This window comes from Acipenser ruthenus, chromosome 30 (assembly GCF_902713425.1).
Source record: "Acipenser ruthenus chromosome 30, fAciRut3.2 maternal haplotype, whole genome shotgun sequence".
NCBI lineage: Eukaryota > Metazoa > Chordata > Actinopteri > Acipenseriformes > Acipenseridae > Acipenser > Acipenser ruthenus.
This window is the reverse complement of record NC_081218.1, coordinates 12,938,165-13,142,591: the sequence shown is the minus strand read 5'-3', so window position 1 is coordinate 13,142,591 and position 204,427 is coordinate 12,938,165. Positions and strand designations below refer to the sequence as shown.

At 39.6% G+C, this 204,427-nt stretch overlaps 2 protein-coding genes across 9 annotated transcripts; one reads left to right on the top strand and one right to left on the bottom strand.

The window, feature by feature from the left end:
- Positions 1 to 825: 825 nt before the first annotated feature.
- LOC117396888 (high mobility group protein HMG-I/HMG-Y-like) lies at positions 826 to 11,669 on the bottom strand. 8 transcript variants are annotated; one of them, XM_059005156.1, is made up of 5 exons: positions 11,550 to 11,669; positions 9,056 to 9,181; positions 5,479 to 5,559; positions 3,926 to 3,976; positions 826 to 1,704 (listed from the first exon to the last, which is right to left on the bottom strand). In XM_059005156.1, the coding sequence occupies exons 2-5, from the start codon at positions 9,167 to 9,169 to the stop codon at positions 1,639 to 1,641; spliced, it is 312 nt and encodes a 103-aa protein (XP_058861139.1). In that variant the 5' UTR covers positions 9,170 to 9,181; positions 11,550 to 11,669; the 3' UTR covers positions 826 to 1,638. The 8 variants fall into 8 exon arrangements, with proteins under 8 accessions (XP_058861139.1, XP_058861138.1, XP_034767174.1 ...); XM_059005155.1 differs by lacking the exon at positions 11,550 to 11,669 and adding an exon at positions 11,235 to 11,485; XM_034911283.2 differs by lacking the exon at positions 11,550 to 11,669 and adding an exon at positions 11,265 to 11,484.
- Positions 11,670 to 36,418: 24,749 nt separating this feature from the next.
- LOC117435454 (metabotropic glutamate receptor 4-like) lies at positions 36,419 to 172,139 on the top strand. Its single transcript, XM_059004965.1, has 11 exons — positions 36,419 to 37,434; positions 59,197 to 60,174; positions 102,858 to 103,074; positions 132,874 to 133,009; positions 135,079 to 135,233; positions 135,799 to 135,939; positions 146,547 to 146,747; positions 156,126 to 156,262; positions 158,342 to 159,277; positions 169,216 to 169,462; positions 171,752 to 172,139. Exons 2-11 carry the CDS (start codon positions 59,608 to 59,610, stop codon positions 171,799 to 171,801), a joined length of 2,787 nt encoding a protein of 928 aa, XP_058860948.1. The 5' UTR covers positions 36,419 to 37,434; positions 59,197 to 59,607; the 3' UTR covers positions 171,802 to 172,139.
- The last annotated feature ends 32,288 nt before the right edge of the window (positions 172,140 to 204,427 follow it).

Sequence of the window (204,427 nt, the reverse complement as noted above, 5' to 3'; positions counted from 1 at the left end):
ACACAATATATAAAAAAGCTGAAATGTCATTGTTTTTAATGCGGCGCTCTCTCTATGGGTTCGGGTCATCTTATTTGTAAGAATACAGATGTCATGGAATGAGGGATGGTGAGTGAGGGGTGGCAGCCAGTCCCAGTCAGGACAGATCTGTCTGCAGTATCAACAGCTTGTATTGATATACATCTCAAAAAGAAGTAGCAGCATTGAGTTGAGTAGAGACCCAGATTTGGACTGTGATCAGCCAAGTTCCCTGACTTAAGAAATTAAAAAAGCAGCAAGTTTGATCTGACTTAACCCCTTAACATCCAACCATTATCCTGACATAACAGTACTCTAGTGGTCTGCCTAAAACCAAGCCTCCTGCCTCTACAGCAAGTGTGGTCAGATTAATGAGGGTTTGTATTGGGAACAGTGGTTTTATAAAAAGATACTGAAGAGACACAGGGCTGGGGTACAAGAGGTGTGTGTGTGGGGGGGGGGGGTAATCATAATCCATTGCAACACCCCTACCTTCCATTTTTTTTTCTTTTCAAATCAGGATCTCAACATTTGTCTTTACATCTGCATTACTTTCACATCTGCATTGTTTTCCAATGCACTTCTGACTTAAAATAAATGTAGAACAGAAACTGCTCTGTGTGCATCAGAACTGAAAAACAAAGCCTGTGATCTTATTGTACATTTTTGGGGAACCAGGAGGGGGGTGGGGGAGGCTGCGTCAGGTCTTAATACCCCAAGCCCAGCTGTTTTGAGTGTAGGGCTGTGAGCAGTGGCCCACTGAAACACAGAGAGAGAACGCAGAAAAGCAGGATCCCGGCACATACCTTTTTAGTTTCCAAACAATCACACATCAATTTAATTACTTTTTAAAAAAAGGCTTGTTATAAAAAAATAACACCTTCCAAAAAAACACACATGTGCAGCACAGATTTACACTCCCCCTGCTCTCCCGATATTAAACACAGTTGACAGCGTTTAGAATTTGTGAGGCCTCCATACTTCTTTACAGACCAGCCTTTAAAATAGTAAGGGGGGGGGGGGGAACTGAAAATATCAATGAAGCTACACAAGTCAGGAAGGGATCCTAAAACAGACTACCAGAGTTTACTAAAGAACACAAAACAAGGACCTAGCTTTAGATGCTCCCTTTATGATCACAATTGGCAGATTAGGGCACTAAATTACACCCATCCTGCCGCCAGCTTTAAAAGATGAACCCCAGCCTTCAACTGGCACGTGGGGGACTGGATTTTGTTTTTGCATCAGAGACACAGCCCTATAACAAATCGATAGGATTAAAAAATAAAGCCTAATTTCTATACTACAAAGAAAAAAACATTTTGTAGGTTATGTAAATTCACCTTTGTCCAGTATAAAATACCACTGTTAGCAATACCTAAAACCCTTATGAAAACAAGAGATATCCCAGTTTGTAGTGTATATAATATATAAATGTCTTTTTCCAGTGCTGCAGCAGGTAGCGAGCGGGTGGGTGAAATGCGTCTGGCTCCCGTGCCAACAGGAGCGCTCCGACAGAGGGAGGGCGGGGAGGCACAACGTTTGGATTTCGAGTTTCAGTCCAGCTCTCAGACAGGAAGTCAGTACGTTGAGTAATGAGGTAGTGTGGTTGAGACGGCCTTACTGCTCCTCTTCATCCTCCTCTGAAGATTCGTGGGATCCCTGTTCCTCCTCTTCCTCTTTCTCCTGGAGCGAAGGAAAAAATCAAAATCAGAACCAGTAGTGATCGGATCACCTTTTCACAACTGCAGTACATTCCTAAAAGTCAGATTAACAGTGGCCATTCAAGCTCCTTGATATTCAACAGGCTGGTGCATGACCCTCCCCCCTCACTTGGAACTGCAGCCTTGGCTCACAGCCAGCTCAAGTTTGGCTGAAGTTGCTCCAAAACCGCTGTGACTCACATATTTCTACTCTTTGGCATAACCTGAAAGGGACTTTTCACAGCATCGTCAGCGCAGAGGAATGACCGGAGTTTATAGTAAACAGCGCAACGAAGAAAGAGGAGGGGGAGGGGGAGGATTACACCAGGAGAACATGTTCATATTTATTTTGATTGTGCCGTTGTGCATTTTATACTCTCGGCGACAAAATTCAAGGGTGGGCTTCTAGTCGTTAATAAAAGAAATGAAACTTGTATGCAATACATTTACACAAACTGCAGTTCACAATGGGATGTAGATATTAAAAAGGGACAGAGGCAGGCCTGAATGGAGAGATTATAGTTATGAGGAGGAGCTGGGCAGAGTGTACTAAACGTGCTGAAATCATGTCTGTGGTTACTCCTGCTGCCCAGGGCCACTTAGTTAGCAGTATGAGTCAGCCAGTAGCAGGATGCTGGTGATGACTCAACATCCACCAACACCACCCCTCTTCTCCTCCTACTCCTCCTCCTTCATTCTCTGGATTTTCATTCATAAAAATATGAGCTGCAGGGAAGGGGGAACTCAGGGTTATTCCTCTATCGCAGCGGAGCAGGAAGCAGAGGACACAGCGTGCTCTGGATCCGAGGAGTGGCACACGTGAGTCAGACAGAGGAAAAGGACCCATGTGAATAAAATGCAATGAATGTGCCAAAAAAATTAAAAATCCCACACAACTTCCTAAAAGGGCCCAACAGCACTGCAGCGCGGACTGTTCCATAGGGGAGCTTTCACTTTCTCTTATTGCGCATGCCAGGGCCCCAGCGATCCGCGAGAAGGCATACTTTCCCCAGTGCTGGCACGCACGCCCAACCAAACAGAAGCAACAGCAGTGTAACGGCATACCAGATTCCTGTTCAGAACACCCTGCGTAGTTCAGTAAAACTCAACATGTTCTTTGACAGTTGCTTCCCCGTTGTCTTCAGCACTCTAGGACCTACCTAGTTTAGTTAACGCGGCGTGGGGAGACAAGTAATCCTCCCTCCGCTAGGCTGCTACTACTGAACTTGCAGCAGTATGAGAGAATATACAATCAGGATTGGTTTTTAAATCAAAGCGAAGCTCAACAGGACACATCTATGAAGCTGATATTTTCAGCATGGGCTCACAAGGCAGACTACACCTTTAAAAAGCAGAAGGCTAAAGTCTGGCGCTCTCGCCCAGATTGTGGGTGGAAAGCTGCCAGTGAGGAGCCTGGCACTGCAACTGCAGCTGCAGCGTGGAGAGCAGACACACACAGCACATGGACGTGTCTGCAGCGGAAGGAGTCGCTTCTGCTTCTCTCCCCGGCCAGACGTTTCCGCAGGAAGGTCTGTGTGCCTCGTTCTGCTTTCCACTTCACTGTTCCCCTCTCTGCAGGTTCATCTCAGCCCTGGTCTCTGCACAGCAGTTGCAGTTTTTCTGCTGAAGGCACAGAGATAGGCAGGAGGGTGGGAGGCGAGGGAGTCAGCCTCCCTGTTCATGGCAAAGGAATTCAGAAGTGAAAACAGACCGGCGATGAGTAAAGACTGAGTGGATGTGAGTGGAGTGGAAATCACACTAATTCAGATCAGGCCTGTGGTCTTCCACACATTCTCAGCAAACCATAAAAAGGAGGGGGTAAAACACAAGACCAGATACACCACAGTAACACTGAGCCACCCTGGAGACACCCTGCACACCAAACTGGCTGTATTCAGGCTTTAAAACACAAACCTGCAACCAAGTCGGAAAGCAAAAATCTAATGAAATGGTGTCATTACATCCCCCCTCCCCATGCATGTCCTGTAATACCCATCAACACTACACCGCTTTGATGTTGCTGGTATTCTGCAGGTTTGAAGTTGCTATAGCAACAGAAGGCCTCCTTTTTGTGTTTATTTCCTGTAGAGCAGGGAAGAGGGCTTCAACAAACCTGGTTTCCGACGAGCAACGGAATGATGGCAACAGGTGGCACTGAAGCTTCAAGAACAGCGAGGACTATATGGACAGGAAATTTTACTTACCGCCTTTTTAGGTCTTCCTCTGGGCTTTCCCCGTGCAGCAGCTGCCATTTTCTACAATTGGGGGGGGGTAACAAAAAATAAATCAAATGTAAAATGTTGCCTATTGCACTCGAGCTCCGACCACACAGCTTCCCTTCCCTATACCTCGTTTAAACCCTACCCATACCCTCAGCTCCAACCACCAGCCAACCCCTCCCTCAACTAGCCCACAGGCCATGCTGCTTCTCTCCCAGTCCCCCCCCCCCCCCCTCCTGCATGCTGTTCCATTACAGCTGGAGCCATCGGCTGTTAAAAAAATAGAGAGACCTGCTGTGTTTAATAGATGTCACCACTAGATGGAGCCAGACTGGAAAGCAGTAGACACTAGGCAGACAGATGGTCTGTAGGCATTAAGTTCAATGTCCATTATCACCGAGGCAGACAGCAGATGTGGGGAGGGGGGTTTGCAGGCACCACCTGGACCAGAGCAGCCAATCAGACTGCACTGTGCACCGGGGCCACACTGGACACAGAGCTCAGAGAGGTCTGAACATGCTACTATGGTGACCACAGCTGCAGGTGGAGGGAGACTGCAGAGTATGTGTGCTTAATCTTTGTAAACCTCAAAAACGAGCCTGTATAGCAAAGCCCTACAAGAGGACATGCCAAAACGGGGCAGATAGGAAGACATTAACTGAACAAAGCAGCAAGTCATAAGCAGGAAAAAGAGAACACAACATTAAAAACAGGAAATTAGACGAGGAGAAAAATAGATTATATATAAAAACCCAGATAAAAATGCGAAACGGAAGAGATAGGAGACTACAAAATAAAAGCTTGGAGCCACTTCGCATGTCAGATAAACCTTTAAAAATATCGAAACTTTGACCCATTTTGAATGAGGTAACAAACAATTAGAAACCATTTCACATATGGAACCGTGCCAAATAAATACATGGTTTCTATAGCAACCTTGTCTGGAGACAACATACAAACAGAACTTCTCTGGATGTATTGTGTGGGTTGAGCAAGGCTCAGACTTGCTTACTGAATTATTTAAAAACGCTGGTCGTGGAGACACACTAATGAGGCTGCGGTGACTGGGCAAGATGTGAAGCAGCTGCTAGCCAGTGCTCAGAAGGGCTTCTTTGGGACTCCCAATGGCTACCCCAGACTTACCAGCCAGCCAGCCCTCCCCAGCAGCAAGAGACCACAGCGGGCTAGCAAACACCACTATCCGAGTCACCCCTCCACCCCCTGCGTGGCCATGCTGCAGAAACCAGGACTTCTGCTCAGTCTCATCATTACAGAGCAATCCAGTAAGGTTTAAACCAAGCTGGAGCAGCGTAGCTAGCAGTGCACTTGAAAGTCCTTACTGTTTAAAGCATTGATCACTTTAAAAAGATGCTTGCAGAAATAGGACAGATGAACCCGTCAATAGGAGGTGTGTGCAGTCTCCTAAAGCCACTGCTGTATAGCATTAGGAGATGGGGTGATATGAAGAGACTATATTGTAATAGACCCTTGCCCTTCCAGTCCACACTGCATTGAGGTGCCTGTAGGGGGCGACTCACTCTGCTCTTGGAGGTGCTCTTGTTTTTGCTGCCCTTCGGCCGGCCGCGGGGTCGCTTGGGTGTCGGCGCTCCACTGGGTTCCTACAAATCAACAGAAAAAGGACGATGAGTTTCAAATACGACACTCTTACAGCAAAATCTGCACAACAGGGCTGATTTCTTTGTGTAGCTGTTACTACTGAAAAAAAAAAAAAAAGGAAGCAGGTCATGCCAAATTAGAATCAAGAATATACCCACAATTCCAGAACAGCCTTTCTTGTAAAAAAAATTATGCAAAACCACCACCAAGAGAGAGTCTACAATTTGTATCCAACGTGAGCCGTATGTTTGACAATTTAACAATACTACAGCCTCCTACTAATATTTACCAGCATACCAGCAGATACCAGGGAGAGGGATGGGACAGGAGGTTAAAGGGAGGGACAACCATCGCCTCTCGCCTCAGTCAGCCTCCCACCCGTTTTGATGCACTTTGCAGGTTTGTTTTCTTAGCCCTGCTAAAGGACACCATTAATCATACGAGCATCCCGACAGCTCTGTTGCTTCCACTGCAGTCAAACCAATTAGCAGCTCTGCAAACTCAGACAGGAGCTTCACGGGGCAACGACTGGATTCCAAACCTCTGGAATATTTAAGAGGCATCTTCAAACTGGAGTGGAATTCAGTGGACCTGCAAGAGACTGGACTGCGGGACAGAGGAGACTATTCGAACCAAAGCAAGTACTGGTCTGCTGAAGGAGAGTCATGCAAGGCTGTAGTGCAAATTTCATTTCTAAAGAGTTGGACTTCACTGTCTATAAAAAGGTGCGACAAACATAAAATAAAAACTAAAATTTGCAGAAGTCCATTTTAGGATTCCTGAGCTGGAGTACAAGTCGTTTATAACCGCCTCCCGTTGCAAGTATAACACACGCAAGCCCATTGGGCTCACAGAACTATGTAACAGCAAGCAGATTCAGAGAAGGCAGGGTAAAGCAATACTGGGGAATGAACAAAGGGACCATCAACAGGGGCCACTAATGTAGAGGGCACAAGGAATGATAATGTGAAACACTATAGCTTTAAATACTAATAAATCACAATAATAAAAAAACAACCACACAGGTGACTGGTTGCTGCCAAACTACCGTTTTGCTGTAGGGAAAAAGTTCAAAGTACGCATTATGACAAATGAAATCTGAGGCCACTGGAAGTGGATGAAAAACAACAAGTCTGTAAACCAAACAGTGCTGAGCAATCCGGTCCCTGCACCCTACTCCGAGCGACACGGATCGAGGCATTTCAATCCCCCTCGGTCACCACAGATGTGAAACAGACACAGGAGCCAAAGCCACCCTACTTTAACCAGATCACCCCTTTCCTTAATAAAAACCCATTTCTCAGGGTTTATCTTGTACATCAAGTGATTCACCGGTCAAGTTAAACACTACATAAATTAGTCACAGCTGCTTTCTACCCAAAATCCCCCATAAAAAACCTCAAATATGTTAATGACTTCCTGAAAATGGAAGTTTCATCAACAAAGACATAGCAAATCACTGAGGGGAAAAAAAAATCTTTACAACAATGTCTTTGCATTCTGACTATATCAATTTCCAATATGTAAATATCCACAAATGAAGCACCATTTTTCCTAAAGGAGAAAAAAAAAAAGTAGCGAGTACTAGACAATAAACTCAACTCTCAATCACCACTCTATGTAACTGAGCAGAAAAAGGACTTCTGTCAACCTGCAGGTGTAACTGGGGGTGCTGTTACTTTGTCTAAAGCGAAAAGGACCAATTCCACTCGAGTAAAAAGATAATCAACGACTACCTCTGGAGCCAGCCTCATCTTGAAAAGAGCACCTGCTGTGCACATGCTGTGCAAAAAGGGTTAAAAACAAAGAAATGAATTCATCTGAACACACGTGGCGTGACGTTCAAGTAGGAGCTTCTGTAGATTTCAATGCTGGTGACTGAAGCAGTGCACACTACAATAGATGAGGTCAGTAGTGGCAGGGCTAGGGTTAAAACAAAAGAGGGAGGCGGGCCATGCTGTCTAATGCAGGCTCGCTAATAAACACATGAATAATGCATCCGGCAGGAGATTACAGCGCAACAGCTTACCTCCTCCCTCCTCTGTTTACAGCCGCAGCCATTAGCAACCCTGTAACCAGACACCACCAGCACCCACGCTGCCGTCAGCCCCCGCCAGCCAATGACAGGCCACGCTCCCCTCACCCTGCACCAATCAGAGGGGAGGGGAGGAGGGAGCTGCAGGTTACTGCAGGTTTAAAGGGCTCAGTTTACACAAGGCTGACAATCTGCTGGGCCCCGAGATACCAACAGCAAGATAACGAGAATGCTAAGGGGGAGGGGGTGCAGATCCCCCACAGCAGGCCCTTCTCAGATTATATATATATATATAGTATCTGTTATTTGACCGGATTAAGTTACACCACACCATTATAGAAAATATTTACAGATCCTTAATTGCATAGCAGAATAATTTAACTGCATTACGTCCCTGAAAAATTTAAACAGCTGTAATATAGTTCAGTCCATTAGCATTGCTAGCAACACTGGATGCTTTGAAGTACCTATCATTATGATATGCAATGCTGGTTCACACTTTAGCTTAGTGAACACTAATGAAATGTCACCATATGGCATCACAAGGATTATAAAGAAAGAAAATAACTTAAAGAAATAGAAGACTAGAAATGCTGTTTTAACCAACTGCCCATAGAAGAACGAAATGCTTTAGTACAGCGTCTTGAGGCACTATTGATTTGAGATTCAATGACACAAGAAAACTGAGCTGTCCAACACACCCCATCATGGGCGCCCTTTGCCCCCACTAAAATGGCCACCAGGAATTCTCCAGCACGCCTCTGGCAGCCATTTTAGACAGCCTCTAAACAAGCAGATGCATAGTACCATTTGCTGATACACATGCCATAGGTCTGGAGGATAGACAGCTCGCCAGGGCATAAAGAAATGTGGGGAAAGGATTTACTGGTCCCACCCCACAGTATGACAGGACTATAAAAAGAGTTCAGTTTACTGCTTTGCAAAGCTCCAGTCCCAATCACACTCAAACAGCCATAGGAATGAAGCACAACACACCCCAAAAAGAGAGTCCACTAAGTGGGAGGGACCTCAAATTAATTAAACCCATAATAATGAGAACCATCTCCACAGTGCTCAGGGAAGGGGTGAAGCCTAGACCCAGGAAAGCAGTCTCTACAATCAGCTTTCTCTATATCGCTGACTGCAAGGCAAGATTAGAAATATATTATCTTGAATAAAATGGCTTCAGCAACATATACACGCCATGGGTAGAATTCTGCTTTTCACTACTGTCATTCTGATCGCATTGTGACCGCAAATTGATACTGAACTGATAACTCTTCAATATCCAAGTGTGCACAAATAGAAAAATTAAGTGCTTAGGTTTACTAAGCCTTCCAAATCCCAAACCACAGCGCTGCTCTGGTGCACCCTATCTATCCCCTAGTATGGCTGTGTTCATTTTTGTGCACACCCTCTGCAGCATGCGTGCCCTGTCGGGTAGATTTTAAACTAGTACTTACTTCAACAGTTTTTACTTCAGGCTGTTTTCTCGGTCTCCCTCTCCCCCGTTTCTCTGCCCCGTCTTTCTCTTTTGAAGACAGAGCTTGGTTGCCTTTTGCGCCGGAATCGCTCATTTTCCTGTCCGTCTGTACCAAGAAGAGAAAATAAGACTGGTAAATAAAACACAAGGATATTGATACAAGAGTAGCATGCCTACACCACCTGTATTACCATGCACTTTTTAAACTGTTTCGACTTCGCTCGAAATTAAACTATTGCGTTGGAAGCATGCATTTTCTAAATCAAGGGTTAGAAAATGCATGCTTCCAGGAAATAAGTAGTCTACACTTTCAAAAGTATCATTAATTCAACGGTTTAATTCAGTTGTATTCTGCATGGAAAACATTACGGATTTCAAAATTCACCTTTAAAAGATAAATGTCCAAACTAACAGAAGTGCGTTCACTTTTACGTGTAAATAGTCAATAAACTTGGATGCCTAACTAAAATTATTTGTATATTAACTGTCTGACGGATGCTGCATACAATGCAAGCCACACACACACACACCACGTGGCTGCCAACTAAAACAACGACTTAACACGTTATCAGTATCAAATAACCAGCCACACCTATTTTTTTCTTTAAGTTTTGCACCTTTGAATAGATTGCAGAGCTAAATTTTGTTTAAAAGGGCTCAAATGCAATTCGTGAGAATACAAAACCCCACTACGTATATAAAAACTGACGGTCTATTAATTACTAAACGCACCCACCAAAGCAACCGTTTGCAAGGCCAGACAGCCAATCGACCAGACGCTAATTGGAAGGGTAAGCAATTAGGACAAACTACAAAGAGCGCGGTTAAAAAAAAAACAAAAAAAAACACATGAAATCAAATGATTAATAAAAATGAAACCAAGCAACATTCAGATTTAAAAAAAAAAAAACTGAGTTGGCTTTGCAGGTCCCAAAAATATATAGTTAGTTGATACACGTACTTGCTATACAAGCAAGAATCAACCTGCGTCCATTGTTCAAGGAATCAGAAACAGGCGCCATATGTAATGTATGTAATGTTAAACGTGCCATTTAACTTAAAGCGACACAGAAGGAAGCATGTTCAATACAGAATCGGTGCAAAAAAAATTGGATTAAAAAAACAAAACCAGCGACTACAAAACCAAATACACATTACATACATACAACATTAAAAAAGACAATGCAGTCTTAGAAAACGACAATAATAAAACGCGACTGCGTTAAGCGCCTGCACAAGCGAATGCACCAATGGAAAAAAGTACAATGGTTTTGCAAAACATATTAACGTGAATTAGTTCCATTTAAATTAATTATAAAAGTTTAAAACCTCGAGGTTAAACATGCGGTTAACTGAAGTTCCAATTGAAAATACACGACCCCCCTCCTCATCATCTTTCCCTCGTATTTTCAGTACAGTATAGGGAGACAGACGTGCATATTTAAATCCTTGTTATTTCTACACCGGAAAATAAAATTCATCAAACTGCAGCGCTAAAATCACCTACATGCAACCGATTTTAAAAGTTGAGTAATTAAAAGGCTCACTGGTTCAAAGCCGGTGCAAGAAATCGATATGCCGGCGAACTGAAATTTAAATACCGCATCTGAAACAATAATTCCAAGAACGTAGTTATGATGCCACGATCTTGAAACAACGATTCCGTTAATTCTGAAACCGAGATACACCACAACAGGTACACATGCAAGGCTGAAAGAGAGAACACACAATTAAAAACGAAAGCAATTTAACTAAGGACCGCCATGATCACGCCTGGAAGCCATAAATAAAACAGAAATACATTCTCAAACCTGCTGCTTCGCAAACCACCCCATACACTTCCAAATCCTGTCAGCAACACGCGATTAAACACGAATACAACATGCACCCCAAATATACGCAAACGTGATTTAAAAAAAAAAGACCTCAGTTCTTGTTTTCTGCAAACAGCAAGCAAGGTCAATGCAAACGCAATCAAAATAAACCCGTGTTGTACCACAAGTCCCCAGGAAGGTAGATCGCAGAAACAACATGTGCATTTTTTTTAAGCGACCAAGATCAGGGATTTTTATAAAACAAATAAAAATGTGCATTACCATCGCTGCATTAATTGTATATAAATGGTTGCAAATTTTAAAAAGGTGCCGCGAGTCACACACCATCAAGGCCGGTTTAGCGCGCACACATACATACACACTGAGCTCTGTAGAATCCGGCTTCCTTCACTGTCTTCTGATCAAATTAAAACACAAAACGCTCTCCAACAGCCTGCCTCTGTCTGCCCGCTAGCTAGCTTCCCTCCCGACCAGTTTTTAAACCTTTAAATCGGAAGCTGATGCAGATATAAGGCAAAGGAAACGGGCAACACAAACCCAGCCCTCAAAAAAAAAAAAAAACACACATTTTTTTTTAAAACCAACCCTACAAGTATGAGACACACACTAGAGGAAGTAAGAATTTTTTTTTTTTTTTACCAAATTTAAAAAAAAAAAAGCCCGTGCGTGCTGGACCCGGTCCAATATGTGCTAAAAATAGACCTTAGCCCTCCGAATGAAATAAAAGCAACGAGCAACAGGAGGTTTAAAGCAATTGAAGGAGGTTCCCGGGTGAGGGATATAATCGGAAAGGGGCGGGGATTGAAACCGCGCTTGAAAAGATTTATTACAAGAGAGAAAAAAAGATTTAAAACAACGTGTGTGGCTTTTAACATGCAATATGTACAGGTGGACGCAAGTGCGCTTTTTATTTTCAATATTCTCTTATTTTTGCGTTTTATTTGAAGACCCCTTTAGTTGATTTAAGTCGACACACAGTTACTGTTGCGTTAATCATGTATAGTGAATATTCGAAAAACACATGTCTTAAATACATTGCGATCTATTTAAAATGTAGCTTTTTTTGTATTCCTACATTTAGAAAAATACCCTCTGAAAACAGGTACAGCAACTTGGTACAAATGGCTTTTTTTAGTTTTACTTAGTAGCTCATAAACGTTTACTGCTGTAAAAAAACAAACAAACATAGCAAACAATGGTACTGCCAGTGAGAGGCGTAATAAAAGATTATCTCAACGGATAAAAGGTTTGCTATGCCAAAATATATTTCTTTATATATTGTTTTTAACCCCTTATGGTACACAAGAAAATGAGCGGTCGTTCAAACGGGTTTCTTAAAATACATTTGAAGGAGACATTTAAAAGGAGCACGAGGAAACTGACAACTTTGGATGACCAGAAAAGTTAAACCTGTTTCGTGAACTTCATTGCAAAAAATAAGAAAGTCAGCAGTCATTTTTATTGTCATTTTTTATCACGTGTATCTTAAATGGCTAACTCGTATGTCAATGTAGTATATTAAACGTGTTATACAATTTTTAAAATTATTACATAATGAACTAAAAACAACTATAAAATATGTATTTCCAAAGAAAAACAAAACAAAGTCCCTTATAAAAAAAAGTCCCTTATATTTTAGCACAGCATTTTTGTAGTTTCCCCATTCTTTCCCCATGGTTATACTATGAATGTAAGTTGACCCTCGTTTAACATGTTTAGTAATATGCTTTACCATAAATATTATTGTTTTAGAATGCTTACTCATGCTTCACCATGCTTTTACTGCACTTTGCTGTACTTTTACTAGGGGCAACTTTTCAAAAGGGTTAACCATTAGATTTACTACAAATAATACACCTTTAAAACATAATACTTGCAACAGAGCACGTTCTTTGATGGCAAACCTTCCTCCCGTGGCCTGATATATGATTTTTATTTACAGAACCTAACTGTGTGTGGAGTTTCCTGGTTTGATCAATGAAACCTGCATTCTTGGTGTGATCAGGCCCCATGCGGAGAGATGAAGCTGATAGCTCTGTGCGACCTCTCCCCTGTTAAATGCAAACGAAACTCCCCAGAGGAATGTCACACCTTCACAGCAAAGGAAAACACTCAATGGGCTAAACGGCTTCCCTGGGTGGGGCCATCCGCCAGGGACAATGGGACAACATGGGGTAGTCTCCCACCTGTACAGGAGAGGAGCTCAAACCACAGCACTAGAGGATACAGTGGCATGAGATTACAATGCACCCTAACTGACTTGTCTGATAAATACTGATGAGCCCCATTCACAGAACAATTACCAGAGTGCCTGCTTGCATTTTCTGAAGAACCGAAAACAAACCGCTAACGTAACTGAGCTACCAAGAAACATCAGAAATGCAGGCTGGAAACCAGCACAAGGCTTTGCATGCATTTATTAATTTTTTTCCTAAGAACGTGGCTTGCTTATCAATCGTGACTATACACTGTCTATAACCTGGCTATGGGAGGGTCTTACACTGATGTCCATGAATAGTGCAACACCTTACATTTATCACAGCGTTTTACTATGTTTAATTTATCAATGAACTACTTGGCACAATCAGAGGTAGAAACCCTTCCTAGTTACTGTGGAGAGGGGTAATGCTATACCTCTGGAGCTGTATGAGCACAGCATGTTAGCAATGTTACACTTTTCAGCTGTCTCTCTGGACAAAGGGGCTGTCTTACTTTTTCACACTAAATTATTGCCCCCCCCTCTCCTCTCCCCCTCCCCCTCCCCCTGACACACACCTGCTGCTCCTTCACGTTCTGTTACTCCCTTCTCAAAGTTTACACACAGCAGTTTGCAGTTTACTGCTCTTTTCAGCTGCTCATACGACACACTGTGCTTTACCATTTTAACAGCACTCTGTCATTTACCAAGCTTGCTTGTGCGATACCAAGCTTTCACTATGCTTTAAGACACTTTTACATGCTTTTGCCATCGTTTACCACAGTCCACTCTTACAAGGGTTCGGTTCCAATCTAGTACTGCTCCCCATTGCTTTCATTGCTGTACAAAAAGTCCTTTTCCACGGTTTGTCATGCTTTTTTTTATTAAGATTTATCAAACCTCTCTGGGCTTTACCATGCTTAACGATGCTGTACCATGCTTTCACTGTGCTTTATTACACTTTGCCATGATGCTATTACTAAACCTTTATAAGGGACTTACAGGACAGGACTATAGTTGACCAGGAAGTGTCATTTTGAGCTTTAAATGATAAAATCTGCATATCCTGAATAAAAAAAACAAAACAAAAACGTCAGCACTGGTAAAGGAACCAGCGATAATGTTGACAATGCTAATGCAAGGTTTGAAGGGAATTGGTTAGCACTGTATAGATAATGAGAACTCGCCTCCTTCTCCGCTCCACTACACTGTCAAAACAAAGCACCCACAACTATTAGACACAATTCATTCAAAAATACTAAAAGAAGCACTTAAAGACATTGAAAAAGACTTCCTTTAAAAAAAAGCCTATTTAAGAGCATTTTCTTCATTTTATTTTCCCCAAGGTGCTAGTCAGCGCACCAGATCCATCTGTCTTGTTTGAGCAAAAGGAATAGTGGTTAAGCCACTGAGTCACTTGTGCTCAGTGTGGTTTGGGGCTGCTCAGATCAGAAACATAACATATATCAATTCCAAACTAAAACACACACACACACACACACACAAACACACACACTGAGACACACACACGCACACACACACACACATGCACACACACACAAACACACACACTGAGACACACATATGCACGCACACACACACGCACACACACACACACAAACACACACACTGAGACACACATACGCACGCACACACACACGCACACACACACACACAAACACACACACACACACACACAAACACACTGAGACACACACACATATATATGGGACAGAAACAGAGTGAGAGCCTGGGTATACCACACTCCCTGCCGACTCATTACAGTTTCTATTTATTGATTTGGAGAATATTTTCACAGCCCCCCCCCCCCGACCCCCTTTGAGCTAGCATGCATGTTTCTGTGACGCTGTGCTGGTTGAGGGGAGTCAGTTTAAATTCATGCAATCTGATTGGAGCCAAGGAGTTTAAACCCATGTTTATGAACCTCTTCTTCATAGCATTATTATTTCAAAATGCTTATGGATCAGTTGGCTGCATTTTCTTTTTTTTTTCCCCAAATAGAATTGCAAACCGCATATGATTCTGAACGAGGTAAAAACAACAGCAATTTGTGTAAGAGGCCCTAATGAACAGTCTCAGGTAGAATATTAAAAGGAATAAAAGTGACGCCAACGTTCCATCAGGTGCAAAAGCTGCATTATTTTTTAAATGGATTTTTCAGAGAAGGAATTGCTATTATTATTGCATTGGATTTTATCTCTTGCTAGATATTTTTATTTTTTCCGTACTGCTTGAAGGAGAATTTGACCTAAACAATAACACATAATGTAAAACCTTCATAAAAAAAAAAAAAAAAAACGCTCATTGAAATTGCCTTAATGATTAAAAATGCAATTCAATCTGTATCAAAAAAAAATCCCCTTAATGAACGCTTTTAGCAAAATAATTAATTTTGTTCTGAAATTAAATGGCTCACTAAGACTGTCAGCAGAATGCATTATGAATACAAAGCCAGTATAATACCTGTACATATTCGGTGTGTCTCACAGTGCTAACTCTGGATGAGAATTTGGAAGGAATGACCCAATACTCACTTTTCACAGCGTGTGGCAAATGTCCTCTCCCATCTCCTCTCCTCAGCACTAATTACTGGCTTATGGAAGTAGCGGGCTGTAGCAGAAACAAGAAAGCCATTTTCAATTAAACCATCAAATCCTTTACGATAAGAAGCACAGGTGTGACCTAGGGAAGAAACAGAGAACCGGTAACTAGAGACTTATATACATGTGGAAGGTGGTCATATATGGGTGTAGGGTTCATATAAGGTTAGGGCAAGGGTTAAGGATAGGGGTAAGTCATAATGTATATACCAGTATATTAAATCTTAGATTGATAAAATCAATCCCTTATCATCTGAGATCTGTGTATGTGTGTGCGTGTGGAATCATGGTGTGTTCCCAGTCTCACTGCCCTGGCCAAGAGAGGAGTTGGACTGCGATGAATGAAGCAGGATACACTTTTCTCAATGAATCCCATGTTATGCTCAGCACCACCTACCTCTACCTCTCTCTCTCTCTCTCTCTCTCTCTCTCTCTCTCTCTCTCTCTCTCTCTCTCTCTCTCTCTCTCTCTCTCTCTCTCTCTCTCTCTCTCTCTCTCTCTCTCTCTCTCTCTCTCTCTCTCTCTCTCTCTCTCTCTCTCTCTCTCTCTCTGTAAGAGAGCCAAGTGTGGTTCTCTCTGAGAATCTGATGCAGGAATGTGCTGGCCATCTGGGGCTGAGGACAGAAGTTTTAGGTTTATTTTATTTTTTTAAATAGACATTTCAGTGACCCAATTAAAAAAAAGGTAGCAACACACAAACAATCCTTTTATCTACATTTCTATGACAATATGTCCCTCGCTCAGCATCACTGTAAACAGGCTGCAAATTAGAGTTGATAGCCATTTGGGTCGGACAATAATAAGGCACTTGTTATTTGACTATATAGATGGACTTAAACCAGCTTTAGTCTTTTTTTTCACTGTAATTGTATATAAACCAGCATCCCAGTTCCCTGCCTAACCATGTATTATGCTTGCCCGTTTGTTATCGGCGCTAATGCCTTTAACCTTAAGGTACAAGGGACATAATATGCCCCACACATACAAATGATTCTAACTCTCTTTGCAATGAGGTGCACGAAACAGGGTTTATAATTTAGTGACAGGCTGGATCTGGTCATGCAAATTGTCAGTTTCCTCCTCGTGATACCTGAGTCACTCTTAAATGTGTTTTTAAGATGAAACCGTTTGAACAATTCCATGTGTACCGTAAGGGGTTAAGATCGACACATACCGCAATGTGTGCTGTCTCTTTAAGGAACAGAGACTGCCCCATGACTTTATTATTCTTAGACTTTGGAAACCACAAATGTTTCTGTGCCAAACCAAAACAAAATAAGTAGTGACAAATAGTTCGAAAACATCCTATTCCGGAATAAATATGGGCTCCCCCTTCTTTGCGCCCGTAGCTGCCGCTGCTGTCCGTGTGAATGAGTCAGAAGTTTAGCGTGCCAGAAGCAGACAACAAGCGAGCAGGCGAGCATGCGAGAGAGAGAGAGAGAGAGAGGGGGAGTGAGAGCGGGGCCGCCCAAGACGGGAGATCACAGGAAGGGGAGAGGTGTAGAGGTGGAGGGGGTGGGATTGGAGCTGCAATTTTTTACAAATGATTCACCAATCACGATGAGCACTGCCTGACTCACAAGAACACATAGGAAGTGCTTTTTATCGTCATGTACTAGTGGATGTTTATGTATTTGTTTTTTTTTAAAGAAAAGAAACGTGCTACTTGAGTTGAGTGATACATAACTAAATAATGTCCTGTTTTCTGTGTGCTTTTTTTTTTTTTTTAAATGGGTTCTAGGTCAAGGTTTGTTTCATTGATAAATATTATGTTATTTTTGTGTTGGTTTTGTTTTTCAATTGCCCTACATAATAATTGTGTGAAAGGTAGGGGTTTGAATTGAGTGAGGAAAACATTTTATAAAATAGATTGAAGCAGATTTAATCCTATGATTCTCATCCTATGACTCTCAGGTACAGTACCGGCTGTCCTACAGCGTTGATCCTCACAGCGTGATAGTGTAAACCGAATTTTAAAATCCACTCTGTCCCGAGTAGGCTGACTTTGTTGTGATATAAACATACTTATTTTAAAACAAACTTCATGCTCTTCTAAATCACAGTCAAGGTAAATAAAGCCATTTCCTGGATAAACTAAACTCCCTAAATAAAATAAACACTGATCAATTCTGAAAATATAATACTGCATTTCTGCCTGTAGCTGTATTGAAGTTTTTTTTTTATAAATAGCTTTTTTAGTTTTAAAGTCAAAACAACTACCTTAAATTTGCTCTAACCTAATAACATAGTGTACTTGTTTTCATCTGTCAAATGCTGGAGGGTATGGATTCCTCTCACATAAACAACTACAGCTATTTCCCCATGGTATAATATATTCACAGCCCTCATGTTCATCCTATATATCTATCTTTATATAGCAACTTTCATAGTGGACCACCGTCACCATCATGTTGGTTTGAACTGTACATTATATGCAGAGTCACATACAATAGGACATTGATTTAACATCTCATCTGCAGGATGGAGCACAAGGAGGTTCTTGCTCAGAGTCACACAGTGGCAGGGGCAGGATTTGAACGGGTGACCTCCTGGTTATAAGCCCTGGACTTTAATGACTGGACCACACAGCCTCCTTCATATCCTTCATAGTCATTTATTCATCAGGCACGCACTTTGTTAATTTCTCCATGGTAAACACAGAGCCTCAGTTTGTAATGAGGTGCCTTTGGTTGCGAATCTACATATAACCTTTTCAGATGGCTGCTCCGTCATGTGATCTGAGCTCCCTGCTGCTTGCGACGACACACCTGTGGTGCCTTAGGCAGGGACTGAAACCAGAGAACGCAGTTCAGTTCATCAGGAACACTTGAATTGTGTGTAAAATAAGGAAGAAACCCCTAAACAACTTCTTCCATCTTGATGTCATAATTCTACCCTTTATAAAGTATAACACAGTGAAAACACAGTAAAGTGTAATAGAGCTTAGTGAAAGCATGGTAAAGCCTAGGTAAGCATTGTAAAGAATAGCGAGGTATGGTAGAGCATATTAATAAGCATGCCAAACCAGGGTAAATTATGGGAAATGCATAGCGGGAAAAGCATTTTGTAGAAAACTTTTTATAAGGGTAACCCTCAATTTAGACGAGTTCCAGTGAATTAAAGACGCAGGCACAGTTATGTATAGAGGGACCTATTGGTAACATTTTAATGAATGGTTTTAAGATCGTTTTGATTAATTAAATCAAGTTTGCAGTTCATGAAACCTTTTCTGTAACTGTTTGAGAGGAGGATTAGAAGTGTTCACTCAAACCAATGTTTAATCTCTTTAGAAATGCAGTCTTTGAAAGTCTTCACATTTTACCCGGACATAACGCCCACCACACTACCACTGGGAATACAGGAGATTAAGGGTTCCAAGCCCTTCTCCTTGAATTTGGAAGTAAACACATTTAACACTCCAGATGAAGGAGGGACAACAGAGTTCACAAAGGAATGGCTGTTGTGACTCACTCTGCACAGAGCATCACAGGAAAGTCCCTGAGTTTTTCAGCAGGGGAAAGGTGAACGGCTGGTTATCACTTCCCAGGCTGCCTGGCAGGAGATTGTTCGAATCACTCGGTGCTGTACTGTAGTGCCTCTGCCTGCCGGCTCCCGTGTGCTGCACCAGAGTGGGGAGGGAACAGGAGATGAGGGGGTGCCTCAGCTAATGAGTGGAGGGATGAGTCATATCGTAGTTATTGCAGTTCATCTTTCTTTCTCTCATCTCCGTCTTGTTTTTCTTTCTACTTCTAAAAGTTGACTGTAGGTCAAGTAGCTTCGATGACATTTTTTTACCTTTGTGCTCCATTTGTGACAATGTTTGCAGTCATTCAAAGCGGTTCTGATCACGATGTGTTTATTTTCTGATTACTCTGTGTTACGGTCAGTAACTGCACTTGTTATTGCATCAGAGATATGTAACACAGGGTAGCCTAAACGTCTTCCCTGAAGTAGGAGCCACCCATTCTCTGTGGATCAAGCTTCCCATTGTATTGCTGGCAGCCCTCAGCTGAACACTAGGCGACTGGCATTTACTAATGCAAAGACACTGTGCCTGATCTAGTCCACATTGAATTGGTCTGGTGCAGCCAGGTCGAACTGAACACCAGCTCCTGGACTGGGTGGCGACCTCATTTTGGAAATGCAAATATTTTTTTGCAAATTATTTTTAATACCGGGACTAGTATACGAGTTGAACGTGAACTATTTCAGATCCAGCGCTTGCTTGTTTTTCATCTTACTGTGGATTACAGTTTGAAATGGAACTGAGAAAAAAAAAAAAAAAAAAACACTCCAGTCTACCCGCAACGTGAACTGTCTTCAGAACCAGGCAGAGTAACCGTCCAGTCATTTAAATAAAGCTAGGTGGCTGTTCACGCTTAATGATGGAGTGCCACCTTGTGGTGAATCTTGATAGTGCGCTGCACAGAACTGACTGCTGCGATGCTTGTGAAAGGAAAAGAGGGAACTCTTTATAAACACTTCACCTGGCTGGTCAGCCGATTTTAAACTCAATTATACATATATAATAGAAACTGAAAGGCATTATACTAATATAATACAGCATATCTGTTCTTTGCCCGTAGTCTGTAGCGTACCAAGAAGAGACAGCTTTGCACCTGCTATGCTCAAAACTGACCTCTAGTGGAAATTTCTGCAATTACACAGAGGCTGTTGAAGCATATCACACAGAGGCATAACTGTCATTAAAACCCATTTTAGAGCAATGTAGAGCGTCAGTTAATAATCAAATCCCCAGTTTTGAAGGAAGGCGTTTTATTGTAAATAGAGTTAACTTAATAACCCCATTGCTCATACTCCAACCCGCACAGTCTTCTTACAGAGACACGATACAGGTAGAAACATTTATGGAATTCTACTGGTAAAGTAGTTGAGGGAGGCTCAGCACAGGCTGACCATGCAAACCACAATACCATAGCAAATGCATAGCAGACTGCACGTTAACTATGGGAAGCTTTTCACAGAGAACTACATGGCAAAGCTAAAATGCATCCAAGCCAGTGTCAAAATGAATATGAGGTTTGTGAAAAGCATACCTACGGTGGAAAAGCTACTTGACTTCTCATTGCCCTAGAAAGCTCCCTGCACCGCAGAGAGGGGTTCATTCTAGTGACACATTAGATAGAGTAGAGGCTTATATTTAAATGATTGAAATGCGCTTAATATTAATGAACATAATGGCATTGTAGCCTTGGGCCGTTTCATCTCGGGTGCGATTTTATGTGCATAATCAACACCTTTAAGTTATTTAATGTGATTACAAAACGTTCCATGTACCATCGTTTTTAAATGTAAAGTCAAATTAAAACATTGAAACAGCTGTCCCTTACTGTTGCCGCTGCTATGAATTTTAATGAGAACAGAACCGAATAATAAATTAGCTGTTATGACACAGGACTCATACATACTGATATGGTGTGTTAGTGTTTTTGAGAACCCCTGATTTACAGAATTCAAAATCTCTGGAGCAGTTACATTATTCAGCCACTTGGTGGCACTGTGTGCTATGCACAAATCCCATCAGGAATAAAGGTAAATGATGTTAAGATCACAGACTGCCTTTAGTGGTTACTGTCCTCTATGTTTGCTTGTTGTGGTCTGTTGCTGTAACATATTTCTAAGCTTGTGAAGTAATCTAAGTGAGCTTATCTATTTAGTTTACTCAGGTAGACCATGGTAAAAGAGTAGTGAAAGTATGGTAAGTGATCAGTTGTGGCCCGATACTGTATCATTTGAAGGAGCTCTAAGGCTCAAGAACTGTATTTTGTTTTTCAAAGAAAGAATGGAAAAGTTTTCAAAATCTCTTGAAAGCATGAATTAATTACAGCATTGCCTTTCAGCGAAGAGTAATGAAAACGTCTCGTGATGATAAAGTGAGGTTGGTGAGGGCACTGATTTCACGCTTTCATACATCCAGCTCTGCTCTGACAGCCGGTAGTATTGTTTTCACTGGAAAGTGTTTCTGACAGGTTATAATTTGTTTCTGCCTTGGATGGAGGGAATAACCAGCGACTCATCAATTTGCACGCCACTCTGGCAGATCTGGAAACAATGCGGTGCTGTAGTTACAGATTTGTTCCTTGAAAAAAAAAACAGACAAAAATGAACCCCTTCATCACCAGCAAAGATTTTCAAGGCTGTATAATCTATCCGCTTCTTTTGCACTGGAGTAAGGGACTGTGGTTTGTGATACACTGGATTCTGACCCCTGTCTGTGAGATGAAATTAAACGCTCTATAACCACAAATGCTCACTCTATTGCATAGATGTTAAGCTGTCTTGTGCTGCCCCTGTTACATTAGCAACATTACCTCAGTCCCTATCTTTATGGTGCAGGAGATTGTTTTTCTCCCAGGTACCCAGTCTTAATTGTATAGCACTGGTATCCTACCTTGCTTTATAAATGCAACAATCTGAGCTGGCGACCTGCTTGAACAGCCCACGTTGTCAAGGAAACCAGACCCCACGGTGGCTGTATGGAGAGAAGGTGTTCCACTGACCTCCAGCAGAGGTCACAAAAGAGTCATTTATATACTGGAATATATCTGAGTTTATTATCATTGGTTAGTCAGGGAATACAGTAATCTGCCAGAGGTAGTGTTTGAATACTGCCTCCCACTCACTGTCTGATCTGAGCTACACCGTTTGAGTGAGTTTCACCTACAGCACATGAAGCATTTTGAAAGGGCAACTAGAAATGGGGCATGTGAATGTTACAATCCTGTCCAGCTCATACAGATTTGCCTGGGAGAGGGCTGCTCTGTAGTTGTGCACCTTCAGTTCCAGTGTTACTTATCAGAAATCAAATGTGGAACTAAGATATAGGTTGTATTGGAGACTGAGGCGTAGGTGAACAGGTGTTCAGATCTTAGTTGCTACACCTTTAAGTGGAGCAGCCTGTAATAATATCAGTGGCTGGCAGGGGGCAGTCTGTCTGGTTTCCTTAGTGAAGGACTCCCACTCCCTGCTTGCCTGCCTCCTGCTTGATTTATGAAGCTGAGCAGCTCAGAGCTCCACGTCTTAAAAGAGAGTTTAGGAGCTTTCCTCTGCTCAGAGACCAGGCCTCTCTCACATTTACATTATTTAATGTCTTTAGTAGCGTGATTAATGACTGCCTCAGAAAATTAGCAATTCAATTAGTACATGTAATTCCTGAAAGGGCTTCTTTGTAAGAAAACTGTCCAGCGGATCCATACAACAGTGGTTACGAGGCCTGTGTCTGGTGTGAGCATAAGTAGTTTTGTAAGAGTTTGGAAATGTCTTTGCTTGTAACTGAAGTACTGCGTGCTTTAACATCTGATCCGGCAGTACAGCTAATCACCAGGGTGTGGAGCTGGTATCTATTGCAAAAACGTTTAGAATGGCTAATCAGGGGGAGGTAACCTGTGGCTGCAGGGCGAGGCTAATTGATGTGCCAGTAACTGAGACACTGCCAGTGCTATTAACTGAGATTTAAAAATGATTCTCTCATCGCCTGCATCAAGTGTCTTTGTGCTTGATTGAGAGTTTCCTGATCCCTGATTCCAGAAAAATCATATGAGGGAAAAAAATGATAAAACTCATGTTTGGGAATCAGGAAAGCATTTGAATTCCGATCCCTTTTTTAAAATCAATTCCCAATTCCAGGGAAGTTGGTTGGAAATCAGTTTTAAGAATGGAGTCTCAGCCTTCATTATGCCGGTGAGCTCTTGTCAAGCATATGCTGTTTGAATCAGTCTGTTTGCTTCTCTCAAGGCTTGATTGGACAGATCTACGAGCAGAATATTCTGTGGGATTGTTTGGTATGTATTTACATGTAAACTTAACAGCTGTAAAAATATTCATCAGAAAAAAAACAACTTTTGTTCCATCAGCGTTACATGTAACTTCCAGTTCTCTGCATAGGTTTATAACCAATTAACATGTTTTAATTAATCAGTTAATTGGCAGGCTTCCCGTTTACATTGCAGTGTGTGCTATAGCGGGTGGAGCAGTGCAATTAAAACAAAGTTCAGTATTCGCCCTTATCTACACATGTTTAACTGGATCAAAATGAAGGGTTAATGAGGGCATCTCAGGGGTCATTCTTCTTAAATTAATTTCTATTAGCCCCTAATTGATTAGGGCACCTCCTAATCATCAGAGAAAGCAGAGATCGAATGACAGAAATGAATTCATTATGATGATCAAACTCATGGCATTAGGAGATCGAGACAGGGTTATCTGTGCTTGCTATTGAGATGAAAGTAAAGTTTGAAGCCATCATTAAGTGTGCTTAAGCTACGTTAAAGGTTATTTGTATTTAATTCAATTTACAGAGGAGGAACGCTGAGTAATGAGTGAGTTAGATTAAAAGCACATTTTTAAAGAGGGAGGAAATTGAAGCTAGGAATTATTTTGTCTTATTAGCGGCTTTAAATAATAATAATAATAATAATAATAATAATAATAATAATAATAATAATAATAATAATAATAATAATAATACTACATTACCCCTATTGACTGACATGCTTTCAGCCAGTAACATGCTTTGACCCAGAAGACACTGCTGGAGTTAAATGACCAAGGAAGTAAAACAGTAACAGAGTTCCTGGAAGACAAGGCATACAAACTGAGACCTTTCTTTAACCAAGTGCATGTACCAGATGTCTTTATAAAACCAAAATACAAGTTTGCTATAACCCGTGTTTCGTTCAGAAATGCACACTTCAGACCTGCATAAGGTACGGAAGTGCAGATTCATGGAATCATTTTGTTAGCTGCTATTACTTTAAGGAAAAGGCTAATTGTCTCCATTCCCCATATATGAACATTTTCCCCTGTGTTTCACACACTCCCTATATAAACAGGGTACCACATTCTGAAAAGGGAGCGGACTGGTTGCCTGATGCTACAACTGAGAGGTCAGGGGACTGGATTCAAAAGCTAGGCATTCAAAACAGATTTATTCTAGCCGGAGGTTTTCATACGTGAACCTCTGCAATCTCTCCAAAGCCCCTCTAAAGCTAGGACTGGTGTGATTGCTCTGGGAACGTATCTCAACAGCCAAAGCAATCTCACTAAAACTTTACAAGAAGGGAGCAATCTTCCCTCTATCTTTCACCCATGTCCTGTAAACAGCTTATCAGAGGCTCCTTCACAGCACTAATAAATATCATTGCCCCTGATCAATAGGCAAGCACGGGAAAGCCCTCTTTTTGCAGTGACAGCTGGTGCATATTGTCTAAGAGGACAAAAGCTTTCAGTAAATCTCTCCTGTGATGCAGAAAGACTGCAGCTTTACCTGATTTCCTCCGAAGGTCAGGCTGGAGCATTCTGTGTTGTTGCCTGCTATAGCCAGTGGGGGCAAAGAAGATTTAAACACACATATCCTGACGCAAGATAAAAACAGAGAACATAAAACATAAAGCACGGCTGGGGTTTAGACGCAGGGCAGTCAATCAGTGCTGTGGGGGCCGCAGTGCATGATGTGCACATGCTGCAAAACTAAAAGGTTGAGATCTGCATCCAGACTGCCTTTTTGTTTATCCCTCTGTTGTGGCTTGCACTGTGATTGAGTAGAGTACTGGACAGTTTCTTCCTATGCTATGCGCCTCTGCTTACACAGCTTTGTGTGAATCAGGCTTGTCATATAAAATTCATAACGTCACACTAAACAATAAGCGACATAAATATAGTAAGAAATGACATGCCCTCCGTGGGATGTTAGGCGGTGTAGACTGATGGCCCAAGCCTCTTGTGATTTATACGTCTCCAGAAACCCTGGATAGAATTACATCCTTATTATGCACAGTTGGGTGTACGCTATTCCTGAAATTATTATTATTTTAATAATACTGTTACATTATCTTCTGACAGTTTTTCAACCCTAGTGAGAAATGGAAGATGAATCAACAGACTCTGAAATTCACCTTAGCCTTTTCTGACTTGTTAATGTGACTTTACTGCTCTTTATGTCTGTCAAAAAAAAATTAGCAATTTGCACCCTGGGGTATGCAGCTCTGGTAACTAGAGCCCATTGTGTCTCTCTGTAACAAACTCATTACTTACCGTCACTTCCTCTGGGTCATTTGAAAATCAAAGTTTTTTCTATTTAAGTCCTGGGCAGACGAGGAGGATTTCTCATTGGGTTGTCGATACTGAATCATTGGGATCCTTATAGACAAGACTTGATAAAGTTTTGAAATGAACCAGCTGCTAGGAACGAGATGAGCACTGATGGGCCGAATGGCCTCTCCTCATTCATACATGTTCTTATGTTCTAGGTCAGGGGTCCCCAACCTTTTTCTGATGAGGAGCTACCTAAGATTTACCCCAAGTCTTGCGATGTATCTGTAGGCTAATCGAAAAAATAATTAATGTAACTGCAGGAGAGAAACATCCCATTAGTGAGAGGGCTGACACTGCATGTCTCAGACAGTTTGTTGAAGTTTGAGGTGTATTTGGTGAAAGCAAGTCACGTGCAGTAATTTTTTTCAACACAGTTTTGCAATTTGCTATTCTTTTTAACTTGACAAAGTAAACGGTAACATTTTAAAATACGGAAATGTTTCGCAATCTACTCAGTAAGGCTTTGAGATGGACCAGTAGCTCGCGATCGACAGGTTGGGGGCCCCTGTTCTAGGTAGAGCGCAGTCATGCGCAGTGTTCTTCATGTCCTGCATGAGCACCCACTCCACACTGGCTGCTCTGAACCGTGGCTGAAGTCAGGACACGATTGCATTAAGAGTTATTCAGAGGGTTTTAATGTGATGGTAAATACTGCCCAATAAAGATGAAATCATTGAAATGCTCAAAGCACTGCAGTATTTTGATGGTTACCTGTGTCTATATACAGTACCAGCAGACCGCAGAGATGACAGGAACTAGCAAACTTCATGTAGTGGCTACTTCCTCTATAGTCCGGTTTGTGTTGCTTGTTTTTCTGGTATTTGTACTCATGGGCAGATCATGTCTGAATCCATGTGATCAGTGTGTAAGCAAGTGTTTTTTTTTTACTGCTTGTAGAGTAACTCCCTATTGTAAAGGCAGCACAAGGCATGATTGAGCAGGAGTGTGTTAGGGTGACAAGCATGGACAGTTTTATTGGTGGTGTGGAACTCCATGATTTCATGGATTGGCAGTTTCTCATCTAGCTGGGGACTCGGTGTGGACCTGATCAATAACAATAGAATATATTTATAAATATGATCTGACTTGTGTGTCATGGGATCAGGGAAGTCAGAATGTGTAACGCGCTTCTATTTTCAAATGCCATTTTTTTCGTGCCATAACATTTCCTCATAAGGAATCAGACAGCTACTGTGTAACGAACAGTGATTCCGTCTCTATGTCAATCTAAAAATAATACGCCATCAAAATTGCGTGTTAATGTACGCGGTTCCATCGCCCTTTGAGACTCCCCGGACTCCCTTGTAAATGTGACGCTGTCTCTCAGGGCGTTTCCTCCCGCTGAACTACATTTTAAACTAATTGCAATACAGTCGATACAGTGTAAAGCACTCATTTCTGCGTGGGATCCGAAAGCCAAAAAGTAATAAAGAACTCTGTATTAAGAGCTTAAAGTCAACTGATTCAATGTAGTGATAGTCAGTATTGAGATTGTAATGCTAATAGAGGCTTCTATAGTAGTGGCTTAGAGGCGACCTATCGAACACAAGGAGCTTAGTTGTCATGGAGTCTTGGAGACAATACGTTTAACTAATCAATGGCTACAGTGACACTAGAAGCTCTTCATTTAGATTGACTTGTTAAGACAGATATATTTCAGACAGCCCAACCCCAAACCAATGTTGCCTATGTGGACAATGTAATGCGCCTTATCCTTCCTCTATCCCTGAAATAATTTCAAAGGATGTTGTGATTTTTCTGTATAAATCATGCACTGTAGTTTTTATGGCGCTGGTCTAGAATGCATGGTGAGTTTGATTTGAAATGAAAAATACCAACCTCCATTTAAAATAGATACCTCTGTTTTACTGCCCATTTAAATGGATGCAAACAGGGGCAGAGGTCAGTACACTATACCATAAATTACATTTGGAATTCTAGAAGTTGAACTGCCATTGAAAAAACATATATGCATTGTAAAATAGATACATAGCTAGGAAACTTAACAAGGTACAATTGTGCACACAGTGACTGAAGGGGATATATAGTGACCTATTTATTCATTAATTAAAAGGGCTAGCCAAAAATATTCAGACCCTTACTCTAGGATTGTTTAAAGCTGAAAGGCACATTGCAAAGGGTTTGTTACTGTTTCGCAAAACTGTTTTGTATTAACACAAAACTAGCAACATTTTAGAACTAGTGGTTTATGATTTATAAACTCAAAAAGTACCCCAGTAAAAGTACTGTTGTGCAGTGCAGCTTACATGACCAGCAGAGGGCGCTGCTGCAGCAGAAACCAAATCACAAAGCATGCGCTGAGCTATGCACAGGAGCTCATGTATTGATTATGCATACAGTTCTGTTTCATAATTTTTAGATCTATCTATCTATCTATCTTGCCCTTCGCAGAGACTGCGCTCTCTGTCAAGCTGTTAATATGCAGAATAATCATCTTCCTTGTATTTAAAAGTGCAGCTGCTAAACTTCTTAAGCAAAGTCATGCCCTTGAGAAACAGGGAGCGTCCAAGCTGAGCCTTGTAGGCACTGTGCCACCTCCAGCACTGCTGTCTCTCCAATAGACTCCAACAGAACTAGCTTTGGCACCACTGACCTCTGCCAGAAGTTGCCCGGCATCGAAATATTGGTTCTGGGCTTCTTTTTGCCTACATAAAACCGACATGTATTAATTATAGGTTGCTGAAGCCAGTAATATTGTTATACTAACTGAATAGCTGAGACCTAACAAGTTCAATGCAAAGAACTTTGTACTCGTAAACAGTACTTAGCAGATAATCTCAGACCCAGTAACGTCAGCTCTGCTATGCAGTAGGAGTCTTGTTTCCATCCTAGGAACGGCACTTTAATTGACATTTACACAGAAACATTATTTCACAGAGAAAGTTTAATACAGCTAGGAATGGGTGTATGAAACCCAGCGCTGAGGAATCGGAAAGCCTTCAGCTCTGTACAGGAGCTATTAGAGACAGCAACATTAATAAAGAGAACTCAGTACTTGGATCTTAGTGCCAGTAAATCAAATACACCTAACTCATAAAGAGTTCCCAACACCAAGACATTCAGTACAGATCCTGCTTCTTAAACACCAGGGAGTTAGAAAATCAGGGGTTTCCTTCACTACGGTCCTGCTTAAACTGGTGTTGAGCTGGGGAACCAGTAAGAGCGGTTCATTGATGCATATAATGAACTGGTTTCTTACTGGACACTCGACTTATACTGTATATAAATCCCAATCAGATTCATTTAAGCAATCAAATCATTTTGAATTTTACAGTAAAGCTACTTTAAATTGACTGTAAAACAGTGTGCTGGAAGTGGTTAGGTACAGTCTATAAACATGTTCTGAATGGTGCTATTAACAGTTATAGTATTACTACACATAACAACATTGAATTACATATACAGAATGCTTTCCCTGTAACATGTAAGAATCATATATTATTACATGATGGGTCTTTTACACAGGAATGGATTTAGAGAATTCTGTTGCGTGGTTCAGAGAGCCAATGGGGTGTGGCCACCCAATATTTTTAGATTCTTCCAGATTTGGGTTTAAAACACTAAATATTCTCAATATTAAAACATGATCTGCAATTGCAGAAAATGTCCATGGTTTGGAGCTCCCTGTATGAAAGGGTGTTGCCTGATACTGTGGTTAAAAACAATTGCAGCTTTGTGAAAGTCTAAGACTTTGAGCTCAGGCAAGAAAGGGAAATATATACTATAAGTATTGCATGGAAATTGAAATTCTAGGATGGACTGGCTAAGCTATTGGAGAATTATTTTTTTAAAAAAGCATCAAGCTTTATATTTCTGCTATTGCATTATTATACATTTATATGTTCAGTTGGTTTTATAGGGTTGTCATACGAGCATCGCCAGTAACCCACACACACATTACTGTTGTTGAGAACTGAACTGCGTACTGAACACTCTGTTGAACTCAGTGTGTAAGAAAATACAAATTCCCTATTTGGAGGTGCGCGATCCCCCAACACTAAAGAATGTTTAGATGAAAGAGCCTGTGCAGAAAAGGCAGCAGCATTTCTGGAGTTAATAGCAGACATCCCTGCAGACTCAAATATGCAGTACAGCCTTCTGAATAAAGGATCTGCTTAGCAACCAGTTTGGATAATGCCTCCCTCTGCAGCAGTGCATCTCATAAAAGACGAACAGTGATTTTTCTTTGACTAGACAGACTGAGAGAGAAGCCGAGAGGAGGGGGGTGTCTCTGTCGTACAAAGTGAGATGGCTTGGTCTTGGGGCAGCCTGGAGACTGACTTCCTCCACTGCCGAGCTGGGGATAAGTGGCCAACCGGGAGGGAGACTGGATCTATGCCCCTGACTCTCTGTGACTTCTAAATGTCTTTGGCACGGACTGAAATGCCACCTACACGCTGTGCTATGAAGAATACAATGGCTCTGCCAAAGATCCACATTCCCCTGTGCAGTATAGGACCGGTGACGCTCTAGTTGAAAGATCTGTTATAAACATACAATATGTAATCTATTGAGGTGTTTTCAGATGCAGGCAGTGATCAAATCAGAGGGGAGATCCACCAAGACTCACACTGGCACTGATATGATACCGCGATGGTGCTGCAAACAGTCCATTGAGTTTGTTAATGGTGCCTTGAGTTGGATCGAGCTTGGCTTGCATGTTTGTGTGTGTGTATAGAAGTTGTGGTACCTTCCTGAAATAGGAAATGCATTTTGCCACAACTAGCATGGTATCAATAATTGATGGCTGTACTTTGAGCATGAATTCTTAAAGGGATTCTTATGAGTTGGGTATCCTGAGACAGAGTTAGGGTTCGATGGGAACTTTATTAGTGTGCACACACACACAAGCTATGGGCCCCTGCTACTATAGAGAGCAGGAAATCCATTGAAGTCCATTAAAAGATGAAAATCTATTTATTGAGAAATGCACCCAAAGTAGATAAAAAGTCATTGATAAACAGAAAATCAATTATATCAATTTGCTTTGACATTGCTGGTTCTGCTGCATTGGAAGTAAATGAGAAGCCAAAATCGAGTTGACCAAACTTACTGTGTTAAGAGCCTTTTAAAAAGCCCAAACTTTTGTCAACTTCACTTAGTTTCTTACATTTTTTTTTTACCATAGCTAATGCCATTGCAGATTCTCTTTTACTTCCATTGGAGAACACGTTTGAAACTTTGTGTGTATCCTTTCTATACAAGACATGTTAGAAAACGTTGCCTGTAATCGTGAAGGATAGAATAAAGATCTGAGCCTATTCTGTCAACCCCAGTGTAGTTCTCACTGGGGATTCATATATTACAGGGTTTTGTGTTTCTTTGGTCGTGCAGTTAATTGAAACACAAGCAATCTCCTGGGTCTGTGCAGCACAAATGAACTGCAAGAGAGCATTCCCAGGAGCCAGCTCACACCACCCCAGCATTAATTTGAGAATGAATCCAGTGCGGTGTGTGCGTGTGTGTCCGTGTGTGTGTACGTGTGTGTGTGTGTGTGTGTGTGTAGGGGTGTGAGCACAATTACTGTCACTAAGGACCTAAACCATGTCCTCAAAACCACTGCGTTCCATGTTCCGGTAAGATCGGTCACATGTTGCTGGATGCTGTTTCAACTCTCCTTGCCCTCCCCTGCCTGTATGGCTCACCTTGCACCTCACGCTGCACCAGATGAGCCACTCCGGGACCCCCACGCTGTGGATTTCAAATCTTTGCTTTGAATCAATTTCTCAATGATGACCCACAACTGAAGCATTCTATAAAGCCCTGTAGTTTGCTGTCAACTTATGCGGTAAATGAGTTAATAAACACCATGAATATGAAATGTTCATCGTAACTTGCCAGGGCTGTAGTCTTTCTCCTCCCTTTTGTGGTGTAAATGTGGTATCCCACAGAAAGACATTAAAACAAACAGTTTCACCGCAGTGCCACGTAATGGAGAGATGTCAGACTGCTGTAATTATTCTTTGCACATCAAGAGTGTACAGTTTGCATGCCGCAAAACCCAAATGACAAAAAACAATTACTTTTTCAGTGCTACTGGACGAATTGAGGGTTTATGGATCCAAACTCGGCCGCAAGGATCTGACCAAGGAGAATTAAAGTGCTTCAGTTCGACTGCCTGAGCAATTCTTTGTGTTTCTCATCCATTCCATTTTTTTCAATGGTATTTTTCATTGGAGGATTCCCTCAGCCAGAGCTTGAATAATGTAAGGATGTTAAACAATGACAAGAGTAAAATCCATTTGCAAACCATTCTAAGAATGCCCTTAGAGACAGCACATGTTACATAAGAGAGGGACTCCTGGAATAGGGCAATGCTTTTAGTAGGCTTTGGAGATTGGAGCAGACCTTGGGAGAGCCAGGTCAGGATTATGAGTCTATCTCCAGTCAGCAGAGCTGTCCCCCTTGCTCAGGTGGTAAGGATGTTATTTTCAATGCAGAAGGTGCCGGGTTCAGTCCCTGCTGTCTGTGTTTGTCCTCCTCCCAGGTAAGTATTATGTACAGCAATTGAATGAATCCATAACACAGGGGCGTATTTATTGAAATACTGAAACTGCAAACTCAAAGACAAAGACTACAGTCCTGGTGAGTGACGATGACTCTCGTAATGGTCCCATGAAGAGGAAGGTGTGTGTGTTTTGTTTGATGTATTGGACATTACCCTAATGGCAGGTGTGAAACTCTCGCTCGATACAGTGGGTCACACAGGCAAGGGAGGGAAAGAAATCAAATGAAACGTGGAAATTGTATAGGAAAGAGACTTTAAGTGAAGTGAAAAAATAAACACAAAGTTTTTGGTAATTCTATAAGTGGGAGATGTTTTCTGGTTCAGCAGTTTTATTTTGTTTGATCCAAATGGGAGTAATTAGGAATGGTTTGGCGGTAGCCAGGCAAGATTATCTGGGAGTCTGGCCAGTAACTATGAACAGGCATAGGGTATGGGACTGAGTCTGACTTCAGTGCTGTCAGATGGTTATGACAGTTAAATAGACTGCCAACAGCCATTGCCGAATGACATCTTTGGGATCGGTTGTGTGCTGAGGGGCAATGGTAGCACAAGGGCAGCTACAATGGAACAAGCCAATGATAGAATGGTACTGCAGTGGATCTTATATTTATGCAATAGCAGTCAAAACCCAACGATGATTCATTGCAGTACCACACTAGGACCAGTGTGCTTTGTGTAGTGACCACTGTGTAGCATTAGCCTTTTATGGACAGTGCCATGTTGTGATGTGCCGATGTGTATAATTTGAGACCTGAGCCAAACCCATAGTTTAGTGTATTCCCACTGTTTGGATTTTGTACTTTATTATTAAATGTTAAAATAGCACATTCATTCCCCTGGCTGTTTGTGTGACTCAAGCCCCAACTAACTTTATTCATTACTTTATTTTGTCAGCAAAATTTGAATGAAAAAGAAACCCTCCAAGGGATGTATACACAGTAGCCTACATAGAGCGGTACAAAGACAGCAGTAATATAGTAATACATCTTTTTAATATTTATTTCATGACGTTGGCAGACGATTTTCATAACACCAGACCCTTAGGATCGATACAGTATGTTCAGAGTTGACTTTGGTAAATTAGTGCATGGGCCAGTAGACCGTGGTTTGTTTGCTTCTTAAAAAATAATCATCCGATCTGTATAAACTGTATGAATTCGTGGGATATATTTCTCTCGCAATTCTCTATATTTTGCGCAAGAATGAAGAGACCAAATATATTTAATAAGAGTTAATGTTCTCTGATTACCTCAAAGCACGTAGAAAATAGGACTGTAAAAAATTCGGTTTGACACCATTGATCAATTCCAAGTGGATGCATATCCAAGCACTAGACGGCGCCTGAAACCTTAAAAAAAAGAAAAAAACAACATTTTATTAAGCAGGAAAAGAGTCTGTACACACCAAGAACTCAATACTTTCCATCCACTTCCTCCCCTCCTTCTCTCTCCTCACAACACTAATACGAAAGATATGTGATGCCAGAGACGAGCTCATCAAGACAGGGAGATGGCGATAGCGTGTCTCAATCTGTCACTACACGTAACTGGGATTTTGATTAGTCAGAGTCGTGTTTTTTTAAGGATTAGGCCAATATTAAATTACTTTGAAAAGGATTAGATGTATTTTCTGTCGCTGAACTACTACAAGGGAGCTAAGACTTTAACAAGTGTGCTTTTCTTAACGACTGTAGGCTACTGACATATGCGTTTTAACTTATGACTATGCAGAGAAAACTAATGGCTGTTACCGTATTTTGGACGCAGGAACTTTGCAGTGTGACAGCCTGCATAATATGTCCAAAATACTGCATTATAATACCGATTACTGCAGGGATATTGCAGACATCCTGGTGGGGGCAAGTGGTAATAATCAATGTGGTGCATGGAGATTTGCATGAACGTGTTTTAGTTGCTGTTCAATAATTACTTGAACTTCAAATCAGCCACGAAATGGTTTATGATTGGGAAGGTTTTCAAAGTCAAGCCGACAACTTCACCCACTAGCCTACTTGTTTTATTTATCAACTTCCATTTACCAACAGTGGAGTGAAATTGATGGGCGGCTCCCCACAGGAGATCTCTATAAACCGAAGTGCTGCCCCTTGTTGCTACATATGGCTAGCATTAGCGTGGATATTGATCTTCTGATAATGTATAACGTGCCCTCATTTTTAATGCATGTGAAGAGGAGAACAAGTGCAGTAGATATCATTTTAGAGGTTGAAAGGGAAAGTGCATGATACGCATATTTTGACGAAATTACATGTAATATAATCCTGATCCTATTGAAGAAAGAAAAGAAATGTCGTTCCGTTCTTAGAGAATTTTTGTAGGAACTTAAATAGATGATATTTTACCATAAGTACTGAAAACAGTGATCTTGGGCGTTCAATATAAAATGCATACGTCACTGAAGACTTGAAGCCTGGATTGTGTTTAGGTTAAACCAAAGTGTTCCAAATTCAAATGATGGAATCCCAAACAGATATATTTCTGACGGTTTAATTCCACTTTGGACCCCCGTTTATAAACTACAGGTATGTGTTATTTAGAATGTAAGCATGAAGGGTTCTATAAAGCTAGAAGAAACCATACGGATCTATTATAAGCGCGCAGGAAACCACTTGTTTTATTAAATCGTCCAAAGGGGAACAGAGGGCTGCCTGCTAGGCTGATTGTGATAGAATCATATTGATTCGCGCGGATGATAAATATTGCATCGCATGTAGTACACAGCCGACTATCCTTTTGCAAGATTTGTGTGCAGTACGTTAGCCGCTTCCACTGCTATCACCAGAGCTTCATCCACAGCATGCATTCTGCTTAAAGTACTGTACAGTATGTGTCTAATGTATTTGATTTGGCATTCACAAAATCTGGTCCCCCCATCTCATCCCCAAGTATTTAAGCAGCCGGCCCACCCGACCGCTTTATAAATGCAAACATCTTGAAAAGCAAATGATAAGTAAATATAGTATAGTATAGTATAGTATAGTATAGTATAGTATAGTATAGTATAGTATAGTATAGTATAGTATAGTGTGTGTGTGTGTGTGTGTGTGTGTGTGTGTGTGTGTGTGTGTGTGTATATATATATATATATATATATATATATATATATATATATATATATATATATATATATATATATATAATCTGGAACGTGGCTGATACTGCGGTAGTAGAAGAAAAAAAAACTATTTTAATACAAGCACCAGCGCCGCAAGAAAGAAAAACTATTACTAGCCTGTGTTATACAATTCCCAGGTGTATTCTACATAATGGAGAACAGAAACACGGTTTTGAGCTCCTTCAGCGATTCAGCAGGTCATAATTCCCATGGTTGCGTTGGACAGCCTAATGCATTCACGATTACTATGCGGGTGGTTGCCGCGTGCGTGTTGCTGCGCGAGTACAGGTGCAGACTGCAGGGCGACCCCCCCCCCCCCCCCCGACCCAATTCATAAATCAAGCACCCCTCATTCCCCCGGCCGTTACAATGCACAAGAGTGTTTCACCGGCTGATGAAGATAGAACTAGCTCTCGGAGACGCCCCGAGTAGAATACTACTGTGCCCACTGGCTTCCATCAATGCATACTCTCCAGATTACCTAGGGCTTGGTTTCCCCACCAGCCAGCAGTATTTCACAGCCGACACGGCAGCTGCATTATATCAGCGCTGTAACATCGTGAGCAGCAACAGCAGCAGCAGCTGCTTAGACACAGCGGTGACTCCAATACTGCGAGTCTGCAGCTGCAAGAGAGACTTCATAATCAGTGCGGTGGAAGCCGAAGCTTATAAAAAAAGGTTTTTTATCTTTTTCTAAAGCATTCGGAGTGTAGTTTTTTTCCACACACGGGACCTCGTTCATCAAGCTTTGTGTCGCTCGATTTCAAGTGCACAAAATCTTCTGCAGAATTAGTGACAGTGCCATAGTGTGTATGTGTTTTTTTTCTTCAATTTAATCTCTGCTGTTTCAAAGCAGCGACCCCCCCCCCCCCCCCCCCCCCATATTCCAAAACAGACGGAAGGATACTCCGAATGCGCTTTGTAGCACATACCGGATCTGGATACACACTTGTGGAAGCACCACTGTGTTTATATATAAAGACACGAAGCTTGGAATTCCGATTTCTCCTTCTGATTTCTCCACAGTGGATTCATTTCTGGGGAACTGTCTTCGGTGAAATGTCCATAAACTTTGATTTAAAAACAAACAAACAAACAAAAAACAACCCGGAATGTTAAAGTCTCAGGAAGAATCTTAAGCATCGTTTTTCCGGTGTTTGCAGAGGGGTTCACTAGACCATTATACACTCTGGAATAACAGCAGTGGCAATAGTGCTTAAAGTACTGTATAACAGTATTATATGTGTCTAATGCATCTGATTTGACATCGACTTCTGCAGAGCAATGTCTTATATGTCTAGTTCAGCTCTGCTTCAGCGGGGGAGTGTGCTATACTAATATCAGTCATTTCTCATTGCCACTAAATCTCAGCATTACAAGATTAAGTACAGCAGCTTCATAGAGGATTTCATCTAGTAAACCGTAAAGGGCTAATTTTCAGCATCGCACGCCAGGAGCTCTGAAGAAACGCTGCGCTTAAAAAAACAAAACAACAGAACACGCTCGTTTTTGTCCAGTTTCAGCACCACTGCGCGGTGGACAGCGTACCTCATTTTTTTGTTGTTTTTCTTTTTTTATTATAAGAATCTCTGGCCCATTTTATAGTGGGCTGTTCGTTTGGACAACTGGGTGATGCATCCAATTGGCTGACATAGAAGAGGGCAGAGTGTATGTCTGAAACAAATTCATATACATTCAAGCAATGCCATAAGTGTTTCGGTTAAGCATCACTCCGCATTGAGAAGGCAGAGGAGCGCTACAAACGGCTTGAGCAAGGCGGGCTTCTGCTGAGTGAAACACTGATGAATTGTAAGACAGGAGAGGGACCGTGTTGTCCAAGCATTCGCCACAGTGCTACTAATTCACGAATGTAGCACCATCCCTGGAATTTTGGATTGCTAACGTGAACCCCCACCGGGATTTGTATCAGAGGTATGATATCATTCTCTTATTATATGCACTGCTTTATCAGAATGCATGACAAACTAATACGTGGCATATGTTTAAAATATTGCAGATCATCCCAATTAAATACATCATTGCATTGCACATTTTGAAAAAGCAGTATGAGGCGTATATTCTATATCAATATGGAATTAGTATTTAAAAAAATAGTAAGAACAGGTATACAGCAGGATAGGAAATCCGCACCTGGGCTTTTCTGATGCACTGGTAAAGAGTGCTAATTTACTTCGCTTCTGCTTCTCGAAAACGCTGCATCATTTACATGCAGAGGTCTGCGAGTCCCCTGATACGAAGCATCGTCTTTTAATTTGTGAATGCTCATAGTTTAAGTAGGCTATCGTATACTGCTGTTCAAGGATGTGATCCTGCAAAGGCGCTACTACAGCAGCGTTACATCATGTGAAACAACGTCTACATTGCATGGGATTAGTTGTGGATTAAGCAGCCTACAGATCCAGTTTTTTTTGCCAGTCATTTATTTTTTTCCTTAGTCGAAACTTTTTTTTTTTTCCACTGGGCCAATTCACAATGCTTTGAATGTTTGCTCGCCAGTTTGCGTATCCAAACCTGTTGTTCCTGTTTAGCCTTTATAGATCAGCAACAAAATTGATTCATTTGTAATTGTTTTGAAATCAAATTGCACACTGAACAGTTCTGCAAGTGTATGTAACAGTTCGCGCTGTTGGATACATTCCAGCTATTTTTGATAAAGCAATTTAAAATTTTCATTTAGATGAGCTATTCCCGGGAACCAAATAGATTATCCTCCTCTCTCTCTCATCCTCTCACTGCTTTTCAATTCCAGCTATTCCGCTACTCCTATCGCCACAATTAATCCGTGCACACACCAGCAAACCATGCGAAGGAAGAGAAGGGGATCTTTTCATTTTAAACATGGTTTTTTTTTTTTATCTCTGCCAGAGTAGCGGTATTCGCAGACTCGTTTAACCGGGTGTATTCGTATGCAGCAGGCTTGCCTTGCCTAGCAAAGCAACCGTGAGAGCAGCAATGAACATAGCAATCAACTGGAGCCAGTGGAGCACCGCTCGCTTTCTCGCTCTCTGGAGTCCTGCATTGACTCAACACGTTATTAGTGTATTTTAAACGTCTTGTTTAAAAAGTTGTTATTGTATTGCATTTAAATATCTTCAGTCATGCTTCATCGAGAAAGGCACTTCAGTTAGGAAGCTGTTTAGGTAATACTACTACTACTACTACTACTACTACTACTACTACTACTACTGCTACTACTACTACTACTACTACTACTACTACTACTACTAATAATAATAATGACATCTTCATCAATCTTACTATTGCAAAATCGATGCAAGGATTCAGGCTTAATATTTGTACTTTGGATTGATATAATTTTTTTCTCTGGAAGCTGCAATGCCACTATGGACTGGAGTTTCAACAGGTGGCACTTTTGTGACTAGGTCCAACGCTTATTCATTTGCTGGAGGTGTGTGTGTGTATGTGTGTGTGTGTGTGTGTGTGTGTGTGTGTGTGTGTGTGTGTGTGTGTGTGTCAGTGTGTATGTGCGTGTGTGTGTGTGTGTTTGTGTGTGTGTGTGTGAGAGAGAGAGAGTGTGTGTGTGTGTGTGCCTGCGTGCGTACGTGCGTGCGTGTGTGTGTGCCTGCGTGCGTGTGTGTGTGTGTGTGTGTGTGTGAGAGAGAGTGTTAATATTCTTTTGTTGTGCATTGGGGAGATACTGTGGTTTATAGAGGTTGTGAGGAAAGGGCTAGATAACACGCATTTCATTTTTTTAATGACCATTACACCTAAGTTGCCAGCATCAGTGTAGACAGACAGATACAATAGCAGCGTGGGTAGTACTCAAGCTTGGCTACAAAACCACAGACATTCATCTCAATAAGACTGTCAACCGCAACAAATTAGATATCTGAGCCGGGCAGGTGCGTTTCTCTAATGCCAGTTCACTGGACCCGAAACATTCCTAATAGGTGCTTCCATGCGCTATTGCATCATCACACGCGAGTTCCAGGTCAGAATCAGATTTGCATCCCAGAGCTAAAAGGCGAGCGCTATAATCACTGGGCTTCCACATTTCCACGATCTCCAGTCCAAGTGCTTCTCAGTTGTCCTTCTACGGACCGCCCACGTTTCTCCTGTGTGACTAGGAGGCTGGCTCCTGGTTATCAAGGCTTTTACGCCAGGGCGCAATGTTATAAGATTAGTGTGAAACAACGTGTCAGGGTTCAGCCTATTTCAATTAAACTTAGTTTTGCATAATAACTGTGCCAGTTCAATACCAGTATTCCAAATTTGTATATCGGTGTAAAATCCTGTGAGAGAAAGGCTGGTGTCGTACTCAGTGGTGTCACATTGAGACACCTCTCGGTTTGATCTGTTTTATGGTAATGTCATGGCACAGCTGTGGGGCTGATAATAGTAAACGTGAGTGTGCATGTGTTATAGGCAGTGAGCTGGTAAACGTGCCAGTTCCCACCCAGCATTTTGGTAATCAAGTGTAACACATGTATATGTTTAATTTGCATTACCCCTGTTAAAAAAGTAAATAAATAAAAAAGTCAAATCACTATCGCTGTATAGCAAACCTGGGGTCATATATATTTATATTGCTACTGCAATTACAATGGCATTGTGTTCAATTACAAGCAATAATCACAGGTACAGGTACAAATACAGAAACATACCATCTATCTATCTATCTATCTATCTATCTATCTATCTATCTATCTATCTATCTCTCTCTCTCTCTCTCTCTCTATATATATATAGTTATTTTTACAAACAAGAGCTTCCTTCTCAATCTCTCTCTCAAATTCAAATTCAATTCAAATTCAAATTGGCTTTATTGGTATTTGCCATCGCTGTTGAGTGGACTCTAGTCACTTGGAGAGCTTCCTTCTCTCTCTCTCTCTCTCTCTCTCTCTCTCTCTCTCTCTCTCTCTCTCTCTCTCTCTGTTTCTCTCTGTGTCATTCTGTCTCTCGCTTTGTGTTTCTCTTTGAAGAGAGCTGATTCTTCACTAGCGAGTGGGAGGGAGAGAGCTGTCAGCCTCTGTGTCGGCAACCTGGATTGAAATGCAGATTAGTTTTCATAATTAAATAAACAAGAAAAAAAAAAAAAAAAAAAAAAAAAAAATATATATATATATATATATATATATATATATATATATATATATATATATATATATATATATGGGCATCCACGCCATCTACTGGTATTACAGTGTTTCTGGCCAATGCAGACAGTTGCCAGAATTTACTGTCGGAATGCAAAGCCCTTCATCTCTGTATTGGAACAGCTGTAGTCAGGGCAGTGCAGTCACTTCCAGGGCAGGCAGCACGCTTGCTATGTGCATAGCTGATCAATGCAACACAGCACAGTGATCTCTGCCAATCATAGCTCGGTCATTCCAAATAGAGGTTTACCATCCAAATATGGGTACATTGTTACAATAATCAGTTCCAAAGAGGAGCAGTGAATATTTATTGAACTACAATGCAGTGCATTTGCCTTATCATACACTCTTGGAAAAGATGGTTCCTTATGTGTAATATGTATGTGACTGGAGTAAACCACTCCTTTAGTTATGTGGTATGATTTCAAATATGGTGTGGTGTGAACGTGTGTGTGTAAGCAGCAGGGGAAACTCAGAGACACATCATGTCTCATTTTATAAATGTGCTCCTTGGGGACTGCAGGAATCCAGACTCCACTGCATCAATCATCCTAACACCAATTATTACCTGCGATATAGCAGTTAACACTCAGTCATTTACAATAGAGAAACACATTACTGAAAAAATCAGCACATAATGCGATGGGCCATTGAGAACATTATCATGAAGGGAAAAGGGTTTATATGTAAATCATTTCGAAAACCACAAAAATGAACAGGCATATACAGCACATACAGGGCTGGACAAAAAAATAGAACCCCCCCCCCCCCCCATGGTCTGCAGCATGCACTTCAGTTTAAACACTCTGTGCTTCACAAGTTCATTCTGCTATGCAAATAGCATCTGACATCTGGGGGGGCGGGGGACGGGGGGCAGGGGACGGGGGACGGACATGGTCTCCTGGTTGCATGCTAGTTTCAGTCATCATGAATAACAGACACTTTTTGATAGAGGGCCAGTAGTGGCTTTTCAGTTGGCATATGCTTACGTATCAGAAAATGCACAACATTTAGTTGTTCCAAAAACTCTTTGTAAATCAGCTGGAGACACATGAGACACATTGTACACATGAGCTCTCTTGTTTTGTTTTTAATTTTGTACAGCGCTCTGGGATGCCATGGCGTGAAGGGTGCTATATAAAAATACATTTGTATTGGATTGTATTGAATCCATAACTAAACTAATTACAGAGAAGAGGTCCATTAAGGCTTGTCCCTCCTCAGCAGACAAATTGTCACGACTAAAAGGTATCTAATGTAATAGGAAAGGATCATCTTGAAGGTTGCTTGTGTTTTAGATGCTCCTTCTTCACATCCAAAACCCTCCAGGTGACGATTGGTGGTTCTACTCCCCAGTGACAGCATTATGTCAGGGGTGTCTAGTATAGTGGACCAACTGCATCGTTCGTTGCTACACAGAAACAACCACTTCATTAAGTAAAATACTGTATTGCACATTGCATTTCAAAGAAGCCTCATTTCACACTTCATTATCTACATTCTGTTTAGCAAATCTACAAGAAACAATGTGCTATAAATACACGTAGCATCAAAATATATATATATATATATATATATATAAATGTTAATTTAGTCAGAGTGAAATTATTTACAACTGTGTGCAAATTGTTTTTTTTTAATTTTTTTTTTGTTTTTAGCTCAGGCTGAGGATTGTTTTTAGGCCGATTTCAGAAGTTGACTAATTTGTTTTCCATGCTAGGGATTCATATCTGATTGGCTGTTTTCCTGTTTTCTGATCTTACTTTGCTATGATTTGTAGTTTATTGGGGAATAGCTGCAGGGTTTGTTATAAGGGCAATAACACCAGACACAGAGGGAATGGGCATTAGACCTGGAATGAGCTCACCAGTCCATTATTCTGTCAATTCCACAGGTGCAGTGTCTTATATTGGGATTTGATGTCAATTGCTGCTTTATTTTCAAATGGAATCCTTGTTAATTGTACATGATCTTAGCTAACGGTAAACTCAGACAGGAAGCAGCTCCTCTCCACCTGGAAATGCAGCATATAACAGCCTCTTGTAAATCTATTAAGAGCGTTAATCAATCTCCCGGGCCCAGCCAGCCAAACCTTATTAGCAGGCCATACGGTAGGAAAATGTATCTTAAAAACGAATGGAGCCACATAGGATTCGATATACTACATGGAAGGTATTCCCTTGCACCATGGCTCTAATGGACCTGGCAAAGCTGCCACCCTTTCCTTGCACATCACTGTGCAGCAGGACCCTGCAAGGAGCTGCTGCTGCTCTGGCTGCTGAGCAGCAACCAGGCAGAAAATCTGGGGAAGGAAAAAAGGGTTTGAGCTTATGCTCTCCGGCTCTGCAAGAGCTGATTTCCATTAATATTTCACAGTAGCACTGCACTGATTTTTATGCAAACATATTCTCCACTAACACAAATGCATACAATATGCTGTGCTAGTATTTTGCAAGTAACACAAAAGCTGTGGGGTGGGGTGGGGTGGTGAGGTTCAGTACAAGTCAGATAAATACAGCATTGCTATTTTATGACTGCATTGAGCATTTATTGGTCTTTAAGTTTCAAATTAATCACACACTCACTTGCCACAGTGAGCAAGTCAACTAACAACTTTTATTTTGAAATGTTATCGTAATAATTGTGACAGGACCCATGATAATTACCATTGGAATAATATTTTAATACCAGTATGTGGCCTTGAAGTATCCCAAGCGGAGTCATAAGCTACCGCTGTGTTACCATTCTACCAAAGTACCCATGTGATACTCTTGCTCTTTAGCACAGAATGTATGCCATGGCACTTTCATTGAAGATCATTTCTTAAACATCATGTGGGGGTTATATTTGATTCCTGTTTAAGTTTTGAAGCTTATACAGTACCTGTATTTTGAAAAATTATAAAAATGTCTTTTTATCATCTATTAAAACTTTGATAAACTTAGGTCTTTTCTTTTTCTGTCAGATGCTGAGAAGTTACGTCATGTATTTGTTTAGTTTAGACTTGACTATTGCAATGTTTGCTGGACTTCTTGGTCCTTCCTTGTCACATATGCATCTTGTTCAGAATGCAGCTGCTAGGGGTCTCACTAGAACAAAAAAACGGGCTCATATACTCCTGTGCTGGCCTCCCTGCACTGGCTTCCAGTGCGTTTTAGAATTGATTTTAAAATCTTACATATAAAGCACCAAATGGCTTGTCACCGATTACCTAAGAGATATTCTGTCCCCATATAAACCTCTGGGCACTTTAAGGTCAGCTAACTCCGGCCTTTTGTGCCTCCGAAAGTTAAAATTGAGAAGTAGAGCAGAAAGCATGTTTAGTTACACTGCCCCCGGATAGTGGAACTCCCTGCCGTTTTCTATTAGAGATGCTACGTCAGTCAATAACCTGACGAAACGAATATTATTGTTTCTATCTATTTTATTTGCTGATTTCTGTGTTTTTAGTCATTGTGTTTTATCTATTGTTCTTGTTCATTTCTTGTTTAATTTTTTTTTTATTATTGATATCCTTATTATAATAATTATCTACTTTTCGATACTGCTTCTTGATATTGCATACTTTTGTTCTGTTTCACCGACATGTAAAGCGCTTTGAGATACTAGGGTATAAAATGTGCTGTATAAATAAAACACACTGAAATTAAATTGAAAAATCCGACTACCTCTCTCTCTCTGAATTGTCCCTGCAATGCTCTTAATGTAATCCAGATTGGCAATAGGCAAATTAGGTTCCAGTTTTCCATGTAAGGAGAAACAGAGAGTTCAGGGTAATGTTTTTTATTTCCTGTTTTAATTTTGTTTTCTGTTTCTCTTTTTCTGTAAGAGCATCATTTATTGCCATTACAGCCGCTTCACAAAGACCTGCAAGAAGATCTATAGCAGCTCATTACATTTAAAAGTATGCATGTCCTGCCTCTGCTCCTTGTGACTTACAGATAATTAGATTTCATTATTTACTTATTAATCATGATTAATAATGGATGGTGGCGAGTTCTTTGCTAACATCTGCCTGCAAGCAGGGGAATGGTAATTTTTATAGCCCACCACTACAAATAAATAAGTGCCAGTTTTTAATCACAGCACACACCCGCGTCCTTCGAGGGTTCGTTTAGGCAGTGATGCACATCTAAACCATTGTCTCAGCTGAGAAGAAAAGGATGCTAAACGAGGACAAGCTTTTGTTTTAGGCAAAATTTTAAAAAGTTTGTACTGGAATTCCACAGCACAGTCTCATCACAGGCAGATCCTTAATACAATAAGGATAAGATTTCATTGGTAGCATTTCCTGTTAAGTATTCAAACCTCTGGAAATGAACGCACCCCTGTGTGGCCTCATTAGAGCTCTCAGAATCAGTAATCTTGCAATTGTGCTCGTGGCGTTCCCAACTTATCCTGTGAGATTTTAGAAGCTAAGCAAGGTTGGACTAAATTGCACCGCTTCCAATTTCCCAAAAATCGACATTATAGTCTGGGACGAAAAAATAATGAGCTGAGCTGTGATGTTTGCTGGTGCAAACTACGCTGCCGCCTTTCCATCTCCAGGGGGCGCCGTCTGCCAATGACTGTAAAGCGCATTGAGACCGCTTATGTCATAAACATTCAAGTTTTTCTTTACTTCTGCAGTGAAATATGAAGCAATAATGGTAATGAAAAAGTGAAAGTCTCTTTTTTCCTTTCCCCTACCGCTGTCAGGCTGTACGTCACGTCTCTCACTCAGTGTTACGTCATGCTGCACGTCCATTTGGACTGTAAAGTGTAAAAGCTGTGTGCATTGTCCAATTAGAAGAGTTCAAGGTTGAACCTCTCACGAATGACAGTAAACATCCCAATCACAAACAGAAATTTGAAACACGTGTTTTGGCAGACAGCAAGCATGTCATTGGTCAATTGTGAGTGGTGGTTCATGTGTATACTAATTGAAAGTGGTACTGATGGAAGCGTATTGAGACCACGAAAAAAAAAAATTTCTGTAACGCAGTGGCTAAGCCACTGCCTGGCAGAAATCAGGGGGGGCATGTGACCAGGCGTGTCCCCCCCCAACACGTTGCCACTGAGTGGGATCATTTGAATTGAGATTGAACTAGGACATCTGAAGTGATTAGACAGCAGGAAACAGATGCAACTTCTCTTTGATAGTATTGCCTTTGAAATATCTGCAAATTCCAAGCATCAAATACAAGTGAAGAATCGAAATATCTTCAGAAGAAGAAAAGGAGGAACAGTAATGATATTACTGCTACTGAGAACCTTGATGAGCACTCCTTAAGAAAACGATCCATTCTGTAGGTTGCTTTATATTATAAGTCTTTCCTTTCACAAAGCAATTCATTGTAAAACATTGTTAATATGTAATCTAAATTATATTAGCATGTGAATAAGACTTGCTAATTTATTAATCATGCTGCGCGCCTGAAAATAAATAAGTCTTGTTTGCAGATACACATTTACAATGCAAATGGCACGGACTGTGAATTATTTATTTAATAATTGCTGGTAAATCATCTGGAAATGACACCTCACCATAATATCGTCCAGTGGAGATATGTCGGAAGAGTAATTGTTCTGTCTATTTACAAACTAAGATGCCCAGTCCTCAAGTTAGGATGAGTGGAGGGTGAAACTCAATCAGTCAGTGCCTCTGCTATTACACAGCTTATTATCACATTATTGTAGTAATGTTGTAATCATGCTGGGTGATTCTTATTGCAATTACCCAAATATTGTACATCTGTATTTTTCATTTTGAATAAGTCAGTATTATTGAGTTCAGGAGCTCTTTGGTTCTAGCTGCATGCTATAAACATATGTAATATAGGTCAGCCAAAGCATCTTTGCTGTGTGTTGTCAGAAAAGCAAAAGCAAACTTGATTCAAAGCAGCAGATGCCATCTAGTCAGTAGTACAGCCGTCGTTGCAGTGCTATTTCTATAGGCACCAGTGGTGCAGTCAAGGCGGCATCATAGGCAAGCTAAGTCACTCACTCCTTCCGCACAACTGTCTGATTCTTCTTCATGGAATGAAAGGAGCATTTGGAGCTTCTTGTATTGCAAACTACTGACAAGATGGAGAAAGACACTTTGTGGAAATACTTGTAGAAAGCATGCATTACCTATTAGATGTGTTACTAGACGTTCAATGGAATATACAAATAAAATGGGAATTTGTATAATAGTTCTTGCTTAAGAAAATCTATATTTTAGTTTCTGGCACCTTCAGATTTAGGATTACACCACTGTATGTAGTTAACTACTGCTTTTAATCTCTACTGCCAGGAAAACATAAACCAACTGCATGGTCAACAAAGTCTGGTTTCTGAAGGGATAGCATTCACAGGAGGGTGGCAAATTACGAGCGGCTCCTTGGGGACTGCCCAGCGTAAGCTTGCTGGACGTCAGAAGGCTGGGTGTTGAATTCGGTGTGGCAGGAGCAATGAAATATGTCCCCGGGGGTATACAGGCAGGTAATGATATACAGGCCAGTCACGGCTGGAACAGCTGTTGGTATTTCCTTGCGGCCGACGCACACACAGTGCCAGGAATCACACTTCAATCCTCACTGCCCCCTCGGTTGCACCTTGCTGCTTGGGGGGCAGAGCGCAGTTAACATGATTAATAACCAGGCGCTACATCTCACTGAAGTAATTAATGAATTGTTGGCCAAATATTTCCTTCCTATTTCTAAAAGACTTGGATGCTAAGTGTTCAGTAAACAGCTTGTGCTTCGCAGAGGTTCACAGATATACTCGCACGTCCTCTTCTGCTTCCAGCTTTCTCCTTTTTATATAGCCAAGGACTTCTCCCTTTTCATTTTCAATACACCCTGTTGTTTACCAAGGTCACTGCAAAATGTCACAAGGAGTAAGTGGGAGGAGTGCGGTTAAGCAATGTAAATGCATAGGAAAAGCTGGGTAGCCTGCAAACACACAGTGCAAAGGGGACTGTGGTTGACTTTACACTAGGGAAGGGTAAATTGTCTACTTTTCCCACCCAGGAGAACAAAATCAATTCCTAATCTATCCGTATAGGAAATACAAATAAGGGACCTTTTTTAAAATGGAAATAAGGCCAGTGTTGGAACCCTTCTGAATAGAAAGAGCGACCGCTCAGACATTTCCTCAGTTCATTCATGTTCTGATCAATGGTCACACCAAAACTACTAACCGCTTGAGTGCTGTGTGGGGCAGAGGCACTTCGCTCTGTCCCGGTTTCTTCCGGTCTCTGCCAATATACATCAAACACCAGATTAGAGCGGTGCGAGAGAGTAGGTTACATTGCGCCTTTGAAGCTGACATGGGCTCAAAGATTTCTCTCCCTCCCATCTCCTTTTCCATCTTCCTCCAAACCCCCCAATGTACATTTAGCTTTTTCTCCCCCATAAAGATTTCCATGGTTTACCATACCTTCACTATTAGATACTGTGTAATTTCAATGTAGCAAGATACGATTAATGTAAAGTCTTAGACAACTTTCTTAAACAACAACATACCATGTGCTTGCAATGAAAGCTTTAATTATCAACACAAAATAAGAAACTAACCACCCCCACCCCAAAAAAACAAACAAAAATATAAAGGCATATTGAATAAGAGAGAAATTAGACTTATTTCCATGGGTAACACCACACCATGACCTCTATGACACCAGTGTGAAACAGCTTTAAACACGACTGTGAACTTACTTAAAGGTTAGCTATGATAATGAGCACTGACACACCATACAGGACTCCAATAGCCTACAGATGCCTTGACCAGTCTGCACCCAGCTACCTCCAGACCCTCATCTCTCCCTACACCCCCACTCGACCTCTCCGCTCCGCCTGCACTAGAAGACTAGCTCTACCACCGCTACGCTCCCCTGCCTCCAAAGCCCGCTCCTTCTCCACCCTTGCTCCGCAGTGGTGGAATGACCTTCCTACAGATGTCAGGACTGCCCAGTCCCTGACCACATTCCGGCGCCTCCTTAAGACCCACCTCTTCAAAGAGCACCTGTAGAACTCCTCTGTTTGTATCCTGGGACACTATCACCCTTCATGTAAATGTGCTTTATTTTGCTCTTATCAGCCCCCTATTTTACTGCATTTAATCCTGTACTTCAGAATACTGTAATCTGCCAAGTTTTTAACCTGTAGTACTTTGTATTTAATCACATCCTGATGTAACTATCACTATTTAATCATATCCTGATGTAACTATCACTATTACCTGCTGTATTATTGAATTGTGGTTTGTCACACTTGTACTTTGCTTGAACAAAAGTTATTGTATTTCTTGCTCTTATTGTATTACTTGTATTGTAACGCTTGAAATGTTTTTGCTTACGATTGTAAGTCGCCCTGGATAAGGGCGTCTGCTAAGAAATAAATAATAATAATAATAATAATAATGCAATCTCTACTATTATTTAAACCACATGCCTCTCTGTTCTCCTAAACCACAGGTCATCATGTCAGACTTGATGAAGCTGCAGGACGTGCACACGATTGCATCAGCATGTATGAGCTTGCATACAGATTTCATGAATAATTCATTCCTGCTACAGTACCAGTATGCATGGTTTGTTTATCCAAAACAGTATGTAGGCCTATAATGAACTGTGCTGAATATATTGGCTGTAATAGACTACTCTTGGAAAAATGCAACATGCTGTAAGTTCCATGATGACAGCATGACCCTGGTGGCATTCATTAAGTGTGCAATAGAAACCTATGCGTTGGTTCATTTGCTAGCCAGTCTGCACCCTAGTCAACAGTACTCTACCCCTAGAAGCTATAATAACAATATACTAATGGTTTGCAGGGTGCCAAACATTTATTAGCCATAGCTGATGATCCATGAAACAACTTTGATAGCTTTATATTATGGTGCAGACATGATCATGCAATAACATTGGTTTTTAATAATGTCTCATGTTTCCTGCTCTGACATGGTAGCTAGTGGTGGAATAAGTTTGTTATTACATGGAACTAGTCTGTAATTACATCTGGTAACAAGATTATTGCATTGGTAATTACCCAGTTATTGTAATGTAATTACATGACTATTCCGTGCCCTTTTTGCATGCAACTTGCTAAATAGAAACACACTGCAGAAATTGAAGATTTGGTGAAGGAAAAACATCAAGAAGTGGATATGCTGTGTTGATGACAAAAGAATAATTCCACTGCAAATGAGCCTTTGTGTTATATTTATATGTTAATGACCCTCATTAGTTGTGGACACTCTAATGTGTTAAACACTTGGCAGAATATTGTAATCTGCCAAGTGTTTAACCTGTAGTATTTTGTACTTAATCATATCCTGATGTAACTATCACTATTTAATCATATCCTGATGTAACTATCACTATTATCTGCTGTATTATTGAATTGTGGTTTGTCACACTTGAACAAAAATTATTGTATTTCTTGCTCTTATTGTATTACTTGTATTGTAACACTTGAATGTATTTGTATTTGCTTGCGATTGTAAGTCGCCCTGGATAAGGGCATCTGCTAAGAAATAAATAATAATAATAATAATAATGTTAGCTTAGGTCAGGTAGTTTAAGATTAGTCATAACTGAGTTACTGATTAGAGTTAATAATCAATTTGCATGACAAATGTGCTCAAACGGTGGTAAACTGCTTGCTAAATCTTTGCAATCTATCAGATGAAAAAACATCACTTGCTCAAACAAAGAAAAAGACTTGCCTTTTGTTTTATTCGGTTAAATTGCCCTGTGCATATCACTTCAGCTACAGACTATTTCAAGTGTTGGAGCAGTGTGTGGAGAGTGCTGATTGGAAATGGATGCTGATTTAAAAGAAACATTTTAAATATGTATTTGGGGTACTTGCAGACTGAACTTTCTAGACCTGAGGTCAGTTACGCTTGTAATTGTGCAATTCGTAATTCATTGCAATTACAGTGTAATTGTAATTCTGATTGTAATTGTACCATATCAATCGATCGGTTACAGTTCAGTTATGCATTTGTTTGTCATTCGATCATTATTCTTGTATTTTCAACCACTTTTGGTGACCCCATTTGTTTGATAAAAGTTATATGTTATGTTTCTATATTTGTATCTGTGATTATTGCTTGGCTATTTAGAATAAATAGAGTAAACATGTTGATGGAGCTGTTTGTGTAACTTTTTCATTATAATTATAACTTTTTAAGTAATTATAATTGCCCCCTCCCCTCTCCAGGTCTGAATCTATCCAATCAAGCCTGGTTTCTAGGCAGGTTAGGACACAAGAGACAAGAGTAACAGGTTCTATGGGCTGGTGTATACTAGGTGTATACTGTGTAACAGGACCCCTCGCCCCCTTCTCTCATAATAAAACACCATTTTCCAGTCTCTGCGTAGCAAAGCAGATGATTTGTGATGTGCGCTAAACTTTTCAAGTTGAAAGAGCAAGACTATGGGGAAGAAAAAGCTGCCGTGACCCACTTTTATTCAATATGCCCTGCCTCATTAACTGAGCTCTTTATATAGGCATCAATAACGTACAGGGAAATGTCGATGTGCTGCTCGACCCAGCATCTCTTTAAAGCACCATTAATCAAACAGGTTAGGAAAACAAGTCAGGGGCAGTGAAGTGGCCTCTGCAGAAGGCAACAGCGATGGGGATTGGGGCCCTGAATCCAGCTGTGCTGGGACTGGAAGGCTGAGTGAATGTCTTTGGAGCTGCAGAACAGCAGCAGGCACTGTCTGTGTGAAACTGGGTTACAAGGCAAATTAATATTGCACTGTGCTGCACCATACCACAGGTAGTGCAGTTACTGCAGGGGGCAAATGATAACACTTTACATCAAGTGTCTCTAATTACTGTGTATTTGCATTGTAGTTATTTAGTAAATACATGTGTGCTTAAACATAATTGCAATGTTATTATGCATAGTTACATTGTACTTAATGTGTACATATTTTTGCACGATATAACCCTAATCCTAACCCTATCCCTAATCCCCCTAACCTTAACCCGTATCCTAAAACTTTTTTGACATAATTATGCACTTACATATATCATGCAGGCTGTAGCATTCCCTGGGTCTGTGCTGTGACGCAGTGGGGGTGAGTGGTCGTGCTGTGAGAGGATGATGTCTCTCTCCTCAGTACACGATTACTTGATCCTGTTGGCAATCTAGGTCAACAATACCCCCTGCGTTGACACAACAAGATCAATGGCAATCTCTGAAGGAGGTCTTGTAGTTTGGGCATGTTTGTAGTGACCCTTCTTTCCTTTATTGATGATGACGCCAGATGTTGCTTGTTACCCTCCAGCAATGTCAACTTTGACAAACTACGCAAAGGGAATCCATTTTTTTTTCTTGGCGTTAGCACCACTGAGCTGAATCTGTTTTTCTCGTTTGCTTGTCATATTCAGATTGTTCTAAGCTCCTGCAAGATTGGTATCACGTTGAATGTTGTGAGAAACGTCTTGTACTATGCCGTACCATAGCGATTCCATTTATATAGCATCCTTCACGCACAAGCAAAAAAGAAGCTCTATACTGCAAAATAGAACGAAATGTTTTTAGCTTTTTAATTGAGTTCATCAAATTACCAAAAGACTGTTACTGGCAGATTTTAGAGCTGGTTTATAAGTAAGAAGTAACTCGTGCAAACAGGCAGGACCAAAACCAGCGACAGCCTTATAAACAAGGAGCAATGTTAAAAATCAATGCAATAATTCACTGGAAGAATATTGATCTTAAAGGTGGTGACACATTGACTTGGTACGTGTAAGCATTCTGGCTGCAGCATTTTGAGCCAACTGCAGGTGTGAAAAGTAATGAGCGCCATAGGAAACAAACCTTTTATGTCCTTTTGTTATTTACAGAAACTCAAACCTATTCTATATCTGCTCTGGTACTGTACTGTACTGTACTTTACTATTATCTGAAGCCTGCAAGGATTCTGGGTGGTTCTGGGATCTGTTGCTCCTGTATTGTGTTACTGGAACCTTTTTACAATCCCATTTGAATGTTATACACTATCGAATCCAATGCACTCTGGTAGCAAGCTGTATTTTACAACACATGACTACACCAGTTCAGTAGGTTCTGGGAATGTGTGCATAGCAATACGTTTATATTATTTCAATGTATTATTATTTTTTCATATGCTTAGATTCAGCTCTAAAGCAAGCAGATACAGCATAAACTGTGAAGAGAGAGAAACTAAATCATGAATAGGTTTATTGTACTTTGTTGTCAAAATTTGTACTGAAGATAACAAGCCATTATAAAAACACAGGGAGATAATGTTTCTGAAAGTGAGGGAAGAGGATAATCTTAGGATTGTTTCAGGGACGTTATTGAATTATACAAAATTCAAAACTGCCTTGATACTGTTGCGAAGGCTGTGAGGGAAATAAGAAAAGAGCGTTTGAAATCAGAAACACAGAATCCTGTTCCTGCTGGTAATGATCTGCTGTCAGAAACAGGCTGCCGTGAAACAAGCTCAGGGATGGGCTGGGAATACAGAGAACTTTCTGACAGAATAAAGAAAGCCTCTGATTGAGGCTAAATTGCACAAGCCATAGTTGTTGGTTTGCATTGACAATTTCACACACTAAACATAAGGGTTGAGCCATTTGAAACAATAAGGGGCAAAATGTGGAATACAATTCCATCAGTAAAGAAAAATGCAATTCCAAAAAGAGTAACACCCTGAAGAAACCGTAACCAGGCCACTGCAACAAAAAAGAAGCGACATTTTACAACACAGCCGCTTGCTTGTCATAACATTGTGTTCACGGAAATATCAGACAGTTACCACGGTGATACACTTTTACCAACGGCTTAAAGCATTGTACTTGAGCGCCTTCGTAATACCACAGTCACTACACACAAAAGAGAAAACGAGGACTGGAAATGATTCAGTGCTGATTTGAAGGGCTTTTTGATTGCATAGAAACGATGCAACTTTTGAGCGATTAAAAACCTAAAAAAAATGCGATATGGTTGTACAACCCCCAAAGCCATGAAGTACAAGCCACCCCGTCTCCCGTTCCTCTGCCTGTGAACATTTTTCACTTGTACGGTTTAATAATTCTCGATATATAAATCAAATAAATGATTAAAGCTTCCAGCTCTCGCTGGTTTGAATTATTTATTGTAACTATTTGTAATTATAGCAGTGGTAGGGCAGAACATGTTGATGGCTTACACCCTAGCCAAGCCATGCAGGAGTCTCTAGCACACGCTCTTGTATAAGTGGCTGCAATAAACAGCTGGCTTCATAGGTTGGGTAACATTATTAAACTGTATTACCCAGAAAAAACTCCTATGCAGAATCATTGGCAGACCACAGCATTACCATCAACGCAATATTGTATAGTAGCCCTGACACGCTGGCTGGTTCTGATATGGTACCACAATAGACTACCAGTGTCAAAATATCACTAAATCACGTCCTTGTTAAGCTGCACAGCACAAATCGGTGGATACTTGGCTGCAGTGTAGAAAAAACACGAGTAACGTTAACTATGAACGTTGCATGAACTAAAAGGGTTGGGAACTTGCTTCCACGCTCGTTAACGTTTGGTTTAAATCCTTAAATGCAAAAACCTCTTTTAGGCATATATGATGTTGTTGACACTGCTGTTTGATCACTCTGCAGATCCCTGAGCTGATCGTTTGGCTCTGTGTGTAATTTAACACACAGGATGCTTTTGTAATGATGGAACAAGGTAAAGAACTGGAAGCCCATTCTGAGTGTGCTATTCTGAGGTCTGTTCTCTTCAGCCCCTTATTAGAGGAGACAAGGGGAAGGAAACCTCAGGGGAGAAACTACATTTATATTCATATGCTGGGTACATTATCCTTCTGCAAGGAATAAGAGGCTGGTTATCATCTTGTGTTTGAGTGCTCATTAGGAGCAGTGTGACAGCGCTGGAGAGCTGAGAAGGGAGTGTTTAGATGAGCAGCTTGACTGTTTAAGGTTTTAGCGCTCATTAAGGAACTATTGGAGCTTGACGGAACAGGACCACACTTCTCTGGTAGATTCAGAGGATTTGAATTATTCCTAAACGCCAGCAGTACACACAACCACATCCATGTAAATGTGTTTTTTTTTTTTTGGTGAAGTGGATTTCTACCTGCCCCTGGGCTCACCCCTGACTCCAAATTTGTTATTTTATTGCAGGGTGAATCAATTCCATTTCCATAATTATCATTCCCTTAGGGTTCTGAGTGTATTAAAAAAAGATGATCCATTGAAAAATCATTATTCAAAGACAAAATAGGAATTCTCTAGGCTAATAAGTGCCTATAAAATGGAAAAATAATTGCAGCAGCTGCTACATTATTAACCTAATAATTAATTGGTGAAACCGATTTTTATTCCTAATTTTAGTGCACTGCAGATTCAGCAAAACTTTTAAAATATTTTATAAAGATGAATACATTTGTGGATTTTACATTTCCTTTATGATAATAATTTTTTTTATGAGTTTGAGACTTGATTAATATGAATTTAAATCACACATTAAGAAGAATTCCATCACCATACTATTTTCCCCCCCTACATAATTAGAGAATGTTGCAACTGCTGCAATCTGGAGAAAAAGTTTGTATTTTTCTACAGTTCTGTATCCTGAGATTCCTTAAAGAAGCTGGCATTCTAAAAGAACAGAACTACACCTGGTTTAGTGTTCCGGAATGTGTGCCAGTGCCTTCCACTCTTCCATCTGGATAATGATTATTTATATAGAGCTGGTGTCTGTGACAATGTGCTGCACCTGCTTTCAACTATATAGTAACACACTTAACACATCAAAGGAGTGAATTTGACATTCATTGCTACCTTTATTAGCATAAAGTAAAATACAAATAATAGAAAGTGTGATTATAGCATTTTATTTTACATAAATTAACATTATTCTTCCACATACTGTATCTCACACCCATCTTATCATATAATCTAACTTTTTTTAAATACAAAGCATGCAATTGATCATCATCAGTCTAAACTCTCAGAATAAAAGCCCCAGTTTCACACTTTTGACTCCACAACCCTGAAACTGAACTCCTGCATGCAGGATAAGATTGAAACCAACACCTGGGTTGTTAGTGGTCCCCAAAGACCTAGATTGGGAAACAATGGTCTGAACTGTGATTGACATACAACCCAGTCAACCCAGGGGAGCTCACAGGTCACAGTCATTGTGCCTTTCATTATTGTAGATCTCTCTCTTGTGAGTTTGATTCATTTTTTGTTGATAAGAAACCAGCCCAGCCAGCAATCGCCCGGAGCTGGTGGGGGTGGGGTGGGGTCTGTGAGTGAGTGACGGAGGAGTGGCAGCTGCAGTGATTTATTGGCTGTTTGTTCCTGAACATCAGCACCCAGCAGAAATCTCCCCGCATGGGCCACGGAGAGGGATTAGGCAGTCGCTTGACAAGCTAAACCGCAGTGCTTACTGTATTGTCACTTGAATCGATTATAGATATACAGTACAGTGCTGGCCGTGTATTGTACAGAGGGTCTATAAAGTCTGTTGACCTCTTTTAATGCTGCTAAATGGAAGAGCTGTGAAACTTGGCCCCAAACGACGGAGAAAACGTTTCTTGGATATAAGTGCCTCTAATTACTGTGTATTTACATTGTAGTTACTTAGTAAATACATGTGTACTTACACATACTTACTATGTTATTATGCATAGTTACAATCTACTTAATGTGTACTTTATTTTACATGATATAATCCTAATCCTATCCCTAGCCCTAACCCTTACTAAACCTAACCTTAACCCCTTTTCTGATACTATTTTGTACATATATCGTACAAAACTATTTACATGTTAAGTACATTGTAACTATGCATAATAACATTGTAATTATGTGCCACCGAGTTTTGGGCAATATTGGAAATCAGCCAGGGTTTATCTCAAAATATTCTGATGAGGATGGATGTTGTATTAATGAAAATACGACGGAAAAGTAGCTTTAATATTACTTTCATTGATACCCCATGTCAATGAAAATTACTTCTAGGAATTATAATTTATTGAGGCATTGTATAGATTTTTCCTTTTTATATAATAAAATCTAATAGCAAAGATGCCAGCACTATGCTATAAATACCTTATATATATATTATCAGTGGAGACAGTATACTGTTACTTTAATGACTTTAATTTTACCAGAGTTTTGCTGAGGGAGGAACATTTTCAATAGACTTTGTGTAGAGTCAGTATCCCATTCTCGTTATTACTGTTGTGTTTCCACAAACTTTTTGCACAATATATGTAAATACACAATTTTATCAGAAAAAGGGTCAGGGTTAGGATTAGGGTTATATCATGCAAACAGATTTACACATTAAGTACATTGTAACTATGCATAATAACATTGTAATTATGTTCAAGTACACACGTATTTACTATGTAACTACTACGCATATACACAGAAATTAGAGATACTTAATGCAAAGTGTTACCATTCATTTATTTCTTATAACAAACTACCACTGGAAAACTCAATGTGATAAATATACACATCTTGTTGCATCCTGTGGTCGTTTACAGTACAATACAGTGCCGTAGTATGCAGTTACAGTACACTTCTAAGCAGCCGTCCAGATAAGCTGCGTACCTGCCAATCTTGCTGCACCGCTTGTCTGCATCCTCTCCCGCCTCCCCTAAAACTTCTACTAACAACTACATCTCCCAGAATACAATGTCTTCAGTTACTAGGAAACTGTATGGAAACATCCCAGTCCAGCTACAAATCCAACTGGAACCACCATCAGAGGCAACTGCTAAAAAAAGATGCCTATGATATTAAACTAACTGTTTCATAACTTGTTAATGCATTTCCTTATTTAGTTTATCTGTATGGCTTTATATTGAAGTTTTAACATGTTCACTGAGTTTAAAAATATAATGTTACAATGCAATTAATTTGCAGAGTCAGTGTGGTACCTCGAAGAAAATGTGCTGAGCCGATAAGAACACACGCGTGGTTGTGCCGTAGTTCAAAGTATCATTGCAGTGAAAATGGAAGGCTCTTTTTTAATGCCTACCCCATTACCATTAAAGATTGTACAGCATTTATCGAGATTACTCATGACTTCAAGGTAATGTTGCATTTTACTCTCTCAGCGTTAAAATTACAGGGTCAGTTACTCCCACACTCAAAACCTTATCTGGAGCACTGCTTCTAACTAAAGATTTCTTGGGTCCTGAACTTATCAGGTCCCTGAACTAAGGCAAGGTCAAGCTTGGTCAGAACTTGGAGATCTCCAAGGAACTCCTCTGACCTGAGAATCCGAAGGCCAGGCCTAATGAATCATTTCTAACATGGTAACGTTGGTACTGAGAAAACTCTAACACTGCAATGAATTGCCATATGGTAAGGAATGGCCCACTGCTGGAACAAACAGTGCAATAGTAGGGAAAAAAATGACATTTGTGTTTGTATTAAATGTAATTTACACTGTACTACACAACTTTCGTCTGTATAGACAAAAGATTTGCTGCTCAGAATACAAATATCTTTCTCTATTAAACTATTAACTGATGTACAGATAAATGAAACCCTATTTTACTGTTTCTCTGAGGGTACAAGGTTTCTTTTACCCAAGTTCTCTACTGCAGTACAGTGCTATATTATAAATATGGCAGCTCATACAAGGAATGCTTGAAAAAAAAAGTATTTGCCAAGGTGAATTTTAATTACCTGAACAACAGTAATGATCAATAGAATACACCCCTAGCGATCCCTAATCCGGACTCCCGGCTGAGTTTAAGGAGGAGTTCCGCTTGGCTGCCGGAGGGCAGGACTTCTCCTGCTGTATCCTGTTGCGGAGGCAGGTAGGCAGAGGAGCAGGAGAAGGAAACGCGCGAGCGAGTGTAGAGAGATGCTGCTTCTTGGAGGTATAACTGCTTCTCCCCACTCTCGCGTTTGATCAGCAGCATCAAAGACAGACAAACGGGCCCTGCCCCATAAAGAACACACAGCTTCACTTTGATGTTGCCCTGCTTATGCAAATTACAATCATTGCTGCCTTGATATGCAAGGTTTCAAGAGGAAAGGGGTCAGGGAGGGCTGTCTTTTGAGCACTACCCAGCCCAATACAAGTGCTCTTGGCATCTCAGTGGGGGAAGGTTGTTTCGCCCTCCCTGTTGCACCCAGATACTACATCTAGTGGGCTGAGATCAGCTTAACGTTGTCCAACACATTTGTGATGGGGGTGGACATAAGGAAGCAGTGGCTCTATTGGGTAGAGCGCTGTATATAAAAAGGAGTTTGTCACCTAGCTTTGGCTCTATAGGCCAGTGCTGAGAACACAGCTAATACCAGCAGAAAAAAAAATTCATGCCTCTTCACATGCATAGAACTGAGATTTCATATTGCCACCCAGTTTTACTGACCTTGGGAGTCCTTAGCAACCCTCAATAAAAAGAAGAAAGAAATGAGAACGAAAAAAAACAAGTCGCCTCCTCACCATCCCCATAGGAACGATGAAACCTGATCAGTCAAAACCAATCCCATCATGTCATCTTGAGTTCTTTTTTTGTTAACCTCTCTGTCACTTTCTCTCCCTGTTTTTTCTTTCAGGAATTCTATCACAACGAAGAATGACACCTGCTTTCTAAAGAAGCTATATATTTTTTTTTTTACAATAAAAACACAATAAAAAAAGAAATTAAAATATTCCTGACACTAAAATTTGGATAAAAAACAAGGATCTTATAAACACCTTTGTTCTTCCTAACACCTCCACCAAGAGGTCTTCATGGATTGGCATGCGTTGTGCGTCAGACTGTTCTTTAATTGCCTTCATTTCCTTGTCACTGAGGGGAGAGAGAGAACAAACGTCTAAAAAAGGAATTAAACAAACCTTAAAAAAAGGTGTGATATGAAAGTCGGCCGTCAGAGAAAGGGGTTGTTTTAGTGCCACTTTTTATCTGAAGGAAGGAAGGTTGCTGGAGCTTTGAGAGGACTAGAAAGGGCTAGTTATTGGAGTAGATGAAGAATCCAACCCTTTTACCGGCAGTCACCATGACGTTTCTTCTGGGCTGGTCGCAGGACTGGCCCTGCTACAGGAAGCGGTCTCTGGTCTTTGCATTTTTCCTGGTTTGCTGTCTTGTCCCATTGGTGACCCCCAAGCCCAGATCTCCGGGGCACATTCACTTGAATTCAATCCGGATAGACGGAGATATCGCTCTGGGCGGGCTCTTCCCGGTCCACTCACGGGGCAGTGACGGGAAAGCCTGCGGAGAACTCAAAAAGGAGAAAGGGATCCACCGATTGGAAGCCATGCTGTACGCTGTGGATCGTATCAATAATGACCCAGAGCTGCTGCCCAACATCACTCTGGGAGCCCGGATCCTGGATACCTGCTCGCGGGACACGCACGCGCTGGAGCAGTCGCTCACCTTCGTGCAGGCACTCATCGAGAAGGATGGCACTGATGTCAAGTGCCTGAGCGGAGGACCGCCCATCATCACCAAGCCTGAGAGAGTGGTGGGTGTCATTGGGGCGTCTGCGAGCTCCGTCTCCATCATGGTGGCCAACATACTGCGTCTCTTTAAGGTAGTCTTCCCACTTCCATTCACTTTTACAGATTGGTTGCATACAGCATGCCTGGTAGATACACTACAAGGTTAAATCATTGGTCTAATGGGGCAGGTGTAAGCAGTCTGGTTAACTAATTTTCTGGATAATTGACCCACACCGGAAAAGTAACAAAGGCACATTGCAACAGCTTCAGCCATAGCAAGCACCTAGTTCTGCGTGCCTTAAAAGCACAACGCTGACGGATAAAGATGGCCATTGCACAGCGCAGATTGTTTGAGTCTCTGCAGGTTTTTTATGCAGATATTGTTTATATATTGCAATCCTACTGTAGGGTTAGATGTTAAAATCCTCAGTATAGTGCAGTAGTGAGGTGAGGCATGGTGGTTTACTTTTACTTCTGCATAAACTGTGTGTATCCTCATTCAGATTTTTAATCATGAAGCAGTGCAATCGCTCACATACTTTTATATCTGATTACATTTGTCATGAAAGCAGCTTCGATGACCATTAATTGCATGGTATGTGACGGCTTTACAACAGATGCAAAGGGCAGCAAATAAAACCTGGTGTTTTGTGTTTAGTTTTCTGATCGATTTTGTCAGATTGCATTGGTGCGGAACGCTATCTAAATATCCCATCTTGTTTTGCTCTTTTTGTGAATGTAATTGGTGATCTGGAATTCCAACTACTTTGCAGGGAACTTCTGGTATCGGGGAAACTCCGGGGAAATCATACCTAAACATATATCATATAGTAATCTTAATTGGTAATAAATTATTTATGAATCTTAATGGATATCCGACAGTTTTTGTCCCACGCTTATTCCCTATGGCTTTTCTTGGCTGGGGTTCCCCAGTTCATTCATAACATGTTGGTGTGTGTTTTACTAATGAGGATCACAGGAATTTTTTTAACAACTTTTTTTAATAAGCCTTTTTCTGTTATTTTTGTGTTTTTGTGGGTGTCTGGCTCTGTAAATGATAAAAACCAAACATATACATACTTACATTAGGTGACATACCAGAGGGAGCAAACTGCCTCTTTAATTTGAGATAGAAATCAGTGCAACAGAAACCTGATTAGCAAATTTACCATCTTCGAACAGCGTAGTCAGCAGGTAGGTTTTAATGTACTCCACTGATAGAGAAGTGTTTGGCGACGCCAAGGGAAGTAGCAAGACCCAGGTTTATATTTAATGCTGCGTCGTCACAAGGCCAAGCAGCACCCCTTTGGGGTTTGAATGAATGGGGTTGAACTAATGAGCAATTCAGAAAAGATGCATCTAAAGTAGCAGACAGAATGCATAGGAAATGAGCCATTGAATTTTAATGTGATATACTTGTCATTGAAAACACTAATGTTGTTGAAACGTCTGCCCAGGCTGAGTGCTTTCTATAGTTTTACACTAGTTTTAATTCATCACAACTTCAGTTCAAGATGACAATGAAACATAGCAGAGGAAACTCAATGTATGGGGTCCCTGTTTTCTTTTTTATAACTACAGTAATACTGTACTGCACATAAATGAATTGCAATGCCTAAATCATCAGGTAGCAGCAATAGAAGACCCAATGCTTTAAATGGATTCAGCGAAACGGTTTTCCCTTTAGCAAGTGAGAACTGAAATCAATTCAGAGCATATTTGGTAGGATCCTGATTGCTCAGAAAATGCCTCCACCTTATAATTTTAGTAACATCTCAACAAGGTAGTCATAAACAAATAGGCCTGGGTGCAGAATTGAGAAGCATAGCTGCCACAAATGAGCACCACAGCTACAAAATTAGGAGATAATCAGAGATTAATTAAAGACATTTGAATCTACTTACTCAATAAGCATATGTATTCAGGCACTCATCAACACACTAATTTGCTGTATGCATAATCAATGCCTTGCCTGTAGTAGTGTCTGTGGAGATCCCACCCCATTTACTGTGACAGTTGTATCTGCAGCATAGACTGTGGTTTACATATTACCAGCACCCAAAACGCTACCTGATTTTTGTTTTGCATTAAAAAAAAATACTAACGATTTCTATACAGGATTTGGGGGTTTGTTTAAAATATAATGCATTATAAGCACATCTTAATTATTTGAATCAGTGTAGTTACATATGGGATGAAGGTAGATAATCCTCCTCACTTCACCGCTATACTTCACATAATGTCTTTTGACAATCTAAGGGTAAACTTGCCGTTCATCATGCTTTAACAACCCACACACAAACGCAAAGTACACTACAGAAAATACTGGGGCTACATCAATCCTAGCCATTGGTAGACATGACTGCTCTCATTTTGACATCCCGTCCTCTGTTTTGTTTGGTACTATAATAGAATAAATACTCCAACATCTCCTTCCCTCCTTTTGCAATAAAAAATGCAAGGCGTTTAATAAGGTAAATAAGGATGCCACATTAGTTTTAGCACAGTTCATTATGTTAGGCTCCCCAGATGTGCCTCACCATTTTAGCATGTTTCAAATATTTTTGAGTGATGGTTTTACATTTCCACAACAGGAAATGGCCTAAATATCTTTATATATTTTTGTTGGTTCTGGGCAATCAATCAACGTCTCTGTTTCAACAGCTCACAGTTAGTTCTTTTGTTTTTTCGAGTTGCTCCCTCTTAATTTCACGAATCAAGGATTTGGTTACATTTACATTTAGTGTATAAGGACCCTTCACAAATTCACTGTCATCAATATTTCACATGTTTTCTCAACTGGCAAACACTGTATGTCTTCATTTAAGTTAAAGCATTGCGCTGACTGTGTTTTCAGTGAATGATGCTCCAGTGAGAGGGGAATCTACTGCGTTTGATCTTGAGGTGTGTCCAGTTTGCTGGTGCAATGGGAGGGACAAGGTTAACAGTAACACTTTACATTATCTAATCACTGTGTATTTACATAGTACTTACTGAGTAAATACATGTGCATTTCCACATCATTGCAATGTTATCATGCATAGTTACAATGCACTTAAGTGTACATCTGTTTGCACGATATATGTAAGTACACAGTTGTATCAGAAAAGGGTCAGGGTTAGGTTTAAAGTTAGGATTAAGGATAGGGTTAAGGTTATATTGTGCAAAAAGATTTATGCATTAAGTACACTGTATCTATGCATAATGACTTTGTAATTGTGTGTAAGTACACATGTATTTACTAAGTAACTTCTATGTAAATACACAGCCATTAGAGACACTTCGCGTAAAGTGCTACCGGGTTAACAAGTCTGTTTTTTTCTGACACACTCTGCTCATCAACCCCAGGGTCCCCTCTACTCGCTCATTACCTGGAGGGATGCTTCAGAATACCACAGTAATTTCTCCCTCTTGGCATCTGAAGATCCATAAAAAGCACATTTCTTTGTATTAAGCAGGGCATGATTATTTCAGCAGCAGCTATTCAGTGACAAAACTGATTGTGACTCTGACACTGCAGTCCTCTCTCTCTCTCAGAACATTTAAAGATTTTGTTTGCTGTAAGGGGTGATTTCGTTGGATTCTAGGCAGGCTTTGCAATCTATCAATTTGATACCATAATGTTTTAAGAGGCAACACTTTACATTAAGTGTCTTGAACTACACTGTAATAACACTGTAATAACTCACTGTGGTGTCGTCATTACAATGCAACAAATGCTTAATTACAAAATGAAAAAGGCTGCCGGTTGCTAGCTTCTTCTCTGATAACACTATATTTATGCATGTTGTATATTCACAATGTACTTACTATGTAAGCACACATGCAATTACAATGTAATGACATGAGTCAGATACACTGTACGTAAAGTGGTAATATTCTAAGAACTTGGCAGTTATGTACTGTGGGGTTGACCAGGCACACAGACCATTCATTTTCCATAGGCAGGATACAGCTGATTTATAGCATTTGTACAGTTTTATGGCATCATTCAATCCATCTTCCACACACAAAAGGACCACATTGATCAGCGCTGTGTTTTTTTTTCATTTAACCCACCCTTGAATTCATATTCCTACCCGAGCCTCTCTTTTAGAGATTCATCATTGTGTGATTCACCATTGTGCCAATATAACTGCCCACGCTTTACCCTTTGGTGGATAGAGTCTCTCTTTACAGCTCCTTACACAGTGGAAAAGCACCATTAGGCTGGGATTAGTTTAACAGCACACAGAGCTGGTCATGTGACTCCCCTCAATAACTCCTGTCAGGGCTGTAGAGGTGGTTTATAAAAAAGGAATAATACATTGCTCCTGTGCCCTTATTTTCTTTACAGAGGTTTGCTGCCGAAGCAGAGCATGGTAAAGGCACGCATGGGGATCGCTGCCAAGTATAGTAAAGTATGGTAAAAACAAAACATGGTATTTTGCAAGCACAGTAAAAGCAACGTAAACTGCAAAATTACTGCAAACATTTACCATGGTTTATTTTTTTAAGACGTGCTCAAATTTGTTGGTACCCCTCCACAAAAAACGAAGAATGCACAATTTTCTCTGAAATAACTTGAAACTGACAAAAGTAATTGGCATCCACCATTGTTTATTCCATATTTAATAGAAATCAGACTTTGCTTTTGATTTTTTATTCAACATAATATTGTAAATAAGAAAACAAATGAAAATGGCATGGACAAAAATGATGGGACCGCTAACCTAATATTTTGTTGCACAACCTTTAGAGGCAATCACTGCAATCAAACGTTTTCTGTAGCTCTCAATGAGACTTCTGCACCTGTTAACAGGTAGTTTGGCCCACTCTTCCTGAGCAAACTGCTCCAGCTGTCCCAGGTTTGATGGGTGCCTTCTCCAGACTGCAAGTTTCAGCTCTTTCCATAGATGTTTGATAGGATTCAGATCAGGACTCATAGAAGGCCACTTCAGAATAGTCCAATTTTTTGTTCTAATCCATTCTTGGGTGCTTTTAGCTGTGAGTTTTGGGTCATTATCCTGTTGGAGGACCCATGACCTACGACTGAGACAGAGCTTTCTGACACTGGGCAGTACGTTTCGCTCCAGAATGCCTTGATAGTCTTGAGATTTCATTGTGCCCTGCACAGATTAAAGGCACCCTGTGCCAGGCGCAGCAAAGCAGCCCCAAAACATAACCGAGCCTCCTCCATGTTTCACTGTAGGCATGGTGTTCTTTTCTTTGAAAGCTTCATTTTGTCGTCCAGTCATTCCAGTCTAGCTTTTTTATGTTTTTCTTTCAAAAGTGGAGTCCTCCTGGGTCTTCTTCCATGGAGCCCACTTTCGCTCAAAAAGCGACGGGTGGTGCGATCAGAAACTGACGTACCTTCACCTTGGAGTTCAGCTTGTATCTCTTTGGCAGTTATCCTTGGTTCTTTTTCTGCCATTCGCACTATCCTTCTGTTCAATCTGGGGTCGATTTTCCTCTTGCGGCCGCGCCCAGGGAGGTTGGCTACAGTTCCATGGACCTTAAACTTCTTAATAATATTTGCAACTGTGGTCACAGGAACATCAAGCTGCTTGGAGATGGTCTTGTAGCCTTTATCTTTACCATGCTTGTCTATTATTTTCTTTCTGATCTCTTCAGACAACTCTCTCCTTTGCTTTCTCTGGTCCATGTTCAGTGTGGTGCACACAATGATACCAAACAGCACAGTGACTAGTTTTCTCCATTTAAATAGGCTGAATTACTGATTACAAGATTGGAGACATGTGTGATACTAATTAATTTCATCACTTTTCAGGAGGAATGAAGCATTATTTCAATGAGCTGTAAGGGTACCAACAAATTTGAGCACGTCTGTATTAGGTTGAATTTGATTGATATGTTGAATTTGATTGAGTTAATAAACCCATCAGTGTTGTTTTATTCAAATCACATTAAAACATTACCCCTTATTCTGTCTGTTCATTCCATTAAATGAATGCATTCTTAAAATGATTTCCCCCAGTTACAAAGTAAAGTGACTTGGCAATTAAATCTTTTGACATTTCATTACATTTTTCATTTGGTTCTTCTTGAAGTCGCCAAAAAGGATGGCAGCGGCATGATTTCAATTTAATCCTGGGGTTGTTTTTTAAATGCATTTTGTGACACCTCAGTTTGATCAATAAAAAGGTATTGAAAATGAAACACTACGAAAACAAAACAAACAAGCAAGCCAAAACCTCACTTGCCACAACAGTTTTATACCAATTTTTTTTTTTATGTTAGTTCACAAAAAATGACACATTTGCACACAAATTCCCCTTGGGCCCCTTTGATTGATTTATTCTCCAGGGGGCAAACACTTTTCTAGCACATTATCGACATGAACAAGACTTGCCCCGCACTGCCATAGATGGAGAAAAATATCCCTCTGGTTCTCCTTTGGCATCCATACAGTATAGACAAATTGCATTTTGAGTTTCTGAAAACAAACAACATTTCAGTCACGTATAAGCCCAATGCCAAGACTCAAACTTGCAGCACTGAAGTGCTTTTAGTGCACTGAGCCATTGTGTAGGCTCAAGTGCCTCGTTGAATGTAAAGCCCACTGTTTCACATACAGAGGGAGTCACGAGTACCCGCTTTAATGCAAATAGTCCTATTTTTGGCGTCTGATTTCTCTCAATAACACGCGGACATCGTTATTATTTAAATTGAAGTGTAGGGATTAATTAAGCCACCTGTACTCGAGAGACAATGTCCTTTTTATCACATGAGCATCGATAACGGGGAGAAAGTTTAAGATTTGGAGTTCCAGCTGTCAGATTGCTTAGCAACTCTTCGTCAGCCTTTCAGTGCTTACAGAACACTGCCGTTGAAAAGCCTTTTTTTTCAATTTTGATCTTTTGTGACAGACGCCTTTCATTGTTCGCAATGCTTGTGGGTTTTTTTTTTACCTCGTAGTGCAACAGCCCACATGTGAAAGTGAAGGGTAACTGTCCTGTAGGTGTCATTTAATCGATTGCAGTTGGTCTATCACGGTTAGAAAAAGATCTGTTGAGATCTATCGATTTAAAGATTCACTAGGACTATCCAAGTGATCTAAACAGTGGTGCCAAGGGTATGAAACACAAACATCTAAGAACAACAGGAGGCCATTCGGTCCAGCAATTCTCATCTGGTTCCAAGTAGCTGTTTGCTCTAAAAACGTTGCCAAGTCTGGTCTTAAAGGATCCCAATGATTCTGCGTCAGCAACAAGGCGAGGTAACCCATTACATACCCTCTGTGTAAAGAAGTGTCTCCTACCTGTCCTACATCTGTCTCCACTTCATTGCCAGCGGTGTCCTCTGCTCCTGGTTTCAGTGCTGCTTTAAAGACCCTGCCATGCTTTTACTTGTTTGGTTTATTTCATGGCCGGCTAAAGAAACAGGCAGGTAGCAACCCTACCCGGTGGCTGTGTGAGCCAGGTTCTTCAAAGCTGGCTCATAATTGGGTGTAATCAAGATTCTGATCACAGGACTTTATTACCTTTCTCTGAGGAACTCAATAATAATCTTATCATCCTCGTTTAAATCCTCCATCAATTTGTATGCAAATGAATGAGAAATCTACCCATCTGTTGAAGATGCTCTCTAAGGAATAGTGTTATGTTCTTGGAAGATTTGCCAGTGTCTTATTAACAATAAAGTTGTAAATTGTAAGTAGCTTGGACTTGTTGTATAGCACACATTATTTTCTTGTGTATGGTGTTAAAACTTCCATAACACACGTTGATAAAATAGTTAATAAGTCAGCATTATCAAAAACATAGACAGGGGAAATACAAGTGAAAACACTTCATTTATTGTCTCAAACAGTAACTAGACTGTAATAACACAGTAATTGCACATACGGTTGTGCGGTTCAAATGCAACAACGGGTTTAATTACAAAACAGAAACCGCTGGCACGTTACAGCATTATTTGTCATCCCACTGCGTTTTTGTTTGCAGTGCAATTAGTGTTGAATGTATTAGTCATTTAATTCATATGGACATCGATCCAATGTGAATAAAAGAATATCATAGAAGACCAGGTGTATTTCAGTTCAGTAGGAAGTTAACAGGAACAATAAGGGAGATTATCTACATCAATGCAAGGAAGATCTAATTATGGGTCTGCATATGCACAAGCTCTTATGTTTAATAACGATATATTGTATTTGTTCAGTATAGCTTTTGCATTAGAGGGATCCAGAGTAAATGAACAGTTTATTACAATGCAGTCATAAATTATAGAGCACACTGCTGTTCTATTAAAAACAAACTACAAACGCGCTGTTTCTACACCACAAATATATTCATGGAATACATGTTTCATTTTCTATTTTAAATGTAATGCCAGACCCTTTTTTTTTTAATTTAACAATTTTCCTTCCAGGTATTTCATCGGGGTCCCTATGGCTGTAAGCAGCGCTGTTGTGACAATACTTTTAAAACAGTGCAGTTTTCATGGGAATTGGAAAGTGGGCCACTGGCAGTGATGTGGTAATAATGGTTTTCCAAAATTCTTCTGCACAGCATGCATCTAAAGCACAGCGCGCATGCTAAGACATTGTTTTTCGATTCATGTCTTATGAGGCAAATCTGATTGTGTGTTTTCTGAAGATGTAATGGCCAGTGAAAAAGTTTTTGAAATCTGGAATTAATGGGGCAGTGTTTCTGTAAGATCCCTCATGAGACTTCAAGTTATTTAGCCAATCAGCATTGAAGCTATGAAATGAAACCACAGTCGCAAAACGAATAGGGTCTTATCTCATGAGATTATCCTATCACATCAACCTTTTCTTTTTCACAAGACACATTTTACAATCTATTTCCTGCGAGAAAACATCCTGCGTACTTGTGCATCCGTTTCAGTCCTATTGTCTGTGGAATACATTCCTCAGATCTGTGTGTGTTTTATTCGATGCAAGTGTTGATCAATTGCTGTGTTTACAGGTTGGCGTCTGATCTTGACATCGATGCTTTCAACAGGGTTCTAGTCATTTTAACAACAGCTGTTGACATTTTTATAAATGTGCTGAAGCAGAGTCATTGCTTTCAATTTCAGTCTCCCTTAGCAAATGAATATCAATTCCCATTATCAATTCAGTGGAGGTGAATAAGTCAGAAATGATGTTTGATGAATTTCTATTTAACGAATTGGTATATTCTTAGCAATAATTGAATATGCAGGCACATTAGAGCTGATGCAGAATTGCATTTTGAGATAAACAATTAATAAGCCTAATACGTTTTATATTAAAATGTGATTCCTGCATGACGTTTTATAACAATCTTTCATAATTGATCCACCCCTGTTGGCTGTCCAGTTTGTTTACATTCCCCTAAAGGTAGTTTCAGCTGCAGGCACCCTTTGAACTAAAAAACAATGATCCGACTACAACCTTCAGCAGCAGGAGGTTATGATCTGCAAACTTCACTTTAGCTGATGTGGAAGCAAAACAAAACTGTAAACAAGGCAAACAAAACATTATTGGATAACACTTTACATGAAGTGTCTAATTACTGTGTATTTACATAGGAATTACATAACAAATACATGTGCACTTACGCATAATTACAATGTTATTATGCATAGTTACAATGTACTTAACGTGTAGATAGTGCATAATATATATGTAAGTACACAGTTGTAGCAGAAAAGAGTTAGGGTTAGGGTTAGGTTAAAGTTAGGGTTAGAGGGGTTGGGTTAGGTTTAGAGTTATGGTTTGGGAGGTTATGGTTAGATTTAAAGTTAGGATTAGGATTAGGGTTATATCATGCAAAAGAAATTACACATTAATTACATTCTAACTATGCATAGTAACATGCATTTACTAAGTAATTACTATATAAATACACAGCAAATAGAGAGACTTATACAAATATTGTCTACCTCCCATTCAGCTAAGCTTCCTGTATTCACACAACTGACTATACCCTCATAGTCACAGCAGCAGAAACCAGTCTCAGTCCTGTGTGTGCAGTGGCACCTGTTCAAGTTATCATGTGCCAAAAAGATGAAGACGAAGGAAGCAGATAAAAATGATAATGCACAAGCCTGAGAGAACTGGCCCTGAGAGAACATTCCTCACTTGGGGTCCAGAGCTGGTCACCTTTACTATTCAAATGATCCCCAGCAGCAGGACTGCATTGCACTGACGGCTTGCATTGCAGCATTAAAAAGTGATGACCTCAGCTAGAGGTGGCGTAGAAAAATACACTTTCTATGCCCGAATGCGTGTTGACAGCTACTTTCACAAATGAGATGAAATTCATACACTAATCTAGGAATGCACTGTTTTAAAAGGGGGGTAAACGAGGATTTTAAATCCATTTTCTTAACTCGCATGCAATGGCGTCCTGGTTATTTGCTTGCTTTTGAAACTTTTAATCTGGGGGATGCTGATATTTCAACTATAGCGCTGCAGCTGAAAAGTCCGTCTTGTGCTTTAGTTTAAACACAGTCCAATTGGGCACTGGAAATAAGCCCTTAATTGGTCCAGTAATTTAGGGTACAGTTGGAACAAAAACCAGATTGCCCACCCCTGATATAGATAGATAGATAGATAGATAGACAGATAGATAGATAGCCACATGAGATACAGGAGATATACAGCACATGGCAATCCTTTACACCACACAAGCAAAGCCAGAGTTTTCATGCTGGATAGACCTTGTTTTTTTAAGTCCTACAGTGCTCCCTTGTTATTTCACGGTTTGATAATTCACTGTCAGACCAGAACTAACTTACTAGCATATCATGTTTGCGTGTTTAAAGTTATATACAATGTTTTCAGAAGAAACAGCTGGTTTGCCAGCCCCAGTTTAGCACTAATCTTGGACCACCTGCTGTCACTTTAGGCATGACAGTCTTTCTATTGCCTCTTTTTTAGGCTTTGTCTGATATATTTAGGTCTGTCTGTCTCTTGTAATCCCATCTATTTTTTTGTACCCAGGAAAAAAAAAACATCTAATTGCATTTTAATAAAAAATTAAATGATGGTAATACATCAACATGAAGCACTTTTAATGGGTATCTGAAAAATAACCGATACTCCTAATTCTTTGGCAGCCAACATTTTAATGAGCATTATTAAAACATTAAAGAACTGTGGATGATTCATAACTCAGGGCATTAAAAGGTGTAGTTGCATAGTATGATCTCTGCATCCCTCGCGATTTCAGAGGACAAAACAGAAAGCAAAAATACAAACAACCCCAACAGGAGAGTCCTAATCCAAGGTGGGTTGAACCAGAGGCAAAAGAGTATTACAGCTCTTCAATAAAATAAGAATTAATAAAATAAATCCGACACCAAACAATAATAGCTGGCCTGCCTTCCTTATCTTCAAATTCAATAAGATGTTCAGTTGAATTTTAAACAAATCTCATCCTGTGAAGCCAAGGTACACCGATCAATAGCACAGTCGAAAGCTTTTGAAGCACTACGGCTGAATGGTCTGAATAACATTGAGCATGTTCTACTATTGCTGTTCATTCAGCAAGCTATTTAACATTGGCCCAAACTAGCGGCGACTTATCAACAAATACATGTTCTGATTTGACTTCAAACTCCATACTGTAGCCAACCATATCACTTAATAGCCGTGCCTAGCCTACTGCAGCTGTAACATGAGGACTCAAATCGCCTGCTGACTCCAATTCCTACATCACTCATAAACCCAGAATATATTTTTTTCTGTAAATAAACCTAGTCAGACCGTTCAAGAACATTTTTTTTACCAAATTCATGGGTCACTATATATAAATGACTTATGAACATGCTGTAAAACTCTTGAAAAGGCAATTTGACCCACGGAGACTCATTGCTACAGTGGGGTCCCTTCAAGGAGGTGTGTAATTGCTTCTCGGATGATCCCAGTTCTTGAGCCTCTATAATTCCACTTGGTAGATTATTCCCACACGTATTTATTATTCTGCCAGTGAGAAAGTACTTCCTAATTTCTGTTCTTGTCCTTCTAAAATCCCAGCTCCCCCTTACAACTCTCTTCCCAAAATGATCTCAACAGTGTTTTAATTAATGGTAAGGCTCGCTTTGCACAGCATTAAAGCATGTCTTAAAAGTTGCAAAGGTGAATAGCAGACGATTTATATCTTTAATATTCTGTTCTGAGTGAAAAACTGCTTTCATTTGTACTTTTTAATAGATAAATTGATGCCCAGGTTCCGTGGCTGTTTTGGTATTTGTAGCTCTACCATGTTAACTTCTGGAATGGTTTATGACTCACTAGCAGATTACAGCAATAATGAACACCACATCGCCATTAATGTGGTATTTGAAAAACAAAATCCCTAAAATCTGATGCCGCATTATGAGCAGCGTGCAAAAAGACATTGTTAATTAAAATGTAATCCTAGGGTATGTTTGCAACAGATTAGCAAAATTTGCATCAGTATTTAATCACCTTCAATTTTCCATCTGCACATCTTAACATATTTACATTATAACACAATATCAGCATACTGTGTAACATTGGAAACGCAACTGTACTGCAAGAAATCCTAAGACTCTGATCTACGTATGGCATCATGAACTGGGCATAGAGAATATCTAAGCCCATGACAAATCAGACAGACAGAGCCATCCAATCATTAAAGGACCCGCCAAGACTATAGTAAGTAACATTTTGGCTTGAGCCTACATTAGTGCACTAAAGGCATTAGCTAAAAAGTTGTATCATGTCATTTTGGATTGAGTGTTCTGGAAGTTATGGATGACATACTGTCTGTTGAAAAACGAATCCGTTTGTGGGAAAAAAGTGCACATTGTTTAATGCCTTAGATTGTATTCAAATAAATGGTTCTCACTACTGATTATTCAATATTTTATATGGTAATATCTTGGCGCATGATATGATCCACCAATGAGCTAGCTGAGGCTAAATTCACATACAGTTTCATGTATGGGCAGCAGTGTGGAGTAGTGGTTAGGATTCTGGACTCTTGACCGGAGGGTTGTGGGTTCAATCCCCAGTGGGGGACACTGCTGTTGTACCCTTGAGCAAGGTACTTTACCTAGATTGCTCCAGTAAAAACCCAACTGTATAAATGGGTAATTGTATGTAAAAATAATGTGATATCTGTATAATGTGATATCTTGTAACAATTGTAAGTCGCCCTGAATAAGGGCATCTGCTAAGAAAGAAATAAATAAAACATTACTTGATCCATCAAAACAGACCAACATAATGACAGCTTTGTGAATAGGACCCACAGAACAGCATTTAGCTGCCTGGAAAGTGTATCAAACCCTTGGTTGGAACACAACAGCTCCAGCACCTGCACACCTCCCAGCTGCCCTCCCCCCAAGTTTCTAATTGCAATATAATTAGAAGTTTCAAAGTGTAGCATCTTCATTCAGGTTATTGACGCCATTTCAATGAATGTGATTCCAAAGCTAGAGAAAGATTAACGGCTCCAGCTCCATCAATAACCTCTGCTTAAAAAGCCAGGAAACAAACCAGCACTGGGGGACAATGGCACACCTTGGAAAACAAGTACATTCAGCAACTAATGAGCAACTTGATGAACAATTACAGCTGGAATTAGACCCAATTTATAATCACTTTACATGGCGTTGAGAGGGAACGCTGGTAATTGGAAATAGGAATTGTTTTTCTCTGGTGTCTGTCTTTGGCTCCACAGTTTGAGTTGCGATAAGATGAGATTAGATCAACAAAAATGACCATGAATAGCTAAAGTTTTAATATCCCAACATATTAAACTTGAATACTGTATCTGCTACACAATCAGAATAGTAATGTAACTTAGGATATGAGTTTTTATCACTTCTCACATGAAGAAGTGGTCTCAAAAGCTCATCTGCTTTATAGTGCATATTCAGCGGACCCCTTTGAAAGGTATGTATAAAATATATACAACACCCATCAAGTGCTTCATCAGTTTTGGGTAATTCTGCAGCTATGATGTGCTTTCCTTTATAGCCAGCAATTTTAGCCAGGAGATTCCAAAAAAGAGAAAAGAGGGTAACACTTTACATTGTCTCTCTAATTACTGTGCATTTATTAGGCATCATTACAATGCACTTAACGTGCAAATCTTTTTTGCACGCTATATGTAAGTACACAGTTGTATTAGAAAAGGGTTAGGGTTATATCGTGCAAAAAAAGATTTACACATGAAGTACAGTGTATCTATGCATAATAACATTGTAATTATATGTAAGTACACATGCATTTACTAAGTAACTACAAAGTAAATACATAGTGATTAGAGACAAAATACAACGTGTTACCGAAAAGACAATATGGTGAATCTATACAGCATGTTAAGTGTTTTAATGAGCCTACAACAGTACTTCAGAGAGGCGATTTGCCATTTACTCCTCATTAATATTGATTTCTTTTGGCGGTTGTGAGTGTTTCAGAATGGGAGCGAGAGTTTCTCACGCCTAGTGATGGCTTGGGCGAGCCGTTTCAGTGCGTCTGGGCTGAGGGATGTGCAGAGTTCATTTTAAAGTGTGTTGGAGTGTTTGTCGTATCATATATCAGTTCAGTTTTATATTTGTCAGGGCTACAAGGCATCAATCTAACACTTGCAATTGCTTTTAACGTGCCTGCTAATCTCGTACGCTTATTGGATAATTGGATATTCCATGGGTAAAAGTTCCAATCCAATTATTTCCGATTACTTCCACAGCCTCCACTGATCTGTGATCTGTCTGCGTTAACATCCCATAATAGAATGTACATTCTTTATAACGATTTCATCCATGCTGTGGTTAATCAAAAAAGGATAATGGAATGTTTTTTTTTCTCTCCAGTAAATGTCATTAAACATTAATTTCTGCTTTTCATTTATTTATGGTTGGGATATGAAATAATGCGAAATTACATTTTTTTAAATGTTCTTTTTAGTAGTTTGGTTTCCAAACTGTGTTTAATAGAAATGCACTTGTCTTCAATGCATGTTGCTTACACTACTGTAAACACATTTAATGCGCTTAATATATATGGCTGGAAAGGCAGAATTTTAAAGTTTCCATCCCTAGCACAATAAGTGGCTTATCCAATGTGAAAATTGGTGTGAAAGATAAGAGGTTTTAGTTAAAATTATAGCATCAAGGGTGGCAATGTAGGAGGCAGAGGTTATAATACAATGTGCTGGTAATTGGCAGAGTGGCATGTTGTGTATTGGGGAGTGGTGGTTTTTCCAAACAGCCACTGCTTGTTTCAATAGTAAAGTGTCATGGCTATATTAAACTCCTCATTGCCTGCAGTTGGTAACGGCAGTGCAGTACAGTAGTCATATTTGCACAGAGATGTTGTTTTTTTGACGTTGGGGTAAATCAAACTAATAGCACTATCTCCTGAACCACAGACTGTCACCTTTTCCATTTAACAGCAGACGCTTCTCGGATAATGGAATTTGAGCAGCCCTGTCTGTGAATCATCAGTTCTCTGTGATAGCATTAGAGGCACATTAAATAGGGATTTCCATGAGGCGGCCATCCCCGCTTTCACCGACTTCTTTATGGAGAGCTTTGAAGCCGCAGTGTGCCTGCAGAAATTCAATGGCCCTTAAAAAATAATATGGGCCTATAGTGGCAGCACAATTCAGTTCTGTTAAAGCAATTGAAACAATCCTGAGAGGGTACATACTGATGCCAACGTGGTACCATCACTGACGTGATCACAGCTGTAGTGGTGATAAAGAAGGATAAACATTCCGAAACAGAGCATGCTGGGACGGCCTTGTGGTCTGGCTGGGTGTATATGATCTCTGGTTCTAAGGGAAGCATGTGACACTCTGTAGGAACTTATGTAGAGCAGGTGGGGTCAACTGAGCTGAAAATGATCTAGTACCAGATTCAAACCATTATAGGACGTTCTATCCAAGTAGCTTTTACACCAAATCCCAGACACACAGTCATCTGACAAAATCAGAGCTCTCTTGTAAATGCTATAGAAATACTGGTCCATTGCGTCGTATTATCATGATTAAAATAGTTAATTTATGTTGCATATCTGATACTGTATAAGTGTCTGCATTTGAACAAATTTTTATGCACACAAGGTTGCAACCCAAAGTTGTATCCAGTTTTATACAGATACTTGTTTGTTTCCATTAAAAAGGTGACTAGCATTTCCCAAAACACAGAGAAAAACCCACCCACTGGCAAATAATAGGTCTTACAGTATGAGCATAACCAATTGCAAGGGCACATTGTCATAGTCTACTGTGTAAGGCAAAAAACCTCCCTGTTTACTGTAACACTTAAGTTGTGTTCATTAATATGTAATTCTGTATTAAATCAGCGTTGAGCACAAACTAGATTATAATAAGTCATTCAGCAAAGAGACAGAACTACCAGCTTGTTTTTTTGTACATCATCATTAGTTCAAGAATCAGTTGCTGCTATGAGATTTAAATTTCTTACATGTATCAATGATCACTTGTGCATTTTTATTAGCTTTCTGGTGCTAATCTAACACAGATAAAGTTAGATGTTACAAGTTAGTCTACAAGCTGTTCTGTACAGATTGGATTATGAAAATAAGGTTCACGCACTTTGCAACTAATTCATGCACATGTGCTCATTAGCAGATATTAGGTGTTTTTTTCTTCAATAGAAAAACATACACTTTAGCAACACATTGTCTTTTTATAAAAAATATCTGGCTTTAAGTATCTCTAACTGGAACTTTTTTCATTTTTTCATTTTGTAATGAATCGTGTTGTTGCAATGTAACTACACAGTCATGTATGTTATTACTATGTTATTACAATGAAATTACAGCGGGCAGGGGGTAGTGCTTATTTCATTCTTCTTATTTTATTAGCTTATTTAAGTGTATCCTGGGCAAGACGGGATTCCAAGAGAAATCCATAGCACACATGGTCAAACAGACCAAACCATTCACAAATCAACACTCCAGTTAACAGTTCACATCATGTTGGGAAAGATAGCAGTAAGCAAAGCATGTTACAGTTGGACTGTCATCAATATGATACTGAGAAGAACAATGTTCTTTTTTTTAACCTATTTTAGTGAGAACATTAAATTCTGTAAGATTCAAAACCACCTGAAACGTAAGCTGAAGACTGCTGGAAAACATCCAATAATGTGGTAATATACCCAAGATAACTCATAAACAAATACATGACAAATATATTGAATGTTGACCCTAGTAAAATATATATATATATATATACAGTGCTACACACACAAAGCTTAAGTTAAAGACCCAGGACCTTAATACTAGACAAGTATTTAAGCAGTTGAATGACGCCCAGTTGATCACTTTATAGGTCAACTCCCGAGCCACTGTAGATGTCATCTTTAGGTCACCTATATTATCAGTGGTTAATTTGTGATGGATCACACCAGCATCCCAGATCAGGTACCTTTCTGTCTGACAGGTGAGAATTAAACAGTTTGCAAATAAAAAAACAACCCTCTATGTACATAAAAGAACTCCATGTATCTAATATGTCCAATAAAAAAAAAAAAATGATGTTCTGTAATGATATATTGTAGACTATTTTTTTCACAACGTTTTTCACTCCTGTTGATCAGATCAGTCGGCCTGCCGCTGGCGAATCATATATGAAAGCTACTGTAAATCAAGACCAGTAAATTGATCTAGAAACAAAAATACTAACCCTCTGCCTTAATTATAAGATCTGGTACCTTTTTGTTTACATATTAACCCCTGTGTAGTGTTATTTAGGGTCAGTGGCTTATGGGCTCCCAAGGCTCCCTCCACAAAGGGAAAACCATTCACACACATCCAGGTCTTGAAAGGAAAGGTTGCTCTTAATCTCTAGTGGTATAGTCACAGAATATCTACCCAGCATTGGGAGGATCACATTCCATATTCCAGGCAGATCCCTTAAAATGCAATTAATGATCCTGCATTAGAAATTCAGCCTAGGCCATTTAAAATATCAGATTCTTATTTTTTTTTTTACCTGAAGATCAGGAAACTATTTCTACTTTTCATTCCCTTGGAAAGGAATGCAGTCAAACCCTATGACTCTGCCAGAAGTTGTGTTTAGTGGTTGATGTGTCTGGAAATATATGTGGCTATTGTATATACATTATACTGCGCAAACCTCTGATTGGCTGAATTCGCGAACAACATAAATGTCTGGTTTCACAGACACTGATCAGCACTAATCTTGACTACCTTACCTACATTAACATATGGTTGTCCAAAATGTGTGCTAAGAACTTAATGTAATTTAAGAACTGATTAAATTACATTAAGAAAGAAATCAATTGCATACATTTTTTTAAACAACAAAACTCCTATTTTGTACCAGTAGGAAAATCAAACCTCTATGTAAGACCACACATTTCCCATGTGGAAGCACTGATGCAATGGTCCCCTTATGGACATTTGTTCCTGTGCATTGCTTCGTGGTCTCACAACCTTTCAGGACACATTTACAGATCGTATTAACTGACCTTGACTGTGATCTTGGGTTCTTAACATGAAAGGCTGGATTGCTGCCAAGCAGCATTTTAAGATTGTTAAAGCAATTCGATGTCATACAGACAGCCCAACTCTCTGTGTACAGTATCAAATTGTTCACATGCTTTCTTCTGTGTTGAGAGTGCTTTTTGTACAGCGGCCAGCTCGTGGAAATGTTTTTCACAGGCCTGGTAAGTACTGTACGTTCCAGCTCTAAATGTAGTTTTAAGCTTCAGTAACTCAGTAGAGGTATTGTAAAACATATAACAAATAAAACCATGTCAAATTATGGTAAACTGTGTTAAATACATAGTACTGAATAACCATGGGAAAGCATAGGAAAACTGCAAAATGACTGTGGTAAACTTTTAGACAACTACATTTTCAGAACGCATCTGTATGTATGTATGTATGTATGTATGTATGTATGTATGTATGTATGTATGTATGTATGTATGTATGTATGTATGTATGCATGCATGCATGTATTTATGTATGTATGTTTACATATATTTAAAGAACTGCTTATCTTTTTGTGGCAAAACTGTATTAGGAGTTTTTAAACAACTGTGTAAATAAGAATGTAAACCATTATGAGATGTCTCTGTTTCTTTAAAGGACAACTAATTCCACTCTATTTATGTAGTCATTTATTTACATTTAATAATACAAGGCTGTATTTTTAATAATACAATTGAAGCCTGTGGGAACACATGATTACTGCAAACCTGTAAATGGAAGCTATTTGAATTGGGCTCAAGATAATATACAGCCAGCCTTGGCATCCATAGTGTTAGCAATAACCAGCCAGTGGTATGACGTACCAAATGCTCTCAGCTGTCATCGTAAGAGAGGGATGGGGAGGATTACATAGACACAACCTCTTTTAGCCTCAATAATACAACCTTCCATTTAATGTATTCTTTAATTAGTATCTTGATTAATGACCCTCATTTGGACAGCTCAGGAATTTGGAAGAGCCCGTTTCTCATTAATTTGTTTCATTTCACTCATTTGTTTATCTGGGCACGTCGCGCCGTGTTGGAGCAAATTGCCTTCCAGGATTTCATTACAGTTTCATTAAAAGTGCTACAGTTTCAGGGGTGCTGGAACTAGGGGTGCTGGGGGTGCGGCAGCGAGGGCTTTGCATCATATACAGGGGTTAAGGTTTGTTCAATGACTTTCAGCACCCCCACTTTAAAAATGGTGCCAGTGCCACTGTACAGTTTTTTAAGTTGACTAAATCATTCCATGTCGCTGACTGAACTTTAACACTTGCTGACCCCAGCAGAGCCTGGAGAGGACAGAGATGAGAACCACCGGGGAAACTGGCATTCTGACACCGGCACTGCCAGCCCTCGTCTCTCTCTTTCTCTCTCTCAGCTCAGTGCCAGCTCCTCTAGAAACAGCTCTGTGCTTTTTGCCTCTCCTGCACCCATCCTGAACCATCTGGACTGCTGCTCCCATTAGCTCTCCAAAGCACTTTGATGAGAGGCAACAAACAAACTCCTTCTGACCTTGGTTACCAATGGGTTTTTCTCAGGGGTTGGGGCAAAGACAGGCACAGTAGAATCTCTGCACATTCAAAAATGAAGCGACTGGCAGCCTATATGTTAAGGGTAGCATCATGCAAATGTAACAGGGTGGAGGCTGGGCACGAACCAGCAACCTTGCACACCACAAGTGGTCATCTCATCCACTATCTGACAGACCTGGGCTCAGCTGCCACCCTGGTTATGGAGCTTTTAACCTCAGAATCCGTAACAGTAATGCTCCCTACAAGTCTGCAGCATAATCAGTATTATTATTTAGCGCTGCTGCAAACGCTTAGTAAATGTGTCTGTATAAAATGGTATGAGTGGCTGTGTTGGGAGTTAGGATCTCTCTCCTCTCTAGATTTATGGCGTTTCCCTGCTCAGTGGGACGGGGTAATAGAAGCTTAATTACCTTACATAATGGCAATTCAAGAAATCTTTATTATGCATTCATATATTATATGAACAGAGGTCAATTGCTAAATATATCGTAAATTACAGACAATTATTACTTAGGATACCATGAAAGGAGGTAGAAGACAGACAGACGGAGGCATAACTTCAGGCAAATAGAAAATTATTGTACAGTAAAACACATTTTAAGCCTGGGAAAAAAAAGTTGTATAGATACTGTGAAGTTCACTGTTGAATCTAATGTATAAAACAGTATGCTGCATTTTGAATGCAGGACTTCAAACACTTAATCAGAAGTTATTTAGTAATAGCAAGAAACAACTTATTTGAAGAAGGAGCACTTTAGCTTCTAGCATGCTCTGAACTGTTAAAATGAATGCATGCCCCTATGAAAATGCATATTTGCCTTCCCACTTGATTCATAAAACAGCCCCTGTTGGAGTACTGTAAGGTTAACAGCTCTGCTCTCAGCATTACAACAGTAAAACAATCTCTGCGCTGCCTTTGTGAGAGTGAAGAAGTTTTAGGATTGGATTATCCATGCACTCTGTCATCTTTCAGAAGAACACTTGCTTACTTGTGTGTAGCCTCATGATCTCCACCCATGTGGCATTTCCCTACACTATCTGTGTTTCAACAAAAGGGTTTGCTACTGTTTTTAAAACATGATTGGTTGAAAGTGTTTGTAGCTGATGAAATAATCATACATCATACCTGTTGTGCACCTCTGTTCACTATACAGGTCTCCATAGTGATATTTGGAAAGAAACCAATGTTATAGTAACTATGTATGTTTATATAATACCTATGCCTGCCATGCTTTTAGATAATGTTGCACTTCCTTGGTTATTTCACTGGAGAGTAAATAGTTCCCTCCCCTTCAATGGTTTCTTTCCTGTCATTTACCAACCAGCTGCTCCCCCTATTGACTGACATGCTTTCAGCCAGTAACATGCTTTGACCCAGAACGTGCACCTGAGGTGAAATGATAAAGGAAATACAAGTGTAACTGATTTCTTTAACCCAATGCAATACCAGTTCTCTTACTTGCAATACCATGTGTTTCTTTCAAAACTGCACATTTTAAACCTATTTAGATGAAGTACAAAAAGCAGGTAAGGGTTATGGAATTACTTTGTTTGCTACAGCAGGGACTCCTATTGCATAGCAGTTTCACCCATTCCAGGTTTTACAACAAGTTTGATTAGCCCCAGTGTACAGACGTATCTTATTAAACTCATAGTAAAACCAGGAATCAGACTGCTGTGCAATGGGAGTCTTATATCCATCCCTGTACAATCACTAAGGAAGTCCATTATAAGTGCTAATCAGGGTCTCTGAATCCAGCTGTAAAAGCTTGACTAAAGTGGAACTTTTTATCTCTGGCTGCATTCGTCCCATGTCCCCCCCCCCCCCCCCCCCCCCCCACCAGTCTCTCCATGCGTTTAATCAGAGTCTGTGTAATCCAGAAAAGAGCTTGAAGTGCTGTGGAGGAGGGAGACGAAGGACGAATCCTGATACTTATCTCCCTAATTAATAATCCTGTTTGTTTGACCAATGTGCTGTGAAAGTGTCAGTCGCTAGATAAGAGAGAACCTGGAACCCCAGGGTTAGCAAAACATGTAAGGATGATGGGAAATTGACTTGTCGGGCAGCCCGTGTCAAGCCCCTTTCAAACTGTGCTCCTTTTCCTAATAGCAGCTAACTGCTCCAGGCCAAATATGCTGCACACGGCTGTCTGATGATATGCCTGCATAACTGTCTATTAAAAGGCTATTCGCTGTATAAGGAACACGCTGTCCTCTATTGCAAAATGAATGTTTCATATGCCCTGCAGAATACTAACACACCACATTTTATTTAACTCCAGTTGATTAACAAGTAATATTTTCACCCCTTGTTTTTTTTATAAGTTATAAACAGCTATAGGGAAAAAATAAATAAATAAGCAGCAGAAGGCATAGAAAACGTCTTAAAAGGGAAGAGAAAGTGTGTGCTTTCTGGTAAAGAGGCTTGGTTAATACTATATTATTCAGCGATACAAAGTGTTTCATTAGAAATGCCATTCGTATCAATTCTAATAAAGGACACTTCCCTCTCAGCACACCCCTCTTTCCTGTAACTGAGTAGCTTGTCAACATTTTTTTCAGTAGTTTCATTCCATGTTAAAACTCGATCATTGTCAGCCATTGGTAACCAGCCCGGTGTGCTGTGGTTCGGTGGTAGTAAGCTGTAAGTGTTACACAGTGATACAGCACACGTCCGTGGAGACCATTTTTTGTTTTTCCATCTCTTGTCCTAAATGAGTATAGATGTGAAGGATGGATTTTTTTTTTTTTTTTTTTTACTTAAGGAATCCAGGCGCTTTGTGGTTTATCTCCAGCTGACCATTGTTTAGCGGCTTGCTTTGTTTCATAACAGCAGGGGGGTCGGTATGCCAAGAGGTGTTGGTGAGAAATTAATTTAAATCGAATGAAATCTCGATGATCTCAGTGAAGGTGGTGGTGGTGGTGGGGGATGTTGGTGGGCCTTGACAATGGTGTCAGTCAGGGCCCTAACACTTCAGAGCTGAACAGAATATCAACTAAGAGTTTGAGTTGGCTAACCAGCTGATTCATTACATTGCTTCTGTTATTGGCGTGAGGGATGAGGGCTGGGGAGGAGGTGGCTTGCACAGATGAGAATCGATTGCCTTCTGGCTCCTTAAACAACTTCCCATGAGTTTAATTCAACACTGATACAATGGGAAATTTTATGAAAAAAAAACAAGATCAAATTAATAGACAGAGGGTCAGGGGGATAAGTGTCTCAATGGAAGCACGGGGATGGATATAAGACCCCCATTGAGTAGCAGTTTGATCCAGTTCTGGTTTTAGTTTAATAGGACACTCCTGAGCTTATTACTGTACCTATGCACTGTGGCGAACCGTATAGTAATACCTGGAATTTGGTGAAACTGCTGTGCAATTTCCATCCTTGAAGTATAAAGTATATTTATTATAAGACCCCAGTGGCTGACAGCTGTATGGGCTCTACTGTGGGATCTCAACAGTGGCAGATCTATATATGCCACTATTTAAATGTATCATTTGCTGCCTGGTTATGCATAGGTTTATAGGCAAGGCTGTTGATCTGCCTTGATAGGGGGCTGATAGCAAGCACAGATTGTGACAGACATTTTTTCTGGACATCGGATTAGACTGTCACAGTATTGCACTTTATTTGGTTGCTAACAGTGGTTGGCGTGAAAGTGGATTTGATGTCCAGTGAAAATGTCTCCTGCAATCTGTTTTAGCCCAGAGTAATAAGATGCGTTTAGTCTTGGCTAAAGGTGTACTTATAAAAGCTGCTGAGTTAGTGCTGTGTTTTTCTACTCTTGTGATTGATTAACCCAGATTGGTGTGCTTTTTTCCTTCCCTTTATGTAGGAGAGCATCCTGAGCTTTCTTTGATTCATTTGTACTTTCCAGATTGACTGATCTTGACAGCTGTTCTTTGTATGAGAGGGATTATACAGAGCTACTGTGTATTGCCAAGGAATTGATCATTTTTAGTAATATCACACTTCAAGTCATTGAAGAGATTTAAAAATCCAATCATGGATATCATTTGATCAGTGTCTCATCTGATTGATCTCAGGGATGGGAATAAGACTGCCATTTGTTCCATTACTGGTTTCACTATGAGTTAAATAAGACACACTTGAACTTGTTACCTAGACACTAGGGCTAATCTGGAATGGGGGAAACTGCCATGCAATAAGAGTATTATTCCCATCCCTGGATCTGACAAAATGTAAAGTGACAATTCATCCTTCATTTCACGCTGTTCCTTAGTTTATTCAAGCCCTTTACCTGTGCACAGGCCCATCCTCTCAAGTAGCTTCGGCATCAGGCAGTGCCATGTTAATCTGCCTGTGACTGATCCACTTCCTAATGTCTGATATCCACACACCAGATGAGCCCAGACTTTCACAGCTGGCATTGCCAGTGCCCTGGCTGCTCTTTCAGAGAAACAGCTGGTCAATTTCAGCAGTGGGGGCTGTTGATTGGCTCTGACTAATGCCCACATCCCTTCCTCCCACTGACTCCTCCCACCCCATTCACATTCCATGCAAGTCCCTGGGCAGAGAGAGCGAGGGAGTGGGGCCATTCTGTACCCAGCAGGCAAGAAGGGCAGATGGACTTCAGTCCTGTGCTTGATTTTAGGAAAACAAGCAGAGCAGTTCCAGAGGATTTTGCTTACTTTTAAATAGACATTTGAAATAAAGGAAAGCAATTAACTCCAAGTTCATTGCTGTAAGGGATTTAGCTCTTCAATGTTTCATTTGGAGAGCTAAACAAAACAAAAAAAGACTGTGAGCCATAATGAATTTCTTTTCTTTCTTTCTGCATAAAAAAGATAGCTCTTAATCAATGTAATGACATTGATTGGTCTCCCACATTTTACCACCTGTTCCATGCTGTCTGTCTGCATTCTACACTTCACACATGCCCAGGAAATCTGCAAGGATGTCCAACAGTGAACCTATGGGCCTCTAAAGAGTTAACTTGGAGTTGAAAAAACACAAGTACAGCAAATGAAAAAAGCCCCCTTGGATTGTGAAAAAGCATTGCAATTCCTCCCCATGTCTGGCTGTGTGCCTGCACCCTGAGGAAACAGAGAGCCTCTTTCTCTTCGAGGGTCCCTAAATACTCCAGGAAATTAAACAGAGAGACGTGAACCAGTGAGAGCCTGCCCTGTCCTGCTCAAACCAGGGGCTCCATTATCAGCCGGGTGAGAGAGAGAGATGGACAGAGGTGGCTACTGGAATGAGCAAAGGGGATATTTAATGTGCATGTCCCCCAGCCGTCATACATTAATTAAAGAGGCGGTATTTTTACTAGTCGACAAATTATGCATATCAGCAGAGTTCTCGTAGTCAGGGAAAACATACCTGAATAATTGATAGGAGTTGATATCAATTATTAAATCATTTAATTAATTAAATAAGAAAAACCTAGTAAGAGTCTGTGTTGCTCTATTTGAAAAAAAAATGATCAAGACTGAGGATATATCAATGACACTGCTGGATTCACAAATCTTTTTATCTCAACCAGTAAGTTACCAAACTACTCAGAAATTGAATGTAGGAAGCTATAATGGTTTCCTTTTAGTTTTAGATTTGTATCAGAAAATGGTTAAGGAGGTTACGGTTAGGGTTAGGGATAGGGCTATATTGTGCAAAAAAGATTTACACATTAAGTACATTGTAACTATGCATAAATAGATTGTAATTATGTGTAAGTACACATGGATTTACCAAGTAACTACTATGTAAATACACAGTTATTACAGACACAATGTAACGTGTTACCCATATTACCACTGTGAAAATTAAGAGACTCCCAAGGTGTAGCTGTGTACAGTTCCCTAGTTGTATTTTTGTTTTTTATATATACATAACACCTCAGGGAGGCAATTACTTTACGTTTCAGTCAGCAATCTGTGCTATACAATTTTCAAAAAGATCAGCAATTTGCTATCTTTGGGGTAGTGCTTTCAGCTATCAGCGTGATGGGTTCAGCAGCTCATAGACCTGGTGTAAGCAAACCCTCAGGTACTGTATATTCAGATTCTGTCATATATACTGTGGGTTTCCAATGAATATTCATCAAATATGGATGAACGTTGCATTTTTTATTACTTTCTAAGATATATTGTATTACATCGACACTCTCTAGAAATGTTCCAAATGGGTGACAGCACTGTTTTAAATATGCCACTGATTGCTAGCTCCTTGGTTTCTCCAATGACTTAGGCTTATGTAGTTTGGACAGTATGTCCAGTTCATGATTCCAAGTCTATCAAGCAATATGGGGGTGAATGGGGGTAAAGACTCACTTGCCCAGCTCGCTGAAATAACAGTTGCAGGTTGTCATTTAAACCAAAGAGTGCGTTTTTTTTTTTTTTTTCCCCAAAGGCATATGTGCAAACATGTTAACTGCATCAGTCAAGTCAGTTAATATAGACAAGTATATTGATCTCCCTAAAACATTTTGGGTGCCAGATTACTTAAAATGGTAATATACCCTAGGCATAGAGTACAGTTACTTTACATACCTGTTACAAGTGGATTCGGCAAAATATAATGAGGTTCACTACAACTTCAATTGGCTCACATTTCAGAGTACATTATTTCTGAAGCAGGTTAGCACTTTCTGTCCCCCCCCCCCCCCATCATTTATTCAGTAATTTCAAAGATTCTCCTGTGGTCGTATCTCCATATTGACCTTATCGACTGCCATATTCAGATGATAAAACAGGTGGCTCTTTTAACCCAGTTACTATAAACGGGGCAATAAAACAACAAAAGCCAGCAAGCTTTCAGTAAAACACCTAACCTGTCACTGGGGTGTCAAATCCAAACAGCTGTTGCTCTTAACCTAGCACTTTTGGTAAAATAAGATGGGCACATTGAAGTTTAATTTAGAATAAAAGCAGCTATCACAAACCAACAGATCCTGTTGGGCTATCTCCTTGGGAGAGCTGGTAAAAGGCTTCATTTGTACATAGCTTTTCACAAACCCACAGGTGAGATTGCCTTTTGCAATAAACCACTGAAAAATCCTGTTTCGTGTTTTTTTTCCACCCGTTTGGGTGTGCGTCTGGCTATGGGTTTCGTGAAATAAGGAGAACTACTTTCTTCCTTTTCAGAGAGAAATGTCTCAAATATTTATTACCTCTGTCTCAAACTGATTCAATCTCTCGTATAAGATTCATGATTTAAAAAATAAAATAAAATAAAATGATTCAAAGTCTGTGTTCAGCATTTATTAATTCCAAACCATGTTTCATAAATGTGCACCAGATTTATTAATAATAATAATAATAATAATAATAATAATAATAATAATAATAATAATAATAATAATAATAATATACACAGAAAATAAAGTGCAATGCATTTTTTTCAGTATTGTGTAGTTAATCTTTGTTTTATGTATATATGTGTCAGGGTACAGGCTTGGTCTATTTCAAATTCAACTTGCAAAACCTTACTTTATTAATTACATCAGGCATTTGCTGGAATTCGTTTTTGTGAATAGTACACAGTTTCTAGCTCTGTGTGGAGATGAAGTTGTTACAAACCTTAAACAATATGTAAGGTTAAGCTCCTGTAAAGTAGTCATTGGACTGAAACTTGGATTTAAATTTACACACACACGCACACACAAACACACACACACACACACACACATATATATATGTATATATATATATATATATATGTATATATATATAAGCCATATATATATACATATATATGTATATATATAAGCCATCTTCCCAACATTTCTGTATGATTAACATGCCTTTGCCAAGGGAAAGTGTGTTTGAAAACAAACAGTGGAGGTACTTCTAGGCTGTGGATGCCACGGTAACTTCACTCACTTATTTCTGTTTAAATCTGTTTGTGTTTGTGATGTCATTTACTACATAATCAATGATGTAACGATCTACAATTCCTTTCTGTTTGTATTCTCCGTATTCAATGCTCTCTGCTTCCCTTAACACGCCCAGCTCTATTGATCTATCAGGGAACAGCGCAAGAGCTGTCACCGTGGCAACGCAGCAGGATTTCATCCCTCTTTGACAGGGGTTTAAAAACGCCCTTTAAACCATGGTTATGTTACAGAAGAAGGGATTCTCTCTCTCTCTCTGTCTCTCTCTGTCTTTCTCTCTCTCTCTCTCTCTCTCTCTCTGTCTCTCTCTGTCTTTCTCTCTCTCTCTCTCCCTGTCTCTCTCTCTCTCTCTCTCTCTCTCTCTCTCTCTCTCTCTCTCTCTCTCTCTCTCTCTCCATTTGTCACTGATGAAGAGACCATGAGAGATGGTCATGTTATTCAGATAGTGATTAGGCTCCATGTTGCTGTTTTTCCATAAGAAGTTATTCATGTGACAAACTTTGAACAAATCCTGTTTAAAATTCTGGTCCTACAGTATTTGCATTTTAATAAGAGGTAATGTAAGACATTAGGGGGGAGCGCGTATTTATTTTAAATCAGATGTTCTCCTCAGTTTGCATTTTGATATGCTATTATTCTAAATGACAGTCAAAGTGATGTTCAAGCGCAAATGGGTGGTAATACTGTACCAAATGTTACTGTCTTTTAACACCGCATCAGCTAGAAACTGAACTGAGCCTAAGGAAATACAAGAGGCTTCTGAAGATATAATACTGTAAAGGCAGAGATACTTTTCAGGGAAGCTGTCCCTCTCGAGATGCAGAGGAGCAGCACTTGTCATATTGCAAAAGAAATGTCTTGAGGGAAAGTCGGAAATGCAAGTCAGTCGCACTGTTTGGAAAGCAAAGTGGTTGAAAATGTCTTTCCATTGTCACTGGCAATAATGTCACAGTGCTAGCCTAGAGTTGTGTATATACAACACCGAGATTTATTTCTCTGACAGACTGTGACACAGTGGTGATACAATACTGGAAATATTGGAAAGCAAATAAAAGTCACCTAGTTGTCTTAAATGTGTCATCTGGTCTTCTGATTCTACTGTGCTTCTGAAATGGCGTACTGCTTAAATGCGTGATGCGTTAAAACTGTCAGAATTCCACTTCTAGAATGTTGGGATTATTCCAAATCTGGAACACACCACCTCATCATATAATATCATAGCTTTAAGACCAAAAGGTTTCCATGAATCATAAGCTGGAAATAATGTTATTGTTACATAGATGTTGGATGCCATTCCAGGTTATACTTCAAGCCTAATAAACACTACATTTTATAATTAAAACAAAATAATTAGTAAGTCAATCTTGTCAAACACCTAGTGATATAATTGTATTGATATCAGAGTTTCCCATGTGAATTATGCACATGTCCCGGTAAAAGGTGCTTTCGATTTTTTAATGGTCATTTATTTTTAAGGCATTGGAGAAGAATATTTACCGAACCCACATTGTAGATATTTCAGTGCTGTACTTCAGGGAAACTTCTTGAAATCGCATACAGGAATGAAGTCGCCATTGAAAGCACATCAGTCAGAGGAAAAGCAGTGATTGGTACTGAGATGTGAGCCAATGTGTCTAACTTCTGGGAGTTTAAAAGAGTGCAAGATATATTTGCCAATTTAATTGTTTATAAATGCAATGAAAAAAATACCATTACAAATCTAAATACACGTTTAACATTGCATGTGCCTCTTTCATATAGGAAAACATGAGATATGAGAGTTGTTTTGTTTGCTATATGCACTTTAACCTCTTGTAAGGCTGCAGACCATGATGCAATGGCAGCCTTATGCCATGTGAATGCTGCCAAGGATGTAACTGCATAATGTAAGCATTTTTAAATAGTACATACCATTTTGAGTTGCAACTGCCTTTCTCTTTCGTGTCCTTGTTTCTAATGGAAACATCATAGAAATACAAAAACACTTGAATATTCTTTAATGTGTCCTGCAGCTTCTGTCTATACAGCATCAAATTAAGGAAGGTAATCTGTTTTCTGTAAAAGAAGCATTTTGCAACATAGAGCATGTTTTTTCCTTTCTGATTTACTATATGAAAAAAAAAAAACACTAAAATGGGTTAAACTAAGACTACTACCCTACCCAGGAATGGAAACAAGACTTCCAGGTTTTACTGTGAGTTTAATAAGACACATCTGAGCTTGTTACCTATACACTGGGGCTAATCAAGCACATATTAAAACCTGGAATGGGTGAAACTGCTATGCAATAGGAGTCTTATTTCCATTCCTGAACCTACCTATATAGAAAATCAACCTACTACAGTACCATGAACGTACTGTGCTTGGATTTGCCATCATATAATATTTTACAGAATAAAGACCTTATGAAAGGTGATAGATTGAGATCGCTGTTAGTTGCTGTGCTCTATTTTAGCCATAGATCAGACAACTTGTTTGCAGCATATAATGCAGTGCTGAGCCTAATTGAACTCCCTCAGTGTCTGGATACTGCATCAAACCACCTCATGCTTGAAATATGCGTCTCAGTGCATGTGCGATGAATTACAAAAGCATATTTTGGAATAAATCATTTTCATTGCTATTAAGATGGATGTCTGTGGTCTGCCATTGCAGCAGACCCAATACAAAAATACTGCTAAGGTTTTATAAAAAGGCAGGAAAAAGTAGGCCTTGAATCCTGGTCATTTCCTGAGACCTCAACCCTGTTTTTAGTGTTGCTGACCAGAACACAAACACAAGCTCCCACCTATCTCTCTGTATTTCTGTTTCCTTGCAATTTACTGTATTTTATAACACTGGTAACTCATTTTGAAACCACTGGAAACTAATATTGTTAAAATGTAATAAAAAAGACTCACTCAGGGGAAAAAAAACCCAGCAGATTTCCACTGAGTTATTTCATGGGGACAAAATTCCTGAGCTTGCAGTGTTTCCGATTGACATAAAATTAGTCTCCCAAACATTTTTATTGAGTTCCACTAGTTTACTTTTAATGACAGCCATGTAGACCTTGACATACTTTCATTCCAATTTAATTTGCTTCATGGAAAAAGAAAAAATGAAAAAGAAAAAAGGGCATTCATTTGTATTTCATTAGCATTTTTTAAAATGTATTTTCAAATGTATCTTGAAATAAGACATTAGCATCAGCACTACATTTCAAAACTTTAGCAGCTTTGCAGCTGGAAATAAAAACGTGGTCTTTGCAATCCTATACTTATGGTTACCATTAAGAACAACACTTTCTGTTCTCTATATAGTTCATCTTTAATTGGCACCCCCCTTAATAATGCAGAGGTTTTGACCCCTTTAAAGTGACTCAGGTCTGTCGTGATACAGTACATTATTTAAATATACATGTTTTAGAGTTTAATAAACAGAATATTTTACAATAAAACAACAACCCAATAACATAATGATTGGTATTAAATATGTGTAAATATGAAATATGCGTAACACTTTACATGAAGTGTCTGTAATTACTGTAGATTGACATTTTTATAGCCATTCCTATTAAGCATTTTCTTTCATACGTCAAAATCATTTCAAATCTAATTCAACCCTAATGGGAAACCCGTGCTGTATTTGTTTATTGCTCTAACTGCTAATGCAGAGTTCATGTTTTGTAAAAAAGAGGAGCCACATGATTGATAGGGGTATGAGTTTTAAGCAATGCTCACTTGTTCTGGAATGAACAAGAAAAGAAAACCTTGCATGGAAGCCTAAGGCATTCCTGGCCACACCATGTAAATACAGTTGGGTCTTACTTTTACATGGTATCTAACATTTGGTAACCTGATGTGATCACATAGTGAAACCATTACACATACCATTTCTATGTAATTGTACACATAGTTTCCATATGAGAGTAAGAAATGTTGGTGGTTATCCAGTTGTTACATAGTTATGTCTCTAAAGACATAACTATGTTGACACTCATGAAGATTTGGGTACAAAGGCACTGTCAAGCATGGTATTGGCACTCCAGACACATTGAATGCTCCCCCCCCCACTCCGGTCATTTGGTCTAGGCCCTCCCCCAAGAAGAGATTGCCAAGTGGTGATTTGTCAGCTGGTTTTGTGGTGTGGACCAAGCTGATACTGATGTCACCTGAGCTGGATTTTAACAAAGGCTTACAAAAGGAGGAAACCAGAAAAGCTTGCAATTAAACTTGCTGTGCCACCCAGCCCCTGGAAAAAGATGTCAAAATGTTCACCTTAAAAAGTAGTGCAGTTTCACAATTACTGTATTGTCTTTCACATATCAACTAGTTTTGTTCAGTTGATAAGCAATTGAACCAATGCTTTAGAAATAAAACTGTATTGCCTTGAGAATTAGTCATGACTGCAGAATACAAAAACACTTAAGAATACAAAGTGGGTCCGACTCCAATCCTAAAACCTGTGACTCTTTGTAGACACTTTTGTGTTGAATCATTTTACTCGAGATTCCTCTTGTAATGTTTAAACTTAAAAATTCCTGGTAGATTTTGAGAAGATTTGACTCCCATATTAGGCATTGTAGCCATGCATGGAAACTTATGTGTTAAACCCCATTGAAACTTTCCCAGCAACAATATTAAATTATGACAATCGTCTATTTAATTGGAGTCTGAGACTAATCTAGATAATAGCTCTGGTACTGTGTATTAAACAGCTTTACTGTTAATTGTTCTGATCAGAACCTAAAATAAATGTATTGTCAGGGGTAATAGATGGAGTGATTCTTCATCAACACCAATTATCATTTCATAAATATGTGAAAGTATCTTAAAGTAAATAAATAGCATTATCATAACTGAGTGCAAATCATTTATCTATGAAAATATGAAGATCTTTGATTTACATTCAATATTTCCCACATGCAACTTGAGGAACCATTGGACCTCTAAACGATAATTAATCAAACTTGATGAAAGCTCAGTTAATTAGTACACTGCCCCAGGAATCATGACATTAGCATGCAGCAGGAAAGGTTCGGTGGCTAGCTGCCTATGGCTAGGGGATTGGGGAATTTTTCAAGAAAAGTGGATGATAATTCTTGCATCTGGTATACAATGTGGTCGTCTCCACATCTCCACATTTACAATTTTGCAGCATAATTCATGCTTTGGGAAGCTTTGGGAAGATGCTCTTTGAGATGCTGCTTCTACAAAATAACCAATACCAAATAGCAACACATTTCTTCTTTGGGTCTGCATTACAAAAAACTGAAGTGCATTTGTATCTTAGGGCATTGAAATTGAAATTGGGATACCATGGATCTCTCTTTACTGTTACTTTAAACCATGCTGACATAGCATCAAATGTGGGTTCATGCAATATTCAGGGCCACCGCTGCACTGTGTGTGGCTTCTGGTGTTGAGCAATACTAATTCCTTCTCTCTTTTGTTGTTTACCGTTCAGTTTTCACACTAGTGATTAATTGGTATGGTTCCCCTTTTTGCTGTTCTTTTCTACAATGGCATGGTAAGGGACACAAGAGCAACAGCAATATTATAATAAGCCAATGCTAGAATTGTACACATTTTTAAATTCGACACACTGACGGTATCACACATGCTGGGGTTTGCTAAAGATTATTCTTTGGTATTTCAATGCTAACCCACTGGTATTTTCCAATTCTTTTTTTATAAGGGTCATTTCAGCCGCATAATACTGGGATGCACCATCGCTCATCCACCAGTAGCCTTTTCATATTCCCATTAGATGCCCCCATCCCTGCTCAACGTGGGCCAACGACTGAAGACATTTGCATTCATGATCAAAAGGGAACCCTTTTAAACAAAGAAAGTAGAACGGTGTTGTATAATGGAGCTGCAGAGATTATTCACTGTACAGAAACATCTTCTGAAACATTTTAGAGCTTCGCAGCAGTTGATTATTGTGCACGAGGAACCCTTGCTTCCTATTGTTTCCATTTACAATATATCAAACCTATGAAATAATTCTCTAAAAGCCTCCATTGACAACTTTATACCTATTATATCTTCTGTATGGTTGTTCTGTCAAGCCAGGCATTTACCCAAATGACTAGAAAATGTAAGGATTTTGGCCAAATCACTATGAATTGCATATAGTAATTTGCCTAGTTTTGTAGCATCAAGGGGAAGATGGATGTAATTAATGGTCTAAGGTGGAAGTGTGGTTAAAAACCTTGGTTCGAGTGGTAGCAAATAATCAAGGGATGCATTTTGATAGAAGGTTTGTTTTCTGTCCCGACAGACAGTTGAAGTAGTTGTTTTTTCTATCGATCAGAGTACAGGAGCAACACATACAGCATTCTTATTAAGCTAAAGTCTGTGCAGCGTTTGGGGGCAGAGATGCATAGTCTCCCATGTCTGTTTTGGCAGCTTCTCTGTTTCTCCTGAATTCACGACCAGCATGGAGTGAAACGGAGTGACAGCAGCAGAGAGGAAGCTTTGTTTTACCGTCAACTGAGTTCTTTTCTTTTTAATTTTCTGAACCACTGGGTCTCATCAGCAAGCCCTGGCTGATCTCTCAGTGGAACCCCAGGTATCTCTCTCTCTCTCTCTCTCTCTCTCTCTCTCTCTCTCTCTCTCTCTCTCTCTCTCTCTCTCTCTCTCTCTCTCTCTCTCTTTCTCTTCCATCAGCCTGATTAGACAGCACTGGTCTGCCACAGCACTGGGGACCTGGTTATTTCACAGACTGTATATTAGTAAATATCATTATTAAAGGTGTTCAAGATTATTACCAGGGAGTAACAGTTTTATGGTATTTTCAAGCTAACCTCAGTTATTTTTGTAATTACATCTTGCCATGGAACACTTTTACCTTTTGACAAATTCACAATTCACTTCTCTCTAATAGTTATGCTGTAACATGGACAATTCCTATGAAAGTTTAATGCTAGTTCTGAATTGACCACACTTTTTAACATGGTTTCATAATTACCATGCTTCATAACGCTTCCCCAAGCCTCTGGTGCTTTATGATGCTGGTCTGTGCTTAATTCCACTACACTTCACTGCACTTTTACTGTTGCGTACTGCACAAATCTTCTGTTTGGTCCATGGAAGACATCTGGAAGTCACATTCATTATTTCTACCTGTAGGAATTATTTGCAAGATCGTCTTCAGTTGCATTATGCAGTACATCTGATGCATTTATTTCTGGATGAGAAGTACACATTCTCTTAAATTTAAGAGTCATGTTCAGCATGCATCTGGGAAGCATGTGCTTCGGGGATCTTAGATTGGCATTACCAGAGCTGGATTGGATTGATTTGCCAAGTCTTCCTAGTAGTAGATTGAACTTAAAACATGATCAATTCAGGTCTTAAAGAATTCCCAATGATTCAGCATCAACAGCATGACTAGATAACACATCCCATACCTTCACTACTCTCAAAATCAGTGTGGTCTTGGATATTTAATGATTTCATACCCAAATCAGATCTTCTTCTGGAGATTTCTTTACTAGGTATATTTGCAATTCTTCAATCATCTAAACTGAACGGGACAAAGTGTTTACTCCAGTCCTTATTTGAAAGATGAAAGTTCTACAGTGATGCGCATACTCTACGAGACAGTCAATCACATGTTTGATACCAGTATTGTAAAGTAGGTGTATTTCTCCTTTCACAAAATGAGCAGTTAAAAGGCAACAGTAAACTCTTTAAAAACATAGCCCAACGTGTTTTACTATCTGTAACTGCTGTAAAAAAAATACAGTTTTGCCATTCTGTAATTATAGCGCAATTACCAGCTTTGGACCATGTGTAGGAGCTTTTTGTATGCAATTGGGACGAAATACAGAGGAGAGAATTACTGAGGTTAATTATAAACTGCAAAACTGTGTTAACTCCCGCTTGTTTTTTATAACTCTGGAATGCGGTATTCACAATGGTATCTGCAGCCACATTAGACTTGCCAGACATCGGAGAGGAATTCTGGGTTATGTTTTGTTTGTTTCCATTGCTGGTAATTAAGGCACAAGCTTCCATTTAACTCAGGGTGGAAGGAGGACATATTGTGGAAAGTGGGTTTATGTGAACAGAGTCTGATTGGAACTGGAAATCGGAGTTTCTGAAAGTGAAGAAGTCTCCCATGTTATTTGCTTCTGGCGGCTTTGGAAAAAGGTCTGGTATTTTGTTTTTTTTTAACTGAGACTGACATTCCCGTGCAAGGGTTATTTACAAACATTACGGTAGTGCTGAAACTGCCTCTCCTTTAAAGGGGCAAAATGGTGTACAATGGTTCTCTGGCCTATCCAATGTCTGCCACAATGCACAGTAATTTTACCACGGTATATCTCTGTAAACATTTAAAAGGGTCTTAACTAATGTTTCTGTATTAAATTAATTTGTTGTGACAGTTTGAATGCTGTTGTCCTCCGGGGACCTCCTTGAAAACAAGACACTGTCTCATACTGTATATATCTAGAGCGTCCTCCCTGTGAGCGAAAGACTTAAATAAATGAATAATAAATGTGTAGCTTGGGGACGGAGGCGATCCCCCCACTCCCTAGTTAACACGGAGAAGTGGCCATCAATTTTGCATTTAGTGTTATCATTGAAGTATGATTTAAATTCGCACGGTACAAGGCTACCTTGCTATGCTGCTGTGGAAAAGCCATACAGGAATGAAACTTGACAGGTGGAAGCACCAAATGACGATTCTAGGACCTCCATGGGTTTTGTTGCATTAACTGTCTAAGAAAGCTAAACACGTCTTGCCTTTTTTATGATGTTTGAGCTCATTCTGAATGAGCTGTGTTTCTCCACTATTGAGATTTGTCTGACATATAACCATTCGGTATAACAAATTGTGAAAATGTAATCAATAATTTCAGTACGGCGTTGTGCATTTGCCATATCGAACCTCTGCAATTTCAGGGTCTTTCTGAACTGCATTTCATCTTTGCAGTTCATGTGATATTAAACTAAATTCAATATTAATTAAGATAATACCCTTGAGGTGTGCAATTAATGTCCAGCTGGTGCCTGGAGCTCCAGTGAGCACGCTGCAAGCACACAACAGTTAAAAATAGCAAACTGGGTTATAAATAGGGCTTCTAGTTTTCATTTTTTATTTTCCATCTCTCTCCCTCCCTTTAAACCTTAATTAATAGTTGTTAAGCCTTAACTGAATGCCAGATTCTTTAAATTAGCGATGCACTACTAGAAACTAACGCAGTGGAAATTAATAAGATTAATTCGGCGATTAGAGCCAGAATGAAATGCAGGTTCAAAGAGAATCAGGGGAGATCAATGCACGAGGTTAAAAAGAAACAACTTTCCTTTGGTAATTAGTGTTTGATTAAGAAAGCGAATCGGCTCAAAATATGTTTAAAGGGACATCATGTGATCAAAAATAAAACCCGAAAACCAGAAGCCCTAGTTATAAATCATTAGATTGTCAAAGTTGTTCAATAGCAATTACATCTCCTCCAATTCTAAGCTTTAATGATGGGCTAAAAAATCGAAACCCTGTCCACATTTTCTTCCCAACAAGTCACTATTTTTTCTATGGCTTGATTTAAATCTGCTGCAAATTCACTCGAACTCCAGAGAAATAGCTGCTAATCCCATAATATTCCATTGCCATTTACGATGACTCTGGGGCCATTGTTATCTGTCTAACTGGAATATATAAGCTACTGTATAAGAATTCTTAGTGTTACTAATTCACAACCATCTTTTAGAGTGCTATATCTTTCATGCACCTTTATAATGTACTATGATATTATTGGAAAGATGAAGCCATATTAATGGTCGGTACTGTAGTTTCTCCCCAGCCCCTGACTCTCTTGCTCCTGTTCTGCCCCAGCAGCTTATATTTTCAATACTGATCAATGCAAAGTGGTGATTGTGGGAAGGTCTGATGTGTGTAGGGTTCGACCTTTGTCTTTTCATTGTACAGGAGCCGTCTCTTTGTTCACGACTCGCTGCCTGGAATCAAAACATATGATTGATTTCCTTTTCTTTCGATGTTTCTGCATGGCCTCTGGTCACCTGCCTCACAGGTCACAGTGTGCACAGTGACACAAGGCTGTAGCTTCTGCCTGGCTTTGTTTGAATACAGAAGGGGCTTTTGATTCAGGGGCTCTCTTTAGTGTGAGTGGTTGTAAAAACTCTTTAAAACAAAACAAATTATGTTGGATCTCTGACACAAAAATAGTATCTTACTGCAAGTAAAAAACACAAAAAGTCTGAAATATATTGCAAATGGATTTGCCATATAACTTACATATATGGTATTAACATAACCTATAGGTTTTACACAAACTTTACATTTCAATATGCTCTTAAGATGTTGGTGTGATTGTTTGCTATAATTTATGGGATTAAGTTATTTAGGGTGTACTTAACCCACTGTGAATAATCCAGACTGGGTTTTAATGCAAAGGTATCACATGCAATTAAAATATAACCCCTGCCAATAAAAAAAGCATTACCATAAAAAAGACTACATTTTTTTTTTTTTTTTTTTTTTAATAATTTAGTCATTGCCAATTAGTTTTTATTATTTTCTCCCCAATTTGAAATGCCCAATTATTTTTTAGGCTCAGCTCACCGCTACCACTCGGGAGGGGCGAAGATGAACACACGCTGTCCTCCGAAGCGTGTGCCGTCAGCTGCCCGCTTCTTTACATGCTGCAGACTCACCGTGCAGCCGCCTCAGAGCTACAGCGTCGGAGGACAACGCAGCTCTGGGCAGCTTACAGGCAAGCCCGCAGGCGCCCGGCCAGACTACAGGGGTCGCTGGTGCGCGGTGAGCCGAGGACACCCTCCCTCCCCCCGGGCGACGCTCGGCCAATTGAGCGCTGCCCCCTGGAAGCTCCCGTCCACGGTCGGCTGTGGAATAGCCTGGACTCGAACTCGCGACGTCCAGGCTATAGAGCGCATCCTGCACTCTAGCGAGTGCTTTTACTGGATGCGCCTCTCGGGAGCCCCAAAGAGCCTACATTTTTATACCTTACCGAACGCACACTTTACCAAATGTCATAAATAATCTGTTAAGCTGCAATGCGTATCAACAGTGTTTAGAATTCCTATCGCTGCATGCAATAAATTCCAAATATCTTACGCAGGCAAAATATGTCTCCTGCACTAATAAAAAGTACTGGTGTCTCAAAATAATTTAATACCACATACACTTTGCATTTTGCAGTGCCAATGAAGATGGCAATACCCAATAGGCCAGTCTGTGCCCCAGCTGTAAGAACTAACTCTCAAGCTAAACTGGGCTAACAGTGAACTATGTAGGATAAGTGAAATCCACAGCAGCAAAAGGTGTTATTGTATTAGGAGGCTGTGTGGTCTGGTGGTTAAAGAAAAGGGCTTATAACCAGGAGGTCCCCGGTTCAAATCCCGGCTTGCTCACTGATTCACTATGTGACCCTGAGCAAGTCACTTAATCTCCTTATGCTCTGTCTTTCAGGTGAGACATTGTTGTAAGGGACTCTGCAGCTGATGCATAGTTCACACACCCTAGTCTCTGTAAGTCGCCTTAGATAAAGGCGTCTGCTAAATAAATAATAATATTAAGGTTTACTGAAACACACTGCTGCCCAGTTTTTTTATTTTTGATTAGGACATGCTAAATCACTCTGTCCCCCCCCCCCCCCCCGCCCAATATATTGAGATTTCATTGGGTGTTTTAAAAAGAGGTACATTATAACACTTCATCATGCAAATATATGCTAGCATCACCAGATAGCCTTCTGCATTATTCATGTTCTACTGAATCCTTCCGCTGCGCAATCTGTATTTAAATGACACAACAAGTCTGTACCAAACATTTTAACCAGGGCTTTCGAAAGGAGACCCATATCTCTTGTTTCATTATTTACAAGTAATTTAATTTGGCTGGTGTTTTGTTTCTGGGTACTCCTTATGTTTGGTTCACAAGTCTTGTCACATGCTGTGCTAGGATTCAGTGATACAAGATAATATGCACTCCAAGAGCATACCACTAACTATACAAGACATAGGAGAACAATAAAATACTTTCTTCTTTACAGGGATGCCTCGATAGACTCAGGAAAGCTTTCTGTCTGCCTGTTGCGACTCAAATGTTCAGCTCTGGAACAAACACAGTGCTTTTGGAGACTTGCTATAGATTCAAAGGTGAGGCTTCAGCCTCCTTCACTCAAGCCCCTGGACCTCATTTGAGGGACTCATACAACAATTTGTACATTAATGTTCTAATAGATTAATAAATTCTACATTGCATTCACAAAGTAGTTAGCACAGACTAGTGAAGGTTGTGAGCCCTGCCTTTGGTGTGCACTGGAAGCCATACAACAAAATACAAAAAGAGATATAATATTTCTACAGACCAGCACCGAATGGCTCTTTACATGAATCAATAAAACATTAGAAATTGTGGAAAAATATATTTCTTAATGGGATCCCTAAGCCTCTCTGGCCCAGATTTGACACCTATAAACTAATAAAAAATACAAGCCATTGTTTTCCCTACCAATGAAAAATGGTACAGTAGTTACATTTGGATTTTCCATCCAATTCATACGTGACTTAACCAGATTTTCTGAAAGCTGTCATTTTCTCTCAATGGGACGAATTGATAATCTGTCTCCTTTGAGAGTCTGACCTGATTACATTTTATGGAATAAAACGGAGTGGTCCCATCTGACGATAGCTTTTCTGCTGCCTATGGCTTTACAGACCTGCTTCCTGAGAGCATAAACATAGAAACGGTAATACTTCTTTATCTGCTGAATTTTATTTCACAGTACTTTTTCATTAACGTAATTGTATTTGGGTTGGCAATTTCACCGATTTAAACCGTGGTGTTTTTTAGCATTCATTTCTGCTTAAATTGGTCCCCCACATGTGAGAAGCATAGACACTTTGACATAGAGGTTCACACACTACGAAGTGAAAAGATATCTTTGGCACAATTTTGTATGTGTAACTGTTCATGTGTATGATAAGCTGCTCTGCCAAGACTTAAACATATATGCATTATAAAATATAGCAGAGATTGGAAACGTAAGAGACAGGCGCCTATGTACTAAGAGTCCTGCATTAAGTTGCGCGTGCAAGGGAAATGCCCAGTGCATCTCGAAAAATGTGCATGTGCAATCATAAGGGCAATGTTATGACTCTGCAGCAAGATGCTCCAGGGAATATGCAGATAGGTCATAAGCATCTCATTGACCTCTGAGATGCTCCTGATTACATATGCAGACCAAATGCGCCTGTGCATGATGATATGTACTAAAGTGAGCCTCTAATCGCTCCATTACTTGCACATGCTTAACTTTGTGCCATTTTGGACTTGGCGTAAATGATGTGACGGGGCTATGAAAAGGTGTGCTTGTGTGAGCGCGTTCTCCAGACAGAGATCAGTCATGAAAAGCCATGACATACAGTATTTCTGTCATGAGCAGATGTGGCAGTAACATAAAAATGGCGTATGCCATGGCCTTTAATGAGATTTCTTCTTTATACCAAGAATGCATACATCAATAATATACTGTATATACAGATTTAATTTTGTTTTAAACACATGCCTTTGGGAGAAAAAAAATGTGAAGTCCCTGACTCAGTGCCTGCATTTGTTTGGCTTAATTCATTTATGAAGGGCTATATTAAAAATAAATTGTATATTTTATTGTAATGCGGTCAGTGTTTTCACCATCGCTTGTCACTCTTGACAATTCTGAATGTTTTTTGACAGTGACAAAGAAAAAATCAGCCCAGTAGTCACTAGTGACGACTGCACCTGTTTTGTATAATTAGTTTCATTTTTCAATAAATGTTAGTAGTTAACACACAACTGTACAATATGATAGAGAGCCAGATAAAGCAGAAGATCATACTACTAGAATCTCTATGGAACTATAAAAAATCAGCGTTCCATTGAGCTCAGTGGTTCTTGCTAATTCTGCATTGTTCTCATTTGCAAAAAGAATGTCCAGGCAGAATGTATGTATTTTCTGAAACAGATTGTGTGTACAGTACTGTAGTGACTATATCTTCCTTACAGGGAGAGGAAAGCAAACAGTTTTGTTCAAGGAATGTACAGCTAGAATTTTTTTTGCACGTTTTATCATTGTCTGATATTTATGATGTATAGTAATAGAGATAGTTTAACAATGGTAATGAAAATTAATACATAGTTGTAAATTGAATGTTTAAAATATTAAAAGTGTCCCTATCAAAACCTTCATAGTTGTTTTAAATGATACGCAGTATGCAATATAATGCATTAGCGTTACAGGGTGTTGAAAGTTTCCTTAGCCACGAGAACGCTCTGTTGACTGTCATGATCCCTTTGCCTGTGTGAAAGGGTTATGACGGTATTATACCGGCATAGGTTACGCATTTTCATTCTGTGTGACTGGGTAGTTTAAATTATTTTTTTAACATCTCTGAGATGGCTCAGTAGCGGCATTTGTGTGTACAAGGGGTATTGGATACGGTGCCAGGATTTCAAGCAACAGCCACACAATTCCCCCTTCAGCCAAATCCAGAGCCTACACTGTTCTGATGCGTGGCGCATTCACTTCATTTAAATACTTTGACCCACATTCAGATGCACAGGTGCAATTTTCAGCACTCCGCAGTTAATACATAGCCTGCAACTTTTGAGAAGTGCACATGCGCAGCTCAGATTAAATATGCACCCGCATCTGCCTGCTCTTCGTACATAGGTCCCACAGTGAGCAAAGGGGATATGATCTGATAACAGTGGAAGATCACAGTAACTCTACTTTCCCCACATGGGTGATTTAATGATCTGAGAACCAGAATGGTTGCAAACAGCATGCAATAGCAAGTGAAGTGTAAAAAGCAATCAAGCTACTCAGTTATAAATCTGGATGAAGTCTAGTACAGTCGGTCAAACTTAAAGGCTCTTCTGAAGCATGTTGTTTTTTTCCCTTCTCTTTGCGCTCCTCAGATCCCCCAGGTGAGCTATGCGTCGACAGCCCCTGAGCTGAGTGACAACACGCGCTATGATTTCTTCTCTCGGGTGGTCCCGCCCGATACCTACCAGGCCCAGGCCATGGTGGACATCGTCAAGGAGATGCGTTGGAACTACGTCTCCACTGTGGCGTCTGAGGGCAACTATGGAGAGAGCGGCGTCGATGCCTTCATCCAGAAATCCCGCGAGGACGGTGAGTCTCAGCTGCTGGTTTAGCAAGGCTTTGCACGGGATAATAAACATTAGCGCTGCACAATCTGATTCCATTGATTGCTCCTTTGATCATTCGAATTAGAGCTCTCCACCAGCCACAAGGTGAAACAATTGTCGTTCCAGTTGAGGAGATTTTAAGAGCAGGACAGTGTGGAGTGAAGCTAAGAAAATATATGTTCAAAGCTCCCTGTGAACCTTTACAGAAATATCATTCAAGGTCACTATCAAGTTGTTTGTCTCCGAGTTTTGTATCATTTAGTGTGGAATTCTCAGAGTACAGCATTGACTCATGATTTATTTGTGAATAATGGATCTGTTAACAGTTCCCAGACCATCAGCAATGGTAAATGTCGAGGTCTAAAAGGCAGATCAGCAGTGACACTAAAACAACACGTGCATTTACAGAATTGGGATGGAAAAAAAACAAAATGCAAATGTGACATTTTCTGTACAAAAATGTGGGTTACAGCCGGCCGTTCAATTGTTCATTTCCAATGAATAGCGCTGTGAGAATTAGAAGGGGCAGGTGGTCTTGAGAAATTATACCTGAGGCAGGGGGGTGTCAATGCTGCCCTCTAATTAGACTAATGAAATGCTCAATGCAGGCACTGGAACTCATTATAAAGCACAGTTCAAAATAAACCTTACCATGCTGCTGTAAATCCTGACTAACTGATGCACTGGGATTCATTTCTGTTGAGTCAATTCAATCTGACTGTACTGTCTGCTGGGCAGCAGCGGCACTGGGGGTTGATTCAAGTCTGTTTGTACGCATTGAGAAAAGTTTCTTTTTAATGTGAATCATTCACATCTCATTCTCATTACATGTTGGAATACACGAAAACAATTTCTGCTAATGTGATTCTATTGTCTGTGCCAAAACATAAAAGAAATTGACAGCAGTATTTAAAGGAGCTCTGCTTGGCAGAAAGCTTGTGAAGAGCTGCGTCAAAATGTTTGTTTTAAAGGACATGTTAATTGCGATAAAAATGTGCTTGTTTGAAAAGACTGAGCCAAAGCACGCCTAAAATGAACATACGGCTCGCCTTGACTGAGGTAAAAGAAAGAAGCGTATGACTTATTAGAAGTTTATTATGCTAAACTGTTAAGATAACTTTTTCATTGCCACAACACTGGAGATTTCATGACTATCTTTCCCTAAGCTTTAGCATTGTGCAAATTCATACCTGTTTTCTTGTTTAACTCTTTCTACTCTTGTTACTGTATGGCAATGCTTGTAGTGGCTTGCTGTTATACTCACTTTGTGATGGTGGTCCACTATGAAAGGCGCTATATAAAATAAATATTGATTGATTGATTGATACAACCATTTGCATTATCACGCTCTCATATAACATCCACATTTCCCTAATTTGCCTTAGAGAGGAACTATTAAAGAAAGCGTGACTTTTTTTTCTCACCAAATGTAAGCTATTGGAGCAATATTAAAATGTTACCACTCCCACTGGCTTGTACCACCGTGGCTCCATTTCCCCATTACTTTTCCATTGAAGATAATTCGGAAAGGTTATTCCGTTCATAAAAACTACAACCTTTCAATGCAAGCACACAAGCCTCACAGCAATGATTCTGCAGGCTGCAACCAGCTGCTATTACTGACAGTTTTAGTCCTTCCATATCTACTACATCTTTTCAGATATATTGCTGCAACTAAATGCTTTTCTGTATGAGCACTGGCAGAGCATAAATAAACTAAGCTGGGGCTGAATCAACATGAAGGACAATTACGCCTCCTTTAAAATATACTAAATTAAAATGACTAGCATTACTGCACTGTGGGTAGCTACAACGCTAGGGAAGAACAGAGCAGAGCAGTTGTAATTTTAACCAAAAGGGGAAAAAAAAACAACAACAATAATAATAGAGTTGATGACTATAGCAATTACTCATGAGTAAATTACAGTACAATAGTTTTTCTTCTCCCTTTTCTTATGCAGTTGAGCACTGTAAAGCAGATGAATGTAGTAATTAAGTGAGTGGTGTGTGGCAGTGAGTATAACAGGCTGTGTTTGTCTTGTCAGCTCTCCTGGTTGGAGCAGTGGGCTATAGACTCTCTATACTCCCACTGCATTCACGATATGCAATTCATGCCTGTTGTTTTTCTGAAAGAATGGGCTGGCTTTAAGGGGATGCTTTGTCTATATTTCCATAATATATAATTTCTTACATGTTTATACCCTGTTAGGTATGTTATTAATCTCTATTGTTGTTTCTGTTTAGATTTTCATTTACAATGCCAAGCTTATTAAGAATTCCAGATGCTTCTTTTTTTTCAACTGCGTCTAAATGCTGAATTTCTGTGATCTGAAAATAAAAACAGACGTGTGCAACTGTAATTTCAGTCCCCCTCTGAATATGTGATTTCGTATAGATGTTTGCCATTCACAGGGAACAGAAATTACAGTTGGACACCCCTAGTGATCATTTCAATAACCACCAAACTTCAGAATCCTGCTTTTTCGTTGGAAAAAGGACCTTTTTCTCCGGGGTATTTTTAAGCTTGGCAAAGGATCATAACTTGTAAATACAATGCAGAATGGTTGAAAACACACCTGACAAGGTATCACCTCATCGTATGTATTCTGATAATGTAGATGATGTAAAGTACACCTATAAGTAGTTGCTTTCCCCAGTGAATTGGACCCTGGTCTTTGCCTCAGTCTTGTTTCAGACAACCCTAGTGACCCGCAAATTGACATTAAAACCTGCAGACCCGCGACAGTCATTGTACAACCCACAAAATAAAACTCATAGGTAAGATCCGATTTCAGGTCAATCTTGGCTGGTTCCCGGCCTCACACAGCCTGATTGCATCTTGACCTATAGCACATTAAGTGATCTGTTGCCAGGAAACCGCAGCATCTTCTACCTTGGTAGCGTTATTTTTGATGTGCTATAATTTATTTTACTAGCATTTATCCTAAATATATTCCACAGGAGAAATATAGTTAGAAAGAACCATTTATACTGACTTGCACAAATTGAATAAGCTGACAATACCAGTGAATGTTAGATTTCAGAAACCTCCAGAGCACCACAAAAAAAGTGATTTAATATTTTACAAGAGATGAGAAACAGAGAGAGAGAGAGGGGTGGCAAATGGCAGACACTAAATATCAGGGTAAAGTAAGCGCAGTGCAACAAATATTGCAAATGTTTTATAATGCAATTCTTTATTATGTTCGGTATCTCCTAACTTGATGAACATATATGAAACCATATGAAGTGTATATTGACTGACTACCTGAGATTTAGTTTTACTATGATAATAACTGTGTAATGAATATACAGAATATCAGTTTTACCATTTATCCATGAGGTTCAAACTGCTTATTCAGGTTTTATAAATAAATAGATGCTTAATAACTATGTTATAGAGTGTTAATAAACCATGATAGATGGATTATAACCATGCAATAGCCATACGCAGAATTACAGTTTTATAAAGGGGACATTTTTAGCCACCTATTGTACTTTGGGATGTTTAAATGTAATGCTGCCTAATAAATAAATAAGCTAATAAGCTGCACCTTAATATAAAGTGTTACCAACAAAGGTATTTCTTGCACTAGCCAATAGAAATACACAGTGGCCCATTCAGTTAATCTACTGTAATCAGACAAGTTTATGACAGTCGTATTTCTAACCATGCACGGCAGTCTCTTTAGTGTCTGTCTTTAAAAGTAATACCTGGAGAGCTTTAATGATTAAAATGATGCCAGGATCGGGATCCCTTGCTGTTTTAAATCCATTGAAGAGACCTTATTCATTTTTAAGCAGAACTATACCAAACTTTGATGGTTCTGCATTGGTAACCTTGATGTATGACAGTGACCTTGACACTATAGCAAATCATTTAAAAATCTATAATAGGAGGGAAGAGGTTTATCAAGTTGTAGGTTTGTAATGGAATACCCAGCGATCGGCTATACCAGAATGTTGACATGGTTTTTATTGATCACTGCATTTCTTTAAAATCTGGAAGACTCTGGATTTTCAGCCCTGAATAAAGGCTCTTCACCCCTTGCTCTCCCTCGCCTCCTGCCCCCATTTCCATACCCTAAGGAAATGCACTGTAAAGGACCTCTTGGTCACACTCTTCTCTCCAGTTGAGCACAGCAGTTGTTTGCCACAGAAACGCTGTGCCAGGAAAGAGAATTTCTTCATTTTGTGTGATCGACAAACCCAGCATTAATCACCACATTGCTGTGACCTTGCTGAGCTTTAAGTTTAGTTTTCTCTTCATTGAAAATTACCAGACAGTTAGATTTGTTCTTCTATAATTGTTTCATTATCGCTGTTCGTGAAAGAAGCACAGTATGCATAGACGGATTAAACAGAAGCTTAAAATGGACGTGTAGATATTAAAATGATATTAATTCAGTAGGAAACTATTAAAGTGAAATACAATGGTTATAAAATATAATTTAAAAACGAGTACCACAAATTACAGTAATAATGCTTGGATAACAATCGTCTGCCAGCGAGCGTGCTAGTTAAAATCACATATTTTACTACATTCTAAATTATTATTATTTATTTCTTAGCAGACACCCTTATCCAGGGCGACTTACAAGATATCACATTATTTTTACATACAATCACCCATTTATGCAGTTGGGTTTTTACTGGAACAATCTAGGTAAAGTACCTTGCTCAAGGGTACAGCAGCAGTGGCCCCCACTGGGGATTGAACCCACGACCCTCCGGTCAAGAGTCCAGAGCCCTAACCACTACTCCACACTGCTGCCAATGACAATATAACATGTCCAAATGTGTTACAATGTACATTTTTCTGTAGGTTCTTTCTGGCTTCGAATCTTGATGAATCCTCTAACATTGTGTCAAACAGTTGAATTGGGTACAAATTCTGGTACCTATTTATAATGGTTTTTAATTGTTTCTACATTACATTCACTGACCCCAAGCTCTTTTGTCTGTATTTTAGTTAGTTTGTTATTCATATATTTGTATATATATATATTTATTTCGACATTAATTAAAGTACTATATACTGTATGTATTTGCATGTTTTCAATCGATTTAAGTTTGTTTAGTAAAACAACAAAATAATATTAATAGCCTAATAAATATAACAGCATATTAAAATAACATTAATGTGTTTGTACACATTACATTATGTAAAAATATAGATATGTACATACGCTTAAACAGTACAGTAGTAAAATCCAATGAATACCTAGCAAGCTTTTTGTAAGTCTATCCTACATATAATCCAGTACAAAACAAACCATTCTGATGCATTGTAGGTTTCACATTGATAATAAAATATTATTTTAAATTGAAACTAAATTATTTCAGCTTATTTTCTTTTATCTCTGTCTCATATTTTTAACCCTGCTGCCACCAGTAAGTAACTCCTTCACTTGTTGTCAATAGAATAAATATGGTGCAGAACTTCAGACCTGTTGCCATCCAACAATTTGTATGCTAATTAGAATTTTTCTGACCAGTATTTTTGTTTCTAATTAGTTAGTAAATAGGGCGTGACACTTTGGGAAATACCATGCACAATCTTCACAATTTTCAATTCTGGCCAAATTACCGGCCTTAATAAATGAGGCCCTTAGTGTTTATATTCATGAATCAGGTTACTTCCTCTCCGTTTTGTTCATTCATGATGAATTTAAGTGGGGGCAGGTGTGTGGTTATCAAAATAGCCCAGGAACTCTTTAGCAGCTCCTGCATTATTCAGCACTAGCTCATGTGGAACTAATGATGCTTATATTGAAGAATAATGTACCCGTGCTTCTATATGATTACCAAAAGTTGAGTGGAGGAGAATTGATTTAAGTAGGTGAAAATTGTAAAGTTCATGTAACTCTTTTTCTGGCAAGCAGCTGTTGTAGGGGGAAGCTTTCAAGCACTTTTCAGCGAGTTGCTCAAATCAATATCCATTTAAAAAACGTGGCTAATTTCCAAAAAAAGGGCTATCGATTCCAAAAACAGGACTACTTTCCAAAAAAAGGGGCTGATTTCCAAAAAATGTCTAGGTGCTAGCAATGGTTGATAACAATGGTCACCTACAACATATTGCTTCATAAGGTTCCAGAAAAGTCTGGTGTTGCACAGGCTAAGGGGAACTGTTATTTGAATACATTCAAGGGTATGAAATTTGGTTTAAGAGTCATTCAGGGAAAACGGGTCTGTCACTGTGGACTTATATTTGTCGTTATGTTTCTTCAGACTTGTCATATAACATCTATAAACACCATTCTGTTACTTACCACAGTGGAAGTGACTTGCTCATTATAACTCTAGTACATAATTAACTGATTTTCAACAAAAATAAAAGGGTGAACCACCAAACACTTCTTGTAATTAGCTACTGAATCTATCAGGAGAAAAAAAAAAACAAGTGGAAAAGGCCGTCTTAGATCCTTGCCAGCGAAATCTAACACTGAAACTGAACTGAAAGGCCATTAAAGAAAAGGACGACTAAATTATGCAGCAAGCTTGTGGTTTACCATTCCAAGACTATGTTAATTGCTCTTTTCATGCAATCTGTTTAATGCGTAAATAATGGTGCTTTATGTAAGATTGTCTCTTTAAGCCCTCCAGCTCTTTTGCTGGTGTTGTTTCAGTATGAGGAATAAAGGAAATTGCTTGTGCAGTACAGTCCTCAGGTTCAGATCACACACATCAGCCCCGGCTCAGTCTTTTGAAGTAGCAACCTTATCAACAGTGAGTCTTTCTGTATAGTTTTTTGGCTGCATTGCAAGCAATACTTTTATTTAACCAGAAAGTTTAGAGCATAGGTCTGCTGAGATGTCCTAAATGACTGCAAGGACATTAAAACAACGTACTTGATCGCCATCCAATCCAATCCAATCCGGCAACAGTAAACATGAAACCTGTGCTGTCATTTACAATAGCCATTACCATTTAGCAATACTGTTATGAACGGCTATATAGTATGTTCTAAATGAGGATTTAATTACAAAGTGGCATTATATGTAGTAGTAAACACATGTGATAGTAAATTGTAGATTTTTTTAATTGTCTCATGTAACTCATGAAAATGTTACAGAATTACATGTGGTGCTTCTGGAGTGCCCTAACTGTAATAAGAGAGCTTAAAATAGCCCTGTGTGTCTGTTAAGTATCTACATCGCTGGCAAGATGGTTCTCCTATGTGGTTTCTCGATTTTAGAATTTAGTACTTCTGCAAATTGTCTCTCCCTGTTTTATACAGTCTCCTTGTGAAGGAACTCATCAATATTTGCTAGTATACCAAATGTCCCTGGTAGTAAGAAACAACTGTAAATGCACTCACTTCTAGCATTTATAATCTCATATATATATATACATATATATATATATATATATATATATATATATATAATCTCAAGGGGGGGGGTCTATTACATATGATAATGAGTGTTTGCGTGTATGTGTGCGGGTGTCCCGCTGAACAGTTTCCAAACGTTGGCAAGCATGCTCCTGTTATATATAAGACAAAGGGACAACATTCCCAAAACTCACACACTGTAGGTAGGTACCATACATTTACGCATTTAATAGTCATTTCCATGAATAATATAATGCATTGAGTACATGCATTAAATAATGTAACAAAAGTTAATATCCACTGCGTAGTTAATATCCACTAATTTTGATTTGGTTTTGACGATTTTGAAGTCTCCCTAAAAAGGTTGGTAGTCAGCTAGTAAATATGAATTTACACGCATGCTACGCATACTCTGACACATTTCAATTCCACAGCATGCACAGGTCCTTGTGAACAGTTCCACCTTTCCCAAGAAAAACCTGTTGACTCCGGACTGCGAGCCCATTCCATCACTGCTCTATTTGTCGTCTCTGTTAATAATTCTATTACTTGGGAATGTCTTGCTCGACTCTATGAATTACAATGATTTCCTAGCTGGGACTGATGTAAAGAATACATTGTAGTAAAGTGGCCCCAGGCAGTAAGGCACTCTGCTTATACACCAACCTGGTATTCATGATTATTATTGCAGGGAACTGAAGTCAGTCACAGTAACGTGTGGCTCTGTGTGTGTGTGCAGTGAGTAATGGGGTCTGACTGAAAGATAGGTGGAATGAAAAGAGCTAGATTAATTAATTCAAGCTACATGGCGCTCCATAAAGCAGGCATCGTTAATAAAGCAGGCATGTTAATAAGGGCGGCCGCACCCCTACACGAAAATAATCTGAATTCATTCCAGTTTGTTTAAAGACACCTGAAAGAAATACAGAGACAATCAATATTAATAATTATGGCTTACTTATAGGAAACCATAATTGCACAGTGATGGCTAACTATTAAGAAACCCTGTACATCAATAGACAATAGATCAGACAATCACCTTTTGAGGAATTCACACACTGTTTACTACCTATGGTGTATAACCCTGCAATTCAGTAAATGTAATGCACTAAATATGGCAATTTGAGCTAGCATACAGATTATTGCTAAAATGTACTGCTGTGCGGAGATACAGACCATCTCAAGCAGCAAGCCAGCATCAAACCACTGAATTCCAGTTTCAGATCCTGGAGGCAAACATTGCTTTACGCAAGCAAAATTAAATTTACTAACTGGAACCAATATAATTATTTCCCTGTCAGATAGATCCTAATGTGAAGCTTTCCAGTGTCCAAGAGAATAATAGGGAGCTATACATTATAAATGTTTAAAAAAGCGGAGTGGTGACCCCATCTCTTCCAAAAGAGATCAATCACAGCTGGGATACCTGCAGTGTATTACACAGAAGAAACCAGCAATGCCAACCCAATGGATTTTAAATGAATGGTGGTCCTGGTATGCAAGAAGCTGCATTGGACAGTTTATCGAGTTCCTGGGTGTAGAAGAGGAAGCTGGCTTGGTTGTGGGATCGGTTCCCCAGGGCTATGTGGGGAATTGCTGCGGTGAGGGGAATAAAAATAATTGTGCATTCTAAATTGGGAAGAAAATCAGACACTGAATTAAAAAATAAATAATAATAAATAAAGCAAATCTGGCATATCTTCGTGCAAGTGTAAGTGTACAAGCTAAAAACAGACTATGAAAAGAAAAAAAAATCTGAAAGTGTAAAACCAACGCAATCTGATGTAGCTATTTTAACAGCACAGATAGTGGCCTCCTGGTTCACAAGAGTGAGAGAGAAAGAGGCAAGCGTTGTCACATACCTTCAGCTGAAATTAGTCTTTGAATATACTGGCTTTAAAAGTGCTTTTTAGCACCATGCTCTATCTTCCCCTCCTGCATAATTTATCTGCCTTTTCACAAGGGCTTGGGTGGGGTGGTTACAGGGAACCTGCGACAGGCAAGACTGACTGTGCAGGGACCGGGAGAGGATGGGGCTTAAAGGGGGTTTGTGAGGGTATTGGTCAGGATGACGGGGGATTCAGAGCGAAATTCAAACCAGAAAACTAGAGGGATGTTCCCTGTATATTTCTTTATCCATGTAAGGTAAAATATTTTTGAAATACTACAAAATAAGCAATGTTTTTTGTAATACGGTATGCTATATAAAATCTATTCCATCTAAATCTAAATTTGCAAATATATGTCTTTTAATAAAAAATGCACGCTGTCATATTTACAAAACATATGAGCTTTCAGTATAGGTGGATACAGCTTTTTACTGAACTAAAACTAAACCTTTTTTCTTACACTTTCCCTACCTCTTTCTAACCCTAAAAATATTAGATTGTTAAATTGTTCCTGTGCTTTACGATGATTTGATTGTGCTTTACTACACTTTGCTATGCGTCTACCATGTAATTTTGCAGTACATTCCTACTTCTTGTGCACATGTTCTGTTGGTGAATTTCCCTTGTACACCCTCACACAAGTACAGTGTCTTACCCCACAAATCAGAAGCCGATTCATATTTGTGTCTGATACAATGCCAAATGTGATAAAACCTGACAGCGGAAAGGAAGAAGTGGCCTTTTAATAAAAGATTATTTGAATATGAATTCCGATGCCTCTCACAGCTGTCACCATGGCAACTCAATCTGCAGCCGACTTTGAATGGCTATTTTATTTCCACTGGGATGTGTATATCTGTATTCTTACCAACTGACAAAGCCACTGGTGGTGTCACTTTTGCATTATAGTATTGCAATATGAACACAAGCCTATACACTGGTAACCATTGGGCAGTCCCATGCTATTACAGCAGGGTCACTGTACAATCCCGCTGCTATGTCAAGTGCATGTTGTTCTACCAAGCAGCAGCCACTCGAACCAGCTGAAGAATAATTGCTCAAAGAGAGGTTTGAGTCAAGATTCAATTACCTTTTTTTATAGGAAAGTCACAAAGTGCATTTTTAAATGTTTGGGGAATGAACTTCATTGTAGTAACATTGAGCTGGGCAATCTCCTGGTATTAAAATAGTACTTGATTGAATGTTAATGACCTAATATAATACTTCATATTTCTGGTCATTAGTGGCAGGTACAGAAACTCCTCTGCTCTTTTTGTAGCTAAGGCTGCATTGCACCAAGGCTGTAGCACGGATTGAATCAGTGGTCTAGTCGTATAAGGGTATTTATCAAACCAGCTTCACGGCGGTGGTCAGCTGATTTAAAAGACCACAGCCATTGCCAGTCAAACTGTGTTTCCCAAGGATCAATATCAGCACCATTATCATTTACAACCCTTATTAATGACATAGCCCCTAGCTTGTAACGAGTTATATTCTTCTCGGTGCAGACAACACAAGACAGTAGCTCACATGGATTGGTTTCTATTGATTGTTCTTGTCCTGGTCTCAATGAAACTCAAGAGCGGTTTATATTAAAAACACCCTCTCAGACCCAAACTGATGCCTACCCCTTCTATAGAGCTGTGTGTATTCTGTAATCCACTGATACTTCACACAAGAGCCATCATTTTCAACAACTTTCCCAGAAGCAATTTTAATGCAGCAGTCGTTAAGTAATGGTCACATATTCCTCCAAAATCAATCCTTGATAGACTCATCACATGTGATTGGTGCATTCCTGTCTGAACACTGTGACCCCACCCCCTATTGAAACTGTTACGGCTCTTTTCTCTGGTCCAAGCCCTGTATCATTAAATCTTTAATGGACTTTCAAAATGAGCGTCCTTCACTCCCTGATAGCATTAAATATTAACCTCCCGTCTTGTTCGTCAGCCAGTGGCAGTAACGGTGCATTAGCTAAGGTTAGTGGAACTTTCCCTTGCACTGCAAGCAATCTGACAGGTTATAGCAATCATTGCATTTCTATTGCTGGGAATGCAGGTCTGCAAGCTCCAGATGCACTGCGGCAAGTACTTCCATGGATCTCGTATACTTTACTAAATGTTATGGAAGGCTGGGGGTAGGGGGCTATTGGTGAGTTACTGGCAACCATCAACCCTGTGTCTGTAAAATCCTGCACACAGCAATGGGGTGCCCCAGGAACACTACATATGGGAGCCAGGTGCACATCACATTACTGAAATGCTGTAATATAAACCCCAGTCACATCTGAAGCCAAGCAGAGTCAAGTCGTTCTGTAATACAGTGAGGGTTAGACTTAAACTGAGAAAACAAATAGGTATCAGCTGAGTCCCCCACTGGGTTCTGTTAGTCAGTGACTCAGAAGGAAGTTGAGCGACAGAAAGGGCATTAGCCAGTGGGAAAGAAATGCTTTGGAGGGGTTAATGCTATTATAAACCAACAAATTGCTATTATAGACCAACATATAGCTATTATAGACCAATATTCAGAAGGGATGAGCATCAAATTAATTTCTGGCCCATATATCCAGCATTATTGTAAGAGTATAGATTGAGTAAAGGCGTCCTATATACGCAACCAGTTACTGAGGAAGGTCTGCAGTGAAAACTCTTTTTAGTTTCCCAAACTAGCATTAAAACTACATCGGTGGGTTCTACAAGGGCAATCAATGGTGTGCATGCTTTGCTATTATAAATATCTACGGCAGGAGTGTATGGGATATATTCACATATATCTGCATGGCCATTTGTGGGTAATATACTTTGTACCATGATTTAGTCTGACTCAAGTAAAACACTCCTTGTTTCAGAATACCAAGACATGAGCATTGAACTGCCAGTCTACGTTATCCCGGTTTAATAATTCAATAGACAGAATCGATTTGAATTTGCAATCTCAACCGGCTTTACCATTAAAAATATATTATTTTATAAAATGTATAATGTATAGAATACTGACGTGAGCTTGTAACCATTGGTTTCAATTCAGGAGTTTAGCAATGGTGCATTCTGCTGCTGCTTGGTGAGGATTCGTGGCACTTCCACAAATTGCTCTTAATCTTGAAGCGAAAGTCCTTGTGAAGTCTTTTCTAAAGCCTGTTCCTAATCTCTTTGGCTGGCTTTCAGCACAAGTGCTGTAAGCAGTGTTTGTTTCTGTCATGACCATCTTCCTTTTGACAATTTAGTTCCCCTGCACAGCTTATGCCAGGAAAGTCCTAAACTGATTTGGCTGCGCAATTTACACATGGTGTGAGTGAGTTTCTAAGCTCGACTTTGCCTTTGGAAAGTGGTGTTCCGCTACAGGAACGTTGGCCAAGCCAAAGTGTTGGACTACAGAATTATCTATAGGAATGCAACTCATCCAGACATTAACAGTTTTCCAAAGCCCAATTGGAGGTCCAATTTGTTGCCAGAATTTCTAACAAAGAATTCAATACACTTGATTAATTACTGCATTGCGCTGCCAGTTTTACAGTACTACAAGGCTAATGATAAATGATACAGTATATCCAGGATAAGAACAGGTTATTGGTAGGTAATTAATTTATTTCAATATCGATACATTCCCCCAACTACAGTACTCATATTAAACCCATCATCTAACGTTAGTACATCATGAATCATGAATTTAAAAAAAAAAAAAAATCATGTGGCAGTTCATATGGAATTATCTTTTTTTATTATTAGAAGAATAAAGCTTACAGTATCTCAACACAAAGTGTGTTGCTGTCGTGTTGTAAGTAATTCTGTATTCAGGTTCGGAGTGAGCTTCATCTGGCTGCCACTGTAATTAGACTTCCGTTATTTATCCAAAATGTCAGGCCCCCCTTCCTTTCCCTGGTCTATGAAGTCCTATTAAAAATGAACTTTTAAACAGGGTGTTATTTATTCATCTCTCTGTCTGTCAAGCGGAATAACAAATCGTGGCTGGTTCAGCCTGTAATTTCTGCTGTCCTTAACCCTAAATGATCCCTTTCCGCATCAGTCTGTTCTTTCAGTCATGGCAGCGACTTCCATCTTTGCATGACAAATTCTGTCAGATGTGTTTCCCAGTCGCCAGATCCTGCAATCTGAACACCAAAGATCTATGTCATCTCAAACTGGTCTGCAGGCAAGGCTCTCCTCTGCTGCTTGAAAGCAAATGCAATGTCAGGCTAAAGAGATTAATAGAATGAGAGAATTTGTTAAACCACTCTTGGGCCCTAAATGTTTGATAAGTCCAGGAATTACAAGAGCTGCTGATGCTAATTCCTAGAAGGGGAGAAGGGAATGAGCTAAGTGCGCTTGACAAGTATTAAGACTAGGGGGTGTGCTGACACTTGTGTTTTCTGAGTAATTGCCTTTAAGAAATATTTGCCAGCAGGTAATAAATAAATCAAAACACATGTATTTATAAATGTATTGATTTCAAAACAAGAAAAGCCTTTACGATTGAGTATTAGTCAATGGCTATTAACTTCCACATTGAGGGGTAGATGTACTAAGATGGGCCAGTCGCAGCGCAAACATGCCGCAATTTGTATTTTTGTTGCAACAATTCACAAAGTATACATTTTGACGTATGTACTAAGAGAAAATATGTTAATGAGGAGAGCTGCAAGATACTAATTTAAATATCTGTTGCATCCTCTTAGCGAGATCTCTAGCATTGCGAGAGTCGTGCTGCATTTTTTCAAATAAATAGCAGGAGTTGAGTTGTGGTTTGCTGCAGCAGAGGGTGTCCGAAGGATAATGTCTCTACACCACTCTTACGTGACGCTGTGTTTTTCAAGTGTTTTGGATACATGGCTACTACATTTGTGATTAGTAACTGAATCACAAACCACCTGCACATTAATAGAATAGGTGTGTTTCCTATTCCTATACAGATGCTCAGAATGAGCTGGAGGGGTTAGCAGCACATATGTGCAGTCTATTGCGTTGGGGAAACCAGAAATGTGATAGAAATTTGTTTTAAAGGCTTGTAAGTATACCTTGCTTTTAGGGAAAAATAGGTATTTGGGTGTTTGCCTTAAATATGAATTGAGCACAACTGGCAACGCACAAGAAAAAGCGGACTGGCAAATACCAGCAACAGCTGCCACCACAGTCCCTGAAAGGACCTCAAAGCAAGATAATCCAAGGTGGACAATAGTTTGACCACTGCAGGGATAGCATGGCGTCTCTTGGTGTGAGGCTTCAGGTCATCTTTTAAACAAGACAGCAGCTCATCAATTATGTGGTTGCCAAGCCTGAACCTGTGCTTAATTTGGTCTTCATTTAAATCATAGAGGGTAGTGCAGGTATGAAATACCCTCTTCTCTTCACATCCTACAAATTACTCGTTCTTGCTGAAGACAATCTCTCCTTCTTGCTGCGATGACAGTGGCCATGGTTAGGGGATTGTGTTTTTCATATGCCTTTTAAAGGTTTGCTATTTATGACTGTTTAAAACGTGCTTTCAGAAGTTCTTAACAAATTGATGCAATTGTAAGTGCTGCAATCGTCAGCAGCTTTAGTACATCTCATTATAATATTTGAGAACCCTCATTTGCACTCCACCACATTTTTGCAAATTTATGCAGGAACACCCATAATTACATATTCATCTAAGGCTGAACCTCAAAGAAAATCTGCTGTCACAAAGCATTCCCTAAAAAGTCACTAACAGCATTGCACATGTTTAGTACATTTCACCCTAGACTTCCGACTCGTTTGCAACTGGTTTGCGACTATTGTGACAGGCGCAACACTTTAGTGCATCTACCCCTGAGTGTTTCAAAAGCCGACTGGAAGCAAATTGTCCTCTCATTGACATTTTTACTGCTGTACCGCGGGGGTAAACTGACAGTAAAAATATATTGCAAAACTAGCAAATGCAACTGATTCGTCATGTAAACCTAAGAACTTCAAATTCCTGAAAGGCAATTGCTCAGATGATACGAGTATTGGCATACCTATAGTTAGGACCGCTTGAGGAGCTGGAAAAAGAGAAGACGCGTCCATGTGGTTAGAGTGAAGGGCCAGTGAGGTATTGTGTCCTACTAACGTTGAGAAGTGAGGCACTGGGAGGTAAAGCCTGTGGCGTTGCATCTAATTCAGTTTATTTGAACAGATAATATTCCAGTTTCAGGTTTTCTGTACTACATGAACAGGATCTATAGGATGTATTTAGAGAGAACATTTGTGAAAGGGAGACCAGGTCTGCTGAATCAATACAGTTAAGTTTCACAAATTGTGTGTGACTTTTTGTTATGCCGCAAGCTTAACTATAGAGCCTTGCTGTGGAGTCCCCCAGGTGAAGTTTTTCTGACAGCACTATTAGAGCCTACAGAATTAATGCAACCTTCCTGTGTTTCGTGTGTGGCTAAATAAGGGCAAGTTATTTTACATTTAATTCTACTGCATTCTATTGCATGCACCCTGCTATATAAAGAAAGCAATGCATTTCCAGGGGCTTCGTTCTTGAGGGACTGGAACCCAGATCTCACTGATTTCCATTAAAAAAAAGAAGGAATCTTCTGTGTTGACTCCAGAATCCATTATCAGCTACCTGCCGGGAGCTGAGGATTTGAGTAATCAGCAGTTAAAATCACAAAGAGGGCCAGGAGCAAACTGTGTTTGGATTAGCAGGGAGGCAAAGCTGTCTGAAAGGTATTGTGCTGCTGTTGCTGCTGGTTGAGTTTGGCTGCCATCACTCAAACTCTAAATCCGTTTGTGTTGGCTGCACTGTACGAAAAGCAGGGTTATCTATTTATTTTTTATTAAAAAGTTATATAATAATAATAATAATAATAATAATAATAATAATAATAATAATAATAATAATAATAATAATAATAATATCTTTATTTTTATATAGCGCCTTTCATAGTGGACCACCATCACAAAGTACTTTACAGAGGTAGGCTGTGAACTATGCATTATATGCAAAGTCACTTACAATTAGGGTTCCCACCTCTGATTTACAAAAAAACGGGACACCAGAGTCATTTCATACAAAAAAAAAAAAAAAATCATATACTGATTACATTTAATGTCCCAGGAAGTCCTCCAGATTTCCCAGGACAGCTGCCTCAAAAAGAGAACAACCCAGAACGGGTGGCAACCTTGCTTACAATAAAACATTGATTTAATATCTCCTCCACAGGATGGAGCACAAGGAGGTTAAGTGACTTGCTCAGGGTCACACAGTGAGTAGCAGAGGTGGGATTTGAACCAGTGACCTTGTGGTTACAAGCCCTGGACTTTAACCGCTGGACCACTCTGCCTGTTTAAGAACAAGGAGGACCCAGAAAGAAAGTGTTTTCTTTTGTATTCCTCATTAGGTTTCAGGCTGGCAATGCTAGAGATCTGAGAATGGATTGTTTAGACTAGTGTTTATTATTAAGGTGCAGGGTAATGTTGGCGCTGGGGAGCGCAGCATGGAAGCGTTTGTTACTCTGTAACTGAGAGCGTTTTAAGGCACATAAGAGGTGTAACTGCCGTCATTTTAAAAGCCATTTCCTACTTTTCATTAGCTTTAGTACCATTTCACTTTGACCCCGAGCACTGCCTAGAGTGGGATCAAGTGTGCATGAGACCAGATATCTAGCAGCAGTCACGGTGGCAGCACTACACCCCTCTACTTTGCATATTCAGTTATTGTGTACGTGAATGATCCAGTGCTGGGCTGACAGTCTGAACATGCTTCAATGAGAGCTCCTACCCACTCGCCCACACCACAGTAACTCAGTGTCAGTGTTGTGATCCAGCTCGCATGGCACAGCATGGCCACAGTGATGTTTTCTCTGATTGCCTGGAGCATGTTCCAGACATAGGGTACCTGTCATTCCCACTTGGAGTCCCACTGCGCTGATAGCAGGACAACTGAGGAAAACTGACTGGCACCACACACACACACACACACACACACACACACACACACACACACACACACCCCTACAGAGCAACAGTAATATTTTTATACAATCGTATACTAAGATGATATTAAATATACATCTTATACCAGCAAGAGAGGTGGTAGGTTTTCCTTCATTGAAGGTAGCAAAGGGATCTGTAACTGAATGTGTAATGTAGTCTTGTGACGCATAACCAGATGTTGGAGTGCAGTTGATATCTGGATACATGACAGATCAGTGACTGCTATATGTTAGAATAAGATGGCTACCATTAATACAACAATAGAGCATAATTAGGTTGTTAGATTGATTCATTCATTCATTTTGGATTGACTGAGTACCCTGTAATGACTCTGGAATCTTAAAATTAATAATTAGGTAAATCTAGACCAATGTCTTAAGGTATTAGACAAATGGTAAAGGCATTAGCTGAGAAAAGAACAACACAAAATGTTTCTGACTGACAGCATAAATACAGTGGAACTCTGTTTATCCGCGTGCTTGGAGCGACATAGGACCACGGATGTGTGAAATCCGCGGATAAATGAGATGTCATTGCGTGTGACTAGAATGCATGCATAAAATACAGAAAATAGTAATGTAAACCAAATTAGCGTTTACTGGAGATGTATGCAGTACAATATATTACAAAGACACAAGCATGTTTTAAAATGAGTTTACTTTGACAATGATACTTCTACATTGGCAATAATGTACTGTATTTCAAAGAGAAAATTCGTCAGGGAGCTGCGGATAATTGAAGCAGCTGGTGAACGGGTTGTGGATAAATGAGGTTCTACTGTATTATGATACAATTCCAACTAATCGTTACCACTTGTTAATGAGACCCCACCCCCCATTATAAGCCCCGCCTCTTCACCAGCTAGCAGGTTCCTTATGGAAGCAGCCAGTCTGTGTCTGTTCACAGCAGTCAGACTGTGTCAGCTCACCATGGTTTGCTATCTCACAACAGGGCAACTTGGGAGGCGTGCATCAGCGTGTCAGCTCAGATTCTTTTCATCTGCACGGCAGTGAGGGCCTTAAATAGCTTAGAGTCCCCCCCTAATGTGGCATGAAGGATCCTTATGAAGTGTGTCCAGACACGGCCTTCAGAGGGCAGATATACATATTCAATAAGGAATCTTCATTCTAGATTTCATTCCAATTGGAGTCGACTGGTTAAAATACAGAGCACCGCAGACACTATGAAAGAGATGCTTCATACTTTCTACATTTTATTTGAATGTAATATTTAATTTCTTTCTTGTTTAATACCATAATACGCATGTTTTGTATAACCGTCTATTGCTGTTTCTATTCAGATCATTTTTTTTTAATCAAGATTACTTACGAATGTTTTATTTCAACCATTGGGGTCTGCTGCTGAAAAGACTCCCAACAGCTACATCTTACAAACGACCACTAGGTCAGCACGACTGCAACGTCTGCTTCTTCTGCGACTGCGGCAACTGTAAATTCATAATCTACCACTGCTGCAGCGGGAATGTAATCAAACTGGACTGATAACGTGGTCTGGTTTCTGTTGAGGTTGAGGTTTCTTACCAGCGGAAGTGTATTTGGTATAATGTCCTATTATATTTGAATCACACAGTGATTACATATTTTTGTAATGATGTTTTTTTTTCACTTGACATTTTAATTAATTAAATCATTATTTAATAATTTTTTTGTTAGTTTCACCAGCTATGACTTTATGACAACTGCACGCAGAGACTTATCAAATCCTGTTTAAGAAAGTGAAAATGTAAATTACTTACGGATGTTTTAGTTTTGCAAAATTAGCAGATGTGTCATACTTTGAATTTCTAGCCCCATATTTCCCAATATGTAATCATGTTTGGATTCTTGTCATTTACTTTAACACTTTACAGATTTGTATTTATTAATTCATATTTAGTTTACTTTTTAATGTCCTTATGTCTATAACATCATGTGAACTTTTGGAATGCAGTAAGTAATAACCGGTCAATTCTGTGCTTTTTATAGGTGACACGGTAAATGACCACGAAACCTTCAAAGAATGCTTAGGTTTTCTTTTTTTTTTTTTAACTAAACACAGGGGCAAAGCAGAATGACTTTGAAAGGGTAGATGAATCTAAGGATCTGAGGGATTTAAATGTGAAAATTAGCAATACAGGCAGTGGTTAGTAATTATACTGATTGTCAAGCATTACCTTGGTAGTTGACCTTGTCTGTACTCTTTCCCTCCCTATGTGGAGCATTGCTGTAACAGACAGGGTTCGGTTGCTTGATTAACAGTTGGTTTCACGGACCCTGATCAGCACTAATCTTGTGTCTCGTTTCCAAGCACCACTCAGCCTGGGATTGAAAACCCTGCTGCCCCTGATCCTGCGTTTCCATATTAATTTACCTGACCCCCATTGGCAGCCAATCCAAGCTGCCCCTGATTTTCTCTGACCCTTTCCCAAAACGGATAGACAGATATAATATTTAAAATGTGTTTCTTTCAAAACTCCACAACGGAAGTGCACATTGATGAGCTTGAGGGGAGTATTTTGTTAGCGCTGATCACTTTAAGTGTCCTTGAATGCACACACCTTATGCACCGTCTCTGTTATTCCGCCACGGTGTTCCAGCTTTTAGGCAGATTTCAAGCACTCGTATTTTTGTTTTTCTACAACATCTGCCGTACACGGACCCCCCGCTGATCAACACCACCCCAAGCTGTTATTATCGGGCCCCTGGGGGCAGCGCACGGCTATGAGATCTCAGATTAGACATTTTAATTATCTCTCCAACAGCCAAGTATGTCTTTTTTTCTTTTGCATCTTACATTTCTTGACACTGTTTACAATTCAAGGGCTTCTAAATGACTAGTTATGCAGCTAGAGAGAAAAAAGTATTGGTCTTTTTTTTTTGCAAGCAAGGAATGCATACAAATATATATATATTAATGGGGGTTCGTATCTTAATTGTTGCTGTCTGTTCAAAACAATATTGTACAGAATTATGAGGCTCTTTCATTACCAGTGCAGTCATTTTTAATAATTAAAGCAAAAACTGCTGTACTGTTAATATATAATATGCTCTCACTTGAAACCTTGCATGCACTCTTTACTATTCAAATAGTGCTCTACCCATATAGATAACACAGTATAGTGTTCTTATAGGATACTTCAGCACATACTATAGTATATATGTAATGATTTGATATGGATAGGTTTGTGCCCAATGTTATAAAAATCAAATATCTAACTGTACAGAATGTTGGTGTAACCCTGTCTGTAAAAACAGCAGCATTTATATTTGCCTTAGTTTACCGCAGATCAGCTGAATCTTTACCTTTTATGCATTCTGCCATATTTACTGTAGTTAAATCCTTAAACACACATCCTTATAGGAAACTGGAAAAGTTAAAGTGACTGTCAGCTTGTCCTCTCCAAACCAATGTATTCACTGGATAGAACTCAAGGCTGATTGTGGTGCTGTGAATGAATCCCTTGGGACTCGGAGGCTGCAGTTCAGGGTGACTCTGACGTGGGGATAGGGGATGGAAGATGCTCTAGATACTGTAGGTGTGTTCTTCAGTATTTTTTGTCTGTAATGAGCACTTTGTTTCTTAATTTCCTCCTTCAGGCTGTTAGTCAGTAAAAAGGCTCGCGTTCACATTCTCCTGACCCCTACTCTTCATATTGTACCAGGAGACGTGTAACTGCCTTGGAGAAAGAGATGCTGTTAAATTTAACAATGTGTGTTTTGTAATGAGTTGGTTCAAAGCCCAGCTGGATTAATAAAACGGCAGCTAACTTGTTTAGGAGCCCTCTGATTTATGGCGTGGCTGGATTTTGCGGATTTGTAACTGCAGATATTTTTGTGGCACGACACATGGGTTTCGGTGTGCCTGAACAGCGTTTGTTGCCCTGAAACCTGGCAGACTACATTGTAAAACAATACAGGATTTTTTAAAAAGCATTTTATCCCAGTGGATCAACAAAAAAAAATCGAACCAGCTGCCATAACACTGAAATCATGATGTTTCAGGGCGGTGATGTCACTAATCCGACGTAAGGAGTTTGCAAGATGTGTAAATGCTTCTGAATTGATAACCATTCCTTAACGATGATGAGCCTCTAATTCCTTGCTTACTAAAAATCTTGGTATCTCTGAATAGATAATCTGCTTCTCAGATCCATGCATTTTAATGAGCTTGCCACCTCACAACTTTCCTATAGTTTTATCTTTGTCTGTAAAACGTGCTAAGAATAGAGTAAGGTGATATACAGTATATGCTTTGGAAAAATGCAGAACAAATCTGAACTAGACCCAGATTGATAAGCACACAGAAAAAGAGCACACACTCTTCAGAGACACCTGTCTCTCTGTTGGAGTTTCCAACAATATCTTTAGGGCTCATAGACTGATCCATGCTTTTCTTATTCGAAATATGAATAGCTAAACAGTGGACTTCCTGTTAAAGGATGCAAATAGCTCATTAGAGTAAACCACTTGGACCAGAGGTTAAATTCCACTGGATCACACCAGATCCCAGATCCGGAACTTCTTTGTCTGACAGGCGAGAATTATTCAGTTTGCAAATGATGAAAGAATGAAAAATAATAATAATTAATATATATATATATATATATATATATATATATATATATATATATATATATATATATATATATATATATATATTTTTTTTTTTTGCAAAAAATAATTCTATATGCATAACATGTACAGAAAAAAACAACACTTTCCCGCTCCATGTATCGAATGTCAAAGGACTTGCATTAACCTTATCCAGACCATTTTGGATTTTCTAAAGTTCAATTAAATCCCCACTTTTTTCTAAGCTTGTATAAGAGATTGCATTATTCTAGCCTGGCCTCATAGACACTGAGTCCTGGGAGCTTTGTGCTATTATGTCTATTTTTTAGTGCCCAAAACTGGGACATAGTATTCCAGGTGGGGTCAAACTAGAGCATTATAAAGGCAGTATGGGAGTGGAGGATAACCAGTTAGGTTGAGCTAAAAAATCTCATTCCACACACAGAGCTACATGTGAGGTACAGAAATGGCAGTTAATGAAAAAATAAACAGCATGATAGCATTGATTTTTTTGTCAATATTACAGTTCAGTTGATACATCCACAAAGGAAATATAATTAAGTTTCAGGACTGCTCTTTCCCTTTTGGAAAAAAAGAATACAGTTCAAATTTCTATTATACACCAATACATATTCTCCAGTGCTGTCACCATGCTAAAAATGGGAACTAAGCACTCTACACTCATGGCTATTCCAGCACTGTCATTACACCAAAATAAAGGGCACTGGAATGCAGCTTTTGAGCAATATCATATTCTACCTTCATATTCTAAATCCATTCTCTGTTTTCCCCTAATGCTTTTAAAATAATACCATGATCAGCTCTGATGTGCTGTCAGTACAGATCTTTTTAAATACCTTTAAAGAGCAGTGTACAGCGCTGGAGTTTAGCGAGCGAGAGGGAGAGAGTAAGGGGAGTCATCGCACTCGCGTCCCCTATCGTTGTGCGACTGCCAAGGACACAGCTAAGTGAGTGTGCTGGAATGGGGAGGGGCAGGAGGCAGGCGCTTGACAAGCCACGTAGGTCACTCGCAGGTCTGCTGTCTGCACCTCACACACGTCCGTACTTCAGGACAAAAAAACGAAACCCTTTCTCTCTTTTCCAGTCCCACCACAGATTCATCAGATTCAAAACTGTAATCTTAATGACACTCCATTTTTCTTTTTTATGCTGTGGGTGTGAATAAAAAGCACATTACCGACCTAAACTTAATGCTTTTTCTCACGTACAGGAACATATTACACAATATTTAAGTAATAGCATTCTAAGAGAGAGGCATTAGCAACGACCATTATGGAGTTTAAAAGCAGAGGATGTTTAATGGACCCAGTAGTACGCCCATTATTGAGTGACAGCACTCCTGGGGTGGCAGCTGGCTCACAAACCATCTCAAACTTGTTGGTGTATAATATACTTTTATGTGAGTTGGTTTTATCTGGACTGCAAAAAAAAACAAAACAAAAAAAAGAAACAGATTTAAAGCAGGACTGAAAACTTGTTTGTTGTTATATTGCTTTTTTGTTGACAGGAGCTGCTCTTAAAATCCTCTGGAAAGTTTGTTCATGACAGATTGCTGGCTTTATTTGAAGTCTCCCGTTGCGTAGCAATTAGAGCCATCCAATTTTTTTGACACACACCTGGGCTTTATTAGACCCACTACTGACCTTTTGTACAGACAACTTACAACGAAGAAACAAGAAACCCGGGAAGTCTCAAAGTGGCACGAAGCTCAAAGTGCACAAGCTTACTTCATTTGTGTGGTCCTCAATCTGCAGACATCAACGTCATCCCTCTGTGAGGAGTGCTGTGCAACATGTCACTACTAGGCATTGATTTGAGTGCAAAATCTTGAAAACTGCGTTCACTGTTTCTATAAGTTTCTGCCATGTTTTAATAGTCGTTGATTGCCAGATGGAGATGCAACAACGTTATCAAAGCAGACATGCGAGCCAGAGCACAACAGGTTTGCATGCAGAAGTGACCTTTAACATGGTAGAGCTACATTGCATTGCAGTTTGCAAGGTGTGGTCCTGGTGCTAATGCCCTCCTGAGGTTGTGACCAGCACAATTCAATTCGATTTATTCCTTGGTCAGATTTCAGGCAGGAACCACAGAAGAAGATAGCCTAGGCAAGTACACTGCAACTGCACCACCCAGACTGGTACATTCTGCCTGGGAAAGTGCTGGGGAAGCAGATTGAGACGTGAATGCCACTCAAGCCTTTTACTAAAAATATCATGCATTTTTTATAGTGGTTGTCACTTAAAGTGTAGACATATTGTGTTATTCTTACACCTAATACACCTTCTCCCCTCACGTTCACACAACAACACACACACACTCATAAAAGCACAAGTGAACACACAAATACAATTCAGACACATTAAGAACAGCAAAGTCACTGTGCTACCTTTATATTTAGTACAGAACTAATGTGTTTGCTTTGTAATACATTCACACGGAAATCTACTGAGGACTGTAGCATGGTTACATACACTGTGTTTCCCAATAGTTATTATTTATTTCTTAGCAGACGCCCTTACCCAGGGCGACTTACAATCGTAAGCAAATACATTAAGTGTTACAATACAAGTAATACAATAAGAGCAAGAAATACAATAACTTTTGTTCAAGCAAAGTACAAGTGTGACAAACCACAATTCAATAATACAGCAGATAATAGTGATAGTTACATCAGGATATGATTAAATACAAAATACTACAGGTTAAACACTTGGCAGATTACAGTATTCTGAAGTACAGGATTAAATGCAGTAAAATAGGGGGCAGATAAGAGCAAAATAAAGCACATTTAAATGAAAGGTGATAGTGTCCCAGGATACAAACAGAGGAGTTCTACAGGTGCTGTTTGAAGAGGTGAGTCTTAAGGAGGCACCGGAATGTGGTCAGGGACTGGGCAGTCCTGACATCTGTAGGAAGGTCATTCCACCACTGCGGAGCAAGGGTGGAGAAGAAGTTACATAGAAATATCGAACAGCTAGAGCTAGCAATGCTTACGTTTTCCACCGTGAATATTTTGAAAGTATTTTTTGATGTATTCAGCGTTTAATAAACTCAGTCACCACTCTTTGGACAGTGTCATTAGGTTTGTGTAATGTACTGGAAAAGACATATTGTTTCCATATTGTTCAATGTAAATCTGATATTATTCTGGCTGTGAGGTGTCATAAAGGTTACTAAGGATTACAGTCTGGTTTTAATTATTATTATTCATTTCTTAGCAGTGACGCATAATAATCTCATTTGCTGCTATCCCCACCACTGCAGTGGTCTCGCTTACCCTGTGTCAGTCGTGATGGATGAACTATTGTGGAGGGTAGCTGGGAGTATTACAGCTGCCCAGTCCGGGATTGAAAGCGAGGAGATGTTTTTTACTATCCAGACTTTTCTCCTTAGTGACTCCAGAGCATGAAATACGTTTCCATTCTGCGGATAAAAATGACACACTCTTCCTGGTGCGTAATGCATCTGGTCAGAATTCAGTGTGAGCAGTGCTGTTATCAAACACACAGCTAGTTTACTGACTCTGTGAAAATCTAGCTCTTCTCTTGCATGTTCTTTCCTTTTCAGTCCTCTAAGTTTCGGTTTTGCGGGTGGATTTTCAGAATGCATCCTGACACATTAAGCAAATGTTGCCAATGTTAATGTCCTGTCACAATACAAAATGATGCTAATGCATACTAATTCCACACAAAAAAAGTAAACATCTTTAAACAAGTTGCAAAATGTAATCGGACGATTCTGATGTGATTTTCCCAAGTGGGAACCTGTCCAGTATATGATGCTGACTTATCATACTGAGCCATTGGAGATCCCATTGCCAAGAACAGTTCCACTGTGTATTATGATTGACTGTGTATGAGTAAGATGCATTATACCGTGCCACTTCAGATTTAAGAGGAAATGGAATGTAGCATATGCAAGTAATTGAGATGTAGCAAAAACAAGTCTACTTAACTCACAAAAGCACAGATTATTTAACAGAAGTGCTAAATCCCCCCCAAGATAAATGAAAAAACCCTCAGAGCAGCTTCTGTTTGACAACAGTATCTCCTCTCCTTGTAGTAGTTTGTTAGCATTTCTCTAACGCAGTATAAATATTTCAGAGAACAGATGTCATGCAATGAATCCACACACTGCTGTTTGTTTTATCCAGCATTAAAAACAATTTTATTTTTAAAAACTCGTGCATTATTGAACTAATAGCACAGACGCTTTCAGATTAGAAAACATATCTGTGAGCAGTGTTCAGATTCAAAACCTGTCTGTGCACAATGAAGAAAAAAAAGGTGTGGCTGTAAGTCATCAAATGGCAAGATATTAAGTCGATCGTTACAGTTTAACTGTTTCGGACTCCTTTTTAAATTGGTGCTCATACATGTCCCCTTGCTTTAATACGTATGGGATGTGATTTATAAACACCAGTACTGCACTTTCGTCCTAATGGGGTAGTGCAGTAAAATGAGTATGAGAGTACAACAGCAGGCTGGTGAGACCATGCATTTTGCAAGTAGGCTTGTCTGCATTGAAGTTCTTAACCTTATTGTCAGTGGTCAGGATCCATAATGGCACTGCAATCGATTGCATGGCACTGCATTTTAGACTGCTAGTCCAGTGTGTATTGGTTTATACTGTTGTGGTATCATTGGTAGTGATATGTTAAAAATAACAAAATGTTACCACCGTTCTGCAGTCTCACACACCTTTGCTGCCCTTGTGCTGACAAAACCACTGAATTGTCACTGGGGTGCCATCCCATTCCCATCTGTTAAGGTTTGTCGTTAACTAGCAAACATTCCAATTAAACATTTCAGCTCATACACAATACATATAATACATCTGTAAGGGAATACTATGGTATAAATGCATTAGTCACTTACTGGAAGGATTTCATTGTGTTTATTGTACATGCTGCAGTTGCTAAAAAGGGGTGGGGAAGTGCCACAGTTCTGAGAAAAATCAACAAAATACCAGATAAGCCGTGAAACCCAGTTCAGCACAAGCTGGAATCAGCACAGAAAAGTACAGTAAATGTCATTAAAACTGCATTGATTAATCCTGTCTTCTTTTATGCATTACGAGCATAATTATTCAAAAAGGAAAACAACCACATTCCTGACCTATACTTCCTGGCAGCACCGCAAGTCACATCAAACAAACCACTGACCTCCCTTACGATGACTCGCGGCGCGATTATTTATTCATTTTTCGGAAAACGGCTTCACCAGGGAAATCTTTGACAGGTGTCACAGCTTGTTATGAGGAGTGTACTGAAAAGGGAGTTCAAGCAACATACAAATTACTCCACATACAGGACCTGATTTCATGAAATTCTGAGTGCAGGATACCATGTGTGAACATGAAGATGATGTCCAATTATCCTTCCCATGTAAAATCAGCAGAAGCCAGGAGAAATGAATTTTTCTATGCTGCTGTACATCTATGTGATGTAGTTAAATGAAATACCACTTTTTTGCTCCATTCGTTGATTTGATACAGTAGTAATATACAGCTGCAGTACAGGGCCACTGCCTAGTATTGCCTGTCGAGACACACACACAAAAAAGATAATAGAAATGGACTAGTCGAGATATTAGATCATAACCTTGGTGCTGGTACGTACACTGTCCTATTAAAGAGTTCATGTATATTTGACTTTGTTTTTAAGACACAGTCAAAGAGAGATTCAACTAGATGCATTTTATAAAAAAAAAAAAAAAAAATTCTCAATTTATGCTGAATGCACATACATAGACAGCTGTAGTTTACGAACCTCCTAAATAAATCCTGCGATGATACAGTGTGAGACTATGTCAGACGACACTGTGTTCATTTGGTTCCAGATTGATACACTAATCTATTTTTCCCTTAGCCCTTGTAAATAAAGCAGTGTACAGCAACTCAACGCTGCTCGGCTCAAAGATCAAGTAACTGAGCTTCCAACCTTTCTTCCGCAAGCAGTTCCTTATAAGACTATAAAGAGCTGTTTCAGTCCATGGAGCTGCCTGCTAGCACACAGCATGGACCTACAAGAGAGCTGTCGGCCTTTATTATGTTGTATGCTTTTATAAGCCTTGTCTCTATCAGAAACTGTGAGTGCCAACTATACAAAAAAATGTCCCTTATCCTCCAATTTCTAGAGATCCCAGCTCAAGAAGGAAATCCTTGACTGCATATTTTATAATGAAAACGTTTCCTCCTGCAGACAGTCTGTCATGACAATTTATATATATTTCATATACACTGTATATCGTTTGGACGGTTGCCTTGTACTATTTTACACAATGTGATTGGTTCTTCTTTTCAGTGGCGATACACACTAGAGATAACTGTATGCGTTCTGCTTTGACATCCACCCATGAGGGCTGTGATACTTCGGTCCACACACACACACACAAATCATGTTATAGTAACCATTGCACAAATAGAAAAGCCATGATAGTGAATTGTATTTTCTAGAGAAGTGTTTTTCTAAAGGTACACAAGTACCATTAACATGTTGAATTACCAACGTGAAGGAAAGAGTAAATAAATTGCAACTTCCTGGTTTCCTATTACTTCCTGTGTTGGCCTCACTCTTCATGGTCCAGCAGAGTGAGACCAGACCATGGAGTTGACCATCAGCACAAGGAGCGATATGGTAACAGGAAACAGATGTAGAGTGCAGATCTTGAAGAACGCAGGTCAAATAACTGTTAATGTTTAGAATCGCTAGCATCTCAACCTTCAGTATCTAAGGACCAGTTGTTCAGTGGTTAATGAATGAATAACTATCTCCACAGCAGTCCCATGAGCGATCAGGAGAAAAAAAAAATGATGTTCCTTTGAAACACATCAAGTCAAATAATGGATAGTGCAATTTCCTTAAACCACTGAGCCTAACAGAAACGCAGCAATCTTTCTATATAAAAAACAAGGTGGCCGGTGATGAGAGCAGAGACTTCCATCTTACAAGCAGGCAAACTTTTTTTGTTAAAATGCTTCTAACTTATTGACTGTCCCATAAACTGTATTGATGGTCCCATCAGTCTTTGAGCTCTGCTGCCTGTGGCTGGCTCACTGCAGAGAATGTGTTATTCCGAGGATTTGCAAATCTGTGAAATACTGCCCTGCTGCATTTTTAAATCATGGAGTCTAAAAAAAAGGTGGGTGGTAGGATGGTTTAAGAATCGCGAATTGATTGGGGCCTCATAGACTACTAGGATTTCTATGGCCATAGGGTTGCCTAACAGAGAAGATGTATCCTCATAATAATTGTATCCTGAAGAAGTCATAGCTGTGTCATTAACTCACCAGCAATTATAATCCAATGGATTAGGCATAGATATCGTACACTGGCACTGTGGTACTGTATTACCAGTGTGTATTTTTTAATGACAAATGTTTCGACGAGCAGTCTGATTCAGTGCACACACATCCCTCTTAATAGGACCATTAGAATCCTTCACATTGTTCAATCCACAATATCCGGTGATGTAAGTATGTGAATCAAGACTTCAATAATGTATTAAGATTCTTTTAGTGTGCTTGTTAATATCATACTGATACCATTTGATATGTAAACGGTACCACTTTATACAATGGTAGCTGCCCTCTAGCGTATTCAAAAAGGTCAAACAATATTTAACACTGTACAGTCATTGCAATTCCACATGTGGTCACATGTACATTGCAAACATACCTCCACAGGCAATTCTAAATACGGTGTAATGTCTGTACAAAAGGTGTTAGCAATTTCAATTCTGTAAATTAAAACGTTTGGAACTACACCATCTGTGTATTATGTGTGTAATTATATGTAGTTTAGAGAAGTGTACTTTTCCTTTCCCAGTCCTAAAGATGAGCTGCAATTAGTCGATGAGATGATGTTAAAAGCTTTGTAACTGTGAATGAGAACGTGCCTGTCTCTTTTGTGCTGTTGTTAAGATGCTTGCTTGCACATGCGTGTGGTCTCTGGTTCCTGCCCTGCCTCCACCCTGTTGCACAGGCTCTGACTCTCTCTGCTTTCTCTCTCTTCCCCAGGGGGGGTGTGCATCTTCACATCTGTGAAGATCCCACGGGAGCCCAAAGCCGGCGAGTTCGACAAAGTCATCAAACGTCTGCTGGAGAACTCCAACGCCAGGGTGGTTATCATGTTCGCAAACGAGGACGACATCAGGTGAGACCAGCGTCTCCCTACGGCACATAAATACGGCCCTTTTTTTTTATTTTTTAGGTGAAGTTGAAAGTCCTCCACTTTAATGAGCACAAAACAAAACTCACAACAAATTCAAAAATCAAATAGAAGACAATATTTTTAGCAGTACATTCAGAGAATCTACTGAACAATTCTGTCAGAATGATGTAAAAAGAATCTGACAACCTTTTTGAGCTGATCAAGCCAATCTTCTGTTTAAATTGCATTCTGAACGTCTGAGAAGTTAGATTTTTGTTCTACTCCGGTAATAAAATGGCAGATCATTTTGTATCCGCATTGCTATGACGTTATTACTGTTTTATTGCATATACCAGTTTGAAATAAGGGCTCTACTTGGCTTCCATCTACTTCAGCTTGACAATGGAGAGCATTTTCAGCTTAAGATGTAATTAGGGATAAAAGAATCATAGTCTAACATGGGATCAGCAGTATAAACACAGAAATCTACCAAAAACATCTGACATATTATCACATTAATAACAAAGCTAAAACACTTTCATTTTAAGCATTGCTAAAGGCTTAATGATTGGAGTAGTTATGGATTAAAAACAATATTCTATGCCATAAAAAAGACTACTGGTTAGAAATTAAATAAGTTAAATAAGTTGTGTATTTTGAGATGATGCCAGGGTAAGGTTTAAAACTGGCGAACCCCACACACTTCCCTTTCTCGCGATAGTTCACTTAGTTATTACAGTGCACTTTACATTAAGTGTCTCTAATTACTGTGTATTTACATAGTAGTTATATTATGGGCACCTGCAAAAAGGCCTGTACTCCCATTGGTGGTGGGACTGGATAGTTTTTAAAGCTTCACACATGTATATGTAGGAATTAAACATGAAATCACATCTGCAAGGTTGACTCAAGTTGACCCTGTTAAGCTCGCACTGAACTAGCTTCTCACCCTAGCTAACCTAATTTGTCTAAGATCTGGCTAATCCCTGCACAGCACAGTAACATGCTTTTTACAATATGACTACTGTAGACCTGCAACAAATTGGTCCTCTACTTTCTGCAAAAGATAACAAATCCCATTGGGCTGCATGTACTTTTATAGCAGTTCTGTGCACCACAGGGTAGGGGACCAGTATGCAAATGCTAGCTATTCCCTGTACAGCACAATTGCTACTGCAAAATTACCATAGCAGTCCTGTTGGGGAAAGTGTTGGAGCTTTTAAAGCACCGGCCTTCCTGTGTTTTGAAAAGTGTTTAATTTCCAGAAAAGAAAAATCTATTTGCTGAACCCTTGCTGACTTGGCATCTTAGTGACCTGCTAATTATGTCATTAAATATAATAAGTGATGCCAGAACATTCAGGGATGAAGCACAAAAGACTGATTGAGCTGAACCGACAATGTGAAGTAGCAGAAAAACAAGGAAAATAAAAACCTCCTCCTCCTAGTGCTCTCCCACTCTTCATTCTATAGCTTGTAACTCTCTTCTCTTCTACTGACTTCACTCTGTGTCTAAACACTTCATATCGGAGTCTTTAAGCATGGCAGTGACCACTCGCACGGCTTGTGGATTAAGGAAAGTCAGCCCCCCTCACTCCTGTTCAGAATTCTACGCTGTTCAGAATTCCACATTCCAGTCTAGACCATGGGCACAGAGGACAGTGCTGCTCACAAGATTTAATTAGGTGTATATAACTCAGCTCCAGCCATTTGCTAATGAGCTCAATTACCTTAGAGGCATAGTCTACTTGTAAATGCGGCAACAGAGAAAAAACACCTGGAGGATTTTTCTTGGAGCTTGTGAATTTAGTGCTGAGGGTCAGTGGCGTTGACCACAATGGGGCACAGTGTGGACAGGCTTCATGAGTGTTTCTCCACTGTCTGTATGCACACCTCAGACCTAAACATCTCCTGTCCTCGACCTCACGCAAGCAAAGACGGAGAATTGTGTTTATGGTAGTTTTGTATTATGGACAAATAAGTTAAGACAGCCGACCTTTTTCCGGCCTTCGACCATTGGGGAAGCGATGAGCCGGTTTGACGGCTGGGCTCTTCCTGTTCTTGTGTTCGCAGGCGGGTCCTGGATGCAGCCAAGAAAGCCAACCAGACAGGTCACTTCCTGTGGGTGGGGTCTGACAGTTGGGGCTCCAAGATCTCCCCAGTGCTACACCAGGAAGTGGTGGCAGAGGGCGCTATTACCATCCTGCCCAAGAGGATGTCTGTCAGAGGTAAGGCCACGCTTGAGCACCTTGGTACCATTTGTTTTTATTTTAATAAGATTAAGTAAAACTTGATTAGAAAGTTAGACAAATTATTCTTTTGAGTAACAGACATAGTGGAAATGAATCATTATCTATGGCCTAGATTTTCAATTTTTCTTTTATTAAGTCCTGTTAAAAACTGACCTTAATTCAAGTTGAAAAAGCTAGTTTAAGCCTAAAAGTACAAAGCTAAAAATGAAACAGATGTACATAATTAAAGAAAGTGTGACCTTACTGAATAATTCATGCCATCACCATTATAGCACAGTGGAACATAATGGACCATTGTATCTTTGGGTACAATGTGTGCAAAGTAGCATTTTGTAACATACCTCAGTAGGGGCTCTTCACATACTGAATCTCAGTATGCCTCTCCTGCTAAAATATTTATAAATGCTGTCACTTAGAAATATCAAACAGTAGTCCTACGCATGTGCATCATTTTTACAGAAAAAAGAGCAATTATGACACTATAAAAGTCAGCTAAACCACCACCACATTTAAACACATACTACCTTGCTGATCTGTGCAGGTTTTGACCGGTATTTTGCCAGCCGTACTCTGGACAACAACAGGAGAAACATCTGGTTCGCGGAGTTCTGGGAGAACAATTTCCATTGCAAACTCAGCCGACACGCGCTGAGAAAGGGCTCCAGCATCAAGAAGTGCACAAGTAAGTGTCTTTGGAGCAGTGTGCAGAAATAGCAGGAAGCCGGGTTTCTGTTAATGTTACCTTGCTCTGATGTATTCAGCTGCTCACTTCAATAGAACTGGATTCTTCTTCAAAGGCAGTTCAAAGCTAGCTTGCTATGGGTATCAAAAAGAGTAATCTTAACCAGTGTTTGAATTACACAGTGGGTCTGCAATATATATATATATATATATATATATATATATATATATATATATATATATATATATATAGTTGTTTTCATCAGAGGAGGCAAGCCTACGTTACAAACTGCTATAACCACACACAGTATAGTACTAGCAATGGCAGATGACGTGGTCTGATCCCTGGTTTTAATTGGAGGAGCAATTCAATTAAATCCTAAGCCTAGCTCCAGCCCTAACCCTAACCCTATCCCTAACCCTAACCCTAACCCTAACCTTAAACCTAGCAACCACAGTTTAAAGCAAAAACTAAATTTGGTCGCTTTCTTTTCGACATGATGTAAAACAAACACCCCTAGATAAAGCCTAAATGATAAAATGTGTCATTTTCTAAAGCTTCTGGGTTACTGGTATATCATTTAGCAATGCAGACTTTACGCTAGGTTCCTTTCAGTTTGCAGACCGGGCACGTTAGAAGCCATCAATTGAGCTAGTTAAGCGGGTGTGTTCTTAACAGCGCCACACCTGGTGCGGCTGGTACTTATAACACTTCTACTGCTCTCCCAGCTGGCTCCAACATTGACAACTCCAACAGAATGCAGAAGTAATACAGAGACCCCCCCAGGTTATGAATTCTAACTGTTAAATGGGGGATCTCGTCTCTTATGGGGGTGCTTTAGCCCCCTGAGCCCCGCAGTTTTTTGTGCCCTAATCTTAACCAATGTTATGGTATACATAATACATATATCTTTTAAAGAGCAGCACTGTGTTCTGATTAAGTTACTTGCTCAGGGTGACACAGTGAGTCAGTCAGTGCCAGAGGTGGGATTTGAATCAGGGGCCTTCGGGTTACAAGCCCTGGACTTTAACCACTGGACCACACTGCCTCCTGATATAGCTTGGTCTTTTACACTAGCTCTTAAAATAAAAAAATTATAGGAAAACCAATGACTCATTTCAGCAAAAGTTTGTCTGCCTTGTCATTAATTATGCTAATTTCAAGGCATTAATTAAGGACGATTGTTTCCTGGCACTTGGACCTAACAAAGTAATCAGATGTTAATTACAAAGACACTTCCATAAAACCCTGTTTTAATAATTAAGCCTTAAATATTCCATCACTCATGATCATTATATTCCCCAGCAGGTAGTCTTTGGTGAACAGAAAGCTGGTTCAGTATAGAACACATGGCGCAGGTCAGAGCTAAGATCACAGGGTCCAGTATGCAGCATACCAGGGTCTTTGAAGTGCTCAGCGTATAACATTCATACTTCTTGAAGCAAAACTCTATAAATAGATTTGCAATTCTCAACTGATGCAATTAGCGAACAAAGGCTGTCAGTACTATGTAGAATGTGCAAACTTTTTAAATTAAGATGCTTTTTGTTCTTTAAAAGAGCAGAATTCAATCCTAGTAACCTATGGATCAGAGTCTAGTTCCCTATCCATTGGCAGACAAATCAGATGTCAATATTAGCAATGGTACCGGACAGTGGTTTTATGTGCCAGCCCCAGTAATGGATTGGCACTGATGCATACAAGCTTGCAATGGTCCTATGTTGCTGGCGTGCATACTGTAGTATCGTGTTGTATCAGATATTCACAATCTGTTCAGGTTTATGCCTATATGCCATCAGACACTTTGGTTTTTCAAAATGAAAGTGAAAAATATGGTAATTTAATAAAGAGATTTTAACAGCTGTATGCTGAATCAGCATGAGGAAAATCAATTTGGAAAAGCAAGTACTGGGCCCCAGTGTGTTAACATGGCTGATGCTCGCTCAGATTCCTATGAATGGTGCTAATGGTGAACTGTGTTTGCTTTGCTGTTGAAAGGAATAAACTGTTTCTCCATTAGTCGTCACTAGGTTTACTCTAGAGGCAAATTGCAGCTGTTCATAGTGCCTCTGCAAATAGAAACTGCAGGGCTGGGCACTTTTTAAAAGAATAGAATATTAACCCAGAGACTTGGTGATTAAAAATGTATTCTCTAGGAGCAATATTAAACAATGGATTAAACTCCCATCTCCTTCATCAGCTTGACTTTCGGGAATATTTTTGTTACCTAACAAAATGAACTAAGTGTGTTGAAATACAAGTAGAACAGGTCAAATACTGGATGCCAGCACTGTTTTATAAAGTATTGTAGGTGCATTGTGAAGCAATTCAATGCAAAATGCAGAACCACACAATGGAGGCTATTTTAATGATCTGAACTAAGGGTGCACAATTATGTTCCTCATGGTCCAGAGCCCCACAGGCTTTTATTCCACCTGCACCCTAAAATATTGAACCAATCGAACCCCCTTCCAGGTCTTAATACATTATTATTGAATGCTGTCTGCAAAACCTGGAAGATTAGGACGTCTGGGATGAGATGTGTGCACCCCTGATAAAGCATTTAATGATCTTAATACCGGTGACTTCAAATGTATACAGCATGTATGCAGCGGTACACATTTGACGACATTTTTATTGTATGTGGTAATACAATAGGGCATTCAATCAATATCCTCAGTAGGATTAAGACAGAGTTAAAGGACAATCCAACAGATCATTAAAATAAACCCCACGCAATCCGTTGTGAATTATTGAAGGCCTATACCAGCTGTCAGTTGATAGCTTAGGTAGAAGCTAAACTTTCTCAGAATTTGAAAAAGGAATGTTGGTGCGATGGAATGCAAGGACCACTGGGCCACACACATGTCTCCTAAAACAACTAGTGATTGACATTATTCCTGTTAATTAAATAGCACACCTCACAATGGATCTGCTTTCATCATCATCATCATCCTCATCACCATCCTCTCCTCATCCTCATCCTCCTCCTCCTCCTCATCATCATCCTCCTCCTCCTCCTCCTCCTCATCATCTTCATCCTCCTCCTCCTCCTCCTCCTCATCATCATCATCCTCATCATCCTCATCATCCTCATCATCATCATCCTCATCATCATCCTCTCCTCATCATCATCCTCCTCCTCCTCCTCCTCCTCATCATCATCATCATCCTCATCACCATCCTCTCCTCATCCTCATCCTCCTCATCACCATCCTCTCCTCATCCTCCTCCTCCTCCTCCTCCTCCTCCTCCTCCTCCTCATCATCATCATCCTCATCATCCTCCTCCTCCTCCTCCTCCTCCTCCTCCTCCTCATCATCATCATCTCCCAGGCTGTCATTTAAGATCTTTCTCCCATCCTCATGACCACAGAACCTGCCTAACAGGCACAACCTTGATCATAATGTTTTTAACACATTTCAAGTTAGTTAAAAAAAAAAGGAGAACAGTAGAATCACTTGCTCTTACTTGGGCTGTTTTTTCTTTACACAGGTCACATATTTTCTTACCTCTCATCAGCATAACATCACCACAGGTCCTGTATCCTTTTTAACATGTGTTACATCTTGGCTATTACCACAATACACATTCAAGCACTTCAACAACAGTAACTGCAAAATAATTAGTAACAAAACAGAAAGGCTGCTGACTGCAAAAAAAGTGTAGATATTCTATTCCCAAGCCTTATGAACATAAAACAACTGAGTTTCTCTGTCCCTTCCTGACTGTTAATGGACAAACCCGGAGAAAACGTGGAGACAGACAGTGGGATTAATTCCAGGAAACTACTGAAGCATGATTCTTGTAAAAAAAAAAGGAAATAAATGAATGGAATGAAATATCAAAATGTCATCGCTCATTCTGATGGACACTGGACGAAATAATAATGGTAAATTCCGTCTGCTAACGGTGTTGTAAAATTGCCAGCTGATAATTTATGCATGGGTAGTAATGGGCAATTCCGGGCTGTCACAGTCTGTTCTGGTGGAGCAGACGGCTTTATGAGGGCAGCCGAGACGTCGTCACAAGTCTTGCTGCTCAGAGAACGGTTTGATAATTTCACTTGGCACAGAGGTAATTTTTCAATTTTCACGGTAATGAAAGCTGTAAAAGTAGGATGCAAAACAGAACCACAGTTTTATTCAAGGTCCAGGGAGTCTCCATTCACATGAACACCAGGGTTTGCGCACACAATGGCAGCAAATACTATTCATACTGTTATAAAGTTTCAATATTTGTAGTTGTATGTTTTATAGTTCAATCGTGTGAAAGATCATAGTGTTCAAACTGGTTCTGACTCCCTCTCTCTCGCTCTCTTTTTGTTTTACCTGGAATAACACATTCCATTACCGAGCACTTTGGACAGCACCAAATAGAAACATAAAGTCAGATATTTAAACCTGCATTGGTGTATATATGTTCTAACACCCTCATGGTAACAACATGGGGAGGTTTCAACCCCTTATCTGACCCATGCCAGACCTATTGATCTCTCTGACTGGGAGGCTTGAGAGAGAGAGAGAGAGAGAGGCGGACAGAACCCTGCCCATGGAGGGAGTGCGAGGAAGGAGAGAGACAGAGGCATCTAGTTTATTGGTGAATGAATGAGACTCTTAATTGATATTGATTAAGAGAGAGAAGCCAATAGGGGATAGTGTTTGATTTATTGGGGGAGGGCCCCAGCCGTCTAATTTCATTCAGGAGAGAATGCAGAACGCAGAAATGCACAGGGAACATCAGCTCTAGAAGCAGCTACACACAAACTGAACACAGGGTCAGTATTTAAACTGCCTGCTCCCCAACTACACACACACTGAACACAGGGTCTGTATTTAAACCAGCTCCTATAAGAATCAATGGAACAGGCATCCTATGTTAGTATGTGTTTTTGTAAGCATACCTGTAGACTGCAGCAACAGCGTGTTAAGAGGCACTGACTTTGAGGATTTTTTTAAATTTATGTTCCTATAGAATATAAAGCAAGTTTTTTGAGATGCTACTGTACAGCATATCTGATTTCTACAGGGGGGTGTATTTCTTGGTTTGTTTTTCTTCGTAGTCCTTCTCCTGGGAGGAATTCCTCTGCTCAGTCTGTAAACATCTCTCCAGGGAGCCCTAGAAGAAGAGAACATCACTGAAATCCTTTTACCAATTACCTGTGACTGATTTACAGATAAATCCATGCAAGAATAAAACAACTCCACATGAGTTTTATCTTTGCTTGCAAACGGTTTCAGTTGCTACAAGTAACTGAAATGTAAAAACAGAATGCACGGCTGATAAACAAATATACATTGCTTATGAAATAGCGGTTTGAGCCATTCCTGGTTTTGCTGTGAGCTTATTAGGACACACCTGAGCCTGTTACCTATATGGCTAATCAAGCTTGTACTAAAATCTGGAATGGGTGAAACTGCTATGCAATAGGAGTCTTATTTCCATTCCTGAACCTACCTATATAGAAAATCAACCTACTACAGTACCATGAACGTACTGTGCTTGGATTCGTCATCATATAATATTTTACAGAATAAAGACCTTATGAAAGGTGATAGATTGAGATCGCTGTTAGTTGCTGTGCTCTATTTTAGCCATAGATCAGACAACTTGTTTGCAGCATATAACGCAGTGCTTATTTCCATCCCTGCACATGTAGTATTTTATTGTGCAGGTAACACACCAGGTGAGACATGTATGCCACCTAGAAGAAAGTGGGGCAGACTCGCTTCACACTCCAGTACCGCACAGTTATAACTTCTCCATCATTAAGACCTGCCTGAGCTTAGCTTTATCTGCAAGAGAAACGAGATGCCTATTTACACGTCTGTGCTTCAAAGCTGTCCTGGATTACATAGGAGAATGGGCAAAGCAGATTCTATTTTATCTGCAATTCCTTTCATCCAGGACAAGCTTTATTAAACAGAGAACATACCTGTCTGACAGCTGTAATGAATTAGACTGAGGGAGGAGATGAGCTGTTGTCTCTCTGGAGCAACATTAAGCAGCACTGCAATGTATACCAGTTTTGTATAACAGTCGGACCAGGGGTACTGTGAGGCTCCAGCATAGTGAGGATGGTATAGCTTTTGGTCCTCAGTGACTTGCCTGTGGGGAGTACAGGGTGAGTCATGTGTGGGTGGTTTGAATCATATTGCCTGGGCTGAGGCCCCAAAGGGAGTTCTGCATTGGCATTTGTGCTGTGTTAGGGAGGAGGATTGGATGAGGATAGCTCATTGTGCTTCAGCGACCCCACAGACTGAGACTACCCAAGCTGGTCTCCAGGGCTCAGCAGCCTGGGAAAATTAATTGCTTACGTTCAGCAGGTAAACAGAGGTGACTGACTTGACAGCGGAAATGGAGGTTGTAGTAAGTGGGTTAGCAGTCTGTGATGCAATGTTCGAACTGGGCCTTTCCAGCTGTGGTAAATAGAAAAAAAAAACAGTAGTTAAAATATTTAGTAGGGGAGATCTTTCTAAGGAACAAGACAATGGAATGTCAGGGAATATGAATATGTAAATTTTTATGATGTGCTTTTAATACCCAGTGATGTTAATACTTTATTCACTGAGGTTTAAGAATATATATATATATATATACACCGCTTAAAACTAGGGGATCTGAGCAAACACTAAACAGTGTTACAGCCTGCAAATTCAATGCTGTGAATTAGGTACTAAAATGTAAATTTAACAGAGCAGTCACCACTGGGATCATAAGAGCCAGCAAATTGAAAACGGAGAGCTGAGTACCGGGACCCTTTCAGCAGTAAAGCTAAGACAGCACCATGCTGCTAGATTGAGCAATTCTGTATTCTTCCAGAGCTGATTTCAGACCTGCTTCTCTTTCCCTGTAAAAATCAGGACGAATTTATTTTGCCTTTAAATTCAGCCATTAAATCCGCAGACAGAGTGGCTCATAAAGAGAAGGGCAGGCAGTGGTGGGGAGGGGGGGAGGGGGGGTCTGTTGAGGCTGCGGACCCTCGCTATACGACACAAGGTTTTTCATTTTTACTATTCAGTCCTGCAGCACTTGAACATGCTGTGTAATTACCTTGCAATTCTCAGAAACTACCAAACTGCGCACACATTGTACAAACCCTAAAGACAACTAATAGCTGCTGCAACAACAGACAGGGTGACGGGGAAATTAACAAACATGGTTATTTAATACAGTAAATGCTACTTGAGATGCACGGGTATAATTACACACACACATGCACATATACACACCGATGCACATGTCTGCTGAGAATATCACATGCTAAAATGGTCCCATCAGCTTAAGGTGTTCCCAGGTGGAAATATGGCTAAATAAATATGACTCTATCAGCTCTGATTTAAGGTGAGGGTGAAGGTTAGTCCATTTTAATTGTCTTGTATGGACTCCACGCCAGTGAGATTAGATTTCTTCTTGCGATCCTAGCAAATTAACCTGTAGCCCTATACTAGTGCTCATCAAGGTTCATATAGAAAACAACTGCAGTTAATGTACCTTGCTGTTCTGCTGTCCTTAGCTCTGCAAAAAAACACTACCATAAAAACTGCAATTGAGAGAGAGAGAGAGAGAGAGAAAAAACGTATAATATATCAGAATTTTTATTGTAAACCTGAACCTCTATATAGACACAAATCTGTATAACTTTGTCGTGTCATTTATTAAAACTGGTCACGTCCTTTCTCAAGAGGTGACAGGTTGAGATGTCATGTGTGTCCCTCTGGGTGCCATGTGTCAGTTGACCCCCCCCCCCCCCCCCCCCCCCCCCCTCCAGATGTCCTCTTTATCTCATCAAACCACCCGGCCCAGGATCCACTAGTGACGTAACCCTCAACACACAAGCCATTGATTCTATTAAGGAAGGATAATTCGGACTGAATGAAGCTGTTGATGTGGAGATGATCAGAGTTTTGAAGAGAACACCTTACCGATGCCTCTCGGAAATCCAAGCGAGATTAATAAGGATTAATATCATTGCAAAGGCGATGGAGTGTGGTTGCGCGAGATTGTGTATTTTGTTGTCGTCGTTCCTTCAAACCCTCCTGGGTTGTCGATGGAATTTCACTTACAATCAAATCCATTATCCAACCAGAGGGACCTTTTCACATTTGCAAATGTGACTTGGAATGTGAAAAGTCCACTAACGAATACAATAATTCCATCAGTCTTGGCTGTAGTGCACTTCCATCGCTATATTTGTCTGAAAAGTGCAGTTTTGAAGGAAACCCGTTATAGCAAACGCGTTCATTTTAAATCATGATATCTGGTAATACCCTAGGTTAAAGAGTTGCTTTCAGTTAGTCTCGTGCTTCATTGCTCATTTCAACATCTTCTTTCCGTTCGTTACTCAACCAGCTGCTTCTTCTATTGACTGACACTCTTTTCAGCCAGCAACTTGCTTTGACCTCTGAAAACACTGATGAGGTAAAACGACAAAGTAATGGTGAAGCAGTAACAAACAGAGAGGCAAGGCAAGCAAGCTGAGAACTTTCTTTAAGACTGTGTTTTTTAAAATGCATGCTTGGCATTGCTTTAAAAACTGCCCAAACCCTCATAGACAATGCATGTGCAAGACCGGTAAGATGTATGAAGTTATTCTGTTAGCAATAGTCTTTTTAATTTCAGTGCCCTGCTTTTCCCTTTGTCTTGGCCTGTGTCTTTGTGAATGTCCAAGTAACAGTTTTTTACATTTGTCTTTAATTAAGAATTCCAAAACCCCTTCGAGGGAAGACGGACATCCAAATAGTTGGGACAGCCCTACTGGAGAATTTGCCCAGTGTAATACATTCATCATTTCTGTCAGATATACTATGATAGGCCAATCTTGGTGGCTGGATATTATTAATCTTCGTCTGTTGAGAGAGATGTCAAAAATACGTTTAAATATGTATGGGGGAGGAATGCTGCACAATGTGTCAATTTTGATTTACGGAAAACATGCTTTCCCCTGCAGAAATTAAAGACAAAGGGTTGAAGCTAAGATTTTTAATTCAACATGATTTGAAATTTACAGTAAGTCACATTTCAATTGCGAGTAGCTCAATGATTTAAATTGTATGCATTGAATGTATAAGAAAAAATGTGTAGGGTAAAAAAAAACAAAAAACAAAAAACAACCAGCGTCAGCTAAGAAATAAATAATAATAATAATTTAAAACCTGCTTTCTTAAAGGGGAGCTGTACTCAAAATAACAAGGCTCTCTAAATGGTCTGTATACATAACAAATGTGTCTCGCTGCACCAATTTTGTTAAAAAGTCAAGCGTTAGGCCAGTATTTCAATTTTTTTTGTCAGCTTCCTGGGTCAGATGGAAATGCAGGCCGCCGCCATATTGGAACCTTTCTGGCGCTGCTGTTCCATCATATCGCTGACAGCCCCCCGCACCAGTGAACGCTGGCAGGGTGAATGATGTCACAATAAAAAGCGTTCAGGTGCAAAAATAACAAAAGGAAAAACAGAAACAAAAAGTATTTTTGTGTGCCTAAGCATTTAAACCAACAAAGGGCGGCCATAACAAAACAATGGCTACATAATATAGAAACGCGACATGCGCTCAATAGAATACTATGTGTGACTATAGAGCGAGTCAACGACAGGAAGTCACACAAAGCACGATGGAAGAGAGCTCCAATACATTCAATGTTAATCAAGGAGAGGCTGAAAATGCTTCAAAAGCTTTAGTTAACATGTTTTCTATTGAAATGGTTATATATTAATTTGCATTACAGTAGTAGAGAGGGGATTATTGGTTCCATACAGAGTGGAGATGTTAGTATACATATAAAATACAATACAGAGTAGAGAGTTACTATCAGGAAGATTCTTTGTAAAGTTTATACAGCGATAAGACTGTAGTTTTTATGATACTTTTTAAGTTATACATGATACTGTAGTGTATTCAGGTAGCTCATCTTGTCAAAAGCACCTCTGAACTCAGTGGAAATAGTCCCTGAAATTCGCACAGCCTTACAAAGGGCCTGTCGGCTGATAGACACCTCCTAATTGCTGGAGCGAGGTGTTAATTGAAACCTTGCTTTGTAATTAACTTGTTTTAAAACCATTAGAACAACCTTGGTCATGATTAATATACACCTGTCATAATGAATTACATTAGTTATGAGAAATATTATTAGTCTATTCTTCTTCTGACTCAATCTCTCTCTCTCTCTCTCTCTCTCTCTCTCTCTCTCTCTCTCTCTCCCTCCCTCCCATTCCTTAATATATAAACCTAATGTCTATAAAGTCACAGCAGTTTACATTTAAATGAATGTTATAGAATCTACAGTGTAGATAAATAAATACAGGTGTTTACAGTGTCTCTGGTGAAAGTAAGAGAATACAGCCAGTATGCACAATATTCATATTCCTCTGTACTTACATCTGTTCTGAAATGTATTTATGCCATGCTTTGTTTGAGATAGAAACTGTTGTCAACCATGTTTAACATATTTGGTAATTGTTAAACAGCTTACCATATGTTTAAAAATGGGTAGTACAAATGTCATGCAATGGTCACATATACACTGTACATTGATTATTGAACTTACTGCACGTATATATAGATGCATTTTAAATTGTTCCTGACCTGGGATGTTCTCACCCCTTGGCAGACCACGAGCGGATTGGCAAGGACTCATCGTACGAGCAGGAGGGCAAGGTGCAGTTCGTGATCGACGCGGTCTACGCCATGGCGCATGCCCTTCACAACATGCACGCGCTGCTGTGCCAGGGCAAAGTGGGACTCTGCCCCAAGATGAACCCCATCAACGGCACCATGCTGCTCAAGTTCATCCGAGATGTCAACATCACAGGTGAGCGCTTGAAGGTTTTTTCTAATCTTCCTACAGGGATAGCGCCACTTAAAATAAAGTTCAACCACAGTGCAGGTGTCAAAATGGTTCCAGAATGCAAGGCTTACAAATACGCTGCTATTTTAAAGAAGTGACAGTAGATACCGAGGGTTTCTTTGTCAATTTCAGCAGCAGTCACAGGGAGGTCTTGACCCTTAATATGAAGGCAGCCTGCTTATCATTTTAATCTTGTGTGAGAGCCTTCTTTGCCCCAGGCAGGCCCATTTCACCACCTCACCTATTGTTAAGCAATAATCTGTTACCCTCAGAGAGAGAAAGGTTGACAGATCTGTGCTTCTCCTTGGTACTGATGAGAAAGGGACTTTTAAACTTTAATGCTACAAAACTTCACCCGTTGTGAGCAAGATGAAAGAGAGAATGTGATGCCTCCGCTTTTGAAATTTATTTCCAAACAAACTGCCAGCACAGCGAAAGTGAAGCTATTTTTGAGACGCATTTCTGATAACAGATTTTTAAATACATTCAAAAGTACAAAGCAATTGTTTTTAGTTGTGAATATACTGAGGGTAAGTCTTGTCTTTGCTCATGTTTTTCTCTGAACCTTGCTGTCAGCAAGATTAGTGCAAAACGGCAATCTGTTACTAAAGGCAGATTTCTTCAACGTTTCCAGCTTGAAAGAGCGTATCGTTGGTAGTATGAAACATATAGGTCTTTAAACTGTCAATTACCATTGTCTTTCTGGAACGACAATGTTACTGTGCATAGTTACAATGCACTTAATGTGTAAATCTGTTTGCATGATACAGTATTACCCTAACCCTACTCCTAACCCTTTTCTGATACAATTGTGTACTTACATATGTCATGCAAAAAGATTTACACATTAAGTACGTTGCAACTATGCATAATAACATTGTAATTATCTATAAGTAAACATGTATTCACTATGCAATCACTATGTAAATACACAGTAACTAGAGACACTTCATATAAAGCCTTACAAACATTTGTCTACTTTGCTTAGGTATTTGTCTGCCGCCAACTTGCTCCCATAACTGCATAGTACTGTAGTACCATATAGGTTCTGCAACGGCAACTCATCATGATTGTGTCTTGGGTCATTGGTTGAGTTCTAACCCAGAACACCCCTACTCATCCTTTAACAGCACCACTGAATTCACGGCAGCACCAGATTTCCTTGGAGGTCACCAATCCAATTTCACTTCAGGTTGAGGTCAGAATCCAAGTTGCTGTGGCGGCTGACAACTTTTTTCTTTCTTTCTTCCTGCGGCTAACTTTTCCAATTCCCCAGCAGCACATGCACTCTAAGAAAATACTTCATGATCTTTGACTGACAAGGATGCCCATTTAGTTAATTTTTCTTTGTATTACTTACAGTCCATGCTGGGTTCCATGTTCCAATGCTAATTCCAGTAATTATACCTAGCTTGAAATTATTCAGATAGACATAAAGGGCTTGCATTTTCTCAATAGGTGTAATTAGGCATACAGAGAACACAAGGTTACTCCACAGCTACTCTTATCTCTCTACCCTGCCCCTGCCGCCAGGGTTTCTAATAGGTGCTAATGACTGGGGAAGGTGGGCGGTTATCTTGCTTGGAAGGGCTGCTTAGCCAATGAGGTGGAAACTGCTGTACATTGTATCTATCTACAGAACATCCAAATGACAGGTTCCCTGTTAATCTTCTTTGGCAAGTCTGTATGCAGGGATGATGATGTGTGGTGGGTGGAAGGTTATTAGTTTATTGATAATCCTTCACAGGAGATAAACCCCTGAGACGAAATGTCTTGTTTTTAAAGAGGTTCCCCCCAGGAAGTTACCAGAGAGGAGTGCAGCGTTTGCAAAGCCTGTCTAGCCAGTATGTACAGATATATATATATATATATATATATATATATATATATATATATATATATATATATATATATATATATACACACACACAATATATATACAGTATATATATATATATATATATATATATATATATATATATATATATATATATATATATATATATATATATATACTGTATATATTGTGGTAAAGTGACGGAAGGAAGATATGTTAGCCTGAGTTTATCCAAAGCTCTGTTCCTGGGGTAAACTAAAAAGACCGCAGTACCAGCAGACTGACCACTAGGCGTCCTCGGTCTGCTCAAATCAGGAAGCGCAAGGTGGCACCTGAGGCAAGGTAACAAGGTAACAAGGTATCAAGGTAAGGAAAGACAGTAATTAATGGACGGTTAAGCAATTAGGGGTTGGTATAAAAAGCAGCTCTAGGTGGGGAGTAAGAAGGAGAAAGACAGGAGTGGAGTGACAGCGAAACGGGTAAAAAGATAAAGATTAACAAACTTAGCCGTCCTGTGGTAGGTCGGGACATAATCAAAAAGTATATTTAGTTCTCCAAAATACATATGAGTCTTTGCAGCACTATCATTAATAGGTCTATATAAGTAGGAACATGTTTAAAGATGTATCCTGTTGGGGTTCAGGGTTTATTTCAGTTTTTTTTTAGTTTTACCTCTGGTCCATACAGGCACACATCCTTATTATAGAGCATATGCACACGTGAAATGTACTGTCGGTTTCAGCAGACCTCTATGGAATTAGTACAGTTAGCAGCAGGCTTTCAAATGCATGCTTTACTACACACTTCACTGTGGTCGACTGCAAAAAACAATTCATTAACTTGAGATTTGTTGTTCTATTTCTAAAGATATTAGAATTCTGAAATACTCCCTCGTCGTTCAGATTAACTCCTATACCACGCCCCCTCCATCCCCGCCAGCTCTGTATTATTTATACTACAGGATACTCTGCCCTACTGCTATGGTTTGTCCTTCAGAATATGCTGCCTTACTGTGCATTGTCTTACTTCTGTCATTTTCTCCCCAGAAAGGCAACACTTTGTCAACTGATAATGGTATGAAAACAAGTGAGATGAGGAAAAAAAAATATTCATTATAACACATCGGTGACCCTCTGAGACAACGGCGCTACAAAGAAGAAAGCAACAGGATTTTAATTGAACATCCAGAATTCTGACACAGCGATTAATGTACCAGCCTTGACCTGTGCCAATCAAATTATCAGCTCTGACAAGTGCCACTCAACATAATTTAACATGCTGCTGCTATTAGTGTTTCCACAAAGCCAATCAAATTATCAAGGCTTATTCTGGAAACGCATCCATGCTAATTATTAAAAGTGCTGATTTGCTTAAAAAAAAAAAAAAAAAAAAATTGGATGATTTTGCAGAGCTTCAAACAATTATCTTCTGCACAGAAATGTCAGGGAAAAGAATTAATGGTAGGGTGCAGCTAGCTTGGGAAACTTACTGCTGCTAACCTAGAGTAGTAGAAACAGGTGCACACACACACATGGTGAATCTCAGACTATATTGATAGGTAAAAAATAAATGAAGAAATAAATAGAGTATTAGATTTTCCAAAATGTAAGCTGGCTAGGAATCTATGATAATCTATAATAAAAGTTTGGTAAAGATTCATGAAAATGTAACTTGTGACAGATACGATCAGTGCATAAGGATCCACTTGTTTAACAAGGACCATAAAAAACTATATTTAAATCCAAAAATAAATAATTCTTTCTTTAACCAAAAAAACCCAGCCAAGTGAATATATCTCAAAGAGGAAGACAATCTACAATACGATGAACTACACAAGTTACCGCATTAGGTTGTAGGTTTTAATGGTCAGATTATTTTAAATAAAAAACGAATTAACCACCCACACATACACACAATTAAACAGCCCCCCCACCCCACAAACACATGTGCACGGTTACACCCACACACTCTCTTACTCTCGCTCTCTCTCGCTCTCCCTCTCTCTCTCTCTCTCTTCCCATCACTCTAATTTGTTCTGAAAGTCTTCAGTATTTTCTTGTCTGAACGAATAAAACCAGGTGCCCAACAAAGGTGCTGGAGTATGTTACTCTGCTCTGATTGGGTTGGGATAGCAACAACATCGAATCCCATAACAACCTCATAGACATTAACAATCGCAAATACAGGTGTTTTTTAGCACACATTTCTTTTTGTTAGTGTACTGTATCCATTATGCACCACAAGGTGTCCAAACCCTCATTACAAGCAACAGGAAGCCACGGAACACTGCTGTGTGCAACTTGTATTTACAGGACATAAGAACAAATGTTTGGGAACGAGAAAAGGCCATTCGCCCCTTCTCGGGAGAACTAATTTAAAACTAATTTAAAAGCACAGAATCTAAACTAGACCATTTATGATTTTAAAGACTTCAATCAAGCCCCCTGTTTCTCTTCTTTTTTCTAAGATGAAGAGATTTCATTCTTTTAACCTTTCATAACAGTAGCTCGTGTCATTCAATCCTGGGACCAGCCTCCTTGCCCTTCTCTGTACCTTCTCAAGTGCAATGATGTCTTTTTTGTAGTCAGGTGACCAAAACCGCACACAGTGGGTGCGTTCATGAGAGGCAGACTTTGTTAAGTCTGCGCAGATTCTGCAAAGATTCTGAAAATTCATTGGTTACTTGCTGTGCAGATTCTGCGCTGAATGACGAAAGTCTGCGTGTCGTGAACGCACCCAGGGTATCACATAGGGTATATCTGCTACCCTATGTGACAGCAGGCTGTGGTGCCACTGTTATTTTGGAAGGTGACCATTCCCGAGAAGCTGAGAGTGGAAATCTTATAGCAGGCATATGTGTGCCACATATTGCATTGCTTTCACTGAACCCCTGCACATAGACAATGATGTGATGCTTGGGCACCTCTCTCCCTTCCAGTTGAAGCTGAGGGACGGATTGGATGGCTCAGATGACTTCTTAACCTAATACATGTCTTCTCACATCTGCTTTTTGACAGCCAGCTTTCTCAAACCAGCATTTGTATTATTATTATTTTTGTAATTTATATATATATATATATATATATATATATATATATATATATATACGAAGGCATAAAATTTATGCCAATTAAATGTATATATATATATATATATATATATATATATATATATATATATATATATATAAACATACATACATTTAATTGACATAAATTTTATGCCTTTGTACCCCGTGGAGTTTTTTTTTTTAAAACAAAATACATGTGTTTTGGTGTTTTGTTAACATTTAAACGCCTGGATTTCTTTACAGTATCTAATAAGTACATGAATTGGAGTGACCCAATCAACAGTTAAGAAACCAAACCCTTTATACACTCAGATCGCGTGTCCGTTGTAACTGCTTCAAAGTTTTTTAGAACGCCACGTGCGGTTGGAAATTTCAAGAGGCACGTTTAATTTCCATGAAATTGGTTGTCATGGGTTTCCTGAACTAATTTGAGCTCTTAGTCTAAAACTGCTATTTTTGTATTAATATTATTCACAGTCTCATCTTGCTGGAAGCACTTTGAGTATTACATGCATTTTGTTAAACTTGAAATCCAGGGCTATCTGCTATACTTGTCTCTTTGTTTAAAACAAAAAGAACCAGCTTCATCTAAATATCTAAATTACTCTCCAACAAATTAAAATGACAGAGACATTCATTGCCCATTTGACCTTACTCAGACCCCTGGCTCAATAAATATCCTGTTATCCTTAAATAGATACATTCCTCATCTAAATGTTTTGATGAGAAAACTATCCACAAGCACAACGGCACTCCAGCTAAACCAACATTACAGGCTGGGTGAGACGTCTGTTCTTCATTTTGCTCGCAAAAATGAATATCTTCATTGGTGACTACTAAGGCTTGTAGTTGCGTGCCCTAATAAATCTTTAAAAAGAGTAACGCACGCCTGTGGTCTCAAAGCATCTCTTAAACATGTCTTCTTTCTGAGTTCAGCTGGTACACAAGTAACTGATAACCTGTTCATCATCCCGCAGCACTGCGTCTTTTGTGGATGTAGGAAATACATTAGTAAGAATGTTTCTTACATCCTCTGGCACATGTGTAAATACACAGTAATTAGAGACATTTAATGTAAAGTGTTACCACAAAGGACTGTCGTTACAGTTATATATAATCTACGGTATAAACACATTATTAATTATGTTATTACCACTTATAGATTAGGGTAAGAGATAATGACACTTACACTCGTACGATTTTGCTCATTTTAAATAAATCTTTCCCACTTTGTATCTAATCTTTTTAATGTGAGCGCCATGAAATAACTTCCGTAGTAAAATATTACATTTTTGGCCATCACTTGTAGTCAAAATTCCCTAATTTGCTTTGAAATTTTAGAAGTGTAATACAGCTTGTAGACCTCTTCCTAGTGTACATCAATTGTATGTAATGGTAAGGGTGTTAATAAAACACCTTTGAGGGTGAGACAACACCAGCAGAATCGATGTAGGTTTAATCTCTGGTGCTTGTAAAATCTGCAATTGTTTAGATGGTTAAATTCATGGTTTTGGACTCAGAATATAACATGTGTCACCCCAGATTGCTGTGTAAAAAAATACAGTGAACTTAAAGTGACCCACTGTCAGGCAAATTCATGAGAATATGTTTGAAGAAGGGCGTTCTTTGGCTGTAGCTGGGATGACTCAAAGTGAAGTGACACAAGCTGAGAAGATAATTAAACCTCCTTCATGATCGAGAAGACATTATTCGTGATGTTCCTTCTATGAACTTGGCACGCTCACTTATTTTAGATTACTGGGGATGGACTGTGTGTGAAAGCATGGCATTGCTTTCAGATAAAGGGACAGTAATAATGGGTCCAACAAGAAATCATGCAGGAGTAGGGCGATCAGGATGTGACATTATCAGGGAATACTGAGGAAATGCTTTGCAAACGAGCTGAATCATGTAGCTTTCACGTACACACGTACATACACGTTTGAAATGATTGAATAGTGTGAGCATTTGTGCACCAGACCCAGTGAGAGGTTAGGCATGCTACTCTTTTAATGCAGAATACATATTTGTAACTCAACAGCGGTACAAAAAGAACAAACGGATGGGTCAAACCAGTGTCACATTTAATAAATTCATGTCTGTTAGATCCTTAGCCCTCTTCATTAGCATTCTGTTGTATAAGTAAACGGACATTTAAAAAGAAAAAAGGGTCTCTTTGATAAAAGAAGCAGCGTAGATAAATCCTGCTGTCCTTAAATCCCCCTCCCACCGTCTCCTGTTTTGTAGATCACTAGGCTAGCTCAAGTTCCATTAATACAGTTTACTGCACAGGTCCCGGCGATAGGGATGAGGCGAGAGAATCCTTCACCTAACAGCATAATTACATATAAAGCCTGCAGCCATTCCTACTATTATTGTATTCTCGAAGTGAAAAGTGAATCACACACGACTACTATAAAAGCGAGAACCACACACAGTGACTGATAAGCACATTCACTTGTTTTGTGCTGTTATCTTCATGGGTTTCTCTTAGACCCCCTCCCCCATAGGGTTTGAACTTTCCCTGACCATGATGAATCATCTTCTAGCGTTTGACGTCATAGACATTTCCCATAGAATCCATTGCTGTCAATGGTGTCAAACTGAATTGAAAGATTTTCTAAAGAAGGTGGGGGGGGAAGTGAGAAGAAATTGTGGATACACGTTTTTTTTTTTTCATCAAACACTAAATTAACACCTTGAACGCTTGTCGAAATGCATTTGTTCTTGACGAGTGAAATTAATTTAATCCTGATGCATGGATTCTCATTGTTATCCTCTTCATCCTGATGCCTGTGCGGTACCCCCATGCACAGAGCTGTGGCGTTTTGACAGTCAGCCGTGGTAGAGAGGGAGAGGCGTGCTCCTTTAATTATGTGCTGCGTTCTTGTTAACTGGCTCTCGAAAAAAGGACTTTGGGGGCAACCTGAATAAGAACAGCAAGCAGAACTAAAGACTGCGAAATTAAATCAGGGTAACATCAGACAGCACTCGCTTTGTGAAGGAGCACATCCCACACGGCTGTCAACATCCATTTCCTCCTCTCATTAACAGCTTAGTAACAAACTCCTTTTTTAACCTGCGGCTGTTATCTGCCTTTATTGAGATAGGGTGAAAACGTTTGAAACAAAACAAACAAAAATGCGTTTGGCAGCCAGATTTTAAATCAAATACGTATATATATATATATATATATATATATATATATATATATATATATATATATATATATATATATATATATATATAATATACAGTATATTACAGTATTTTCTTGTAACACACTGCACATCACAGGCTTGTTATAATCCGCTCTTCTCGCTTTGGTCGTGGAATGCATTTTAAATCTCTCTCTCACTCTCTCGGGGAGGGTTCTAATTTTACAAATTCCCAAGATTTTGCTCTTGTTGTTTTTTTTAATGCTGTCGCACAAGCAAGCCTGCAGCCATACAAACTGGGATTCTGGTGTTGTCAGCTCTCAGAAGCTCAGGTCAGTAGATGGGCGCTATTCCCCTATGCCAACGCTCATGCAATGCCCTAGAATGGTATAAGCAAGCACTGTGCTCATGAAGTGCTGTCGTAGACTGTCATAAACAGGTCTCTACTTTGTAAGGCAAAATTCCCTAAGAATCTTGTGAAAAAGAGCAAGGGTGTTGCATGTATTCTCCAATGAAATACAGGTGGCACAATTACTTCAAATGGAAATTGAGGGAATTGATCCTTGCAAATTACGGCAGGAAGAATGGGTTCTGCTCATGTGAAAACAAAGCAGACAAAAACCCACAGCAAAGCAGTACGGACTTGTGAGACTGTTCTTATAAGAACATAAGAAAAGTTTGAGAACTAGAAAAGGCCATTCGGCCAATCAAGGCTCATCCCTTGTTAGCACCCCATTTACCCCTACTGGAGGGAACTAATTTAAAAGCACAGCACAGTGTTTTAGATCCGACTACTTCACCTGGTAGGCTATCCCATGCATTTATAACTCTCTGTGCAGAAATTTGCTTCCTACCTTCTATTTTAAAGCTACTTTTGCTCGTCTTCCACTGTTATGCCCTCTAGTTCTTCTCTGTGTGCTAAATTTAAAGTAGTGTCTTGGGTTAACTTTGCCATTTATGATTATGAGACATCAATCACGTGTCCTCTTTCCCTTCTTTCCCTTCTTTTTTCTAGGCTGAAGAGATTTATAAGAACATAATTCATCATGCTAATGATAGGCAAGACAAACCTCGGTCAATGCATCTTTAAAGCAGCATGTTGGACTGGCTGAGACAATAGCTGCCAATAAACCCCAGCCCGGAGAATTCCTACCCTCTCAAGTGCGTCAGCCAGTGATCTTTGCCTCTAATTCATCTTTATAAGAAGCAAGACTGTAGGAGTCGTCGGTGAGTGAGTCAACTTTGTCTTGTCTCAGGATTGTGTTTCTGTGTTTCAGGCATCGCTGGAAACCCTGTGCTGTTTAATGAAAATGGAGATGCCCCGGGACGCTACGATATCTACCAGTATCAGATCAAGAACAACACCGCAGAGTACAAAGTCATCGGTCAATGGACCAACCATCTGCATTTAAATGTAAGCTCCATTAAATCTATCCCACATCATAGTGCATGTTTCCAAAATCATTGTAATAACATTGTAATTATGTGTAAGTACACATCTATTTACTATGTAGCTACTATGTAATACACAGTAATTAGAGACACTTAATGTAAAGTGTTACCAAAAATGTGTAATGCTAATCCCAACTTTGTTACAAAGCTCCCATATGAAATATATATGCTATATATCAAATATATTTTACTACTGTAAATATATATTTCATATACAGGTATAGTGATAAAATACCCAATCATGACAAAATCATATTAAAATAGTCCCAGATTTACAAACAATGAAAGCTATGAATAAGGATAAAGTACAGGCACTGTGACTTGATAGCCTTTAGTACAGCTGTCTCTAGCATTATGCAGGGAAATTAAAAGAAGGATGTTTGATTAAGATATGATTGAGATATGGTGAACCAAGCTCCGGGATATGGAGTAGAGTATACACTATATGACTACATGACTGAAGGGAGTTAAGCTACCAGGCTAGACCTAGTTAACCTTTCATATAAAGTTCCCACAAAGCAGGCAAGGTCTGCTGGAGGCGATTGAGTAATGTTATTTCCAGAGTAGTACTGTACTGCACTTTGCGATTGCAGCTCTTCGCTCAGTGTAAACTGCTATTATTGGATTGCATTGTCGGAAACTCAGTGGAAGGGATGTATTTTGTACAGAGGAGTTTAAAAAAGAACACAGTAATGATATACTACAGCTGTACTGCATGACCCCAAAGGAACCTTAGCAGGGCCACAGGCAGACAGCAGCATTACCGAGAATACCAGGACAAAGGATCTGGTCTTGCTATAGTAGAACACTCATGTTGCAGTACAGTCCCTTGTAAAGGTTTCCCATAGTAAGAAGATAGCAAAGTGTACTAAAGCACAAATCATGGTAAAGAATGGGTAAGCGTTGCAGAGAGGTATGGTAAAGCATATTCAACAACATGCATAACACTGGGAAAAGCAGGATTGAACTGCAAAAATACTGTGCAATGCTAAAACGTGACTCAGTCCCTTGCTCTGTATATATCAAACACACGTATAATTACTTTTCATTTGAATAACTCGAGGAACGCTAATTGAATTCCACTTCGTTAGAGTTCTTGATGAATAAAAACAATTATGAAATGGTGTTTACTGTTCATAAAAAGTCATTCATAAAAACGTTTCATAATTTCTCAAAAAGGGTAGTTCAGTAGAGTAAATCTTATCAGAAAGGCAACAGTATCAAGAACAAAAGGGCCAGGATATGTTTCAGACACTAAAAGAAAAAAACCTAACCTGTGATGTTTTGGAAGACAAATCCAACCGTATAGAGCCAAATACTGATGCTAAACTACTTGAGCCCTTGTTGTTTTCTGCCCAAGGTTTATTTTTTGTCTTGTTGTAGAATAGATTAGCACATGATGTTATTTCACTAGAATAGAAATAGTTTCCCATCACTGAGTGATACATACAGCTATTCGCATCTTGCTAGATGGTTTTGAAATCCACTTGGGTCAGGAGTTCAGTCTTGTTACTTCACACAAATGCTTTAGACTAAACCTTATTCTTTGAATAGAAAAATCCTGGTTAGCATGTTTTAGGTTGCTGTGCGGTTGGATGACACCTTGATAGTGAATTGTTAAATGTAATTGCTAAATTTAGCCATATAGCCTCTAATTACAGTACTTGAATACCTCCATATACTCAATTCATCAAAACATTTATTAAACCCCTTTCTTAATGTGCCCCAGGGTGTTGTAAAAAAATATAGTATGGATTACAGTTTTTACTATGTTAGCCCCCTTGAGGGTGGTTAAGCATAAAACAACACTGTAATAATATTGTTACTGCATTTCAATATATATACTGTATATATATTTCTTCTTTTGGCTGCCTCTTAAAGCAGGGCCCCTTGAGTACCAACACCTCTAACAGTGCATGACTGTCTCCTTAGTGTGCTTTTATGTGTAAAAGCAGAGGGAGTATTTAAAGCTGTCTCTAGATTATTCAAATTCAAATCTAAGATAACAACACAGGTTGCTGTTCTACCCTCCTCTCTCTAGACTCATGCAATACAGTGGCCAGGTGGTACCCATCAAGTGCCACCCTCTACCTGCAGCCGGCCGTGTGGCCCCGGGGAGCGCATGAAGGTGGTAAAGGGCACCCCCTGTTGCTGGCACTGCGAACGTTGTGAGGGGTACCAGTTCAGGGCAGATCGCTACACCTGCAAGATGTGTCCCTTTGGCCAACGCCCCAACGAGAACCACATGTACTGCCAGGACATCCCCATCGTCCAGCTGGAGTGGACCTCCCCCTGGGCAGTCATCCCGGTCTTCATTGCTATCATCGGAATCCTGGCCACGCTGTTCGTGGTGGTCACGTTTATCCGCTACAACGATACGCCCATTGTTAAGGCTTCTGGGCGTGAGCTGAGCTACGTTCTGCTGACGGGGATCTTTCTGTGCTATGCCACCACTTTCCTCATGATCTCCAAGCCTAACGTGGGCATCTGCTCGCTGCGGCGCATCTTCCTAGGCTTGGGTATGAGCATCAGCTACGCGGCTTTGCTGACCAAGACCAACCGCATCTACCGCATCTTTGAGCAGGGCAAGAAGTCAGTTTCTGCCCCGCGCTTAATCAGCCCAGCCTCCCAGCTGGTGATCACCTTCAGCCTGATTTCTCTGCAGTTGATGGGGGTCTGCATCTGGTTCTTGGTGGACCCCTCCCAAGCCATCACTGACTACCACGACCAGCGCACGTCCAATCCGGTCTTAGCCCGCGGGGTGCGCAAGTGTGATATCTCGGACCTGTCCCTCATCTGTCTCCTTGGCTACAGCATGCTGCTGATGGTCACCTGCACTGTGTACGCGATCAAGACCCGCGGGGTCCCAGAGACCTTCAACGAGGCCAAGCCCATCGGCTTCACCATGTACACCACCTGCATCATCTGGCTCGCCTTCATCCCCATCTTCTTTGGGACCTCACAATCCAACGAGAAGGTAAAGCAAAGTGACACTACTGGGGTTCTGGGGGGTGGTGAGGGACGGAGAGGGTTAGGAGTTTTCTTGTACAGTATTTTTTTAATGAAAAAGAAATGCACAAACAATCCTGCTGGTTGTTTAGTTTTTTGTTCAGTCGGACTCATCAGTTACGACAAAGGTCTTAAGAATTCGATACCTTCAGATTGTACTTTGATTTTAGATTTTGTGATCATTGATATAAAGCTTGAAAAAAATGCCCCCGGAATAAATCATCAAAAATGTACTTTATATCTGGCCGATTTAACATTGGAAATATAACTCCACAGGAATTCACCTTTACAGAGTATCCTTCTACAGAAATTGATTAACCATGGCTGCTCTGTTCAATTGTAAAGTAATGAGATTGAAACCAAAGAGTGGTTTCAATACAAACATAGAGTACGTTTATCAAATGTTAAGATTCAATCACTGTATCCAAGTATCCACCTATATCTATCTATCTATCTATCTATCTATCTATCTATCTATCTATCTATCTATCTATCTATCTATCTATCTATATAACATTAATTATGGTTATACTGCTGTTCAGAAACAAATAAAGGTGATTGAATTTCGCCTATAGAAAAGGGGAAAGATCTAAATGCTGGAATCCCACATAATCCTCTGCTCTATCCAATGTTGATGTCTGTAGGGAATGATTGGAAGACCGATGATGCAGAATCATGGTAAATTACCTCCCTGGTCCTTGAAAACAGAGCTATACAGCTGGAGGACACACTACAGAGATAATTAAGGATCTTTCCATCCCACAAATTAGAGCCTTTTTGTTATGTGTTATCAACCACAAATGGATTAAACACCAGAATCTGGTCCACTTGACTGGGAACTTGGTAAACTTTTATATCGGTACTGCAAGCCTAAGGAGGACAGAGTTAAAAGATCTAAGCACTCTGAGCTGTCATCCAGAGCTTACTGAAGTCTCTCCCCCATCGCTGAGCACATGTAGGGCTCCTGTTAGCCAGCCTAAACATCCCTGTGCCCTTGTGCTCCAAAGAACAAGCAGAAAAAAACATGCTTTGCGACATTACGAAGGACATTGTGCTCATATTTATAGAAAAAATCATGATGTTTTTTTTTGTTGTACATTTCCCTTTAGGATTTTATTTTTATGAGCGTAGACTGCCTTTTGCAAATGTAAGTCTCTGAGGTTTACTCCATTCCAGCCCTGCCCGAGGCATTCACAAATCATTAACAATACTCCTTTGAGATTCAAATATTTTAGTTTTATGGGCAATTCATTGCATTGAGCACACAGAATAGATATATTACGAGCTTAAAGTAACATGCAGATTCTTTCTGCAGGTTTATTACCCAGTTCTCCCAGGTACTAGAGCCTGGGGCTGTTTGTTACTTAAACACATGCAAACACACACGTATCTCAGCACTAATGCACTCAAATGACCTATTCCAGCGTTTCTCAACTGTATCCACGGGAATGATTATGTGAGGTCCCATTATTCTTAAAGGGCAGTAGCTGGTAATGGAAACAGCTATGTTGCTTTCTGTAAGTTTATTTCATTTCTGTTGCCGTGGTCTTCATCCGCCTACTGCTTCCCTGTATGTTAGCCCAGCTGTAATAAATTAGTAAGTGCAGGCTATTTACATACCTACCTGCACAGATGCACTAAAACACACAGCACAGCATAGTATACTTGAGTATTGCACCCCCCCCCCCCCCCCCAACCCCATCACTTGTTCCAGTAGTTCTTGAAACGCTGATCCCTATGGGTGAGTTGAGGTGATCGGATAAAAGCTCTTTTAATTCTAGTTGTTAAAACTAATTATTTTGTACAGAGGATAAGATAGGACGCTTGCCTGAAGGAGCTTGGAACTGCAGGATAGCCTGTTCAATATAGAACTTTAATTTTGTATATCTTTTCCACCACGTTAACTGGATCTGATTCTGACTTGTTTAGTGGCCCATACAGAATGCTGGCAGGTTGTGTAGCTGTCTCTTTTCTTAGTTCCTATGCCGTTCCAATGCAATCCCAGGCAGCAGCAGCAGCAGCGGCGGCGGTGGTGGTGGTGGTGGTAGCAGCTAGCTGACATTCATGATACTTTGTTTCCAATTCCCCATCTCCACCTTAATAGGGGTCTGTCTTGTTTCGAAAAAAAACTGCTCTTTGCATATTTGCTGGTCATCCCGCTGCACTGCCTGAGGCCTGTAATGCAAAATTGATCTGCGTTGCAAATAAAACGAGTAGAGTGGAACATGAGCCTACCAGGTAGTGATAGTGTAGCATTAATTGTACCATTGTCTCGTGCAATGGGAAACAAGGCCATGGATGTCTGTTCCTGGTGTTCAGATAAAGCACAGGACGCGGCTGGCATGCAGATGCACAGAGCAGAGGAGCGAGCTTGACATGCTTATCGACCCCCGCTGCTCTCTCTGTCTGAGTGAGGTGGGGGTGGATGAAGCAGCCAGTAGGGGCAACAATCACACAGGAGCTTTCTTTTTTCTTATTCCTGCAGAGCGATTGAATTATTATATAGACTGATTTTACGCACATTACAGTATTTTTACATATTTCTGACATATTTTAGTTTAGTGATAGATAGATGCTGGGTTGTTCTTGACAAATGGAGAGGTTGCACAATTGTGAAACACAGACACATTGATGTGACATAGAAAAACTACCATAAAGTAGATACATGTAGTTACACACTGTATTAGACAGATAGGCCAGAGTATTGGCAAGCACACAGGTATGTACTGAAGGCATCTTTTATGGCAATGGTTGTGCAATGTAATGAACCATTGAAAGAACAGTACCGGAGCGGTAACTTTCTTGCATTTTTACACCAAACAGTATCATAATGTTCTTAACCATGCGGGTAACCACTGTGTCAGAGCTACTGTTTGTTACAAACCCAGTGAGTTTCCATTACTGGCAATGCTAAGGTCTGCTAACAGTGCTGCTAGGGTTTCCAAGTAATACACTCACACAGGCTTTGATTCTCATTGGCATTTTTCTATAGTGTCTGTAAGGTAAGACCCCTTTTTATCCAAATAATTATTAGGCAGCACATTTAATTTTTCCGATTCAAATTACAATTCTAAAATCGGAGTTATTCATTTCTGGTTTGGTAGCTTTATTGTTTTTTTCGTTCTAAAGATTTCTCAGCATGGTGTAACAGAGACTGCGTGATCTGTACTGTCCAGCGGAGCAGTGCATCGTGGGATAGAAGCATAGAGCCTGGTGGGGCGTCCAGATTATTTAGTTAACTTCATCAAGTATGTTAGCTAAATTAGATCGCTGTAATATGAACTATGCACGGTTCCTAACTTCTCTGTGTATTGATAAAAGTACAGTATAGTTGACTACCTGCAAACCTGGTGTGGATCTTGTCCTTGGTACCCTGATCCTTGCTAAGTAGGTCATTATTTCCTGCAAAAAGAAAAGAGACCTATGACCCAATTTTCAAGCCACAAAGATAACACATACAGTATATCATCTGATCGGAGTAGCTATGAATTCACAAATAAAGGCATGCATCTATAGTACTTCTGTGATTGTCAGGCTAATATTATATTAATGTATTATTATGTTTTTTTTTTTACATAACAGGCTTTCAAACATGGTTTTAAATTATCTCTCTGTGCTCATCATCCTGAGACTATGTCGGAGTAAAAGCCTGACAGTTGTAATCATACCTTTTGCAGGATCTCATTAGATGTACTCCCTGAGATTGACAGGTGTATAATTAAACAGGACTGTGTGAAAAGAGGCAGAGGTGATGCCTGAGGCGCTGGCACACTGCATTATCCAGCCTCTGGCTGGCCCTACAGTTCACCACATTTTCAATGGAGGGTACTTTATCCTGATATATAAAATAGCTAAATATACTCTATGATATTGAGGGGGGGAGGCTAGGGGCTGTGTCAGTGGGACAGCAAAAAAGAAGCAGAACTAATTCCATTCTGGAATGCTGGAAAGAGTTCTTTGAACATTTTAGTGACAATAAACCACTTGTATTCACTGAAAAAAAATGTTTTGTTTATTTTTACAGTATTTTAGAAATTTTAAACCTTGTATCTTATACAGCATACCCAAGGTGTATATACTTAGAACAACTGGACACATGTTTAAACTGTTGAAAAGTGTGTTTTATTGGGATAAAAACAGAAAATGCATGCCATCTGTAGCACACACTTCTGTGTTCTGACCTTTACGTGACCGACAGGCTGGTAGAGGGCTGATAGCAGGGTCTTCATTGGCAGGTGCTTCTGTATCCATTAATTACTGATGTTCCACAAGGAACATAATCAACATTCTGGAGAACTGTATCAACATTCTAGAGAACTGTATAAACATTCTGGAGAACAGACTTTACTGTGATTTCTCTGAAGGAATTAGAAGCAGTAATCATTAAGGAATTATTTTGGATCCCCCCGAACCATGTACAGTACATACAGAGTTATTTAATAAAATACAGTGTGAGTTTCTGCCTTTTTAACTTTCACAAGCTCATAAATGGCAAGAGGCAAGGACATAGGTTCAGAGTACAGCCATAATAATGTATCTGTCTGTCAGCCAGTCTCTGTATACTATGATAAATGTTAATACAGGCTTTATATATAAATAATCACAGTCACCAGGACACAAGACAGCCCACATACAGAGACACTCGTACAGTTTAATAAAGTGTATCAGAGTCAAGCTGACATCTGCAGACTCGGAGAGGTGATCTAAATCAGATGCTTTTATTACACTGTCAAACAAGATAAGGTTCTGATAAAAAAAAAAAAAATAGTGTTTCATTTTCGCAATCCCCGACTGGTTCTCTTTCCGCGTAAACCCAAACTGTGTTGAGCCAATTATTCCTCTGTCTGCTTTCTGCTGGGTTAATGAGCAAATCCATTCTCATGTTTACAAATGATATTGAAACAAACAATCTATCCCATCTTGCCTTGCTGAAGCTGCAGTGTCACGTGTATCACAGAGGGCTATGTTCCCTGTGAAATCAGAAGAGTCATACCTGCAGACTAACAAGGAAGAGGCTGATAAGGGAACACAGTAACTAAGGGCAGGCAAAAGGATTTCAAAACCATAGTTACAAAGACCCTTCTGAATCTTAATTTGGCATTGATTTAATATTGTATTATTATCTTTTATGTTAGGAGCATACTTTCTCTCACTGCACTCCAAAGCTCTTTCATTACTCATAGCTTGAAACTGCCCATGGCTTGAAACTGCCCATAGCTTGAGACTGCCCATATCTTGAAACTGCCCATAGCTTGAGACTGCCCATAGCTTGAGACTGCCCATAGCTTGAGACTGCCCATAGCTTGAGATTGTCCATGGATTGAAACTGCCCATAACTTGAGACTGCCCATAGCTTGAGACTGCCCATAGCTTGAGACTGCCCATGGCTTGAGATTGCCCATGGCTTGAGATCGCCCATAGCCAGACAGCACATAGCTTGAAACTGCCCATAGCTTGAAACTGCCCATGGCTCAGATTTTATCCACAGTGAAGTCTGTTATCTCCAGTCACAGTCGCCCAACCTGTAGTTATCGTTTAAATGAGGTGTACCTTTATGCATATTTTTGTTCATATCATGGTAGACTTCGATGACATACAGATAAAGACAATGGATCACGTGTCAAAATCTACCAAGATGAGACCAAAAACAAGTAAACGCACCAGAATAAAGATATTAATGACTTTCAAACGCAGTTACTTCTGAAAGGTAATGGGGATGTGACTTAAAATAAAGAAGCCCTAGAAGAACCATTAGCAGCATATGAGCAATGACTATCAACAATGACAATGGCAAAGATATTTGGAACAAATACTACACAGTGATCCTGATATGGAAGCACATTATATGACAATGTTACCACTGTGGTACATGCTATAGCAAATCATTATTGATTTAATCCTTTTTTTTTGCTTTGTACTGTATGCAGCCATGGTGAGAGCTCCTATTTAAAAGAGTTTTCGATGTCAATCAATATGCACAAGAACCCAAACTCTGAACACACGTAGTGAGCAAGCTCTATCGACCAGAACACTGTGCACCACTGAACATTACTCTCGGTCAAATTGGATTTTTTTCCACCCAAGAAGGATAACATTATCTATAAAAGCATAAGAGAGACATTTTGAAGGTTAAAGTAAAGTATACATTTTATATTTTGAGTAGGGAAGCCGAATTGACCCACCCTTAAAGGAACTGTATAATGGTCTTAATATTACAGTTTTTCCCCTAAATGGTGATTTCAAGACAAAAGCACAGCACTGCTCTTTGACCTTGGTTCTATACCACTATTCAATCATTTTATTTTATGGGATCTTAAGTAACACCAATAAAACTTTTCAGTTTCAAAGCCCATTGACCTGACCTCTTCCATTGCCACCCAAGGAGTGACCGCAGTCATGACTTCCGAATTGTGAGCATCATCTTCAGCTATGCTGCGTAAGCTATGGGGGTGATGTGAGAGCGCTCCAGTGCAGATTGAATGTGTTATAGTGCCAGAGGCAACAATTCCCTGATGATTTTGTCACAGTTAATAATAGTTTTTTCTTGTGGAGTTTCTCCAGAGCTGGATACTGCTTATCAAGATAAGGTTGATTGTAGATCATATCTGTCTATCATGCTGGATTTGACTCAGTGTTCCAGCTCAGAGAGAACAGATTGCTGTGGGGAACACAATCACCTCCTGGGATATAGTTTAGTGTTATAGAACATTGTGACATTATTAACATATTGGGAGGATGATCTCTGACCTGTTCATATGTTGTTATACTTCCCTGAAGCTCATTAAAAACATTTCTGGTTTACAGTACGGTAGTCTCCGAGTGGTGAAACTGATTTTCCCGTTGTAAATGCTCTGCCTAAAGGAAAAGGAACTTTGCTTAAAAGAACAGCTTTTTGGCACAGATAACGTTTCATTCACAACTGATACAGTACTGTTTTGTAACCTGATAACTCATCATCATCAAACTTAAATTCAAATGGTTTATTCAATCTTTTCATATTTTGATGCACGTGCGTCATGACAACTAATACATATTTATTAATTGATATTGTGTCTATGGTCAACTCCGTCTTAAAGAACACTTTGACTAAGAGAACACTTCGCTTGCTTCTCGAGGGGTGTTCTCTTAGTCTGAGACTTCTGTACAGACCAAACTAAAGGATCCTTAAGTGGAGGAAAAAAAGCATTCTAACCCCCTACACCACTGAAACAGCAACCTGGCAAAAAGAGGCTATGGGGTGTTCCACAGTTCAACCTAAACAGATTGAGAGAACATTAGAAAATGCTGGGTACCTGCTGATCCCAAGAACACTGTGATTGTATGCATACTACTATGGTGTAGATTACCCTAACTAAATGATCTCTGATTGCATTGGCATTAGTATTGGGCCATTCCATGACAATGTAACAGGATTGACCTATCGCTACTTGCATGCCATTTGTCTGATATTGACTTATCAGTTGTACAGTACAATGTTAGTATGATACTACAGTGGTAATACAATATTTTGACACATCAATGGTATGGATACCATGGTACCTTATCGGTACCACTGTGTAATATATTTCCTGTAGATTATGTTACCATCGCTGTAGGAGAATGGTTCTGTAAGGTTAAGGTCCAAGGAGACAGCATTGTGCATAAATTGTGTATAAATAAATACATTCACAGCATGGTTTACAAAAACAACAACAACATTTGCATAAAACAGCTGTGATGTAACATGACCACTCAAGACAAGGCTTGATTTCTAACCCCTAGTGCTTCAATTGCTCTTCTGTCATTACAAGGTTTAATCGTGCCCACTCTCCTGCAATGATATATCGCATCTGCAGACAACAGCACTTCTGAGTGGACTGAGAAACACAAAACTTCCAGTATGTGCTCAGAGATTCTAACCCCAGCACCATGCCCCTAAAGGGTGTTTAAATACAGGATGAATTGCTTACTGTACTGAACTCCAATGATTCTGATACAGCGTAAATTATTTGTGGGATAGTGGGTGCCCAACTTGAGCAGTCCAGGCTGCAAGCAGGGAGTTTGATTAACGTTGCTAAAGAATGCAAAGGTGATTTCTGAAACATGCACAATAACCCAAACTCAGGTGCAGGTAATGAGCAAGCAGTATCGACCGTGTAAGGAGTTAAATGGATTTTCACCATCGCCTTCCAAATAAAGCCACTAAACCTTGAAGAAATCCTTGAAAGCTAGCTGTCACCATACCTACCCTGCAACAGGGTGTTGCCAAAATAAAACACAAGTAAAACCATTGCAACTAGATTATAGCACCTTGAAGGGTATGCAATATCTTGTGGCAGGGGGCTGTATGATGTGTCAGGCTGCTATAACAGCAGACCGGTTGTTTGTCACTGTTATTGTTTCTCAGAGAATGAATTATTATTATTATTATTTATTTCTTAGCAGACGCCCTTATCCAGGGCGACTTACAATCGCAAGCAAATACAAATACATTCAAGTGAATGCCCCCACCCCTACTCTCTCTTAATAAACCATCTAATTACTGTGACTTTGTTCAGTAGATGCAGGGGACTAACTGAGAGAGCAAACAAACAGCAGCAATAAATACCCCCCAGCTTCTAAGTGTTCTGTGAAACATGACATTTTCATAAGATTATTTGTTTTTATGGGGATGCTTCAAGCGACGCTGAACGAGAATCCACAGTGAGTGAAATAATTGACTAGACCGGGGGAAAGTGTTTTTAGGTTGACAAAGCAACGGTATTAAACCCAGCATTGCAGAAAATTAACAAACAAGAAGAGGTGGTCCCAACAGCACAGACACGTGTGTGTGTGTGTGTGTGTGTGTGTGTGTGTGTGTGTGTGTGGAGGGGGGGGAGGGGGTACTGATTTGATTACAAGAAACCCTGAGATGTGCTTTCTCGGATCTCAGGAGGAATTAACAGCAATATCAGCAAACCTGCTGCTTCCGTCGCTGCCTGTGTGCTTCAGAAATCATGCACTGGTTCTTGAGTCGGAGGTACAATAGAAGTAGCTTCAAGCCAAGTGCAGGGTAATTCAAACCGCAAGGTACAGATTACTTGGGCAAAGTCAGCTAAAGCTTACCAGAGCTAATGTACTTGTACTAGTGCTAATACTACAGCCTGAAGTTTAAGGCTAAGTACTATACTATACTGAGGGGTAGGTTTACTAAGATGGGCCAGTTTGCATTTTCGTTGTGACACTTAACAAGCAAACATTTGGTCGGATGTACTAAGAGAAAATATGTTAATGAAGACAGCCGCAATATACTCATTTAAATATCTGTTGTGTCTTCTTATCGAAATCTCTAGCATTATACATTGCGAGAGTCGTGCGACAGTATTTAAATAAATAGCGGGAGTTGAGTTGTGGTTTGCTGCAGGTCTCTCTCTCTCTCTCTCTCTCTCTCTAAGATATATTATGATGCTGCATATCCATGATACTGTATACTGCTTTGAGATTGTAGTTTATGTTTACAATATATTTCAACTAATGGGTGCCAGAAATTTATCAGCTATACCTGAACTGATACTGTACATAATTGATATATCCTTACAATATAAGCAGGAAAAGCAGCTGTTTTAAGGAGGATACATATCTTGTTTATGTAAATACAAGGTTGTTTTTAATTTAACAGGTATGGTTATTAATTCAGGTATTAATGTGTTTATTTATGTATTTATGTATTGCTGAGAACAAATTCATTCAAACGTGTTTGTTTTTTAAATTGTTGAGCAATTTCTTATTTTAAAGCAGGTCATTGATACGGCGTTGTCATTCTTTTCCTATTCTAAAGCAGGTCATTGATACAGCGTTGCCATTCTTTTCCTGTTTTAAAGCAGGTCATTGATACAGCGTTGCCATTCTTTTCCTATTTTAAAGGCGTGCTTGTTTGTTTTTCTCCAGTTGTACATCCAGACGACCACGCTGACGATCTCGGTGAGCCTGAGTGCCTCGGTCTCACTGGGGATGCTCTACATGCCCAAGGTGTACATCGTGCTCTTCCACCCCGAGCAGAACGTGCCCAAGCGCAAGCGCAGCCTGAAAGCCGTGGTCACGGCCACCACCATGTCCAACAAGTTCACGCAGAAGGGCAGCTTCAGGCCCAATGGGGAAGCCAAGTCAGAGGTCTGCGAGAGCCTGGAGACGCAAGGTGGGCTGCCCCTGGGGGCTGTGATACATGGGAGTAGGCTGTGTGTGAATAGCTGAGACAGAAAGCAATATAGTGCCAGTTTAGCAGAGATTTTGATCTAGTCAGCTGATCTAAACAGTGGCAAATCTAAATTCACGGGACAGGAGCAAGTGGAGCAGAGGAAGAATATAGGGACATGGGAGGAAATTGCTGGTGACTCAGAAAAAAGGACAAGGTCTCCCCTTGGCTTGCGATTCTAAATACTGCTGTTAAAAATAAATAATATAATAGTCATGCAAAGCAAGATGTTTGATTTCAAAAACCAAAATGCCCTATATTGATCATCCGACGCTGTTTAGATCAATTCAAAAGATCCCATGAACCTGAAAAGCTTAATCTCTGTTTATGTGTATAATTTAGATTTATAATCTTTGATATAGTTTTTTTTCATTTAATCAGTTTAATTGCATGGTACATGCAAAGGCATTAGTGTAGCAATGCATAGCAACAGTAAGATAAAGTGTGGAAACATCAGAAACATCAGAAAATTATGGAACTGAAAAAAATGTACCCATGGGATATGGTATATGGGCTTTTATAAGAGCCATGAGTACAGGTATACCAGCCTCCATGACCTCCGCTGCTGCATGCAGAGAGAACAGGTGTCCTTGCAACCTGCTTACACACTTTCCAGTGGTCCCTGATGGGGTTGGCACACTCCATTAGTTAGCAGAGGACAGACCCAGATGTTTCAACTTTGCATAACTCTACAGCCTGACCTCTTTAGAAGACCGATACTCGGAAATCAAGGAAAATAATTCAGAATTTTGGACGTGTAGTACCCGCTTTGTTGATGGTAGAAATTGCTTCATTTTTTTTGTTGTTTCTGTAAATTGAGGGACGATTGATAACAAGTTTTCAGCCTCAATTTGTTGCTCTCATTGACAAACATGAAGAATCCTCTGCAATAAAAGCTCACAACCACAATAAGAGAGCAAAGCGAAAGACAGATGGGACTGCCACATCCAATTCTTTCTGGACCATCTATTTTTTTTATCTGGAGCTTGCAGTACATACATATTTAAATAAGGTTCATTTATCACTGAGGCTGGGGGCCGGGAGCAGGGCTGGCCAAATCTGCCACCAAATTACCATTACCATTGTTCTAAATACACATTTAGATTTATATAGTTTTGTAGCCTGAGGTGTCAGGTTTAAGGATAGGCGGCTGCGTGACTTGGATACAAAAAAAAGGGATTGTTTAACCCTTTAAAGAAGTAGCGGGGTTCCAAAAAATATAGCATTACACGTCCCCACACGTTGCTACAACTGTTTAAATAACATACCTATAATTTTTCTTTTAACATCTGACAACCTTTTACACTTAGAACTTTAAAGTCTGTTTCAAAGCTCTTTTCTCAATGGCTGCTCTAGTGCATGCACTGGTAGTGTAAGGATTATCGCCCGCATTGTTAAACAGCAATAATGATCCATGCTGTGGTACGGAACAGAAAAGCCAGAGCACTTGTTGTTATACTGCTTTAAAAAAAAAAATGTAATCGCTCTTCCTGCAGTGATTTAGAGGACAGATCTCAAACCCCAGTGCACTACAGCGGCCTTTTGGAAAGAAAAAGTTCAAAGTGTAAAAAGTTGTCAGGATGTTAACAATGAAAATAGAAATTACAGGTACGTTATTTAAACAGTTGTAGCAACGTAGAATTCTATGTTTTTAGGAACCCTGCTACTTCCTCTTTAAGGTACACAAGGAATTGAACGGTTGTTCAAATTGCTTCTTCTTAAAATACATTTGAGTGTGACTCAAGTATCACGAGGAAACTGTCAATTTGGACGACCAGATCCAACCTGTCAGTTTCGCACATCCTCATTGCAAAAACAAGAAAGTTAGCATCATTTTTATTTGTGAGACTCGTATGTCCCTTGTGCCTTACAGGGTTAAATAGGATGTCCATGCATTTGTACAAAACGACAACCATGTTCTATAAACTAGCATTTGACACAATGGGCTTCAGAGCATCCATATCATGGCTGTCGTTAGATTGAGATATTTACTTGGAGGGAAGTAGCTGACATACACAGTAGGACATACACAAGGCAGCCTCATTCAAGGAATTGTTCCTTCATGCACACAGTCTCTACGAGTTCAGCAGCTGGTTGAAAAAAACGGCTGTATTAAAATGTCTTGGCAGGGATGGGTATGAGGGCAGATGGCTCCCATGAAGTAGCCACTGAGCATGTCTTTATTGTTTTTATTGTTTAATTTTGCATTATGTTCTCCCTCTCACTTCACAGCATTGGCTTCCAAGCAAACTTACATCAGCTACAGCAACCACGCAATCTAACTAAGAGCCTCTGGCAGGGTCTGCCATCATTACGAAGAGTTCACTACGCTGAAGCAAGAGGAACAAAAAAAAAAGAGGGAGAAACTAAAGAAGAGCACAAACAAAAACCAGTAACAGGCATGGCCCTTTATGGGATGGGTCCTTGGAGGCCACTGTGGATGGGGTTGTGTCCTCATGATCAAACGGTAGCGACGGAGATGTTTCCAAGGTAATGGCAGGAGAGTACTTCAGAACTGAGTCTGTTTTCCTTCTTGCGTTGACGACACCGTTTGTCTTTTGTTTTCTTGATGTTTTCATGACATCTCGTGAGCTTCATTTCAGAGAGACAGACCAGCTGTTTTGGGAGGTTGGGAGGGGGAGGGGGGGGGGTGGGATGTGTGACTGAGTGACAGGCAGCGAGAGAGACTTCCACATAAGGCCCTTCTGAAAAACCCTGCAGTATAGCTGAGATATTTCTACACGGTTACTTTTTAAATGCAATCACGCAAAATATCCCTTAAAAAAGTACTACAGCATAAGACTGTGTCCAAATTACTTTCTTAGAAATACCTTAATGTGGGTTGATCAGGGACTAAAACTAAGGATCTTCTTTAGCACAGTACAGTTAATTACATTCTATTACTAAAACCTCTAGCCCTACCCACAGTAATAGGCCGATGTTGCCTCTTAGTCCTTAACTCTGGCCACTAACGCTGCACATTCTAGGTTAAATGCCCTCCAGATCCTTAGTTCTTATCCCTAGACTTCACTGACTCCCAGTATTCAGCTTTAACAGCTAACCCACACTGCCATCAAGTCTGAACACCAGGCAACCTAGGGTTGTCAAATACACCCTTAGTGTTTACACTGCCTTCCGAAATGCCGTCCTTACTGTATCTCTGCGAATCTCAAAAACTAACTAAAGGAAAATTCACTCTGAAAACTACCATTCAGTTTTACGTTTATGTGACGTTTGCAGTTCTGCTGGGCTGATGATTTAAATGTATTCATTTTTTTTTACCTTAGCCTGGAAATTGGATTAAATGTCTCCACAGAAAATGTAAATAAGGTGGTTGTCATTTTTTTTTTTGATTGAATCGGTCCCTCCAGGATTATTTCGGTTGCCAAGCAGTATATTTTCAGTGATGGTAGAAACACACCATTACAAAGCTCATTACGTGAAGCATTAGGGGCCTAACAAACTCGGTGGTTTTAGAAACTCCAGAAAGTAAACTACCAAAAAACCACAAAGCGCGATGAATGGCAAAGGCTGTTCTAGAATACTTGCAACTCACAAAATCAGCTGACAATACATCAAGATCAAGGAAATGTTTCTTTTTTTTTAAAATAACAAAAAAAAAAATCTATATATATTGTGGGATTGTTTGTGATTGTGTCTAAAAAAATGTTTCTGCTTTTTGTTTGTTCCCTCGATTTTATTCCTTTGCAACACTATCGGTGTTGCAAAGGCAGAGTATGTTCAAGTGCTGACCAAATTAAATGGGAAGTTCATGTATGTTTATAAAATGGATTGATAATGTCTGCTTTATGTACTGACCAATTTAAAAAAAAAAAAAAAAAAAGTACAGTGCCTGGATATTTGACTTTAATCTATATTAAAAAAAGGTGTAGAGCATGTTCATTTTTATACAAAAAGATATTTCTAATAAAAATACTGTTTTGCAAATATGACGCTTGCTTCATTGTTTCTTGATTGGGATTACCTCACCCTGGCTTCATTTCTTTTTATCAAACCTTTGATTCTGTTATTTCATTGATGCTTTGGTTCTCAATTGCCTACAGACATTTAGTATAGCAGCTCACAATACTTCAATAGATTATAACAGACACTGGCCATTCCCTCCTTTCCTCAGTTCTAGTTAGCATCTCCGACAGGCATATTTATCAATCCTGTTCCTCTCTTGGGCCTCCACAGTCTATTTATCGTATTACTTTAATCATATTATATGCTGTTTCCTACCCTTATTTCAAGAGCCCTCCAAGTCAACAAAGCGTTCTGTAAGAAGTTCAGAATCTCCCCACGGATATTTCCTGAGTAAATAAAGAGACAAGAAAAGCAGCTGAGATGCATTCAGCTGACAGAGGGCACACAAGCATTCAACAAAGTTGCAGCTTGCAGAGGGGAAGCAACAGCAGTCTAGGAGTTTGTTTAAACAATCAATGAATGAAAGCAAACTGGAGGTCCTTTTTAAACTCCAGCACAGAGAATTGCTTTCTTGGCTGATATAGATTCCCCTCCACTCTCCCCCCTTTTCAGTTTCAAAAAGAAGTCAATTACTTTTTAATCTGAATGAATCGAAAGTATTACAGGAGTTCTTTCATCTGAGCTAAAATAAATACATGAAAAAATAAAATAATAATCTCAAGACTTGCATGAAGCTGGTCAGCCGTGCAATTGCGTTATATTTTATTGTTTGACTGAGCTCGCCCTGTTAACGTTTACTGGCCTGGTTTATGTGTCAGTGTGTATTGATTTAGCCACAACTTCCATTTGTATATGTTGTTTTCAATTTCAGTTATTACTGGTGACTGAAGTCAGACAGCATTGAACCAATCACCATTCACAATTTTGATTAGAATTTCATATACAGAGAATGCAGCATACTTATGTAGAATATAACATCCATATGAACTTCATATTCCAGATATGATTGGTCGTATTATAAATATTATGCCACTAGTACATTATGCAGGATACTAAAAATCCCTTTTGCAATATGTAGCATTCTGATGGATTTTCATTTAATTTGTTTAAATGGGATTTATGCCCATGTCCGGAACAGCATATCCCAAATTACAATATGCAGAATACTTCAGTATGCAGAATAATAAATGCTTGCAAATGTACTGAATGTGAGATTCTCCAAGTTGCAGTGACTATAAAAAGAAACTAGATCATGCAATGAAATGATGCAAACGAACATTGTGACAAGTAATTGTTGTCTTCCTTAATTGCTCTGCCAATCTGCCACTAGCTTTTCCTATGAACACAACCGGTGCAGGCAATTAGGCACGGTAAAGTGTGCAGGGCAGGAAATCAGTAAACTACACCATTAAACAGTAAATGTAATATATGGTACACCTTTACATGGAGTAGATACCTGAGTGTTTCAGAATTCCAAATTCTTCATTTTGAGACAATACTGTACAATCAGAAGATTCAGGTCTTTCCTTTTTTCTTTGAAAAAAAAAACAGCACAAAAAAATCCTTATCTACTATGTAACTATGTTTTCTGAAATAGGCAGATGTAGATCTGATCTAGTCTAGTCCATGAAATATGTGTAAGAGGGAGAAGGCTGGGAGTGAATCGGTGACCCTGCACGCTGCAAGTGGGCGTCTTAACCGCCACTCAAAAGATCCGGATCGTCTGTATTCGTGGTTATAGAGCTTTTAACATCATCGTCATCTATCTCAATCCGTAATGGCATCACGCAGCACTGCCAAATTCAGCCTAACAAATACTTAATACCATTCTGTGAATCTTCAAATGAATGAGTGATCAAGTTCAATGGTACTGCACGTTTGTAACAGCAGTGGGATCGAACCAGTGGATCCCTGGTAAATAGCGAAGTGGCAGGTTAGTGTGGAGACCACTTAAAGTGAGAGCAGAGGTCTTGGGTTTGATTCCCTGTCAGGTCATGTAATTCTCCTTCCCAGTAAGCCTAAAGAAAGTAGGCCGACTGAACACCAGTAATCCTTATAGTGTTCCTATAGCCCTGCAGAAGTACCCACTATAATCCCAATCGATCCCAGTAAAGGGGCCAGACCAGCATTGCAGAGATTACTGTGCAAGGCTAGTCCAGTATCAGCTTCAGAAATGTGTATAACGTTGCATTTTTTAATGTATTATGAGCAAAACTAAGAAGAAACTACCTATTGTTACTGTTACAATTGTGTTATTCCTTTCTGAAAAAAAATGCTTTAGCCCTTGCACTTTCTTCAAATAGGACAGATAAAGGAAATACTGTATATCTTCAAAGAAGCTCACAATATATATAATGGGATACTGTATGTAGTTGACCATTGTCTCCACTGGAGCACTTGGGGAGGCAAGAGCTGCTGAACACTGGAGACGAGGCCCAGACAGGGGTGCCTGTGCCTGGACTGACCAGTATGTGAACCACGCTCAATATCACATCTTTATATGGCTGATCCCGTTTGCCAAGTTTTTGTACAAGAACGTGTTTTTTGATTAGATAACTTAATGCATGCCAGGGACGTCATTTGTGTCACAGGCCATTTACACAAAAGTGTGTACTACATATTGCAGGTGTACACAACAGGGTGTATTACATATTGCTGCTGTTTAGATATGTTTTATGCAACCTCTGTAACACCTGTTTTTAACACTTCTCAGAACAAAACGAAGTGAAAAATCCTTAAAAACTAAATTTTCCAAAAGAAAAAAAAAACACAAAAAACAAAGCAACATTTTATGCTTGATAAAAAATAAAAAAGGATTACTGCAAAAACAAAAAATAATAATAATCAAGATTATGTACGTTGCTGTCAGAATTACTTCATTGTAACGTGCAAAGCCACAAACAGCGGATTCTATTTTAGGTTGGTAACAGCATTCACTTGTTGACACAAACACAGCAATTTAAATCGCACCTGTTTTTCCCATTTTAAACTCTAGTCAATATCCATCTACTATATTATGCTCGGAACGAGGGAAATATAATTCTCATGCGCTTACTGCCAGAGCATGCTGGTCAATAATACAAAGGGCATCTCGAAAATTACATCAAATATGGAGGCGTTCCCCCTGAGAAACTGCTCTATAATACATTTGTCCTCGTTGTGTCTGTCAGTATCTGTCTCTTAGGTTCAGGAAAGGCAGCAGTGAAATAGAAAGAAAATTAACAAGTCTGACATTGAAATCTTTAGCTGCCACTGCCTGTTTGTTCACAGGGGTTGTGCTTTCTGATTTTCTCCCCCCGACACACACCACAGCGAAGCAGCCTTTCCTATGTTGTCAGTGCATTTGTTTTGACTGAACAAAGTTACTGTAGGCACAATTATACACGCTCAATCCATCTTTGCCAAAAAAAACCCAAAAAAACACCTAGCTGTGCCTAGGCCTTTGGGGCACTGAAAGTTTATGCAAAATCTAGGGCAGCCCCTAAACAGACCAGCACAGTCACACGAAGTGTTGAGATGTAAGTTGATACAGTATTACAGGTATGCATAATTCTCTTAAAGGGGTAACATTATGCCACTGATGTTCATTTATTAACAACTCTGAATCGGGTAATGCTTGTTTAAGGGAGCGTCTGGTGTGCTGCCCGCAGAGAGTATAAGAACCTGCTTTTGGCTCTCTTCTCTATGAACCCAGAGCTAGACAACAGGGATGAGACAAATACAAAATTGGATAAGATGGGTCGTCATTTTCTTTATGCAGCACTGTTAAAAAATAATTAACTTTTCCTATATATTTTAACGAGAGATCTAAATACACAATGTTACTTCAGTAGTTGCAGCACAGACCCAGAAGACAAAAAAAAAATGTAAGGGGTGTGATAACAGCAACAGGGTTGGCGCAAGATTTCTCTCTTTTACTAATATATATATTTTTCCCAATCAAAGTGAGATTCTCGAGGGCTCAGACTGACACACACATGCTGCATGCTCTAAGCTGGGTTACCAGTAGATGTAGTAAATCGACATTATTTCTCAATGCCAAAAACGAAACACAGTGCCTCCACACACAACTCTAAGCATCTCACTCTGAGCCTTAACCTCAAGTCTCCTTATCCTTTGGCCAGCTATCAAGCAAACCCTACAGCTACAGTACAAGACCACAAGAGACTTTGAAGGCTCAGTTGAAAATGTCATTGCATGCAGTACCAGTGGCAGGCTAGCTCCTGAAGGCACTGCTAACAATTATTCTTTTTTTTATTTTCAATTCCCCAGAAGGCTTTCTGTACGCTGGCCTTTCAGACAGGAGAGCTGTGATTAAAGTCTAGTGAGCGACGGCCGCACAGGACCCAGTCTCAGCGCTACAATGAGGTGTAATTACTGAGGCACGTCACCTGTGAGCACAGGGTGGCTCAACCCTCCATGACCAGAGCCATTGGCTAAAGGCAATTTATAATTTTCTGTTGAAAAAAGTCTTTGCAACAAGCTTTAAGATAACATTTCTTATGTAACTACAAATAGAGGGAACACCTCCACATAAATCGGTCCACTTAAGCTGGAATAACACATGAGTAGGAACATTTTTAACACAGCAATGATATCACAATAGGGTGATCCAGTACACACCATTGTGATCCATTGTAGTGCCATGGTACTATAACAAGACCCCTTTGGAATAGTTGTTCCACTAGTGGCTGGTAGCGCTTTGCTAATAGTTCTGCTAGGGTTTCTGCAGGCTAATCTTCCTAAGAAGTGTTCAGTTAACTGCACCCACCACCGTTTGCCTGAGCCATTTCTGTCTAGTGCAACTGCTAATGCATTGAATCAGGTGTAATGGATTCAAAGTGCATCCATGTACAGCATTACTGTATCAACAGAACTCTTAATACATTCCACACCCATCACTGTTAAATAGATAAGAACATAACACATTACATTCAGGTACATTTATTTTTAGAACAATTCTTTAAAAAAATCTAAATGATTTAAGCGTAAGTTTATACCTGTAATTTAATTTGGTCTGTTTTTATTTGAATGCAGCGCTATTTGCTATGTTTGCTTACACAGTTTTTGAACAAACCACAAGCCATGAAAGTATTTGATTTTTAAAAATAATGTTTTATAGTAAGAGGGATTTTTTAAACTGTTTTCAGGCATGTATTCTTTAATCATTGATTGGAAGGGAGTTCTTATGGACTGAGAAACAACCAGAAATCACATGTGACTCTCTCATAATCAGAAATCAGAGACAAAGTATGAGATCCCAAACTAAAAACATTTCCTTGAATGATGCTGACCCTAGATTTCTATCATTATTATCAACTGTCTGATAATGTTTATAACACATCTAAAGTATATATGCATTATTGCATCATTAAACTAAGATGTTACCAGATCGAGAAAAACAGAGAAAACAGCAACATGCTGCCAGTGACTTTTATTCAGACAAAAGAACACAGCAATGGCGTTCAGGCTGGAAATTCAAGGTTGTATTGCTGTGAGACAGTGGGGGTGTTGGGAAGAAAAATAATTTGCCATGTCTCAGCTGATTAATGGCTAACAACTATGAACAAAATAAAATCGCAAGTGTGTTTGAAAAGCCATTTGGAACAGCATGTTGACAGGAGGGAGCGACAGAACAATGTGAGAAGGCTGTTCAAGTCACAGTGTGTTCTTTAATGGTCTGAGGGTAACATTTTTAAATCAATTCTGAAAACACCAGGAAACCAGTGGATTTCATATAAAGTTGGATGGGGCTTAAAATGTTATAAACCTGCTCAGATGACACATTCTTTCAAGGGCATCCTGGGAGTAACGCTTCGAGACTGGGTCAAAAATGTGTGCTCCTGAATTATAAATAAAAATAAGCAATATTGTTTTTATAAACACTATCCGGGGTACGACAATACTCCCAGGCAGAATGAAAAATACAGGCCACTATACAGACAACCCCTGGCTGGAAGTCACTTATATTATTTAACAGAAACCTTTATCCAAGGCGACTTACAGAAATTAGTGTGTGTGAACTATGCATCAGCTGCAGAGTCAGTCACAATTATGTCTCACCCGAAAGACGGAGCACAAAGAGGTTAAGTGACTTGCTCAGGGTCACACAATGAGTCAGTGGCAGAGGTGGGATTTAAACCGGGGACCTCCTGGTTACAAGCCCTTTTCTTTAACCACTGGACCACACAGCCTCCTGTATAATATCAGTAAGGGAAATAAACTTCCCAGTGGGCAGAACAATGGCCGATACCCTGGAAAAAAAGAGAAGAGAAGCAGGCCTAGTCATCACCCCTTTAACCCACAGCTGTAATTCAGTAGACTAATTAATGCACCACTGGTCCTCATTGCCGTTACACTAGGGAACTTGTCCAGATCTCATATATTGCACTGTTTCAGACAGTAAATCCTGTTTGATCTGTGCATGTGTACATGTTTTTGTGATGCAGATAATGGAATGCTGTACTGTGACTGGTCTTACTTTCTCACATACCACTTCAGGATTGTAGTTTCTTTCTCGTTTTATTTTTACTTGAATGAATCCTGTATTTAATTTACCTCTAGGGGAGGGATTAATGAATTCCGGATTTCGGTGAACCCATTTCCCCGATTTCCCTCTCGTTTGAAGGTGAACAGCAGTGAGTCCAGTTGTCGATAGACCATTAAAACCTAGCGTGAAAACGGTATTAGAGCCAGCAGCGGAAATGAGAATGCCAAGCAAACTGAGTTGGAAAACAAAGCTTGCAGCAACATTAAGAGTATTGATCCCACATTCTGCATGCTTTGAAAGAGCACGTTCAAATCTCTATTCAAATGTTTGACTGCAGAAGCTTGTCATCTCTGCCATGTAATTGAACACCGCGTGGTTAAATATCTTTTTTATCATTTTACAACTGAATAACACTGACATACTGATATAATCATAAATAATACACTTCAGTATGTATAAAACCCATCTCCAGATGGGGATACAATGTCTGGAGTGGTGCTGATTTGAAAAGGGCTGTGAAATCCGGAGCAGTTGAAAATGACGTGTCATATTGCACACATTAGCTGATGAATCATCCGATTCTAAAGACCACTAAGCAATGTAAGTTTTGCATAAAAATTCTAAGAACTAGAACTAAGAAAAATAAATAATAATGCAGACTATCATTATTTTAATGAGTTTGCAACTACAATGCCGTAACCATTTGAACAGCTTTCGTCATTTCAATGTCAAATAGGACAGCCTGTACTTGCAGTGTTGTCTCACGTTTAATTTTTAATGAGAAAAGGTTATCGCTGGTTATATTACGTGCTGCCGTACCTGTTTAATCAAATACCCACCAGAGGGATAGCTTTGGCAGTGTGCCTGGAGCCTGAAATGAACAAATTGAACTTCCTCTTAACTTCAGGTATTCAGAACATCTGTATTCATGATGGGGACATTAACATAACTGTGAAGAGGTTATCAGTGTTAATATTAGCATTATTATTAGCATGCGTGGTGAACTTTTATTCTTCCGAATGGAAAATATAGGCATGACTGAGGATCGAATCCTGGTCTCCAGGTTGAGAAACCTGCTGTGATAAAAGAGACTCCATTTGTGGAGCGGATATGCACGTCTTACTATTACTAAACTCAGTCAGGTACTGCGTGAGAGGGAGTTCATTGCAAGGTGCTGGAGGGTATCAGCACTCATTATTATTGGTGATCACAGCTCCAATGAATTCATGTCCACCTGGCAGTTAATATTGTTCTACAAATTTCAAACAGGAAAAAAAGGTAATATGTTTTGCGGTTGAACACCTGTGGTTTTAAGCATGCACTTATTGTCTGTTGGATATTCATGTATATAACTCATGTGTTATCCAACCACCCACTCCCTAGCTATCAAAAGTGATTTCCATGCAATGGCTTACCAATGAGAGCATGCCAGAACTCTAAGTAAGAAGATGCCTGTGTGGGTTACCTTGAGAACGCTGTCTGTTTGGGTGTGTGTTTTGACCCAGCCTCAAAAAGGGCCAGCACTTTGTACTTATTTTGATTTCTTTTGAAAATGAAAGTGACTGCTGTTGTAGCTTCCTGCTCTTCGACTCGCCTGTCACAGTTCTGATCCGGTCACTGGATTACTCTGCAAAACCTTCAATTTTTCATAAAAGGCATAAAGGAATAACTCAATTTAAGTATATGCTCTCATCCTGAGAATTACCACTGTCACACATAAAGATAAGCAAAAGCTGTATTTATTAAAAGAAAAATATTCATTAACATTTTAATTATACACTTTATAGACCATACGGTTACAGCTCACAAATTAGGCGCCCTGTTTCAGCATTAATCTGATCTGCAACGCATGCAAATGCTGATAAAGTACCAATTCCCAAGTGATCGGCGTTAATATGGCCGTCCTCTCCTCTTTTGAACATACAAAGACCTTTTATTATTAAGACTTTAATCTGAACTATTCCACAAAAACTGCAGAATGCTTCTTTTTATGGAGTGCTATATTATGTTTTGCAGGTAAAGTGTGCAAAGTGTTATAGAGGGTGCCAGGTTAATAGTAACACTTCAGTGTTCCGGTTGTTCTTAGAGGGAAGACATAATCGAGAGCTCTATAGAGGCCAGAGGGGCATACGGAGAGAGTGGACGAACAAAAGGACGCTATCAAGCAGAGATTTAAAAAAAAAAAAAAAAAAAGAGTCTGGAACAGTGACTTGACTCTTTTGCCCACACAAGATCAATCAATATATTCCACTGCCTTACAAAGGAAAAGGAGCTTAATTCCATTTATCAAAACCTGTCGGGTGTATATCTGAGCCGCAGTGAAAGGCAGTGTTCTGAACTGCCTCGCTGCAGCAAATCTAATAGTGTATAGCAGCAGACCTTATCATAAAGATCAATAGGAAGACTGCATTAGCGGATATCTCAGATAGAGCTCTATTCTGACAGCCAAAGAGAAAAGCAGAGGAATCACTGGGCCACGGTGGTCAAAGTTTTTTTTTTTTTTTTCCGATAACACAATTTATGGGGGAATGTGCAGATCAAACCGCATAAGAAAAGTTTTACGGTTAGTAGTTTCATTTTTTCTAAAGAAATGCACCACCTATCGGTTGGGGATTTTTCACAACTGTGATGTAAAAAAAAAAAAAGTGTGTCCACGGCAACTCAACAGTAACCCCCAGCACACCTCAGCATGGAATCCACTGTGTACCCCAAGCCCATACTGTTTCCATGCCCAGACAGGCACTGCAGGCAGTGAGAAGGCCAGCAGCCTCTCGGAAATGGTATGGAAGCAAATCAATGTTGAAATAAAGGTTTACATCTCATAAGTAAATACATCTTAGGCAGTAATAACAAAGTATATTGAGCTGATAAAATTGTTCAGAATGGCTGAGAGATTTCAGGGCATACAATATTCATGGGCAAATGGTCCATTACTGTAATTTAGCACAGCAGATGGGCTTATTTCATTAAGGGAATAGATTTGCAATTGTAATAATAATAATAATAATAATAATAATAATAATAATAATAATAATAATAATAATTATAAAAAAAAGAAAAAAAAGAAAAAATATCCTGTGGTCTAAGTACAGCAGTACAGTATGGGCAGTCATTTACTATTACATTTCCTGATGAACAAGAATATTTAGATGGCAACATTTCTCTTTCCCTCGCCACCTGCATCCCATTAATTCATTATTTGGCAGGAGTGGGACTAAATCTTCCAGTTCAATTTTGCTCGCCCTGCACAAGCAAGTTCCTACAGTTAATTTACTGCCCTGTCCCTGTTGGGCAACATATTGAAGTTACATTTCCTCTAGCAATGTGCAAACCATTGGAGTAATCTGTGCCTCGCTTATTATGGAAAACAGAAACCTGACTCCGGGTGGGTTATTACCTGTACGGGGGGCTGTTTGTAACTTTTTGTGCAAGAATATCAGAGCAATCTGAAAGCCTTTTGTGAAACGAAGTGAGCTATTCAATTACCGGCAGCTCCCAGGACCCGACAGTGAAGATGGTTAATATTCGCCTGGTGGATTATTGCAACGAGCCGCTGGGTAATGAGGTGCTTGAGCTACAGCACCTCGGGGAACTGTGTGACCCTGATCATTTAATAGGGACAACCTCACCTCCTATAGATCACATGGAGAGGGCTTGCAGCCTGTGCCGCAGAGTTCACAAAGGTCTGGGGAAAAAAGAATCCGTCTGTCGAGTTCGAAACTGGAGCTTTCCTGGGTCTGCATAACAAAGCACTTCAGAGCTAAAGCAGACACTCAGGATTTGAATTGCTCTGGGAAATTCACTAATATCATTGTACTGCCATCAAGCAAGAATTAGGAACTCATTTTAGTTTTAGAAATATTTAAAGGAAAACGAAACATGACAGTATGATAAAAAAACTGAATAATACTTTGTGCCCCAAACCGCTGTACTTTGGCATATTTCTTTTGAGGTATTGAAAGCTAGTGTTTGTACAATGCAATGCACAGTGTCAACTCTTCAAACTACGGTCGCTGCTACACTGATTAACGCCGCAGCAACATTTAACTAATGGAATGGCTGTCGTTCTTGTGATAGTTTAGGTGAACTCATTACAAATGTGTGGAGGAGTTTGCATAAGGGATTTATACACCATTCAGATGCTACCTCAATTATTTATTGTCATGTGCATTCCAGGGCATTCTTTTATGTTTTTATTGTATTTCTTTGCAGAGACAGAATGGTCCCTTCCCCCCTATTTCACAACAATCCTCCTGACATCTGTCAAGTGCCTATGGACAGAGTCATTTTCTTTGATCTAAAAGAAGCATGTGATTCAATGTTAAAATATTCAAAGTAAATGCAATGGGATAGCTGTCACGCTGCTGGCATTATCAATATTGCATTTTCTGGGAAAAGGCGTTGTGCTCAACGATGACTGTCTTAGTCTTCCTCTTTGAAAATACATCAATTCAAAATGTAACCAGGGCAGGAAAAAAATGGCTTTTACTACAACTGCTGACCCCTTTACTCAGTCTCTGTGCACTAACAATGCTGTAAACAAAACAACTACTCATGATGAATCTGTTTAACTGCGCGACAGCGAGACATTTGCTACTTTCTTAATTTTGTATTTTTTTATTTTATTTTGGTGCTCAGTGTTGTCAAAGCAAAAAGACTACAGCAGGTGTAACAGGGCAACGAGACCAGGGAACTGGCGACCTCACCCATCGCATCTTTACAACAATGCAAAAGAGCCATACAGACTCACTCTCCCCCTCTTTATCCGAGTCACCACACCAATGTAAAACAATGGCAATACGCTTCCAAAAGAGGGCCAGTTTAAGTGCATTGTTTCTTATTGGTTTTGTATTACTTACAGACTTCACAAATAACAACTAAAATGAAAATGCATTACTGCTGTATATGCATATCATACATACATATATTCTGTCAGTTTTGTTTTATTTATTTTTTTAATTAAATCACCGGCAAGGAGGATGTGGCCTAGACAACAGACAGTTAAGATGAACTCGTATCTTATGATGCCTGTATTCCGCTTAGAAATCAATAAGACATAATAATAATAATTTTAAAATTAAACAGTAATAGATGATTTTTTCCATCATTAAATGTGTGCGGTTGGAACCCAGGCCTCCAGATCTAAAAGTTCGGAAAGGCAAGTGAACTAGCTCATTGCGCCACCTAGCTCCCACGACAACTGTTTTGCAGAAATATACTAAGAACTACTGCAAAACGCAGTGATGCAATATTCATAGAAACTGCTGCGTGTTATGTTACCCAAAGGGCACGTTGCTTTGCTTGCTAGAGTTTTGCGGAAGGTATCCATGCTAACAGGACGGCAGAAAATGGATTTGACATCACCCTAGGGGAACCGCAAATAAAAAATGAATTGAGAAAATGTATTCAAAGTCTATTAGCACGCTGTTGCAACACAGAACAGAAACACTCACACATTAAAACGACAACCCGAAAAAAGTTAAATAAATAAGATCAATTTTGTTTTTGGATGATACAAATCTTTTCTGGCATGTGCCGTCAGAAAATTGGAAAATCAATAATTTTTTTTTTTTTTTTATCTAGCCTCATTGAAAGTGCCTTGAGGCTTTTAGTAACCAACATGAAAAACTGAAAAACAATTCATGTTACAACGTGGGAGTGCTTAATTAAGAGACCTTGAATTATGGTATTTAGTTATTTGGTTGAACAGTAAAATACTGGGTAACACAGGAAAGACTATGGGTTAGGAAGGATGAGTCAATTGGCAATAGTTAACCTCATTCCACACAGCGCCCCCTTCTGGTCACTAAAACTCCCAAGCAGAGACTTCCCAAGCTGGGCAAGCAAGTATCTTAACCACCATGCAAAAGAGGGGTCAGTACCCATAACGCAGTGCATCACACAACATTGCCCATTACCCATGGTTAAACCATGGCTACGTGTGGACTCATGATAAACTATGGCAATACATATAACAAGCTATTTCTTTAAATGGGTTGCAGAATCTACTGCTTTGCAAATCTGTCAGGTAGACATGAAGAACTCCAAGCTGAGATCAATAAGCGGTTCAACTTCTGCTCGTCAAATAAAGTACAAGTGTTTGATGTTTGGTAAAACGGCAGGGATGCAGTTCTATCTACTCATGCAGAGGAATGCTCGGCTGTGAAAAGCGTTGCATTCTCATGCAGCCGATTCATCTGCAGGGTTTCTCATGTCAAAATAAAATAATAATAAAACACTTCAGTGTACCAGTTCATTGCTAGTAAGAAAATGCTGTTTGCAGAAGCAGCTGGGAGCTTGGAGCTATCTCTTTTGGGACTTATCTGGTCTAAAACCACTTTTTTATGAGCTGGTATAATATCCAGTCTTTCCTTGCCACTTCAGTTTCTGTGACTGGTTTTTCAGTTGCCAGTTTTATTGCTTGGCAAGGGGCTGTAATATGGGGAGTATCTAAAAATGCATTGTGGTATACATTAGAAAAGCTTAAAAAGTGTTTTTGTGTCTGTCTGGCATAATCTGCTAAAATGCTGGAGAGATGATATTTGTAGCACTGTTTGCTTAGGTTCATTGTAAATGGTGTTTAAGGAAAGCTGATAGTAATCTATGTAAATGAAATCATCAGTTCCTGTCAGTCTGAAGACCATAGCGATCCTCTATTCGTAATATAGAAGTCATTACATAGGGTTTTGACTCTGGTTTAGTACAGAGTGTATACCATTTGTGTTCAGTGAAAACACCTGCTCTGGAAAGCGATCAACTCACAGTAGTTACAGACAATCTTAAACCATTGTGTGCTGGCAATGCTGTGTTCTGCTAATTGGTTAACTCTGCCAGCCTCTGTAAGAACACGTAGTATTGACGACAACAGTGTTCTGAGATGCTAGTGCCTACAGTATATTTCTTCCTGCGATAAATTACCTAATGGAAATAGAAAGAGTGATCGCCTGGAAGCAGAGGATAACTGTTTTATCTTGTGAAGATAGTGAGCAGTCAAAGAGTCCCGGGCACTCCCATACAGACAGCCAGAGCTGAAGCTGCTCTTAGCCTCTGTGTTTTCTGTGTTGTGTACATTCTGTTATCTCGGGAACGTTGTGACCGTCGGACTGTTATTTATGTGTCCTCTTCAGGATACACAAGCAGTGCATTGCGTTAGACGTTTCATCCAGAGAGGTGACACAGGTTCAACCTTCAGAGCAGAAAGGGTATCTACAAGGAATTCTTTGTCGAACCTCACGGAACACTGATTCAGAAAACAAACAAAACACAAATATTTTCCTGCTACTGTTTGCACGATTTCAAACATATTCAAAACAACCTCACAGGTTTAAAAGTTGAAACTACTAATTCCTGGTTCCAGCAGGCTTCCGTTATCAATGCCCGTGATGATGTTGCTAATCATAATACAGTAAAATATAAGAATATCCTCTTCGGTCACACATTTTTTATTACATTTTCAGAAATGTTAAAACAGTTTGTGTGTGAACTCTATGGAGTTCTAGAAGTTGCCCCGTCATAACTCTGAAAAAAAAAGCATTATAAAATAGATGCATAAATAGTGTAGTGTCGGTAATTAATAAAGACTCCAGTGTAGGTTGCTTATCGATGCAAAGGGTTTTATTTAACCAGAAGTTGGCTTTTCTTATTGTGCAGTCACCGTATCTTGCAGCAGTCCAGGTTTACAGATAAATCACCATCTTAACTCTCTCCTCCCCGAACCAAAACAGGGAAAGGAAATAACGTCTTGCATATGTAATGCAAAGAACTAATAACAGCTCTACTAGACTGGTTCTCTTGTGTATAAAATATACAAATAGCAACACAATAAATGTGGTTCATCTTTTAAACATTAACACTGCTGCTATGCATTGTTAAACCATGAAGTGCTAAAGTGGCTGCTATACAATAGGAAACCTAACATGGTGCAAGTGTGCGCGCAACGGCTGAATGGAATTTTCAGTAGCCCTTTAGATTACGTTATATGCACATGGTAATAACTAGGTAACTACCAAGCATGTTGTTATTACATGGTAAATATTACACAGTAAATACTAGTGGAATAAGCATGTCATTACATGGAAATGTACTACGGTGCAACCATGTTGTTAAATTTGGCAACACAAATCAGTTTTTACAAGCCTATTACAGTGTAGTTACCTGCTAGTTTCCTTGTATTTGCTCGAATCAAGGGGCATTACCCAGTTATGACAATTGTTAGAGGAAATTCGTGGTAATCAGTCTTGTAAAGCAGGCTTCGCTAGGAACAGTAGGCCTTGAGCACAACCACTATAAAAACAAGACTATTAACGGCTCAGTTTCTCAATTCACCACACAGGAGGGAGAAGCCTCACAGGAGAAATAGTTAATGCAATTACTATAAAAGTACATTACGTATGGCAGCAAATAATATTGAACTGTGCCATTTATATAAAATAAAAAAAACCCTCAAGAATAAACAACGTATCCGAGTTATCTCTCATGGTAGGACGCCTAGGCCAGATTTGTGTAAATCAATCATGAAAAGTCATTAATTCTGAGGTGAATCTATAAGGAACTAAAACGATTTCAGCTAATGCTTTCATCAGTGTAAAGATGTCTGTCTACTTGACATAGTTCTTACAATTTCACGTCTTGTAAATTGAACATACACTAACCCCTACTGCTTATTTAAATGGAGCTCGGGTTAATGTTAATGGAACTCAAGCTGCTTCCAGTTGATTCCAGGTTCATTAAGGCAAGGGCTGTTGATAATGTAGCTCCTCTGTAATCCTTCAGGGATTGCCTGAGATGTGATAAAAATGACTTGACAGAATAATCTGTTATTGCCTCACAACATCGAGACAGAGAGGGCTTTCTTATTAAAGGGCCTGACCATGATCACCTTGCTGATCTCTTTGAGGTTTTGTAATTAGATTCCAGGCTCTCGTGGGGCGTTCATAGAACAATTAACAATCTCCATGAAACAGATTCTTATCATTTTAACAATGCAAACTACTATCGCTCAGGTTTCCAAAATTAAATCATTAACTTTACGTCCTTTGATGGCAGTACAGAGATGCAATAGTGCTGTAAGGATTTCGGTTTCAAATCAGACTGATATTAAGTGTTTTTAGCCCTGAGAGGCTGAGAAAAGAGAGAATGAGAACAATAATGTTCAATAATTACATCCTGGAAATCAATGCGTAATAATGACATCTCAATGAACAGAACCTACAGTTCTACTGCACTAGGCTATTTCAGCTGCAGTAAAATTAATTTTGATTTCATGAAATGCCATATTGAACAAACAAAGCAAACCCTTTATAGAAGCAAAGGCACTGTCTTGAAAAGCCTGGCAGACAGTCTGATTGATCAGTCCATAGCCAAGTTTCACTGTCGAGTACAGTTACAGGAATCAGATTAACAAGAGACCAGGGATTTTGTCTGTTTTTTTTTTTTGCGATGGGGGGAAAAAAGCCACAGGCAGGCTTTTTTTCTTTCTTTTGGAGAAACCTGTGAGGTTAAAAGAATCAAACTGTAACATTCTTATGTATTCGTCATCATCACTATCCTCTGCCTGCACACCAATCGCGTGGAATGTGAATGACTGAATTTAAAGACCTTTAAAGACACCTTCCAACACCTTGTTGATTCAATGCCACGTTGTGTCAAAGCTGTGATCTAAGAAAACAGGGGTTCAGCCTTTTTTGGTACATGCCGTAATAAAGTGGCCAGACTGTATATAGAAATAAATGCAGTATTTATCTGCCCCGATATTGCCACAGTAGGGAAAATATGAGGCACTCAGATCTGTTGTAGCCATCTGCAGTTAAAGCGCTTCATCGCATTCACCTAAAACACATCTGGATAGCACAGAAACACAAGGGCTGATGAGTTCAATATGCTAGCCCTGCAGTGGAGTAGGCTGCTGTTTAAAATAGGTGTTTTTTTCCCCCACTACCAGAGAAAGGATAATTATCCAATGGCCCGTTTCCATCCTGCGTCTAGCTGCTTACTGACCTGCAGAACCTGTGCTATAATAGTGAGACTGAAGGGTGTAAATGTGTCTTCATTAACAGCCATCACTAACTCATTGAACCACAGTGCCCTGCTAACCTTCACAAGCTCCAGGAGGAGAAATCAGCTTTTAAAATGACTTTTGCTGCAACCAACAGGGGAGACATACTGTACTCTTGAATCCACAAAGCTTAATATTACCAACAAACAAAAAAGCTTACAGCTTTTGGCCTTACAGGCAGAAGATCATGCGACAATTCAGATAGAGTTTCGATGCTTTTGCATAACATCACCTCATGATGCATCAAACGGAGCACTAGAGGTAATCTAATAAACGACTATCCACATTGGGACTGTCAGTGCACAAGAATAGAGCCACCCCCAGGTGGAGAAAGCTTTTTGAAAAAGCTTCCCTGCATCTCACATAATGGAGACATTTGCTCTCTTAATGCTAGAAGCAGAGGTGGAAACCCCATTAAACCCCTTAATGATGGCATCGCATTTGTGAAAGTGGAAAGTGCCGTGGAGCGCAGGATGGGGGGCCATCTCTGAGCGATCCCCTGGGAAGCAAATCCACCAGGATAATCAAATATCTTTAAATAAAGCTATCACATTTCAGGGCACAAACAAAGGGAAAAGGTTCTAAACTAACCGTCATGTGTCTTTTCAAAACTGCTGTTCTTTCTGCATCGTTCAAATGAGGGAATTGTGCTGTGATGTGATTCTAAATGATTTACAAATGCAACTTGCAGGTGAAGCTACCGGGCCATTGGCAGAGATGCGTAACAACAGTTTTACAGCCCCCAGTGTGTAGCCAGCACTGCCCCTATAGGACTACAGAATACCCGCTGGGTACAGCATACCCAAATGAAGCATCAGCACAATGATTACTAGACCAGCACTCTGAAACTGATATGGTGGCATGGCACTGCAATACATTACAAGTTTGTATTGGTTCATACTATTGTGATATAATTGGTGTATCAAAAATACAAGGCAGCAACACAGTGGTGCCCTTCTACCAATGGCTTTGACCGTTGTCCTTGTGCTGACTCTGAGGATGAATGCTATTACTCTTCATCTGGTATTGGCTTCGAATCAAACAACTCATCTGACACTATACAATACCTACACCTCCTCAATATCATGGCTATTTGCAAGCAGTTGCCCAACTTCTTGCTTGGAGGAGTCGAGCAGGGTTGAAAAAGCCACTGTGTGTCCCATTCCTGCTTTTCAAGTTGTCTGCATATTGGCTTCCTAACGACCTTTTCAAACTTGTCTGAGAGGGTGCCTATAGGGGGTTTGCAATGTCTGCACTGTAGTCACAGCGATACTGGCACGCACATGGAGTCGAGAGCCAGAGAGCCTGGACTCAAGCCTGTATGTGTTAGAGCAGGCACCATCTGCACCACCACATTATAACTTGGTAAGGAGGAGAATACGCAGTAACAATAAAAGTGAAGCAAACGCAGGTTTTTAGGATGGGAGTCTGTGACTCGTTAACCGTCTCTGAGGAGGCTCTGTCAGTGTAGCCCGAGATGAGTTGGTTCTGTTTGAAATGACAATATCTTACTGAAACTCCCCATGAGGCCCACCACACACACAGACCCACACATGTGAACATCACATATGCAGACGCACTACAATTTAATTCAGAACGTTTTCTACTGCCTGACGCAACTGTGCTGCATACATACTTTATTAGAACCTGCACATAATATCAGATGGGGCTATTGTATCTAGATTTATTTAAAAAAAAAAAAAAATATATATATATATATATATATATATATATATATATTATTATTGTTATTATTATTATTATTATTATTATTTATTTCTTAGCAGACACCCTTATCCAGGACGACTTACAATTGTTACAAGATATCACATTATTTTTACATACAATTACCCATTTATACAGTTGGGTTTTTACTGGAGCAATCTAGGTAAAGTTCCTTGCTCAAGGGTACAGCAGCAGTTTCCCCCACCTGGGATTGAGGGTTAGGGGGTTAGGGTTAGGTTTAGAGTTAGGGTTAGGAATAGGGTTATATCATGCAAAGGTTTATACATTAAGTACATTGCAACTATGCATAATAACATTTTAATTATGTGTAAGTACACATGTATTTACCAAGTAACTACTATGCAAATGCACAGTGATTAGAGACACTTCATGTAAAGTGTTACCTTTATCTGTGATAAAGGAATGTAGCTCATTACCCATCTTTTATATAGGCTAACTTTATAGAATATTCAGCTAGGTATTGTTAAGTCATTTGTAGTGCAGTTATTCTCCTCAAGCTACCTCAAATGTAACAGGAGGCCATTTTTAATGCCACACATACAATTGTATTTTTTATTCAGATTATATTCTTCTGCAGTCATATAATAGGTAACATCTCATGTTTATTGTGTTGCATTTTCTAAGCCAGCCCTGATTCATTCACTCTAATTGGGCCCTGTGGAACTGGAGCTCAGCACGGGTATATTTCAGCAGAGAAAGAGACACTCATTACAGGAAGAGCTGAGGCCTACAGGGAAACTGATTGAGACAGAAGCAAACTGATGACCTTTGGGTGAAGCACCATCTAAAATAACAGCAACCATCAACATACAGGTGGATACCCCAGAGCAGTATTGAGCCATGTGATGACTTACTATTTTACAGAACTGTTTTATGCCTTTAAAAAAAAAAAAAAAAAAAAAAAAAATACTTAAAATAATATCCAGGCTGAACTTGAAAATGAAACTAAAAATACTAGCGGAGAAATGGGTATTAAATACTATGTAAACATTGACGTTTATAATACACAGCAAACCTTTTTTTTGATTCTAACTTAATCCAGTTGTCGTAAAACAGTGCAAGATTCCTAGGGTCAAACATATTGGAGCCCTATGGTCGAGAAGTCGGATGTGTCAATTAGCGATCAGTTTTCAAATCTAACCAGATAATTAAGTACACTGCTGCCGAACACTGTCCCACTCCCAAACGATGTATGCTTGTGGCAGGCTGGCTTGCAGTGGTGAGGTATGGTGACGTCACGGACCAGGAAGTAACTGAATCAAAACAATGGATGGGCAGGTGAAGCTGAATGCAACGGCACTCAGCGTGGATTTATTAACAAACAAAACAAAAACAAAAGATTTAAACAAAACAACAAAACCAAAGGGCACGAGGGCCAAACGAATCAGACAGACAAACAAGTAAGTGTCGTGCTGGCTAATCCAGCACGTTTTAGCAATTGTTAAATACCTCTCTATCTCCCCGTACCTCCTCTCTGTACACCCAACCCTGCAGTACGGACAGCTGCAGGTTCTTATACTCTGGCCGAGGGGTTAACTAGCTGTTAATTATCTTATTACCCCTCGGCCACAGTCTGCACGCGTTTGGTAAGGATGCATGACTGTCAGCTAGTTAAATAATCAGTAGCTGATCAGTCATGCATCCTCACGAGGTTTTAAATGATAAATATAAAAAAATAATAACAAAAGACGTGGCGCTTTTATCCACGCCTCAAACAAATACAAATAATTATAAATAAATACATAGGGGCGGGACACTCCGCCACAATGCTGTATGCCCTTCTGTCATGGATGGCTGGTGGGTGACGTCAGACCAGGAAGTAGACACAGGCTCAGTACTGCGGGTGAGTCGCAAAACAAAACTTGAAATAAGAAACAAAATGACACGAGGGCCAAAGAAACAAACACACACAAAATAAAACACGCGCTGATTTAGAAGTCCAACACGCGTAGCAATTGTCTTTTGTTTATTTCCTCTTTCTCTCCACTCTCTCGTTCCTCCTAACCACTCTCAACCACGGTCAGCAAAAGCTGCTGGTTTTTATAGTGGTCGAGAGATTAACTGGTTATCAGTTACCTCGTTTATCCCTGGACCACATTCTGCAGGGATTTCTAGTAAGCGTGGTCGACAGCCAGTTTGTCACTAAATGATTAGCTGCCGACCACGCATTCTCAGGATGTAGATGAGATTGCTGTGCAGTATTTACTCTCGATGCATTGTGTTACCATTGCTAGTAATGCTTTTGCTTATGGTTCTCCTATGGTTTCTTTAGGCTAATAAACTGGCATTATAGCTGCATACCAATGGTATCATTATTTATTTATAAATGTTTTTAGTAAGTATATAATACAGCTTTTAAATGTAACAGGATATATGATGTAATTAAATCAGTTATTAAGATACACAGAAAGGGCCCATTTACTGCTCTTGCACAGAACACTCATTGCTATATTTAACACGCAATGCAATGACACCTCAATAATTCATCGCTGCATCAATAATTAACAAGATTGTGGCTGTGCTGATATTAACACAGTTTTCACTGTAAATCTGATTAGGTGGAGCACGAGTTACACTGCAGGGATATCAACCCGCGAGAAGGGGGGCTTTCAAGAGCTGCTAACTGCTCTTTGATCTATAGAGGACCTGTACTGAGAGCGACATTGCGGGATCGTTTCCAAGATAAAGCCTTAAACCATGCATGGATGCGGAAGTGCACTTATAATGAAGAACACCTGAATATCTCCTGCACTTCCTCTGAGTTATGAAGTAATTCATTTTTAATTCAGCCCTGTTAATTCATGTGGATTTAATGACTCGTGTTCATTCCATGTTCACATGTATAAGTAGTGTTCCACGTTTGCGGTTTATTCCGAATTACAATTTATATATAGTTTTTTTTAACTGGACGCCGGTTTTTACTGATTTATACCTGATTTTTGTCTATTCAATATTTTCCCGGTACTTATTTCTAGGAAATACACCCTTATGGAAAAAACATATGTTTAATATATGATAGAAAAATATGATCCTTATGTTTTTCATATATAGAAATTGACCCCTTCTTTTTTACATCTATTTAAAATATATGGGATATATTTAAAATATATTTTAGTCTGTGATCCATATATTTACAATTGCATTGGCTTCCATTAATCTTTGACTTCAGAAAGGTTTTTTTTGTATTGATGTTATTAGATGTGGGAGGAAAAAACATACAACTCTCAATTAGATTGTTCTTGGCAAGAGATTCAAACAAACTCATTACCGTCTATCTCTTACTTCCTTTCAAAGCAGCAGCTACAGGCTTTTCTGTTCAGCCCACCGAAATATATTAAGGCTAAAGACCACATGACAAAACAAGCTAATAAATAAAAAGCCTCGATTAATCAAGGCTACAGAAAAAAACCAAACAAATAAACACACACAAAAATGGAGTGTCACAGTTCTTATATATGGCACCTCTTTGGAAAGCTGAACAGCTTCACAAAAACAAAGAGTTAGAAAAACTTCATTCTCTCTGCCTTGCAGCCGTTTATCATAAGATATCAATGCGGTGAATTAGGTGACTTTCAAAATGGGTCTCATTTTATATACAGCTTCTCAAACAATGGGGAACTCCCTTAAGTTTACCATGGGGTGCTTGCACCTTTTCCATCCGCTTCCCAAGGTTAGAGAATGCATTTACCACAGTCTACCCTGGTTTGCCATATTTATTAATATGTTTACCATACCATGCTATTTTTTTTTTACAATGCTTACCTATGCTTTTCCTATGGGAAACACTTTCACTAAATGTGTTCACCCCAGCACCACAATGTAAAACAGATCCATAACTTTACTATGGTATCGCAATGAATTGGGGTTGTTCTTATTGTTGAACATCATTTGGGACCCTCTCCAGCCCCACACTCAGCACTGGGTTTCAGAACTACCCAGGTTTAGGTCTGTGTTTGAAATGACCAGGTTCCAGGAGTTTCAACAATCAGGCCCCTACTAAATCTGCTCTGAACTGATAGCACTTATCACAGAGTAAATCACTCCTCATTCTGAATGTTTACTAATAGGAGTTGTTCATGCAGCTATTAAGAAGGAACAGTAGTTCTGAAACCCAGGACTGGCTGCAGGGCTTGAGAAAGCATGATCAAGCACAGTGACCAAGCATCGTAAAAGCATGGCATGCTTACAGAACAGAACAGAAAGCATTGGAAACTGTACAGTGTGCAGGGTGAGCATTGTAAACTTCTATAAGCACGTACAGGATTGACACTGAAAACAGCACCCTGTATTGTAGTGCACTACACCGTGTATATCTCAACACAGATATCTTGGATGGAGAGCTCTCTACACTGTACTGTAGATGGAAAGATTGAGATAGAATGGGGCTGATATGCACATTCACAAATACACACAAACGGCTGATTAATACAGAGTAGATTACAGCTGCTTTGCACAGATGTTTTTATTAGTCTGGAGAAGAAATGCCAGTGCGCTCTGCTGTGCTGTACTAAAGCTATATAAGCACTATAATTACGAAGAGAAGAATTATGATTCAGTTACATTATACTAACAAATGGCAGGGATATGTCGATATAATAACACAGCAGCACATTTCAATACTACAAACTTGACTTGCCTATTTGAGCCAATTTGGAGACTAGATAACATGTTCAGCACAGCATTGATTTCCATATCACGATGTCTTTTCTTTTCTTTCTGCATTAAGTATATTTGTAATTATGACAGCTTTCAACAAATCCCTCAGCAATATTCCACTGTCCCTACAGGTCAGGTTTTCAACATTTCTGTTCTTTGTGAATTTCTAACACAAACTTCATGAAACATCCTTTGACTGCAGGGTAAATAGACCCTTTTATCATCCTGCAGTAATAAATCCATCAGATTCCATTTCTCAGCTTCAACCATGGGTGCTCTGCTTCAACCAGCACACAGGGAAGGTTAAGCATTTACCTAAATTAGCTTTTTGTTGGAGTTTTGTGAAAAGGTCAAGGTTAGCAGTAATTAACTGGGTGCATTTTTCTTTTTCCTGCACGATGTGCTGAAAGGAGGCTGCACAAACACAACCATTTCTATTCTTTCTATTCAAACCTGACTAAAAGGTCAGATGTTTCTTAGAAAGCAAATCTAGGCTCTTCCTTTTGATTTCTGCTTGCCTTTTTCTTTCGAAGAAAAAAAATTTATACAGTTAATGATTTAAGCAAGCTGTATGGCCTAGTATTAGAGGGGAGATTCCAGTCTTCAAGCTTTGCTTAGAAAGGATAATGTTGAATTCAAGATAAGTGCAGGTCTGCCAGATTCCCAGTCCCCACAAATTATATAAAAAAAACAGTTTCATGACAGGTTGTAGTGTGTTGTGTAAACTACAGGTGGCGGTAGCGCACCCCGCTATTGGTAAGAGTGATTCGGGAAAGCACTTCTATATTAAGGAGGGAGTAGGGTGGGGGATTACAGGTCGGCAGCCCTGTTGGGGGTGGGCGATGTGCAGGGCAGCTTGGCTATTGCGATGGGCGGAATGCACCAGGTGTACCTGTGTATTGAACAAGTTCTGCACAGCTCCTTCTGTTTCAAGAAGGCTGAATGCAGCCATGTCAGTGTTATTGCATCTACAACATGTTACAATATATGAATCAAACTGACATATCTACAAGGACGTAAATACAAGCAGCACTACAGATGCACAGGCAGATAGACGAGAGACAAAAAGCTAAACATGAAAAAAAAGAAAGCCTGCTTGTGATGTGTAAAAAAAATAAAAAATAAACCAAGAGATGCACTTGAACTGGAGGTATGCAAATACTTCAAGCTCCTCTTGCAAGTCGTGTGCGAAAGTGTCATCGTGCATCATTCACAGAGCCCGTTTTCCACAGCAAACACACATAATTACTGTGCTTATGAATTATTTCCAGTTTCCTCATCCTGGCAGTGGAGGGCTGTCTATCTACCTTGGCGAACACAAGCTAATTGATCCCATTTATATTAATGAACAAGCACCCTGCTCCATCCACAAGTGTTCCATCTCTCTCTCTCTCTCTCTCTCTCTCTCTCTCTCTCTCTCTCTCACACACACACACACACACTCGCAGAATCCATCAGAGCTGTTTGCTGCAGTGCTTCTCTTTCCTCTGATTAGACTCCAGTAATTAAACTGCAATGAATTACAGGCTGAACAGTGCTGAGACGGGATGGATACAAGCTGGCTGGAAATCACTCTTGCAGCACTTGCATGACTTGTGACTAAAAGACTTAAGAGGTTGCAATTACTGTTTTACTTCCTAATGAATTAAATGATGTACATTACGTGTCAATAATCATGCTTATTTCATTTTACCCATTTACAAAGAATGCGGCGGGCAATGGAAAGCAATGTTCAAGGTCCAGGTAGTAAATTCACTGAACTGTTAATCAATCCAGATTGGATTAAAGCTGTGAAGAAGATCTTATCTGATGTCCATTTCCATTAGCTATATGCATGCAATATGCCTGCATTTTCTTTTAAAGACCGTCAAAGAAATCTGTTTGCAAGCCATGATTTGAGGTAGTGGATATACACCTAAACAATTTAGACTTAAGTGGGGTAGACTGTATCTACTAGATATATCCAGGCATATTCTTTATATACCTCTATTCTAATTAGATCTGCCTTATACTCGTACAGGTCTCCAATTCTCTGAACGCTTCATGACTGGCATGTCTCCATCTGTTCTGGCCAGTTCTCAGGAGACCTGAAGTAGCGATTTCCACCCAACCTCCAAACCTACAAACTTTTGCAAAGGAGAACCCCTCAGCTGGTGCCAGACTGGCAGAGATGGACTTTGTTTTAGCAAGAAGGATGAAGTTGAAGAGTGACTAGCATCCCTCAGGGAACCGAAGCCAGCTCAACACTCCAGGAGATGTCATCAGCTGGAACCTGGGCTCTCTGTCAGGAATATTTTATTCATGTTGCATTTCTTCAGCATCAGCTTATATGTGACAGTCTGAGTGAGGATAATGCCAGTAACATCATAATTGCTTAGTTGAGGCTGGTCGGGTCACTGAACTTGCACCTCTTCACTGGGTCGCTAGTTCAATTACACATCGGGTTTGTGTTGAACGAAAATCCTTCCTGTGTCGGTGTAGTGGTTAGAGTGCTTTCTGTTAGGTTATGACCTGGGACATGTCTGGTGGTCTTGTGAAAATAAATAAATAAATAAATAAAATACTAATATTTTTTTTAAAAAATGCATAATTTACTAATTTGTTTCAACAAATCTTCAACTCTAATTTGAAGCTTCTCTTTTTCTTTCTCCCCGAACCCAAACTCCCTCGCTTGCCCTCCAATCCCTCTAATTCCCAGTTGTAATTCTCTAACTTAAAGACAGTGCTTACAGCACTTTTTTTTCCTCAAGGGAAAGTCATTGTGGGATTGATAGAGTCTTTCATCGATGGCTTTATGATCCGGCATTCTTAAACAGTGCTGTGTTATGAAGCAGTTTGCTGAGAGAAAATTTGGTATTGATTATTTCAAGGTCCGGGGAATTCGCTTTAAATGAAGATGAAATGAGAAATCTGCTCGGAGCAGTAGGCCCTGTGAAACTTTCGGGTTAACATCTGCAGTGAAGTCTTCTTTTTGTTTTTATAGGTTGTAATTTACTTTAGTGCTGTGACAGGCTTATGTGTGCGTGTGTGTGTGTGTAAATGTGTGCGTGTTAAATAATTCACCGTGATTTATAACTCTCACGACAACTGAAACCTATTAAAAGCCTTCTATTCTTTATTTTGGTTTGAGTTTGCTGTCTAAAAAAATGTATTTGACTGGCAGAATTGCAGAATCAGCACTCTGTATCTTCGGACAAGACTAGTCCATGCTACCTGCGGAGAAAAAGCCAAAGAAAAAGAAAACCCCTCCAACCTCTGTGTGTGCAACTGGGATCTGGGTTTTAACCTCATTAAAAAGGATTATCACAGCGCTAGTGTTTATCATTAGCACAGCACTGCTTTCGTTGCCCTCTACAGCCACCACCTCCATACTCAGTGCAACGTTAGGATCCTTGGCCTGTGTTTGTTAATTTAACAATCTGTACAAATACAAATGGTATTGTTTTCTATTATTGATTAGCAACAGGAGAATGGAAAAACACAGCATAAACTAAAATAAAATCAATCAAAACTTGTCAGAGAGAGGAGAGAGAAGAGCTTGCAAGTTTGTTCTTGAGCCCTCCTTGTTTCCCTCTAGCCTGAACTTGTGACCTTTATCAAGAGTGAACTAACAATCATTCTCTCTCTCTCTCTCTCTCTCTCTCTCTCTCTCTCTCTCTCTCTCTCTCTCTCTCTCTCTGTCACATATCTGACCTTTTAGCACAGAAGAAGCTGAGATGTCATATTGCAAGACAGTTTCACAGTGTCTGCCTGCCCCCTGGTTCATCATTGATACTGTGAACCTCATTCATGAATCTGCCTCAAATTATCGCTGAGCGGAGTCTTCACTTTCACATCACTGTGAAGAACATTTGTTATTGATTTCAAGGGAGATGCACTTACAGTAAAAATCAATAAAAAGGGCACAGCTTCATTCAGACAACATGACCCGAGTGTCACATCTTCATGGCTTGTAATGCACGGTGGGGGGGGGGGGGGGGGGGGCACTCCTGAAGGTTGCTCCTTGCCAAGGCAGGATTAAAAGAAATACGTATTTGAACCGCAGCCTATTGATGGTAAATGCATAATATAACCATAGGGACTATAACCATCAAAGCAAGAACTCATGTGTAACAGAAAGCTGGACTGCAAGAGTAGACAGGAAAACTGCCAATGGATCAAAATTAGAAACCAAGTCACGTGTCAGGTAATGAGTTTAAGGCATCCTACAGTATGCTGTTATATTTTTAACCAACGAAAGATGTTTTTTTTATTTGTTTTATGGCATTTTTGTACAGCTGTTCCTGTAAGATCTACCTCCTCAGATGATCGGTGAGGTTTTATTTGGAGGGAGGATAAACGATCAGATACCTAACGAATAAGATCCGCTGGCTGTTTAAAACAACGGAATTGAAGAGTAAAAAAGAGTGAAACGAGAATTACAGAGCATGCCTCACAAATAACCCCCTTCGTATTGGAATGACAACCTTTCTGAGTGCAACTCCAGTGGCTCGCACTCTGCATGGAGGTGAAGCAACTACAGCTGGACTGCCAGGCTGCTCCAGCAGGGAGAGATCAAACACGGGAGCCAGCTGTGATCCGACCCTCTAGCAAGCACACAGGCTCTGGGGAAACAATTCAGCCTTTGCAGCAAGGCCAGCAGTGGAAGCAGGATAACCCTGATCTACATTTTCAACACCCCTCTAAATACAAAAGCAATGTTTTAAGAGATGTTCGTGGAATGAGAAATTACTGTTAAAAAAGTAGTACACATCAGGTGTCCACAGTACATGCAAAACATTAGATTAAGTGTGTCGGCAAAGAATAAAAATTGCTTGCATGAGATGCCAGCAATGGATAAAATGCAACAGCCTATAATTACACACCATTCATGTGAACAGATTCTCGAATGTGATATTATTTTAGCAGGTGTGCAATACAACACATCGTTTTATTTGTTGCATTTAATAGTTACAGAAATAACAGAAATTAGTTCAATGATTTCTAGTGTTGTGAGTGTAATATATAGTAAAGGCTATGAACAGTGATTATCTGCTATAATTGCTGTTATAATGATCTGCTTTGTGTTACAGTTGCAAGTCCTATTTATTTCTGTAAATATGAATTTTTCCATTGCTGTAGTACCAGAGCAAATGTGACAGTTGCAATTAATCACTTTAGGAACTGTGATTTTAATTACAATACCTGTAAGTAACTTGAAATGATAACGGATTACTTCGTAAAAGTAACTTTGACATGACTTAACAGCCAGACTGTGACAACAAGGAATGCAAGTAATTATCAAGGACACAAACAATACATTGCCGGTAACTGTAGTCTCCGATGCATTCCATTCCGAGCTAGCTGACCAATTGAGTTTCATCTGCTGTAGCACAGATAGTTTAAGCAGTAGGGCCACAGGTTTGGAAAGAAGCACATGTTACAGAAAAGTGTATCATGAGCTTAAAACACGGTGCCCTGTACAGATTCTCAATTCCCACGCCTTACTCTCAGGAAATCTGTTAAACTTGCACTTCCTAGGTCATTTAACCTCAGCAGTGTCTTCAGGGTCAAAGCATGTTACTGGATGAAAGCGTGTCACTCAAAAGGGTAAGAAGCTGGTTGGTTAATGACTAAAAAGAAGCATTCAAAGGGGTGGGGACAATTTCACCCTCCAGGTGAAATGAGCAAGCAATACATTATAGTCTTGCAAACACAGAGATTTTATTTTTTTATTTATTTAGTAGCAGATAAAAATACATGTTTACTATAATAGACTTGCAGAACAGGTATGCTTAATGATATTCTTTTGTTAGCTACACATTTTTGCTTTAAAAACCTGCTTGCCAGTTTTATCAATCTGTGAACCAATCAGATGTCTCCAGTTGCTTTGTGATGAAGTAGGACTTTGTACATGACAACTACAGGTTACCGCACAGAAGCAATGCACATTATGTACCAAGAATATATTGGGAATAAATAGTATTTTACCTCAACATGCTAGTAATTTAAGACAGGGGCATATATATGTAACAAACTGACATAACAGGTCCAAATGAAAGATAATTATAATTTGTTTAAAAGGGCTGTAAAATGGACCGCAAAATGAATTGCCTTGACTTTAAAATGAGTATATAAATGATTTCCATCCTTTACTGTATGAAGGATCAATTATACCGTGTATATGTTATTTTAACAATGTTAATGTTAGTGCAAGTTTTCTGTTATGTTGCCTGCCAACTGCACGTCATATGTTACATTTATAAATAGATGTGTCAAAATATATTCAATAAAATATACACTGGTGGCCAAGGAAACTGTACATTGATTATTCAAGTAGTTTGTAACGTGTGTGTGAGTCAATACAATGTTAATGTATAGATGTCATCAGTCATTGATTAACTGTAATTGAATAAAATATAAACCGATATCTCCAGCCTTTGATTGTGAACTGGGCCTAAAGAATAATCAAAACTCACACCAAGAAAGACAATGGCGAGCAATCATTAAGGGCAGAGTCATATATATATATATATATATATATATATATATATATATATATATATATATAAACACTTTTGTTGTCCATTGAAAACTGTTAATGCAAAAAGGCTTTTGACACTTCAGTCAACTTGTGGTGGTATCAATACGCAGGTCAGTATATGTGTCCGGTTTATTCATTTTGTTTTTTATACAGACATAAACATATTTTAAACAATCCCATTCAAGACACAATTGGCTTATACAAACTGACTTGAAAGAGGCTGGGCAGGATTTGAAAACGGCAGTGCTGCTATGCTTCAAATGCTCTTATTATATTAAATTGAAATCCCGTTCAAGTACTCGGAGATAATCAAAAAGGTAAACACGGCAAAGGAAGGCTCCTGTCCTCATTTTATAACAGATTTCCTTTTAATTAACAAATCAGCCAGCCATGCAGGTCTGGAGCGCAGTAAAAAAGAAAGAAAGAAAGGTTTAATGATTGAACAAAATGTAACTGTACTTGTATAATTTATCAAACAGTGTGAAGCGAAGCTGAAGCCGCGTATAAAAATGCAACTTCCTATCGATGTGACCTGCATCAGGAATTTAACAGAAGAACAAGACAAGTGCATCATTGTTTCATTTGTTGAGCTACTGCGCTGTGAAATGAATGCCCCCGATAAGGGCGAAGTAGGTTTAATTCACAGCAAAAAAAACAAACAAACAAGGAAACAACCCTCTGTTCCGTTGGTGGGCTTGTTACCAGGGACCCTGAGAGTCAGTGGATTGATTACTTACTCCTGACTTTTCAGAACCAGCACTTCATTTCTTTTAGTCTCAAGAAATGTAAAGCTATTAGATTCTGCATGGCTGGCCCTGACTGCAATATCTACTGTTTTTCCCTTTCATATACTGCAGAACGAGGCTTATAAATGCATGGGAAAGTCTACTGGGGACAGGATGGCAAGAGGAGAGAGAGCAGGATGAAAGTTAAGACTGATAGACATTGAAGTCGTCTGTTTTGATGATCTAAACTGTGGCAGATCTACTTTCTGCAACCCTTTAACTTCTATTAACCCTGTTAGTGTTTCCTCAAAAGGGACGATTTGTTGAATAAAAAAATGAATGCAAAGAATAGAAACTGAACTTGACTGCGACTACATCACAGAATAACACATGGCATGAGCAAAGCAGTGGTTTTCAAAAAGTGTTTATTTAAGCTGTACTTTCCATTATAAATGCTAGATTCAGTTACCTTTATATATATTTAAATACGAAGGTTATCAATAGGGCTAGAATCAGCAATCCATTTCCTAATCGAATATCAGACGGATAATAAATTGCCAATAATCAATGCATTGAGAAAACTTAAATATTTAAAATTAAAAAGCAAACAAAGTTAATTCAATAGCTTTCAATACAACATGTATGTGCAAATTATTATTATTTTATTAATATTATTATTAGTTGTATTATTATAATTGCACATGCATTGAAAATATATAGATAAAAAAATAAGAAGCAGACAAATACAATTGAAAACATGCATGTGCTAATAATATAATACATACCC

Excerpts from the sequence above, each read along its gene's own strand:
- LOC117396888 (XM_033995197.3), bottom strand. The coding sequence starts at position 10,910 with ATGGGGTGGTTTGCGAAGCAGCAG. Across the intron at positions 9,182-10,886 it reads GGTGGTTTGCGAAGCAGCAG|ACGGACAGGAAAATGAGCGA; the intron begins GTTTGAGAATGT and ends TTCTTGGTACAG. Across the intron at positions 1,705-3,925 it reads GAGGAAGACCTAAAAAGGCG|GAGAAAGAGGAAGAGGAGGA; the intron begins GTAAGTAAAATT and ends CCTTCGCTCCAG.
- LOC117435454 (XM_059004965.1), top strand. The coding sequence starts at position 59,608 with ATGAAGAATCCAACCCTTTTACCGGCAGTCACCATGACGTTTCTTCTG. Across the intron at positions 60,175-102,857 it reads ACATACTGCGTCTCTTTAAG|ATCCCCCAGGTGAGCTATGC; the intron begins GTAGTCTTCCCA and ends TGCGCTCCTCAG. Across the intron at positions 135,940-146,546 it reads CAGCATCAAGAAGTGCACAA|ACCACGAGCGGATTGGCAAG; the intron begins GTAAGTGTCTTT and ends ACCCCTTGGCAG.